Raw genomic sequence first — 288358 nt, 5'->3', positions numbered from 1 at the left:
ATGATGTGCAGAGCAGGGTCGACTGTGAATAAATAAACACAAAGGAAGAGAAAGGATTAAGTGTAAGTGCGAGCTATCATGATAATACCACAGGAACCCGATTTAGAATGCTTAGGTGTGAGACTAGTGATTAAGATTAAAAGACCAGATCAGAAACCCTAAATCACGTGAAGGAAATAGTGATAGGAGTTGTGAACTCGCCATTGACGGAACCATGGAGAAAGAAGACGATGTCGCGGAGGCGTCAATGCAGAGGGAACCGTCTTTGAGGCTGAGAGTATATGTTGGAAAATAGGATGTAGCAAGTAGCTTAGGGCAGAGATTAAAACTGTGATGAACAGTCGCGCTGATTGGATATAAATGGGAAAGATGGCACGAGACGAAGCAACTAAACGTAGATGCCTGACTAATTTGATTTGCCTAGTGTGCGACATGTTGATGCTAGGCCTATGAGTTGAGGCCCACTAAAGATTAACCAATTATCCTTAACATAAAACTGATGCTGTGGACTACTAGCCTGAAAGTCCCCCCAAAAGTACACAGATGTGAAGAACAGTGATGGAAAAAGTACCCAATTGGCATACTTGAGTAAAAGTAAAGACACCGTCATAGAAAATGACTCAAGTAAAAGTAAAAGTCACCCAGTAAAATTTTACTTGAGTAAAAGTCTAAAAGTATTTGGTTTTAAAAATACTTAAGTATCAAAAGTAGAAGTATAAATCCTTTAAAATTCCTTATTAAGCAAACCAGATGGCACCATTTTCTTGTTTTTATTTACGGATAGCCGGGGGCACAGTCCAACATAATTTACAAATGAAGCATGTGTGTTTAGTGAGTACGCCAGATCAGAGGCAGTAGGGATGACAAGGGATGTTCTGTTGATAAGTGTGTGAATTGGACAATTTTCCTGTCCTGCCATGTTTTCAAAATGTAACAAGTACTTTTGGGTGTCAAGGAAAATGAATGGAGTAAAAAGTACATTTTTTTGTTAAGGAATATAGTGAAGTAAAAATATAAATATTAAAGTAAAGTAAAGATACCCCAAAAAACTACTGTTGGAATCGGCTAAACTTTGAACATTGAGATATTAAATAAATGATAGAGAAGAAGCCTTGAATAGAAAAAGTGGAAGAGAATGGGTTTTATGTCAGAAGTTAAGGGTTCTCTGTAGAAAGCCAGAAGGCTTTGGAATGTGTTTGATGGAGGAGAGGAGAGCAATGTGTTGATATAGGGAAGACAGATGGATATCTGTGGATTAGGTGAAGGAGGGGTTGAGGTCAGGAGGTGAGGGGTGAGGTCAGTTCCTCTTAAGGGAGTAATCAGGGTTAGTATCTGGTTACCTTCTTTCTCTTGGGCATAAACTAAGGATTGGAGAGAGGGAGTGTCTTAAGTAGGATGTATATAACCAATGGAGAGAAATGTTTTGCTGTCTGATTACAGCTGTACAGAACCTTTGGGAAGAATTACACTTGGTTAAAGCTTCTTTAGTGTCCGTGGGTTATTTACTCTGAGAAATAAAAACCTAACACTACTTAAGTAGTACTTCAAAGTATTTTTCCACCACTGGTGAAGAGTCTGTAGTAAACCCATTCTCAGATAATAATGAGATCTGAAATCAGGCGCTATTTCAACATGACCAGCTGTAAAAAGGTGCTTGAGTAAAAGTGTTATGAAAAACTGAGTGCAACCCAAACCCTGTGCAGGTGCCAGATTAACTTTGCAGACTAGCAGTAAAGGAAACAGCGTGGTAAACCCATTGCTTGGTAGCCTTCATTTTCATCCAGAAGGTGGTGGCAATGGGACCAAACCGTTGTAAGTAGGGTAGGATATTCTAATTTTACATAAAGAAGCATTTCCCTGGTTCAGTTCAGCAAGATGTCACCCGGTTTTTAAAAGACTGAAGCTTCACCTGTAACAATATATATTTTTTGGAATGACAAAACCAGGAAATTAGCATTAATAAGCTACGGGCAACATAACTGAAGCTGAAAGCCACAGTTCTTGATTGATATATTACTGTCGATGGCCACCCTGCCACAGCTTGCAGCTGAGAGGATGGAGAATATTTCCATTATTCGAGATAAAACTGATTGCAGGGACTGACACGATATGTCAAGTAAATGGAAGACATTTTGTTAATGACGAGATTAAACAAAAATGCCAAGAGTTATGACAGTTAAAGGCAGTAGTAGGTCGACTGAGCGCAAAGCATGGATAAATATTCAATTTCAGTCACTGACGAATCAATTGATGAAATTACTAATGTTGCAAAGCATCACTTGTGAAAGGCTACGATTATGTAAGGCAACTAATGTCAAATATGAATGACTAGCTTACAGACTTATGAAACATGGTCTCTGATTTCTATAAAATACCAATCCACGATTGCTGTGATGGATTGTCGGCGAGGTGTTCGACAAACTTTCTGGAGTTCACCCTAGTTTGACTCCACTCATACGCAACCAAGTAGCTCTGAACAGCACTCAGCCTGTGTAGATCATGCCCGGGAGGGCACGACCATGAATGACACGCCAGTGTTATATGGCATACGTTGAGCCACCACAAACAGCATAGATGCACCATTGTCACTGTAGAGGAAAGATAAAGAAAGTTTAACAAAACATGTTGTTTAGCAAACAGCCATATTCAAATTTTAGTTGTAATGGTGTTGATATTGCCCGCCTTGACAGCAGAGGGCACACTTGTTAATTGTAATGGCCTGTACTGCTTATGAACAGGAAGTAGTTCTTCTGGTGAAAGTGGGGAAGCACTTAAATATGAATCATTGTTAATGTTTAGACCATTATTTTCATATATCATGAATAAGCACAGGTTAATGACATGGCCTATTATGACATGGGGGACTTTTATTTAGAAGATTCTCGAAATACCGTGACCCCATTCTTGTGGGAAGCTGCTATAGACCACCAAATGCTAACAGTCAGTATCTGGATAATGTGTGAAATGCTTGATAATGTATGTGATATCAACAGAAAGGTATATTTTCTGGGTGATTTTCAATATTGACTGTCTTTCATCAAGTGCCCACTCAAGAAAATGCTTCAAACTGTAACCAGGGTAGTTACGAACAGCACACGAATGAAATCAACATGTATTGATCACATCTTTACTAATGCTGCAGAAATGTAAAAGAGTATCCAAATCCATAGGATGTAGTGATTACAAAATAGAAGCCATATCTCGGAAAACCAAAGTTCCAAAGATTGGGCTTAATATAGTGTTTAAAAACGTCTTAGGGCTAGGCGTCCCGCTAGCGGGACAACTTCCGGTGAAACTGGAGGGCGCGCAATTCAAATAAATAATCATAAAAATTATGGATATTAAACATTTAGGTACATTTAAGTGTCTTATATCGGTTGAAAGCTTAAATTCTTGTTAATCTAACTGCACTGTCCGATTTATCAAATCAAATCAAAGTTTATTTGTCACGTGCGCCGAATACAACAGACCTTACAATGAAATGCTTACTTACAGGCTCTAACCAATAGTGCGAAAAAAGGTGTGTGTGTGTAGGTAAGTAAAGAAAGAAAACAACAGTAAAAAGACATTTGAAAATAACAGTAGCAAGGCTATATACAGACACCGGTTAGTCAGGCTTATTGAGGTAGTATGCACATGTAGGTATGGTTAAAGTGACTATGCATATATGATGAACAGAGTGTAGCAGTAGCGTAAAAAGAGGGGTTGGCGGGTGGTGGGACACAATGCAGATAGCCCGGTTAGCCAATGTGCGGGAGCACTGGTTGGTCGGGCCATTTGAGGTAGTATGTACCTGAATGTATAGTTAAAGTGACTATGCATATATGATAAACAGAGAGTAGCAGCAGCGTAAAAGAGGGGTGGGGAGGGGGGTGGGGGGGCACACAATGCAAATAGTCCGGGTAACCATTTGGTTACCGGTTCAGGAGTCTTATGGCTTGGGGGTAAAAAACTGTTGAGAAGCCTTTTTGTCCTAGACTTGGCACTCCGTTACCTCTTGCCATGCCGTAGTAGAGAGAACAGTCTATGACTGGGGTGGCTGGGGTCTTTGACAATTTTTAGGGCCTTGCTCTGACACCGCCTGGTGTAGAGGTCCTGGATGGCAGGCAGCTTTGCCCCAGTGATGTACTGGGCCGTACGCACTACCCTCTGAAGTGCCTTGCGGTCGGAGGCCGAGCAATTGCCGTACCAGGCAGTGATGCAACCGGTCAGGATGCTCTCGATGTTGCAGTTGTAGAACCTTTTGAGGATCTCAGGACCCATGCCAAATCTTTTTAGTCTCCTGAGGCGGAATAGGCTTTGTCATGCCCTCTTCACGACTGTCTTAGTGTGGACCATTCTAGTTTGTTGTTGATGTGGACACCAAGGAACTTGAAGCTCTCAACCTGCTCCACTACAGCCCTGTCGATTAGAATGGGGGCGTGCTCGGTGCTCCTTTTCCTGTAGTCCACAATCATCTCCTTAGTCTTGGTTACGTTGAGGGATAGGTTGTTATTCTGGCACCACCCGACCAGGTCTCTGACCTCCTCCCTATAGGCTGTCTCATCGTTGTCGGTGATCAGGCCTACCACTGTTGTGTCGTCTGCAAGCTTAATGATGGTGTTGGAGTCGTGCCTGGCCATGCAGTTGTGGGTTAACAGGGAGTACTGGAGGGGACTGAACACGCACCCCTGGGGAGCTCCAGTGTTGAGGATCAGCGTGGCAGATGTGTTGCTACCTAACCTCACCACCTGGGGGCGGCCCGTCAGGAAGTCCAGGATCCAGCTGCAGAGGGAGGTGTATAGTCCCAGGTTCCTTAGCTTAGTCATGAGCTTTGAGGGTACTATGGTGTTGAACGCTGAGCTATAGTCAATGAACAGCATTCTCACATAGGTGTTCCTTTTGTCCAGGTGGGAAAGGGCAGTGTGGAGTGCAATAGAGATTGCATCATCTGTGGATCTGTTTGGGTGGTATGCAAATTGGAGTGGGTCTAGGGTTTCTGGGATAATGGTGTTGATGTGAGCCATTACCAGCCTTTCAAAGCACTTCATGGCTACGGACGTGAGTGCTACGGGTCTGTAGTCCTGTAGGCAGGTTGCCTTTGTGTTCTTGGGCACAGGGACTATGGTGGTCTGCTTGAAACATGTTGGTATTACAGACTCAATCAGGGACATGTTGAAAATGTCAGTGAAGACACCTGCCAGTTGGTCAGCACATGCCCGGAGCACACGTCCTGGTAATCCGTCTGGCCCCGCAGCCTTGTGTATGTTGACCTGTTTAAAGGTCTTACTGACGTCGGCTACGGAGAGCGTGATCACACAGTCGTCCGGAACAGCTGATGCTCTCATGCATGCCTTAGTGTTGCTTACCTCGAAGCGAGCATAGAAGTGATTTAGCTCGTCTGGTAGACTCGTGTCACTGGGCAGCTCACAGCTGTGTTTCCCTTTGTAGTCTGTAATAGTGTGCAAGCCCTGCCACATCCGCCGAGGCGTCGGAGCCGGTGTAGTATGATTCAATCTTAGCCCTGTATTGACGCTTTGCCTGTTTGATGGTTTGTCACAGGGCATAGCGGGATTTCTTATAAGCTTCCGGGTTAGAGTCCCGCACCTTGAAGCGGCAGCTCTACCCTTTAGCTCAGTGCGAATGTTGCCTGTAATCCATGGCTTCTGGTTTGGGTATGTACGTACAGTCACTGTGGGGACGACGTCCTCGATGCACTTATTGTTAAAGCCAGTGACTGATGTGGTGTATTCCTCAATGTCACCGGAAGAATCCCGGAACATGTTCCAGTCTGTGATAGCAAAACAGTCCTGTAGTTTAGCATCTGCTTCATCTGACCACTTTTTTATAGACCGAGACACTGGTGCTTCCTGCTTTAATTTTTGCTTGTAAGCAGGAATCAGGAGGATAGAGTTGTGGTCGGATTTACCAAATGGAGGGCGAGGGAGAGCTCTGTGTGTGGAGTACAGGTGATCTAGAATTTTTTTCCCCTCTGGTTGCACATTTAAGATGTTGATAGAGATTTGGAAGAACTGATTTAAGTTTCCCTGCATTAAAGTCTCCAGCCACTAGGAGCGCCGCCTCTGGGTGAGTGGTTTCCTGTTTGCTTCATTCCTTATACAGCTGACTGAATGTGGTCTTAGTGCCAGCATCTGTTTTTGGTGGTAAATAAACAGCCACAAAAAGTATAGCTGAGAACTCTCTAGGCAAGTAGTGTGGCCTGCAATTTATCACAATATACTCTACTTCAGGCGAGCAAAATCTAGAGACTTCCTTTGATTTCGTGCACCAGCTGTTGTTTACAAATATGCACAGAATATAATTTATTGTCCAATGATTGCACATTGGCGAGTAATATTGACGGTAACGGCAGCTTTCCTACTCGCCTTCTGCGGGTCCTGATGGCATCCGGCTCTTCGTCCTCTGTACCTGCATCGCTTCCTCTTGCGAATAACTGGGATGTCGGCCCTGCTGGGTGTTTGGAGAATATCATATGAGTCTTGCTTGTTGTTGAAAAAATCTTTGTCTAATCCGAGGTGAGTGATCGCTGTCCTGATATCCAGAAGCTCTTTTCTGCTGTAAGATACGGTATAAATAAGTTACAAATAACGCAAAAACCCCCACATAATAGCACAATTGGTTAGGCACCTGTAAAACTGCTGCCATTTCTTCCGGCGCCATTATATGTCATTTACAGTAGCTATTACAGCAAAAACATGCCATGCGATTGTTTGAGGACGGCGCCGCACATCAAAATATTTTTCCACCGGCACAAGTTTCATAAATTCACAAATGGCGATTACATATTCACTTTTTGAAAATCTTCCTCTGATTTGTCATCCAAAGGGTCCCAGTTATAACATGTAGTGTCGTTTTGTTAGATAAAAATCCTTCTTTATATCCCAAAAGGTCTGTTTAGTTGACGCCATCGATTTGAGTAATCCACTCGTTCAACATGCAGAGAAAGGAATCCGAAAATCTACCCCTAAACTTCAACAAGTCAAAATACGTTTCTATATACTCCTCAGATACCCTAAAATGTAATCAAACTATAATATTTCTTACGGAAAGAATTATGTTCAATAGGAAACCGATTTTAGCAGGTGCATCCTGTCATCATGGCGAGCGCAAACACGAATTTCCAAGACTGTGTCCTTCTACTAAAACTGTTATTTCTTATTCATTTTTGAAGTTACAAGCCTGAAACCTTGAACATAGACTGCTGACACCCTGTGGAAGCCATAGGAATTACATCCAGGCAGCATTTTTTCCCGTATGACCTTATACTTGCCATTGTAAGAGGATGGTTTTTCTTCCTCCTACCATATCTATTGTGTTATATTTTCCTACATTATTTTAACATTTCTACAAACTTCAAAGTGTTTCTTTCCAATGGTACCAATTATATGCATATCCTGGCTTCAGGGCCTGAGCAACAGGCAGTTTACTTTGGGCACATCATTAAGGCGGAAATTGAGAAAAAAGGGGCCTAGGTCATACAATAAGTTTTGCAGTGATTCTTATGTTGATGTAAATAATATTTGCTGGTCTGTGGTATGTAATGAGGAGCAACCAGATGCTGTACTTGACACATTTATGAAATTGCTTCTTCCAGTTACTAATAAGCATGCACCAATTAAGAAAATGACTGCAAAAACTGTTAAAACCCCATGGATTGATGAGGAATTTAAAAATTGTATGGTTGAAAGGGATGAGGTAAAAGGTATGGCAAATAAGTTTGGCAGCACAACATATTGGCAAAGGTAATGCAAATTGAGAAATCAAGTGACTAAACTAAATAAAGAAGAAACTATACTATGAAACAAAGATTAAATGAAATGTTGGGCAAAAAGGCAAACTCAGCTCCATCATTCATTTAATCAGATGGCTCATTCATATTGCCAATCACTTTAATGATTTTTTCACTGGCAAGATTAGCAAACTTAGGCATGACATGCCAGTAACAAACACTGACACTACACATCCAATTATATCTGACCAAATTATGAAAGGCAAGCATTGTACTTTTGAATTCCGTAAAGTGAGTGTAGAAGAGGCGAAAAAAAGTATTGTTGTCTATCAACAATGACAAGCCACCGGGGTCTGACAACTTGGATGGAAAATTACTGAGGATAATAGTGGACGATAGTGCCACTCCCATTTGCCATATCTTCAGTTTAAGCCTACTAGAAAGTGTGTGCCTAGAGGGAAACAAAAGTCATTCCGCTACCCAAGAATAGTAAAGCCCCCTTTACTGGCTCAAATAGCCGACCAATCAGCCTGTTACCAACCCTTAGTAAACTTCTGGAAAATGTATGCGGATGACTCAACACTATACACATCAGCTACTACAGCGACTGAAATGACTGCAACACTTAACAAAGAGCTGCAGTTAGTTTCAGAATGGGTGACAAGGAATAAGTTAGTCCTAAATATTTCAAAAACTAAAAGCATTGTATTTGGGACAAATCGTTCACTATACCCTAAACCTCCACTAAATATTGTAATGAATAATGTAGAAATTGAGCAAGTTGAGGTGACTAAACTGCTTGGAGTAACCCTAGATTGTAAACTGTCATGGTCAAAACCTATTGATACAACAGTAGCTAAGATGGGGAGAAGTCTGTCCATAATAAAGCGCTGCTCTGCCTTCTTAAATGTCGCACCTGGACTACTGTTCAGTCGTGTGGTTAGGTGCCACAAAGATCGAGCTGTACACGGGGAGCTAACATTAATGATATCCATGTCAATCTCTCATGGCTCACTACTTGTTTTTGTATAAAGTGTTGACAAGCTGAATTCACAGAGCTATCTGTTTAAACTATAGCACACAGTTCGGACACCCATGCATACTCCACAAGACATGCCACCAGAGGTCTCTTCACAATCCCCAAGTCCAGAACAGACTATGGGAAGCACACAGTACTACATAGAGCCATGACTACATGGAACTCTATTCCACATTAAGTAACTGATGCAAGCTGTAAAATTAGATTGAAAAAAATACACCTTATGGAACAGCACAGACTGTGAAGCAACACAAACATAGGCACAGACACATGCATACACACACACGATAACATGCACACTATACACACATACACATGGATTTAGTACTGTAGATATGTGGTAGTGGTGGAGTAGGGGCCTGAGGGCATACAGTGTGTTGTGAAATCTGTGAATGTATTGTTATGTTTTTAAAATTGTATGAACTGTTGTAACGGCTGTTGTAGTAATGAAACCAAGGTGCAGCGGAGGACGTGTGTTCATCTTGAAATGTAATTTGAAAAAGAGAACACTACAAAAATAAACAAAAGACGACAGCAAAACAGTCCTGTCTGGAAATACTCTAAACAGAAAACAATCACCCACAAACCCCAAAGGAAAAACAGGCTGCCTATGTATGACTCCCAATCAGCAACAACGAACTACAGCTGTTCCTGATTGGGAGCCACACACGGCCAACCAAAGAAACAAACCAACATAGAAAAATAAACATACAACGCCCACCCATGTAACACCCTGGCCTAACCAAAATAGAGAACAAAAACCCCTCTCTATGGCCGGGGCGTTACAACTGTCTTGATTTTGCTGGACCCCAGGAAGAGTAGCTGCTGCCTTGGCAGCGGTTCATGGGGATGCATAATAAATACAAATAAGTTTGTTACAACCTAGCCTAAGACAGAAAAAACTGAGTAATCAAGGTGACAGACAGTGACACATTCAATACCGCCTTGCACACTTTTGTCTGCATCTAGCTGATCTAGGGTGTAGTCATTAGTCCAACAGTTGCAAATGAGAAATCAGGTATGTTTATCCTCGTGCTTCCGTTTTAAGAAAGGTTTTTCAACAGAATCAGCGGAATGAACACAGTTCACTTTCATTGCAGCCACATACAAACAGCATGATCATTTGCTTGTTGTATAATTCCTTCCTGCATGTACGCGCTCTCCTCCTCTCACCTTTTCCCTTCACTTGTGGACTTCAGTGCACAATACAACAGCTGTCTGTGACCAGGCGAAAAAACCTTTCCAAGCCAAACCTTCGTACCATCACCGCTAACCGCTACACACAGCCTACATCTTCACCATATTAGCTAATGCATCATAGTCAACATAGCTAGCTACTAGAACTAACCCATTAATAAACCCGCTAAATCATACAGTACAGTGTACAGCAAGCAGTTTAGCAGTTACACCGTCTGGCCCCGGTGGCAATAAATTAATAAAACCAAAAGCTTACCTTGACTTGTAGTTCCAGTGTTGGATAGACATAGCCAGCTAGCTAACATAGCATCCCTCTCTGTTTGTGCAGGCTGTTTGAGTAGGTAAGTGAAAGTGAGAAAATAAAATACTCTCTCTCTCTTGCTTCTCCTTCATTTTTGAAGAACTTAATTTGTTCAAAACTGTAAAACTATTGTCTTTCTCTCTCTGAGTCAGCTACTTGACATATTTTATGCACTGCAGTGCTAGCTAGCTGTATTTATGCTTTCAGTACAAGATTCATTCTCTGATCTTTTGATTGGGTCAGCTCTGATAGGTTGGAGGACGTCCTCTGGAAGTTGACATAATTACTGTGTAAGTCTATGGAAGAGGGTGGTTTTAGAGTAATTCTGTCATGTACGTCATAGAGAAGAATAGTCTTTGATCACTTAGGGTCAATGCTCTAGGCAGCCTCTAAGCTCTGACCCTCTTTCAATGTGTGGTTAGGGATAGTTCAACGACAGACCTTCACTATGTGGGCCTGCCTGTGTCTGTTAGACCATTAGATCACAAAGGTTGCTTTGGGATATTCTTCCCCCTCTCTGATTAGACAAGAATTTTACATGCACAGTATTTGGAAAACTAGCATACCAGCAAACAAACAGCTCATGCTTTAGGCATCCCCCACTAAAACCCTAAAAGTATTTTCAGATAGGGCAGAGATTGGTGAAATTACAATAAAGTCATATGCCAGACAAACGGGAAGGAAGAGAGCTCAGTAAGCACACAACAGCACGCTGAGTCTAAGCTTGGCTTGAGAACTCTTTGTACTCAGTCTGACAGTTTTTGTGATGTTTGAGTGACATGTTATCAGACAGATTGGCAGGCAATATATTTTTAATCTTCAAAATGTTCAGTGACACCATCAATGTCATCCAACCAGTGTGATTTAAATTTGGCGGAACATCATTGATGATAGATTGATTTATTGATTGATAAAGTAACTTTTCCTTTTTAGAGGTTTCAGCCTCTCTTTCACCCTACAGCCTTCTCTCACAGTCATATGAAAGTACTTCTAGCTCAAATGACCAACGGCACATGGCCTAGCCATCGCAGGAAGTCCGGTATTCTTCTCCACTCTGGATCCACTCAATAAGTTCCTGTTTGATAACTTTGGATGGAGGGGAGCTTTCATGATCCTGGGAGCCATAGTGATGAACTTCTGTGTTGCTGGAGCCCTGATTAGACCCGTTAAAATAAACAGTTAAAAAAAGATCCTGTCACAGCCTCCAATGGAACAACCACGAGAAAGACAGGGTCCACTGAGGACAATGCCAACCTTGAGGCAGGGGGCCTTCTAAGTGAAGCAGAGCAGAAGCAGAGCAGAACCATCTTTTCCTTAGTGAACATGTTTGCCATGCCAGGGACAGGCCTCATCGCTAACACCACGTGGACCCGGCCCAGGATCCAGTACTTCTTCAGTTTCTCTGTGGCGTACAACGTGTGTGTCACTTACTCTGCCTGTTCTTTGCAGACTACCTGGGGTATGCAGGCCTGGTGGTGTATGCTGTCTTTGGCATGGTTTTTGGCATGGTGTGTGCCCTGCTCTTTGAGGTCCTGATGGATCTGCTGGGAGCACAGCAGTTCTCAAGCGCAGTAGGACTGGTCACCATCATCAATTGTTGACCTGTGCTTCTGGGTCCCCCAATCTCAGGTGAGTGAATTGATCATTTTAGGAAATATATTCATACATTGGTAGATACCTTTGTAAATATACACAGTGTACAAAACATTAGGAACACCTTCCAAATATTCAATTGCAACCCCTGTTGCCCTCAGAACAGACTCAATTCGTCAGAGAATAGACTCCGCAAGGTGTCAAAAGCATTCCACAGGGATGCTGACCCATGTTAACTCCAGTGATTCCCACAGGTGTGTCAAGTTGGCTGGATGTCCTTTGGGTGTGGTGCACCATTATTGATACACACGGGAAACTGTTGAGCGTGAAAAACCCAGCAGCGTTGCAGTTCTTGACACACTCAGACCTGTGCGCCTGTCACCTGCTACCATACCCCGTTCAAAGGCACTTAAATCTACACATTCCATGTCTCAATTATCTCAAGGCTTAACAATCCTTCTTTAACCTGTCTCTTCCCCTTCATCTATACTGATTGAAGTGGATTTAACTGGTGACATCAATAAGGGATTGTAGCTTTCACCTGGATTCACCTGGTCAGTCTATGTCATGGAAAGTGGTGTTCCTAATGTTTTGTACACTCCGTGTTTCGTACTTGATATACATTTTGTGTTCTTGAAAACTCTAAGCATTGTAGTCTAATTGGTGTAAGCATAATTGATAGCCAAAGAGCTGTCCATGGAGGTCCTACAGTGAGTGCTGCTTACTCGCTCTGCAAGGTTTTTGGTGGATATCTTTGACAATGAGAAATACATGTACTCATGAACTACTTCAATTACAAACAGCTGGACTAGGAGGAAAAGGAGAGACAGAGTGGAGCCATAGGGGTAGTCTCTGGTAAACTGTGCGTAGCAGAGGAGGGAGGAGTAAAGGAAAATGAGATTAAAATCAGCAAGGATGAGGAAATGATAGATGGGACAGGGGACTAAACCTTTTAATGGCAGAAATGGGCTTATTTATAGGTTAATGTTGATGTGTATATCTTGACATTTTGTATTTTTTGTCTGATTTATTTAAAATAATAGTGTTGTGCTTGTTGAAATCTTTGGCCCATACTGTCTTGTTTGTCAAATTAGCAATGATGTCTTTACCCAAAGGCAAGCATTGTAAATACAATATCATATTATGATTCTTGCAAATAAAATAGTTTACCAGATGTCATTGTACTATTTGGAGGGAGCTGTAACCCACATCTTTATGACCACTAGATGGCAATGAAGGCCTCCTACAGAAAACAAGGTTCTCAGAGCAAACCAGGAGTTCAGTACTCCTGTCCTCATGTAGCCCTGCTGCTGGTTTCCTATCTCCCTGGCACTTCATTGACCAATGAATGAATATCACTTATTGGCTAAGGAATTGACAATTCCTAGGATTTTATTTCTTGGAGGAATCTTACTGACGTATTAGTTTAAAGCATGTTTTACATGAAGGAGGTGTGCATAATATCCCTAAATATTCTTCTCAACTATTGTATTCAATGTTCAACGTCTAGTTTTGATTTACATTTGGTTGAGTTGTCAACTAATGTGAATTAAATGTGGAATCAATAAAAACATTCTAATTCCCTTATTTTGCTGACTTTAAAAAAAATCTAATCAGTTTTCCATGTTGATTCAACGTCATCACAATGGATTTTTTGGCTGAAAGGACGTGGAAACAACGTTTATTCAACCAGTTTTTGTCAAGTGGCTTCCTTGTAGTGTGGTCCTTATCGAAGATCAATACTCATCATAACAGATAGATATCCTCATCATTAAATTCCTTTTAAGGCAAAAATGACCTCTGTCTAAGGAAAATCACTTATCAGAGAAAATCAATGGGTTTATAATAACCTGTAATATCATAACCTGGAAATCTGATAAGCAACACATGTAACTGCCAGAGAAAGATCTATCTAGGCACTTGGTCTTGGTCTTGTCTAATAGTCGAACACAGTGTTGCAGGGTTCAGCTTGAGCTTCAGTTCTTTAGATGCAGGAGGACACCATGCCTCAGTATGTCGTTATTACAGTATTAAGTATGCAGAAAATAGGGTAGATCATAGTTCACATGGGTAAATGATTGATTGCCAGTGTACAGAGTTAACCACAACACCCTAAGGACACTGACAGACATCCACAGTTCAAGTCATGGGCACAAACCGAGAAAGTGAAGGCCTCCAATTAGTAGCCGTTCCGATAAACCCCTGCATTATCTCCTTACGGAACAGCTTGTATGTAATTACACACACTGAACTGGTACTGATGTCAGTAAATCTGCCTTTAATTGAGACCCAGAAGATTGGATCCTGGCAGCTTCTCAGGATGGGTCAATCCTTCTTTCCTTGTGATGGACACTGCGGAGCCCAGCCACGGTTTATCTTAACCTTGGGCGGAGGAGATAGATGGACAGGAGATTAGAAGAAATGCACACACAAAACAATATTGCTGTAATTTGAATAGACTTTATGTAACAGTTCCTGTGATGCTTGTTGATGTGCATATAATACCAAGAAGACTACAGTATGAGTCATTGCATGAGGACTTCATTATTGCATGGATGTAGAAAGAAATAAGATGCAAAATATGCACCAGCATGACACACCAAAGCCATACTCGAATGAATATAGTTCTTAAAGGTAACAGCAGTCAAATCTAAAAAAGCAAAGACCAACTGGTAGTTACTCTAATGTGGTTCCACACTTCAATACACATCTAAAATCTTGAGAAATGAACAGATCAAGTTTGCGCCAGCACTGTTCCCCAACCACTGCTTTAATTGCTTGAGCTGGATATGTGAAAATGATGAAATGATACTGTCTGCCTAATCCAACATGCTTGTTAATAATCTCTGCTAATCTGCTTTAACTGCTGCAGCAGAACTAATCTGTCTTCACAGTGTTTACACCCCAAGAGGAGAGAGCTGGGGACATTATGGGATTGCCACCCCGAGGCTTTATATACTGAGTTCTAGAACCCTGTACAACTGTGAGACAGACTGAAAATGGAACATGTTCCATGGTTGGATTTAGTGAGTTCTTATGTTAATGCGAACAGGAGAAGTGGTCACTGTCTGGCGTGTCACTGTCTGTCTATTCAAGCAACTTTCAAGGGTTCAATCAGCACACTGTGACTCCATTGGATTGCCAGTACAGTATTTTGATTGATCACTGTCTGTGCCTTTACTAGAGCATTGTCTGATACGTAGAATGCTTACCCGCAACTGCTGCATTCTATACATAAATACATATTTATCATACTTACATATCAAAATACTAGTAATATGGGCTCTAATGATTTACTGTGTTCAGCGTGAACTGGGTAAGTGAAGATTGTGTGCTACCTGAGGCAGTCCCTAGATGGCAGACTAAATCAATGAACCTGTACATTTCTCAATATAAATGTTTCTGTCAATAGATTTTCTGGCATTTGCGCTCCATCCGAGGAAAGAATCTTTTACAAAAACAAAAATATACTACCCAAATGCATGCCCAGATGGAAATAGTTTCATGAATTCAAATTTGACGTTACGCAACATGATTAATTCACAATATCCAGGTTGAAGAAACGTGGAATACTAAGCCTACAAATAAACTGCTGAGTGCCTCACCTTTGTGGAAGTGTTACATGTTTGAACTCAGAATTTGGCAAGATCCTACACAGTATTGTTTGAGTGACTCTTCTCTCCTGAAAGGACCATCCCTGTTTCCTGCATCAGTACCCTGATGTGGTATTGTGGAGTATCTGGGTGAATTGTCATGCAGAAGCTGATGTGTCCTGCTATCTGAGGGAATACAAGCGAAACCCATTGCATGACTATGTAGAGAGCAAAGTCTTTTGTTTCAACCCAGACAAAAGAGGGACTAGCAACACCAAACATTCATACACTACACTACTTCAATGATCAAAGGAATTGAGAGGCCATGCAAAAAAAGACATAATGAGATTACAATGTTTCCTATAATCAACAAACTGTGAAACACACAAATCTCCAAACTAAGCCTATGCAATGTGGCTTGTTTTATGTTTTTTTGTCAGCCATTTAGTCTGAGACAGTGTAAATTATCATCCAAACCCACATTTACCATGCCTTTCATAGCTCACAATGCTGGGCCCCTGACCGACATTGCTAATCTGCCACTCAAAATACATTTAGCCTTTGTGAGAACAAATGCGTGTCTCTGAGACAGTGATTATGGAGTCTCTCTGTGGCCTATTAGTGCCATTGTTCTGTCTTTATCTGTTGAACACAGGCTACCATGAAAGCTTTTGTGCTTAGAGATGTTGGAGCCATGATGTGAATGTGATGGGAAACTGGCTGCATAGGGAGTGCCATGGGGTAAGATCTATCCCTTCCCTGAGGAATTGCAGAATATGTTGCAAACTGCTATCAAAAGGAATATGCATTCCTTCATATTGCAGATGCAAAGCACCCCTATAAACTATTTGCATTAGTATTATACACCTTCTATCATAACAAAATACTCTCTCTCTCATTCTCTCTCCTTCCCCCCTCTCTCTCATTCTCTCTCCTTCCCCCCTCTCTCTCATTCTCTCTCCTTTCCCCCCCCTCTCTCATTCTCTCTCCTTTCCCCCCTCTCTCTCATTCTCTCTCCTTTCCCCCTCTCTCTCATTCTCTGTCCTTTACCCCCTCTCTCTCATTCTCTCTCCTTTCCCCCTCTCTCTCATTCTCTCTCCTTTCCCCCGCTCTCTCATTCTCTCTCCTTCCCCCCCTCTCTCTCATTCTCTCTCCTCCCCCCCTCTCTCATTCTCTCTCCTTTCCCCCCTCTCTCTTTTTCGCTATCCTCCCTTTCCCTTTCCCTCTCTCCCTCTCCCTCCCCCCTCTCTCTCTGTCTCTCTCTCTTTCTCTCTCTCACACACAAATATAGAGGGAGAGAGACAGACATACACACAGATTGAGGGAGGGAGGGGAGAGAGAGATGTAATCTACAACAAAGCATGGTCGTTCCAAACTATGAGACGCACCATCAAGGTTTATCAGGGGAACACAATCGTGAGGGGCAATTTGACCTGAGCGATAACATTGTACAATTTCACGGAATTCCTTTTCTTAATTTGGAGAAATCTAATCAAATCTAAGATTGTTCCCAATCCCCATTTGCACAGTCTTAAGATTGCTATATAGCTATTCCAGTGTCATGTCCTCTGGGAGATGAGAAGCAGGCCCGGGCTACCATTGGCCATGTCCCAAATGGCGCCCTATTCCCGTTATAGTGCACTACTTTTGACCAGGGCCCATAGGACTCAAAAGTCAAAAACTAGTGCACTATTTAGGGAATTGGGTGTTATTTGGGATGCCGCCAGAGCATGGTTGGGATTGGGCATGGAAAAGGAAGAGGAGCAGAAATAATTACCAGACCGACTGAGGCATTACGGTTTGTCCTTGCCCCAAAGTGAAATGCAGGATGAGGCATGATGAGACAAATTTGCTGCGAGCTCCTTCATACACCCATCTCAGTCCTAACGTCTGTGTCATTACATATCAGAACCATGTAATGTCTGGACTGCAGCTGATACATTCTGACATATAAATGCTTCTGAAATAGTGGACTTATAATGCGTGTATCATCCGTTGTGATGAGCCAATGTGCCAGTGGATACAACACGATATGGAAATGTATGATGGATACAAACGTCGTAGATGGGTCTCCATTATCGGTGGCAATTTTGCTTGCTGCTGACGTCTCAGGTACATTCCATGTAAACAAAAAGTGTATCTAGGTTGGCTAACAATGGTCTGGCGAAGTTCTTCAAAGCAGATCAATACAGTTTCAAGGGCACTGTGTCTCTCTGACAGATATGATGAGGTTGTTAACGCTGACAACTGCCTTTCGAGGTGTGTGATTAAGACTCCGATTCTCCTCCCAAGGAGAAGCTACACATTTTCTAGAATACACGAGCACGAGCCATATGGCCAAGACAATAATATGTCTTCATTACCTCTTGGAGAAGTTGGCTGGTCTGTCCCTACAGACTATTCCCTAGGGCCTAGAAGATGATATTTGAAGCTACATTCCCCCACAGGAACGTGTGTTTGTGCAGCGCTGCATTTCTGCTAGCTTGACATCTTTTGGCATTTTTTGGTTCAAGCAGTAGCAAAACAATCTTGAGAAGATAAAGGAGAAACAGGGCACTAACAGCTCTGGTATTCCACCTCCCACATATACAGTAAATCATTGAAGGCATTTGTTTCCTAATCTAAAAAACAATCTCCCTTCATAAAGGATTCCTCAAAGCTGGAGTAGTGTCGGTCGGTGCCGTTTAAGATGAGGGAGGACAATCATTTTTTTGATGAGCATGGCCTTCTATTACAGCATATGGGATGACTGTCATTCATATTACATTCATCCAGTTCAATGATAGTGATAGGTTTAGGCTACTACGTCATACTCTAATTTTACCTATACCCATCATGAGTTGGCTACAACCTAGCCTATGAATGACAGTTTACAATGTAGGTGCACACAGTTTGAGAGAAAGATATGAGGTGACAGACAGTGACACACGTTCAATACCGCCTTGCACAATCTTGCCTGCATCTAGCTGATCTTGAGTGTAATCATTAGTCCAACAGTTGCAAACGAGAGTTTGTATTGGACACATTTTTGTATGTTTATCCCCGTTTTGTTCCCTTTGCTTCTGTTTAAGAAACGTTTTTCAACAGAATCGGCGGAATGAATGCACCCCTGATCATATGCAAACAGTTCACTTTCATAGCCACATATAAACAGCTCATTGTATTCCTTCTCACATCTACGCGCTCTCCTCCTCTCACCTTTTCCCTTTGTTTGTGCAATGCACAGCACATCGGCTGTCTGTGACCAGGCGAAAAAACCTTTCCAAGCTAAACCTTCAGATCATAACCGCTACACACAGCCTACACCATTGTTGTTGTCACCATATTAGCTAAAGTAACGTCATAGTCAACATGAGTAATAAAACTAATGTGTTAGGAAACCCGCTAAAATCATGCAGTACAGTCAGTAAGCAGTTTAGCAGTTACACCGGTGGGCCCGGTGGTAATAAATTAGTAAAACCAAAAGCTTACCTTGACTTGGAAGAGTTCCAGTGTTGGATAGTCATAGCCAGCTCGCTAACATAGCATCCCTCTGTTTGAGCTGGGTGTTTGAGTAGGCTAAACTAACTTGCTGCATTTGCTAGTTAAGAAAGTGAAAGTGAAAAAATTACAACTCTCTCTCTCTCTCTCTCTCTCTCTCTCTCTCTCTCTCTTGCTCCTCCTTCATTTTAAAATAAATTACTTTTTTTAAACTGTTCAACTATTGTCTTTCTCTCTCTTTGAATCAATAATTATGACAACGTCCTCCGGAAGTTGTCATAATTCTTGTGTAAGTCTATAGAAGCGGGTGAGAACCATGAGCCTCCTAGGTTTTGTATTGAAGTCAATGTACCCAGAGGAGGACGGAAGCTAGCTGTCCTCAGGCTACACCATGGTGCTACCCTACAGAGTGCTGTTGAGGTTACTGTAGACCTTCATTGCAAAACAGTGTGTGGTAATCAATTATTTACTGAAATATGAATATATTTAGTAAAGTTTTATCTAAAAAGGATAACTTTTTCACTTAACAAAAAATATCTGAAATTCATTGAGGAGGGTGGTCCACCTCTTCCCCTTCTCTCCACTGGGCTGGAGGCAGGGATGAGGCATACAGTAAATAGTATGTGGAGGTCATTAGCAGGGATGTTTTGGCATGAGGCCCGGCCCTGGAGAAAGCCTCCATCTGAGTCTCAATAGCGCCCTACAGTCGCTAGTGAAAGTCTACACACCCCTTGCACAGTCTTCACATTCCCTTAAAATTCAATCTACAAGGGAGTACATTTATATTTTCCTATCGATCTACACAACCTACTCCACATTTTCAAAGTGAAAGAAAAAATATAGAAAGGCTTTCAAAAAAGAAAGAAAAAAGAGGGTGTATTGAATGCATAATGTCGTCACACCCCAGAGGTATTACTTGCTATGCAATGGTTGGATCCTGGATGCTGATTGGTTAAAACCTCATTCTAGCCGTTGTCTATTCCACAAGTTACCACTGGCTAAATCTATGATGTTGAAATGCCTATTTACTCTGTTCCATCTCACTGCTCAATTCATTGTATCATCAGCCCAGCCAGGCAATATATAAACTTGATCTACGCTGTAAAAAGCATCTAGACATTATGTCCCATTTCTTTTAGACTAGCAATTGATTTTCAACAACGGAGATTTGTATAAACCTTGTTGTCTGTCACTCCGACATTTGCAGCATTGTTTCAATATTGACATTTGATCTCCAGCTGTCCCATAGTAATGAAGGTGTTGGAGTTCGGAGTTGGGAGGAGACAGACAGGCAGCCTTTCTCAGTCAGTCAAAACCATGAATCAGCATAATTTTTATGGCTATGTACAAAGAAATGCCAATAGAAAAACACAAAATGCAGCTAGTATACTGTCTTTCCAACTTCAGTTTGAAGTGATTGTGTTAGCTGTGTAGTTGGCTAGGTCCAATGAACAGTGTCCTGGCGAGTGAGCACATTTTCTATGCCAGGTGAAATCATGCATCATTAGCTCAAGAATCACTAGAAAACAGCTTAAACAAATTAAATGCAGCTACTTTACAGCTACTTTGCTGTTATTCTGGCTGCACTGTTTGATGTGACTCTGTTAGCTGAAGTTGGCTAGCTAGCAAGCAAGGGATAAGAACATTGCCAGCCAAAATGGCAACGGAACATTTAGAATGAACGACTGGGTTGAGTCCATTGATTTAGAACAAAAAGACTTAGCGACTGGGTCGCATCTCTGGCAACCGAACCGATAGAACGAGCAACCAAGCTGGCTTGGGTTGTGTCGGGACTAAATCTCGTGGAAGGATGAAATAGTATGAATAAATTAATCAAAATAATTTTTTTAATGAAAATATGACAATCATTATTTTAATGTTAGCAACCCGTTGTATAAAAGTGATAAAGCCCTCGAAGCCGGTGTTTGGAGGATATATTGGCACGGTTTGCCGGCCCTCGACTTCCTCTCGGGCCGAACAACACCTGTGCCAATATATCCTCCAAACACCGGCTTCACTTAAGTGGAAGCACCTTTGGCAGCCAATACAGCTGTGAATCATTTAGAATAAGATTCTACCAACCTTGCACAACTCTTAGGGAAACATACTTCCATTGTTTTTGTCAAAATTGCTCAAGCTCAGTAAATTTGGTTGGGAATCATGATAGAGAGAAATAGTCAAACCTTGTCTCTGAGTTTATTAGCATATTTAAGTCAGGACTGAGACTGGACCATTCAGGAACACTCAACACCTCTTGGAAAGCCATTCTGATGTGTCTTTGGAATTAAAACTTGTGCAATTGTCTCGTTGCAAAATAAAACTCTATCCCAGTTTTCAGAAGACTGAGGTGGGTTTTCCTCTAACTTTTTACGTGGCCTTTTCTCCTGTCATATTTATTTTGATCTTAACAAACTCCCCAGTGGAGTGACAGGCATACCCACAACATGTACAATGGGATCAACAACGTTGCATTCAGTCCACATTACTGGTGTACCGGTCAGCCTCGGAGAACAACATCGACCTATACGCTGACTCGGTCAGTGCGTTTATAAGGAAGTGCATTGGAGATGTTGTACCCATTGTGACTATTAAAACCTACCCTAACCAGAAACCGTGGATGGATGGCGGCATTCGCGCAAAACTGAAAGCGCGACCCACCGCATTTAACCATGGAAAGAGGTCTGGAAACATGTCTGAATATAAACAGTGTAGCTATTCCCTCCGCAAGGCAATCAAACAAGCAAAATGCCAGTATAGGGACAAGGTGGAGTAGCAATTCAATGACTCGGACACAAGATGTATGTGGCAGGGTCTACAGGAAATCACGGACTACAAAACGAAATCCAGCCATGCGACGGACACTGACATCACGCTTCCAGACAAACTAACACATTCTTTGCCCGCTTTGAGGATAATACAGTGCCACCGTCGCAGCCCGCTAACAAGGATTGCGCACCCCCCCCCCTCTCCTTCTCCGTGGCTGATGTAAGTAAAACATTTAAATGTGTTAACCCTCTCAAGGCTGCTGGCCCAGACGGCATCCCTAGCCGCATCCTCAAAGCATGCCCAGACCAGCTGGCTGGTGTGTTTACGAACATATTCGATCGCTCCCTATCCCAGTCTGTTGTCCCCACATGCTTTAAGATGGCTACCATTGTTCCTGTACTCAAGAAGGCAAAGATAACTGAACTAAATGACTACGCCCCATAGCACTCACTTCTGTCATCATGAAGTGCTTTGAGTGACTAGTCAAGGATCCTATCACCTCCAACTTACCGGCCACCCTAGCCACACTCAGTTTGCATACCGCCCCAACAGGTCCACAGACGACACAATTGCCATCACACTGCACACTGCCCTTTCCCATCTGGACAAAAGGAATACCTATGTAAGAATGCTGTTCATTGACTACAGCTCAGCATTCAAGACCATAGTTCCCTCCAAGCTCATCATCAAGGTGGAGGTCCTGGGTCTCAACCCCGTCCTGTGCAATTGGGTCCTGGAATTTCTGACGGGCCGCCCCCAGGTGGAGAAGGTAGGAAACAACATCTCCACTTTGCTGACCCTCAACACTGGGGCCCCACAAGGGTGCGAGCTCAGCCCCCTCTTGTACTCCCTGTTCACCCACGACTGCGTGGCCGTGCACGCCTCCAACTCAATCATCAAGTTTGCAGACAACACAACAGTAGTGGGTTTGATTACCAACAATGACGAGACAGCCTACAGGGAGGAGGTGAGAGCACTCGGAGTGTTGTGTCAGGAAAACAACCTTTCACTCAATGTCAACAAAACAAAAGAGATGATTGTGGACTTCAGGAAACAGCAGAGGGAGCACCCCCCCTATCCACATCGAAGGGACAGCAGTGGAGAAGGTGGAAAGTTTTAAGTTCCTCGGCGTACACATCACAGACAAACTGAAATGGTCCACCCACACAGACAGTTTGGTGAAGAAGGCGCAACAGCGCCTCTTCAACCTCAGGAGGCTGAAGAAATTTGGCTTGTCACCCAAAACCCTGACAAACTTTTACAAATGCACAATCAAGAGCATCCTGTCGGGCTGTATCACAGCCTGGTACGGCAACTGCACCGCCCTCAACCGCAAGGCTCTCCAGAGGGTAGTGAGGTCTGCACAACGCATCACCGGGGGTAAACTACCTGCCCTCCATGACACCTACAGCACCCGATGTCACAGGAAGGCCAAAAAGATCATCAAGGACATCGACCACCCGAGCCACTGCATGTTCACACTGTTACCATCCAGAAGGCGAGGTCAGTACAGGTGCATCAAAGCTGGGACCCAGAGACTGAAAAACAGCTTCTATCTCAAGGTCAACAGACTGCTAAACAGCAATCACTAACTCAGAGAGGCTGCTGCCTACATTGAGACCCAATTACTGGCCACTTTAATAAATGGATCACTAGTCACTTTATACAATGCACTCTAAATAATGCCACTTTAATAATCTTTATATATCTTACATTACTCATATCACATCTATATACTGTATTTTATACCATCTATTGCACCTTGCCTATACCTCTCGGCCATCGCTCATCGTGTACATATTCTCATTCACCCCTTTAGATTTGTGTGTATTAGGTAGTTGTTGGGGAATTGTTAGATTACTTGTTATATATTACTGCACTGTCGGAACTAGAAGCACAAACATTTCGCTACACTCGCATTAACATCTGCTAACCATGTGTATGTGACAAATAACATTTTATTTGATTTGATTTGGAAAAGAAGGACGCTTGTGTTCAAAAGTCTACTTCAAATCATCCATTCGGTTTGCAACAAGGCTGTTAAGTAATACTACAAGACAACACGGCAAAGACATTATAATTATATTTTTGGATTAAAAACTACAGGTTTGGGTCAAATCCAATACAACACAACACAGAGTAAAACCCTCTGTATTTTCAAGTAACCCGTCTCCTCCCCTTCATCTACATCGATTAAAGTGGATTTAACAAGTGACATCAATAAGGGATCATAGTTTTCACTTGGACTCACCTGGTCAGTCTATGCCATGGAAAGAGCAGGTGTTCAGAATATTTTCTACACTCAGTGTATGTTCCCCTAAGAACTATGCAAAGTTGGTAGAATCTTATTCAAAATGATTCACAGCTGTAATGGCTGCCAAAAGTGCCTCCACCAAGTATTAACTCTGTGGTGTGAAGACATACACAATCAAGATGTCTTCATTTTATTTACATTTTTTATTAGGAACATTTTCTATAACTTCTTTCACTCTAATTCAATCCCTTTTTAGATTTAATTTTTAAGGCAGCACAATGTTACGACTGCAAGGGGTGTGTAGACTTTCACTAGTAGTGCACTATAGGGAATAGTGTGCCATTTAGGACATACCTTCATGTTCAGCAGCATCGGTTTCAGTCTGCTTCAAAAACCTAACTGCTATCTTTAAATCTTACTGTATCACTCATGAATGGGAACGCTTCCCTCGTGCAAATGGCCATTAAATGCTTCTTCAGGGTTGGTTAGGAAATATTGCTATCTACTGTCCACGCTCACCATATAGTCATGCCTCTACAAAGGGTATATTTTTATTATCATATACAGTACCAGTCAAAAGTTTGGACACACCTACTCATTCAAGGGTTTTTCTTTATTTTTACTATTTTCTTCATTGTAGAATAATAGTAAACACATCAAAACTATGAAATAACACACATAGAATCATGTAGTAACCAAAAAAGTGTTAAACAAATCAAAAGATATTTTATATTTGAGATTCTTCAAAGTAGCCACCGTTTGCCTTGATGACAGATTTGCACACTCTTGGCATTCTCTCAACCAACTTCACCTGGAATGCTTTTCCAACAGTGATCAATTAGGCTAGATATGGGGATGCGCTACCGAAATCAATGACTAGCGGGAAAGAACGCATTCATGCATGACGCATTCTCAGTATGCGAAAGTAGAACATATAGTATGCAACATTTAGAAAATCGAGTAAGTTTAACATCCTGGCATTTAAACCAAACTTCGGTTCTTCATCAAGTACAATTCAATGCCCACTTTTCCACAATGCATTGGAAGAGGTGGGTTGCGAGTGATAGGCCCTAGTTCTCTTCAAGTAGCCAACAACAAATCTAGACTACCTAAATGGGAAGAGGCCCGAAACGTCTGCGTGGTGTGTAGGCTATGTCGTTTTTGTTCTCCTCAAAATGATCATGAGTATTGCATCGTAGGCTACATCTTTGAAAACCTTTTTTTTAATCCAAAGTGGATTTCTGTTTTCTCACTGAAAAGTGTTTATTGTTCTTTTGGTCATCATCTGAACTTTTAAACTAAATACAAAACCATCTTTTGATTTATGAATGTGTTACCAGGGACTCAGGATGTGGCTGCGTTATTGATGTCATGTTAATTAGGCCTTTTGATTTGAACGGATTGTTTTATTTTTGTAGGCTAGGCTACCTAATCAATTATTGCACTTTTGGATCAAGCTTTAGCACTCATTCTGATCATGTTCCCAATGATCAGTGCTTTAGTTTATTATGTTGCTGTCCAGCGGATCTGAATTGGCGATGCACCCGAGTGTCCCCGTTTTTCTGTGCAATAGCCTTTTGATTTGAACATTCAAAAAGATTTGTTGTGTGTACTAGGTTATTTGATTACATTTATTTACAGTACCAGTCAAAAGTTTGGACAAACCTACTCACTCCAGGGTTTCTTTATTTTTACTATTTTCTACATTATAGAATAATAGTGAACACATCAAAACTATGAAATAACACATGGAATCATGCAGTAACCAAAAAAGTGTTAAACAAATCAAAAGGTATTTTATATTTGAGATTCCTCAAAGTAGCCACCCTTTGCTTTGACGACAGCTTTGCACACTCTTGGCATTCTCTCAACCAGCTTCACCTGGAATGCTTTTCCAACAGGCTTGAAGGAGTTCCCACATGTTGAGCACTTATTGGCTGTTTTTCCTTCACTCTGCAGTCCAACCCATCCCAAACCATCTCAATTGGGTTGATTGTGGAGGCCAGGTCATCTGATGCAGCACTCAATCACTCTTCTTCTTGGTCAAATAGCCCTTACACTACCTGGAGGTGTGTTGGGTCATTATTCTGTTGAAAAACAAATGATAGTCCGACTAAGCGCAAACCAGATGGGATGGCGAATCACTGCAGAATGCTATGGTATCCATGCTGATTAAGTGTGCCTTGAATTCTAAATAAATCGCTGACAGTGTCACCAGCAAAGCACCCCCACACCATCATACCTCCTCCTCCATGCTTCACGGTGGGAACCACACATGCAGAGAACATCCAGTCACCTACTCTGCGTCTCACAAAGACACGGCGGTTGGAACCAGAAATTTCAAATTTAGACTCATCAGACCAAAGGACAGATTTCCACCTGTCTAATGTTCATTGCTCGTGTTTCTTGGCCCAAGCAAATCTCTTCTTCTTATTGGTGTCCTTTAGTAGTGGTTTCTTTGCAGCAATTTGACCATGAATGCCTGATTCACGTCTCCTCTGAACAGTTGATGTTGAGATGTGTCTGTTACTTGAACTCTGTGAAGCATTTATTTGGGCAACAATTTCTGAGGCTGGTAACTCCTCTGCAGCAGAGGTAACTCTGGGTCTTCCTTTCCTGTGGTGGTCTTTATGAGAGACAGTTTCATCATAGCGCTTGATGGGTTTTGCGACTGCACTTGAAGAAACTTTCAAAGTTCTTGAAGTGTCCTGTATTGACTGACCTTCATGTCTTAAAGTAATGATGGACTGTCGTTTCTCTTTGCTTATTTGATCTGTTATTGCCATAATATGGACTTGGGCTTTTACCAAATAGGGCTGTCTTCTGTATACCACCCCTACCTTGTCACAACACAACTGATTGGCTCAAACGCATTGAGAAGGAAATAAATTCCACAAATTAACTTTTTAACAAGGCACACCTGTTAATTGAAATGCATTCCAGGTGACTGCCTCATGAAGCTGGTTGAGAGAATGCCAAGCGTGTGCAAAGCTGTCATCAAGGCAAAGGGTGGCTACTTTGAAGAATCTCAAATATAAAATATATTTTTTGGTTACTACATGATTCCATATGTGGTATTTCATAGTTTTGATGTCTTCGCTATTATTCTGCAGTGTTGAAAATAGTAGAAATAAAGAAAAACCCTTGAATGAGTAGGTGTGTCCAAACCTTTGACTGATACTGTATTTTACATCTCTTTGGTTTCACTAATAAATATGTTGAAATGGAACCAAATGATTTGTTTCTGTCTCCAGTCCTTTTAAAATAGGATAGATGGGCTATATGGTCTACTACAGTATAGGTCTAATGTGATAGTCTGCCTATAACCAGCCTGAGAAGGCATATATCTCCAAACCTATTCTATTCAGAGTTTAGAGAAATTAATCAAATCGGAAATAAGCTATTATCAGGCTGGTTAATGCGATGGATGTCTGTTGAATTTAGAAAAAACTACCCGCACTCTGCCCAGCCCCAACTACTCAGCCAATCAGGCTGTGACATACTGCATATACTAAACAATACATGCTAAATAGTATGCAACAATGAGTAGCCTAAATAGTAGGCAGTTTAAGTGTGTAGTATGCTAGAATGGGTATTCGGACATGACCAATGTGTAGTAGTCAACTATATTAAATAATAAAAGAGAAGCCTCATCTCCTGAGAATGGACCATATCCCTCAGATATATTTTATATACTAGAATTGGAAAGAGTTGTGGGTAAAATATACAAAAACAATACGTTTATACATTTATGGTGCTATTAATTTATAATGAATACTTCACTAAGAACTAAAAATGAAAAATTGCAAACTAATTCACGTCCTTACTGTCGGCTTCAAGAATACTCTAATATAGGCAACCTGAAGCTCTCACCACTTACTTTTCCCAATTCCAAGGTGCAAAAATGTATTTTCTAATCACTCAACAATGTGAAACTTTCCTTTCCGGGTCGAGAGCTTAGTTTAGCATAATTTAAATTATTTTTGAGAAGACTATCTTTCCACTCCACTTAAAATCAATGAATTTCACACAAGCATTTGCAGTAGACTCAAGCTGCCATTTTGAAATGAGCAAAAGTTCCTATTACCAAAGATAGTATGCATAATCACCTCAGGGACTTCATGCAACAAACTACTTCTGAATACAAACCACACATCTCCCTCATGACTCTACACTCAAACAGCTGTAATGTATTGTAATGTATTCCTAACGTGGGTCAGTAGTAGGCTACAGAAATTATTTGGACTGTGAAAATAATCTTATCTAAGCCAATGAGCCATGAAAAGGGAATCCGTTTCGTTTTTTTGTTTCCTCTTTGTTTTTGTCAATCTCTCTTATAAGGTTGTACAATATTGTGAAGGCATTCTTTCCAGGAAAAACACAGGTCCTTTCTGAAATATGATGGAAATGCATCACTAACTTATAGGGCTGAGACATTCAGATAAAGTGTATAATGACATAGGTAAAGTATACATGATAGTAAAGTAAAGTCAGCTCATGCAAACCAAAACAAAGAACAAATCAGGTGACTGAAAACATCAAAATGCACCTTATTGTTTCAGGTAATAATTGCAGGCTTTAGCAAAACAACTCTTGCAAAGAACCCTATTACACAAAGCACTCTGTTCAGCTGTCTCAATAGGATGATTGCAGCGGATTTGAAGGGTCCTCAGAGAAGAGGTCGGCGCAGAAGTGATTTATTAATCCCGCTCCCTTCCGCACCCGCAGCTTTTCATACCGCACCCGCCCACACCCGCTGGCTTTCTGTCCGACTCCCACCCGCTGCCGTAAGAACTGGTCCCGAACCCAACCGCAGGCCCGCAATGGGATTTTAGGCCAAGACGATGCAGCTCACTTGCCAGCCATGGTGGCAGCAATATTGCGCCCTATAGGCAATATTAATTAGGCTATCGGTATTACTGGGGTATATCAGCGAATAGGCTACACCTAGTTTTAAGAGAGCTGAGTTGAAGAGACTTGGCATTTGTCTTGAGCTACTGCTACCTTTTATGAGTGGGAGGATTTTCAGATGGCTACACATATGGGTGATCAATATTTATTTCTAGGCAATGTAGTAACTATCGCCTAATCATATTTAGGAAGTACATTTCTTTGGAAATATAACTCACTTCCCCTTGGTTCTCCGCCCATGCATATGCAGTCTACTCTACAGTTTTTCATTGAGACCACACATACACTCTAAAAAGAAAAGGTTCCTGGAGTATTCTTTAGGAGTTCTTCAAATTGAAACTGTGGGGGAACCCCTATAAGTTCTTCAAAGAACCCCTTTTAATGGATCCTCAAAGAACCTTTTGAATAACCTTTTGGGGTTACTTTTTGAACTACCCCCCCCCCCCCCATTATTAGAACTTTGAGGGTTTTAGAAGAACCCTTGTTGAACCCCAAAATATTTTGAGTGTATAAGCCTACTAGGCGCACTTGAACTCACACGCCTAATTAGGAGAGAAGGGGTAGGCTACTAATTAGGAGAGAAGGGGTAGGCTACTAATTAGGAAAGAAGGGGTAGGCTACTAATTATGAGAGAAGGGGTAGGCTACTTGAAGCAGCAAATTCTGAGTGTGTGAACAATGCGACAAAGATGTGATTTTAATACAATAGTCAGGCCTACGCTAACGCATACAAAGTAGAAAGACGACCATCTCCAAATAATCTGCGGGACAACAAAAATATTTTCATCCCAAAGTTGTCTGATCTGAACGCACACTCCCAACCGCATGCAGCATAAAAAATGCCGAGACCCACATCCCTTTACTTCAGAGCGAGAAGCTTTGGTATAACAGAGAGAACAGATTATCACACACACATGTGGGTGGGGCTGAGCCTCGTGTTGAGCAACCCTGAACAATGTGGGAGGAATATTAGCCATTTTATCCCACACCTTGGCCATCTACACTTGACGGTGAGTCAGAACACACTCTGCGTGAGCAAGGGTCTGTGTGTTGTATTTACCCACCACTGTCAGGTATAATCTGTCTATTTATTCATTTTACCCAGTACAGTATGTTGATTGAAAACACATTCTCATTTGCAACAATGACCTGGGTAGTGTTGCAGTAGTGCAAAATAATTATGAAGGTGAGAAGCACTTCCATTGCCCACTCATTCTCATTCTGACAAAACAGAAAATAGTACACTGCCACAGGTAACAGCAGGAAATGTTGTTCATGGTCTGTCTAGTTGGGGATATACTCATTCCAGTAAACCTGTGAGAATTTTCATGCCACAGTGAGGGGAGTCTGAAGGCTATAGGAGAGAACTTAATCAGTACAATTGCTGTAGGCTCAGTGGTTTTGAATGGGCATCCTGGCTCTTAACAATCTGACAATCTAATTAGCCCCTCATCTAATTGGCTAATTAAGAACAAATTGCCACCATGAATCTACTTATAGCTCTACAATGTTATGGAGGCATCCTTAGACAATCAAACAAATGCTCCATAGTCTAGTAGGGGCCTCCTCTTTATCTCTGGTTCTAGATCTGTGGTCAGAAATGGAACGGGCTCTACCATGTAGCCAAGTGGATGCAGCTGTTGCTGCATTTTTTACAGACTGATCACTGACGAAAGCTAGGATTATCATTTATGACAATCCTTCTAAGGATTGTAGTCTTATAGGTGTTTGTTGTTCAAATCCTATAAGGAGTAGGTGGCATATAATGAATAAGCCTATTACTTGACTAAGCCCAGCTCAGAAAAAAATATTACTCTTGTCCCCAGTGTATGAGACAGTTATTACAATGGATAAATATTCTCATTGGTCATCAGACTTATTCTGACATTATGTTTCCAATTACAGTATTCCTCTTTGTCAGTCATAATAACCACCACATGAACCCAACACAGTGAATGTAGGACAGTGGTTTATGACAAAGCTACAAAGCGTACTTCTCCCTTTTGTCCAAGCGTAGGAGGCTGTAGTAGTAATTGTAGTGGAAAATTGGGTGTAATTCTTTTATTAAATATAATGTAACATAATGATTGAGAGCTCTAACAAATAGGTTCATTACAATAATATCATGGCGGTTACAACTGAAAAGTAACCTTTAGTATAGCTGTTGAATGTCTTTTTCAAAAATAATTTTTACTTACAGCAAAAATGTTCCATGCAATAAATTCAATTATTAACAGTTGGACAAGATAGTCTGGGAATGTCTTAAAGAGAAGAGCAGAGACTCAAACGTGTCTCTCACAAGCCCTATGCTGTTAGCTGCTATAGCAGTGATCTATAGCAATGAAGCACAATAGATGATAGGACCATAGACCTATAAATAATGCATGGATCAGCTAGAGAAATGACAGTCCCTCCGCCTGTAGCTCCTCTCTAGGAGCCAGCCATAAATTTGCAGGGTAATAATAATGATTCTTCACAGGGAAATAAAGGCCACCCCCTGCTCTCTGAAGTAATAAACCTGGCTCACTCCTCCATTGGTGGAAGGAAAAATGGTCCCCCTCTCCTCCAACCTCACAGGAGTGATTCACCGTGGGTACTTCAACCCAGGCCAACTTGGCATGCAATCTTCTCTCTTTTTACAATGGAAAGAATACCATTTCAACTTTTATATTCACAATTTTCCGATAACACCTAGAAGGAGGATGTAAGGAAATTGAGTTCAGTAAAAGACTCCCACTGCTTAAGTCTTTTGAACAAAAGCACTGTACAATAATGTTCATGGGGATGTTTTCATATACTTCATGTTCCCCCAGTCAAGTTGGACACACAGCATGCTGTAGTAGAAAAAGTATTATCCTTTTAAGCTGTTTTAAAAGTTCTCTTTTCTGTCCTATCAGGAAAAATGTATACTGCTCTTTTAAGCAAACAAATACCCCTATCTTTGATTGCATACCGTATATCGTAAAACAATTAATCAAATGGCCACCCAGACTATATACATTGACCCCCCCGCCCCCTTTGTTTTTACACTGCTGCTACTCGCTGTTTACTATCTATGCATAGTCACTTTACACCTACCAACATGTCCAAATTACCTCGACTAACATTTACCCCCGCACATTGACTCGGTACCGGTACCCCCTGTATATAGCCTCATTATAGTTATTTTATTCTGTTACTTTTTATCTTTTTTTTTTTACTTTAGTTTATTTTGTAAATATTTTCTTAACTCTATTTCTTGAACTGTAAGGGCTCGTCAATGAGTATTTCACAGTAAGGTCTACACACCTGTTGTTTTCGGGTGTAATTAACATTTGATTTGATTTGTTGTGAAATCTGTTCGTTGTGTGTTTTTATGTTGTATTGGTCCATGTGTATTATTCGGATAACAAAGCTTTATATTGAACATAACTGCACAATACTGTACTCTACTGAACAGGCATTCAATCATTCCACAATGAGTTAGGCAATGGCTGCTCAACGCTGTGTTTAGACTTGTGAAACCATCCCTAGGATTGTTAAAGCGCAGTCCCATGAGTGGTTCTCAGTCTACTGTATCACAGCATCTCAGGAGAATCACCCATCTGCTCCAAGTGCCTGGTCTCCAGTAAAACGATGTCAGCTTAACTCTTCCTTTTCTTCGCCTGTTGACCCCGCCTCCTGTCATCTCTGAACAGTATGATGTAACTACAAGTAAGATACTATCATCATCACTCAGGCAGAGTCTCCAGAGCCGACTGCTACCTCAGCCAGTAAACTACATCCAGCTGCTCAAAAAGTCAGATTCCGCAAATAGACACTTTAGTTTAGTGGGTGAGACTGCTTCTTAAAGAACACATGTCCATTTCACGATCTCAGACCAGACTGGCATAATTATCTTGGAAGAGCTGTGTTGAAAGACAGAGTGGAGACTGGTGACAGGTATCAAAACAATGATGGGTGACAGGTGACAAAACAATTTAGATCTCCTTGGCCTGGTGAGCATTATCACTCAGACAGCATTCCAATAGTGGTGACCATCTCCTCAATGATTTCTCAGAATTCACGCATATGACAACTTTTTGGAAAAAAAGATATTTTTTTCATTTCACTTCACCAATTTGGACTATTTTGTGGATGTCCATTACATGAAATCCAAATAAAAACCAATTTAAATTACAGGTTGTAATGCAACAAAATAGGAAAAACGCCAAGGGGGGTGAATACTTTTGCAATGCACTGTACTGCCAAGACGTCTGGATTATTTTCAGTATGTGTTGTATGCATGGTGCAAAGACCACCCTGCAGCATCTAATGTAGAAATCACATTTTATTCTCATTTTATTTGTCACACGCGCCGAATACAACCGTGAAATGCTTACTTATGAGCCCTTAACCAACAATGCAGTTTTTTTTTTTAAATGGCTAAACATCTAAAGGGAAAATAACAACCCAATAAAATAACAATAACAAGGATATATACAAGGTCCATTAATATTATTCAGCCTCATCTCATGGCTGAAGTAGTGACATGCATGTTGATGGTAGATAAATATGACATGATGTTGATGTCGCCCTCCAGATGCTAAACAGAATCTTTGAACACATTATGGCACATTATGGTTTCATTTGTGTCTGGCAGTCTCTAGAGACAAATACATTCATCAGGAAAGAGCTGACAAGTGCAATAATGTGTTCAACCACAGTTTTGGGAACGTTTGACATGATGGAGCCATAATTAATTGAATGAGCCACGCAAGGCATTTGCATTGGCTGAGCCTCACACATTTGGCATATCTTAAAAGTGAAAATGATAAGTTTTCTCCAAAGTTTCCATAGGAGAAAAATATTACACATAGTACAATACACAATGTATCCATTAGTAATCCACAGCTTGAGTTGGTTCAATACTGTATGTCAATATTACACGATTCGATGTAATGAATCATTCAATGGCAGCAGCAATGAATTCTCTTTCCAAATGATTGATTTAAATCAAGTGGACAGGGTGACAGTTTTGAGAGACGAGTAAATTCAATGTCCTTGCCTAATAAAACATGTATTTAAGAGTACAAACACATTTAATAGACTAAAGACACATCCGAGTTGACATCTGTTCTTCGTTCTTTTCACCTTGATTTGACAAGTGCTCAGTGACAATGGCAATGATAAAAGCAGCAAGAAAGTAATATACTGCATAATTGAATAGAGAGTTGTTACAGCAGATCTGGGGAGAAGTAGAGGCACTTACTGAGATGGAACGGTGAGGCCCCGAGCCAGAATAAAAAGCATCTGCTCTCTCAGGAGACTGTCATCAGCAGCCCGGGATAAAATAATGAGTAGTTTTGTTAAAATGCATCTGTATGTCCTTTATTTTATGCCTAAGAATGCACTACTGTATTCACCCTTTATCGAAATTGCATGTGCATGCATTGATGTTACTACTTAGCAGTAAAACCATAAAAGTGAAAAAATGGGGGTAATTGTCCCACAATGATCTCAAAAAGACGGCTTACACAGAGAGGCTTTGCATATTGCTCAGTCTTTTTTAGACTAGGGGCCTACTAGAAACCAAATACCAGAGAGTACATTATGTAAACATCTTAACCTGCTGTGTCGCTGATTTGTTTCCAACTGATCTCACTTCGACAATAGTGAAGTTTGTGCCTAGTAAGTTAATGAATAGTGTTTGCTGGGGGAAAGATTCCAACTGTTTCTCATTCTCATCCATAACAAATATGAAATGGAAAACATCCTTAAAAATAATCTATTAAATGTTAAGATCATCAGGTGTAAAACGTGGAGACACTCAATTTCCATTCAACTTGAGAAGTCAATAAATTGAAAAATACCAAGCTTCCTCAAATCGAGACATCAGTTATTCTAATAGTGGTTTGATGGAATCCTACCCAACATATTAATCCACCACTATATAAGATTCAAGGCCCCGGCTTTCAGACTTTCAGATTAGGTCTCCCTTTGAAGATAATCTTATTTATTACTTGGCTGAAGCCGCAAGGTGGCTCATGCAGATGGATCAGCCCCTAACTGTTTACCATTGACCTTTAAAGAAACAGGCCACAATTGCTGTGCTTAAAACAGAAGCACTCAATGAAAATGCTAATAGTTGGAAGTTGAAAGGAATCCCTCATCGTCTCATGCTGTCTCTCCGGTGTGGTTTATTGACACTGGTGATTGATATGCCTCGTGAGAAAAGGCATTTGGACCATAAGGCAAAGGCATTTCTTCCTCTTTAAATAGTCTTGAGTGTTTCCTCAGCACGTCACTAAAATGGGTTTTAAATTATACTCTTTATTAATGTCAGTTGAAGAAATGATCATTCGATTATGAACAACAGAGCCTGGTGGGGTGGCTGGCATGTTCACGGCTGCAAACATGTCAGTCTCTGTCTCTGTGTCAGTCTCTGTGTCCGTCTGTCTCTGTCATCTCCACATCAGTCTCTGTATCTGTCTCAGTCTCCATCTCACTCCCAGGAAAGAGAGAGAAATGAATGCCCATTCCTGTTACAAAGACAAAACACACACACACAGGTGACAATGAGTAAATCACACAAACAAGACTATCAAACCCAAAAAGTTCACAGAGCCCTCAGGCGAGTGATGGCTGAAGATGCTAACTGCTTGACTTCCCTTATTTAGGCAGTGTTTTGGCTTCAATGGAAGGGTTAAAAGAGGCTATCCTTCTGAGCAACCTGCAGAGAGAGAGACCTAAAATCATAATGGGGGTCTGCTGGCACGCTGTGGCTATGTCCTCAGGCCACTCTTTCATGCCACCGAGTTGATTAGAGACTGCTTTGCAGGTGTGTTGATAAGTAACGCTATACAGGTGTCTTGTGTGTCAAGTGACAAGGGTCTGGTTGTCCTTGGCCAGCATGGTTCTGTAGTGATTAGGGCTGTAGCTCTCCAGGCTGCTCAAATGTGGTTTCTTCATTGTGATGCCTATGAACAGAGCTGTCCGTGGTGCTGAACTAGGGCCTCTTGATGGCGTCGTAGTGAGTAGAGCTGTCCATGGTGCTGAACTAGGCCCTCTTGATGGTGTCGTAGTGAGTAGAGCTGTCTATGGTGCTGAACTAGGGCCTCTTGATGGTGTCGTAGTGAGTAGAGCTGTCTATGGTGCTGAACTAGGTCCTCTTGATGGTGCTGTAGAAGGCAGAACTGGCCATGGTGCTGAAACAGGAGCTGTTCAACCACTCCTATGCCTATGCCCCTCACTGTGCTAGAAATACATTTAATATGAATTATGAAATCTTTGGAGTAGGTTTGACATGTTGTATTGTTCTGAATGACCAACAATATTTAAAATACAGTAACTAGGAATTTAAATATTTAATTCGCACTTTTCCCTGAAGAAGGCACTGCGTTCCGAAACATTTGTTATGTTTACCCATTAAATTCTTGGGAGCATATATAGTTTTCAACTTTCTTTCTTTTTATACAGTTAACTCTCCATTAGTCAGCACCTCCTATAGAAATGTTTTGGTGTGTGACAGCTAATGCTCTTTACTAGATAATTACGAATTTTGACATGCTTCATGAAGTCCCTGTCTTAAAACAATGAGCCTTCAGGAGTAAATGTCACTGTCAGCAATATCCTTTCCAAATGTCATGAGTAGTTTTTGGGACATCAAAACCTTTCAGAATTTGGTCAATCACGACAGCTGTAAACATTACTGTTGCTGAACTAGTTTGGGATACTGCAGCTCACAATTGCATCACATGCACTGTTCACTTCAGACATATGTACATTACCACCACCATCTTACAGAAAGGTTTTGAGATACATCCTACAGTATATTATAAATAGTACAGTATTTATGATGCATTCAGTGCTGCGTATCAGACCGAAATTGCCCTGTATTTGTTAAAACATGTATTCTCCTGTTTGGTGTTGCGGATAGCAACAACATGTGTTCCCATCCCTGGACTTCCTATAATGAGAGAGACTGTGTCAGTGGACTGCTGAGTGCTGCAACATCTGCGACAGCACAGACATGTGAGGGGTCATTTACAGGGCCGAGAGACTCACATCCTCAACAATAACAACCTTCCTGTCTGAAGGAGAGTGTTCCTTTTCTTCAACAACATACCTACTGTAATTGGTTTCTGTTTTCTAAGGATGATAGCTGTCAGAAACACTCATCCAGCGGCTGTACACAAAGCCTGTTAAGACAGAAAGTAGTGGTCTGTAGGTCAGAGAAACAGATGGTACCACAGCAGGTTTCACAATGAATAAGAAAGGTACTCTAGCATATTTATCACATTGAATCAGAAGTTTTCTAAAATCTCAATTCAATGTTTATTGTTTTCAAAAATCAACAATTAATTCATAACAATAAAGATGGTCAACATAATAGGGTATAGCAAGACGACTAATTGATGGGTGCGTGCAACGTAATAACAAGCAGGCTGAAACTATAGGTGAAACGTAATCCTGTGATTGGACCAGCAACCTAGCTATATCATAAATATGGTCATAATAAAGAAAACTAACAGAGACCAAATGTTCTACCCTGGCCACTGAGCATTCAGCGCTGCATAGACTTGACGTGTGCTTTGTTGATGCCAGGACTTATTGGTTTTCAATGAGATCCTTGCATTGTTGCACTGCTTCCAACGGAGCTTTGAAGCATATCGTTCGCTCCTAACGCTGTCAAAGAAACATCTAATTAAATCAATGTTAAAGGCTGATACTTCATACTGCAGATGGCTGACGATGGGAATGAATGTCTAACTCTGATTCTGTTCTAAGAGATTTAAGTTGTCTCTCAGTCTGTTTTCACTGTTATCCTCTCCTCCACATCATGTCTCCCCCATCCCCGTCAGTGTTGATTATTCCATAGCCTCGCAGCAGAGACATTCATTCAAAGCGGTTGTGCCATAACACCTGAGAGGAGTGTGTCACACTTTCTCTTCTTGCTCCAAGTTTTTATTCACTCATTCCCCTCCATGGGAATTAACCTCACCTTTCCAATCAAGCAACTCCAATAAATCTGGAAGTTTTGTCACCGCTGTAAGAGCAGTGTGAGTTCAGGGCTGCAGGCGTGTTCTGTATACCAGCGATAAAGCCTTAGCACAATAGAGTGGAGGAGTGGAGCTGGCTTCAAGTCATGCCATGGGTATGGAGGAGGGAGGACAGCTTCTCTCAGCCTTACCGTCTCCCACACATACTGATCAGGGCTGACTTACTCCCTGTAATGACACTTACCTCTCCCTTATTTCCTAAGGTAGCCATTAAACCTCCATCACATGACTGATGAACTCGACTTCGGTATTTGAATATCCCCCTCAGCAATCCAGTCTATGAACAACCTTCTAGTAAATTACCCTTCAGCAGAAGGCTGGTTTCAACTCTCCTCTTCAAACTTCTTATTTCTAATAGGTGTCTATTTGGTGATGAATATGTATTATCTGCAGTTTCCATGTAATCAACAGGCTCAAGTATGTCAAATGTACAGTAAAAGTAGTTAGACTGCATGCGATTGCATGTCAGATTACCATGAACCACATGGTGTTATGTATATCTATAGTGAGGGGAGAAATGAAATGCTGACAAAAATCCATTAAAGATTACTGGGGAAATCTGAGTGTCTGTAGGTTCTCAAGTGGGTTTTCCTATGTGAGACCACCTGTGCTGATTTGCAACTGTGAGAGGCTGATTATCATAGTTTGTTCATACAGTACCCTACAGTAGCATGCAGTTCCAGTTTGATAGTGGGGCAGTCTTGCTTTAAGAAATGTGATACAGTCTTTACACTCAGCCGGGCTGTAGAGGAACACTCATTACTTAGTGCTCGCTGAAGGGGACAGAGCAAGAGCGTGTGCTCAGAGGCTGCCTCTCAATGGGAGGAGGATGCAGATGGAGAAAGCGAGAGAGAGAGAGAGAGAGAGAAAGCGAGAACGCGAGAGGGGGGATTCTACAGCAGTAAATTAAGGTTTGCTCCTTATGTGCCTGTAAACGCGAAAAGCCAAATCTATTCTGTGTCAGTGCCAGGGTCTCCTCAAGGGAAGGCAGTGATATTTCAAAGGTGGAAATGGCAAGGCTCTAAATCTGTTGTTTCTGACTGGCTCAGCTGTCAGCTTTCAGTCACTGTGCTCAACGCTGTTGGTTGTCCTCAGACAAAGTGAAGAAAAGGAAGGAAGAGTAGAGTGACGAGTCAAAGGAGTTTGGGAGTCTCAACCTAAATCAAGGACGGAGTTGGATGGGGATTCCACATCAGCCTCAAGATGGATGGATTTAAAACAACGTGTTAGAATACTTAGGTAAGAGACTTACTGTTTAAAGAAGAGAGAGAGAGAGAGAGGGAGATGTTTACTGTATGGAGGGAAGTAAAAATACAAATTCACCTAAGTGAATTGAAATGAATAAATGGAGACAGTTTTATAAAATCAGCATCACTTGTTTAACATGTTCACAAAGATTAAAGTGTGTTTGCACATATTTACTGCATTAAGCAAATTCCTTAGAGGTACGGTGCTCTGTTTTTATCACACACTTTATTTGTTGTAACATTGCTTTGCTTACTCAATATTTACTGTTTATTTTATGTTGTGGATTTAATTTTCCTCTCTTTTTCCAAGGATCATTTATATCAAATGTCAATGGCAAATAAGTGCAGGTTACATAGAGCCTGTTCAAATACGTAATGCATGAACGATCAAATGGACTGACATTTTCTCAACCTTTTATGTTATTTACAGTGCTTCCATGAACACACATGAGTACCTGAACAAATTAATAGAGCATAAAAAATAACTCATAGAAATGTAATATGGTTTGCTGACTACGCCACCTTTTTACAAAGGTAAGGTTCTCTAGATCACGGAGACTGTAATATCTAAGATGAGCTGCTGGAATACATTTCCTCATGGAAGTACCATTCTTGAAACCCAATCCTTTTAGGTAGAAGAAAAAACTCTGCTAAAATTTCACGCAGACACGGTAGGCTGCATTCAGAGAAAAGGCTGTGCAAAATCATTTGAAACCTAATCTAAAACAAAATCTTAACAGCTATTTTGCCTTTGACATGCTCCTTGAAAATGTATTATTTTGTAATTTGTTGAACAGAAACACTGCTTGCAGACAACCCTTCTAGTTTGTTGATGTGAGGATCTTTTGACAGAGGTAATTATTTTGTTTATAACTGAGAAAAAAATGGCACTGAAATGGAATCTAATAACAAATCTTATTACCTGACAAAGGCACCGGTCCAAAAGCTATTTCTCTTTCACAAGCGTGACTAAAATTGGATAATTCTGTACTCTGTTCAATAGAATCACAATTTAATGCTATCACCTCTACAACGTTTGTTGATGTCAAGATCTTTTGACAGAGGCAATTGTTTCAAATATTGAATCATTCTCAAACCAACCCTAACCTTAACCTGGGATCTGCATGTGTCTTACAGCCCCCTTATATAAGCAGCTTTGTGAGAGACATTACATGTTTTTGGATTCCCATTACAGTTCTGTCACTGTCATAGACTTGTGATATCCAAAAGCCATCCATAGAAAAGAGTTAGCAGCTAACTGCCTGCGAGCCAGGAGAGAAATGTTGTCTTTTTCTATTTCAATTTTTGGTTTAAAGGCAGGCAAGAGAGAGGAGAGAGAGAGAGAGAGAGAGAGAGAGAGAGAGAGAGAGAGAGAGAGAGAGAGGAGAGAGAGAGAGAGGAGAGAGAGAGAGAGAGAGAGAGAGAGAGAGAGAGAGAGAGAGAGAGAGAGAGTCAGAAATTGAAGAGAGGGAGTCAGCCTGTCAGAGGAAAACTCAGCTGCATGGAAAACGTCCCCAGGGGCCATTCCACAATTGCTGCTGCGCTGTGGCTCAGGGACGAGATAGGGCAGGAATAAAAAGATTACAAATGAGCAGTTGATAATCACGCTTAATGATACACTGCTTGTTATGGCGATTATGTGGAAGTTCAGCTGGGTCAGTGTACCAGGACATCTATTTCTGTGTGTGTGTGTGCTTTCATGCGGTCATAAATGCATTTGTGCTTGCGTGTGTGTGTTCCTGTGTGTGTGACATGATGACCTATGACATTGACTGTGCTCTCCCCCTTCTATAGCAGATGTGTCCTGTCATGTCCTGGCTGCTGTGCCTGGTCCTCTGGGTCAGTGGGAGGTCCATCCAGCTGTGCCAGGCCACCTTTTATGAGACCATACAGCTACAGCAGCACCATGTGACACGGCCTGGAAGGACCTCCATTCACATGATTGGTGAGTTGGCTTCTCAACGACAACACCCTCTTCCACTTCTGCTTTGTTCCACCTTTCAGCTGTGTGAATGTAAGTTTGACCTTGTGAGTCACATTTCATGAGGTTTATTGTCTTTATATAGCCTTTGTATGGATATTTGTGGTACTCCACGTGTGTTTGCTAAGATAATACAACAATAAGGACGTTACTTCAAACAACAAACAATTTATTTTACCTCGGACATCATAGGGCATCATAGGACATCATAGGGCATCATATGACATCATAGGGCATCATATGGCATCATAGGGAATCATTGGGCATCATAGGACATCATAGGGCATCATAGGGCATCATAGGACATCATAGGACATCATAGGGCATCATAGGACATCATAGGGAATCATTGGGCATTATAGGACATCATAGGACATCATAGGGCATCATAGGATATCATAGGGCATCATAGGACATCATAGGGCATCATAGGACATCATAGGGCATCATAGGGCATCATAGGACATCATAGGGCATCATAGGACATCATAGGGCATCATAGGGCATCATAGGGCATCATAGGACATCATAGGGCATCATAGGACATCATAGCACGCGCGATAGAACAGCAGAGTATGTACTGCAATGTTTTTGACCACACTGCTGGATGCTTATTTCCTCAAAACAAAATCAATAACAAATGCGCATGGGTTTGCCAGTGGCGCTGTTTCACCTATCACAGATCTCAGCTTTAACTGGAAGAAAGGGGGATAGGGAGGAGGGCTTGGGCAATATAACTATATTTAACTCTGAACAAAAATAGAAACGCAACATGTAACAATTTCAAAGATTTTACTGATTTACAGAAATCATTCAATTGAAATTTGTGAACCAAATTTGAGATAAATATGTAGAACATTTCTGGGATATTTTATTTCAGCTCATGAAACATGGGACCAGCACTTCACATGTTGCTTTTATATTTTTGTTCAGTATATGTAGAATGGTGTGTGTTTGTATCTTCTTTGTAAATAGTCATGGAGAAAGATTGTGATATTTTTCTTACCGCTTTAGAAAAGGTTATGGTGCGTGTGGTGTCTGTGGGGCCTTAATTTGACGAAGGCATTCATTTCTAATAAGCTAGGACTAAACACCCACTAGCTAGCTAGCATGCACATAAAGAGAGAAGCATTCCCACGCTGTATAGTGAATCTTGTCAAGGCTTTCCACAGAGAACTGTGCCTGTGCTTTTAACTGGGGTGGCAGGTAGCCTAGTGTTAAAGAGCATTGGGGCAGTAACTGAAAGGTTGCTGGTTTGAATCCTCAAGCTGACTAAGTGAAACATATTTTGATGTACCTTGAGCAAGGCACTTAACCCTAATTGCTCTGGATAAGAGTGTCTGCTAAATGACATAAATGTAATTGAGCATGCAGCTCCTCAGTGGCTGTTAAATGTGTAATGTCATCGTAGTGCTAAAGCGTGTTAGCTGCTGCTGGTATTCAACATTCTGTCAATGTCAGGACAATTATTCGTACTACAATATAAAATTCCATGCCTACTGAAGCAGCAATCAAGACTGGTTCCGAAGAAACTGTGCACCATTTCAATTGTTTTATACACCCTCCTACAGCATTGTTTTTTTTATACTTAAAGTAAATGTTCAGTGTCCATTTCAAAAATGTATTGGGTCAATGTAAAAAAGCACAACATGCTGTAGGCTACATGCTCATTGGGTTCTGTTCTTTCTCATGTCAAATATCCACTTTGGTGAGATTTATTTGGAGAAAGCTGTAAGCCTGATTAGAGTTACTGCTCTCTCGTGAGTCTTTGTTGTTTAGATGTCCCTGCTCATAAGCTTTCCTGAAAAGATTGATTGTGCCGGCACTGAAAGCAGCTAATTAGTCTAGCCGCTTGAATCATAAAGCAATGATGGAGGAATAACACAACATGGATGTCATATTAGTAGCTCTAGTCCTTGAGAGTAAAAACTACACCGAGAGCCATTTAAAACTTCACAAAAATCCATTTAAGAGATGGCCTTGTACACAGATAAACAGATAGACAGATGAGGTGGGACTGGGATAGGACTGTAAATGCTATGTTTTAGTTGCATGTCTGTCCCCCCAAAAGCTCTAAACAATAATGAAGGAGACTATGTTTGCTGAGCTTGAGAGCCCTAGCTACCAAATAATGACCTTATGAAATCTCCTCTGAGATGTCAGTGCTTATTGCTATTCTATGAGCTTTGTGATGGTACAGACCATAATTACATTCTCCCACTGAAGAATGAATTACTTGGGATGTTGGCACAATACCCTCTACAAACACACATTTCAGACAAGCATTTAAGAGAGATTACAAATTCAACCAAACGTGAATCCTGGTTAGTTGATATTGTACAAAGCATACAATCCTTATTTTTCTGGATCAGGGGAAAGTGTAAAAGCCTTGTCAATCCTGAATACCATAGATGTCCTTATCCTCATTCCAGAATAAATGGGATGCCGGTGTTATGAGAACAGAATGGGATGTCTGGATTGACTGTGACATCGGGGCATTTGTTCTGTGTTATGTGTTGTGTGGCTGTTGGATTGGTAGCAGTATTGGGGTTGACGGGTCATGAATTGGTGGCAGGAAGGCCATTGGCTGTAGACCGTTGGGCCAATCATTGAAGCCAGTGACATGCCATAAGTTCAAAGTGACTGGTGTTACCACAGGTAATTGAGATCACAAGTGGCTGTAGATCAGTTGTTTCCTTGCCAAAGGAAAGTGTTGGGCTGTAGGGGTAAACAGGGCCTCTAATCATAATAAATGGTAGGCATCGTGCAATGGAAGTTTGTGACTCTTTACATGCTGATCACGGATAAATGCAACTCACATGATGTCCAATATAAACATAAACAACACCTAATCCCAAACAATAGACATTCACTTTGAAAGCCTTGAACATAGGTAGGTCTGTATGTATAATTGCCTTGAGCCAATTTTGAAATGTGTTTCAAAAACAGCATTAAGCATCCCAAGTCTCCCTGTACTTGAGATGATCACACTGGTGATTACTTCTGCTTTGCGAGGATACAGGTTACCCAACAACAGTTCATTGGGTAGTACTTGACTTTCCTCCCGGTAGCATTAAGGGCTCTATTCAATCCACATCATGGACGTTCAGCTTTACAGTGTGATTGAATTTTAAAGGTAATGTTCCTGCTTCAGTGGAGGCTGAATTCACGGTAAACACTGCACATGTCGGCAGAATGGGAAATTACCTGTACATTTCTATTGCGGAATCTGTAACACTTAAGCTTTACATATTGAATAGAGCCTGAAGTCTTTCCAGTCCCAGGCCCAGGCCCAGCGCACTCTAACTCTAGTTGGAAGTAGGATTCCTGAATAGAATGATTATGTATGTCCAGTGAATCAGGAGGAGGTAGTGTACTCCTCTCCACCCTGCAGCTGTACTTATAGGATGTAGCATCAGCCGGAGCTCCAATCTCAGACGTGCTGTAGGCTGTTTTACCTTTGGTGCAGACGGACAGTGTGGCTTGCTGAGCTAAGGGTCACATGAATCACAAGGTGCCGTATTTATCCAGTGCAAGGAGCGTGAACAACAGCGCACAAAGAGGAACAGATTGTCAATAGTGGTGCATGGATAAAATCATTGGGGAAGCCAGGCTGGGTAGAAAAGGCATATTACAACCTGTGTTGTGATAATTGCAATGTTTTTTACTTTTACTTCACTCCATTCCTAAAGAAAATGATATACTTTTTACTCCATACATTATCTCAGACAGCCAAAAGTCCTCGTTACATTTTTTATGCTTACCAGGACAGGAACATCTCATTCACACATTTATCAAGAGAATATTCCTACTGCCTCTGATCTGGCGGACTCACTAAACACAATCTTCAGTTGTAAATTATGTCTGAGTGTTGGAGCATGCCCCAAGCTATCTGTAAATAAGTAAAAAACAAGAAAATGGTACCATCTGCTTTGCTTTATATAAGGAATTTGAAAAAAATGTTTACTTTTGATACTTGAGTACATTTTAAACCAAATACTTTTAGACTTTTAATCAAGTAGTATTTTACTGGGTTACTATCACTTTTACTTGAGTCATTTTCTATTATGGTATCTTTACTTTTACTCAAGTTGGGATCTTTTTCCACCACTGAACTAAGGGGCCTAGCCCGAACCATGAAAAACAGCACCTGTCAAGTGTCAGTGTGCAGCGGTTAGGACGGAGTCAGGCGCAGGACACAGAACTGAGTAAAATACGTACTTTACTCGAAAAGAAACAACAATAATTTCCATGCAGGGAAACACACCAGCTCACAGAAGTCTTGAACACTAAACAAAGAACAAACACGTACAAAACCATGTGGGAACCAGAGGGTTAAATAGGGAATAAATTATAACTTAATGGGAACCAGGTGTGTACAATCAAGACAAAACAAATGGAACAAGAAACGTAGATCGGTGGCAGCTAGAAAGCCAGTGACGTCGACCGCCGAACGCCGCCCGAACAAGGAGAGGCACCAACTTCGGCGGAAGTCGTGACAGCCCCAGACAGATTATTCCTCCTCCATCAATCTTTACAGTTGGCACTATGCATTGGGGCAGGCAGCCCCAATCCAGATTCGTCCGTTGGACTGCCAGATGGTGAAGCGTGATTCATCACTCCAGAGAACGCATTTCCACTCCTCCAGAGTCCAATGGCTGCGAGCTTTACACCACTCCAGCTGACTCTTGGCATTGCGCATGGTGATCTTAGGCTTGTGTGCGGCTGCTTAGCCATGGAACCCCATTTCATGATGCTCCTGACGAACAGTTCTTGTGCTGACGTTTCTTTCATTGGCAGTTTGGAACTCGGTAGTGAGTATTGCAACCTACATGCTACATGCTTCGGCACTTCGCGGCTGAGCCGTTGTTGCTCCTAGACGTTTCCACTTCACAATAACAGCACTTACAGTTGACCGGGGCAGCTCTAGCAGGGCAGAAATTTGACGAACTGACTTGTTGGAAAGGTGGCAACCTATGACGGTGCCACGTTGAAAGTCACTGAGCTCTTCAGAAAGGCCAGTCTACTGACAATGTTTTTCTATGAAGATTGCATGGCTGTGTGCTCGATTTTATACACCTGTCAGCAACGGGTGTGGCTGAAATAGCTGATCCACTCATTTGAAGGGGTGTCCACATACTTTTGTATATATAGTGTATATAGGCCTAAGTCCAAGACAATAAGAAGACACAGTGACAGAATAAATCCAACCACACATTTGTTTCATCACAAAACCGGAAAGCAACATCTGTCCGGTGAAATTCACAAAGCATATTGCATGTAATAAGCAGTTACATGACCTACAGCATGGTCAATCAAGTTAATGTTTCTGACATTTTCTGCCTCCACTATTCCAGCACTATTTTAACATCAACATTTCAACATCATCAAATCCCGCTAAGACAGTGACAACTAAAAGATTCCAAAAACAATTTATTCCAATCAATGTAAGCTAAATATCATGTGGCTGTCCGTGGTACTGATTACCGTGTGTGTGTGTGTGTGTGTGTGTGTGTGTGTGTGTGTGTGTGTGTGTGTGTGTGTGTGTGTGTGTGTGTGTGTGTGTGTGTGTGTGTGTGTGTGTGTGTGTGTGTGTGTGTGTGTGTGTGTCTGTGTGTGTGTGCTTTCATGCAAGTAGAAAAACATGTTGACTCACCCTACTTGTAGAGAAATGCCAATGCCTCTCTTCCTCTCTTTCTTGTTGAAGAAACGGTCTATGATTGTAATACAGTACACACATTTAGTTTTCTGTTGTCCTAGGCTACCTCAGTAAAATAATTGCTCACTAGCTTAACATCCTTTCATTGGCAACGATGTGCCAACTAGTTAACATTAGCCTACGACATCTAGCTACTATACATGTTAAACTTCCGTCCTCTCAGACCAGAGGCACAATGTATGAATTTATGGTTGGATCAGAATCGCTGTTATAATCATTGGCCAGTAGGGAAAATTAAGTAAAACCACAAGTCCAAATCCTTATCTCCATCTATGGCTAATTTAGGAAAGGGCCAATTTTAGCTAGCTAGCTAGCCACCAGAGGACAACAACACAACGAGATGCAACAATTCATGTTTTTTTCTGTCATTGATATTTGGCTTTTGAGGTGATGTGATTGGTGCTTAGCCAAATCCAAACTTCTTTCCCTTGACACTTTTTTTTGGTGCGCCAGAACCATTCACAGTTGAGCTCGCTCAGTTTAGCACAACACTAATGTGCTATTATTGTATCGTTTTTTTAATCAAGGGAGGCCAAATGTTCACTGGCTTTCCTTGCATTCAATGCTACAGACAGCAACAATATCTCACTCTTTTTGACCAAAAAGTATCAGATAGATGGGCTATTCATAAAGAGACAGAGGGGTGCTGTTTCACTCGCTCGGATGCTTTCTCCAGTGAGATACATTCAGCCTCTTGCAAACTGAAGGAAAATTATGAAACACAGAGAGACAAAAAATACAATTATTTTCAGTTTTTTCTTTTTTTATTGGTCAATTTGACTTCCCTTGGAAACCTTGAATACACGCCACTGCAGAAGGGTTGTCATGCATGCATAACGGGCATTAGTTGGCATGCAACCATCCACACCCAACAGGGACCACAGGAAATGCACTATAGTACTCAAAAGTAAACACTCTTGCCACTGTTGCTAAGTTTTATTTCGTTTTTCAATCACACTTTATCTCTACTAACTCATAGTTAACTCATGCATAAGCTTTGTCCCATGTTTTGAACTTACTTTACAAACTGAACCATATGCTCAAAACAAACATATGCAATTAATCTATAGTGACATGGTTATATATAAATGATATGGTTATACAGTATATAAGTGTATGAAAAGGGTGTGCCCCCAGGTACAAAGTTATATTTATTTTAAATGCAAAATGCTGTCTGCCAGACAGTCCATTTTCCCATGTGGTGTGTGTGCTCTTAACAGTGATCTACATCCAGTGGAGGGAAACACATGCCATCTTAAATTAATCTGGAGTGATTGTACTGTTATTATGTACATTCTTCAAAGAGGAGGAAAGATTGGTGCTTTAGATAGGAAGAATCCTGTTGAGTGGTTGGCCTAAAGCTTAGATCCATGTGGAGATGTCATGAGAGACAACAGAGAGGAGGTGGTAGGAGACAGAAGCCTGAGGTGGTCTCACTCTCATCAACTCGCTCTCACCTACACTACGGCTGGCAGGGCTTGAACTCAGACAGTGTTGAACTCTACTTGGCTGAATGGTTCTTTCCTTAAAGCCCTGAAGATACAACATCAACATCATGTTTCTGTACGAAGACTCACAGTATCATTTTAATTCTCAGTGCAAATAAATACTTTAACTGACGGACACCAAAACGTTACATACATTTGTTTTGCGATAAAGAAATCAGAACTGAATCCACACACGTCAAAGTATAATATTTAGGTTAGAGGCAGTGGTTATAGGTAGGTTACACAATTTGTATGTTTCTTGCAAGCTACATGTTTTTCATTGTGTATCGCTCTGTAAAACAGTGAGAGAGAAAGAGAAGGAGCACAGACATTTCCCCCATGCTGTCTAACAAAGGACAGCCAGGATACTAGTACAGTACTACTCATTTGCCAAAGACAGGAGAGGCAAGGAGTGGAATGTAATAGCTGAACAGAGACGGCAACCAGGCTACAGTGCTACGTCCTCGCCAGAAACAAACATGGAAAATGGATTTTCAGCTGTCGCAAACAAAGGTTGCATCCTTCTCTGCCGAGTTGTAGAGAATGACAGTTTAATAGCCTTATATAATGCATCCTCCTGGCGCGTTATTTGACTTACATTTTCCTCATCCTACCCTCAGACCTCCGCTGAGAAGGCTTGGGTTAAAATACTATTTGAAATCTTTCATATACTTTGAGCATTTGCTTTAGTCTGCCTGGAGTGCCAGGTGGGAGGGGTTTGCACTTTTGAGACTTTTGTATTGGTTCCATTGCAACAGGCAAGCTTAATCAAGCACAGATACAATACTTGAAATGATTTCAAATAGTATTTGAACCCAGGTCTTCCTCAGAGCCAGGAAGCCATGCTCTCACCAGTCTCATCCCAGCCTCCCTGCAGTGTTTATGGGAAGTGGCATGCAGCCTGAGCTCCAGGCCCTGCTACATCTGGAGCCTGCCAAGGCCACTTTGGCACAATATTCTCCATACATGCCACAGTATGACCCCAGAAGACCAACACTCCATACAGCTCCATTATGCTATGTAGGGAACCTTTCTAGACTAATGCCCAGTCTATAAACTATTCTCATAGCATTTTCCACATGCCACATCAGACTTTGGAGTCTCCTTCAGGGGAGGAGAGTGATGTGCCAATTTTGGATTTTGGATTTGGGCCACATGTTCAGTTATTTTGTGTCTTTGGTTCAACTTGGTGAAAAGTAATCATATATGGATTCAGCACACTTTGGACATGCAATTACCCTTGTTATGTTCAGTATAGGAGCGATATTGGATTTTACAATTCGATTTCCTCACAATTTTCTCTCTTGGAAACCATGAATAATTCAATACACAAGACACATGTGGGCTTAGTGCTTGTAGATAGTTGTTTATACAACATGTTAATTGAAAATGTACATGCAGCAGCATTGCACAAAGGGCTATGGTTTGAGGTCAATGTGTGTGTGCAAAATGAATTCCGGTGGCCTACAGCTTAATTAATTACCCAGCACTCTTTCTGCTCTGCCTCTGCCAGCTGTTAGCAGCTTCAGACTCTCTGTATGAGGATCTCCGTGCATTAATAACCATGCTACATCACTCCCACTAGGCTCAGTGGCCGCTGGCGCAGGGGGATCTCCAAGAACGCACACATGCACGCACACATAAAGTGTAGAGTGGAAATTGTTTTGTTTTCCATGTTGGAGTCACACAAAAACAGCAATCCATCAACACAGTGTCAAACAGCCTCCACATTCAATGCGATCATCCTCTATTCACGTTTCACCATTTCTTTCTCCACAACAACAGCATGAGGATGAAGGAGGCTAGAAGAATACAATGTATCCTAACCCTAGATAAGATCTGATTTTGAAATAGAGTAAAGCGATAATCCTTTCACTGAACATATCATGCCTATGTCAGTGGTTCCCAACCTTTTCAGATCTGGGGACCACCAAATCATTGTCAAAAGATCTTGAGGACCACCATTTGCGATGCCAATGCATTTTTTGAAAAGAAAATATATTGGGGGTCACATTTAGCTAATTTTAATGATAAAACTAATAATTTATTCAACTTTTACAGCGCTTCTCAATACAATCTCAAAGCGCTTTAAGTGAGATAAAAAAAAAAATTGTGAAAAAAATAATAAATGCAACAAATAGTTCAATAGATGGATGATCATGCATAGTCAACTTCCACACAGCTCTGACACACACACACACACACACACACACACACACACACACACACACACACACACACACACACACACACACACACACACACACACACACACACACACACACACACACACACACACACACTTACCACACCAAACATGCTACCAGGGGTCTTTTCACAGTCCCCACATCTAGAACAAATTCAAGAAAACGTACAATATTATACTGTATAGAGCCATGATTGCATAGAACTCTCTTCCATCTCATATTGCTCAAGTGAACAGCAAACCTGGTTTCAAAAAACAGATAAGGCAATAGCTCACAATACAATGCCTCTCTCCTGTTTAACCTATATATTTTGTGTGTATGTACTGATATGTAGTCTCCATGTGACATTTTAAATGTGCGTAGCAGTAAAGGTAACAAATTAAAGGCCTATTATTATTTGAAACAATTTGAATTGTGAAAAGTTAAAATTGTAAAATTGCTTAATACCATTCATACTCCCAACTGTTATTATCTGCGGACCACCTGCGGTACCACCATTAGCCACAACATCCACATGACCACATCCACATGACCACATCCACGTGACCACATCCACATGACCACATCCACGTGACCACATCCACGTGACCACATCCACGTGACCACATCCACATGACCACATCCACGTGACCACATCCACATGACCACATCCAAGTGACCACATCCAAATGACCACATCCACGTGACCACATCCACGTGACCACATCAAAGTGACCACATCCACGTGACCATATCCACGTGACCACATCCACATGACCATATCCACGTGACCACATCCACATGACCACATCCACGTGACCACATCCACATGACCACATCCACGTGACCACATCCACGTGACCACATCCACGTGACCACATCCACGTGACCACATCCAAATGACCACATCCACGTGACCACATCCACATGACCACATCCACGTGACCACATCCACATGACCACATCCACGTGACCCCATCCACGTGACTACATCCACATGACCCCATCCACGTGACCACATTCACATGACCACATCCACGTGACCACATCCACGTGACCACATCCAAATGACCACATCCACATGACCACATCCACGTTACCACATCCACGTGACCACATCCACGTGACCACATCCACATCCACATCCACGTGACCACATCCACATGACCACATCCACGTGACCACATCCACGTGACCACATCCACGTGACCACATCCACATGACCACATCCACGTGACCACATCCACGTGACCACATCCACGTGACCACATCCAAATGACCACATCCACGTGACCACATCCACATGACCACATCCACGTGACCACATCCACATGACCACATCCACGTGACCCCATCCACGTGACTACATCCACATGACCCCATCCACGTGACCACATTCACATGACCACATCCACGTGACCACATCCACGTGACCACATCCAAATGACCACATCCACATGACCACATCCACGTTACCACATCCACGTGACCACATCCACGTGACCACATCCACATCCACATCCACGTGACCACATCCACATGACCACATCCACGTGACCACATCCACGTGACCACATCCACATCCACATCCACGTGACCACATCCACATGACCACATCCACGTGACCACATCCACATGACCACATCCACGTGACCACATCCACGTGACCACATCCACGTGACCACATCCACGTGACCACATCCACATGACCACATCCACGTGACCACATCCACATGACCACATCCACATGACCACATCCAAATGACCACATCCACATAAGCACATCCACGTGACCACATCCAAATGACCACATCCAAATGACCACATCCACGTGACCACATCCACATGACCACATCCACATAAGCACATCCACGTGACCACATCCAAATGACCACATCCACATGACCACATCCACATGACCACATCCAAATGACCACTTCCACATAAGCATATCCACGTGACCACATCCAAATGACCACATCCAAATGACCACATCCACGTGACCACATCCACGTGACCATATCCACGTGACCCCATCCACGTGACCCCATCCACGTGACCACATCCACATGACCCCATCCACGTGACCCCATCCACGTGACCCCATCCACGTGACCACATCCACATGACCATATCCACGTGACCACATCCACATGACCACATCCACATGACCACATCCACGTGACCCCATCCACGTGCCCACATCCAAATGACCACATCCACGTGACCCCATCCACGTGACCACATCCACATGACCACATCCACGTGACCACATCCACGTGACCACATCCACGTGACCACATCCACGTGACCACATCCACGTGACCACATCCAAATGACCACATCCACGTGACCACATCCACGTGACCACATCCACATGACCACATCCACGTGACCACATCCACATGACCACATCCACGTGACCCCATCCACGTGACTACATCCACATGACCCCATCCACGTGACCACATCCACATGACCACATCCACGTGACCACATCCACGTGACCACATCCACGTGACCACATCCAAATGACCACATCCACATGACCACATCCACGTTACCACATCCACGTGACCACATCCACGTGACCACATCCACATCCACATCCACGTGACCACATCCACATGACCACATCCACGTGACCACATCCACGTGACCACATCCACATCCACATCCACGTGACCACATCCACATGACCACATCCACGTGACCACATCCACATGACCACATCCACGTGACCACATCCACGTGACCACATCCACGTGACCACATCCACGTGACCACATCCACATGACCACATCCACGTGACCACATCCACATGACCACATCCACATGACCACATCCAAATGACCACATCCACATAAGCACATCCACGTGACCACATCCAAATGACCACATCCAAATGACCACATCCACGTGACCACATCCACATGACCACATCCACATAAGCACATCCACGTGACCACATCCAAATGACCACATCCACATGACCACATCCACATGACCACATCCAAATGACCACTTCCACATAAGCATATCCACGTGACCACATCCAAATGACCACATCCAAATGACCACATCCACGTGACCACATCCACGTGACCACATCCACGTGACCATATCCACGTGACCCCATCCACGTGACCCCATCCACGTGACCACATCCACATGACCCCATCCACGTGACCCCATCCACGTGACCCCATCCACGTGACCACATCCACGTGACCACATCCACATGACCATATCCACGTGACCACATCCACATGACCACATCCACGTGACCACATCCACGTGACCCCATCCACGTGCCCACATCCAAATGACCACATCCACGTGACCCCATCCACGTGACCACATCCACATGACCACATCCACGTGACCACATCCACGTGACCACATCCACGTGACCACATCCACGTGACCACATCCACGTGACCACATCCAAATGACCACATCCACGTGACCACATCCACGTGACCACATCCACATGACCACATCCACGTGACCACATCCACATGACCACATCCACGTGACCCCATCCACGTGACTACATCCACATGACCCCATCCACGTGACCACATCCACATCACCACATCCACGTGACCACATCACGTGACCACATCCACGTGACCACATCCAAATGACCACATCCACATGACCACATCCACGTTACCACATCCACGTGACCACATCCACGTGACCACATCCACGTGACCACATCCACATCCACGTGACCACATCCACATGACCACATCCACGTGACCACATCCACATGACCACATCCACGTGACAACATCCACGTGACCACATCCACGTGACCACATCCACGTGACCACATCCAAATGACCACATCCACGTGACCACATCCACATGACCACATCCAAATGACCACATCCACATAAGCACATCCAAATGACCACATCCACGTGACCACATCCACGTGACCACATCCACATGTCCACATCCACATGACCACATCCACGTGACAACATCCACGTGACCACATCCACGTGACCACATCCACGTGACCACATCCAAATGACCACATCCACGTGACCACATCCACATGACCACATCCACATGACCACATCCAAATGACCACATCCAAATGACCACATCCAAATGACCACATCCACGTGACCACATCCACGTGACCACATCCACATGTCCACATCCACATAAGCACATCCACATGACTACATCCAAATGACCACATCCACGTAACCACATCCATGTGACCACATCCACATGACCCCATCCACGTGACCACATATGTGGATGTGGTCACGTGGATGGGGTCATGTGGATGTGGTCATGTGGATGTGGTCATGTGGATGTGGTCACGTGGATGTGGTCATTTGGATGTGGTCACGTGGATGTGGTCACGTGGATGTGGTCATGTGGATGTGGTCACGTGGATGTGGTCACGTGGATGTGGTCATGTGGATGTGGTCACGTGGATGTGGTCATGTGGATGTGGTCACGTGGATGTGGATGTGGTCACGTGGATGTGGTCACGTGGATGTGGTCACGTGGATGTGGTCATGTGGATGTGGTCACGTGGATGTGGTCACGTGGATGTGGTCATTTGGATGTGGTCACGTGGATGTGGTCACGTGGATGTGGTCACGTGGATGTTGTCACGTGGATGTGGTCATGTGGATGTGGACATGTGGATGTGGTCACGTGGATGTGGTCACGTGGATGTGGTCATTTGGATGTGCTTATGTGGATGTGGTCATTTGGATGTGGTCATGTGGATGTGGTCACGTGGATGTGGTCATTTGGATGTGGTCACGTGGATGTGGTCACGTGGATGTGGTCACGTGGATGTTGTCACGTGGATGTGGTCATGTGGATGTGGTCACGTGGATGTGGTCATGTGGATGTGGTCACGTGGATGTGGATGTGGTCACGTGGATGTGGTCACGTGGATGTGGTCACGTGGATGTGGTAACGTGGATGTGGTCATGTGGATGTGGTCATTTGGATGTGGTCACGTGGATGTGGTCACGTGATGTGGTCATGTGGATGTGGTCACGTGGATGTGGTCACGTGGATGTGGTCATGTGGATGTGGTCACGTGGATGTGGTCATGTGGATGTGGTCACGTGGATGTGGATGTGGTCACGTGGATGTGGTCACGTGGATGTGGTCACGTGGATGTGGTAACGTGGATGTGGTCATGTGGATGTGGTCATTTGGATGTGGTCACGTGGATGTGGTCACGTGGATGTGGTCACGTGGATGTGGTCATGTGGATGTGGTCACGTGGATGGGGTCATGTGGATGTAGTCACGTGGATGGGGTCACGTGGACCACATCCACATGACCACATCCACGTGACCACATCCACATGACCACATCCACATGACCACATCCACATGACTACATCCAAATGACCACATCCACGTAACCACATCCATGTGACCACATCCACATGACCCCATCCACGTGACCACATCCACGTGACCACATCCACATGACCACATCCAAATTCATAACACAGTCGCTGATGTAATTGGGCACGAAAGGATGCATGATATTCTGAATGAATAATTGACACATACACCATTTTCTTAGAATATATGATAAACTACAAAGCAGTATTAATGGTAATACATTTCACACCACCTTACCAGTTGATGGGATTTTGATGTCTGACATTTTTTTCTGACCAACATTAATTTATCATGATGCCGGCGTCAACTATAATCAGTATTAAACTATTAGTGTTGTGAGTCTGCTGTACATCTCAGTGACACAAGATCTGGACCCTTAGGTATCGTCAAGAAGACTCCCCCCTGGGTCTGATGCTGTGTCTGGGCTGAACTGTAACCACCAGAAAATAACATAATCATTTCAATCATTTCATTTCAGCTGTTTTTTTCTTGTCCTAATCTCTTGCAAAAAAAATTTTGCGACCATTTAGCCCTAACTCTGACCCTAGCTTCATGTCCACATCTTGGTTCAAACCTAACCCTATCCTCAACTATAACCCTAGCCATAACCCTAACCCTAGCTTCATGTCCACGCCCCGGTTCATCATGTCCATACCCCGGTTCATCATGTCCACACCCCGGTTCATCATGTCAACACCCCGGTTCATCATGTCCACACCCCGGTTCATCATGTCCATACCCCGGTTCATCATGTCCACACCCCGGTTCATCATGTCAACACCCCGGTTCATCATGTCAACACCCGGTTCATCATGTCCACACCCCGGTTCATCATGTCCACACCCCGGTTCATCATGTCAACACCCCGGTTCATCATGCCCACACCCCGGTTCATCATGTCCACACCCCGGTTCATCATGTCCACACCCCGGTTCATCATGTCCACACCCCGGTGCATCATGTCGACACCCCAGTTCATCATGTCCACACCCCGGTTCATCATGTCCACATCCCGGTTCATCATGTCCACACCCCGGTTCATCATGTCAACACCCCGGTTCATCATGTCCACATCCCGGTTCATCATGTCCACACCCCGGTTCATCATGTCCACACCCCGGTGCATCATGTCGACACCCCAGTTCATCATGTCCACACCCCGGTTCATCATGTCCACATCCCGGTTCATCATTTCAACACCCCGGTTTATCATGTCCACATCCCGGTTCATCATGTCCACATATCCTCCATTCTTAGTTATTTCAAATGCTCAACAGGGATATGCAATTCATTATCATGACTTAAACCTCATTAACTAGAAAAATAGCATCTTGAATTCCTAATTAGGTCCAAGGATGAGGCTTGGTATGATAAATAAGGAAGGTAATTAATACTGTGAGTATCAGGCTCTATTGCAGATTTCAGCTTCTTCTGCTTCTTATACCTCCTTGGTGTGCCACAAATCACTTTGCATATTTCAACCACCCATCCAATTACAGCACGTTCAGAGCTGATGTTAAGCATGCCGATGCCGAGGTAGAGGGGGGATAGATAGAAATGACTGCTCTGTTGCAATAACGGGAACCCTATCACAGGATGAGGGATGGAGTTAGGCTAGAGAGCATCAATTGGAGCAGCATCCTATTCTCTCACATTGGGACACTGGTGATAAGAAAAGACCTAATGGTACTTCATTGTATAGAAATGATGATTGGTATACTGTCCCTTCATTAATATGAACCAAACAGTCCACTGGTGGCAGCAGGACTGGAGAGTAGGCTAGAAGTTAGATAAAACATGAAACAGTAGGATGTACACGGCACCAACACCCACATAGCCTAATTCCTAACGCACGATTAAGATAACTGAAAATGCTTGTTACCTAAGACATCTCTGCACAACCCCAGCATATTGAATTAATCATTCACCATTTCCTTCAACTCCTTTTACCAGCACTGTCACCCTGCGAAACTTACGTAATCATTACTACCCAACCCAGGAGAGTACATGTCTTCTTGTATGACAGGTTATTTAAGCATTCTATTATACAGTGCATTATCACACAGAGCACATGTTGCAGCAGAGTGCAGTAGCAGGCCAGTCAGACACATTAGTACCCAGCACCAGACCGCAGTGTCTGTCCATCCAGCCCTAAGAGGAAACGACGTCGCTACAGATCCAAGCTAAGCAGCTGTCCACTGAAGACTCTTTGAATAGCGCTCGCCAATCACTTACCTCCTTTCTTTCTTAACTTTCATTCTTTCTTTTTTTCATTCTTTCTTTCTCCATGCAGACTCAAAGTCTGTCATCAGGGAAGGCTATCTATAGATATTAAATACCTGGAAACGTAGCAGGCAGAGAGAGCTAGGGCCAGATAGATAGGCAGGCAGACAAAGCTTTGACATTTAACAATGGAGTAAGGAAACTAGGGGCTCATGTTCCATGTTTCTTGTCCTATTTTACCAATGTCACCATTCACCAGATAATGCAAGTCTAAAGTGGCATGTTTTTCTTTCATTGAATGATTGCTACTGTAGTTTGTTGTCACGACCGACAGCACACATATACAGTATATCCACAGCAAAACCATAATCACCATGGGCAGTTTTTCACATAAGGGAAGACTGGGAATATGATTTCATACCCTTGATCAATACCAGTTTTACAACAGCCTCTGCCTCCCTGTATGACAGCTGTGGAGACAGGCTTTGAGGCTCAGATGCAAATGGGAGGAAAAAAACATTCCCTTTCTCTCTCTGGTCCCTCACTCTCTGGTTCCTCTCTTCCATGCTGTTTTCATGCATCTTAAAACAGCAGCAGCAGCTCCCTCCTCTCAGTTTGCATTTCAATAAAGTATTGCCCATTCTAGGTGGCCTGTTGCATAGGACATATCTTTCACCCTCCTGTGTTAAAGTGACAGTGCTGCCAGCCATTTATTTCATACATTTCCTTGCTTATATTTGTCATGGGCCCTACTTTTTCAGAGTAGCAATTTATATTTTTCTTCAGCCATGTGTAAATTGTGCATGCTGTGAAAAAGGACTTTGCTAAATCCAATCCAGAGGGGGAGAGGGGAGGATCATTCTTTCTGCTCTGGGAGGGTAGGTAAACATGCGCATGCACGCACGCACACACACTTACTGGGACCTCTCAGTGCTTTTCAAAGCCATGTTATTTGCTCTAAGGAAACATTGATCTAACATTGAGCTGTTCATAACATTCAGTAACTCAGGGTTTTTTTTTGTGCCATGACTCACACGGTTCATCTAGATTTCATTTTGCCTATTGAATTTCAAAAGACAAAGTTATAATTGGCAAACATATCCTGTTATCTTACGTTGTTCTTTTTTTGCAGAAACAAATTTCTCATGAGCGGCATATTTATCATAGAATTTATCATGCAATATTGTCTCCATGTTTCTCTGTTTTCCCCAAGCATTTTAGACCAAAATAACAACAGCACTGCAGGGACTTTACTGGAGGGAGAAACATAGTCCTTAAATTTGACACCATGCAGGCTTGTGTTTTGTGGCTCTCACTGTCTTCCATCTGCATTAATTTGACATTCTCTAATCTGGTTGTCTCATTACCTCAGTAACAGGTCTGTGGTAGCCTGCTGGCATGGACCTCTACAGAGAATGAACCATAAGAGCTGCCTATTACGGGTCACCTTGAGCAAATCTTCTATTTAATGGTGACAGGCATGCTGCTTCCTTCCAAGCATGGGCTGTGGTTTGCCAGGACTCTTGGAGATATGTCCTGCTGTTTCATTTAAGTTAGTTGTTATATGTATAACATTTGAGCACACAAAAGAGGGACCTAGGTTGCAAATGTAATATTTGCTATAATTTAAGTGTAATATTTACTGAGCAGTTACTTTCCTTTGTTATAACATCATCAATACCAATAATTCTTATTTCCTCCTCAAATTATGTAATAAAGGCAATAATTACATTATGTAACTTTTAGAAACATCTCTGAAGGCAGCCAAACATGGCATTGTTCTGAAGGAGTTGTCATAGATTAGCAGATCACAGACCAGTGTCTATGCCTGAATGTGTGCGTGTGCGTAGATGCGTGAGAGCGTGGGAGAGAGCCATGTCACCTGAGTGTGTCCATGTGTGCATGCGTCTGTGTGTTGGTGCGTGTATGCTCATGCATGTGTGTCTCATGCATGTCTGTTTTTTTAACCGATTGAAATTATAAGGGGATATCGAGGAACAAATGCCGTTGTCAAGACTACAACGGTGCCAGTGCAATGAGTGGAGATGACTCAGGTGTTCAAAAGTTTATATCAGACCGAGAGCCTACTGCTTTTATGTAGTTCTTTAGGCGTTTTAGTTTAGAGAACAATATTTCGGTAGAAACTACAGTTACAGTGATGGTAAAAACAGCTTGATTGCCATAGCAACATCAGGGAAACTGGGCAGTAGGGAGTGGTGCTTCAAATACAACAGTTCTACAACATCTTTAATTCAGCCTCTCATTCTCCTTAGTTGTCGGCCTCAACGCGTTTAATACGGAAAGAGATGAACTGTATAGGAAGCTCTAGGGACAGGTCGTCTGGATACTGGACAGCCAATAAATTGCCAGATGCAAACAGATGATCATCTTTAGTGGACAACAGTTCTTGAGGGTTTGAACAAAAAAAGCTGTTTGCTGGCGAACCGGCATTTGAGTTGTGTGGTTGCAATATAACCAGTCCCTTGTCTCTGGTATATCTTGGCATTCATCATTCAAGACTAAGTTAAATTGTGTGCAGTGCAATGGACACAATGCACAATGTCTCAGGAAAGACTGTCTGTGTTGGCAATACTCAGTATAGAAAACAGTCGGGCACGCAACCTGGACCTACATGCCATGGTAACAAAAAAAACACAAAAGGACTTCAGAAGCCTTGGGGAGTCCCTCAAGTTGGATTTAATTTGATTTAATTTAATTTACCTTGAATATTGCATCCCATTTGTGTAGGCCATTAGCCTGACAAAACCCGCTGAGTTCAACAATAAATAGTTGCTGAATTTATCCTCAAGCCAACATGTATTTGATGTGTACTTTTCATTTTTAAAAGTTTATAAATAGCAGATAAAAAAGTTTCTTCAGAAAGTATTTGTAACAGTCTTCGTCGTCTGAAGAGGAGGAATCATCGGACCAAAACGCAGCGTGGTAAGTGTTCATGCTTTATTTAATAAACTGAACACTAAACAAAAATAACAAAGAGAAGAACCGAAACAGTTCCGTAAGGTGCAAAACACTAAACAGAAATCAACCACTAAGACTAGGGAGGTTTTCCAATGCTTGGCAAAGAAGGGCACCTATTGGTAGATGGGTAAAAAAAGTGACTGAAGTTATTAATTACACTTTGGATGGTGTATCAATACACCCAGTCACTACAAAGATACAGGCATCCTTCCAAACTAAGTTGCCGAAGAGGAAGCAAACCGCTCAGGGATTTCACCCACGAGGCCAATGGTGACTTTAAAACAGTTACAGAGTTTAATGTGATAGGAGAAAACTGAAGATGGATCAACAACATTGTAGTTACTCCACAATACTAACCTAATTGACAGAGAGAAAAGAAGGAAGCCTGTTCTGAATAAAATATTCCAAAACATGCATCCTGTTTGCAAGACACTAAAGTAATACTGCACAGAATGTGGCAAAGTAATTCACTTTTTGTCCTGAATACAAAGTGTTATGTTTGGGGCAAATACAACACATTATATACTTTCAAGCATAGTGGTGGCTGCATCATGTTATGGGTATGCTTGTAATCATTAAGGACTGCGGAGTTTTTCAGGGTAAAAAAGAAATGGAGCAAAGCACTGGCAAAATGTTTGAGGAAAACTTGGTTCAGTCTGCATTCCACCAGACACTGGGAGATGAATTCACCTTTCAGCAGAACAATAACCTAAAAGGCCAAATATACACTGGAGTTGCTTACCAAGAAGACAGTGAATGTTCATGAGTGGACGTGTTAGTTTTGACTTAAATAGGCTTGAAAATCTATGGGAAAACCTGAAAATGTTTGTCTAGCAATGATCAACAACCAATTTGACAGAGCTTGAAGAATTATGAAAATAATAATGGGCAAATGTTGCACAATCCTGGTGTGGAAAGCTCTTAGAGACTTACCCAGAAAGACCCACAGCTGTAATTGATGCCAAAGGTGCTTCTTCAACGTATCGACTCAGGGATGTGTATACTTGTGTAAATGAGATAATTCTGTACTTAATTTCTAAAAACGATTTAATCAATTTTGAATTCAGGCTGTAACACAACAAAATGTGGGATAAGTCAAGGGGTATGAATACTTTCTGAAAGCACTGTAGATAGTAGATACTACAATGCATAATGAAACAATCCCTAGTAAGCTAGTGTTTTGAGGGTGGACATACTGTGTTATTTGGAATTAATAGACTGGTTTTATGCACAACAACTTTCTATCCAAGCTGGGAGAGAGAGTGAGGAGAGCTCATGTCATGCAGGTTCAGGTAGCCTATATAGGACAGTTGTATATTCAAAAAAATCGATTGGTAACTCATTAGTATGCTGTTGCATCAAAAATGTATTTTACTATCTGCAATGTTTTAATTTCCAATTTTAATTACTGAACAAGTAATTACATTATTGCCACCAGCCAGCAATCTAAAAATGACAGCATTGCATCACCTTGTATAGCTTTGTGAAATGTTAGGCTTAACATGACAAAATGATGACCAAATAGGCCTAACAATAAACATTTATAAAAAAAATGTTTTTATTTATTTAACTAGGCAAGTCAGTTAAGAACAAATGATGACAGCCTACCCCGGACAAACCTGGATGACGCTGGCCCAATTGTGCGCCGCCCTATGGGATTCCCAATCACGGACGGATTTGACACAGCCTGGATTTGAACCATTGAGATGCAGTGCCTTAGACCGCTGTGCCACTCAGGAGCCCCTTAGTTAAAGCAAAGCTAGCATAACCTAGCACCACAGAAAGCCTATCATTGATTCGATAAGAAATCAGCCACATAAACATATCGCAATTTCAGCACCATGGACAGCTATCGGTATTCTATACTTTGTGAGTGGCTGTCTGGCTGACACATTAGGTTATTCATTTTTTAGGGAGGGGGCTGCAACTCCGACCTTGTAGGGGTCCAGAGAAACTGCATTACGCCAATGACACACACACACACTCTCTGTGTTAATTATAGTAGGCAGCAAGTCATGGCATGCTTATGGCATATAGTATTTGTGACATTTCTAGTGAGATGTAGCGACCATTTGCCTTTGAGAAATTCACAGCTTCATTACTGGTGAATAGTCAATTATTGGTCCCATATTGCCCCTGTTCACCTCCATTAGACACAGAGAATCTCAGAGCCACGCAATTGTGGAATCTCAATGTTGTGAGTCATTGTCATGCATGCGTTGGCACTACAGTATGAACCTCTATATTAGGAGTAATAAATCATCATTCTTCATTTCCGCTGGGTTTCACTGGGTTTCAGCATGCGTTTGATTGTTTTGTGGACTCCCCAGAAACTGATGTACTCCTCTGTTAGTCCTCAGAAAGTGATTTACCATAGACACCAGGTGTTGTGTGACCTGTCCAAATCATGAGTTCTTAAATTATTTAGTGTTCACACAAAGGTTTGTCTCTGCAGCCCCCATGAATCGGGGCTCCCAAACCCCTTTTACACTGGTTTGAAATGTTACAACCATCTCCCCTGAGTGCCACAGAAAGTACATTGTCAAATGTCAGGACTGTACCTTATCTTTCCTCGAAATGCAGTAAAAAGGGTCAATGCCTCTAAAGAAAATAAAAAAGCGGCCCAGATCTATTGGGTGGTAGGTTGTGTGTTGGCACCTGTGTTGCTGACAAATCCAATGTTCAAAGTCCTGCAGCCAGGAGGAGGGCACTAGCAGAAACATGGCATAGCAACTAAAACAGTGCCATACTAGAAAAGCTCCTCCTGTTCCTGCCTGCCTTTACCACCAACCCCCTGGAATGACTGTCAGTCAACACAACAGCAGTAGAATCAATAAGCTAAGAGATCAGGAACTGGCTCGTGACATGCTTCAAATAATGTGCTTCTCAGGGAGAGATGGGAGATATTAAACTGATATTTTTCTGCTTTTCGGAAAACACATAAACTCAACCTTCCATAGAATATCACAGCTTCTATTAGACCTATAGCTACATAAACACATGCATGCACACACTAGTTCTGACACCATTTGTCATGTTGACTTCGTTCTCAGTCATTGATAACGGAAGAGGGGAATGGAAATACAGAAAACGATTATATCCTGGCATGGCTCCAGCGCCGTCACCTGATGAGGCAGTATTCATCGCCAGCCATTATTATTATCCATAGGCAGCTTTTCTCCATCTCCCATGATATATTCATGATGCAGAGATGTGGTCTTGGGGCATGCAGTGTGTGGCAGTCACAAACTGACTCCACGCCGACTGAGCTTAAAGAACGCTCATCAGTTTTACATTGCTTTTGTTTGAAGCCACCGAATACACCTGCCCAGCTGGAAATAACCAAGTCTATTTGCATTTTTATTTGATTTTAATATATTCTTCAGCGGTAATGATTTCCAATTATAGAGTATATCCAGACTCAAACGTGTGTTCTCTCTGCTGCTGCTCTCAACAAGCAATGAACAAAGTGGATTCTGTTGAGTAGTGTGGTTTTAAATAGATCAAAGGATGAATCTGGGTCTTGTCTTATGCAATTAAGAAGATGCATTAAAGAGAACAAACCCCTGTGGGCTGTTGTTGTTTTAACTGATGCCCTATTGCTTCCACTGCTATATCAGGATTAACATTGTGCAAATAGGCCCTGTTGTTATACAGTACACCGACCAGGCTCAGAGCTACACTTTATGTCTCTCCTCAACATCTGCCAAAGGTTGTTGACTTTTTCTCAACCACTAGCCTTGAGTCACAAAAACCCCTCTGAGAATTGGGAAGCCAAAGTTTGTAATTTCTTTCCTACCCCTCAATTAAACTTCAATTACCATTGTTTAATTACTGTATTACAATTATTTCCACCAATTAAGCCTCTAGGCTGTCTCTAACTTCACTTCTCAGCTTTGCTGCTATTATTTGAAGTCACTTCTCAGTCAATCTATACATTTCAGATATCTGGTAGACGTTACAGTGAGGGAAAAAAGTATTTGATCCCCTGCTGATTTTGTACGTTTGCCCACTGACAAAGAAATGATCAGTCTATAATTTTAATGGTAAGTTTATTTGAACAGTGAGAGACAGAATAACAACAACAAAAAATCCAGAAAAACGCATGTCAAAAATGTTATAAATTGATTTGCATTTTAATGAGGGAAATAAGAATTTGACTTAGTACTTGGTGGCAAAACCCTTGTTGGCAATCACAGAGGTCAGACGTTTCTTGTAATTGGCCACCAGGTTTGCACACATCTCAGGAGGGATTTTGTCCCACTCCTCTTTGCAGATCTTCTCCAAGTCATTAAGGTTTTGAGGCTGACGTTTGGCAACTCGAACCTTCAGCTCCCTCCAAAGATTTTCTATGGGATTAAGGTCTGGAGACTGGCTAGGCCACTCCAGAACCTTAATGTGTTTCTTCTTGAGCCACTCCTTTGTTGCCTTGGCCGTGTGTTTTGGGTCATTGTCATGCTGGAATACCCATCCACGACCCATTTTCAATGCCCTGGCTGAGGGAAGGAGGTTCTCACCCAAGATTTGACGTACATGGCCCCGTCCATCGTCCCTTTGATGCGGTGAAGTTGTCCTGTCCCCTTAGCAGAAAAACACCCCCAAAGCATAATGTTTCCACCTCCATGTTTGACGGTGGGGATGGTGTTCTTGGGGTCATAGGCAGCATTCCTCCTCCTCCAAACACGGCGAGTTGAGTTGATGCCAAAGAGCTCCATTTTGATCTCATCTGACCACAACACTTTCACCCAGTTGTCCTCTGAATCATTCAGATGTTCATTGGCAAACTTCAGACGGGTATGTATATGTGCTTTCTTGAGCAGGGGGACCTTGTGGGGCAATTGTTTCTTGGTGACTATGGTCCCAGCTGCCTTGAGATCATTGACAAGATCCTCCCGTGTAGTTCTGGGCTGATTCCTCACCGTTCTCATGATCATTGCAACTCCACAAGGTGAGATCTTGCATAGAGCCCCAGGCCGAGGGAGATTGACAGTTCTTTTGTGTTTCTTCCATTTGCGAATAATCGCACCAACTGTTGTCACCTTCTCACCAAGCTGCTTGGCAATGGTCTTGTAGCCCATTCCAGCCTTGTGTAGGTCTACAATCTTGTCCATGACATCCTTGGAGAGCTCTTTGTTCTTGGCCATAGTGGAGAATTTGGAATCTGATTGATTGATTGTTTCTGTGGACAGGTGTCTTTTATACAGGTAACAAGCTGAGATTAGGAGCACTCCCTTTAAGAGTGTGCTCCTAATCTCAGCTCGTTACCTGTATAAAAGACACCTGGGAGCCAGAAATCTTTCTGATTGAGAGGGGGTCAAATACTTATTTCCCTCATTAAAATGCAAATCAATTTATAATATTTTTGACATGCGTTTTTCTGGATTTCTTTGTTGTTATTCTGTCTCTCACTGTTCAAATAAACCTACCATTAAAATTATAGACAGATAATTTCATTGTCAGTGGGCAAACTTACAAAATCAGCAGGGGATCAAATACTTTTTTCCCTCACTGTATGTACAATGCACACTCTGAAAAACACAACGCTATGATGCATAAAGACAGTGGGTGGGTGAAGAATATCAGAAATCCTAATACCCTTACTTATAATGGTAACATTTGGAAGCTTCTTAAACATTCTTTGCATGTCTTATTGAAAATGTGAACTGAATTATTTTGCTAATGAGATAAGGTGGTAGAATGACTGAGCAAGTGAGTCGGTAGGAGAGTAGTGTGTGGCCTCCTTTCATCCAGGGGTCAGGAGAGGTGGTGTTGGATAATCTTATCAGGCTTTACCATGATGTCTGAATTATAGCATGAAACTGACACCGACTCATCTCCAACCTGAATTTAAGCTCTTTTAAATGTTAATCTGGGTTTTGACTCTGAATATGGGTTTTACTAGAAATCTCATATCTTTGAAGACAAATCAAAATTTCTATCTAGTTGGTGAAAAGTCCGTTGGCTATATTTGACTAATCTTTGGGTATTGCACAAGGTAAGATTATAGCACGAGTGTTATTCAACCCAGTCTCATGGGCTATAATGTTCCATTGTATTACTTTCATCAGCAGGTGATATCCACTGCTGCTCTGCAATTACATTCTCTAGTCATAAAACATTTTTTAAACATAATGACATATACATTTCTCAACAAACTTCTCCAAGTAGGAATATGTTCATACTTGTCTCATTTTGAAAACACAAAGGAATATACTTTCTCTCTACAAACTCCTCCAAATGGGAAACTTTACATTTCTCCCACCTGATTCACAATAAACCTTCCTTGTTTCTGGTCAACAGACAGGCCTAATTGTTGGATGGGTCCTACTTGTTGTGTTGACAGTGTTAGGTGTAGGGGTAGAACACTGAGGACAGCAAGTGGGGCATCCTGATAGGGAGATGTCTGTCCTGTAGGCAGAGTAAGCCAGCCAGGCTGATAAAGAGGGACGACGGGCAGGTGTCCTGTAGGCAAAGATAACCAACCTCCTGATAATTACATGAAGGGCCATTATTCAGACTGAGGGGGAGGGATGGCCCCTGCAGACATTCTCATCCTGCTTATAGATATGTCTTTATCTACTGGCTCTCCATTATCATCATCATTCCGTCACACACACACCAGGGGCCTCACTCAGTCAAAGCACAACAGCCATCACTCTTGTTCATGCTCAATCTGCTTGACATATTAATAGTTGTCACATGTAATAAACTTGTAATATCTTACATAAAGATATTCCATCTACTGTATGTTGATATTGTGATAAAACCTAAAACATACACAGGTAGTGAAGATATTTAACAGACCACCAACAATCCTACAAATACAGCTACATAAATCATTGTTAATTGTGCTGACTTCGCTATCAAGTAAGCCAGGGGATCTTTCAGCTTCAGACCCAAATGAGAAATTGACCGCTCTTCCGTGACCCAAATCCTCCTACAATGACCCCAATTGAAAAGAAATAGTATGTGATTATAGACGTATCCTCCTAACTCACGACCTCTCACATGCCCAGGGCCCACTTTGGGATACAGGGATAGTTTAAGAAACCCTGGACTAAGCTCAGGAGTTATTCTGAATTATTTTTGCTTGTTTGTTGTTCTTTTTTCTTAGAGGGAGGAACATGTGAGGTGATTGCTGCTCACAGATGCTGTAATAAGAACAAGATTGAAGAGCGGTCCCAGACAGTCAAGTGTTCCTGTCTACCAGGGAAGGTGGCAGGGACCACCAGGAACAGACCCTCCTGTGTTGACGGTAAGTACCACCACTACCATCACAATCCCCATTGGTATTGCAGGCGCAAGAGAAGTGTTGGCACTGTCACTGATTGGACTCACACAGGTGCTGCTAATAGAACCCATATTCAACAGTTCGTTAAAATATTTTTCTCCAGGGTTGCATAAAAGTACAATATATCATTTGGAGTGTGTATGATGCTTCAGCCTTTCTCAATAGATCTGGAATAGCAAATATCACAGCAGGTGGCCAGTGGAAATAGAGAGCCCCATGCCCTATCCCTTTCCTCTGATTAGATGAACGTAGAAGTATAAACCTGAGAGAACGTATCGAAGAACAGATACAATTCATTAATGGCATACATTTCCTAGACCTAAAGAAGCTGCGATGGTTCTTTATTTATTATGCATTTTGTTTTAAATAGTGTCAAGTCTAAGACAGGATGCCCAAGGAGTTGTTGTTATTGATTAATAGATGCACTATAACCTTGGTTCGACCAGCCTCCTGGCAACAAACCTTGGTAACCCTGTTTACCATAAGGAACAGGTCCAAGTGAGGTCCTCATGGGTGATGAATATGTATGACTAGAAAACCACTTAGACTAGGACAGAAAATAACACTGTTAGACCAGCTGGCTGCAGTGTTCATGGACATATTCAACCTCTCCCTGTCCCAGTCTGTGATCCCCACATGCTTTAAGATGTCCATCATTGTCTCTGTACCAAAGCAAACTAAAGTGACCTGCCTTAATGACTATTGGCCTGTAGCGCTCACTTCTGTCATCATGAAATGCTTCGAGAGGCTGATCAAGGACCACACCAGCTCCACCTTACCTGACACCCTCGACCCACTCCAATTAGCATACTTCCCCAACAGATCCAAGGATGACGCAGTCACCATTGCTCTACACACTGCCCTGTCCCACATGGACAAGAGGAACACCTATGTGAGAATGCTGTTCCTCGACTACAGCTCAGCGTTCAACACCATAGTCCCCTCCAATCTTGACACTAAGCTCAGGACCCTGGGTATGAACACCTCCCTCTGCAACTGGATCCAAGACTTCCTGACAGGCAGACCCCAGGTGGTGAGGGTAGGCAAAAACAGCTGCACAATCGAGAGCATCTTGACCGGCTGCGTCACCGCCTGGTACGGCAACTGCACCGCCCTCAACCGGAAGGCTCTACAGAGGGTGCTGCTGACAGCCCAATACATCACTGGGGGCAGAACATTTACACCAGGCGGTGTCTGAGGAAGGTCCAAAAGATCGTCAAGGACTCCAGTCACCCAAGCCACGGACTGTTCCCTCAGTTACCATCTGGCAAGCTGTATCAGAGCATGAGGTCTTGGACCTACAGGCTCCGAGACAGCTAGTACCACCAGGCCATCAGACTGCTGAACAGCTAACTCTAACTGTCTCCCTGCACAGACCTGGACCTTAGAGACTATATACACCTTAGAGGTTATTTGCACTGACTACTCAAACATCCAACTCTCACACACACACACACACACACACACACACACACACACACACACACACACACACACACACACACACACACACACACACACACACACACACACACACACACACACACACACACACACACACACACACACACACCACACACACAACGCTGTTGTTCAATTATATACTATTGATTCCACTGTGTGACCAATTCACTACCCACTCTATATTTGTAAATACAGTGTTATACAGTCCATAATATTTGATTTGATTTGAAACACTCAAACAAAATATTTACTGAATTTACTGGCCACACACAACACAACTACCTCATTTTGTACTGCGGAATTGCAGTGATGCTTTATGAATTGTATGTATTGGGTTTTGACTGATGAGGCACAATTTTACCATCTCTAGTAAAGATCCAACAGAAGCCAATAGTAGCCTATATCCCTCCCTATATATTCTTCCTGTGCTGTACAGCGAGCATTACTCCTCACCTGCCTGTATGCTTCTTTAGATTCTAACCATTAGATGATGCCATAATTACTGAGCAGAGTAGACAGAGTGAGGGAATCTGAGGTCTCTTCTGTCTGTCAGGACTGACAGGGTATTTTCCTCTGTCAAACATCTGAGATGTGCTGGACATTTAACCTGTATTTAAGGCAATTTTCTTTTCCCAGAGCAATAATATGGCCTGCATTAGAGTCACAGCTATGCCTCCTCCTACATGTCTAGACGTCTGTCTTTCTCTTTGATTTAAAAAATCATGTAAGAAATGCAATGATATCAAATTCTTTCAATAATTCACATAGGGTTGTTTCAGTGCATATTTTGTTTTGTAAGTACTGGTACAAGGATTCGGATATTGATTTTGATCGATTATTACACCATACTCAGCTAGGGACGTTACAGTTGTAAGACAAGGGAGAGTTGATAGTTACTTTGATATTTGTCAGACAGATTCCCACAATTTCGATATGTGTGTCTGTCATGTGATGAACAAAGCAACAGACCCTCTAGTCACCAATCCATCTCCAAGTCATACACTGCTATTACATATAGCCGTTCCACTGGGTAAGACATACTCAGGTCACATTATCCATTTGTTGCCTGCAGCATCCATAGTGATTGGGAAGTGGTGGTGCGAGATGGAGCCTTGTCTGGAGGGAGAGGAATGCAAGACGCTGCCTGACAACTCAGGCTGGATGTGTTACGCTGGGAACAAGATCAAAACCACCCGGGTAAGATGGCCTCACATTACCATTTGAAACAGAGACATACTGGAGGAGGGAGAGTTGCAGTCATGAGGAATATGCAACAATAGAACAATACATACTTTACATTTAAAGAAAAAGGCACAATGTATTGACTCAAGTACATGGGCTATGCTACCTAATACCTATTTTTTACTGGTTAGGGCTTGTAAGTAAGCATTCCACTGTAAGGTCTACACCTGTTGTATTCGGCGCACGTGACAAATAAACTTTGATTGATTTGATTTACTGTCTCCTTTCTTTTTTAGAACACCCAACAACCTGCAAGCGAAGAATACCTCTAACTTTAGACGGACCAACTGCAGAGGTCAGCTTTGCATGTTCCATGGAGCTGTTACTGCATACCATCTTATCATAAACCCTCTAATAAACAAGATTAACATTATAGCTGCACTGCAATATATCACAATATCTTAGTGCTCTCCCTTTTGTTTGTTTCAGATCAATCCAAGGACCCAACAAAGACATTCAGTTTACTTTCCTGGATTGAAATGTGTGAATTCTCAAAGAAACTGCTGCTCAAGTGTACTGGGAATGATGCAGTTCAAGGATACCAATGGGGGACCTTATTGAATTCTGAATTTTGTTCTTTGAGGAAACACTGCTTTTGGATGTACAGCACATCTGTTGTCAGAAAACTCAGACAGACTCTGCGAGATGGGCAGACATTTCTGGGTTACCTTTAGCAAGTACTTGCAGTGGGGAGTCAGGATTCTGTATATACCATGTTTCAGTGTCTTCATGTTAACAAGAACATTGTCTACAGTATGATGGTGGTGAGATGTAAATGATTCCAAACCCTGATCTGTTCTGTTGTTGTCCATGTGTTCTAGATTTCAGACCACAGCCAAAAGTCTAATATTTCTCAGACATTCAATAACCTATAGGTTTACATCATGTGAGGATGCAACTGTACATTGGCTGTTAAAAGGAATAATTTGACCAATATAACAACACATATTTTTGTTATCAAAACCGTTTTTGTATTTGAATGCATTCAGTCATCTCAGTTGCTTCATCATCCCTCTTAGAAATAACAACACTTATAGTTCAGTTATCCTTCAAAAGGTTGATTGCTCACCAAAAATACAGTACGCTTGTTTGTTTTTTACTCCTTTAGATGCCTTATGTGTGTCTTCTTCAACAACATATTAAAAGTCTACCATTGCTCTGTGCGTAAATATTGAATTAAAGTATGTTGTGTTATGTAATTAAATATATATTTTGTACTGGCTGCACAATGCCATATACCTCTAAATTGAAGTATCAACGAATCAGCCTATCCTACTAAGTGATGAAATCTGGATAATAATGGCCTCTATAGCGCACAGATGTCAGAAAGCACAACGATCACAATCAACTAGCTTGCTAACTGGGTTAAGTAAGTAGAGGAAAACACATGAACAGAATATCAATGTTTAATTTCTACATGTATCTTTGTAATGGGTACTAGACCAGTTGTTCCACTAAAACAGCACACAACTCCAGCACTCTTCCCTAACATAATTCTAACCTAACAAATCGTTTTTTTGGTATCCTGCTCTCCTTGTAAATAAGAAATGAGCTTGTTTAGGACTAATAAGGACAGTCAATGAAAAACATATTTTCTCTGAAGTCTTCCACTTAACAAAGAATGCTCAATGGAGCATAAAGCAGATTATACAAAGACTATGCCATTACAATGCGTCAGGGAACCAAGCAGCCAGTGGGCAAAGTTGATTTAAATCCACCAGACACCCTGAAGTGATTTTTCTGAGTGTTGCTCTCTGGCACATGTTTTCTGAAATCTCCATATGTGTGGATCAAACACATCGTACAAACACACACTGAAATCACATCACACCAACGACAGGAAGGCTAGAGACAGCACAATGCAATATGCAAGTAAAGGCACTGTATCCTAACTGTATTCTAGAAAGTCTTATATGGGCCCGTATCCACAAAGCATCTCAAAGTAGGAGTGCTGATCTAAGATCAGTTTAGCCTTTTAGATCATAATGAATAAGATTATATGGACGCTTTGTGGATACCGTTTCTTAAAGAGGATTCCAAACTGAACAATGGGTTGTTATCAGTATCACAATAAGCTGCAGAGCGTTTTTTGTCTACTGAGGGACAAGGAGTCCCTTCTTTTCTTCAACCATCATAGGCATACCTAGCGAAGTTAGCTAACATGATCACCTTTTCAACATTGTTTTTAGGAGTGTTTAATAACGATTGCTGCTGACTGGCATGATGGGCTACATTGATTGGTTGACCACGTCAATTGGCTAGCTAACTAATAACTAGCCCAAAGGCCAGCAGATGTTGATATTGATATGGTATTGATGGTTTCATCTTACTGTCCAAACACATTGTATGTAGCCGGCAATGCATTCGTATCCCTCGTGGAACCGTTCGTACACAAAACATTCTCCATTCAGGTTGCAAAGGCATCAATTTCCTCCTTAACTAGATTTAATGGCGAGAAGTCTGAAAAAAATGGGAAGATATATGTAGTTTCTTTATGAAAAACCATTTTTCACCACCATGCTAGTGGCTTATAATGCGTTTGGACGGTAAGATGGAAACGACTCAATATCGCCATCTGCCAGCCTTTGGGCTAGCTAATAACAGATTACGTCAATATGGCTAGTTAACTAGCTAACTTTCAGGGGATAAACTACATGGCTATATCCAAATATTGTTTGATTTGCTTGCCATCTATAGTGGCGATGACAGTAGTCTGACTGACAACTTTACCAGGATGAGGACTTGCCATTGTCAAGCTCTTTCCAAAAGCCTAATCTCTGATGGAGCAAGCCAAATGACACATGTTGTTTGCTTAGCTAGCTAGCTATTTGCCAAATGAAAAGGCTACCCTCATGTGTCTGAAAATGCATGATCACTTGATGTTTAGTGATCATGAAAAGCATGCTGTTACTTGCTGTATAACTGTGTAAGGACACAGCCTAAGAGAGCAAAATAATGAGTTAACCACTGTTTAATGGACTATGTGCTTCCTTTAAAGGCTCCCTTTACAATCATGCTGCAGATGAAATGATTAAGCACAGAGGACACCAGCTGGTGAGACTGGGCTACTGGGATTCTGGGAAAAAGATAAATGAGAGAGGTGAACAGAAGTTGAAGGTGAAACCACCGTATGCAGCATTTTGCCTCATGGAGGGAATCAAGTTTTAATGTCACATGCACAAGTACAGTGAAATGCCTTTCTTACAAGCTCTAAACCCAACAATGCAGGGATGTAGTACAAAAAATAGCATAAGGTAGAACAAAAACACAATAAATAAAAATAAGAAAACGAGAAAGTAAGAATATACAGGGTCAGTTCCAATACCAAATTTACAATGTGCAGGGATACTGGAGTGATAGAGGCAGAAGTGGATGCTCCTCAGAGTAGGAAGGGGAGGACCATCCTCCTCAGTGAATTTCCCAAAAATGTAAATAGTGAAACATTTAAAAAGTTATCCTTTTTAGATACAACAATACTAAATATTTTCACGTCACCAAATAATTGATTAAAACACACTGTTTGCAATGAAGGTCTCCAGTAGCCTCAACAGCCCAGCTAGCAATGAGGAATCGGCCCAGAAGCAGCCCTCTTCCGGGGGGCCGGAACTGATTGAATCGGCCCGGAATCGGGTTACGGACTCGGCCCAGAATCAAAATGAATGACTGCCCAGAATCGGCCCAAGTACATCGGGCCGTTTCCGTCTACCAGAATTCAGCCGACTTTGTCGGCATCTTACCAGAATCACCCCAGAAGCGGCCCGATGCAAATTTAAATGAATGTATACAACATTTCCCGATTTTGTACTTTTAAATATTACTATTACATATACAAATTATACCCATCCACAAAAAAACATTTTGTCCCGGAGGAAACGCCATACACCTGGTGACCGTGTCAGCGTGTATGCACCTAGCCCGCCACAGGAGTCGCTACAGCGCAATGGGACAAGGACATCCCGGCCAGCCAAACCCTCCCCTAACTCGGACGACGCTGGGTGTCGCGTCATTGGTCTCCCGGTTGCGGTCGGAACGGGTCTCTAACCAGCATCTGTAGAAACGCAGTTTGCACTGCGATGCAGTGTCTTAGACCTCTGCACCACTCGGGAAGTTCCAGCCACAATGTTTTTAATGCTTATCAATCGCCTTGCACAAAGTAGCAAAATACTAAAATACTACACAGGACTCTTAAAGAATTTCATTTAAATGTTAATTGTATTTTTTGATCACAGAAACAATGAGGAAAATATGGAAAAATAAATAATGAAATGTTAATTTTATAAAGCAGCCCGTGTTATCATCTGTCAGAGAGTTGCCCCAATCGGCCCGAGCCCCAAGTGATACATTTGGGCCACATAACTCTCACCGGAATCGGCCCGAGCCCCAAGTAATATATACATTTGGGCCAGGTAACTCACACCGGAATCGGCCCGAGCTCAATCCCCGCATCGTAGCCATAAGTAATACTACCAAACTCGGGCCACATGACGTCGGCCGAGTCTGACTCTCAGCCGAGTGCCCCGACTCTCAGCTGGAATCGGCCCAGATCCACTATGCTAGCTGGAAGCACTCTGTAGGGTAGCACCATGGTGTAGCCGGAGGAGAGCTAGCTTCTGTCCTCCTCTGGGTACATGGACTTCAATACAAAACTTAGCAGGCTTATGGTTCTCACCCCCTTCCATAGACTTACACAGTAATTATGACAACTTCAGGAGGACATCCTCCAACCTATGAGAGCTCTTGCAGCATGAACTGACATATTGTTCACCCAATCGAAGAATCGGAGAATGAATCTAGCATAAGCTATAGTAGAGCTAGCTAGTACTGTAGTGCATAAAATGTGTTGAGTAGTTGACTCAAACAGAGAGAAAGACAATAGTTGAACGGTTTTTAACAAATTAATTTCTTCTAAAATGAAGGCGAAGCAAGAGAGAGAGAGCAAAGATAGCCATATTTGGTTGTATTTTTTTTTTACTTTCACTTTCGCTTAGCAAGAAAATTCAGCTAGCTAGTTTAACCTACTCAAACACCTGGCTCAAACAGAGATGGATGCTATGTTAGCTAGCTGGCTATTGCTATCCAACACTGGAAATCTTCCAAATCAAGGTAAGCTTTTGGTTTTATTAATTTATTGCCACCGAGGCCCACCGGTGTAACTGCTAAACTACATTCTGTCTGTACACTGTACTGCATAATTGTAGCGGATTTACTAATGCTTTAGTTCTAGTACTGTAGTTCTCGTTAACTATGACTTGACAACGATGTAGGCTGTGTGTAGTAGTTAGCGGTCATGATATGAAGGTTTGGCTTGGAAAGATTTTTTTCGCCTTTTTCACTCATGTCCACAAGCAAAGGGAAAAGGTGAGAGGAGGAGAATATTTGTGAGAAGTAATTACATATACAACGAGCAAAGTGATCATGCTGTTTATGTGGCTGCTATGAAAGTGAACTGTGTTTGCGTGTGATATGGGTGGATTCCTTCCACCGATTTGGTTGAAAAATGTTTCTTAAACGGAACGAAATGGGCATAAACATACCTGAATTTGCCCAATAGAAACTATAATTTGCAAATGTTGGACTAATGATTACACCCTAGATCAGTTAGATGCAGGCAAGTAAGTGCAAGGCGGTATTGAATGTGTATCTGTCTGTCACCTTCATTACTCAAAATTCTCTCAACCTGTGCACCTACGTTGTAAACTTTCATTTGTAGGATAGGTTGTAGCAACCTTGTGATGGATACAGTGGAAATTAGAGTATCATGTAGTAGCCTAACCCTATATATATTACATTGAGCTGGGTGAATGGAATATGAATGACAGTCATCCAATATGCTGTAATAGAAATAAGGCCATGCTCATAAAAATAAAAGAATCCTCTTCCCTCATCTTAAACGACACCAACAGCCACTGAGAGGTAGATATGTATAGGGGTAAGGTGACTAAGCATGAGGATGTATGATAAACAGAGTAGCAGCAGCGTCAATTAAGATTGTATGTGAGTGTGTGTGCGTGTGTGTAGAGTCAGTATAAATGTTTGTGCATGTAATTTGTGTTTTAGAGTGTCAGTGTGTGTGAGTGTGTAAAGTCCTGTGAGTGTGCATAGAGACAATGCACAATAAAGTAAATTCGAGGGTCAACTCAGATAGTCCATGTAGCCATTCTATTAGCTATTTAGCAGTCTTATGGCTTGGGGATAGAAGCTATTTCAGGCGCCTGTTGGTGCCAGACTTGATGCACTGGTACCGCTTGCCATACAGAAGCAGAAAGAACAGTCTATGGCTTGCGTGGCTGGACTCTTTAACAATTTTCTGGGCCTTCCTTTCACACCGCCTGATATAGAGGTTCTGGATGGCAGGGAGCTCGGCCCCATTGATGTACAGGGCTGTCCTCACTACCCTCTGTAGCGCCATGCGATCGAGAGCGGTGCTGTTGCCATACCAAGCAGTGATGCAGCCAGTCAAGATGCTCTCAGTGGCGCAGCTGTAGGACTTTTTGAGGATTTGAGGGACCATGCCAAACTTTATAACCTCCTGAGGGGGAAGAGGTGCTGTTGTGCATTCTTCATGACTGTGCGTGTGTGTGTGGACTATTTTAACTCCTAATGATTTGGACCCAGAGGAACTTGAATCTCTCGAACTGCTCCACTGAAGTCCTGTCAATATGGATGGGGGTGTGCTCACCCCCTGTTTCCTGTAGTCCACAATCAGCTCCTTGGTCTTGCTGACGTTGAGGGAGAGGTTGTGGTCCCGGCACTACACTGCCAGGTCACTGATCTCCTCCATGTAGGTTGTCTCATCGTTGCCTGTGATCAGGCCTACCACCGTCGTGTCGTCAGCAAACTTGAGGATGGTGGTGGAGTCATGTGTGGCCACGCAGTCATGGGTGAACAGGGAGTACAGGAGGGGACTAGTGTGGAGTGCAATTGAGATTGCGTCATCTATGGATCTGTTGGGGCGGTATGCAATTTGGAGTGGGTCTACGTTGTCTGGGATGATGGAGTTGATGTGTGTCATAACCAGCCTTTCAAAGCACTTCATGATTATAGCTGTGAGTGCTACAGGGTGGTAATCGCTGTGGCATGAAGCCTTAGAATTCTTTGGAACAGGAAGGATGTTAGTCATCTTATTAAAACATGTGGGGATTACAGACTGGGACAAGGAAAGAATGATAATTACTGTGAACAAGCCTGCCAGCTAATCTGCGCATGCTCAGCTAAATTGGTGCGTAGATCAGCTCAATTGAAGTACTCTGAAAAGTCCTCCAATTATCTGTGGATGAGTTGTTGAAACTGTGGTCCTGACTCTCAGTGGTCATTAAAAATTGTGTAACCAGAATATGGGTGTTAATCCTGGTGCTCTGGCCTAGCGACATTCCCAATACGGCTGCTTATCCTACCAATATAGCTACTCAATTTCAGCTTCCAATTGTCTCATTCAGTCACTCTCCTCTCCCTCTTCCCCAGACCCTGACATTCAGCCATATTCTGTTTCTAACTAAAGTTGATTTGTTTGGTCCTCCTTTACAATACCAAACACTGTGGCACTATTGATAATTTAATGTCAGCTAAGTGCAGGAGTTTCTGAAGTAGCACCGGCACCATAAAATCAGACATTCTTAAGTCACGCTCTGGGCCTCTCCCACGGGGCCTGATTTCTCACATTTGTGTGCAGAACCATGACAAATACGTGACAACTGACGTTGATCCGCCTTGACTTTCTGTCAGGACGTGATTGAGGCATCATGGGACAACAGTGCAACCTGGACTCAGGGGGAGACGTAACATAGTAACTGTAAATCTGTCTCCCTCCATTTAGTATGATATGCTATGTTTTGCATGGTATGTATGAATTTGTGGATGTCCATCATCCATTTCGTATGATATGTTACGAATTCCAATTTCTTGTGGCTAATGTTAGCTAGGTGGCTAACGTTAGCTAGGCTAGGGGGTTAAATGATTAAGGTTAGGGTTAAGGGAAGGGTTAGCAAACATGCAAAGTAGCTAATTAGCTAAAATACTGAAGTTGTCCGTGATGACATTCGAACACGCAGCATTTGGCTTGCTAGACGTTCGCGTTATACTTTAACCCATCCTCCCGAACAACCACCCTTCTTTTGATTTTGCCTCAAGTAACTTTCTGTCTTATGTAACCATACCAAACGTAACATCACATACTAACTCGAGTGTCCCGGATATACATTTTATATGTTACGTCTTGTCTCTGAGACCACGCTGAACAGTGAGGTACCTATGGGACCCCTTTCCTGCTGGATCCCCATGGAATACTTTAGATATGAATATATTCAAACTGGGTGACACTGACAGTATATTCATGCTCAATGTGGTACTTTAGATCTGCAGCAACCCATTTACACATTTTCAAAGTCAGTCAGTATCAATATCATGATAGGTAGTGTCAGGTATGAAGTCAATGATTGTATCAAGAGGGAGTTAATGAACCTCTAAAGTGAATGCCACCACTTCAGCCATCATTACATTTAAGTGAATGTCTAATGTATAGTAGTTTATGTGGACAACTGGCAAAAAAAACAACGCATGGCCACATACAGACTGTACATAAACAGTAGAGTAAAATCAAACTGCTCTAGTGTTTGCCATTCTCTCCAAGTACAACAGGCAGCAGCTAGCCACCAATATATTACCAAGTCTAATCACATCCTCGCAAACCAGGCACTGTCTCCTTGTTTCCCTGTGGGATGCTGGGATTTCAAAGTCAAGATAACGTGGACCAAACTGGATTCTAATTAAAGTTGACATCAGGTTCCTCTTCCGGCTCCTCCAGCTTTCATCTAAATCATTCATGCTGAGAAGGACGGGGCCGCCACGCCATTTGGGCTCTATTAATGATTAAAGACTTGTTCAAGCAAACAAAAACAATAACACATTCAACAGTACCAGATTTGTGGGATTTAAAAGCCCCTAGATTGTAATCTTTAAAACATTTACTGACGTCATATGAGTCATGTATGAATCCTACTAATAGTATACCAGTTGATGTTAACTCAAAGCATTATTCACTCAACATATTATCATTAAGCGTTTGTGTAACAATTGTTGCTGTATGTCATCATGTCAGGACGTTAACTTGGCAGTAATCTAATGCACTGATTCATTCCCATGAATTATACATATAGCATGTTTGATAATAACATACTTATACAGTACACAGATTAGAATGAAGGTCATGGAAAGTGATATTTCAAAATCTATTTTAGAATAGTGCTACAGTGATAAATCTACAGGGTTACGCCTTGTGAAGTATATACTTTTGCAAAAACATACCAGACTGACGCTTATTAATAATATAATGTTGACAGGGTAGTGTTTTCAGTGGTGACCTGTTGTGAACCCGCAGCCTGGAACCTGATATTCTTTGACATGTGTTGAAACTGACACTGACAATGTGCTATGTGTTGGGGGCCTGTCTCTCAGTGACCTTGTACACTCAGTGTACCTTACATAAACATTACCCAGCTGATGTTCAGGAAGCAATAATGTTTAAATGCACAGCTTTTCCCTTGTAAAGGACCCATCACAATACAAAGGTGAATTCAATAATTGTTGACTTGGAAAATGCCTGTTTTAAAAGATTTTACAAAATGGATGAAATCTGTGAGAAGGGGTGAGAATATTATGGTAACACCGGGGCATACAAAGCTACAATATTTACACACTGGATAAGGACATTGTGTACAATACTAGAACAACATGGTAGAATGTGAAATGTAACCACATTGCCTTGTACTGTCTGGGTGACATGAAATAGGCAGTGTCTGAGTCTTTTTGTGCTCTCCCTCCCTATCTTGCTGTGGGTTATTTTCTTGTCTCTGCTGTGAGCTCACCATGTTGACTTTAATAGAGTGTGACAGTAAATTACAATTACCCATATGCAAGATACTTTCAAAATAGTTCAGGAAATTAGGCTACCCTGATATGACAGTTGTTTTATAAATCATAGATACATATTAAATATTAAATAATTTAATTTACATATTAAATCATGTTTACTGCAAAATTGTTCGTACATACTATATGATATAATTAACATCAGACACAGCACGATGAAAACAGGGAGAAAGACTGCATTCTATGGTTTAATGTACTTGATAAGAAGTAGCTACAGTACACAGTATGCACCAATCTGCCTGTGCATACAGCTATGAGATATAAAAATACTGTACATGCACTATGAATTAATTATACACAGACAGATTAACTAACATTAATGTTAGTCTGATTAATATTATATTCATTAAAATATAATTGTTGAACTCTCTAATTATGTTAAATGTAATTCCAATTCTAGACGTTCATGCACAAGACAAGACAAATGGAACAAATCTTGGAGCCATGACCAAATTGCAGGGTGATTTTAATTCTTGCCTCACCAGGCAAAACACGCACACAGATACACACACGCACACACACAAACACACACACTGTGCAATAATGGTCATATTTATCATATTCACACTTTATTAATTAGCTGTGTCATCTCTAGGTTATTAGGAAACGGTTGTGATGAATACATTTGGAACAGAAATAATTGTGAACTGTTAATGTTGAGTAGGGGAGAATGGGGTAAGTTTAGCCAAAGGGGTAAGTTGAGCCACCCTTGTTTCTAGTAAACCATGCACAAAATTAATCAGTTGACCAAATATTTAGAAAAAAGTCATAATTTAATGGAGTCCGTGAAGGAAGAAACCACATGGAAAAGTGGTAAGCAAGTTTCAGAAGGTCCAGAAAGCAGATTTTAAACAAGTCAAATTAATTTATTGTGTTACAGGTTTCGTCATGTTTATATCTAAACTAAACTACTAGATATTTTAAGATTGTTGAATACTTCAGTTGGGGTCTCAATATGGGGTCCTAAACCTCGCATGAAAGTGCATCCTCGTAGCTGTGTGGGCTAATAGAGTCAACATGTTTGCCTTGGGGTACGTTTACAAATGGAAGTGTTTTCTTCCCAGGCATAATGCAAGGCATTATCGCTGGGATATGAGATAACCGTGTTTAAAAAAAGTACAACGTGTTTGTTAGGAGTTAAGCCTGTGTTAAAAGATACTTAAAATTATTAAAATACAAAATAAGTGATTGTGATGGTGTTGAATTGTGTTTGGGAAATAAAGATAGACATGGTTTAAAAAGGTAGTGGTAATATTTAATTCAGTACAGAAATGTGTAGGTGGCTTAACTTACCCCATAGCCCGGATAAGTTGTGCCAAGAGAACACTTTTTTTGGACAAGCTATGTTTTCAAAACTGTAATGTTTACATGAATTCTGATTATTTCCAGGGATACACAACATCCTGAAATATATGTAGATATCTTAGAAATAATACTATATTTCCCTTGACGAGCTGATGCTGAATGTAAAAAAAAATCTCAACTTACCCTTCTCCCCTAAATCTCTGTAGGTTAGGTTAGACATCATATACACTAGCATTAATGATTCTGTCACAAACATGACATTACATATGACCATTTGTGACAGTTCAGAAGATGTAAATGCCAAATAATTTTACAAGGTAATGATTTGGGCAGGTTGACGTTTATTGTCATGAATCTTGCCCTGGGGGCAGAACTGAACGATTTCCACTAGATGGGCTGGCTGCAAAATCAAATTGTCGATATCGTAAGAATTCATGAAAACAAAAATGTGCTTTTTTTTAAATCTTAATTTAAGGTTAGGGTTAGGCATTATGGTTAGCAGTGTGGTTAAGGTTAGGGTTAAGGTTATGTTAGTGCCAGCTAGTGACCACTCTGCAGTTACCTCCAGGGCAACATTCCTTACAATAAATGCCAACCTGCAAACAAACAACTCTTTGTGTTGAGTTTTACTCATAAATGGCTGTCTGTCATGTTCTGATGGGTTGTCATGATGTGATGTTGCTTTAGGAAGAAATCGGTTTACTGTATCATTGAAGCGCTGTATCATCAAAACAACTTGACAACGTAGTGGTAAAATATGAAAACTTACCTCCTGAATTCTCAAATTACCCTAAGAATGAACAAAAGAATGACAATTATTATGAGTATACGTAGATGTACAAAAGTGTTGAGAGGACAGAAAGTAAGGATGGTAAATGACATTAGAATGAATGTTCTATTTTGCTTGTAGACACAATTTGCTTGAAGGCACAGACGATTCTGCACCATTTCACATCATTGCTATTACAGAGGTCCTCTCCATGGGAGACGGGAGTTGGAAAGACAAACTAAAGCGTGATGTAAATACTCTCGGCAGTGAAGAAGCTTCTTTCCTCCCTCCTCCTCTCCTCGTGATTTGCATTTCAAACAGCCGTTGTTTTGCATCTGTCTATTTGCATGGCATCGCATCCTTGCAGGTGGTGGCTTGTCTAACTGGGTGAGATGAAAAGCTCTCTGTGCACGTGTGTGTGTGTGTGTGTGTGTGTGTGTGTGTGTGTGTGTGTGTGTGTGTGTGTGTGTGTGTGTGTGTGTGTGTGTGTGTGTGTGTGTGTGTGTGTGTGTGTGTGTGTGTGTGTGTGTGTGTGTGTGTGTGTGTGTGTGTGTGTGTGTGTGTGTGTGTGGCTGAATCTCTACACATATTGTATCAATAAGAATTCCCAAATCGGAGGTGCTTCCACTTGTCACTAGCAGGGCACATTGCTTAATGAGACAGTCAAGACAAGAGTCTCTCTCCATAAAGCCATTGGTCCAAGTTCACAGTCTATTTATTGAAACATTGTTCAGTTGTGTCTCTGCGCGTGGCTCATCCAAAAGTTAGCCTGAATGCATACAGCAATCCCCAGCTCAGCATTTATCTGTCACAGAAAGACAATATCCCGCTGACAGAACACAATATGGAATCCCATTGAAAGACTTAACAAGCTATATTTTTATCTGCCCGTTAGTCTCAGGTAGGAGCTGGCTGCCATGGCTACACCCATCTCTGTCTCTCAGAGGACACAGTCAGGGAAGTAAGGGTGAGTACTGTATGACATAGGCTCCTTGAGTTCCTCTTGAGTTCGCCTTTACATTCACATCAGTCACTCTACTCATTTGATAGGGCTGCTCATTTGCTATTGTATTCCTCATTATATTCTGGGGACTGAAGCAGATCTTCACTTTTTTCAAAGCAAAAAATGTGTGTGATTGACAACTGGCCAGGCCGTGGCACGTTCAGGGTCTCAGTCGATTGGCTGAGATGGGTTTTTTTGCTACCGCGCCACCTGAAAAAGGAAAAGGAAGAAGAAATACAGGAGCTTCCAAAAGGTCCATTAAATGCTGGGTCACCCTGAGCCAAGTATTCTTTCCTGGGCATCATTATTTCTGCTGCAGCTAGCCTAATCCACATCTCAGACATATTTTATGTAGCTGACATGAAAATGGAAGCAAATAGTTTATTCCTCAGGAGATGTTAGATGGGTATAATATACCTGTCTAGAAAGCTTCATGTTGGACTGTTTGTTGTCAGTTTTTATTAATCAATGAATGTATGCAGCACATGTTCAGCTGATTTTCTATTCTCTTTGAGTTGACTCTCATTAGATATTTCCCTACTGCATATCAATTTGAAGCTGATAAAAGCCAAGACATATCACAGTTTTGCACATTCCTCAAGTCTTTAGTTTGTCCACAGGCATTTAAGGCTGTCAGATTGAATTACATCCCATTAAGATATCTGTATCAGATGGTTTACATGTTTAAAACACTCTCATTTCATGTTTTTCTTTTGGTCCCATCTTCCACAGGATTACCAAATGAGGCTTGCTTAGCCCTCTGTGGCTGATTGGGAGCAGCAGTGTTGATTCTGCCTATGGGAGCAGTAATTGTGACTGATTGTGGGATATTTTATCATCAAAGCAAGGCTTATTGCAAGTACTGTAATCGCATGTGATGATTCCGCATAAACACTGTCATTCAATTTTTGCATTAACTAGATGTGCAAACATGGGGGGAGATAGAGAGAGAACAGGAGAGAGAGACCAGGAGAGAGAAAACAGGAAAGAGAGAGAGAAAGTGTGACTGCAAGTGCTTACATTTCTTCTTACTTTTATCAAAACCATCAATCATTACATTGCCTTTAGGCTATTTATCGTAATCTTTACACAGGGACCACTTTAAAACAAGTATGCATCAGTGGTGTCATTTCCCTGATGTGTTCGTTGTTTAAACAGATGTGTAGTTTGCTTGCCATTATATTTCATATTTCTAAGACGCTTATAGATTTTATACCTTTAAAACCTTTGTTTTATGTGTTTTATTTTGGGACCATGGTGTTAGTGCTGTTCTCAACACACTGTGTTCAGCTGGATTTTACTGTCTCCTGGAGCTAACATTAGCAGGCTAGCCTCGGCCAGCTCCGGCTAGCTAGGTTACCTGGCTGTCACTGGCAAAGCTTGTCTCACGTCGGGACCGCTGTTTCTAACCTGAGTATAAGCATGTCAGACTCCTCTGTTTTGGAGTTGGATTCAGAGATGGACAGTAAAGTCATAAAATGTTAGACCTGTGATATGTTTACTGTCGTGAAAAGGAAGAATTTACTGATTTATACATGTGTGAAGCGTAAGCAACTCGTTGCCTCAAAAGACTGGATGACTACTAGAGGAGAACAGAGTCCTGCTGTTTTGATGCAACACTTCTAAATTACCGAGAGGATAATCGAGGGTGCTCTATGAGATTGGGCTACTCTGCAGTAGCTACTGAGGATACCACCCTGGACCATTTTCCCGTATTAACACATCCCACCGACAAGAACGGGAGAACTACTACGTCTTGCTCGACACCTTCGCTGGCAAAGTGGAATCGAGTTAGAAGATGGAAAGAAGGAATATTCCAACATATCCTCTGTCTGCCCTCTCGCCAAGACCTCCATCTCTCAAACTGTTTCGCGGCCCTGACCCCGGCCCTCCTACAAGGCCCTCCACCGCTCCCCGACCACTCCACCGCAGTACCCAGCAAAAGCCAAGCCACTGCCTCCGTGCGGCCTGGGAATCCACAACCTGCCTCTGGGGCTGCAGGTAGCCTGGCGGGTAGGAGAGTTGGGCCAGTAACCAAAAGGTTGCTAGATCAAATCCCCAAGCTGACAAAGTAAAAATCTGTCGTTCTGCCCCTGAGCAAGGCAGTTAACCCACTGTTCCCCGGGTGCCGTAGATGTGGATGTCAAGGGCAGCCCTCCGCATCTCTCTGATTCAGAGGGGTTGTGTTAAATGTGGAAGACACATTTTAGTTGAATGCATTCAGTTGAAAAACTGACTAGGTATCCCCCTTTCCTAGTGTGGCCATTGTAGGGAGTTCTATAGTACAGGACGTGGTGGTTGCCGGAGCAAGTACATTCTGCTTTCCTGGTGCTAGGGTGCATAATATTACTCGGGAGCTTAAGGTCATTCTAGATCGAAACCCTGAGCTTCAAACGGTGATCGTGCATGCCGATACTAATGACATCAAGCTGCGGCAATCGGGGGAGTTGAGACGGGACTTCGAACACCTTATGGACAGGCTAATGGATACTGGCAAGAGGATTGTCCTTTCTGTCCCTATCCCAACAGACAGTTCTGGAGGTAAATCTGCTGTCGAAACTCTGCCCCGAAAAAGCATTGGATTTTATCGACTTATCCACTTTTAGTGATTTGTTTTGGGAGCTACCTCGGTTCTTAAAATGAGACGGCTGACATCCGAAAAGAAGAGGAGCTAGAATGCTGAGTTTAACATGTACTAAACAAGTGATAGGATTTCAGTCCTGGCCCACAACAGGTAACCCTCACTGACTTGTGTTTTAAGTCATGTCCTCGTTCGAGGCATAGGCCTAATGGTACAATCCTGGGAAATCTTGCATCTTGTCACATCCTGACCATAGTAAGATGTTATTTTCTATGGTGGAGTAGGTCAGGGCGTGACAGGGGGTGTTTTGTGTTTTTCTATATTTTGTATGTCTATGTTTAGGTTCTAGTTTTTCTATTTCTATGTTGTTGTTTTTTGGGATGATCTCCAATTAGAGGCAGCTGGTCCTTGTTGTCTCTAATTGGAGATCATACTCAAGTAGGGTTTTTTCCCACCTGTGTTTGTGGGTAGTTGTCTTCTGTTTAGTCTATGTACCTGACAGAACTGTGCGCTTTCGTTTTAGCTTTGTTATTTTTCTTTAGTGTTCTGAGTTAAAATAAATATTCATCATGAGCACTCGACACGCTGCACCTTGGTCTACTTTCTACGACTGCCGTTACAGAACTACCCACCTCCAAAGGACCAAGCAGCGTGATCAGGAATGGACCTGGGAAGACATTCTGGACGGGAAAGGACCCGGGAGTCAGGCTGGGGAGTATTGCTGCCCGAGGGAGGAGATTGAGGCAGCAAAAGCAAGGCGGCGTTATTATGAGGCGCTATACCAATCACGAGGCAAGTGCGAGAGACAGCCCCCCCCCACCCCCCCCACAAAAAATGGGGGGGAGGGGCACACGGGGAGATTGGCAGAGTCAGGTTGGAGACCTGAGCCAACTCCCCGTGCTTACCGTAGGGGGTGAGTGATCGAGCAAGCACCGTGTTATGCGGGGATGCGCACTGTGTCGCCAGTGCGCAGCTACAGCCCGGTGCGCTCGGTGCAAGCTTCCCACAGTTGCCGTGCTAGAGTTAGCATTCATCCAGGAAGGATTGTGCCTGCTCAGCATTCCTGGTCTCCGGTGCGTCTCTTCGGCCCAGGTTATCCTGCGCCAGCTCTACACACGGTACCCCCAGTTCGCCAGCACAAACCTGTGCGACCTGTTACAAAGCCTCGCGCTTGCCGGGCTACGGGGGTTATCCAGCCAGGACGGGTTGTGCCAGCCATAAGCTCCAGACCTCCAGTGCGCCTCCACGGCCCAGTAAACCTTGTGCCTGCTCTGCGCACCCGGTCTCCAGCGACGTTCCCTAGTTCAGAACTCTCAGCGGCGTTTCCCAGTCTGGAGCCTCCAGCGATGTTCCCTAGTCCGGTGAGACCTATTCCAGCTCCACAAAAGAAGCCTCCAGTGATGATCTATGGTCGGAAGCCTGTAGAGATGATCCATGGCATGAAGCCTCCAGTGATGATCCATGGCCCGGAGCCTGTAGGGATGATCCACGGCATGAAGCCTCCAGAGATAATCCATGGCCCGGAGCCTGAAGGGATAATCCATGGCAAGAAGCCTGTAGGGATGATCCATAGCCCGAAGCCTCCAGAGATAATCCATGGCCCGGAACCTCCAGCGACGCTCCCCAGTCCGGAACCTCCAGCGACGCTCCCCAGTCCGGAGCCTCCTGAGACGGCCTGCAGCCCGGAGCCTCCTGAGACGACCTGCAGCCTGGAGCCTCCTGAGACGGCCTGCAGCCCGGAACCTCCTGAGACGGCCTGCAGCCCGGAGCCTCCTGAGACGGCCTGCAGCCCGGAGCCTCCTGAGACGGCCTGCAGCCCGGAGTCTTCAACGGCGGCCTGCAGCCCAGAACCTCCAGTGATGATCTACAGTCCGGTTCCTTCGACGACGATCCACGGTCCGGTGGTACTAAAGCAGAGGGATCAGCAGGTGGAGCGGGGGTTACGCCCCGGAGCCGCCTCCTCTGCTGGAGGATAAGGTTATGTGGACTGCACTAGAGCCGCCATAGACAGGAGATACCCACCCACCCTACCCTCCCTTTTTGTTTGTTTAGTTTTTTTAGTGGCATTCGGAGTCTGCACCTTTGGGGGGGGGGGGGGGGGGGGGGGGGGGGGGTACTGTCACATCCTGACCATAGTAAGATGTTATTTTCTATGGTGGAGTAGGTCAGGGGGTGTTTTGTGTTTTTCTATGTTTTGTATATCTATGTTTAGGTTGTAGTTTTTCTATTTCTATGTTGTTGTTTTTTGGGATGATCTCCAAATAGAGGCAGATGGTCCTCGTTGTCTCTAATTGGAGATCATACTTAAGTAGGGGTTTTTTCCACCTGTGTTTGTGGGTAGTTCTCTTCTGTTTAGTCTATGTACCTGACAGAACTGTGCGCTTCCGTTTTCTCTTTGTTATTTTTCTTTAGTGTTCTGAGTTAAAATAAATATTCATCATGAGCACTCGACACGCTGCACCTTGGTCTACTTTCTACGACAGCCGTTACACATCTATACCAATTCAAGCCAACCCTACGGTAGCATGGTTATTCTAGATACTCCCACAGCTGTGGCATTGGACTGATTCATGTAAGTGCAAGAAGTTCGATTTTCAACAAAACAAATGATTGCAACTCTGGCTTCTCAAACTAACGCGGACATTCTGATTATTACTGAATATTGGTTAAAGAAGTCTATGACAAATTTTGATGTGTCTCTGATGGGTTATGATGTATAACTAAACCAACTCGCCCCATCTTTAAACACCCTGAAAAATCTACTATTTTATATATTATTCTAACAAATGCCCCTCATAAGTATCTGACAATTCAATCTTTGCTAATGAGCTCATTGACCATTGTCCCATTGCCTGCATAAGAGATGCTAGGCTACATAAATCTTGCCCATACATTATTATAAAGAGACATTTTTGCTATTTTAATGAGCAACATTTCATGTCTGATCTAGGGTTGTGTGACTGGGGGATTGTGTCATCTGACTCGGATCAGGCCCCAAATTGTTTTACTTCTCTGTTTAACTCTGTTGCAGACAAGCATGCTCCATATAAAAAAAACTAAGTGTAAAGTATAGATCAAACCCTTGGTTCACGCATGAATTTTCTGAAAAATTACAGGAAATACATTTTGATTGGGCTAATACATTTTGATTGACTGATACTTCGTCTGACTGGCAGTCCTTCAGACATTAGAGAAATAGATCTATTTCTCTATCTCTGCTTAGAAAAGCAAAGTCAACATACTTTTTGAACTGCGTATCTGAGAATGGTAGGAATCCAGCGAACTTCTGGAAACTAGTCAAATCTCTGAAATAAAACTCCACTTCCCTTCATTGTCCCAGCAGGTTATGGCAGCCTCTGGTCCCATAATAGACTAAATGGAAATTCCTCTTCCAGTAGAGGGAGTCCTTTATTCACCTTGAAACAGACTGTAGAGCAGTGGTCACCAACCTTTTCTGAGTCAAGATCACTTTCTGAGTCAAAATGCAAGCCAAGATCTACTGGTCCGATTTTTTGGGAACATGACTTAAAAAACATAAGCCTATGCAAGATTAACCTATTAAAAACAGTTCTGTAGCAATGAGGATTATGCAGTAGGCTAAAGGCCCAATACAGTATCACTGCATATTGGCTATGCTTGAATTGTCCTATGCTGTTGTTCTCAGAACATTTTGAAATTATATTTTTAAATCTTGGTATATGATCACACTGGTAATAGATCATTTGTTGTATTACTTGTGATGCTCAGCTACTGTAAGTGAGCATAATATTTATTTGTTTTACTGGAGTGATGGCCTGCATCTGATGGTCAGTCTGAGGGGGGGCGCAGCAGTGAGGCTGATCTTCACCCAACTCACCATCCCTCCTCTCTCCCTCCCTCCGCTGAGAAGAGGGAACACAGTCTTCCAGCTGATGGCAAAACTTAAGAGGCACTGCATTATTTCTGCTTCATGCACCAATTCATGTTGTTACTCTTATGACCAGAGAAAGTGAAATGTTCCTCGGTATTAAAAAAGAAACAAGCCAATAATAACGCAAGCTTATTGGAACACTATGCTATACTCAATCCTTTCAGCTGCAGTGCTGGTTGTAGCGTTTTATGGCTTATAAAAGTGTTGAACAAAGTGTTGATAGGGCTGAATAAAAACTTAACACATGGACTTACTCATAAAAACAGCAGCTCTGAGCTGTATTCGTTGAGTCTCTCTCTAGTCATGGTTTTACAAGTTTTGAAATCTCACAGTGTCAACTTTGCTGTACGTTCTAGTTTTTTTTACAGTCTTTGGCTCCAGGAAACTGTGCAGAAATGTGATCTGAGCTATCTGATTGGCCAGTGGTAGGCCTATAGGTATTCTACCTTCAGACACATGAAATGATTCAAAATGGAAATGATTTTCCTTCCCGGCGCTAGGGCTGCTGAATCAAGTGCCAACAGCATGAAATGAATAAAAACAATAGGAACACAAGGCTTTATCGTTGTGTTTTTTACAGAAATGTTTGGTGATCGACTAGGAATGCCATTGAGATCGCGATCAACCGGTTGGTGACCACTGCTGTAGAGAATGATGTACTCCCAGCTACACATTCTCTATTTTCAATTCAACCATTTTATATATATGATTTACTAAGTGTCCTGCTAAAAATCGACTTTAAAAAATCCACATATTGCAGAACTTTTTAAACTTGTCATTCTACTCTAAATGTGCAACAGTCTGGTTTTAAAACCTGGACATAGCACAGTTTCAACTGCTACTCTTGTTCTTTGATGTATTAAATTGCTTAAATCATAAAAACCATTGTGCAGCCTAACTTATAGACCTTTCCAAGGCCTTTGAAACTGTTGACCATTACATTCTCATTCAAAGGCTGACTGAAATAATTCGCAAGTGGTTTGAGAATGATCTGTCTGATAGGACATAATGCTTGATTTCTGATGGTGTCAAGTCTAGTTTCCTGGATATTACGAAAGCTGTGCCGCAGGTGTCGGTATTGGGACCTGTTCTCTTTAAAATGTATATAAATAATATTGGTCTATGCGTTAAAACTTGTAATATTCATCTGTATGCAGAAGACACAGTTATGTATGCCATTGCCCCAACTGTTGACCAGGCTATGTCAGAGCTGCAACATTGTTGTCTTACAGAAAACCCTGGTTGGTTTAAAATGTTTGCTTTATGTAGGTTGACTACATATTTATTCATTAGATAGGTCTCCCATCAATCGGGTTCCCGCCTACAAATATCTGGGCATTTGGATTTACAAAGATTTAATGTTTAAAAAAACATACGGATGAGCTAGTTAAAAATGCAAGATTTAAAGTGGGCTTATTTTTTTAGAACTAGATCTTGCCTCTCCCTAATAGCAGAAGCAGATTGTACAGTCAGCTTTCCTGCCAGTTCTTGACTATGGTGACATCATTTACCAGATTGCACAGCTTTAAAGCACCTCATTGCTGGATCCAACTACAAAAAACATTACAATGTTCTGGTGCTACTCAGGCAATTTAAAATATTGAATGGGGACCATCTTACTGAGGAATGTAATTGTTTTTCTTGAATATACGTGTTGTGCTGTATTTAACTTTTTTTTATATTGTATTTGATTTTTGATTTGACTTATGAAACTGTATATGCAGAGCTCTGTGAAAGAGACCCTGGTCTCCCTGCTAAAATAATAATAAAACAAATATATTTGTTTAAGATACATTTTATAATAGGCTGGTTTCATTACCTTCCAACTGTAATAATGCATGAAGTCATATGAAATAGATTTCTTTGCTGTCCCTTCACATAAACTCACCTTGGTGGTCTTGACTTTGTTTCCAGAGCTGCAGGACCAGCCAGTGAGATCAGGCAGTACTTTACACTCCTCTCCCTCCAGACAGGGCTGCATCTGACACCACCACTTCTGACGCACGATGGATGCTGAGGAAAACACAGCACAGTGGGCAGTCACTTGAAATGAGATGAGATGCAATGTGTGGTCTGGAGAGCACTTCAATAGATGGGCGAGATAACAACTGTAACATTGAGAATATGTTGGTGCAATACAAACCCATTGAAGTACTGAAACGCTACCATCTTATATGAAGCATCCTACCTTCAACACAAGAGGGCATTGCCCTTGTTGTTCCGGCGACCTGACCAGGGAAGCAGGAACACTTGACTGTTTGAGAGCGCTCCTCAATCTTGTTCTTATTGCAGCAGCGATGGGCAGCCACTACTTCACAGGTACCTGTCTTTACCTGTGACGAACCTGCGACAGAGGGATTAGGAAAGGTGGTTACTAACTAGCAGTAGCTGCATGCATAGGGAGGGATGAAAACAATTAAACAGCTCCTTAAAATCAGTCAAAATGATGTGAAGCTGTATGTGCTATCATTTTAGTGCACTTTGCAAGATATGACATACTGAACTTGCCTGCCTTTCAAATACTGCTTGAGTGTGAGAAGAAAAATCTAACCATACATACAAGTCAACATAAGAGATTTCAACACTACATAATTACATAATTCACATCAGTATGCACCAGGCATGCATGTAAGTATGAGGTCTTAAGATTCTTCTGCAGTTGATTAAATTAAGCTGAAGCTTGAATACATCTAATAGGTATGTGACAAGTGTTAAATTGACAATTCTTCACTTTTGAACTGGCCTTTTTTTAATAGTTCAATTTCTTTTAATTATCATAAAATTACACAAATTCACAATTCACATATGGTCCTGCGTATAACCGCTAGGGGGCAATGCAGTTCAATCTACCGCTGTCCAGTCTACCTAACAGACAACGCTCACCTTACTGCTGTCCCCAACCACCCAACCCAACCACTAAGATGGTATTAATGCCGTTTTAGGTTCTCTGTTTTCAATACATGGAACTTCATGTACCATTTCTCATCAATGTGATGGCTCGTTGCAGTGATGTATAACAGCATGTTCATAGTACATCCAGCAATCTGTTGTTAACGCCACGTATGGTGTTTGAGAGCTCGCACTTTGTACTTGGAGAGCAATCATTGTACAATTTCACCATCAGGGCGATACGGTTTTTAAACATGGCATCTTGTAGTCTGGTTCTAGAAATGCCATTAGGGTATTGAAGCCGACATCCTCTACCATTGACAATGGCTGCATATCAACTTCAATCTTTTCTGTAATCAGCGCTGTGATTTTCTCACTCCGTCCCTTTAACTTCTCAAAGTATTGCCATATAGGACTTCGCTGTGGCCGCTTCCCTGTCTCTCTGCCATTTTCCAACTGTTAACGACAATGAGGCGTGGACCACTTTATATTGGTGGCAAATAATTTGAAAGATGCATATCTCCTATTGACAGCATTGTTGCGTTAGGTATTTGTTTAATTTTATACAACGGGTGGGTCTAATCCTGAATGCTGATTGGTTAAAACTGCATTACAGCCGGTGTCTATTCCACAAGTTATCACCGGCTAAATCTATGATGTTAAAATGCCTATTTACTCTGTTCCATCTGACTGCGCAATCCACTGTCTCATCAGCCCAGCCAGACAATTTATATATTTGATCTACGATGTGAAAAGCATTAACACATTATCTCCCATTTCTTCTAGACTAACAGTTTTCAACAGCGGAGATTTGTATAAACCTTGCTGTCTGTTTCTTCGACATTGTAACAATATTTCAATTGTTTCAATATTTAAATTTGATCTCCAGCTGTCCCATAGTAATGAATGTGTCGGGAGTCGGGTTGAGACGCCGTTTCTCAGCGTTTCTCAGCCAGTCGAAATCGTGGCATAATTTTTATGGATATATACAAAGAAATGTCAATTGAAAAAGGTCAAACGAAACGAAGTGCAGCTAGTTTGAAATCTTTCCAGCTTCAGTTTGAAGTGATTGTGTTAGCTGTGTTGTTGGCTAGCTCCTCTGAACAACAGTGTCCTGACGAGTGAGCACATTTTCTATGCCAGACGAAATTGGGCCTCATTAGCTCATTGTTAATGGATGTATCAACAAAAGAAATCACTGGAAAACAGCTTAAATAAATCCAAATGAGGCTACTTTGCTGTTATTCTGGCTGCACTTTTGACATGATAGTAAGTTAGCCGTAGTTGGCTAGCTAGCAAGCAAGGGATAAGAACGTTGCCAGCCAGTATGGCAATGGAACATTTAGAACGAATACAGAAATAGTACAAAAGACTGAATGACTGGGTTGCGTCCATAGATACAGAACAAAAAGACTGAATGACTGGGTTGCGTCCATAGATGCAGAACAAAAAGACTGAATGACTGGGTTGCGTCCATAGATACAGAACAAAAAGACTGAATGACTGGGTTGCGTCCATAGATACAGAACAAAAAGACTGAATGACTGGGTTGCGTCTCTAGCAACCGAACCGATAGAACGAATGACCAGCCGGCTTGGGTAGCAACCCTAGATTTGTGTCGGGCCTATATCTTGTGGAAGGATGAAATAGTATGAATAAATTCATCAAAATAACGTTTTTAATTAAAATATGTCAATTATTATTTGAATATGTTGGTAACCTGTTGTATAAAAGTGATAATGCCTTTGAAGCCGGTGTCTGGAGGATACATTGGCACGGTTTGCCGGCCATCGATTTAGTCTCGGGCCTAATAACACCCATGCCAATATATTCTATAAACGCCAGCTTCTCCGGCATTATCACTTAAATAATGTTTGCCTTTATGATGATGATGATGATGATTGGGACCTGTTAGTGGTAGTTTTGTGTATGTATGTTTTCTTAACGTTAACGATCCCAAATTCGTTCAAACATTTAAACATCACACCCATAACATTTACACAGTATCAGCGTTCACATCAATTTGGTTTCTGGAGCAACAGAGCCCCCATGTGGATATAAGAAACATCACAGGGAACGCAGTCAAAATGGAGGAAGTGAAAGAGAAAGTGAACGAGACTACGACCAAAAGGGAAAAGCAGCATTCACAGAACTCCCTTTCAGTCATTGCAAAGTTCTCTCAATTGAGATGAGAAAATATACAATAAAATGTAGGTATTCCATATTTTTTTCATAATGTGTATGAATGTAATAAGAGATTTTGGTGTTAAGGATTGTGACCTTTTGACATGTTACGTTATTTATACATGTTACGTTATTTATTTATGGCACATTCAGAGGGAACACTGCATAATGCATTAATAATAGTTGCCACTTGAGTTCAATTACTGCAATAACCTTATTTTAACACAAGATTTGTTCATACATTTCTGTAAATTACCCGTTTATTATTTATGAATGTATACTTAAATATTATAGTTTTATGTAGTCCCCTCCCACAGTAGCTGTAGAAACACCATGAGTCTGGGAGGACAGATACAGTAATTGTAGCATCAGCACTTGTGTTTACTTTCAACCATGCAGACCACAAACACCTATTTTCACCTCATTAGTGTTGGCCGTGCTTAGTTCCCAGAGGAGCTGGGAGTACTGGTGACCAGGGGCCATAATGAGTCCAGTGGGGACCAGTGTTCACTGGTATGAATGGTTCTGGGACTTACCTGACTGCACCCGGGAGCTGTGGTTGCCGGTGGACACTGGTTGGCAGTAGAGGATCACTATGCAGAGCAGGAGGAGGCCCCAGTGTACTGACCACGCCATCTCACAGCTTATAACCTTCATCCGGTCAGCCAAGCAACCACAGAGACATATGTTGTTAGTGAGAAGATATGACACAGCTATCGCACAGTAATGGGGTCTGAAAACTCTGTTTGAAGTTAGAACATTCAGTATGAGATCAAAACACAAACTGTGCTTAGCCTACTCCAAATATTTGATTTCTTAAAAAATAAAAATAGTATCTACATTTTGTGTCAACATTTCATCAAAAAAGTTGGATGAAAGCTTGATAAAAGACATACAATAGGCAACCAATGACTGTCACCTAGTGGTTATAAATCATCAAATTCTTGGGACAAAAGGTGATGAGGAGTACAGCTCATCAGGGACATGTACCAACAATGTGAATTCACAGCCCAAACTCCAATTTGCGTTGTAGCCAGCCAAATTCAACAGTCAGGCTGTTTAAAAACAGAACATCTCATACCCTCTATTGGGAATTTAATCCACAATGCTGCCACTGTGTATGTACCCATGAGAAGTATTAGACCCAGATTGTTGAGACCACCATGGATACCACTGAGTTTGTAGGACCAGCAATTCTTACAGTACATTGTATAGTATAGGCAGGCTTTCAGCGCTGCAGGTTTTTGTTCTTATGACACCCAATAACCTGCTCTGAAGACAATAATATTTTCTCTGTGATTTTATTTGAAGTGATTCAACATTGAATTTGCTCATGAGTTTTCAACCTCAATAAGTATGTTTATATATATATATATATATATATATATATATATATATATATATATATATATATATATATATATATATATATATATACACAATACCAGTCAAAAGTTTGGACACACCTACTCATTCCAGGGTTTTTCTTTATTTTTACTATTTAGAATTATAGTGAAGACATCAAAACTATGAAATAACACATTTGGAATCATGTAGCAACCAAAAAAGTGTTAAACAAATCAAAATATATTTTATATTTGAGATTCTTCAACGTAGCCACCCTTTGCCTTGATGACAGCTTTGCACACTCTTGGCATTCTCTCAACCAGCTTCATGAGGTAGTCACATGGAATGCATTTCAATTAACAGGTGTGCCTTGTTAAAAGTTCACTTGTGGAATTTCTTTCCTTCTTAATGCGTTTGACCCAATCAGTTGTGTTGTGACAAGGTAGGGTTGGCACACAGAAGATATCCCTATTTGGTAAAAGACCCTGTCCATATTATGGCAAGAACAGCTCAAAATAGCAAAGAGAAAAGACAGTCCATCATTACTTTAAGACATGAAGGTCAGTCAATGCGGAATATTTCAAGAACTTTGAAAGTTTCTTCAAGTGCAGCCACAAAAACCATCAAGCTGCTATGATGGAACTGGCTCTCATGAGGACCGCCACAGGAAAGGAAGACCCAGAGTTACCTCTGCTGCAGAGGATAAATTCATTAGAGTTACCAGCCTCAGAAATTGGTCATTAACTGCACCTCAGACTGTAGCCCAAATAAATGCTTCACAGAGTTCAAGTAACAGACACATCTCAACATTAACTGTTCAGAGGAGACTGTGTGAATCAGGCCTTCATGGTCGAATTGCTGCAAAGAAACCACTACTAAAGGACACCAATAATAAGAAGAGACTTGCTTGGGCCAAGAAACACGAGCAAAGGACATTAGACCGGTGGAAATGTGTCCTTTGGTCTGATGAGTCCAAATATGAGATTTTTGGTTACAATCGCCGTGTCTTTGTGAGACGCAGAGTAGGTGAACGGATGAACTCCATATGTGTGGTTCCCACCGTGACACATGGAGGAGGAGGTGTGATGGTGTAGGGGTACTTTGCTGGTGACACTGTCTGTGATTTATTTTAGAATTTAAGGCACACTTACCCAGCATGGCTACCACAGCATTCTGCAGCGATATGCCATCCCATCTGGTTTGCGCTTAGTGGGACTATCATTTGTTTTTCAACACAATCACCCAACCTCAACCCAATTGAGATGGTTTGAGATGAGTTGGACCACAGAGTGAAGGAAAAGCAGCCAACAAGTGCTCAGATTATGTGGGCACTCTTTCAAGACTACGGAAAAGCATTCCAGGTGACTACCTCATGAAGCTGGTTGAGAGAATGCCAAGAGTGTGCAAAGCTTTCATCAAGGCAAAGGGTGGCTACTTTGAAGAATCTCAAATCTCAAATATATTTTGATTTGTTTAACCTTTTTAGTTGCTACATGATTCCGTATGTGTTATTTCATAGTTTTGATGTCTTCACTATTATTCTGCAATGTAGAAAAGAGTATACTGTATATACAGTATATGTATATATCTATACACATACTTCTATTGTTTCTGACTCAATAACCTGGGCCATATCACCCTTTAACAACCCTCACTCTGAGCTGAGCACTTCTATCACACAAACCCCCTCCCCCAAATATAACGGCAAATGTTCCAAACCAAAAAAGTAGTCCCAGAAAAACTAGGACAAGGTAGTTTCTTCTTTTACATTTAATTACAGTGATGAATAATGCACAAAGGAAGAAGCATATCAGGAGAATTGACTGAGGTATTTTTAACTACCATCTGTTCTTCAACAAGGTCTTAAACCTGTTACTGTCTGTCTGTCTGTCTGTCTGTCTGTCTGTCTGTCTGTCTGTCTGTCTGTCTGTCTGTCTGTCTGTCTGTCTGTCTGTCTGTCTGTCTGTCTGTCTGTCTGTCTGTCTGTCTGTCTGTCTGCAGTAGGTAGCCTACCACAGTGTGATGTAACTCACCAAGGTAATCACATATCAAACACCACAGTGAGCAGGCAGGTTATCACATTACCTCTCCGTGACCAGATGAACAAGACTAGCACTAAATAGACAACAATGCTTTTGTCAGACACCCATTTTAATTCAAACAAATCAAATAATTATTTCCCTCAAGATCCATAGTGTATCTGCTTTCATTGTGATAAAAAAAAAATCAGCAGCAAGGTGAGGTCCCTCAGCCAGCCACCTGTCAAACGCAATATTAAAAAGAAAATATGCATTGATATTAGGCCTACAGTATCTCAAAGACTGTGTTGATCAACCCCTGGGGGGAATAGAGCTATTTGCCACTGCTGGCAAGGATGTTATTGCTTTTTATTGTGAGATCAAAAACCTTTTTAAGAGACAATAAAGCAAACAATATTTATGAGATAATTTAATCCCAGACAATTACCACTAGACACATAGATAATTCCTTGTGAACTAAAATAGCCTGGCATTACAAAATGTGACACAATACACGATTTGGGCTGTACAGTGATTCCTTATGTCCACAGCAGCATCTACCTAAAGGGAAGTAGTAGTATGTGTATGTGTGTGTGTTGGTTGTGGTGATGTTGAATTTATTACACCCATTTCCCTACTTTTAGCCTGGTAATCACAATTTCTAATCTAAATAGAAGCAAAGTCAATAAAGTTAGAAAACCTACATTTCCAAGTTATTTGGAATTTAATCCAGAATGCTGCAGCTGCCACATCATTGGACTGACAATTATTTGCAGATAAAGCAGTCTGTCATTTACTGACGACCTAGTTAATTTTATCACGTTCATGAAATAATGGATCGAATTCAGATATAGTCATCACTCACTTACCTTTGTCTTAGTCTTACAAATTATAGCCATATATCTTTGTGATGCGAAAGAGGCTACTTTCCTGATATGAAGTTGCGGTCCATCAACCTGACAGTTTGTAAGTAATTCTCATATGCATTTTAAATTACACTTTGATCTATCTGTTCCTATATTTCTTTGCTTTTATATAGCTAGTTTCGTACTAACCCCTAACAACTATGGTTCCTATTGACGTCTGTAGTGTAGAGAAAGTATTATCCACATCGATGCGCAATAGGCGTGGAATAACGGTTGAAAAACAGTCCCCTCATAGATAATTACTGGTTTCCGTTTAGTTTGTTTCTCTTCCGTAGTCCGCCTCTCGTTTGGTGTAAAAACTGAGACGAAAAACCGCGTGACACATCGCTCCACTCCAGACTTTTGCTTTGAACAAGATACAGTCCGAGGTGGAAAAAGAAAAGAAAGATAACTTTTACTGCTGTTGAAATGTATTCCATCCCGGGCTTCAGAGATGTCCTCTTATCATTGATAGACTAATAGACTAAACATTCAAGTTAGGAATCATATCTGCATGCAGTCGCCAGTGGGCAAAATTTGTGATTGGTATGTCCTTCCCCAATTACACCACAACTGAGGGCACAAGAGACCAGTTTTCACATGATAGGCCTACTGACTGCTTAGCACGCCAGGAGGCTTTCTCATCATTAAAAAACTTAATCAAGAATCCATCTGTTCCCAGACCACACCAAACCTCATTCATTATGATGCGTAAGGAAGGATTTAGGAGCTTATACTGATTGAACACAGTGGTAGCGTGTGTGGTTACATTTTATTCACCAGCTCACTCACTGCGGGGTTTGAATGACAAAATATCCGGGGGTGTTCCAATTTAAAACCCATCTTGCCAAAAAAAAGTGTGAATTGTAATGTGGTTTATTTTAGTGGAAAAGTAAGGAGTTGGTCCCCATTGTATTACGCGCAATAAGATCCGCACCATGGACAGAACCCAATAACGATGAATAGTGGGGAGTTACTTCTGCGTCCTCCTGCGACAAGGATATTGGTCATCAACCGAGGTAAAGGCAGTTTCAAATGGGATATTCGACGGATATTCGCGGTTTCAAACCTCAATAGCTTTCACAGACTCCAAATAAGTGTCATGGTGTTGGAGTAATTGCGCACAACATTGCACAGGTCTTATTTTCACTATTTGGACAATAATTCGCTTTCCCAAGCTAATAAAAATGTGGAAATGTGAGCAGCATTTTGTATTCCTAGTTGAATTAGTTAGGGAGCGTAAAGAAAGTACAAAACAAAATTACATTCGAATTTCAATAGCTCCTTGGTCATGTGACCTACTTGACTCAAACAAGGTTCAGAATGTCCACTGACTACCCTTCTATATTGCACACCCTTTAGTTTGTCCATTTTCATCTCACAAGATTTTACATGAATTTTTCCAAATGTAAAAGTTCAATAGCTCCATGGTCATGTGACCTAATGACCTCAAACAAGGTTCAGAATGTCCACTGACTATGCCTTCATATCGCACACATATCTACTTTCATCTCATGCTATTAGACTTAAATCTGTAACCTTTGCAGGCCTTCATTTTACATGGGTGTTAAAAAAAATGTGGGGGAAGTTAACAAATGTCCCAGCCTCGCAATAACTATCTTTCACATGGACACTGAAAAGATCTGCAAATGGCTGTATGTGGTATGGATCAAGGACAGGAGAGGTGTTCGAACAGAGGTGCTTAAAGGAAGGTGCACAGGTAGGCCTGTGGAGAAAAAAATATATATTTCATATGCTCTTTTTAATCACAGTAATAGGCAGTGATTTGTCAGTCAGAGTGAGCTTGTGAACGTGAAATAATCCTTTTCATAGCATCACTTTCATATACTGTACATTAAGACAAATCCTTCTACGTTGAGTATTAGAACGCAGTTTACAGAACCTGATAATGACTTGATATTTGAGTGCATTCACAACAAGCCACCTGCAGACAACTTACAAAATGCAATAGTGCATTTGAGGGTTTGTTTTTCTGATGAAAATAGTTATTTGATGCATGGCCTACTATTTCTAACTGAAAAAATAAATTCCTGTCTTGTGCGTAAAATCCTTTTTCCAAAATTGATTTAGATACATTTTTGTGAAGAGGTATGAGGGTTGTGATATAGGTCATTTAATAGTAAAATCATTTAAGGGATCAATACATTTCTATATTGCTTCCCCAGTATCTGCATGAACCATCAGGCCAAGTGTTTTTGGTTGACCCTGCTGGACAGAAAGAGAAGGAGGAATCGGAACACGCTGCATTCAAATTCAGGTCTTAGTTATTCCATTGTGCTGGATCTAATACATATTAGCATTTTACATACATTCATAAGTGTAATAATTTTTACTGACATACTGTGAAAAACTCTCTTGGCTGCTGGCTCTGTCACTTTCAGACATGCGCAGAGCAGAGCAGACTTGAACCACAGGGGTTCTCTGTAAAGAGAGAGTAATCCAAAAGGCACAGACACACCCCTTGACTTTCAATTGGCACCCTTGACCTGTATGTATTCTCTCCTGATTGGCTCTGTGGTGCAAAGTCTGTCAGTCTGACTAAAGTGCCAGAGGTAAGAGGAGAGACATCCTCCCTTGTATTTATGGGAACAAATATTTCCTAACACTTTGGATCGAATTCTTGGACAGTTAGAAGACTGTTGATGATCAATGGAGAAGAAAAAAAAACGAATTACTGTCCATGAGTAACCTCAACCTTGTGGGTCTGTGGGTGTTTGGGCCAATAAAGTGCCAACTCAATTCTACCACTGACTAGTCACTCATGCCCCTATGAACGGGGACACAGGGCAATACTTTTTAATCTAAACCATCCCTTTTTTACTGGAGTACACTAACCCCTAATTGTGGCTCTTTTCTTGGCACAAAGTAGCAGTTTACCAGATAAGAAGTCAAGAAGATCAAAAAGTAGATTGTTGTAAGGGTGTATTACATCCTGTGCTGGCCACATTATCATATCCATTCTGGATTCTGAGTGGTAAAATCATAGCTGAAAAATGCCTCTATGTATGTGTATACATTTTCCGCCAAGACAGAACTGCCAAAGGGGGTGGAGTTGCAATCTACTGCAGAGACAGCCTGCAGAATTCTGTTATGCTATCCAGGTCTGTGCCCAAACAGTTCGAGCTTCTACTTTTAAAAATCCACCTTTCCAGAAATAAGTCTCTCACTGTTGCCGCTTGTTACAGACCCCCCTCAGCCCCCAGCTGCACCCTGGACACCATATGTGAATTAATTGCCCCACACTTATCTTCAGAGTTTGTACTGTTAGGTGACCTAAACTGGGATATGCTTAACACCCCGGCCATCATACAGTCTAAGCCAGATGCCCTCAATCGCTCCCAAATTATCATGGAACCTTCCAGGTACAACCCCAAATCCGTAAACTCGGGCACCCTCATAGATATCATCCTGACCAACCTGCCCTCTAAATACACCTCTGCTGTCTTCAACCAAGATCTCAGCGATCACTTCCTCATTGCCTGCGTCCGTAATGGGTCAAACCCCTCATCACAGTCAAACGCTCCCTAAAAAACACTTCAGCGAGCAGGCTTTTCTAATCGACCTGGCCCGGGTATCCTGGAAAGATATTGACCTCATTCCGTCAGTAGAGGATGCCTGGTTATTCTTTAAAAGTGCTTTCCTCGCCATCTTAAATAAGCATTCCCCATTCAAAAAATGTAGAACCAGGAACAGATATAGCCCGTGGTTCACTCCAGACCTGAATGCCCTTGACCAGCACAAAAACATCCTGTGGCGTATTGCATTAGCATCAAATAGCCCCCGCGATATGCAACTTTTCAGGGAAGTTAGGAACCAATATACACAGGCAGTTAGGAAAGCAAAGGCTATCTTTTTCAAACAGAAATTTGCATCCTGTAGCACAAACTCCAAAAAAGTTCTGGGACACTGTAAAGTCCATGGAGAATAAGAGCACTTCCTCCCAGCTGCCCACTGCACTGATGCTAGGAAACACTGTCACCACCGATAAATCTACGATTATTGAGAATTTCAATAAGCATTTTTCTATGGCTGGCCTTGCTTTCCACCTGGCTACCCTTACCCTGGTCAACAGCTTTGCACCCCCCACAGAAACTTGCCCAAGCCCCCACCATTTCTACTTCACCCAAATCCAGAAACCTGATGTTCTCAAAGAGCTGCAAAATCTGGACCCCTACAAATCAGTTGGGCAAGACAATCTGGACCCTCTCTTTCTAAAATTATCCACCGCAATTGTTGCAACCCCTATTACTAGCCTGTTCAACCGCTCTTTCGTATCGTCTGAGATCCCCAAAGATTGGAAAACTGCCGCAGTCATCGCCCTCTTCAAAGGGGGAGACACTCTAGACCCAAACTGTTACAGACCTATATCTATCCTATCCTGCCTTTCTAAGGTCTTCGAAAGCCAAGTTAACTAACTAACCGTACCTTCTCCGCTATGCAATCTGGTTTCCGAGCTGGTCATGGGTGCACCTCAGCCATGCTCAAGGTCCTAAACGATATCCTAATCGCCATCGACAAAAGACAATACTGTGCAGCCGTATTCATCGACCTGGCCAAGGCTTTCGACTCTGTCAATCACCGCAATCTTATCAGTAGACTCAACAGCCTTGGTTTCTCAAATGACTGCCTCGCCTGGTTCACCAACTACTTCTCAGATAGAGTTTAGTGTGTCAAATCGGAGGGCCTGTTGTCCGGACCTCTGGCAGTCTCTATCTGGGTGCCACAGGGTTCAATTCTCGGGCCTACTCTTTTCTCTGTATACATCCGCTCTTGCGGCTGGTGATTCTCTGATCTACCTCTACGCAGACAACACCATTCTGTATACTTCTGGTCCTTCTTTGGACACTGTGTTAACTAACCTCCAGACAAGCTTCAATGCCATACAACTCTCCTTCTGTGGCCTCCAACTGCTCTTAAATGCAAGTAAAACTAAATGCATGGTCTTCAACCAATCGCTGCTCGCACCTGCCCGCCCCCCTCGCATCACTACTCTGGACGGTTCTGACTATGAATATGTGGACAACTACAAATACCTAGGTGTCTGGTTAGACTGTAAACTCTCCTTCCAGACTCATATTAAGCATCTCCAATCCAAAATTAAATCTAGAATCGGCTTCCTATTTCGGAACAAAGCATCCTTCACTAATGCTGCCAAACATACCCTTGTAAAACTGACTATCCTACCGATCCTTGACTTCGGCGATGTCATTTACAAAACAGCCTCCAACACTCTATTCAGCAAATTGGATGCTGTCCATCACAGTGCCATCTGTTTCATCACCCCATATACTACCCACCATTGCGACCTGTATGCCCTCGTTGGCTGGCCCTCGCTTCATATTCGTCGCCAAAACCACTGGCTCCAGGTCATCTATACGTTTTTGCTAGGTAAAGCCCCGCCTTATCTCAGCTCACTGGTCACCATAGCAACACCCACCCGTACATTACATTACATTTAAGTCATTTAGCAGACGCTCTTATCCAGAGCGACTTACAAATTGGTGCATTCACCTTATGATATCCAGTGGAACAACCACTTTACAATAGTGCATCTAAATCTTTTAAGGGGGGGGGGGGGGGGGGTTAGAAGGATTACTTTATCCTATCCTAGGTATTCCTTAAAGAGGTGGGGTTTCAGGTGTCTCCGGAAGGTGGTGATTGACTCCGCTGTCCTGGCGTCGTGAGGGAGCTTGTTCCACCATTGGGGTGCCAGAGCAGCGAACAGTTTTGACTGGGCTGAGCGGGAACTGTGCTTCCTCAGAGGTAGGGGGGCCAGCAGGCCAGAGGTGGATGAACGCAGTGCCCTTGTTTGGGTGTAGGGCCTGATCAGAGCCTGAAGGTATGGAGGTGCCGTTCCCTTCACAGCTCCGTAGGCAATCACCATGGTCTTGTAGCGGATGCGAGCTTCAACTGGAAGCCAGTGGAGAGAGCGGAGGAGCGGGGTGACGTGAGAGAACTTGGGAAGGTTGAACACCAGACGGGCTGCGGCGTTCTGGATGAGTTGTAGGGGTTTAATGGCACAGGCAGGGAGCCCAGCCAACAGCGAGTTGCAGTAATCCAGACGGGAGATGACAAGTGCCTGGATTAGGATCTGCGCCGCTTCCTGTGTGAGGCAGGGTCGTACTCTGCGAATGTTGTAGAGCATGAACCTACAGGATCGGGTCACCGCCTTGATGTTAGTGGAGAACGACAGGGTGTTGTCCAGGATCACGCCAAGGTTCTTAGCACTCTGGGAGGAGGACACAAGGGAGTTGTCAACCGTGATGGCGAGATCATGGAACGGGCAGTCCTTCCCCGGGAGGAAGAGCAGCTCCGTCTTGCCGAGGTTCAGCTTGAGGTGGTGATCCGTCATCCACACTGATATGTCTGACAGACATGCAGAGATGCGATTCGCCGCCTGGTTATCAGAAGGGGGAAAGGAGAAGATTAATTGTGTGTCGTCTGCATAGCAATGATAGGAGAGACCATGTGAAGATATGACAGAGCCAAGTGACTTGGTGTATAGCGAGAATAGGAGAGGGCCTAGAACAGAGCCCTGGGGGACACCAGTGGTGAGAGCGCATGGTGCGGAGACAGATTCTCGCCACGCCACCTGGTAGGAGCGACCTGTCAGGTAGGACGCAATCCAAGCGTGGGCCGCGCCGGAGATGCCCAACCCGGAGAGGGTGGAGAGGAGGATCTGATGGTTCACAGTATCAAAGGCAGCAGATAGGTCTAGAAGGATGAGAGCAGAGGAGAGAGAGTTAGCTTTAGCAGTGCGGAGAGCCTCCGTGACACAGAGAAGAGCAGTCTCAGTTGAATGCCCAGTCTTGAAACCTGACTGATTAGGATCAAGAAGGTCATTCTGAGAGAGATAGCAGGAGAGCTGGCCAAGGACGGCACGTTCAAGAGTTTGAGAGAAAAGAAAGAAGGGATACTGGTCTGTAGTTGTTGACATCGGAGGGATCGAGTGTAGGTTTTTTCAGAAGGGGTGCAACTCTCGCTCTCTTGAAGACGGAAGGGACGTAGCCAGCGGTTAAGGATGAGTTGATGAGCGAGGTGAGGTAGGGGAGAAGGTCTACGGAAATGGTCTGGAGAAGAGAGGAGGGGATAGGGTCAAGTGGGCAGGTTGTTGGGCGGCCGGCCGTCACAAGACGCGAGATTTCATCTGGAGAGAGAGGGGAGAAAGAGGTCAAAGCACAGGGTAGGGCAGTGTGAGCAGGACCAGCGGTGTCGTTTGACTTAGCAAACGAGGATCGGATATCGTCAACCTTCTTTTCAAAATGGTTGACGAAGTCATCCGCAGAGATGGAGGAGGGGGGGGGGGGGAGGGGGAGGAGGATTCAGGAGGGAGGAGAAGGTAGCAAAGAGCTTCCTAGGGTTAGAGGCAGATGCTTGGAATTTAGAGTGGTAGAAAGTGGCTTTAGCAGCAGAGACAGAAGAGGAGAATGTAGAGAGGAGGGAGTGAAAGGATGCCAGGTCCGCAGGGAGGCGAGTTTTCCTCCATTTCCGCTCGGCTGCCCGGAGCCCTGTTCTGTGAGCTCGTAGTACGCGCTCCAGCAGGTATATCTCACTGGTCATCCCCAAAGCCAAAACTTCCTTTGGCCGCCTTTCCTTCCAGTTCTCTGCTGCCAATGACTGGAACGAATTGCAAAAATCACTGAAGCTGGAGACTCATATCTCCCTCACTGTCTTTAAGCATCAGCTATCAGGGCAGCTTACAGATCATTGCACCTGTACATAGCCCATCTGTAAATAGCCCATCCAACTACCTCATCCCCATATTGTTATTTATTTTATTTATATATTTTTTATTTTTTTGCTCCTTTGCACACCAGTATCTCTACTTGCACATTAATCTTCTGCACATCTGTCACTCCAGTGTTTATTTGCGAAATTGTAATTATTTTGCCACTACGGCCTATTTATTGCCTTACCTCCCTAATTTTACTTCATTTGCACACACTGTATATAGACTTTTCTGTTGTGTTATTGACTGTACGTTTGTTTATTCCATGTTTAACTCTGTGTTGTTTTTTGTGTCACACTGCTTTGCTTTATCTTGGCCAGGTCGCAGTTCTAAATGAGAACCTTTATTTGCCTGGTTAAATAAAGGTGAAATAATAAAATAAATAAAAAATGTTAATACTGTATGTGGGAATGTCTTATGTCTGTCTTCCATGTAGTGTTGGTACATGGAATATTCCTCAACTGCATATATCATAAATTGCTATTGCAAATAGAAGTATTATGTTCAACAACTGACATTTTCAGATATTATTTTGACAAACACACTTTGCTGCTTACAATTCATTCTCTATTATCATAGATTTGATGGGCACTGTCATCTGTGATCTTTGTGATATGACTTTCTTTAAGCACGTACTGATGAAACTGTCACTTAATCTTTTTTCTTAAAGTCTACAAACGCTCTACATTTATTCACTCTGTGATAGGGTTGGATCCTATATGCTACTTTTATTATTGTCCTGTAAATGGTTCAGTGCCTATAATCTAGGCTGTGTGTAGAATGGAGCATAAAGGAAATGACCTCTACTACTAAATTACTACTAGATTATAGTGATAAGGAAAACAGCATACAAATGTGGCCTGTATATGTCAGTGGACATACTGAACCTTGATTGAAGTCACTAGGTCACATGACCAAGGAGCTATTGAAATTTACATTTAGAAAAATGCATGTAAAAACATGTGAGATGAAAATGGACAAACTAAAGGGTGTGCAATATAGAAGGATAGTCAGTTGACATTCTGAACCTTGTTCGAGTCCAGTAGGTCATATGACCAATGAGCTATTAAAATTCAAAAATGTAAATAAATCATTTAAAATTGTGCGAGATGTAAATTGACAAAACAAATGTGTGCAATGTGTGTCTATGCCATCAGCTTAGCTAGAACCAGTTTTGAAAGAATTTTAGGAGTAATGGTTAAATAGCTATTGAAATTTTTTGATTTGTCACCATGTTGACGGTCCCTAACTGTTGGTGGAGGTAAGGAAAACTACAGGCGAATATCCGTCGAATATCCAACTTGTAACTGCCTTTACCTCGGTTGCTCACCAGTCGGGGTTGCGACACCAAGAATTAAAGAGTGTAGCGAATTCGGGAGGCATTTTCTACCAAGAATGAACATACTCGCCGATGCCGACCATGTATCGAAAAAAACGGCTGCTGTATTTAGCCTTGAATCGTTTTTAATGCTTTATTTTCCTTACCGTGACAATCTGAGAGTAGAAAAGTTTCGGGCTTCTTCCGACAATCCTCGTTCCTCTTAGCCTGTAAATCTGTCATAATCATCCATAACTTTTTATTATGAAAACCTGTCTCTTTTTGTCAAACCGCTCACCCTCTTCAGGATTCCAATTTATAGAAAGGTAGCCTAAATGTGTTAAGCTTAAACACCACAGGAGTTAAATCTTGTTCATCTCAAATAAGAGAAATTGATTAATTTATAAATGTAATATCAAGTTCACATCGAAAACGTTATGTTGGCGAAATTGTTTTGATTGTAAATCAGGAAGTAATTGAAGACACAGAATTGGAGGAAGACGTGAGAATGACAAATATACCCTAATTGTTTGAAATCTGTGCACAAGGCACACAAGCAGGAAAATTAAATAGTTTATACAATGGAGCATTCAAAGACTGACATTAATTGATCAAAATGTACTTAGAGAATTCAGCTAAGGGCTTTTGTGCCCTTAGTGATTTAAGGGGAGGATACTTTTGGACACCAGAGGGACAAACAATTGAACACAAATAATTACAATTATATATAATTAACTGAAAATGGACAGCACCTGATCGCTGGTTCCATCAGAATGCCTAGTCCGTAAGGAGCAGAGGACAGGGCTGACTGGGTGTCAGCCGAGCATAGGTGTCGGGCACGGACAGAGGCCCAGCCGGGCACAGGTGTGGAGATCATGAACAGAGGTCCAGCCAGGCACAGGTGTCAAGGCCACAGACAGAGACCCGGCTGGTGGTGGAGTAGTCCGTACAGGAGCAGAGGACTGATGCAGTTAGAGGTGTGGAATGGATGCTGGAGGGTGGGACTCCTACAAAGTCATCTGATTGGGAGCATGTTTTTTTGCATCACTCTTCATCAATGCCACCAAATACCCAGCATACTACAGAGCATTTTCAACAACCTACTTGAAGGTCCGCTTCCTCTAAAGGCTGAACTGCATCTCATGTTGACCCAACAAGTGTGCCTTGTTGCTGGGTTGCCAACTCTGAGCAGTACAGCCCTCCTGGCCAAATTTGTCCAGAGATATAGCCCTGGTGTACTCTCTTTTAGAACTATGTCTGTTGAAATGGAAAGCATCCTTACTGTCAAAAATCAAATCAAATCCAATTTTATTAATCATATATACAGAATACAGTGCGGTGTAAACAGTGCAATGAAATGCTTACTTGCAAGTTACAGTGGGGGGAAAAAGTATTTGATCCCCTGCTGATTTTGTACGTTTGCCCACTAACAAAGAAATGATCAGTCTATAATTTTAATAGTAGGTTCATTTGAACAGCGAGAGACAGAATAACAAAATCCAGAAAAACGCATGTCAAAAATGTTATAAAATGATTTGCATTTTAATGGGGGAAATAAGTATTTGACCCCTCTGCAAAACATGACTTAGTACTTGGTGGCAAAACCCTTGTTGGCAATCACAGAGGTCAGACGTTTCTTGTAGTTGGCCACCAGGTTTGCACACATCTCAGGAGGGATTTTGTCCCACTCCTCTTTGCAGATCTTCTCCAAGTCATTAAGGTTTTGAGGCTGACGTTTGGCAACTCGAACCTTCAGCTCCCTCCACAGATTTTCTATGGGATTAAGGTCTGGAGACTGGCTAGGCCACTCCAGGATCTTAATGTGCTTCTTCTTGAGCCACTCCTTTGTTGCCTTGGCCGTGTGTTTTGGAACATTGTCATGCTGGAATACCCATCCAGGATTCATTTTCAATGCCCTGGCTGAGGGAAGGAGGTTCTCACCCAAGATTTGACAGTACATGGCCCCGCCCATCGTCCCTTTGATGCGGTGAAGTTGTCCTGTCCCCTTAGCAGAAAAACACCCCCAAAGCATAATGTTTCCACCTCCATGTTTGACGGTGGAGATGGTGTTCTTGGGGTCATAGGCAGCATTCCTCCTCCTCCAAACACGGCGAGTTGAGTTGATGTCAAAGAGCTCCATTTTGGTCTCATCTGACCACAACACTTTCACCAGTTGTCCTGAGTCATTCAGATGTTCATTGGCAAACTTCTGACGGGCATGTGTAACCGATGTGAAATGGCTAGTTAGTTAGCGGTGGTGCACGCTAATAGCATTTCAATCAGTGACGTCACTCGCTCTGAGACTTGAAGTAGGGTTTCCCCTTGCGTTGCAAGGGCCGCGGATTTTGTGGCGCGAAGGGTAACGATGCTTTGTGGGTGTCAGTTGTTGATGTGTGCAAGGGTCCCTGGTTCGAGCCCGGGTTGGGGCGAAGAGAGGGACGGAACCTACACTGTTACACATGTATATATATTCTTGAGCAGGGGGACCTTGCGGGCGCTGCAGGATTTCAGTCCTTCACGGCATAGTGTTACCAATTGTTTTCTTGGTGACTATGGTTCCAGCTGCCTTGAGATCATTGACAAGATCCTCCCGTGTAGTTCTGGGCTGATTCCTCACCGTTCTCATGATCATTGCAACTCCACGAGGTGAGATCTTCCATGGAGCCCCAGGCCGAGGGATATTGACAGTTCTTTTGTGTTTCTTCCATTTGCGAATAATCACACCAAATGTTGTCACCTTCTCACCAAGCTGCTTGGCGATGGTCTTGTAGCCCATTCCAGCCTTGTGTAGGTCTACAATCTTGTCCATGACATCCTTGGAGAGCTCTTTGGTCTTGGCCATGGTGGAGAGTTTGGAATCTGATTGATTGATTGTTTCTGTGGACAGGTGTCTTTTATACAGGTAACAAACTGAGATTAGGAGCACTCCCTTTAAGAGTGTGCTCCTAATCTCAGCTCGTTACCTGTATAAAAGACACCTGGGAGCCAGAAATCTTTCTGATTGAAAGGGGGTCAAATACTTATTTCCCTCATTAAAATGCAAATCAATTAATAAAATTTCTGACATGCATTTTTCTGGATATTTTTGTTGTTATTCTGTCTCTCACTGTTCAAATAAACCTTCCATTAAAATGATAGACTGATCCTTTCAGTGGGCAAATGTACAAAATCAGCAGGGGATCAAATACTTTTTCCCCCACTGTACCTCTCAACATAGCCCTTGTCATACAGCATGTCTTGGGGGTATGATATTTGTGCAGCTAACTTTATCATTCATCACAATTCCTCAGGACTATCCGTAGTCCTGGTAGCATCCACATTAATGTAGAAGTGTTTAGAAACATATTCTATTCTTATTTACAATAAGTGACTCCAAAATGACACAATACATTATTTATCAATCATTTCTATTGGGCACAAAATAATCTCAAACACAACCAAAACAAAGAGCAACTGTTTGTAGAGTCACAAGCTTGATGTAATTATTGCGTGCTAGGAATATGGGACCAAATGCTAAACTTTTGACTACTTTAATACACATAAGTGAATTTATCCCAATACTTTTGGTTCCACTTAAGTGGGGGACTATGTACAAAACGTACTGTAATAAAGTGCGCTGTAATATGGATGAAAATACCCTCAAATTAAAGCTGACAGTCTGCACTTTGTATCATTGCAAATCCAAAGTGCTGGAGTACAGAGCTGAAACAACAAAACATTTCACTATCCCAATCCTTTAGATGGAGTATTTGGCTGTTTTGACTGCCAGAGCCAAATCACACTTTAAAAAGAACATTTATGGTCCATGGACTAAGGAGTAATGTTAGCCCGAACAGGAACGTAGGACAGGGGACTGACGAGCACAAGTGTGGAGGACAGAGGCCCAGGTGGTGGAGTAGCCCGTACAGGAGTGGAGGACAGGGGACTGACTGATGCAGCTGTGGACTGGATGCTGGTAGAGGGGGTGGGAGTAGGATGAAAGGTGCCAACAAGAGGCAGGGCTGTCTCCAGCACTGGAACTGTCAGGTCCTGAAATTCCACAAACTCCACAAAGCCCTCATCATTCTCCCCTTGGACATCAGGATCACCTGTCTCCAGTTCCTCAATGGCAGCCTTGTAATCCTGCAACACCAAACCAGTCTGATCAAAGAGGTATTCCAAACCTGTCAGCTCCCCTAAAGAAAAAAAAAGACATAAATATATGAGAATACCCAGACTGAGAATAGAATAATTCTATAATAACATTTCACAAAGAGAAATGTGTTGCTGTTTGTATTAAATATAAAAGCTGCATTAGATTGTCAATTACATTTAAATGATATTGCCATTACCAGTGTATTTGCGTGGAACAGTGTAAGGAACCATATGTTCCAACTGATGACCTTCCTACTACACAGAACGCGGGCAATACAGCTTTACCTGCCAGAGCTTCCTGGGCATCCAGAGCAGCAGAGGACAGGCAAAGTACCTCTCCATCTCTACTGAGCTGCAGATGGTGGTGGAGGGCGGTCCCACCACATTTTTGTCAACTCTGGCAAAGTCCATCTCTGGAATCCCATTCCCGACCACCTGAACAATGTCCACTTATGGTCCACATCAGGCAAAATGTGTTGCGTCCCTTGGGAGGGCATACCTCTCTCTCTGAAATCAAAAGACAACATCATCCCCACACGATAAATAATGTATTGATGATAAATTCCCCAAAGAACAGGTAATCATATCACATCTGCAAAGGACATTAACCGAACGTTGCTAGTAGGGGTTAGCTAGTCAATCAAGCAACTGTAGCCCAGATGTTCGAGTTGCTTTGCAGCTTCCGGTTTCATTTCCAAAATAAAAGTCCAGAGCTTGTTTTAGAACTGCATTCAATAACGACGTTCTATAAGCGTATTTTTTATTTTATTTCACCTTTATTTAACCAGGTAGGCCAGTTGAGAAAAAGTTCTCAATTTACAACTGCGACCTGGCCAAGATAAAACAAAGAGGTTCGACAAAAACAACACAGAGTTACACATAAACAAACGTACACTAAATTACACAATATAAACATCTATGTACAGTGTGTGCAAATGTAGAAGAGTAGGGAGGTAAGGCAATAAATAGGCCATAGAGGCAAAATAATTACAATTTAGATAGCGTAGCACAGGCTTGGGCCTTCAGCAAATGACTTGTGTGAGAATGATAAAGACAGAAGAACTTTGTCTAGAATAACCGCCTGAGCTGCAAAATAGAAAGTAAATATGATTTAGGCTTATTCTGCTATCTAAATATGTCATGCTGTTGTGGGTTATTTAATGGCCATATAATTGCATCATTTATTTCTATAGCTATGTGGGCCTACTGTGGTGATCATGTAACCTAATGAATCATACTTTTTCCAGTATTTGGGAGCACGGACTGTAGGACTTATATTAGGCATATTGACTGTTGTGATTTCCACTCTGTATGTAGGCTCGATATAGCTATTTACGTTGCACAGTCCCATCACGCAGAGGTTATAAAATTTGATTTGATATCCATCAAGGGGTCCCAAATGGTCAAGACTATCTATAGCCTATTCTTATTGCCAGATCTGTTTTCTCTATCAGCCACTGCACATGCTTCAACTATTTTGTAAAAAGGCTATATTTAGAGGCCTGTGAGCTAGGGTGTCTTTTTAAAGGGAGCCCTATAATAAAAATAGTTATAAACACAGAGTTCTAATACTATTCTGCAAGACACCAGTATCCAAAATGCTAGCCTAAATTGCAATGCCTACAAGATGAAGGCCCCCTATTTTTTATTTGGAAAGGCCTAAATTAAACATTGAATTATTAAAGTGATAGGCTAAAGAACTTGAGAATTCAGATAATTTTGAATACACATGGATTTCAATAAACAATTGGATATTTTCTATTCTCTTTGATTTAGTTCCTATTGCAACTCAGACAAATGACAATGGATTACATACTGACTGAACTGAATTAATTAAATGTTCAAATATGTTGGAATGACGAGTTGCACGTATCATGCAAGCTTTTCATTTTATTTGGCTAGTAGGCAAATAGGCCTAAATTAAGATATGACTATGGTTGCATGCCTCCAGAAGGGCATCTTCTGAGGTTGAGGGGTGCTTTCTAAGGGTGCATAGTACTGCATGGAGATCACAAGCTCTTCAACTAGGCAGCACTGTCGCAATGGAGGGAATAGCCTATACGGAGACTACCTAAGACCACCGCAACAGAGCTATTGTAAAGTGTGGGAACAAGCTTAACCTCTCCCTTGTTAATTTCAAAGTCCATATGTTCATGTCAAATTATTTTGAATTCATATTAACCCCTCCTACAGAATATGATTTGGCAAGATTTTGAGTGATGAAATAAACATCAAAATCCTCAATAAAAAAAATATTTTGAATGGCAAAGACTCCAGTGGTCATACATAATTCATATTGTTTCATTATTCCTGATAGATATTACTGGTTATGATTGCAGACAGAGCCCAGAGAATGAGATGGTGCAATGTTGAATTAGTCATATTTTGATAAGGTACATGCATGGGGATGTCCACATTTTTCCCACATTTTGTTAATAAGTTACAGCCTTATTCTAAAATGTATAAAAATAAAAAAAAATTCCCTCATCAATCTACACACAATACCCCATAACGACAAAGCAAAAACAGGTTTTTTGATTTTTTTTGCTAATTTATTCAAAATTAAAAAAAATGAAATATAACATTTACATAAGTATTCAGACCCTTTACTCAGTACTTTGTTGAAGCACCTTTGACAATGGTTACAGCATCAAGTTTTCTTGGGAATGACACTACAAGCTTGGCACCCCTGTATTTGGGGATTTTCTCCCATCCTTCTCTGCAGATCTTCTCAAGCTCTGTCAGGTTGGATGGGGAGCATTGCTGCACAGCTACTTTCAGGTCTCTCCAGAGATGTTCGATCGGGTTCAAGTCCAGGCTCTGGCTGGGCCAATGAATGACATTCAGAGACTTGCCTCGAAGCCACTCCTGCGTTGTCTTGGCTGTGTGCTTATGGCCGTTGTCCTGATGGAAGGTGAACCTTCGCCCCAGTCTGAGGTCCTGGGCTCTCTGGTGCAGGTTTTCATCAAGGATCTCTCTGTACTTTGCGCCGTTCATCTTTTCCTCGACCCTGACTAGTCTCCCAGTCCCTGCCGCTCAAAAACATCCCCACAGCATGATGCTGCCACCACCATGCTTCACTGTAGGGATGGTGCCAGGTTTCCTCCAGAGGTGACGGTTGGCATTCAGGCCAAAGAGTTCAATCTTGGTTTCATCAGACCAAAGACTCTTGTTTCTTAGGTGGCTTAAAAAATATATATTTTTTATTTATTTATTTAAAATATACAATATACATGCAGTGAAGCCACTCAACAACTACATCACATTAGTCATGTAACTCCCATCCAGAGCGACACACAGAAGCAACCAGAGTCAACGCCCTGCTCAAGGGCACTTCGACAGATCTCCCACAAGGTCAAAAACAGGGACCCAAACCAGCGATCCATCAGCCCAAGCACCCAACCGCCAGGCTACTAGCCCTCCAAGATCCCCCCCACAGTTCCCCAAGTGCTGCCCCGCAACCATCCGAGACCCCCCCCCCCCAAGACAAAATATAATATTCTATTCCCCACCCCCAAGACCCCATCTCCAATTCACCAACAACCAACAAAATGAAGAGAAAAACTAAGGAAAACAGAAAACAATGCAAAAAAAAAGACATCAAGGACAACAAAAATCATAACAGCAAGGCCAACTGAATATGTTTAAGTGCGTGTATGGCACTATTTACATGTGTGTGTGTCCATGTATGTGCACATTTGAATGAGTGTGTGTATATACACATGTACAAACACCTGCACGGCATCAGCCTCAGGCAAACAGGCATTAGCTGTAACAACACTGCCCCTATGTGTCATTAAAACTTACTTTTTGTTATGTTTTATTTTGACTTTATTTTTTGTACTTTTATCTTTGACTGTCATTCTATCCCCCACCCAGCAACTCCTCTCCCACTTGTCTCCAATTCCACATCTCAACCCCCAGCTTCCCTCAGCCAATCCCATCTATCTCTGCTGGCCACCCTCTTCGGGATTTCTATGCACCATATATCTTTCAACTATGCTGTGATGTTTAACGTACAATTTGAATCTATCAAATCGAATCCAGAGTTGAAGATTAATATACTAATACTCTTAGTAAAAGTATTTGTAGTTGACTGACCCAGTCTCTCCAGATCTCCAAACAGTACTATTTGTAGGGTCAATTTTAGATAAATGTTATGCATTTTTAGCCATTCCTGAACCTGATACTAGAAACAGGCTAGCTGAGGGAAATACCAGAATAAATGGTCTATTGATTCTGTATCCTCACAACAAAATCTGCAGCGCTGCGATGATTGTATACCCCAAATATTTAACATTTTGTTGGTGGCAAGAATTCTATATAACAATTTTTGCTGAAAAGCACAAAGTCTTGAATCTTGCGCCATACACCCTGTGCCATGGAATCGGTACATCAAATCTGTGTGGCACAGCTGTCAACATCCTGGTCCTCAAACAAAACTGGTATACTTTCCTATTTATGCTATTTTTATTCCTCTGCCAGTTTTGATCCTTTATATTGGGCAGACAAACCGGTTCCCGACCTCCTCCCACTGCCACCTTCATTTTTTGGGGTAATGCTGTAATCAATTGGTTGTAATCTTTGATTGAGCAGACCTTCCCATACAATTCTGATAACTCCATTAAATATATAACTCTACCAATCCAATTTACAATATAATTTAAAAACAGAATACCCTTTTCAAACATTTTTCCCACAAATACATGTATTTTAATCAACCAGCACATTTGATTTCAGCTATAATATTTGTTCCGTCTTTTCAGGGGAATGAAATTGTAGCCAGCAGCGTAACAGAGTGGTTAGAGCGTTGGACTAGTAAGTGAAAGGTTGCAAGATCGAATCCCCGAGCTGACAAGATACAAAATCTGTTGTTCTGCCCCTGAACAAGGCAGTTAGCCCACTGTTCCTAGGCTGTCATTGAAAATAAGAATTTGTTCTTAACTGATTTGCCCAGATAAAGATAAAATGCTTATTTGAAAAAGAGAGAAACTTTGAAAAAAATGACATAAGGCAATCTGCACAAAGGCAAATTTATACAATGGATAATCTTTTCTTAGTAACCTACTTGAGAACCATTTATAGTTCAAGTAAAACTTTTTAATAAGTGAAGCTTTTAGAGAGGTTTAGTGCTTTTATATTTAATCATCTCAACCCACCCAATTCATAATATACAGTTGAAGTCTGTGATTAAATGTATTTGGCTAAAGTGTATGTAAACTCAGTTTCACAATTCCTGACATTTAATCCTAGTAAAAATTCCCTGTCTTAGGTCAGTTAGGATCACCACTTTATTTTAAGAATGTGAAATGTCAGAATAATAGTAGAGAGAATTAATTTCAGCTTTTATTTCTTTCATCACATTCCCAGTTGGTCAGAAGTTTACATACACTCAATTAGTATTTGGTAGCATTGCCTTAAAATTGTTTAACTTGGGTCAAACGTTTCAGGTAGCCTTCCACAAGCTTCCCACAATAAGTTCAGTGAATATTGGCCCATTCCTCCTGACAGAGCTGGTGTAACTGAGTCAGGTTAGTAGGCCTCCTTGCTGGCACACGTTTTTCAGTTCTGCCCACACATTTTCTATGGGATTGAGGTCAGGGCTTCGTGATGGCCACTCCAATACCTTGACTTTGTTGTCCTTAAGCCATTTGCCACAACTTTGGAAGTATGCTTGGGGTCATTGTCCATTTGGAAGACCCATTTGCGACCAAGCTTTAACTTCCTGACTGATGTCATGAGATGTTGCTTCAATATATCCACATAATTTTCCTGCCTCATGATGCCATCTATTTTGTGAAGTGCACCAGTCCCTCCTGCAGCAAAGCACCTCCACAACATGATGATGCCACCTCCGTGCTTCACGGTTGGGATAGCGTTCTTTGGCTTGCAAGCCTCCCCCATTATCCTCCAAACAATACCATGGTCATTATGGCCAAACAGTTCTATTTTTGTTTCATCAGACCAGAGGACATTTCTCCAAAAAGTACAATCTTTGTCCCCATGTGCAGTTGCAAACCCTAAGTCTGGCTTTTTTATGGCGGTTTTGGAGCAGTGGCTTCTTCCTTGCTGAGCGGCCTTTCAGGTTATGTGGATATCGGACTCATTTTACTGTGGATATAGATACTTTTGAACCCGTTTCCTCAAGCATCTTCACAAGGTTCTTTGCTGTTGTTCTGGGATTGATTTGCACTTTTCGCACTGAAGTTACGTTCATCTCTAGGAGACAGAATGCTTCTCATTCCTGAGCGGTATGACGACTGCGTGGTCCCATGGTGTTTATACTCGCATACTATTGTTTGTACAGATGAACGCGGTACCTTCAGGCGTTTGGAAATTGTTCCCAAGAATATACCAGACTTGTGGAGGTCTACAATTTCTTTCGGAGGTCCTGGCTGATTTCCCCATGATATCAAGCAAAGAGGCACTGAGTTTGAAGGTACACCTCCAATTGACTCAAATGATGTCAATTAGCCTATCAGAAGCTTCTTAAGCCATGACATCATTTTCTGGAATTATAAAGCTAAATATTTTTTGCTCATATGATTTGGAAAACAAAATCATCAGTAGGCAGCACCATACGTGAGTGAGTAAACTGATATATGACTAAGGAGTTAATAAGGGTAATTTTTCCATAGACAGGAATTTACCACTCAATGGTTGCAGGATCTTTTCTATTGAAATTCATGGTGGAAAGCTCATTTATATCTTTGTGATATGAATACCAAGTATGTCTACTTCAGGCAGCACAATTTAATAGGTAAACTGCAGGGTAATGTAAAAGTACTATTTTTTAAAGATCCAATACGTAATACTGCACACTTATCATAATTAGGTTTTAGTCCAGAAATGCCATCTAGAACTTCAATGAGACATTGCTGGGATCTAGCTTGCGGACATAATATATAACTTTTTTTTAAGCCTTTGATTTCTAATCCTCTAATGTTGTTATTTGATCTGATTTTAATAGCCAGCATTTCGATGGCCATACAAATTGATATGGTGACAGTGGACACCCTTGTTGAACTCATCTTGACAATTCAAAACTCTGAGAAGTAGCCACTATTTACTATTTTACACCTGGGGATGCTATACATTACTTTCACCCATTTTATAAGAAAATCAGATATTTTTTTTTTAATCCAGTCTTTTATAAATAAAATCCAGTCTTACTTTATCGAAGGCCTTTTCAAAATCCGCTATAAATACCAGGCCTGGCTTCTTACATGTTTTATGAAGTTGTATTATTTCTAGTAGTAGTTGTATATTATATTTAGGCACCTTTTTCCAAACTCCAAGCAGGCTATCATGTGCCTTTTACAAAGGAGTGGCTTCCGTCTGAACACTAAAATGTTAGTCCGTAATTGTAACATGGTGTTTGTATGTTCACAGATGAAATTTCACGTTTCTGTTTCACACATGGCTTTTCTTACGATCCTAACAATTTACGGATGGATTTTCTTACAATCCTAACAATACGTACGCTCAACCTTTTGGCAGGTATGTCGCTCCATACAAGGTCCCCTGATAGCACCGACTGTAATAAAAATGGTATCTAGTGGTGTTAGTTGTATAGCGCCATCTAGTGCACAGACTAAGGAAACCCACTTTGCACCAACTTTCATTAACAAAACACTTTATTGCAGCACAGCTGTCATTATTATTACATAAGGAGAAACTACTGTTATTTTGAGTGGGGGAAAGAAGACAACCATTTGGAGCAAACATTAAGAAGTAAAACACAATTGTTAAGGAAAACGTTCCGACTGATTACACTAATGATATAAAGTTGTTGACCTTCCACACTACCCGCCATAATGGGCCAATATGAGAGAAAATCGATCTTACATACATTATCAGTCTCAAATATATTAAAACAATACCACGCTGTATCACTTTCCCCAAAGGTTGTCAAATGTCTTGATAGATTCTGTATGTGTACTTTGACGGTTTAAGAGGTGAGTTTCAGCTTGAAGAGGACAGTCTGAGGTGTGGTGATATCTGCCACTGCTAGTTCCTGTCCATCAGACAATCCCAGTTCTGAAACAACACAACATGTACAAGATGGCCGAAACAAACACATAGGTTTATGTAGTCTACCATACACATACCATGCACATATTTGAAGAAAAAAAACATCTTACCTTTCAAGGTTTTGCAAAGGTTTGGTCTAGTTCTTTCTTCAATTGAAGCTACAGTCTGTAAATATAGTGTCTTATTTTTCCCTTCCAGGGTTGCTGTGATGGCTGGGGACTTCATTTGCCTGGAAAATATGAATGTTAACAATGCCAACTTCACAATTACACTTTTCAGTAACGATAAAAAAAACAGCCTCTCCTGTATGAAGACATGACAGACATCAATATCAGTCAGTCAATCTGGTTACTAGCAGATGTACTCACAGAGAGGCGTTCTCAGTCAGGTACTCCAAGACCTCCTGTAGCTTGGCAGAGGGTGGGAACTGTAGATCCTGGGGCACCTGGCTACAAGCTGAGCAGTTCTCCTGTCAGACAAAACAGCATGAAGACACAAAGTTGCTTCGGACATCACGCCACCCCCTTACAGCCTTGTGTCAATAGCACTGTCAGTAACATTGGTACAGTACTCCTTAATAAAATGGGCAAATATATATCCATTACAGATACTCATCTGGGTACTCCTGAGACATTACTAACCTTTCGCTCTGCCTCGAAGGTGTAGGTGTACAGTCCATCCACATCATTAAATACCAGATAATTATTCAGTGGAATATAAGCACTGCAAAGTCAGAGAAAAGTAATTTGAATTTGATACCTGGTATGAAACTGACCTTTTCTCTACAGTGAGTGCATCATGTGAAAACAGAATGATTAATTCACAGTACTAACCTTGAAGCCATTTTAAAAACTTCAGTGGAGCAGGCAGCTACAGAGCAACAAAAAAAAAGTTACTTCAAATGTACAAAAGTAGCTACTTGTAATCAAGTTAGAATCCATCAAGATAACCGTGGTTACATATCTAAGCTTCGTTTTATGTGAGTAATATGGATCACTCCAATATATTGGTATCACTCAGCGGCGGAGGGATACATCAGAGATGAGAATTTACAGATTTAATCCCGTGTACCTGTGTCACGGCTGGGGTCCGCCCCTATATATAGACCCCATGGCCACGACGCATGCTCGCTACATAATTTTAGAGGCGCCTCTAGCACCGCAGAGGATTGGAGTGATCCATATAGCTCACATAACCGTGGTTACATACATAACCGTTGTTATGTTTCACTATACTGGATCACTCCAATATATTGGTATACCTGTACCAGATTTAGTCAGTGCTAGAGGGACCTGGCCAGCCAGTGGCGAAATCCCAGCGCGGGACCGAGACACAGGGGCCGTCAATGTGGAAGCAGGGGTCCCGGCATAATGACTGGAACGAATTGCAAAAATCGCTGAAGTTGGAGACATATCTCCCTCACTAACTTTAAACATCAGCTATCTGAGCAGTTAACCGATCGCTGCAGCTGTACACAGCCCATCTGTAAATAGCCCACCCAACTACCTACCTCATCCCCATATCGTTTTTATTTACTTTTTTGCACACCAGTATTTCTACTTGCACATCATCATCTGCACATCTATCACTCCAGTGTTAATTTGCTAAATAGTAATTACTTCGCTACTATACGGCCTATTTATTAACTTACCTCCTCACGCCATTTGCACACACTGTATATTAGACTTTTTTTCTATTGTTATTGACTGTACGTTTGTTTATTCCATGTGTAACTCTGGGTTGTCGTTTGTCGCACTGCTTTGCCAGGTCGCAGTGGTAAATGAGAACTTGTTCTCAACTGGCCTACCTGGTTAAATAAAGGTGAATTAAAAAAAATAAAATAATAAAGTCCCCGGTATGGGAGGCGACGCCCAGGACCACTGAACCAACCGCAGAGGGAGGTGCCACATTTCCCCGATAGTATCTAGCAAAGGTGCAAGAGGAAGCCCAGCTGGCCGCAGCACAGATATCAGCGAGGGGCACTCCTCTCAGTAGAGCCCAGGACACAGCCACACCTCGTGTTGAATGTGCCACCACAGATCCCAACACCGGCCTGCCAGCAAGGCAGTATGCTGTCATAATCGTGTCCACGATCCTGTGAGAGCGCCTCTGCTTTGATAGCCCAGCCCGCAGGACTTTCTCACCATAGCAGACAAAGCGCTGGTCTGTTGTTCTCACTGACCGTGTCCGCACCACATAAGCAGCCAGTAACTGCACAGGGCACATCATGCCGGAGGGAGGGCCAGACTCCCCCACCACTGCTGGGGGGGGGGGGGGTCGTAAGCAGACAGGATAAAAGGGATGTTCACATGCCTGTCTGACAGAACCTTTGGGAGGAATGAAGGGTTGGGGCGGAGAGATATACTCCTCCCACCGGGGTCCATCCGGTAGCACTCAGAACTTACTGAAAGAGCATGGAGCTCACCCGCCCTCTTCATGGAAGTAATAGCTACCAAGAAAGCAACCTTCATAGAGAGGTGTTTCATTGAGGCAGACTCCAATGATTCGAAAGGCAGCTTTACCAAAGCTGCCAAGACCACATCCAGATCCCAGCTTGCCATTGAGTGGGTCCTAGCTGGACGCAGGCGACGAACCCCCTTCATAAACCTGGAGACCAAGGGATGGTGCCCCACTGGCCTGTCCATCCACCCCACATGGCAGGCAGATATAGCGGCCAAATACCCTCTCAGTGTAGAGACTGCCAAGCCCTATCCTTTCTGATGTCTCGATCCTGCGGATGGCACCCTTGTCCAGGAGTGAGGAGCTCTCCAGCCGCAGGGTTTTCTTCAGGGAGTTGGCCAACGTGGTGAAACGAAAGCCCCTAAAGGACGGGGGCTGGTACCGGAATTGGTACCCCTCGAGCATTGCGGACAACACACAAGGGGACTCCACACCCTCCTACCACTTTGCCCTTTGAGACCGAGAGAAGCGGCCGAGGAAGGGTGTGTCAGGGGTCCTGCCGGGGCCAGGCTTTCCTCTGGCGCCCCGAGTGCCTGGGTCACCCAGGCACGTCCCTATGGCGGTGACGGTTGACAGGTTGTTGCTCCACCACACACTGTGACCCTCCCCTCTGTCGTGCCTCAACACGAAGAGATTGGGCAGGAGGGGGGACCCCACCATCGTTCGGGTGCAGTTGGGTGGCGACGGTCCGTCTGCCTTAGACTCGGGGCTTGAAGAGGGGACATGAACCATCTCAGGGTCTCCCGGTCCCTAAGATCCTTATTGGTCTGCTCCAGAATGTCATCAACCCCTGGGCCAAACGTCAGCCCTGGGGTGATGGGGAGAGTGGCAAATGTGCTCTGGAGAGCAGCTGGCAGGCGGGATTAGGCCAGCCAGGGATGGCGCCGGGAGATAACCACCTGCGCCATGGTCCATCCGTTGGCCACATCCCTCTGGTGCAGGGAAAACAGGCGAGACACCTCCATCACTTCCTCTGTGCCCTCCTGCATCCGGGGCAACAGAGGCTGCAGGTAGGCCTGCAGCAGCATGCCGCGTTGGTCAAGAGAGCAGAGGGACCCATATGTGGCTTTCAAGTCTGCATCAAAGACTCTGGGGGGTCCCGGCTTCAGTCGCGGATTCTGCCGTATAATCTCCCGGTCCGGGAGGACCATGGTAGCTATCATGGTGTCCATGGTCAGGTACTCCCAGAGGTCGAGTGACACTGCGCCCGCAGCATAACTCCATGGTCCAGTCTCTGCTGTGAGTCGGAAGCACCCCCTGGCAGAGGCCCAGCTCTCCTGCAAGGCCTTGTGGAACTCAGCAGGGATGGGGACAGAGGGAGAGTCATCACTGTCCACCAGTTTGATGTCCAGTGCAGTGGCTACCCGAGTGAGTAGGCTCCTCATAGCCTCTCGAGCTGCTGGGGGCGCTGAAGCCCCGCTGCAGGCTTCTGATGGCCTGTCAGCCCCGCTCACAGTGGTGAACAGTGCTAGGCTGTTCCTGGGGGATGATGCAATCACTGGCCAACAGGGAACAGCTGTCGTCGCCATTGAAGCTATCAACCTCCTGACGCAGGGCATGCGCCCTCCGTTCCAAGGTGGTCCCAGCAGTCCGACTCCTGCCCCCATCCATGACTGGCAGTCCATCACTGCCTAGTAGAGGAAATAACAGCTCGCTGGCGCACCACTTGTCCCCAGCCGGAGCCCAAGCCTGGCCGACCCACTCGCGTATGGCCTCCAATCGTGCAGGCGTTCTGAGAACACCACACAAAACATACATCCAGTATGGCGCTCCACCGCTCTCTCAAACCCAGGTCAGTGCATAAACAAGGTATGTGGATCCCCAGGCGGTGCCACCATCACACCTGTCACAAAGGGAAGCGATAAGCTCAGCCAAGCCAACAAGGCCACAGAAGGGTCCGACGCCCTGGAGAGCTTATGTCGTGACCCACATGGAAGAATAGGAACTCAGTGAGGGATAAATTACCCAGTACCTCTGCAAAAAACAGGGAAGACCCATGTGGGAAAAGCAGGCAGACAAAACAAAAAAACAACCAGGTAATATATTTTTAATACAAAAATAATAATTATAATAATTTTAGTTTTACACCAACTGCAATATTACCTAGCCGGTTTAATATCCAAGCAGTAAAAACTCCATTAAGGAACTCCAAAGTTAATGTTGCAACGTAGTGGAAAGCCCACCATGATATTCTTACACTCTACAGGAGAAAGAACAAGAAAAAAAACCCTGCAGGGTAATTAGCAGAGAACCCACGTGAGCAGCATGTTAAAGCAATTCACAAAACACACATAGAACAAGCCAGTCGGCAAGTTGTGTAAGGTAAATTACAGTTTGTGGTAGCAAGAGCCATCGTACTAATGGAGGCACATGGAGTCGTAGTGTAACGCTAACGAAACACAAGTACGACAAACCACGGGTGGAAGACATAGATCAATCACACGCAGCGAGTGGAGCACTCAAGAGGAGGGGCTGGCCATGTGGCCAGCTGCTCCAGGCTGCAAACAGCCAGTGAGTATACTTCCACGCAAGATATTACACACTTACCAGTGACTTACCAAGCGAACTTCAGAAAGTTTGAACCTCAAACCATACGGACATCCGCTGAGAAAATGAAAGACAACATGCGTCACGGCCCAGCCGTGACACGGGTGTACACGGGAGTAAATCTGTAAATCCTCACCTCAGATATATCCCTCCGCCGCAGTGATACCAATATAGTGAAACATAACACAGTGACAGTCAGAAAGGGTTTCCTACCAGCTATTACAGCATTAGTTGACGCGACAGCAGGGATGATCCTCTTCACGACGCCTGAGGCAAAACCATGTGAAAAGATAACTAACCACAGTGTTCCCAGATTTTTACAACCAATACTTGTAAGTGGGGGTGTTCAGGTTAATACAATTTCAACTTAGAATTGTAATAGGCCTACATTGCTTTTTTTTTCTCATCCTCATTGAAAATGGAACAGAACCAAAATGTTGCTTGTACTATATAGTATCTATAGCCAAAAGCTGATATTGCATGAGTTTTACCATCCCTGCAAGACAGGTTGTTACAGTATGGGGCTCCTCACCTTGTGTAAGTCTGTATGTGACTCCTGTGATGCTGTAGTCAGCAGCTCTCTCATGGGCCCTCTGGAACACCCACTGGATGTGCTCAGGGTTATCCCCATCCAAACCAACACCCTCTGAGGGACAGACAAGAGCCTGTGTCATTATCTGTAATTATCTGTTATAATAGGTATTATGTTGATCTTAATGAGCGTTATGAAGGGATTATGGCCACCTAAGGGTACAGTGAGCAATACAACAATCATTTGTTGCCCTTTTTGATTGCAATCAAGAGGTGATAGAGAATGAGAAGTGTCATTCATAGGTGTACCTCCAAAAGGCTCGTCTTTGGGCCACTGTAGCATTCTGACATACTCAACGCAGTGCTCTGGCAACCGCGGCATAGACGCAATGGTGCACATGGGGAAATTAATCTAGGGACCAAAATAATACAACACATTAGGCTATAGAACACATACACCAAAGCAGTCACTTTATAAGTAACACAAAACAGCTGAAGTACACAAATCACTGTCCAACTTAACAAAGAAGTAGTGGGCTACTGAAGCAGTACACTAAAAATATTATATTTGGCAGGTCTGAGAGAAATTGTAGCACCTGTGGTGGGTAAAGCGCCAGAGTGCAGTCGATGCACGCGGTCATGCCAGGCAGAATGACCCGAGCATTGCCTTTGAAACCCTCCGTCCCTCCGTCAATGAGGGGGATGATAGAACTGGGGTCCAGAACACCATCCTTGTAGCTCAGAAGGGATATCTGTAAATGGGGTGATCTGACATTTTACATACACACAATCCACACAGCCTATAGTTCATATTAAGACATACATACCAGCATGCCATTCATCCAACGCCTGGCGATGATCGAATCTAATCCACAAACAATAATGTGGAATTCTACAAATACAATTTAAAAAAAGTGTGTCAGCACCATTGTTAAGTACAAATGTTTTTAGAAAACTCGATAAAGTTAACAAAGTTTGCACTTACGTCTGTAGAAAGATTCATCAAAGTCTTGTATTTTGTTGAAGTGTCTAAGCAGAATATGAAATAAGAAAAAGAATAGAACATACTTCTAGTACTTCACATGCTCAAGCTTAGTAATGCAGTCATTTGTACGGGGTAAGCCTACACTCCGGTATTCTACACGTCAGTTACAAAGGATACGGGACGACTTTACATCCAGGGATGCGATTATTGACAAAGTCAGCAGCCACATCTGCTTTTGGCCGTCCAACATCTTTGGGCCTAAACAAAGTATAGAGGTGAGCACTGACATCTGCTGATGTAAAAATGGCTTTATAAATACATTTGATTGATTGAGGTGTGTGTCGAAAAGTAAACTTTTAAAGACACTTTCACTTTGTTTCTTCTATCAAACGTGAACACAATAAGGTTGCTATTGATAGAGTAAGGGTCATGGGAGAAGGTGGGAAAGGCGAGCCAAACCTGAAAAGGAACTGCCTGTTGAGGTTGGAAATATCGATGGTATCCATGTCAACAACATGAATGTGACGAAATCCTGACAGAGCCTAGATCAGAACAAGGAAAAACCACACATTAAGATACTGAGATGAAATAGAACAAGATAACAAAACCCTTTCATGCATTTGCACCTGGAAGCTGGACATTCTCTCACATACCAGATTTTTGAGCAGCTCACATCCAAGTCCTCCAGCTCCAATGGCCAGGATTTTGCATGTCTCCAATAAGAACCCAAGGGACTGAAAGTAATATCAGAGTTGGTGTGGAGAATGCATCTCTCTATCCCCTAAATAAAAGGACATGTTATTATCTGATTCCTTACCTCAATGCTTGGCTCAAAGTCAGGATGAGTGAATGGGCCGGGTCTTTCCAGGAACTTCTTCACATGGTTCCATCGGCCATCCCAGTCTCCACTATCCCCATGTCCTCCATCTACAGCCATTCTGCACACAGAAAACAAGATGCTCTGCTGCACATATCAACCAGCAATCACTCAAACCTTTATCACAAGTGTGATGGCGAGTCAAAAATAGATGGCTATCTACGTAGATAAATATAGGTCTGTAGCATGTCAATTAACGTCAGGATGATTTCCCTAGAATAGCTAACGTTAATCAATCATTATATATGTGAAAATTCAGACAGAGGATGATGCTACTGCTAACTAACGTTAGCTACCAATCATATTAGCTAACTAGCTAGATACCATATTAGCTAAGGTAAACTGGTTTTCTTTGATGTTGAATTGGGCACACTTCGACTAGGCATGTTCATGTGCCTGGTTCTTAGAATTAGCTAGTTGTCTACTCGAATTAGGCCAATTTCCTGTGTGAAATTGTTGAATTAATGATCCACACTCCATGCTAACAAGCTAACTTGGTTAGCTAACTCACTAACTATGCAACTCAAACCTGCTGCCAGTTTCAAGCATTTCGTCACTAACTTCTCAGTCAGCTCCTCTATTTTCCTTCTTTTCTTCTCCCTAAAGAGGAGAGAATAAAAGAAGGTTCAATGCTTAACAGCAGCATAATGTCGATTCTGTCAGCTAGCGACAATAAATATCATTGTTTGTACTTACGGCTCCTCAGCATCCGCCATACTTTCAAGGTTCCATGTCCTCACTGGCTGTACTATATACTCACGAAAATCAAACCTGCGTTAGCATATGTGCACAAAGTTCACAGGGATTTGCAATGACTGTACATGAAGGATGTTCTGCGCATTATGTGCAGCACAGCGCAATTGTGATTTCCATCAACATTACTGCACTTGTCTTACTCCCGCGAGAAGCTAAACTGACAACAACAAGAACCCGAGCCGACTCAAAGATGTTCTATTATATTGACAAGATAGTCGAGTGACTGCTCTAACAATGGAAATACATGTCCTCAAAGATGGAAAGCAGGTAAGATCAGATGGGACCATTTAGGCTAACGAGAGGGCGGATACACGTGTGAAGAACAGGTACAAGTCCGATATAAAGTAGTTTCCCCCCCAAAGTTGCCGAAATACCACGCGCGTCCACTAATATCAGTGCATTTGTAACAACCTAACCAGGGGTGTAGTGATGACTGGAGAAGTAAGGATACTCACATTTTTCCAAACGCCCCACGAAGGAAAGGCGGTCCTGGTGGTTTACAAAACTAAAAGAGAAAAAGTGACATACACTCTGAATTACCTAAAATGATAAATCCCACATTGGTCTTTAACAGTCAGTCCAACCTGTACTGTGCAAGTAGGCTACAGTAATAGTAAGTCTACCATAGAAACAGATAAATGTTAAATTCACAGGTTTTAGAGTTTTCCTTATTTTTCCACTCTCAATGCCACACGTCAACAGAAGTGTAGTTAGCCTTTCTAATTACATTTCAATTGATTAGCAGTGTTTCTGTAGGGTATGCAAAGAAAATGGCTACTGGATTGATGCAAATATAATATCATAAAATCATAATATCATTCTGACAGGTAGGCTACTTTGTAGCTAGTTAACATTTAATTGAGAAGGTTTTTGGGAAAACCTTTCCATTTACCAGAATACGGTGAGGCCTATCATAAATATAGCTATTTTTTTCTATTCCTTAATTGTTTGAAACCTGAAGGTTTTACTTCATTATGAGGCTTGTCTTACCTTACTTGAAAGTAGACTATAGCCAAAATCCCTCCACATAATCGTGGAGGCAATTATTTTTTATAAAGACTTACTCATATGCTTTTCTCCTGTTCTATTGATTTTCTTTCACCTTTCTATCATTGTCTAGCAGCCAAAGTCATCGTAGTCATATTAGCAGCCCATGATAGTTGTTGCATATTTCAATCACCCCTCTTTCTACATTTCTGACGGATATTTCCATCTCTACCCATTTTAGAACGGCGTCTTACTGCAAATACAATTCTGGAACATTCACGCGAAGGTCTACAGCCGTCTGTACATGGCTGCGCCTAAAATGTTAAATAATATTTTATCTAAAATATAAACAACATTCTGATCTGTTCCATCAGCCTTATTAATTGAAATGGCGTATACCTACACTACACTACTTTGGTACGTATTAGTGCCCACGGGGAAAAAAGTGTCTACCCTACACTACACCACTGAACCTAACCATTACGAAACTTGTATTAGAGATTATATTATAATAAGCCTCACATTTTGGTTGACCAAATGTGACACTCGTATTAACCTCCATTAAAAAAAAACATCCCCAATTCGTGGTCTTATTTTCGTTAACAGATTTGTGGCGAAGTAAACCCTCTCGCTTCGCCTCTCCCTCTCTGCAGGAGCCCATCCTATAAATTACTTTGGTAGCTGGTCTCTGGTATTACTGTTCAGCTGATCTGTTAAAACCTATCCGAGCACTGAACTCGGAGATGGCAAAAATGGAGCTTGCACCGCTCAGACCATGGGACGACTTCTTCCCAGGAGCTGATCGTTTTGCTAAACCCGATTTCGGAGATTTAGCTAAATGGAACAACAGGGTGATCAGCAACTTGTTATACTATCAGACCAATTACTTCGCAGTGGCCATCGTGGTTTTCCTGGTCGTGGGGTAAGTCAGCATGACAGCGCGAGCTTGCTAGCATTTTCCACCCAGCTGCTAGCTATCTTATTTGATTTGTCTGCAGTCCGATTCACACCAAGTCATGGCTACGTAATTGTCATGCACGGACATTTTATTTATAACAGTGAGCAAGATTTCCCTATCTTTTCATATTCTCCTCACAACTGCAACGACGAAATAAGAGATGCAGTCATCATCATGTGATGGAATGGTGTGGTACTAGCTGGCCTGCTAAAAACAAATTTAGCTATTTGCTCCACTTTTCCTGATTCAGCTGCCTGCAACTGTGAACGGTGAACATAATTACTAACGTTAGGTGGTTTAGGCCTGCTTGTAACCAATTTATCTACAAATTGTCATTTTAGTACCTTTTATATTTTGAAATAACCATCTGACAGATGAGTTTCCAATGTTTTCTAAATATATTTTTATAATAGTTTCTTCAGCCTATTTAACACATGAATGCTAAAAGTTGTCCAAGCAGTTGGATCCTTATCTCAGCCACACACTGCATGTACAATGAAGTGTACTGATAATACTCGAGGAACAGTTTTGTATGTGTCCTAATTGCTCAATTGCAGCTACGATAGTTTGAAAACTCTGAGGTTATTTTTGAACATGGCAAAAAAAGGAAAGGTGTTGCTCTTATTCCAGCCACCAGGTTATGCTGTTTGTTGCTTTTATTGTGTTTTACAGATGCCCAATTAATTGTTTTGCATTGTCATACAGAATTTGAGTGGATGTAGATGTTTTGTGTAACGGTGTTTCCCATCTGTGTAGATTTCTGAACCCTCTTGGCATGTTTCTGGGCGGGGCAGTGGTTTCTCTGGTCTTCATGGTTTCGGTGTGGGCGGGAGAGAACAAGAATTTCATCAAGAACTTCAAGAAGAAAAACCCCACCCTGTTTGTCATTGCTGTCATGGGAACGAGCTACTTCCTGCTGTCACTATGTGGTGGAGTGATGGTCTTCATCTTTGGAATTACTTTTCCCTTGCTATGTGAGTCTCAGTATATTCCACACTCTTGGGGACAGTTTCTTGGACACAGAGGCTTTATCTGTGTCTGAAGAATCTGACCCTTAATGTTTGATTTTTGTTAGTCACACAATGCACACAGTAACTAGCATATAGATTTAGTGTAGCTTTCAGGCCTTTTTCCAGTGGCAACCTCCATTGGAATATGGTGCAAGCGTGGCAGATTAGTCACAGGAGGAGGAGCAAACTGTTTTTTTAACCACTCTCATTCTGACTCATTGTATGGGTTCAGTATGGGGAATGTGTGTGGTTCTCCACCTTAAGAAAACGTTTTTCCCCTTCAGTTAAACTTTAAAGAACATTGTTTTGGAAATAAATAGTCTAGACTAACTGCTGGATTCTGAAATGCACATTACAGAACACAATGTTTAGGGCAATTGGTGGTTCTGAGAAAAGGGGTGCAGGCAACAGCTGCCACATTGTGGTGGGGATCAGGAGGCAGTCAGTCAGTGACGGAGCCCTTCCCAAGAGGGCTGTCCTGTGGCTGCCTGCGTGTGTTGACTGGTTGCTATGTACTGTCTGTACAATACTCGACTACATTTACTGGCTTACATCATGCAGTCAGCATCTCTGACGAGGGGAGTAAAGAGGCCTCTCCTTAACCGTACGTGTGCATTGTATTTCATCACATATACCTGGAAACTAATTAACCTTCTCGGTTGAAGCTGCATAATTTTAGATTAAGGCACACACGTCATGTTTCCATGGGCCAGAATAGGAAAATGCTATCTCCATGGAGAGTAGCGCATCGTGAGCGGGTAGGAAACTAATCCAGCCTTTCTTCCCTGTAGTGATCCTGGTCCATGCGTCTCTGAGGCTGCGCAACATGAAGAACAGGCTGGAGAATAAGATTGAGGGAGTGGGCATGAAGAAGTCCCCAATGGGCATCATCCTGGATCTACTAGACCAACAGGAGGAGAAGATCAACAAGATCCAGGACTTCCTGGAGTCTAAGCTAAACAAGGAGTGAGGGGAGAGAGCAAAAATGGCACCCTCATTCAATTCAACATGGTTTGCTTTTTCCTTTAACACTAAAATCAAGTGTTGATTTTTACCCCGCATAATGTCAGTGCTGTCACATTCCCTTCATTTGTCATTCTCACTCCATTTTGTTATATTGAATGAACACTTTTTTTATACATTTTGTGTCAAAGTACCTGATTTCTTTAGAGCATTTCAGAAAGATTTGTACAGTCCTGTATGGATCATATGTTGGGGGGGGGAAGGCACTCGGCACAATGAAATGAGGCATGAGTGTTTCTGTATATTTGCCCAATAATGTTCAAAGGAACACAATACACATGTTGTCATTATGTAATTGCAATATATATATAAAGCTGCATGCCAGAATGCAATAACTATTGCACGTTAAAACAATTGTGTTCAGTAGCATAGCTTCTTGATTTATTATCTAAAAAAAGCAAATAATTTAATCAGAATCAATTTATTTGCTACCTCAAAAGATAAACAACTCTATTTCCTCTCCTAATGCTGAACTAGTGTCACTGGGCTCCCCTTCTATTCACTGGACCAGTGACTGAATATTAACAAGTAGCAATAATATCCCTCTTGTTACTTCAGACCCTGTGGGTTGGGCTTGAGATGAACATTTTCAGCTCATGGCTATGCAATATGGGAAAATGAATGGCAAATGCAGCTCTATTAATTCAAGTAATCATGGTGTATATGTTTACTTTGCGCTTTCATGTGTCATTGAATCTTCTCTACTTGTGTATTCAGCAGAAAACAAATGTTTGCATTATAAAAAACAGTGTAAGGCACCAAAGTATTGCTGGATAAAGAATCAATGCATGAATGTTACCTCTGTACTATTAAATATCACACCCATTATGAATGCTTGATTGTGCATTGGGGTTATGATTATTTCCCCTCAGTAGCAGATGATCTGAGATTTTATTCTAAATCCACCATAATAAATAGCCTATCCAATTCCAGGGATCACCATTAGTAATAGATGAAAATTATGACATTTATTTTATGAAGATTTTATGAGCTATTTGTGTTGTTTAGGACTGACACAGATGCAGTCTTCCAAAGAACTAAGGAGAATCACAGTTTGTATCGGACATAGCCAAATAGCTTTTAGGAAAAAGGAGTGCATGCTAATACTATGGTTACAGTTTCACAGACGAGTTCAGAGAAGGTTCTATTATAAGGATGTTATAACTGCTTTTTTTGTGTATGAGTAGTGATAACATAACTACAGAATTGGAAGCAGAGCACTGTGTTCCACCATAACAATAAAACTTAATTTAAGGAATCCAAATAGTCTTGTAACTATGTTAATGAAGGAACCATTGAAATATTAGACATTTTGATTGTACACTGATTTTTAATGTCAACACTCGTTAGAATTATGACTTAAGATGGACTGTTCCGTGAAACAAAGAAGTCTGATTTGAAATATAGCTTCTGAACCACTGGCGTACAGTGTTTCACACAAAGACAAATCCTATACTCTATATTCTGGGGTTCAGCTGTTTGCCATTGCAAAGCGGACAGCAGACACCAGAGTGGTTTTGAAAATCTATAGATGAAAGACCTGTCATCAGTAGATGATGCATTATGGATTTGCCCACACTCATTTGGGAGTGTTCAAAGTAAATACATTTTACACAAACAAACATAATTATTAATTGAGACTACTTATACTATGCACATTGTATGGGGCATTTTCCAGCTGTAGACTCATATCCAAATACCATACTAGTTCTTCCAAGCCTCAAGGAACAAAAGGTGTTCTGCCTGAACAGGAGTACTGAGGCAAACTAGTGTTACAAGTGCAAGCAGATTATTGTTAATGAAGAGATTAAACATGTTAAACAAACACAGAAATAAAGGTATTGTAGATTCCTCAGAGATTGAAGAGACTGGTTTCTCTTGATTCCAATTCTTTGGGGAGTGGCACCTGTAGGAGTAATACATTACACAAACATAAACAGCTGTGAGAAAGATTTGATTGGCAGTAGAGGATACACACAGGTATAAGGGATGGATGGAAATGTACAGAATAGCTACCTGGAAGGAAATGGGGGAGGGTCCTGCTTTTAAAATTTCAGTCAAGGCGAGGGTTTGGTATTTTTTTTACATCTAGTCCAGGGGCGAGTTATGTAATTTGTAATTGATTAAATGTATATATTTCTCAGTGTTTTAGAATTAGTTGCTTATTAGGCTATATATCGATGTGTTACCGATGCCGCCCCTCATCTCTGATTCTCTGCTGGGCGCGCAATATCAATTTCCGCCTATAGGCTATTTAGTGCATTCTCAATCAAATGATCCATAGCCTATAGAAGCACAGAGCACCGTTACATCCCTAAGATAGCTGCTGGGGTGGTGTAAATACAACTAGGCTGCATTACACATTGCAATGGATATTCCAACCCTGAGCCCTGGCCTGCTCTGATCTTGCTGATCAAAAATGTTTTTGTGTGCTGCCTAACCAATGGCTGCGCTGTGTAGGTCTACGGTGGCAGTTCAGGAGGATAGTCAAAGGCTTCTTCCTAAAGTAATTTTTGATTAGAGATAATCCCAAAAATGTACTTCCTTGTGCGCAAATTTGTTCCCTCTGTTGCATTGTTCCCCATGCTGCTATTGGACCAGGTCTCTCTTGGAAAAGAGATGTATAAATGAAGATTAAAAAAATAAAATAAAAGACTAGCCTATGTTCTGTTCAGTTTGAAAAGGAGTGTTAAGATGATTGATTTTGTAATTGATTTGATCAAAAACAATGTTTCTTGCCCGTGATGTATTTATCAGAGTTATTGACCTCCCAATAAGCCAGATTCAAGTAACTTGCATTGTGGTGCTGAAACTTGAAGCATCAGCAGCGGCAAAATCAATTAGAAATGGACAGCTCATGGTGCTGAATGTAGGCATAATTCATTTCATTGTAATTAGACTTTAGTAACCACAAGAAGGGTTTGTGTTGGAGCCTATTTCTTCCTATTTAAAAAACAAAAGGTAGGCCTACCTGTTTGATAGACGAAATTAGGCAATAGGCTGCTATGTCCATAGATTTGTAGATCAATTCTTCCACCCACCATGCACTCTTTAAATAGACTACCTCCATGTCAGTGAAGGGCAGTTCAGTCAAAACCAAGACTTGAATTGAGAGGGTATGAGAAGGTATGACATAGGCTTACCGTTTATTAAAGAAAATGGAAAAAGTACAGGTATAACCCTTGTTAGCTTAAGATTTTGAAGAAAAAACGGATCTGATTATATAGTGATCTATAACAGTGCTGTGAAATACCCTGTAAAGATGTGACTCAAATGCATATGGGGATATCATTGTTTAGCTTCTTTGACATTCAGAAGCAGACTTTGCTTGGGAAGTAATCTAATTCTGTTGCTATCAATTGATTAAGCAATTCCCTTTCTGTACAATAGAAGATGTTTAAATCCAGACATTTGTGACCTTCTCTCGTTGGGTTAAGCCACAGAAAAATAGTAGCCAGCAGTTAAAGCTTAAATGTTTCTGCGTCGGTAGACCTACTCTGTCTGGGGTGGAAAGATAGGACTACTCTGTATGTTGTGGAAAGGTAGGCCTACTCTGTCTGGGGTGGAAAGGTAGGTCTACTCTGTCTGGGGTGGAAAGGTAGACCTACTCTGTCTGGGGTGGAAAGGTAGGTCTACTCTGTCTGGGGTGGAAAGGTAGGACTACTCTGTCTGGGGTGGAAAGGTAGGCCTACTCTGTCTGGGGTGGAAAGGTAGGTCTACTCTGTCTGGGGTGGAAAGGTAGGCCTACTCTGTCTGGGGTGGAAAGGTAGGACTACTCTGTCTGGGGTGGAAAGGTAGGCCTACTCTGTCTGGGGTGGAAAGGTAGATCTACTCTGTCTGGGGTGGAAAGGTAGGTCTACTCTGGGGTGGAAAGGTAGGACTACTCTGTCTGGGGTGGAAAGGTAGGACTACTCTGTCTGGGGTGGAAAGGTAGGACTACTCTGTCTGGGGTGGAAAGGTAGGACCTAGTCTGTCTGGGGTGGAAAGGTAGGACCTACTCTGTCTGGGGTGGAAAGGTAGGTCTAACTTTTGAAAGTACCATTCTCAGATTCCTAATGATGTCTCAGATTAAATGATTTGCAAACAGGGACAGTTTCGTTCCAAACAAGACACACTGTGGCATTGGGGAAGTAAAGTATGATCAGATGAACACATAGGCCTATCTCCCTGTCCATTCTTAGCCTGTCATTTGTGTAGTATTAAAAAAGATTCTGATAATATGTAAAATTACGTAGAATTGCAGGAAATGTTTAAAAAAGGAAACATTTTCTCGAACCTGCAAATACGATGATAGATTCATGCAATACTTTTACTATAAAGGTTATCTTCCACGCCTACTCTTGTGCGGCCACAGTGGACTATCAACCCACAACCTTCTGGCTCTCAGCCCTGTGCATGATAAAAATTCAGACATTTCCATGTAATGTTTACTGGAATAAGGCTAAGGCTCTGGTGGACATGTTCTCTGCTATCCACTTTGTTTTAATTATTATTTGGGGTATAAGGGAGGGTCACTTCTTTTATTTTTTAAGCGTTCAGGGAGGGTTTAGGTCAGAAGGGAGGGCCAAACATTTCAGAAGGTCCGATTTTCTCCATGTAACCCCGTATTATAATTAACGTTCACTCCCTTACATCATTTTAATTTCACACTAATCTAGTCTACATATTTGCTAGTGCATGTCTAATATGGGTTAAAGCTAACAAGCTTGATTATACGGTATGTGCTCTCCAGTTCAAGGTAGTTCCACAATGCATCTTAAAAAAAATCCACCAACTTCTGACATCTAACTAAACAATGTGATTGCTGGTAAAATAAAGTTAGCTAAAAATATGACTGTAAGTGACCTTGTGCTAATTTGAGAATCATCAGTTGTACTCACAGCTTTGAGATAGGCCACGTTGCTCTTTTTGATCTCATTAAGAAGTTCATCGCGGGGCGTCACATCCACCTTGGCCGGCTGCCGCCTCCGAGGGACAGGCTTCAGTGTCTTCATCACATCTTTCAGAGTGGCCTTCAGTTCTACCATCTCATCAACGCCTGTGTCCCTCGTTTTTCCTGATGTCTTCCTGAGCTGGACATTCAGCCTCTCTGCTCTCCTGTCCTCCCTAAGGTCAATGTCCAGGAAAGGGTCACGCTTTTTGGGGGTCCTCTTCAGCTGGATGTCCTTCAGAAGGTTACCAGAGGAGTCCGTGCAGGGGGGTTGTTGTGGAATGGGGTTGCATTGCATGTGTTTAAGCTGCTTGTGTTGATACTGTGGAGAAGTGTTCTGCTGCTTTTGCGGCTGCTGTAGAGGACTGTTCTGCTGGAATCTGGAGGAGGGCTCTGGTTTGGGTTCCATGGGACCCTGGGGACCCTTGGGAAGCTGCGGCATGAGGGCCGCGATTTCGGGAGGGACATAGCCCAGCATCGCTAGCAGCCCTGGGGGCAAGTTCAGAGCCCGTTCGTACATCTCAAACACCTCCTTCTGCTGCTGCTGCTGCTGCTTGCTCTGCTCCTCGTTCCTCTGCTGTCTCTGGCGGTCCAGGTTCCTTGTCAGCAGGTTGGTTACCACCATTCTGGGGCCCGCCTGCTCAAAGTGGTAGCCCATCTTCAGGAGGGTGTTGTTGGCCTTGAGCAGGCGTGACACCTCCATCTCTGCGTGGTGGCCCAGCATGTGTCTCTGGTTGTGGAAGCGGAGCTCAGTGAGCGTCTCGTTGAACTGTAGGCAGCGGATAATGGCGATGATGCCTTTCCCTGTTATGAAGTTAGACTCTATGTTCAGTGTGGTGATGCTACGGTTCTCTCTCAGCATGTTGGCCAGGTAGAAGGCAATGTTTTCGTCTGCGCCGGTGTTGGCTATGCTGAAGGTCTTGACGTGTTTGTTTTTCTTCAAGGCATCGACGTATTCTATTAGCATTTCTTTGGGAATGTTTTCTATGTTATTCAGGTTTACGTCTGTGATAGCGGGGTTGTTGTTGCGGATCTTATCCAGAGTGGTGTCCAGGTTTGTCTCATTCCCTGAGGGTCTTGATGTCTTCTTGGCCCCACCAAGGCCACCAAGGCCCCCACCAAGGGCCAGCTTTGGAATATTTAGTTTGTTAATTACCCTCACCTCTTTCTCTGGAACAAAACAGGCCCTCTTCTCCTCTGGAGTCATCTCTATTTCTTCAGGAGCGGGAGCGTCTGTGGTGTCATTATTTACTTTCTCAGGTATTTGTGATGTGCTCTTTTGCTCTGTTCTCTCAATCTCTTTATTTTCTTTCATGTCTGCGAACTCTGGTGGGGGTTGCAGAGGACTGGTAGTGTTTACAGTGTTAGTGCTGTTATCATCCGATGACTGTTTTAGATGCTCATTCACTGGGTGTTCATGTTTTTCTATGACCCTTTCATCTTTTACGGGTATGTCCTTTTTTTCCTGTTCCTCTTTCTCCTTCTTCACATCCTCTTCCTCCTCCTCCTCCTCCTCCCCCACAGTCATTACCTCTATAATTTCCTCTATCACTTCCTCTCCTTCAACACCGTCTGTAGCTTCGATGACTTCTTCTACCACCTCATACACAATCTCCAAGTCTTCAGCGATTTCTTTCTTTTCAGTATCCTCTTCCATAGTTTTCTGATGAAGACAAGTAGTACAATCATTTAATAAACGTAGCTTTGTAGAACATACAATGGCATACTGTATGATGTATGATATATTGAAGACTATAGGCACAATATATTGACCATTGATTATGTAGTCTCTTACCTTACTGGGCAGTAGAGTGACGGGGACCCTCTCCTCCTCCAGCATGCGTTTGGACTCCTTCTCCCAGTACAGATAATCCACGAGGCCCCTGTGGTCAAACAAACCTGTGGGCACTTTCTCTGTCTGGCTCTTCTGCCTCTGACCCACAGGTACCCTCTCATCCGGGGCTATAACGTCCATCTCTTTCTGGAGCTCTTTGAGCTCCTCAGGAGACAATTTTGCCAGGATATCATCTTCATCAATGTCTTCTTCATCATCAGAGTCGGTGGATGGCTTCTCTTTCTTCTGGTCCTTCTGTCTCTGACCAAGCGGTACTCTCTCGTCTGGCGCTAAAACATCCATCTCTTTCTGGAGTTCTTTAAGCTCCTCGGGAGACAAGCTGGCTAGGATATCATCTTCATCAATGTCTTCCTCATGTATGTCCTCCATGTCCTGGTCCCTTTGGCTGGACATATTTGAATAGTATTTGTCTTAAGAGTTTATTTTCAACCTAAAGGGTAAAAAGTATATCCACGATGACTACACAGTTCTAGAGCTGAGTGGACAGTGCTATTGGCTCTGTCTCTAGGTGGTAAATGGTCTGCTCACACCCTAGGCAAAGTCTAAAATTAAACACATAGGACCTCATGGAAGATATTTATGGTGCAGGAGGGCCAGGAGAGACATACTAACATGTTCTTTTTTCAGTAGCTTGAGTCAGATGGACAGGCTGTATGATCTTTCAGTATGGCAGTTGATTGGGAGACAGGAAAAGGGGGAGATCGACAGGAACAGGTGGACAGTTTTTTTACAGGCCTGGGAAGGATTCCACGGTCCATTACGCACAGGGCTCCGCCCAATCCCCCAGAGCTTCCAGGAAAGTGTAATAATATCTCCCTGAAGTGGTGCACAACAACTGACAGCTGATGTAAAACCAGAAGAGATCAGATTTTGTGTATGGGGTCACTACACTCACTTGGAATGTAAAAAAAAAAGAATAATAATGTTTTATTGTCACATACACCAGATAGGTGCAGTGCAATGTGTTTGTTGTTTTACAGTAAATTAGTGTCTTACTTAAGGGCACATCAAAATATTTTTTACCTTGTCAGCTCAGTAACTGGCTCAACGCACTAACCGCTAGGCTACCTGCCGCCCACCAATGGATAAATCTAGTCTTGTTGAGGGCTGTCACGTCCTGACCAGTAAAAGGGGTTATTTGTCATTGTAGTTTGGTCAGGGCGTGGCAGGGGGTGTTTGTTTTGTGTGTTTCGGTGTTTTGGGGTTTAGGTTCTATGTTCTCTATTTCTATGTTTATATCTATTTTTCTATTTCTATGTTGGGTTTTTGGCAATGAACTCCAATTAGAGGCAGCTGGTTGTCGGTGTCTCTAATTGGAGGCCATATTTAGTTGTGTATGTTTCACTTGTGTTTTGTGGGTGGTTGTTTCCTGTATAGCCTGTGTTGCCTTACAGAACTGTTTCGTCGTTTTGTTTTAAGTGTTATCTTTAAATGAATTAAGAAGATGATCACTATACCCGCTGTGCCTTGGTCCTATCCTTACAACGCCTATGACAAGGACTAAAGAAGTCACACCACATGCTGTGTGTCTCACACTGGTTTTTTATTGATGTCCCAAATCCAAATGGGAGATATTTCACTTATAGTAGGAGATGACAAAGCCTAACAATATGTGGACAATGTACAAATGTGTAGAGAAAGACCAAAGAAAAACAATAAAGAAACATTATTTTAAGGCATATCTTTTTACAATATACAAAAAAGCTGGTTATCAAAAGTTTATGTTCACATGCAAGCAATTTACACCACATTAACACGATCACAAAAAGGAAAATATGAATAATCTTTAAACAATATCAACATGTACATTCAGATTCATACTTGGGAGAGGAGAGAGCACATCAGTCCATTGACTGACAAACCTGGGACGCAAAGACTGCCGTAAGGAAGGGTTGGTTTATTATTTTATCACACTTTGTGAATAGTAACTCAAATGTATACCTAAATGTTTTACAAAGATATTCAAGTTGATTTACAACATGTATAATGAGTAGCTCACTAAATAGTGCTCTGTGTGTACTGTATGGCACAACACTTTGGAGGTATCCTGCTTTAACTCCTTATTCATACACTCCCAACACACAGTTTACTGATTATCATAAAGACAATGATAACTTTTTTTAAAGACTTATTTTTGTCATAATACAATAGGGTAATATATTTGGGTCAAAGGTATCCCAGGGTTTGAAATGCTTTTTGTAGATCCTTCACAATATTCACAATGATGAAGCTGGTTTTCCAGAACACCAAAACCTTGCATTTGTGCCATCACCACATCCCATGTCTTCCTGAATAATATCCATCTCCATCTAATCCAAGGCACATGGGAGAGTCATTCAAGAGTGCCATAATAGAGTATGTCCAGAGGTTAGTTGATATCCTTCCAGAGAACTGTACTTCCAATGTTGGGGTCATTGTGCCAGTGCTTCTTTTGGTCCTCTTATCTTCAGTGCATGCCCATATAATTTCCATCCATGTATACTCTTCTGTAATGGAGAGATGAAAACAAACAAGGTCAATATAAAAGTCTCCCATACTGTAGGACAGCATATTACTTCATGAAACCCCCTGCATGCTGCAACAGCTGGAGATGATTATCTAGAGGCATGAAAACCGAACACAACAAACCATGGATACACTCTATGAAAACATTATGTTATATTAGAAAGAAGACTATTGAACAAAAGCAAACATGCTACTGTCTTGTCAAGCATGCCATGCAACAAAAAAAGGAATGCAACATTTGAAATGAGATTTTTCCACTTAATATGATCACAACTTACAGTAATGAGAGGCAAGCAAAAGTAGGTCAACTCTACTACTGGTTCTGTGAGTTATGAGGAGGATGTGGTGTTTTAACTGTGGATGTGAAGCTAGACACTGTGAAAGTGTTTTAACTGGATGTGAAGCTAGACACTGTGAAAGTGTTTTAACTGTGGATGTGAAGCTAGACACTGTGAAAATGTTTTAACTGTGGATGTGAAGCTAGAGACTGTGAAAGTGTTTTAACTGGATGTGAAGCTAGACACTGTGAAAGTGGTTTAACTGTGGATGTGAAGCTAGACACTGTGAAAATGTTTTAACTGTGGATGTGAAGCAAGACACTGTGAAAGTGTTTTAACTGTAGATGTGAAGCTGGACAGTGTGAAAGTGTTTTAACTGTAGATGTGAAGCTAGACACTGTGAAAATGTTTTAACTGTGGATGTGAAGCTAGACACTGTGAAAGTGTTTTAACTGTGGATGTGAAGCTGGACAGTGTGAAAGTGTTTTAACTGTAGATGTGAAGCTAGACACTGTGAAAGTGTGGTTTTTAGCTACAGGATGTAATGAACACAACATTTTCTCCACATGCGTCCATGCTGAATTTGTGAGCCTGCTTAAAGTCGAAGATCATTTGGCAAAACCTTTGGTCAACCGGGTAAGTCATGGCCACTCATGAGCTATAAGTATCTGGAATGGAGTGGAATGTGGCCAACTAGGAATTGGCAGTATGTGTTACCACTCCTCTGGCTGTACATTTAATGAATGGTCTACATATTGATTTCACCTTGATTGAACCTGTGGTGGACGCCACTAAATGAGCTACAGTATATTGATCAATATGACAAATGATGAGACACAGATGGAAACTGACAACAGTGGCACTGGTGGAAATGGATTACCACTATGACAGCCTATTTGCATCTAATCTCACCCTTCTGTGTTTGAATAGTTGCCTAATGGTCTTCCTCAGTGCTATTGGCCACAGCACCAAACACATCTACTGACTCTACTGGCATTGTATCAGACCTCTTCAACACATTGCATTCTGGGGGAAATCTATGTACATGACGATTGAAGATGGACAGTTAGTGAAAGGAGAGAAAGATAGAAAGAAAGTGAGAAGATCACCAGTTCATATACACTCATTTGAGACTACTTCATTATTGGGGTTTAGTTTCACACCAACAGACCAAACAAACTGAACATGATGTCACTTACTAGCAAAGACTGTTAATAGATAAGGATAGCATTTGAATCTCTGTAAATGTCTATATGACAGACAAAATAACCTGTCCAATCATGAGAAGAGCTGGAGGAACAGGAGGAGGAAGGTGGAGAAGAGTAGAGGATGCAGGAGGAGTAAGAGCAAGTGGAAGGACAGTGGCAAGTGGTGACAATGCTAGGGAGGTCCTGAGGCTCAATATCGTGACAGGCACACACAGAGAGTGAACAGAGGTGACATCCACAAGAGTACCTGCCATTGAGCATGGGGAGGAGAAAACATTAGCAGACAGACAGCCAATTATAAGAGTGGTCATAGTCTTGAGTGAACCACTTCATTTCCCATACTTAGTGATACTGTTGTCAATTCTATATTTAAGCAGTAAGGCCCGAGGGGGTGTGGCATTTGGCCAATATACCACGGCTAAGGGCAGTTCTTCTGCACGACGCAACATGGAGTGCCTGGATACAGCCCTTAGCCGTGATACTGTATATTGGCCATATACCACAAACCCTCAAGGTGCCTTATTACTATTATAAACTGGTTACCAACAAAATTAGAGCAGTAAACATAAATGGTTTGATAAACCACGGCTGTCAACCAATCAGCATTCAGGGCTCAAACCACCCAGTTTATAATAGCCTGTATGGTATGGAAAATGTAGGTGTTGTGCTGTGGTAGGTTACTGGTTATCACCTGGTATGGGTGGGGCTGCGGTTGTAATTGCCATGGGCTCCTGGGTGAGGGTGCTGGGGTGACTCTGTCATGTTCTCATAGTCTGTTACACCCACAGCCAACTGGCTGTGCCAGTTTCCTGTGCTGGTTGATGAGGAAACTAGAAACAGAGACACTTTTTAGTTGGACTAAAGAAACAGACACATACTGGGGAGTCTCAGACAATGACACCCTAACCCTCAACCCTAACCCTAACAAACAATACAGCCTATATTGTCATACAGTATGTTAGGAATGTATGCATTATATTGATCAGAAAAAAACGTGTGCCTCTGTGTTACTGAGGGTGAACAGACAGAATATGTTATTCTGAGGTGACCTGTTGCAGTATGAGGCGAAGCAGGATCTATTCCTACCTGAGGAGTAGGAGGTGGTTCGGCTGGAGTGGCTGAAGGGGGCTGGCATGGTCTGGTATCCCAGGCTGAGCTGAGAGCCGTTGTCATAGTCATACCCAGCCAGACCCCTGCCTGCCTCTCTGTGGCCACCGCTGCGGTGGTACCAGCCTCTCAGGTGCTCAGCCACCAGAGCCTTCTGCATGTTCTTCTGCAAGGGCTCGTTGCGGGGCCCCTGTCTGGTCCGGGGCAATCTCATGGTGGCGTATGGGTTCTGAGCAAGGCTGTCCGCTCGATCACTACTATAGGTCCTGTAGTGCTCGTGTCTGTGATAATTGTGTACTTGGTAGGAAGGGTTGACATTGTAGTGGCCCTCCATCTCATTCTCATACACGTAAGCACCGTTGGAGTAGGGCTCCATGTCTGGACAGGGGTAGCCTGCCACATAGTAAGCAGTCGGTGCATAGTGCGCTGGGGGCTCGTACAAATAACTACAGCCAATATGATTCTGGACCAGATTAGGCATACTGCCTGTGTTTCCATAGACCTCCACCCTCCTGTGCAGCTGATGGTTGCGGGTTCGAGAGTCCAAGGTGCAGTAGTGGGGGTTGCCTGGGTAGTCCAGGCTGGACTGACTGGTGAAGGAGGAGCAGTCCTCCAGGGCCTCTGTGCTGTTGCTCCTGCGGGCAGGGGACAGGGTGAAGACTGGCTTCTCTGAGTCGGTATCCTTTAGTATCCGTTGCTGGGACTCCAGACTGCCACTGCGGTGCCTGAAGGACTGGGAGTTCCCATCCGACCTGCAACATACATGTGTTATTGTCACATAAGCGTGTTGTTAGACGGTTATCAAGCAAATAGTGTTAAGAAATCCGGATGTACAGCATACAGTACTAAATACTTATGATTACAATAGTTTTCTTTAAACATTTGGATGCAGATATTGCTGATGTAGTGACCGGGTAAGGGTTTGGGTAGGCTGGTCTGAGAGGGGGGGGGGTCTCACCTGAGATGGCTGCTGCTGTAGGCGTTGCGGGTCATAACGGGGGTGGACGGCATGCTGCGTGGGTCCCGTGGAGATCTGGGTAACGTTATGGCGGGGCTGCTGTGTGCAGATGACACCTCTCTGGGGTGAAAATGATGTGAAGCATCCTGGCCGTCAAATGCTGCTAACCTGCTGAGACTCTTGTTGTGTTGGTGATCCAGGGAACGTGCAGGGCTGACCTGAGGGGAGCACTGGACCGACCGTGACCGGGGCCTCGGAGCACCATCAGAGTCATCTGGACAAAGAGACAAAACTCATCGTCAGATGGGATTGGTAAAGGCGCTGTTGCAACAAAGGTCATGTAGCTACTGTATGACTGAAATTTGTCCCACTCACCGTCATCCAGAATCTGACTGTCTGACAGCGAGCTAGTCTCTGAACGGAGAAGCTCATCTAGGGATGAAGGACGAAAGCACATTATAGATGAAAGATTATAGTACAAATCAATAAACTCATACAGTGGAATGTGTGTGTCTACTTTTATCTCCAGTACCTGCGATAATCACAGAGGCTCTTTGGGTAGGCTTCTTGCCTTTCTTGATTCTGTACTTGTTCATCTCATCCTCGACCTGCTGCAGTTTCCTCATGGCGTCCTGACAGTTCCTCCTCCTCTTCCTCTTCACCGTCTTACAGATCTCTGCCTCCGAGGCCAGTTTCTTAGCTGCTTCCACGATCTTCCGCTGCAGAGCAAACCTGCTCTCCAGGTTCCTCAGATAAGGGTCCTACAGATCAGAGTATACATACATCATTATAGACAATATTGCAGCAGAGAACGGCAGATCCATTTCAATTTCAACTGAGCAATTGACATGCATATCCAGTTGAAAATTACAACACAATGTAGCCATAACAACAAGGTAATATTTTGCAGTAGTTTGTGGACGTGTTGGAAAATACAGACGACAACTCATCAACACGTGATCTATACGAAACAGGACAGAACATGAATGCAATCCAATCACATTCCATTCATCACACAAAAACAATCTTTCAGGGTACAGATGTTACTCTGCTTAGAATAATATTCTAACAACCCGGTTCACAACCCTCTATGAGGAAATCATGGAATTCATGTCATGTCATATTCTACAAAATATTAGTCTCTGGTGACAAACATATATAATCCTTTTCCTGCAGTTGAATGACCAAATCGCCCTCTAGTGGTCTCATGGGTGAATGTTATTCATATTTTTAATCATTTCATAATGAACTTTTTTTATTTTTACGCAGACAATTCTGTTATATTTCAGTCTTCTGTGATGTATATAAAGTGTAATATTGGATCCAAACTCAAAATTAAATACATTTCAACTCTATATCTGACATGGTACAGGTGTCTTGTTTTTCCCCCCAAATCAAATCAGAATATAATTTAAGCCCATAACCATGTGTGTGAGATTGTATACTTTTGTTTCAAAGTAGATTTGTTTAAGACTACGAAGAAACACTCTGTGTGACCCTGATTTAGCCCACTGCAGAAAACTTAAGAAGGCCATTGTGCACTTGAGATTTGGTTCTGGGTGCCAAGATTAGCTAAATATATATACATATACTGAACAGTGCCGTTTCAATACAGACCTCGTTGTATGGGAAGAGGTCATCCAGTTTGAAGGCTGTGCCAACTCGCCGTCTGACCTGAGGAGGTCTCTCGCCTGCAGACAGGGGATACTCTTTGGGCAGTTTGCCCGTGAGCTCCTGAAAACACACAACAAAGCATCCAGGTAATTTAGCTTTACAGCAAACAACTGGAGAAAACAGACACACTCTTCACTAAAGGTCCTGGAGATCACATACAAGCTCTTACAGTTACGGAGCGTTTTACTCCAATAGTCTCAACTGACCAAACTAAGGCAATTTATATAGTAGTTTCACTGGTGTTCTACTGAATGAGCCTGGCTGCAAAGAAAAAGGAATTCCTTAACTGTATCAGCTTAGCTCCTCCAGGTGCTCGTAACGAGCAAAATCAATGTAAGCAAGTGTCTACAAGCAGAGAGTAACAATGAGATTTAGCTCACCGCCTCTCTCAAGCAGATTTTCTTCAGCTCCTTTGTTTTCTGGGTCAAGACATCTTGGATCTCTTGTTCCTTCTTCTTTAGCTCAGAGATCTTCTCCTTTTTCTGCTCCTCATCCACTGCTGAATCTGCAGACCCTGTAGTGGTAACATTGTTTACACTGTAAATGTACCCTAGGTCTATTTGCTTGTTTTGGTTGCACATTTTCTAACACAAAGTGCATACAAATACGGATAGATTTGTCCTATCCCTTTCCATATACAGGTATTTCAAAAGAGAAACATTTAGCTAAAGAGAGACTTTGAGCTACCAGAATAGTGGCCCACCTGTTGACGCCAGGCTGCCAGTGCTAGCCATAATGAGGTTGTGCTTTAGGTTATCTCCCAGTCTGGTTATCTTGGTTCCTCCTCCATGTTCTGTTAAATCCATGGCAATATCACCCAAACTTTTCGCTGCACTTATTTTACCCTGTTGGGATGGAGAGATTGAGGTGATTGAGGATTAGGGATTGATATAGTCAATACATACTACAGACCTACACTGTCTTCATGTAAATACAAGCATTTAATCCTACATTAAGAAATTGATCAATTTGGTTGGTATAGGGATGCATAAAGGTATAGAACACAGGTACATTGATTGAGTCAGGACTAAAAATAGATAATATTACATGGTACCTTACACCTTACCTTGCTTTGCTTTCTGTCCAAGTAAAACTGATGCTGACTTATGGCCATGACCCAGATGGTTTTGATCAATGAGTGGCTGGCGTACCATGTGTGGATGACTAAGCCAGTCTGGCCAAATGTACGCTTCGTCACTGCCCGCCTGTATAGAGATAATACATACACCATGATTATTCTCAGGAAGAAGAGCTTCTTTGGTTGTCTAAAGGGAATTCAAATACATGTAGTTGTGATAAATATCTATAGTTTGACTTGCCCTCACCTGTGGGGGTCATTCACCTCAACAGCAAATTTCTTCTCCCGAAAATACAAGTTCTCCAGTTGCTTCCACTGGTACAGCTATGGAGGTAAACACAGAGAGACAGAGAAACTACTGATTAAGGGTTGGTGAAACCTTTCACTTAAACTATGACTGTCAAAGCCATTGTAAATAAGAATTTGTCCTTAACTGACTTGCCTAGTTAAATAAAGGTTAAATAAAATAAAAATCGAATTTAAAAAAAGCCGGCATATGACACCTTTATATGTACTCATTTAAGGTACATGATTAAATTATTACCATGATTAATTACCATGATTAAATCAATGGTGAATCACAACAGATTTCTAAACACTTCTACATTAATGTGGATGCTACCATGATTACAAATAATCCTGAATGAATTGTGAATAATGATGAGTGAGAAAGTTACAGAGGGTCAAAGATCATACCCCCAAAACATGCTAACCTCCCAACCAAAACGAACTGCAAATGCATCCAACAAGTTTGTAGAGTCACAAGCTTGATTTAGTCATTGCATGCAAGGAAAATGGGACCAAATACAAAACTTTTGCCTACTTTATTTATAAGAATCTTTAGGAGTGTCAATAATTTTGACCTGTATCTTTTTTTTATTGCTTGTTAAACAAAATCTATTTCTCTAAGCAATTGTATTAGTATAAAATAATATAATTTCACAATGTTATCCACAAAATATAGCTCAGTATTTGAATTATTTAATCATTATTGCTCATCTTTATCATGGGTGCCAATAATTTCACACCACTGTAGCTGTTTTTCGTTGAACAAATTACATTGTCAGCATCCAATATGGAAAACTGTACCTTCATCTCAGACTCTTACCAGTAAAGGTCCAGTAATTAAATCCTTGCTGTCTGTAATCCTCTCTGTCGAGCTCAAACAACACAAACAACTCCTTCCTTTCCCTTTCCCTTTCTCTCTGCTTCCAACAAGTCTCCTCAGGTATTCTCAGCACTCCGAATGGTAACACCCAGACCCTGCCTTCCTGCCTTTGACATCACAGAAACCCAATCCTCCCTCCCCTCAACACTAAAGGTCTGCCCGACCAGCTCTCCTACTCTCATCATGTTCAGACTCATACGCCCATAGACCATAAACTTAATAACGTGATACTGAACAGACGGATCACAAAGCTGGGTGTTCCTCCTCTTCTTAACATAAGAACACCAAGCTAGAAAACATCCACTGAACCAGAAGAGCGGGTTACACACTTTTCATGCAGGATTCTCAGAATGATAAATAAGTGTACATATATTAACTGGTCAGGACAAAGTAGTGCAGGCATACCTCTGTCCTGACATTGATTTGGTTATGAGTGATAGGTTGTCAGACAGAATTATAATAAATGCAGGCCTCCAAAGTAATGTTTACCTAAAGGGATCGATCAAACAGTCTGGTTATGAACTGACTGTCACTTGGATTTTCAAGTCTGGCCTTGTCTGCTCCAGCTGTAATGAGGGCCCAACCCTGATCAGTGGAATAGGTGATGAATGTGTGCGAGAGGTCTAGTGCTATGTGCCAGAGGAATCTTTATCCCTGCCCTGTCATTTCATCATTCCTCAAATAGACTGATGAAGCTCCTAGCTCAGATATAATTCGACAGTAGCAGGCAGACATCTTATCTGCAGAATGAATCTCCTATATGCCTGTATAAAGGCTATATTGCACAATGACCGCTGTACACTGCCAATAAAATAGCTCATACAAAAACGAATCCTGTACTCCTCCATACTGTAAGTAGAGGAGAACACAAATGGGAACAAACAAATGACTGTACCTTCCGTGGTTTCAATTTGTCCTGCAAATCATACTGGCCAATTCCTTTGTAGCTGATCCCAAGCCACCATGGGATGCCTTGCTTGTCCTGTGAGGCAAAAGCATAGTTCCATGACTGAACTGCATACATCCATTCCCTTAGAGACATCTGATTTTATAAGTGCAATAGCTGTTGTGTGCATAATGCAATATACTGTATTCTTACCTTTACTTCATAATAATGGACACCATAGGTGGGTAGGGATTCCACTAGGGTCAAATACCTGAATTGAAATAAGGTTCTATTACAGTAGCATCCCAAATTCCCTCTTTCATTTTCAAAAGGTGGTTTACCATATAAATATTATAGATGGTACTTTACACAGGACAATGAGAGCCTGATCTGTTAAAGATGCCTACAGTGAATCACAATGATTCACTGGCCAGACAGTAACTGGAGTGGGTTATTGATTTCTATCAGACCTTGGTTGCGAGAAAGGAGATAGTGTGTGTATGTGTGAGTGAGAGAATAAGGGAGAGAGAGAGGAATGAGAGAGTGTGAAAGAGAAGGAGGGAGAGAGCGTGCAAGACAGCGAGAGAGAGAGAGAGAGAGAGAGAGCGAGAGAGAGAGAGAGAGAGAGAGAGAGAGAGAGAGAGAGAGAGAGAGAGATGGAAAGAGAGAGGCGTGAGGGGTGAGAGCAAGATGTATGAAGCCAGGGCCTGATGTCTTTTATCTGATGACTTGTGGTGAACAGGCGTGTATGAGAGGGAATGAGGGATCATTGTTTTTCTAATACTCACTTCACTATGGCCTGTCCTCTGGAGACTCCTTTCAGCTGTTTGTAATGCTCTATCACTCGATCCTCACTGTAAAAAGCATGACGAAGACACCTTCAACTCCTAAATTATGGGCTGCATCACTCCTCCCTCTCAGGAATGCATCATAAGATCATTGTCTGCAATAACATTGCTGTTGAGCCACTTCATATTTAGCAGTCTTTCTAAACTAACCAGTTACCAAGGTTAGTTTACCAGTATGTAAGTGATGGGTGCTCCTTTAGCACCTTGTTGGGAAGAGTTGGAAGCTTCTTCAGTTCCGTTCTGGTGGTTTCATCACTGAGAATAATGATTAAACAGAATGGTTATGAAGATATGGATGGTGAAATTCATGAACTAATGCTGTACATAACAGTTTGAAAATTACTATACAGAAAACTATGTAGAGAAACCATGACCGTGCATTGAGGCAGGGGCGGAAATCCCGGGGGGGACGGGGGACACACGACCCCCCCATCCTGGGAAAAATATGATTTGTCCCCCCCCAATATATCACTGAAACATAACTATGTAATTTAAATAATATTAATAATACGCAATGAAAGCAATTGTGCTGATTATAGACACTTAATAGCTCGTTTTTAAGTTTCAAAAGATTGCGACCCCCCCACCCTTTGCCTCACAATGGTTTGATCCACTGCCAGTTCCTTAGCTTGCGAGGTAACGTAGAGGTCGTATCTACTGTCTGAAAGGCACTCAATGCACGTAACTGACGTGAGGTTAATCCAGTCAATCGCGCACACACACTAGCTGAATATGCAGAGCTAGCACGCAAATATTAACTATTAAGCTAGCTAGTATCTATTCCATTTATGTGGCGTCGTCAAAGATGGAATCTTTGCTATCGTCAATTTATTCCAAGATCAGCATGCATGTAAGTTAGTGCTTCAAAGTCCCTGTGATAAGGTTAGCGATAAACTGAACAGAACTTTACTCTCTTCTACCATTGTTTTAAATATATTTAATGGTCTCGTTGCAAAAGCTAAATTGTCGCAAGGGAACTTTTATTTATATATTTTATTTCACCTTTATTTAACCCGGGTAGCAAAGATTATAGCAAACACCACTGAATTGGTGCTCGCTAGCTTTGCAAATTCAGCTATTGTTAGAAGCCAGCCAATATGAAACAAACGATTAAAATTACAAAAGGTTGCAGCATATGTTGTGTAAATGGTGAACTCATACAGCTGTCAACTCTTGTCACTGCAATCCGTTTCACATTTGCTAGCTACCTTTTAGATCGAAGCCCATATAGAATGATAGAAGATAAGATGATAGAAGCCCATCTCCTACTGTAAATAACCTACATACTGTGTGTGTGTAGCCAACCAGGTAGAAAAATGGCAGAAAAATGGCAGAAAAAAGACAGACATCAAAGTATTTTTCAGTACACCAAAACGCAAAGTAAGAACCCTAGTAGCCTAATATCTCAAAGACTAGTTGATAAAATGTTCATAAGAAAGAAATGAAATTCTAATGGAAATGTTTCACAATGATGTCATTAGGCAGAGCAGGCAACAGATGGCACACAGACAGCAGAGTTGGGGACAGATATCCAGGGACAGACTGGCAGAGACAGGGAGTCTCAGGTAAGTTTGTTGAGTCTTTGTTTGGCAACATTATGAAAGGTTCTCAATTTTTTTGACTTGTGTAAAATAGGAACATAATTGGAAAATGCCATGGATACCCCCACTCTCAACTTAAACTGGTGACTGAACTAAGATTTGTTAAAGGCAATGGTATTGCTGTTGTGATTAGTTGTGTAGTTTTGCGTACCGGTAGTTAGGAGTACGGCAAACACCTTATTTCTTTGGTTCCTCAATATACATTTACCATATTAAACGTAGGCTATGTGTTACAGCACTACTTTTGGTGTCCCCCTCAGGAATTGCTCTTGAGAAAATGTAATGTAATTGTCCCCTCCAAAGTTGATATCAGATTTTCGCCCCTGCATTGAGGCCTTCTAAAGTCCAAACAACCTGGAATGAGCTTCTAATGGATATCACCCCTATTCAGTTTGAGTCAGACTGTCTGACCCACAGGTGCAGAAACCTAATTGGCAGACATGCTCCAGGTGCATGGCCACATGGGAAGCTCCTGATAATGACCTAACTTAAGGCCCATTCTCTGTAAGGAGACAGATGGAAATGCAGACAAAGGTCCACAGTGTTCCATAATTCCCTTTCTATGGTTCCACCTGGATGCTCCTTGACAGTAAAGAGGGTGCTGCTGTTGCAATAGAAGCTTTATTAAAGGTGGTAGAGCTATACTGTGAGAATCCAGCCCTGCAGACCTCAGCATTGGCCGAGCTGTCAGTGGTATGAAACTCATTAGAAGGCCTCTGTGAGGTTTTTAACAGCCTCACAAGGCACAACATCACTGCCTTCCCTCTTATAACAGACTTCGCTGTCATTGATTTGACTGTAAGTCTGGAGAAACAGTTCCATTATTGAAGGTCTTTGTTAAATGTGTGATGTTGTCTTGTTCCTTAGATACCTGCTGTGTTAGATACTCATTAGAGTGTACAAAACATTAACACCTTAAGAACACATTTGCTCAGAACAGCCTCAAGTGTTCCACAGGGATGTTGACTCCAATGCTTCCCAAAGTTGTGTCAAGTTGGCTGGATGTCCAATGGGTGCTGGAGCATTCTTAATACATACGGAAAACTGTGAAAAACACTGCAGCGTTGTAGTTCTTGACACTAACCGGTGACCCTGGCACCTACTACTAGACCCTGTTCAAAGGTGCTTAAATATTTTGTCTTGCCCATTCACCCTCTGAATGGCACACATACACAATTCATGTCTCAATTGTCTCAAGGCTTAAAAATCCTTCTTTAACCTGTCTCCTCCCCTTCATCTACACTGATTGAAGTAGATTTAACAAGTGACATCAATAAGGGATCACAGCTTTCACCTGGATTCACCTGGTCAATCTATGTAATGGAAAGAGCAGATGTCCTTAATGTTTTGTAGACTCAGTGTATGTCCTTACCTTGAGAAATCCCCCTTTGCTTCCTGAATAGATATAAAAATAACATGTCAGAAGACGTATGTTTTAGAGTAGCCAATGAATATAAAGTACAAGACCCCAAGCAAATAAGGAACTAACCTGCAAGGCGTTTGCTGCTAATTTGAAGACATTCTCACTTTCCACCTCTATATCCCCCTGTAAGAATTAAATGTTAATCATACATGCATAAATGTACATATGGGCTCTTGAGACACTTTGCAAGTGTCTGTATCTGAGCTCTGTCCCTATGACTAACTCATAATCATCGAAATAGAATTCTCTTGGACTGAACCGATCAGCAGTCTACCCTTACTGACTGTCTCATCTCATTCCAACATAGCTGTGACAAAACAGTGCTTCACAGCCAGTCTGACTGTTTGAGGTTCGGTGGTTTATAAAGAGGGAGAATGAGATGGTGAATCAGAGCAATCTGACCCTTGAGAAACTGAAGGTTATCAGTGTGATTCACTGGTTAGATCAACCCAAAGCAGAATAAAATAACAAGTAGCTTACATTGTAGACGGCAGCTTTTGCATTCAGGAAGAATAATTCCACCGTCGTGTTGTCTTTCAGCAGTGTTATACTCTCGATGTAAAACCTTCGGGGGAAAAGCACAAATAGAGGTTTGAAAAACAATTTGTTGAATTTAATGATAAAATACATATTGCATGCATACTCAATAAGACATTCCTTAATCTCAGCCCCCACTACTAGACATTCCCTAATGTAATAAAACCCCATTCATCATCATCTCAAACCAATCCAGGAGTGCTCCCTACTGGAAGGTATGTGCTACAGATATGGAGATGGTGCCATTGCTACCTGACCAGGAAGTTGAGGGCGATAGGCCCAGTAGACTTCTTAGAGAAGTCATGTTCCAGAACTCTCCGGTCCAACTGCAAGTATTTACACTGACCACTGCAAGAGTCAATGAAGAAAAGTGTTAGATAAACAAACAGCACAGTGAAGACACGCATACAAGCAAACATACAGTATATACACACACACACGCACAAACACGCACAAACACACACCCTGTATACTCTAACACCCATATACTTACACAAAATAAGCAATGTGACTTACCTGTCATCAGCAAACGTTAGTCCGAAGTATTCCTTCTCTTTGAGGTTAAAATGGGAGGACACCAGATCTAGCAGTTCACGGGACAACAGCTTAGGCTGTGGAATAGGAGATTGTTTGAAGAGGGCATTAGGCCTATCTATTTGAGTGCATTATGATTTTTTGTCAAAACTATTTGAAATTCATAGGAACTAAATTTAATGTTACAATAATCTCAGGGGAAAAAATTAAGATAGTATACTGTACCTGAACCAGCAGCTCGAGTTTCCTGTCGTCAAGGAGATGCACCTGGCAGAGTCTCCCCTCCGTCATCTACAATGGTGGACAGGAAGTTAGGTTCAAATTAAGTTCAGTACTTGTAGTATATGTAGTAAATGGTGTATTGGAATTGATCACGGTCAATCAACATCAACCCTGTTTAGATAATGCAAATCATGACATTAGTAGGACATTTCAGCTGTGTAGAAATCTTGTCTCTGTCAATGCAAATTGGCAAAGATCAAACATCAGCCTTCAAAGAGCGGTTTTGTTTTAGAAATGGTTAGAAAGCAAGTCTTTTTTATTAACAAAGTCCCATATTGAGTAATTCACAGTCCAGAGAGCTTAATCCTGTTAAGGAAATAATCATTGATGTTGTTAATTACAATGACTCCATTGTCTAATGGATTTAGCACTATGGTAACCCAATAAGGATTTAAAGTAATTCTGTACACAGTATCTAGCCTTTTGTAGCATTTAAAAACATACAATACATACACATACAGTACTCCCAAAACTGTCAACATCACATCTAATACCTCCCAAATTATAGCATACAGTAATGCTAAGATATAGGTTTCTCATACAGTACTGCTAAAATATAGGTTTCTCATACAGACTGCTAAAATATAGGTTTCTCATACAGTACTGCTAAAATATAGGTTTCTCATACAGACTGCTAAAATATAGGTTTCTCATACAGTACTGCTAAAATATAGGTTTCTCATACAGTACTGCTAAAATATAGGTTTCTGCTACATCCATACAACCTACAATGGCTTACACATCCATCACAATATCACATAATAGGTAAGACTACAGCAGACAAAGACACACACCTTAACCAGCCCATCTAACTGCCCTCTATTGTATGTGACAGAATAGGGTTGACCAGATGAAGTCCTCCTACTGATCTATAGAGTGCTGCTGTGCCTTGTGGTTCCCCTGGGACTACTGTCTCTGTGGTAATAAAACTACTACCACACATGTCTGAACACATCCCAGTCCAGTGCTCATCATCCTCAGCATGAAGCCCTTCTTCCTCCATTTCCACACACTGACATCCAACACGAAGCGAGCACCTCTGACCACCAGCTTATCCATACTGCACGGTGTGCACGCTAGCTAACCCTCACCCGGGCCTGGGCTGTCCCTGCCCTGCCACGTCTGGTACCAAACCCAAGTCTGGTTGGGTTTGTTTGCGTAACAACATCAGTGCTAAGTGCTGCCAACCCATTGAGCTAGGGCACGTCTGGCTCAGATGCTAGACTACAAACTGTGCTTTCAGAACGCTGCTTCTGCTAAGCCTGAGGGAACATGGGTCAGCCAGGAGACCTGGTGCAGGTGACTTAAATTGTGGCCAAATTATTTACGCTCTAGGGACAACACAGTGCATGAGGGAACACAGGTGATGGATGGTGTTAGATACCAGACAGTAACTGCACTACTACCTCTTTAAGTAGTCTCCCTTAAGGGCTGTCTCAGACAAGTCTAGTCAGTTTGGCTCCATCTAGATGGCCAGGACAGACAGAGATCAATGTCTGCTTCACCTGCCATATTTAGGCTCATTTAGGCCCAGATGCACGCACACAGGCACCCACACCCACACACACACACACACACACACACACACAGGCCCGACTTCCCAGTCTGCCATACAGTAATGGCTAAATTGATTGGTTATCTCACTGAAAGGGAAGTGGAACACTCAATCCCACAGTATCACCCGCTGTTGATTATGTTAATTAGCACTCATTCAATTAAGGGCCCTGACTTAAAGGCCATGCAATACTGACAATGTGATAAATTAACATTTTTATGATTGAATGTGAAATATGCACATTCAATGGATTCAATTCATTTTGCGTGACTGCATATAACGCACAGCGAACAAAGACCTACACTATTTGGCACAGTGCATTAACATTGTTCTGCCAGTATTATAGCAGCAGGATGTCTAGTGTCTTTGTGATGACAATACTATCATAGTTGATTCTCTTCAAAACCTGCTGCCAAGAATAGACACAGTTGCATTTACATGTTGACCACTAGGGGGAGCATGGTGATTTGTCACTATAGTACAGAATTCTATGTGGGGCAGAAAATGTCAAGAAATGTTTCTTACTTTTAGGCCCTCATGTGCGTGCACATGTGAGGATTTGTTTCCAATGTGTACTTACAGTATCAGCCAATTTAATTGAATGAACCATCAGATTGGTGTGCCCCCTTTTAACATCTGGGCACAGTGGGCAGCATTAAAGCCTATCTATTTTCATCCATCTGGACACAGCTTTCATCTGGACAAAGCTCTTTTCCAGAAGAACAAACTCAATAGGGCTGAAGATAAATTCTATGTCACTTCTGATGCATTTTCTTTAATTCTTAAAAGTCTAAGCCGTTGGGGGTGGGGGGTGGGGGGTTCTAAGCTGACATGTGGAATTGTTTTTAGAAGGTCATACCATAGATCATTTAGCTACTTGATTTAGAATTTTAGGACCCCTTTAGGTATCCCCAAAAAATAGAAATAAATGATTTGATCAAATATTGAATTTGGCCTATAGCGTTTAATAATACATTCAAAATGTAGAACACCAAATGCATGTTCATGTCTCCCCTTTCTACAGTGGGGTTATATTAGTTTGTAGCCCAAACGGTTCGGACGCTACAGACAAAAGTTGGCACATCAGCGTTACCAACTTCAGACGAGTCCCATGGGGATTTTCGGGATGTCTCCTGGTCTGACAAACAGTGCTGTAGCTCTGCCACTTTCCACCACAGATATGGAAGGGAGACATAGCGAATGTGGTGGATTGAGACGCATTCCATGCAAAAACAGATATCTCTATCTTAAACAGACAGATTTTGATGGGATCATTTTATTATGTTACTTAGATATAGACTTTAGGGGGTTTTAAAGACCTTGTTTACTGTCAACCTCACACCAAGCTTCATTGAGAGAGAGACAAATAAAAAGAACAATATTTGGAAGTATAACTATGCAGACGTATATCTATACTAATGCATGATGATGATGATATACAGTATATTGATATCGATTGACTGGAATATTGATTCCAATTTTCCAGTAGGCCTACAGTATTAATGTTTATCCAAGACCACTGTCACTGCTCAGTCAACCAAACCCAGTCTATTCAACAGCTTTCAATAAAACACCCCTTGCCTTCAGGGCCGAGACATGCATTAATCCCACATGGCAGAGATGTAGCGGGACATGGTGAAAGAAATGTAAAGGCTTTTTTTTGTCTCTGCTGTCTGAAAAGTGGGCCACAGGCCATGGGCAAGGGACTATAAGTACTGGGGCCTGAAGGCCTGGTTGGTAAAGATAGCTTGTTACAGTGAAATGGTTTAATGTTATGGATTGGAGCTTGCCCTTTACTGCTCTAATATCAACTGTATTGAGGGGACCTAAACATAACCCTCTATAATGCTTGGCTTGAATCATGTCATCGTAAATGACTTGTTTCACATAACTTTATCAACAATGTCACTTTCACGTGACAGTTTAAAACTGTACATGATTATCCACTATGTGAGAACAATGAACATGTTTAATGGCTGACTAAATATTCCAGCATATTGGTGAACAACGTGTTTGGCAGTGCGTGACCTCATTACTGAGGAACCCTTTAATTGGTAAGCGGACGATAATTACACATATACAGTACTTATATTTGAAATAATGTTTTAATTAGCTGCTTCTTTCACTTGAAAAGCTCCATGTCATTCCGGAGATATTTGTGTTGATAACACATTGTAATTCACACAACCTAGAGTATCTGGCTAGTCTAGCAAAGAATCACCAAACTGAGTGCATGATCAATAGATTATACAGTCTGGAAAATAGAACGACAATCATGCATTTTCATGAATTGCTACAGAAGGATTCATACAGACACTGAACAATTTTTTACTTCTGCATGAAACGTCTGGTTTTGTTAAAGATATGTGATGTTGGTTTAATGTCATGTCCTGGTTGTACCCTATCTTATCTCAGTTTCCTGTTTTTATGCATTATTGATGAAACCTGGTCTCACACACCAGCTCATGTCTGCTCTTTAGACTGTTACTGTACATATATGTCCTCTGAACATGGTTAAGACATGTAGCACAGGGCTAAATGCTTGCGATTCATTTTGTACATTTCTATGATCAGGTTCACATTTCCTGGTGTCATGCTGCAAAGCAATGTATAAGACTTAGTCTATATTTTTGTGGTAATTAGCCTCAATGTGTCATGGGTGGATTTGACAACCAGTAAAAACTCATTAGGATCTGAACTAGTTAATATCAGGGTTGTAGGGTTCCCACTCCTAAAGAAAACCAAACACTCTAAGCAGTCAAAACAATGTCTTCCTGTGAGTTCAAGTGCCAGTAAACAGCCTACTAAACAGGATACCCTGCTCCCATGCTATCAAGCCAGGGTTATTGAAAAAGGACCTAATCTAATCACGTGTACTGTAGTAGTTTTCCATTCAGCAACAACACTCTTTTCAGTCAGAGCACAATCGCACAAACACTCTCTGGTGTTTTGACACGAAACGACTGGATGGTTGTAAGGCAAGTGAATTCCCCTCAGTAACTTGTTACTGATATGTGAATGCACCTTTGGCTTCTGCTGGTGACTGGTCATGACACTAGTTGAGCCCCAAAGCAAACATCTACGTGAGACTACATGGAGCAGAATTATTTGAGGGGAGGCTGGGACACCTGTTCACCTAGGCCTAGCACCTTCTGTGATCCTGAGGCAGTGAGCTGAAGGGAGTGGTGCTGGGAAGTCTCCCATATTTGATTTCTCCCTTGGCCTAATTGGTCAAATATAATGGCCGTTGGCCATCATCTACCAGTCTTTATTAGACTGTTCGAAGCGTTTACTGATGTTGGAGAGAATTGTAATATTGGACACAATGAAACACAGGATATTATGCTGCATAAAACTGCTTGAAATATTAATTTTGCTTTTGCAATATCTGCTGCAATAAAATAATTAAGCGATGACAGCCTTCATCTAAGAAGTTTGATTTATGTCATTTGATATTATTGCCATCAACGAGCACTAAGCCCTGAACACTAACCAAGCTGTCTACACTGTCTAATCGTGACAGCTGTAGTAGCAGTATTAGTACAGTAGTAGTAGTAGTAGTAGTAGTGGTAGTAGTAGCAGTATTAGTACAGGAGTAGTAGTAGTAGTGGTAGTAGTAGCAGTATTAGTACAGGAATAGTAGTAGTAGTAGTGGTAGTAGTAGTAGCAGTATTAGTACAGGAGTAGTAGTAGTAGTAGTAGTAGTAGCAGCAGCATTAGTAGTAGTCAGCCGGGCCTCAGAGCCATACGAAACATACTTTTTGTATTTTTGAGCACCTCCTAGACGTAAAGTATGATACCTACTAATGATCTAGTTACTTTAGACAGAAACGAAAGAAGGGATGTTGGTTGGGAAGGATGGGTAGGCGTAATCAGTCTAGCAATCCAAAGGTTTCATGTTTGACGACATGTCAGCGACAACTGTAGCATTTTAGATAACCCTTCCCCTAACCCGTATTCTAAACTTAACCCAGTTCACCTAACCTGCTACATAAATTCACTTAACCTTTGTCGTTTAAGTTCTCCTAACCTATTTACGTTAATTATCCTAACTTTTGTCATTAGTTACCCTAACCGCCAACATAAATTCTCCCCGTAATTCTCCTTTGTTGTTATGGCACAACAAGCAACCTGGTCTCAGATAAAGACGTGAAATACTATATTGTATGTCCTCCAAGATGTATGATAAATTAAGTCATCCAATTCGTACGATATTGTACGACCGGGTGAGACATATGATACTATACGTCCTCTCATTCATATGATATTGTACGACCACTATTCCATTCATAATGCAACCTAACATAACATATCATATTAAATGGAGTATACATATTTACGTACAGAATAATACAAATTGCCCTGAGACCACGTTGCTGCAGCAGCAGTGGTAGTAGTAGTAGAAGTAGCAGTAGTAGTAGTAGGAATAGTAATAATGCCAGTTACTGTTGCTATGCGACTAGCATGAAAAGCTTTTTCTCCTCCTATAGGGTCAGTAGCAGGTGCTGTAGTGAGGGGTTTGCCTGCCTACTGAAGGGGACTGCAGAGTTGTATTATCAGGAGCTGCAGTGACTTTCTGCAGAGCCATGGGAAAGGGAGAGGAGCAGTCAGTCACTGAGGAGCGGGGTAAAGATTGGGCTATGAATGATGGAGGAACGCTGGGACAAGGAGCTGGGAAGCGGGTAACATAACTATGAATCGCAAAGAATTTACAGATTCTATCATCAAAATAAAACATTAGCTGTCAAAACAATAGTATGTTGACATAGCATTATTCATTTTATCGTAAATTAGCATTTACTGTCATCAGTTGTTATTACAGGTATTAGCAAGAGACATGAATCTGAAGTATTTAAAGTTCTGGAGTTGAACAGGTGTATAATACAAATGGATGTTTGAGGATTAAAATTGCCATAACGGTTAAAGTCTTATGCACACAGTTTCATAGAAAGTGTATACTGCCCTACTTAGGGACTTCACAACATGATTTAGAGTATGTCTTCCATGGTATGTCTAAATGCAGGATAACCAGCCTTTCCAAAAATAATCCTCTCTCCAGTCAGTGTGTTTCATGTAGATCCTCAGGAGACTTCATGGTTCCTGAAGGGAAAGCTGCCAACTGAGTGTTGCTCATCACCAGTATCAAACAGCCTCACAAACCGCCTCTCATGTACTGAGGTAGATTCACTGGACTAGAAGAGATGTACATACAACAACAAAAAAATCTATATAGAGCCAAATAAGGATTCTTTGGCATGTCAAATCAAATCAAATTTATTTGTCACATACACATGGTTAGCAGGTGTTAATGCAAGTGTAGCGAAATGCTTGTGCTTCTAGTTCCGACCATGCAGTAATATCTAACAAGTAATCTACCAATTCCACAACAACTACCTTGTACACACAAGTGTAAAGGAATGAATACGAATATGTACATAAAAATATATAAATGAGTGATGGCCGAATGGCATAGGCAAGATGTAATAGATGGTATGGAGTACAGTATATATAAATGAGATGAGTATTGTAGGGTATGAAAACATATAAAGCAGCATTGTTTAAGGTGGCTAGTGATACATCTAATTACATCAGGATGGCAAGATGCAGTGGATGGTATAGAGTACAGTATATACATATGAGATGAATAATGTAGGTTATGTAAACATTATCTAATATAAATAATATAAAGTGGCAAGTGATAAATTGATTACATCAATTTTCCCATTATTAAAGTGGCTTGAGTTGGGTCAGTATGTTGGCAGCAGCCGCTCAATGTTAGTGATGGCTGTTTAACAGTCTGATGGCCTTGAGATAGAAGCTGTTTTTCAGTCTCTCGGTCCCAGCTTTGATGCACCTGTACTGATCTCGCCTTCTGGATGATAGCGGGGTGAACAGGCAGTGGCTCGGGTGGTTGTTGTCCTTGATGATCTTTTTGACCTTCCTGTGACATCGGGTGGTGTAGGTGTCCTGGAGGGCAGGTAGTTTGCACCCGGTGATGCGTTGTGCAGACCTCACTACCCTCTGGAGAGCCTTCCGGTTATGGGCGAAGCAGCTGCCGTACCAGGCGGTGATACAGCCTGACAGGATGCTCTCGATTGTGCATCTGTAAAAGTTTGTGAGTGTTTTTGGTGACAAGCCGAATTTCTTCAGCCTCCTGAGATTGAAGAGGCGTTGCTGCGCCTTCTTCACCACGCTGTCTGTGTGGGTGGACCATTTCAGTTTGTCCGTGATGTGTACGGCGAGGAACTTAAAACTCTCCACCCTCTCCACTACTGTCCCGTCAATGTAGATAGGGGGCTGCTCCCTCTGCTGTTTCCTGAAGTCCATGATCATCTCTTTTGTTTTGTTGACATTGAGTGCAAGGTTATTTTCCTGACACCACACTCCGAGGGCCCTCACCTCCTCCCTGTAGGCCGTCTCGTCGTTGTTGGTAATCAAGCCTACCACTGTAGTGGCGTCTGCAAACTTGATGATTGAGTTGGATGCGTGCATGGCCTCGCAGTCGTGGGTGAACAGGGAGTACAGGAGAGAGCTGAGAACGCACCCTTGTGGGGACCCAGTGTTGAGGATCAGTGGGGTGGAGATGTTGTTACCTACCCTCACCACCTGGGGGTGCCCCGTCAGGAAGTCCAGTACCCAGTTGCACAGGGCGGGGTCAAGACCCAGGGTCTCGAGCTTAATGACGAGTTTGGAGGGTACTATGGTGTTAAATGCTGAGCTGTAATCGATGAACAGCATTCTTACATAGGCATTCTTACATAGTTATGGCAGTGTGCAGTGTGATGGCGATTGCGTCGTCTGTGGACCTATTGGGTCGGTAAGCAAATTGGAGTGGGTCTAGGGTGTAGGTAGGGTGGAGGTGATATGGTCCTTGACTAGTCTCTCAAAGCACTTCATGATGACGGAAGTGAGTGCTACAGGGCGGTAGTCATTTAGCTCAGTTACCTTAGCTTTCTTGGGAACAGGAACAATGGTGGCCCTCTTGAAGCATGTGGGGACAGCAGACTGAGATAAGGATTGATTGAATATGTCTGTAAACACACCAGCCAGCTGGTCTGCGCATGCTCTGAGGACGCGGCCGGGGATGCCGTCTGGGCCTGCAGCCTTGCGAGGGTTAACACGTTTAATGTTTTACTCACGTTGGCTGCAGTGAAGGAGAGCCCGCAGGTTTTGGTAGCGGGCCGTGTTAGTGGCACTGTATTGTCCTCAAAGCGAGCAAAAAAGTAGTTTATTCTGTCTGGGAGCAAGGCATCGTGATCCGTGACGGGGCTGATTTTTCTTTTGTAGTCCGTGATTGACTGTAGACCCTGCCACATACCTCTTGTGTCTGAGCCGTTGAATTGTGACTCCACTTTGTCTCTGTACTGACGCTTAGCTTGTTTGATTGCCTTGCGGAGGGAATAGCTACAGTGTTTGTATTCGGTCATGTTTCCGGTCACTTTGCCCTGATTAAAAGCAGTGGTTCGCGCATTCAGTTTTGCGCGAATGCTGCAATCAATCCACGGTTTTTGGTTGGGGAATGTTTTAATAGACGCTGTTGGTACGACATCCCCAATGCACTTGTTAATGAACTCGCACACCGAGTCAGCGTATTCGTCAATGTTGTTGTTCGCAGCAATGCGGAACATATCCCAGTCCACGTGATCGAAGCAATCTTGAAGCGTGGAATCCGATTGGTCGGACCAGCGTTGAACAGACCTGAGGGCGGGACCTTCCTGTTTTAGCTTCTGTCTATAGGCTGGGAGCAACAAAATGGAGTCGTGGTCAGCTTTTCCAAAGGGAGGGCGGGGGAGGGCCTTATATGTGTCGCGGAAGTTAGAATAACAGTGGTCTAGGGTTTTGCCCGCCCTGGTAGCACAACCGATATGCTGATAGAATTTGGGGATCCTTATTTTCAGATTAGCCTTGTTAAAATCCCCGGCTACAATAAATGCAGCCTCAGGATATGTGGTTTCCAGTTTACATAGAGTCCAATGAAGTTCTTTCAGGGCCGTCGATGTGTCTGCTTAGGGGGGGATATACACGACTGTGATTATGATCGAAGAGAATTCTCTTGGTAGATAATGCCGAGAGATAATGATAGTGAGGAATTCTAAGTCAGGTGAACAAAATGACTTGAGTTCCTGTATCCTGTTATCCTCTCTAGGGTAGGGGGCAGTATTTTCACATCCGGATAAAAAACGTACCCGATTTAATCTGGTTATTACTACTGCCCAGAAACTAGAATATGCATATAATTTGATTTGGATAGAAAACACCCTAAAGTTTCTAAAACTGTTTGAATGGTGTCTGTGAGTATAACAGAACTCATATGGCAGGCCAAAACCTGAGAAGATTCTGTACAGGAAGTGCCCTCTCTGACCATTTCTTGGCCTTCTACACTCTCTTTATTGAAAACAAAGGATCTCTGCTGTAACGTGACATTTTCTAAGGCTCCCATAGGCTCTCAGAAGGCGGCAGAACGTTGAATGATGACTCTGCAGTCCCTGGCTGAAAAACAGTAGCGCATTTGGATAGTGGTCGATCTGAGAACAATGAGATGGGGGCGCACGTGCACGTGAAGAGTCCATTTTCTTCTTTCAGTCTTTGAACGAAAACAACGTCTCCCGGTCGGAATATTATCGCTATTTACGAGAAAAATCGCATAAAAATTCATTTTAAACAGCGTTTGACATGCTTCGAAGTACGGTAATGGAATATTTTGAATTTTTTTTGTCACGACATGCGTCCGCGCGTCACCGTTCGGATAGGGACCTGAACGCACGGACAAAACAGAGGATATTTGAACATAACTATGGATTATTTTGAACCAAAACAACATTTGTGGATGAAGTAGAAGTCCTGGGAGTGCATTCTGACGAAGAACAGCAAAGGTAATCCAATTTTTCTTATAGTAATTCTGAGTTTAGTGAACGCCAAACTTGGTGGGTGTCAAATTAGCTAGCCCGTGATGGCGAGCTATCTACTCAGAATATTGCAAAATGTGCTTTTGCCGAAAAGCTATTTTAAACTCGGACACCGCGATTGCATAAAGGAGTTCTGTATCTATAATACTTAAAATAATTGTTATGTTTTTTGTGAACGTTTATCGTGAGTAATTTAGTAAATTCACCGGAAGTTTTCGGTATGTTTGCTAGTTCTGAACGTCACATGCTAATGTAAAAAGCTGGTTTTTGATATAAATATGAACTTGATTGAACAAAACATGCATGTATTGTATAACATAATGTCCTAGGAGTGTCATCTGATGAAGATCATCAAAGGTTAGTGCTGCATTTAGCTGTGGTTTTGGTTTTTGTGACATTATATGCTAGCTTGAAAAATGGGTGTGTGATTATTTCTGGCTGGGTACTCTCCTGACATAATCTAATGTTTTGCTTTCGTTGTAAAGCCTTTTTGAAATCAGAGAATGTGGTTAGATTAACGAGAGTCTTGTCTTTAAAATGGTGTAAAATAGTCATATGTTTGAGAAATTGAAGTAATAGCATTTTTAAGGTTTTTGAATATCGCGCCACTCGATTCCACTGGCTGTTGACTAGGTACCCGAGAGAGGTTAATCTCAAAGGTTCTTTGTAGATCTTTTTGAAGAACATGATAGGGTTTTTTATTCTGGTTAGCCATATTATATTGTTAAAATTCCTTAGATGTAATTATTGTTTTAATTGACAAGTTGAATCAGGTGCGCTAGCTCTAGAACAGATGGGAATCCCTGAGGAGAGAATTGACAACCACTGGTTTAGACAACAGACAACTGACACAAGGCCATACGTGAGTCTTTCACAAGACACAGTCACTGGCCTTAATCATATACACTTGTTTAACATGTAATGGCATAATACAACATATTAGATAAACTGTAATGACACTCTCGCTTACAGTTGCACAAAAGGAGCTGTGCGCAACCACACCCCAAAATATTAGAATGAGCCCAGGCCCTAGATTTTAAAGCCCTTATGTGAACGGCAAAGAACCATTGAAGGGCTCAAAGGGTTCTTCGAGTCATTATGGCTCCACATAGAAACCATCACCCTTCCCAAAGAACCCTTGAGGAATCCTCTTTTCTTAGTGTGTAGAGGCAGATATCTAGCTGAAGTATCGGCCTAAGTGGTGTATGTACTGTGGGACTGAATCCTGGACTTCCTGACAGGCCGCTCCCAGGTGGTGCAACACGTGGGCCCCCAGGGGTGCATGCTTAGTCCCGTCCTGTACTCCCTGTTCACCCACAACTGTGTGGCCGCTCACGACTCCAACACCATCATTAAGTTTACTGACGACACGACAGTGGTTGGCCTGATCACCGACGACAATGAGACCGTCTATAGAGAGGAGGTCAGTGACCTGGCAGTGTTGTGCCAGGACAACAACCTCTCCCTCAACATCAGCAAGACAAAGGAGCTAATTATGGACTACAGGAAAAGGAGGGCCGGGTACATCAACAGGCCTGTAGTGGAGCGGGTCGAGAGCTAAAGTTCCTCGGTGTCCACATCACTAAGGAATTAAACATGGTCCACGCACACCAACATAGTCGTGAAGAAGGCACGACAACGCCTCTTCCCCTTTAGGAGGCTGAAAAGATTTGGCATGGGCCCTCAGATCCTCAAAATGTTCTACAGCTGCACCACTGAGAGCATCTTGACTGGCCACATCACCGCTTGGTATCGCAACTGTTGGGCATCCGACCGCAAGGTGCTACAGAGGGTAGTGCGTATGGCCAAGTACATCACTGGGGCCGAGCTCCCTGCCATCCAGGACCACTATACCAGGCGGTGTCAGAGGAAGGCCCTAGAAATTGTCAGACTCCAGCCACCCATGTCACAGACTGTTCTCTCTCCTACTGCACGGCAAGTGGTACCGATGCACCAAGTGTTCTACCCCTAAGCCATAAGACAACTAAATAGTTGAAAAATGGCACTGGAAGAAATGGCAGCAGTTTTACAGGCGCCTAACCAATTGTGCTATTATGTGGGGGGTTTTCGCGTTATTTGTAACTTATTTTGTACATAATGTTTCTGCCACCGTATCTTACGGCAAAAAATAGCTTCTGGATATCAGGACAGCGATCACTCACCTCGGATTAGACAAAGATTTTTTCTTCAACAAGCAGGACGCACAGGATGTACTTCGAACACCCGACAAGGCCAACATCCCCGTCATTGGCAAGAGAAAGAGACGCAGGTACAGAGGACACAGAGCGGGGTGCCTCATAAGGATCCGCCGACAGCAAGTGGGAAAGCTGCCATTACCGTCAACATTGGACAATAAATTAGATGAGGTGCGATCACGAATACCCTACCAATGGCACATCAGAAACTGTAACATCTTATGTTTCATGGAATCATGGCTGAATGATGACATGGATATTCAGCTAGTGGGATATACGCTGCACCGGCAAGATAGAACAGCACACTCCGGTAAGATGGGGGGGGGGGGGGGGGGGGGGGGTCTGTGCATATTTGTAAACAACAGCTGGCGCACGAAATCTAAGGAAGTCTCTAGATTTTGCTCACCTGAAGTAGAGTATCTTATAATAAACTGTAGACCACACTATTTGCCAAGAGAGTTTTCATCCATACTTTTCGTGGCTGTTTATTTACCACCACAGATGGATGCTGGCACTAAGACTGCACTCAGTCAGCTGTATAAGGAAATAAGGAAACAGGAAACCGCTCACCCAATTAGCCCGACTAACCGGTGCCTTTATATAGCCTCGCTACTGTATATAATCTCACTACTGTTATTTTTCACTGTCTTTTGTTCAGCTAATACCTATTTTTTACTTAGTAATTGCACTGTTGGTTAGGGCCTGTAAGTAAGCATTTCACCTGTTGTATTCGACGTACGTGACCAATAAACTTGATTTGATTTATCAAACTGATTTGATTTAGTTAACCAAATAGCTACCTGGACTATCTGCATTGACTGTCTTTGCACTAACTCTTTTGACTCTTCACATACACTGCTGCTGTTTATTATCTATCCTGTTGCCTACCCACTTTACCACTACCTATTTGTACATATCTACCTCAATTACCTCGTAGCCCTGCACATCGACTCGGTACTGGTACTCTGTGTATATAGCCAAGTTACTCATTGTGTATTTATTCCTCATGTTTATCTTTGTTTCTATATATTTCTCTCTGCATTATTGGGAAGGGCCCGTAAGAAAGCATTTCACTGTTAGTCTACACCTGTTGTTTACGAATAAAGTGACAAATAACATTTGATTGATTTGATTTGAAAGCTATGATTTACTATTTCAAATTACTATATATTTAGTTACCCACTTAAACAACACTTGTCTGTAACGACCCCTCTTTCTTTTTCAAGGGGTCAATCATTACTTTATATCGGTTTTAAACAATCTCCAGTGGTGCAACATCACATTAGTCACAACACTGTTTTCAACAGGATATCCTGACCAACAAGTGCAGGGGCCATCACAACGGGATAAATCTCAGGATAGTGAAGTTTGTTCACTTCCATATCTGAAAAACAGGCCATTCCTGTTTAGCATGCCAGCTGCCTGAAACTATGTCAGGACCCAGTGTCTTTTTCTGAATCTCACTGAGAACATGACAAATAGTGACCACTTGTGACAAAGTCGGTGGAACATTCAGTGGTAGTGTTTCTGTTCTTTCTCTGTTCTGTTCACTGCTAAATCTAGAAGTGTAAAATGTTTTTATAATAATGCAGTTTTGAGACATGAGTGTACTTTTTTTTACAAGTGTTTACTGAGTTAACTACATAACCTATGCAAATGGTAACATTAGGCCAGAGCTGGCCAAAACAACTGACATTAAACATTATTATTTCTTACCACTACAGATGTAGGATTTTAATTTGAGCAAGTTTGCTACAGCAGGAAATAATCCTGCAGCAACAGGACATTTTAATTATTATGTGGATTACAATTAATTGAGATTTTTGTAGGGGTTGATACATTTTTCGTAAAGGGAAAATCAGGTCTGAAATTTCTAAGTGGAAATTACAAACTTCAGAAGCCATTTTAAACCTCCAAGCTTTAAATTTCCTGCATTGCAGGAAGTTCTCCTCAAACATTGCAGGAAGTTCTCCTCAAACATTGTGATCAAATTAAGATCCTACATTTGCACTGCTTCAACCACTAGCTACTGGCACTGCCACCTGTACAACAAGGACCTCCCACTGTGTCCTGCTGTTGCTTTGGCTGCTAGTACACAGGTGACATTTTTTTTATGGAAATTATGGAGTGAGCCAGCTGCTTTACAGCAGCCACTAACAACATACAATGCAAAAAATGACCAGCAGATAGCCTAGCAGTTAAAAGTGTTTGGCCAGTAACCGAAAGGTTGCTGCTTCAAACCCCTGAGCTAACTCAGTGAAAAATCTGTTGATGTGCCCTTGAGCAAGGCACTTAAAACGAATTGCTCCTATAAGTCTGGAAGAGCGTCTGCTAAATGTAAAATAAATTATGCAAATCATCCACAACTCTTCATCACTATCTTATTTACATGTAGCCTAAGTACTCTGCATGGACAAAAATAGATCAGCAAAACGGAGAGACTTTATACTTGTAGAGTAAATTGATGTTTCTATGAATGAATCAACTGAACTGAGGCCCCTGAGTTTCTGATTCTAATAGATGAACAGTTCTAATCCTGAAGACAACCTTTCTACATCAATAAATCTAGATAATCATTGCCTATTTACTTTAGGTCTACCCAGCCCAATTACTGTAAGGATGCCTTCTTTTTGCACTGTATCCTTCCTCGCTGACCAAACCCAGGTCCCTATCCCTCCCTATCTCTCTATACATTGCTGTTCAGTGCAGACTAGACTGGATATAGCAACCAAGGTGTGTCAGGCAGAACGAAAATGTATTGTGTATCTTATCTGATCATCTATAAACTCGTTTTTGTTTTCTTCCATTCACATAAAGAATGGTATTTACCATTTTGATACAGTAGGATAATGATAAATTAAAACGTTGTATGCTATTAGTTACACGTTTTTCAAAATGAGGGAGGAACAATGAACATGTATGGCTAATGGTGGTTTATTTTCTGTTAAATGACAAACCTGAGTCCCCAATTAGAGCAAAAAAAAGCCCATGGATGGATGGAATCCGTACGATTATTTTGTTGAAAGAGAAAACACTGATGCCGATATTGATAATAAAACGACAATGGCACAGCCAAGCCTAAAACAACGATATGATAAAGCCGGTTAATGTATCACTCCCAAAGATGCGTGAATGAACCGTCTACTTTTTCCCCCGCACAGTTCAAAGAATACACCCATATCGTTTATTGTCACATCGTAACCTGACAATCTTACCTTCGGTTTGGGCGTTTCCTTGTATTTCAGCTGGTTGGATTCTTGATTCTAAAATAGGTCTCCCCTGGCATATTGGAACCCCATTCAATGCATCCCTCTTTCGTTTTCAGCAGAGGAGAGTGTCGGTGAGCTGTATGGCTGTCCACTATTCGTAGCCTTCTCCAGTATTCGTGCACGCTTGCTTTCATCCACGCTCACCACGCCTTCGCCCCGCGGGCATTTACGTGACAGGGGCTTCTAGCGCTCGCTCTCCTCTTAGCTACTGCCACTGTACTGAACTGTATGTACACACAATGGGTCACAATCTGCTCATTGCTGGTGATAAACGTTCGTGTTTTAGACATGATGCAGACCTATTCGTAATACCTATTTTGTATTTTACCCTGGTATTATTATGGAAACCTATCAAGCCTATCAGGGTGTTAAAAATTATAATAATTGTAAGCATTGGACATTGTGTAAATTAATGCATTTCCATGTGACATGTACCCCACCTTCCCACCACCTTAAAAAAAAGTGATAATTCAGAAATGAATAAGATTGAACAAAAGTGACATACAAAAGCTGCTCAATATTGCAGAAAATATCACATTTAAGTGTGAACCTGAGGTCGTTTGTAAAGTGGTATTGATATAACATGCTGTCAAGAAAAAACAGATATAATCTATTAATCTCACTGTCTATTTTGAACAAATGCAACTGAACATTTGAGAGCTTAATTGGATTGAATCCTATGACTGACATTTACAATACAGTTAATGGACAAGATTATTGGTGTATATTTCATATGTAATATTCATCCATGATCAGGACTGCGCCTGGTCCTGGAATATTTATTGTTGCCTTAACACAGGCAAAACATATGTAGCTACAGTATGGAATATAACCAAGCTACAGGGAAGGATTCATGATTCATAAGGACACAGCGAAAGAAACAATGGCCTGTAACTTCACTGTATATGAACGAAAGCACAATTTAAGTCTCCTCCTAAATAATATTTACAAACAGTTGTCTTATTTAAAAATGTTGTGCTGAAAATATTCTGCAGGTTAATTGTAACTAGCCTAGATACTTTTTCAAACTGCTGATTGATGAACCAAGATGCTGGTTTGTTACCATTCTCACCAAGCCTACTGTAAACGATTTACCCCGGGGACACTCATCCCCTAGTGACCCTCCAACCCTCATCCCATCCCCCCAAACCCCCCTCTAGGGTCTCTGTCATCAGACATGAATAAGCATCTCATTAGCATTCCCCAAAACCATCTGTCCTCTGGATATCTCCTTCTCACAGCCAAGAGCCAACCATCTGAGTTGTTTAGATATTTATGCTGCATAAACTATACAAACAGATTGCAGTTTAGTTTGTGTTTTTGGGGGGGGATACCCTATAAACACCCTGTGAAAGGCCCTGTGCAGTTTCCTGTGTTTTATATACAGTACCAGTCAACAGTTTGGACACACCTACTCATTCAAGGGTTTTTCTTATTATTTTTTTTACTATTTTCTACATTGTAGAATAATAGTGAAGACATCACAACTATAAAATAACACATATGGAATCACATAGTAACCAAAAAGGTGTTAAACAAAACAATATATATTTTATATTTGAGATTCTTCAAAGTAGCCACCTTTTGCCTTGATGACAGCTTTGCACACTCTTGGCATTCTCTCAACTAGCTTCATGATGTAGTCACCTGGAATGCATTTCAATTAACAGGTGTGCCTTGTTTAAAGTTAATGTGTTGAATTTTTTCCTTCTTAATACGTTCGAGCCAATCAGTTGTGTTGTGACAAGGTAGGGGTGGTATACAGAAGACAGCCCTATTTGGTAAAATACCAAGTCCATATTATGGCAAGAACAGCTCAAATAAGCAAAGATAAATGACAGTCCATTATTACTTTAAGACATGAAGGTCAGTCAATTCGGAACATTTCAAGAACTTTGAACGTTCCTTCAAGTGGAATCACAAAAACCTTCAAGTGCTATGATGAAACTGGCTCTCATGAGGACTGCCACAGAAAAGGAAGACCCAGAGTTACTTCTGCTGCAGAGGATAAGGTCATTAGTTACCAATCTCAGAAATTGCAGCCCAAATAAATGCTTCACAGAGTTCAAGAAACAGACACATCTCAACATCAACTGTTCAGAGGAGACTGCGTGAATCAGGCCTTCATTGGCAAATTTCTGCAAAGAAACCACTACTAAAGGAAACCAATAATAAGAAGAGACTTGCTTGGGCCAAGAAACACAAACAATGGACATTAGATGGCTGGAAATCTGTCCTTTGGCGTGATGAGTCCAAATTTGAGATTTTTGGTTCCAACCAACTGTGTCTTTGTGAGACGTAGAGAAGGTGAAGGGATAATCTCTGCATGTGTGGTTCCCACCATGAAGCATGGAAAAGGAGGTGTGATGGTGTGGGGGTGCTTTGCTGGTGACACTGTCAGTGATTTATCTAGAATTCAAGGCACAATTAACCAGCATGGCTATCACAGCATTCTGCAGCGATACACCATCCCCTCTGGTTTACACTTAGTGGGACTATCATTTGTTTTTCAACAGGACAATGATCCAACACACCTCGAGGCTGTGTAAGGGCTATTTGACCAAGAAGGAGAGTGATCTAGTGCTGCATCAGAGGACCTGGCCTCCACAATCACCCAACCTCAACCCCAAATATATGTTGATTTGTTTAACACTTTTGTGGTTTCTACATGATTCCATATGTGCTATTTCATAGTTTTGATATCTTCACTTTTATTCTGCAATGTAGAAAATAGTAAAAATAAAGAAAAAGCGTTGAATGAGTAGGTGTGTCCAAACTTTTGACTGGTACTGTATATATTTTACAATTTTAATTGAAAACGATCACAGTAAGGTAAAAACGTATGCATTAGACCTTTAACTGTATTAGTAGGGTTGTTCCACGAAATGAGTCCATTTTGGTGGTGTAACTTACTGAACAAGTTCACCTTATTTTAACATTCTGTCATGAAGAGTACATGTTCAACTTAATAAAAAAGCATGTTTTTCCATCTCAAGAGGTTACATAAAAACAAATACTATAGTAAATGCCTATTAAGTGGCAAATTAAGAAACAGGGATGACCATAACAAGGTTGACTATAACAGTGTTGATGATTTCATCTTAAATTAGTGTCACGACTTCCGCCGAAGTTGGTCCCTCTCCTTGTTCGGGTGGCGTTCGGCGGTCGACGTCACCAACCTTCTAGCCATCGCCAATCCACTTTCCATTGGTTTTGTCTTGTCTTCCATCACACCTGGTTCCAATTCCATCAATTACATGTTGTGTATTTAACCCTCTGTTCCACCCCATGTCCTTGTCCGTAATTGTTTCTTGTAGTGCTTGTGCACAGTATGCTGGTATTTACCGGGTTTTGTTTGACCCATTTCATGTATTGGTCTGTTGACGGTGATTTATGTTTATTAAAACGACACCGTTGTAAATCAGTTTTCGCTCTCCTGCGCCTGACTTCTCTGCCGCCAGTACGCACCACATTACAGAATTGCGGACCCTTCTATGGAGTCAGCAGGAGCAGGTACCCCGGGTATAGGGGTGGAGGAGCGCGTCCGGGAGCACGCAGCAATGCTCCACCATCTTGGCACCGCCATGGACCGCGTTGTCCAGACAATGGACCGCTGGGAGAGACAGGGAATTCTTCCAGCGCATCCACCAGCACAACCGGGGTCTCCCCAGAGCGTCCCTCTTCCTCCTGGTCACAGTGGGATTTGTCTCTCCCTGCCCCAGGAATACGATGGGAAGGCTGCGAACTGCCAGGGGTTCCTTTTACAACTCGACCTCTACCTGGCCACCGTCCACCCGGCTCCATCGGGCCGTGAGAGGGTGTCTGCCCTCGTCTCGTGCCTCACCGGGAAAGCCCTGGAGTGGGCCAACGCCGTGTGGAGAGAGGGAGATGCGGCGTTGGACCAGTTTGAGGAGTTCACCCGCTGTTTCCGGGCAGTCTTCGACCACCCGGCAGAGGGTAGAGCGGCGGGTGAGCGCCTCTTCCATCTGAGGCAGGAGACGAGGAGCGCCCAGGAGTTTGCCCTGGGGTTTAGGACCCTGGCTGCCGGCGTGGGATGGAATGACAGGGCCCTGATCGACCATTACCGCTGCAGTCTGCGCGAGGACGTCCATCGAGAGTTGGCCTGCAGAGACACCACCCTCACGTTTGACCAGCTGGTGGACCTGTCCATCCGGCTGGACAACCTGCTGGCTACCTGCGGACGTTCAGATCGGGGTCTGGTGGTTCCATCCCCCCAGCACCCCCTCTCCGATACCCAAGGAGCTGGGAGGAGCGGTGCGCAGGGAGACCGGAGGGGGTTCCAGCTCGTGCACCATCTGTGGCCGCAGAGGTCACACTGCTGGTCGTTGCCGGGTTGGTTCCTCTGGGGCTCGAGGCAGCAGGCAGGACGCTCTGGTGTCACCCCAGGTGAGCCGACACCATTCTCACCCAGAGCCCTCTGTTGCTCATATGTTTGTCTATGTCACTTTTTCTGAGTTTTCCCCGCATTCCCAGCATAAGGCGCTCGTCGATTCAGGCGAGGCTGGGAATTTTATAGATAGATCGTTTGCCCATAGGTTAGGGATCCCCATTGTTCCCATGGCTGTGCCCTTCCCCGTTCACGCCTTAGATAGTCGACCATTAGGGTCAGGTTTGATCAGGGAGGCCACCGCTCCTCTGGGCATGGTGACGCAGAGCGGGCACATGGAGAGAATTAGTCTCTTCCTTATTGACTCTCCTGTGTTTCCCGTGGTGCTAGGCCTACCCTGGTTAGTTTGTCATGACCCCACTGTTTCTTGTCCACAGAGGGCTCTCACGGGGTGGTCGCGAGAGCGCTCAGGGAGGTGTTTAGGGGTTTCCGTTGGTGCCACTACGGTGGAAAGTCCAGACCAGGTCTCCACCGTGCGCATTCCCCCTGAATATTCCGATTTGGCTCTAGCCTTCTCTAAAAAGAAGGCGACTTAATTACCACCCAATCGATGGGGCGATTGTGCGATAAATCTCCTGGTAGACGCTGCACCTCCCAGGAGTCACATGTATCCCCTCTCACAGGCGGAAACGGACGCTATGGAAACATATGTCTCCGAATCCCTGCGTCGGGGTACATTCGGTCCTCCACTTCACCCGTCTCCTCAAGTTTCTTTTTTGTGAAGAAGAAGAAGGGAGGTCTGCGCCCGTGTAATGACTATCGGGGTCTGAACCAGATCACTGTGAGGTATAGTTACCCGCTACCACTCATAGCCACAGCGATTGAGTCAATGCACGGGCGCACTTCTTCACCAAACTAGATCTCAGGAGCGCTTACAACCTGGTGCGTATCCGAGAGGGAGACGAGTGGAAGACGGCTTTCAGTACCACCTCAGGGCACTATGAGTACCTCGTCATGCCGTACGGGTTGGTGAATGCGCCATCAGTCTTCCAAGCCTTTGTAGACGAGATTTTCAGGGACCTGCACGGGCAGGGTGTAGTGGTGTATATTGATGACATTCTGATATACTCCGCTACACGCGCCGAGCATGTGTCCCTGGTGCACAGGGTGCTTGGTCACCTGTTGGTACATGACCTGTACGTCAAGGCTGAGAAATGCTTGTTTTTCCAGCAGTCCGTCTCCTTCCTAGGGTATCGCATTTCCACCTCAGGGGTGGAGATGGAGAGTGACCGCATTTCAGCCATGCGTAATTGGCCGACTCCCACCACGGTAAAGGAGGTGCAGCGGTTCTTAGGGTTTGCCAACTACTACCGGAGGTTTATCCGAGGTTTTGGTCAGGTAGCGGCTCCCATTACCTCACTGCTGAAGAGGGGCCCGGTGCGTTTGCAGTGGTCGGCTGAGGCAGACAGGGCTTTTAGTCACCTGAGGGCTCTGTTTACCTCGGCTCCCGTGCTGGCCCATCCGGATTCCTCTTTGGTGTTCATAGTGGAGGTGGACGCGTCCGAGGCTGGGATAGGAGCTGTGCTCTCTCAGCGCTCGGGTACGCTACCGAAGCTCCACCTCTGTGCCTTCTTCTCGAAGAAGCTCAGCCCGGCGGAGCGAAACTATGACGTGGGGGACCGGGAGCTGTTGGCTGTCGTCAAGGCCTTGAAGGCGTGGAGACATTGGCTTGAGGGGGCTAGACACCCTTTTCTCATTTGGACTGACCACCGCAATCTGGAGTACATCTGGGCAGCGAGGAGACTGAACCCTCACCATGCAAGGTAGGCCATGTTTTTCACCCGTTTTCTGTTTACCCTTTCCTACAGACCAGGCTCCCAGAACGTGAAGGCAGACGCATTGTCCCGGCTGTATGACACAGAGGAGCGGCCCATGGATCCCACTCCCATACTGCCTGGTGGCCCCGGTAGTGTGGGAGCTGGACACGGACATAGAGCAGGCGTTACGTGCAGAGCCCGCTCCCGTCCACTCCCTCCTGCCTGGTGGCCCCGGTAGTGTGGGAGCTGGACACGGACATAGAGCAGGCGTTACGTGCAGAGCCCGCTCCCGTCCAGTGTCCTGCTGGGCGTCTGTACGTCCCGTCTGCTGTTCGTGACCTGTTGATCTATTGTGCCCACACGTCACCCTCCTCTGGTCATCCTGGGATCGGTCGGACAGTGCGCTGTTTGAGCGGAAGGTACTGGTGGCCTACCTTGGCTAAGGATGTGAGGGTTTATGTTTCCTCCTGCTCGATGTGCACCCAGTGGAAGGCTCCTAGGCACCTGCCCAGAGGTAAGCTACACCCCTTACCCGTTCCACAGCGGCCTTGGTTGCACCTGTTGGTGGATTTTCTGACTGATCTTCCACCCTCACAGGGTAACACCACGATCCTGGTCATTGTGGATCATTTCTCCCTCTGCCCGGTCTCCCTACGGCCCTACAGACTGCGGAGGCCTTGTTTACACACATCTTCCGGCACTACGGGGTGCCTAAGGATTTAGCGTCTGATAGGGGTCCCCAGTTCACGTCTAGGGTTTGGAAGGCGTTCATGGAACGTCTGGGGGTCTCGATCAGCCTTACTTCAGGGTTTCACCCCGAGAGTAATGGGCAAGTGGAGAGAGTGAACCAGGATGTGGGTAGGTTTCTGCAGGGGAGTGGGCGCCGTTTGTGCCCTGGGCCGAGATGGCACAGAACTCGCTCCACCACTCCTCCACTAACCTCTCTCCCTTCCAGTGCGTACTGGGGTACCAGCCGGTTCTGGCGCCTTGGCATCAGAGTCAGACCGAGGCTCCTGCGGTGGACGACTGGTTCAGGCGCGCGGAGGAGACATGGGAAGCTGTCCGTGTTCACCTTCAGCAGGCCGTGATGCGCCAAAAGGAGAATGCAGATCGCTACCACAGTGAGACCCCAGTGTTCGCACCGGGGGACCGGGTCTGGCTCTCGACCCGAAACCTGCCCCTCTGCCTGCCCTGCCAGAAGCTGGGTCCGCAGTTTTGGGGCCATTTAAAGTCCTGAGGAAAGTGGACAAGGTTTGTTATAGGTTACAGCTTCCACCCGATTACCATATTAACCCCTCGTTCCATGTGTCTCTCCTCAGGCCGGTGGTGGCTGGCCCGCTCCAGGAGTCTGAGGTGCGGGAGGTTCCTCCGCCCCCTCTGGACATCGGGGGGCCCCGGCGTACTCCGTTCGCTCCATACTGAATTCGAGGCTTCGGGCGAGAGGCCTTCAGTATCTCGTGGAGTGGGAGGGGTATGGTCCGGAGGAGAGGTGCTGGGTTCCGTTCGAGGACGTGTTGGACCCTTCAATGCTGCGGGAGCTCCACCGTCTTCGTCTGGATAGCCCTGCGCCTCGCCCTCTGGGTTGTCCCCGAGGCCGGTGTCGACGCGCTGCTGGAGCTGCGCGTCAAGTGGGGGGTACTGTCACGACTTCAGCCGAAGTTGGTCCCTCTCCTTGTGTGGGTGGCGTTCAGCGGTCGACGTCACCGACCTTCTAGCCATCGCCGATCCACTTTTCATTTTCCATTGGTTTTGTCTTGTCTTCCATCACACCTGGTTCCAATTCCATCAATTACATGTTGTGTATTTAACCCTCTGTTCCACCCCATGTCCTTGTCCGTAATTGTTTCTTGTAGTGCTTGTGCACGGTATGCTGGTATTTATCAGGTTTTGTTTGACCCATTTCATGTATTGTTCTGTTGACGGTGGTTTATGTTTATTAAAACGACACCGTTGTAAATCAGTTTTTGCTCTCCTGCGCCTGACTTCTCTGCCACCAGTACGCACCACATTACAATCAGCCATGAATCCCCGTATCTCAGGTGGAATGGAAGCTTGTTGTGTGCAACAGGGTGGATTAAAATTGAATGCAAGCTTCACAATTTTTTTTTATTGTTAAAACATTTCTAACCTGTCTATCTATGGGTAACAGTGTTGACGTGTTATGCTCAAACCACGCAGTTTTCCACCACAAAACATTAGACCTTGTTCAGTGTTTATTTTGAAAACATTATTTAAAAATGATTTATTTCACCAAATTAAAATGAGAGTTCAGCTCACATAACAGGATTGAGGGACAGATTTTTATTACCTTAAAATGAATCACTAATCACATAAAATAAATATTAATCTTCAGAAATTACTTTGTCAAAGCAACAAAATAACTAGGGCTTTAAAATTATGGTGAAAACGGGACATGTCAAAATGCAGCATTTTGGCACTTTAGCAAGTCTTTATCTATGTAAGAAATCTGATTTACTGAATTGTCCATGTGATCTATATTAAATGGTACTTCATTTAATATAACAGGATTTTAAAATTCAATATTAGTGCACATTTTCTAGTTACAATGTCAAAAGGATGCAAAAGGGACCAATTTTGTGTAATAATCCAGTACCTTTGTGTAATGGTTTATCCAGATATTCCCTTTTTCAATAAGAATCTAGGCAAGACTATAGGAAACTTTAGGAAAAATCAACAAAGTACTTTACTGACTTAGACCATTGCATCAATAGAGCTCGCATCAATTTAGGGTGGTTACACTGAAATTATTGGAGCATGACACATCCTTTAACTGAAGGTTCAATGTTGAGAGGTGTGCTTTGCTTCCTTTCCTAGAAACATTTGTTTTTTTATCTTTATTTGCATGGTGAAATGTAGGTCTTTTCGCCAGGTGAGCAGGATGACACAAATGCAAATATTGAACTTGCAATTCTTGCATGCGCTGTCACGAATGGTGTCGCCTGCAGGCTCAATGAGGATGTTGATTTTCCTTGCTTTACACTGCCGCCCAGTGGAGAACAAATGACTTTAAAAGGGACAGGGGCAGATTGCAAGTCACTAATCGGAGAGACCCCTGTGATGATCATGGCTATTACTTTCAACCTTACCACGGTACGGTATGTAATGTAACACTGGGATATCGTAAATCCGAACTGGTTGTAAATTAAAGAATATGTTCACAGCTATTGCTAGTGTGCGGTAGGGTGATAGCTCAGAGGATAAGAAAAAAATATCTACCGAATAAATATCCTACCTACATTTGTAGACAGAACAGATTTTCTCAATGTTATTCTCCTACGACCATCAAAAAACAGGAGATAAAACATTAAATTAAATTCAAACATTATCAATATTGGATACGTGCTATTAACATGGCTATGTAGTATCTTATATTTAGGAATAGTCCACTCATCTGATGGCTTTCAATGTAATTTGTACATGGCAGTTGTGTAATTACAGTGTAGATATACAATGCTGCACAATAGGCTTTATATTGTGTTCTAACACTGTAGCCTAGCTGCCTATTGTAGTGAGAAAAGTAGGCTTTGTGTGACAATTATGGAAATGTTGTTTAGGATATTATTTTAAGAACGGATATTGATATTTGTAAACGTAAACAATGCATATAGAAAGCTATATGGCCTGCTCCGGCATTTGACCTATTCAGCAGAATTGAGGGTAAAATGTGGTAAAAGCCCATTAGATGTTGGACCAATGAAAATCTGCTGACATTGACAGATCAAAACACAAACTTGCGGGCTATGGTATCATGGTGCTTGTAGTTCTCTATCCCATACACTCCTATTTCTATGGCCACTATTCCCTTCTCTAAAGAACTACATGTTTTTTTGCGCTGTTTGCGCGCTAGCTCGTGGAGCAAGACGGGTTTGCGATTTCAGTTGCTTGTACTGCGAGTGATTTAGAGAGGTGGCCATACCATCGTTCGTTTCTTTATAATTTGTTATTTTCAAGAGTTGACAGCCGCAAGTATGCAAGCGGAATCGGGTATAGTTCCTGACTTCGAGGTTGGAGAAGAGTTTCAAGAGGAACCAAAAACGTATTACGAATTGAAGAGTCAGCCCTTGAAAAAAAACAGGTCAGTGCTTTGGCTGTGTGCACAGTTATTTGCTACGGTAAAGAGGAATTTGTTTTCCCAGCGTTGTTTTCAAAAGTTTTTAATAGGCTATCATTGAAATATGTTTTGGGGGTTGTTATAATAATTCCATTATTTCCAATTGACGCGCTTTCAAGGATGACATCCTATATGCAGTCGGTCCTATCCTGTTGAGTGCATTCTAGGAGGGATTTGTTTGCCTCCCATTCCTTATGGCTCTTTTATTGCACAGTTAGTTACGCAACACTTGGGTGTTGTCTTGTCAACATGCAACTTCAAATATTAGCCTGTGGAGAATAGCCTATAAAGTTTGTTCATGGATTTTGAACAGTCCGACTAGGGATTAGTCTATGATGTCTTCTTCATTCTGGTGTTGACCTTGGTGATACCATTCCCATCGTTATTTACAACATCAATATTAAGCTACTATATGTATAGTCTAAATGCATTTTCTTTTGGAAGAAATATATTTAATGCATTGTAAATGTAGTTACAATGTCAAAGTAGAATGGCATCTTAAATGGTGTTGTACAGTCTTAAGCACATGTTAAAATAGGTGTCACATTTCACTGGTGCATCACTCATAAGTTTGTGCATCAGCTGTAGGCCTATTAGGAGAGAATTATGAACATGATAAATATCAATAGAGACCTAGTAAGAAAACTTCTTATAGATTCTAAAAGATCCTAAAATATTGTAGCCATGTTGCTTCCCAATAAAGCTTATTTAACTACATAAAGGAAAAGGGATAGATACTTTCCTAAGCAGTTGACAAATAACTTATTAGAGCGCTATTTGTATCCATATTGTGTCCTCTGTCCCCAGCGCTGAACAAAGAGCAGGGAGCTGAGTCAGGTCTGTTCTCTGGACATGACCTTATACCCCTCTGCTGCCTGGGGTCCAGGCCTCAACTGAATTGTTGTCACTTTGGTTATGTCTCTCTTTGTAAGATCAGACTGAACAAATCACTGGACCCTTTCTATTCTCAAGACTTATACATTTAACTTAATAAGTCTTTATACCATAATCTTGCCTTCTGTGTAATGGCATAGTGTATGAGAATGCCTTACATTCAGCAGTGGTCTAAAACGCCTGTCAATGCATGCCTATTGCCAGGAAGTGGTTTAAAGCAATATTGTCTCTTTGCGTCTGGTAATTCTGTATCATTTCCTTATTGTCCTTAGTGGTGGAGACATGTGACCTTTCTGCTAAACAGAGGTTCCCCAGATAGAAGGGTGGTGTGTGTCTGAAACACTGTCTGAACATGACAGTGCTCTTCTGTGTCTAGAGGTCTTATAGCATTCTTGTGGTGGACCCAATCTATTTTTTGCATTCTGGATCTTGGCATTTTGTCAGAAATTTGTTGGATATTTTTCCAGTTTCATTGTTGTGGAGTTTTTTATTTTTCCAAAACCTCTGTCGAGAGAGAGAGAGACTAACCTAATTCATAATTTTAAACTCGTTTCTTCATTAGTAAATTTCATTACATTGTTATAAGCTGAATGGTATTTTTGTGCCCTCATCGCAGCAGTTGCATTCTTAGTATAACTTAAAAGGTCTAGTTTTGAGTTGTGATTTAATGTCAGTTTTTGTGACTTTTGTGTGTCTCCAAAATGATCTGACATGCATGAATTAATTACATTTTCTGCTTTTCCTGTGAGAATGCCCTACTAAAAGCAGTGCATGGTTTTGCAACAATGACAGAAAGCCAAACATTGAGTATGGTAATTTTGACTATGCTTATCCTCACATACACTTGTGGTTATGACACTAACAGCCTAAGGTGGTTAATTCGTTTGACTGATGCGGTATACCCTGACAACTACAGTAAAGCAAGGACAAAGCTTAGGCAGAGATTTACTGGCATGATAGGCCTAAAGTGCAGTGTTTCTAAATTTGAAATCATACGGCGATAACATCATGAATTATCTTGCTTTTATTGACAGTTAGTTTGTTTTCTTGCTGTCTCAGAAAGCTTTTGGCACAAGCAGCCGAATGAACCCCTGCAGACTCAAAGCCAGACTGTGTGTGCTTGATATAGACTTGAGACAGACTGTGAAACTTGTCTTCTATGCAGTGTAAATTAGCGATGTAAATTTAGCAATGTATATGACACCTTCAATGCAAAGCGGGCCTGGTGTTGTTTGTTGCTGAGATATTTAGCAGGGCAACCCATGGAGCCAGCTGCACATGTTAGAGATTATAATTAGACTGTCATTATTCTGCAAGTTTCTTGAAAGGATTTGTTAATGTGTCCGTTTTAATTTGCAGCATAGCTTCTGGTAGGCCCAAAGTCAGGACTGGTCAAAATATGTGCTACACCATTTGTTGGACCACAGCACTAAATAAAGAAAACGGACATATGAAAATTAAAATTGAGATACATTTTGGAGAGATATTTCATATCATGACATTATGTATGAAATAGTATGTAACGTCACTGGTGTCCAATCGTCACCTACTATACCTGTCACACTATCCTTCATCTGTCGCAGATGTGGATAAGAGGTGAGGTGTCTTTGCAGCATTAAACCTCTGTCAAAGCATGGGATATGTCTGTAAGTCACATTGTCAATGTTTTTCCATTCTGGATCTTCCCGTTTGTGTGATATGATGACTACAGTAATTGAGCGGTTAAGGATGCACCATTCATGCACTCAAACACTACGTACATGACTATATTACGCTTTCAAGGAGCAGAGATGTCCCTAAGAGTTGTCCTCCAATGGTCATGCACTCCATGCACCCAAACTCAAAGGCTCCCTCCAAGCCTCATTTGACCAGAGGTTGCCTTAAAAAGAGTTGTCCTTCAATGAACCTTCCATGCAATTGTCTTCTAGGCCACATCTTGGCCTAGAAATTACATAAACAGAAAATACATATAGTGTAAAAGTTCACTCAAGGGCATCAAATGGCAAAAGCAGAGAAATGTACAGAAAGTACATACTGTATTCCATTATGATGTATGTTTTTTAATGAGCATCCAGTATCCATTGCTGGTTTCAATGTGGCCTCTATAAGAAGGGGATTGTGGCTCAGAGTCTCAGGAAGCTTTCTGTTCTGTGGAGTCCGAACCAGAGATGCCAGATGCTCACACAAACTACATACTGTATTGCATTGCTTTTAGGTTCTATGTTTTTACATGAGCATCGGCATCCAGTGCGGGTGTCAATGCAGCCTCTGAAACATGGGGATTAAGGGACAGTCAAGGTCTCAGGGAGCGCTCTGTTTTGTTCCATATCATGCCAAAGAGGGCAGGCTAGGACCAGGGTGTTCCTCTCCTGATCCAGGATGGGGATCTGATTGCGTCTGAGTGACAGACAGGTGCTGGAGTGGAGTGAGATACTACCCAACCCAGTAGTTATGTAATCACTCTGACCGTATCCTTACTCTCACTTTGGCTCTAAACAAATTCACTGGAAAACGACCATGTTCATTTAATTTCTCTATCATTCCAGTTGGATCTGACAGTCAGAGTAAACAGATGTAAGACTGACAAATCATTTTCTTTATCAGCCTGACTCCTCTTCCAGGACACAGGTAAAAACCCATGCCCTTCTGTATCCTTTCCTGACAATAGATAATTGAAGGAGTAAAACCACAATGTTCCAGTCTGCATCATCTATATTTGTGACCATCAGGCTCAGGCGGATGTGGTCAGTTATTTTTCCTCAAGAGTGGGGGGGTAAGGATGGAGTCATATTTTCAGGCAGCTATCTGTGTACACTAACTGCGAGTCATTTTTCACCATTCTCCCATTTCTAAATGAAGACATACTGTACAGGATGGTAGCCAACATATTTTCGAATAGAGAACACTTTGATGCTGTCAGGATCATTTGAAGAGTGTCTGTAATAAGGTTTGACTTATCGCACATTATAAACTGGGTGGTTTGAGCCCTGAGTTCTGATTGGCTGAAAGCCATGGTATATCAGACCGTATACCACGGCTATGACAACACATTTAGTTTTACTGCTCTAATTACATTGGTAACCAGTTTATAATAGTAATAAGGCACCTTGGGGGTGTGTGGTATATGGCCAATATACCACGGCTAAGGTCTGTATCCAGGCACTCCATGTTGTCGCGCTTAAGAACAGCACTTAGCTGTGGTATATTGGCCATATACCACACTTCCTCGGGCCTTATTGCTTATTTATAGCCACCCACCATTCTGTACACAGCAGCAGTAATATTCAAGTAATACAATGATCATCTGAATGTAGTTGTTGTTTTCTGTTGTCCTTGAGAGTGCCGTCCTAGTCATAGCACCCAGAGAGGGGAAGGCGAGCAGGACTGGAGTAGGATAGTAGGCCATTCTACTGTAAACAAGTGACAAGACTCATGAAAGGCATGAAACTTAATTACAGAAATAGGACCCGGCAAGTTCAAATGATCCCAACCGGCCCTTCCTGTCCCGGAACTACGACAACAAAGAACCCCATTATCAGTTGTAATATTTGTCAATTCGCTGCTTTGTTTTCCTGACAATTTATACATCAACTGTATTTATCTGTAACTGTCGTACTCTTTTAACTTTTCTTACTTAACCAAAGCACTGTATACAAGTGCATAGACGTTCCTTTGCTGTGAGTGTTCTTCATAGTTATGTCAAGGTCAGTTTTATCAGTTTTGAATCTTTCCTTACTGTAGTCAGTGTTTTTGTGTACAGTACCCTTTAGCTAGTCTGTACATTGGAACTGCAGACCTTGTAATTTATATTGTCAGAGATTTGTATAGTAGTGGTATGGACTCCACAAACAGAGAAATATGTACTGGCTAGAGGCAGCAGGTGGCAGTATTTGGTATTTTATTAGGATCCCCATTAGCTGTTTCGAAAGCAGCAGCTACTCTTCCAGGGGTCCACACAAAACATGAAGCATTACATAATACAGAACATTAAAAGACAAGAACAGCTCAAGGATAGAGCTACATCAGTGTTCTGAACAGTGGGCAGGCTTGGGGAGTAACGGATTAACTGTTTACAAAAAAACTGTAATCTGTTACCAGCTAAAAAATACTTTGACACCTTTTGTGTTTTCTCAATGACATTCAAATCAAAATTGAAAAAAGGCGCAAATGTAAGTTTGTTTCCGCCTGAGCGAGTCTGACCACAAGTCAGAGACCATTATGATGACTCACCAAATGCGTTTTATGGATTGCGGTAAAAGAGCAGGAATATGTTTTTGTAAACTTCAGTCAAAGCAATAGTATGTCTTCCAATGGTGGGACTGTTGTCGGCATCAAAGATTATACAACCAACCTGAATAAACGCTTAGAGGTAAGGACGACAGCTGTGGTGTAGCCTACTAGCGATACTGATATAGTTTAGGTCCATTATTGATATCTGCATAGCAATTATGTGAATCATGCTGCTGCTCTCTCAATTATTCACACCTTACGGATTGTGGTTGTTTGTGGATGGCTGTTCACCAATTTATAGGTGTATTTTAACCCAATAATGGTTGAATTGAGGAAGTGTAGGCTAAGCTGCCTGTCAATCATTGTTTTTGCGACCCGTGGACAGCGAGAGAAAAATGTGGTCCTGCAACAGCTGCATAGTGTGGATCACAGCCTAGATAATACAAGTTTGAGGTGGCACCTCCCTTGTAAACTCTTCCATGGTAATGTACTTCACACTCATGTATAAAAAAAACAAAAACGGAAATATCACATTTACATAAGTTTTCAGACCCTTTACTCAGTACTTTGTTGAAGCACCTTTAGCAGTGATTTCAACATAGTCTTCTTAGGTATGACGCTACAAGCTTGGCACACCTGTATTTGGGGAGTTTCGCCCATTCTTCTCTTCAGATCCTGTCATGCTCTGTCAGCTATTTTCAGGTCTCCAGAGAGGTTGGATCGGGTTCATGTCCGGTTTTTGCCTTGATCCTGACTAGTCTCCCAGTCCCTGCCGCTGAGAAACATCCCCACAGCATGATGCTGCCACCACTGTGCTTCACCGTAGGGATGGTGCCAGGTTTCCTCCAGACATGACTCTTGGCATTCAGGCCAAAGAGTTCAATCTTGGTTTCATCAGCAGAGAATCTTGTTTCTCATGGTCTGAGAGTGTTTAGGTGCCTTTTGGCAAACTCAAAGCGGGCTGTCATGTGACTTTTACTGAGGAGTGGCTTCTGTCTGGCCACTCTACCATAAAGGCCTGATTGGTGAAATGCTGCAGAGATGGTTGTCCTTCTGGAAGGTTCTCCCATCTCCACAGTGGAATTCTCAAGCTCTGTCAGAGTAATCATCGGGTTCTTGGTCACCTCCCTGACCAAGGCCTTCTCCCCTGATTGCTCAGTTTGGTCGGGCGGGAAGCTCTAGGAAGAGTCTTGGTGGTTCCAAACTTCTTCCACTTAAGAACGATGGAGGCCACTGTGTTCTTGGACTTTCAATGCTGCAGACATTTTTGGGTACCCTTCCCCAGATCTGTGCCTCGACACAATCCTGTCTCAGAGCTCTTCGGACAATTCCTTCGACCTCATGGCTTTGTATTTGCTCTGACAACTGTGGGACCTTATATAGACAATTTCGAGTCTCAAAGAAAAGGGTCTGAATACTTATGTAAATAAGGTATTTCTATTTTTTATTTTGTATACATTTGCAAAAACTGTTTTCGCTTTGTCATTATGGGGTATTGTGTGTAGATTGCTAAGGATTTTTTATTTATTTAATCCATTTTAGAATAAGACGTAACAAAATGTGGAAAAAGTCAAGGGTTCTGAATACTTTCAAAAACAAGTTTAATTTAAGAAGACCTACCTAATTGTAATTCGTTCTGATAAAAAAAAAAAAAATCCTAATGTGTAATGGACACACTTAAACTCGCACACTTTAGACTTCAACAGCTGCAAGTGATTGAGATATAAAAGTGTCACCCATAGAGATCCTATTCAATTAATTAAGTATTCTAATTTCCAATTCTATGGTGTCACCAACAAAAATTGAAACAAAAGGCCTATAGCAAATGCATCATGTGGCATTCATTTTTCACATCAGGCAAATAGCACTTTTCGGCATGTAGTGCTCAAAGTGATGCCATTCCATGAGACCAGATTTTTTTTAACCATGTTTTGAAGCAATGAGCTCAGTCAGTCTTTCATGACAAAAACATAAACAACAAAGTATGCCTGAGCCATGTATTTAGAAACATAAATACACTCCATTCAAAAGTTTGGGGTCACTTAGAAATGTCCTTGTTTTTGAAAGAAAAGCTTTTTTTTTTTGTCAGTTAAAATAACATCAAATTGTAGACATTGTTAATGTTGTAAATGACTATTGTAGCTTGAAACGGCAGATTTTTTATGGAATATCTACATAGGCGTACAGAGTCCCATTATCAGCAACCATCACTCCTGTGTTTCAATGGCACGTTGTTAGCTAATCCAAGTTTATAATTTTAAAGGGCTAATTAATCATTAGAAAACCCTTTTGCAATTATGTTAGCACAGCTGAAAACTGTTCTGATTAAAGAAGCAATAAAACTGGCCTTCCTTAGACTAGTTGAGTATCTGGAGCATCAGTATTTGTGGGTTAGATTACAGGCTCAAAATGGCAGAAACTCATCAGTCTATTCTTGTTCTGAGAAATGAAGGCTATTCCATGCGAGAAATTGCCAAGAAACTGAAGATCTCGTACAACGCTGTGTACTACTCCCTTCACAGAACAGCGCAAACTGGCACTAACCAAAATAGAAAGAGGAGGGGGAGGCCCCGGTGCACAACTGAGCAAAAGGACAAGTACATTAGTGTCTAGTTTGAGAAACAGACACCTCACAAGTCCTCAACTGGCAGCTTCATTAAATAGTACCCCCCAAAACACCAGTCTCAACGTCAACAGTGAAGAGGCGACTCTTTTGCCCATCTGAATCTTTTATTTTTATTGGCCAGTCTGAGATATGGCTTTTTCTTTGCAACTCTGCCTAGAAGGCCAGGATCCTGAAGTCGCCTCTTCACTGTTGACGTTGAGACTGGTGTTTTGGGGGGTACTATTTAATGAAGCTGCCAGTTGAGGACTTGTGAGGCGTCTGTTGAGGGTCCTGTTGGTTCAGGGCCCTGTTGATTAGACTTGGTGCATTGGTACCGCTTGCCGTGCGGTAGCAGAGAGAACAGTCTATGGCTTGGGTGGCTGGAGTCTGACAACTTTTTTGGGTCTTCCTCCGACACTGCCTGATATATTCCATTTATGGCCAGCAACGTAAACGCTAACATCGATTTATCTTGCAGTAGATGTCATTCAATTGGTAATATTAAATGTTGTCTTCTTCTAATGCCTCTTAAGGGGAAAGTCATCTAAACGTAACTGAAAGTCATCACATTACTGAGTTTGGGTCATCCAAAAGTGATGTTACTGATTACAGTTTTCGACAGGTAACTGGTAATTGTAACGGATTACATTTAGAAGGTAACCTACCCAACCCTGGCAGTGGGGGTTGGGTAGGTGGAGGTTTTGAGCAGAACAGTGTGCAGTAGTGCAGCCAAGCATGTCATTAGTGCTGCTCTACCTTCACCTCCAGCAGGAAGACTGTAGAACACCTGATCCCAACCAGGAACCAAGGCACCTGCATACTGCAGGCACAGGGCTCTGGGCTCTGTGTGTCTCAGAAGATGATTCCACACACCTAGTCACTTTTACCCCTACACTAACCACCGGTGAGTAGCTGCACCTGTGTGTGTGTGTGTGTGTGTGTGTGTGTGTGTGTGTGTGTGTGTGTGTGTGTGTGTGTGTGTGTGTGTGTGTGTGTGTTAGGAAGAGTGAGAAGGTGTATGCGTGTATAGAGTGAAATGGTGGGTTGTTTGTTGCTCTGGGTGTTCTTTGGATGGATTTGATTTTGGACAGATAGGTTGGAAGCTTTTGCATTGGAATTCAAGAAATGTATGTGCAATTTAGGAAAAAGTAGCACTGCACCAAATACCCTATTTTCAGACTCCTAATCATCCTTACACCTCTGAAGACTCTAGCCACTTCCATGCCAGATGGAAGAACTTGCTGTTTTATCTCTGCCGACAGTTGGATAAGGGGAACCATGGGGTGCTAACGACACTCAGTGGAGACTGGAGATCCTGACTGCCAAACCCCCAGTAAAAAAAGTAATGAAAAAACAAACCGAAGAATTGCACGCTCTAACAGCGCAATACACATTGATAAAAACAAAACAATGTGAAGACTTTAATAAAAATGAATAAGTTATAAAGGGTAGTAAAAGTAAGAGGGTAATGTTCTTTGTGTGTGTCTGTATTTAACAGTGGGTGAGTGGGAGTCGGTGCAAAAAGTTTTGAGAGAGTTAAAATACAATGTTATTGGTCACATGCTTCGTAAACAACAGGTGTAGACTAACAGTGAAATGCTTTCTTACAGGTCCTTCCCAACAATGCAGAGTTAAAGATAAAACAATTTGTTTTAATTGTGACACAAGGAGTAAATACACAGTGAATAACAATAATGAGTAAAAATAACATGCCTATATACAGGGAGTACCAATACCGAGTCGATGTGCAGGGGTATGAGGTAATTGAGGTAGCTATGTACATATACACTACATGGCCAAAGGTATGTGGACACCTGCTAGTCGAACATCTCATTTCCAAAATCATAGGCATTAATATGGAGTTGGTCCCCCCTTTGCTGCTATAATAGCCTCCACTCTTCTGGGAAGGATTTCCACTAGATGTTGGAACATTGCTGCGGGGACTTGCTTCCATTCAGCCACGAGCATTAGTGAGGTCAGGCACTGAGGTTGGGTGATTAGGCCTGACTCTCAGTCGGCGTTACAATTCATCCCAAAGATGTTCGATGGGGTTGAGGTCAGGGCTCTGTGCAGACCAGTCAAGTTCTTCCACACCGATCTCAACAAATCATTTCTGTATGGACCTCGCTTTGTGCACTGAGCCATTGTCATGCTGAAACAGGAAAGGGCCTTCCCCAAAATGTGGCCACATAGTTGGAAGCATAAAATTGTTTAGAATGTCATTGTGTGCTGTAGCGTTAAGATTTCCCTTCACTGGAACTAAGGGGCCTAGCCCGAACCATGAAAAACAGCCCCAGACCATTATTCCTCCTGCACAAAATGTTTCAGTTGGCACTATGCGTTTGGGCAGGTAGCGTTGTCCTGGAATCTACCAAACCCAGATTCGTCCGTCGGACTGCCAAATGGTGAAGTGTGATTCATCACTCCAGAGAACACCTTTATAGGGCTCCAGAGTCCAATGGTGGCGAGCTTTACACCCCTCCGGCCAACGCTTGGCATTGCGCATGGTGATCTTAGGCTTGTGTGTGGCTGCTCGGCCATGGAAACCCATTTCATTAAGCTCCCGACGAACAGTTATTGTGCTGACGTTGCTTCCAAAGGCAGTTTGGAACTCGGTAGTGAGTGTTGCAACCGAGGACAGACATTTTTTACGTGCTTCAGCACTTGGCGGTTCCGTTCTGTGAACTTCGGTGGCCTACCACTTTGCCGCTGAGCCGTTGTTTCTCCTAGACGTTTCCATTTCACAAGAACAGCACTTACAGTTGACTGGGGAAGCTCTAACAGGGCAACAATTTGATGAACTGACCTGTTGGAAAGGTGGCATTCTTTGACAGTGATACGTTGAAAGTCACTGAGCTCTTCAGTAAGGCCATTCTACTGCCAATGTTTGTCTATGGAGGTTGCATGGCGGTGTACTCGATTTTATACACCAGTCAGCAACTGGTGTGGCTGAAATCCACTAATTTGAAGGGGTGTCCACATACTTTTGGCCATGTAGTGTATGGGTAAAGTAACTTGGCAACAAGATAGATAATAGACAGCTGCAGCAGCGTATATGGTGTGTGTGTGTGTGTGTGTGTGTGTGTGTGTGTGTTGGGGCGTCAGTGTAAGAGTTAGTGCAAAAAAGGGTCAATTCATGTAGTCTGGGTAGCCATTTGATAAGCTATTTAGCAGTCTTATTCAGTAATCTTATGGCTGTTCAGGGTCCTGTTGGTTCTAGACTTGGTGCACTGGTACCGCTTGTCGTGCGGTAGCAGAGAGAACAGTCTATGGCTTGGGTGGCAGGAGTCTGACAACTTTTTGGGCTTTCCTCTGACACTGCCTGATATAGAGGTCCTGGATGGCAGGGAGCTCGGCCCCAGTGATGTACTCACCACCGTCTGTAGCGCCTTGTGGTCGGGTGCTTTGCAGTTGCCGTACCAAGCAGTGATGCAGCCAGTCAAAATGCTCTCAATTGTGCCGCTGTAGGCCTGCATCCCACTGCTGGCTTGCCTCTAAAGCTAAGCAGTGTTGGGTCCTGATCCGTCCTGTGATGGGAGACCAGATGCTGCTGAAAGTGGTGTTGGAGGGCCAGTAGGAGGCACTCTTTCCTCTGGTCTAAAAAATATTCCAATGTGCCAGGGCAGTGATTGGGGACATTGCCCTGTGTATGGTGCTGTCTTTCAGATGGGACGTTAAACGGGTGTCCTGACACTCTATGGTCACTAAAGATCACAGGTCCCTTATCGTTAGAGTAGGGGTGTTAACCCCGGTGTCCTGGCTAAATTCCCAATCTGGCCCTCATACCATCATGGCCACCTAATCATCCGCAGTTTACAATTGGCTCATTCATCCCCCTCCTCTCCCCTGTAACTATTCCCCAGGTCCTTGGTGTAAATGAGAATGTGTTCTCAGTCAACTTATCTGGTAAAATACATATTAAAAGAACTTTGAAGATCTGAGGGCCCATGCCAAATCTTTTCAGCCTCCTGAGGTGGAAGGGGTGTTGTCGTGCCCTCTTCACAACTGTGTGGGTGTGTGTGGACCATGTTAATTCCTTAGTGATTTCGATACAAGGAACTTTGCAGGTGATTGTCTGTGGTCTATTGCACATTCAGATGTTCTGGGTAGGTCTGCAGTGGAGGTGGACAGTTGCTCTGGTTTTTGTTCTGAAGGAGCATTTTCTCCCCATAAGCACGCTGGCATGACCTTCCAGAGCCGACTAATCAAGACTAGTCAAGCTCTGTTTTTATTCTGACTTCTCAGTGCTGAGCTTCTACTTCTTATCTTTAAAGATATTCTGACTTAAAGTACATGTACACAGTTGGAAACAGGCCATTTTACACAGTGTATGCTACTGTTGCCAGAATGCACTAAATGTTTTGGTGTATTGTCCTTTGTTTGGAACTCATATGTTATTATACAGATATGCAAATACAACGTTTGAAAGATATTCATTCAGCCACGATTGAAGAACAATTAGAAGTTGACCAGAGAAATACTTTTGTATACTTATGTTTGCAGACAGAATAGAAAGTACATCGATATGCTAACATGTGTTGTTTATTGTGTCATCATTATCACTCTTGGTTTTGGAACAGGTATTAGTATTGTTATCGAGCTGTTATTGCGCCATTGTCCATTGTGAGGTTTGATTGACTGCTCTCCCACTGACTCGACCAAGCCATTCTATATCCAGCAAGTCATTAAGGTGTGTGAGGGTGGGCTGCAGCCTCCTCTCCTAGCCATTGAACCACCTCTAGTCCAGGAGCTCTCTCTCTCTCTCTCTCTCTCTCAAAAACCTCTCTCTCAAAAACCTCTCTCTCAAAAACCTCTCTCTCAAAAACCTCTCTCTCAAAAACCTCTCTCTCAAAAACCTCTCTCTCAAAAACCTCTCAGCCAGGGGGTGTGGCCATGCAAGACTGTGCAGCCATTGTGTTTCCTGATACACATGCACAGAGAGGAGGTGTGTGCACACAATAGTGGAAAGTTAAACCAGACAAAGGGTCTTTTTATGGGTTTCAGTATTCTGCTTAGAAACAACTGGGCAAAAAGCCATCTGGCAGTCGGTTAATGTGTTAGTGAGGGCAGAACCTACACACACAGTGGTCACTGGTTGTAATCTTGAGCCTGCCTCAATACAACTATGTAAGATGATAAGATTCCCGGTTATAAAACTTTTTGGGATGCATTTTGTAAGTACAAGAGTTGAGAATCAAGTTTTACTGATCTTTGTGTCTTCTTAATGATTGTTAGGGGATTTCCAACATTCACTTGATAAAGGGGCATAGCAGCGCCACAGATCGTTATCATAGCCCAAAATATAATGTGCGGATGAAAAGGATCCACCACTGGAAACATTTTGGTCTTGTTTAAGTCAGTCATGAGGTCTCCCGGTCACAGTTTTTCAAGGAGATGATTCGCTTGCCCCAGACATGCCATAATCAGTTTGTAAAAATGGGGAAAAGACAGACTGCATTTCCTCCATGTCCGAGACCTCAGATGTAAGTATTGTATTAACCTCTCTCAGTGTAGTTACTGTGTAGAAAATGGCATTTTGTAGCAGGCTTCTTCAGGCCTATAAACCTTTTTGGGCCTAATATTATTGCATTTTTTGGTGTGTGTGTGATCCAATTCAAACTTAAAATAAAATGTGTATTTGTAATACACTTCAGTTGTCAGAAAATTGGTCAGATATAAAAACACCTATGAATGTATCTTCCAGTTTACGAGGGGTTGACATGTTAGCTGATACAAAATAAAGAGGAATGATGGTATGTCTAAAGCTCAGTGTGGAGGGATGGCTTTGACCAAGGCTGCGTTTGACTGGACTGGCTAATTAGTCCGATTACTGCACAGCTGGATTGGCAAGACCTTTTGCTGAGGTTTTCATCAAAAGGATCACTCACTCTGGGAAGGCTCCATCCCGGCAGCTTCTGCTCCAGCACACCCTCTCTATTTTAGGCCTGCAGCAGGATTCTGTCTGGAAAACAGCAAGTGTCTAAATTTGAAAACACATTGAGAACTGAAACTGTGTGTGAAGAAAAGTTCCCCTTTCTGTGATAGTCATTTTTTAAATCCAAGTATAGGATTTTGGCTACATTTAGACACTATTCAGACTAGGATTTAGTCTTCAGCCTACACGTACAGTATGTGTCATTTGTTATGCTCCAGGGACATGTGTGTCACACGCACTTGTTTAGTGGGGAGGGAAGGTGGCTGTGAATGAAGGAGGGCTATGATCAGTGATGTAGAAGGGTGAGATCATCAGTTAAAACATTGACAAGAAGAGGAGGAAAAGACACCTGCAGCTCAGCAGATGTTCGATTGATTATCATGACCTTGCTCCTATCCCCCACCACCCCAGCCCCACCACCACCAACACCCCAGCCCCACCAACACCCCAGCCCCACCAACACCCCAGCCCCATACCCAGTCCCAGCCCCATACCCAGTCCCAGCCCCATACCCAGTCCCAGCCCCATACCCAGTCCCAGCCCCATACCCAGTCCCAGCCCCATACCCAGTCTCAGCCCCATACCCAGTACCCATATGGGCCTTGCCCATCAGGTGAGTGGGTGTAACTGATACACGTTGCCTGAAGGAGGCATCAGCCACCAAAATACACCTGCTTCTTATCTCCCACCTATCCTGTATCAAAATACTGACATGGGCCCTACAACACAACACATAATACACTACTAGTCCATATCTGTTTATGACATGAGATGCCTTCTACAGTGTCCAGGTCGGTGTGTGTGTGTGAGAGAGAGAGTGAGAGAGAGTTAACATGGTGTCCTTTCAGCCTGTGAGATGGTGAGATGCTATCCTGCTAAGGGATCTACCTGTCTGCGTGACATGCGATTCAGTAGGTCTAGGATGAGCATGATCCATTGAAAGGAAGTCAAATATCATAATTGGTTAGCACGCACGTCGATGGATACTAATACATACGAGAAACTGAGAGAGGGGGAGAGAGGGAGAGAGATGAGACAAGCAGCACATGCCAGAGAAAAGAATGAAGTCAATGTGAAGAGGGTATCGGTGCAGTTCAGCTGAGAGAGAGAACGAGACAGAGAGAGTGAAAAAAGCAGCGCTGGCCAAGTGTTTGAAGTGTATAACTGTAGGACAAACATCTGAAGAGGACAAGATTGCAAACATGGCACTGTATTGCCTGCTTGAACTTAACAACAGATGTTAGGTCTCTCTAGGCATGCTAATGGGTCCATACTCAGGTTTGCCTGACCTGATGAATGAATAATGTGCTGCGCCCAAAAAAATTAAACTAACAAGCACATATCACCGATTGCAAATATTTCACTCTTCCTCTTTCACCTCCCCTATTCCCTCCGTTCTCACCCCCACTCCTCCGCTTCTCTGCTACTTCCCTCATTGCAGAATGCCCAGGCACGCTTCCCGTTTAGTGTGTAATTACTTTGAAGGTGACGGAAGCCCATACATTCTCCCCACATAACGGCATCGAGGCAGTTTAGCTCCTAATTTATGGGCGAGGGGTTCAAAGTTTTTAATAATATTTGTCTAATATCATGGCAGGCCCTGTCTGCGCTGCTGTGATAAATGGAGGCAGGATCAAGCCATTGTGATTCTGAGCATGGCGAGATATTGGCATGAAACAACTTTATACCCCCACAACACAGTCCCTTATAGGGCTGGCCCCCACAACACAGTCCCTTATAGGGCTGGCCCCCACAACACAGTCCCTTATAGGGCTGGCCCCCACAACACAGTCCCTTATAGGGCTGGCCGTGGCTGACCCGAGGTTGGACACGGCGTGGGAGAGGAGGCAGAGGGTGGGGGTTCAGGAATTATATATATATATACAGTTGAAGTCAGAAGTTCACATACACTTGGAGTCATTAAAACTCGTTTTTCAACCATTCCATACATTTCTTGTTAACAAACTATAGTTTTGGCAAGTCGGTTAGGACATCTACTTTGTGCATGTCACAAGTAATTTTTCCAACAATTGTTTACAGACAGATTATTTCACTTATAATTCACTGTATCACAATTCCAGTGGGTCAGAACTTTACATACACTAAGTTGACTGTGCCTTTAAACAGCTTGGGAAATTCCGGAAAATTATGTCATGGCTTTAGAAGCTTCTGATAGGCTAATTGGCATCATTTGAGTCAACTGGAGGTGTACCTGTGGAGGTATTTCAAGGCCTACCTTCAAACTCAGTGCCTCTTTGCTTGACATCATGGGAAAATCAAAAGAAATCAGCCAAGACCTCAGAAAGACCTGGTTCATCCTTGGGAGCAATTTACAAAGGCCTGAAGGTACCACGTTCATCTGTACAAACAATAGTACGCAAGTATAAACACCATGGGACCACGCAGCCGTCATACCGCTGAGGAAGGAGACGCGTTCTGTCTCCTAGAGATTAACTTACTTTGGTGTGAAAAGTGCAAATCAATCCCAGAACAACAGCAAAGGACCTTGTGAAGATGCTTGAGGAAACGGGTACAAAAGTATCTATATCCACAGTAAAACGAGTCCTATATCGACATAACCTGAAAGGCCGCTCAGCAAGGAAGAAGCCACTGCTCCAAAACCGCCATAAAAAAGCCAGACTACAGTTTGCAACTGCACATGGGGACCAAGATCGTACTTTTTGGAGAAATGTCCTCTGGTCTGATGAAACAAAAATAGAAGTGTTTGGCCATAATGACCATCGCTATGTTTGGAGGAAAAAGGGGGAGGCTTGCAAGCCGAAGAACACCATCCCAACCGTGAAGCACAGGTGTGGCAGCATCATGTTGTGGGGGTGCTTTGCTGCAGGAGGGACTGGTGCACTTCACAAAATAGATGGCATCATGAGGCAGGAAAATTATGTGGATATATTGAAGCAACATCTCAAGACATCAGTCAGGAAGTTAAAGCTTGGTTGCAAATGGGTCTTCCAAATGGACAATGACCCCAAGCATTACTTCCAAATTTGTGGCAAATGGCTTAAGGACATCAAAGTCAAGGTATTGGAGTGGCCATCACAAAGCCCTGACCTCAATCCAATAGAACAATTGTGGGCAGAACTGAAAAATTGTGTGTGAGCAAGGAGGCCTACAAACCTGACTCAGTTACACCAGCTCTGTCAGGAGGAATGGGCCAAAATTCACCCAACTTATTGTGGGAAGCTTCCCAAAACGTTTGACCCAAGTTAAACAATTTTAAAGGCAATGATACCAAATACTAATTGAGTGTATGTAAACGTCTGACCCACTGAGAATGTGATGAAAGAAATAAAAGCTGAAATAAATCGTTCTCTCTACTATTACTCTGACATTTCACATTTTTAAAATAAAGTGGTGATCCTAACTGACAGGGATTTTTTACTTGGATTAAATGTCAAGATTTTTTTTTAAATTGAGTATAAATATTTGGCTAAGGGGTATGTAAACTTCCGACTTCAACTGTATATGACTGAGTGATTGGGGCTAAAATTCCTCCTCAGTGAGGAGGGAGGGTGTGCAGTATTCTGCTGCAGAAAGGACACTCTAGCTTGCAGACCAGCAGTTCCGTGTAACATCTAGGACACATTTAGAAGACATTTGTATCTTTTCTCACTGTGATGTGGCTTCTTCCTGATCCCAGTACTGTAGATCATAACGGTTCAATGCCCCTCTCTTTTCTCTGACCTTTCTTCCACTCCTTACCCCTCATTGTCTTACCCCCCTCCTCACCCTCTTCTCTCCTGATGCCCTGCCTGGTGTCTGTCTCGCCATCCTGCAGTAATCCTTCAGACCAGCCATGCTCATCTTCCAAGCCCCCATTGGGCTCCTCTACCACGACATCACGGATCCTGCTGCGGCAGCAGTTGATGCGAGAGCAGCTCCAGGAGCAGGAGCGGCGGGAGCAGCAGAGATGCCAGGCCTCCTCCACCTCGCAGTACCCCCAGATCACCGCCGCCCACAATCACACGCACGGCCAGACACCGGCCATCAACGTCAGCGCTCCTCCCAGCCTGCCCCCCGCATCCCAGCTGCCCATGGAGGTGCTGAAGGTAAGCAATTAGTATCATCCTCACACCTAATGATACGGATGACACCCACTTCCTGCCTGGCTGCTTCTCTGTGATATGACAACAATGCCACTCCTCACTCACACTTCCAGAGCCCTCACTGTCGCCTATAGATGCAGGCATACATCATCAGATGTTTTGTTTGTAGAAGGTACTGTGGGTTTGATGACTCTATATTGGCAACTTGATCATAAGTCTTCTGGATAGTCGATCAAACATGGTTTACTATGATAGGGTGTAAAAACGTGGGGATGAGTGAAGTGTGTTAAAACGCACATGGGGATTATCTTTCCTGAAAGAATTCCTCTGTAATGCATGCTGTGCTTCCAGCCATTTGGACTTAGCCATCTTTAATCCTATTTGCTGAGCTAAATTCACATATTTTCATAGGTTTGATTCATTGTTCGTCTGCTCTTGGGGACTTGAGACTGTTGTACATTTTCTGAACTAATGGAGACAGTGTGACAACTACCACAACACACTGCTATGCAATACTTAATGAGAGTACACCCAGCAAAATAAAGATCATTTGGTAAGTGTTTTAGATTGCATTACATTTATTTGTCTTTCTTTAGACATACTATTACTAATATCAAAACGTGCATATCTTTAAAAAAAAAACTCAAAAAAATATTCCAGATGTAAATGGAAAGTGTTCTATATTGAAGAACTATCCGAAACTTCATATCTCAAACAGTTTGCATGACTGGATAGATATTTCTCCTTTGTCTTTTCCTTAAAATATTACAATTTTCCTGTTGTTTCCAACATTGTCACTACAATCGTCTTGATTGATTGATTGTTATCACTGTACAATATCTACAATTTTCATTTCTAAAATGAAATTTATTTGAGAATAAGAATCATAAAGGATAAAGAAATGAACACAATGATACAGTACATGGTAGCATTATAGCATGAACTGCCTGACATGCTTTTCTAAAGAGCATACTGCCACCCATTAACAAAACAGTGAGGGAATTCTTTTCCAATTGTTTTACAAACGTGTTCACACTTTAATGAGGCAGAACCTCAATCTAAGGAGATCAGGTGAGACTGATTCATGGTGACTGATTTGGCTCTGGATTATCTGTAAACGCTCTGAACATGAAGATTTACTGCAGATTTACTGGAAGCATTGTAATAATTTAGCAGTAGAAAAGTCGTAGTCCACGTTTTACTGGAATGCGTGTGATTGTTGTGATTGAAGTTTACGCATGTAGGATTTTGCCATCTGGGAAGTCAACCATTTCTGTTTGTGAAAGTTAGTTGTATCTGTGCAAGTGTTTCATATCACTGTAATATTTGATTACGTCAATAATATTGTTTTGATTGTGACAGCTGTTTGTGTAAATCTGACATAGATTATATAGATTATTCATAGAGGATTGATTCTTTGAAAGAAAAATGTGTTACCTTCCTAATGTGTTAAAGCCTTAATCCCATTATGTAAAATAACATTTAATACAGTTTAAATGAGTGGATTAGTTCAAATATTACAAAGAGCAGTGGGTATAGAAGTAGTGTCCCCCTCTTGTCCTCATACTGAACGTGTGGCAGGGGTCCACACTTCCAAGATAATACAACCATTGAAAGCATTGCCCTCCACATACAACATAAACGTTGCTTAGCCTACACTCTTTATAATATTTAGCTCTTTGAGAGGTTTAGGATGTCCCCCATTAAAGTGTTTGATATGACAAGCTGGAAGATGATTCTGTGATTCGGGGTCTGAGTTTACGGCATTCTTCATTGACTGAAATTCCACAAATGAAAGGCCTGTTCCTGCCCAGCACTGAGCACTGCAGAGCAGGGTTAACCTGCTTGCATGTCTGTGACTAGATTAGCACAGTCTACACAAAGCTACACAAAATTAGCTTAGGGGTACCAGGTGGAGCAACTGGACCTTAAAAGGGAAAGCATTAAGCTCAGATAGGTTTGTCTAAAGACCGATTTGGGCCCTTAATTAACCAAGTGACCCCTGACCTTTGGAGGAATAAGTATGGGATCAGTTTGGGGATCAGGACAAAGGCAAGCACAGTCTTACCAAACACCCCAATGCTAATTCAGCTAAGAATGCTCATAATTAGCCCCACTGCTTTCATTCCATGGCATATTTAAGGTGAAAAAAAAAACACTAGCTTTGAAATGTATGTAGGATCATTTCCTAAAAGGGTTCAACATGATTTCCAGATTTATTGAAAATGAATTAGCATATTAAGAAAAGAAAAAAGTACTGTGCATAGTGTTCAGCTCTGAAAATGACAGGATGTGTTCTTTTAGATCAAAGTTATGGATTTAGTGAAGCATTATGTATTTATCCATGGATGTTACATACTGTAGTTCTCGTATTTACTAGTTTACAGCCGGTCACTTTGGTCCATTTTAAAGCAACAGTTAATTCATTGAATGCAATATTATTAAACCTTTTGAGACAAATTTTATAATAAATATAATTTTAAAAAGGAAATGTTAAGAATTATGAAGCTCAGGAAATTATTTAATTTAGGTTTGCTGTCATTGATAAGATTTTCATAAGGTCACCTTCTCTATCTCTTACAACAAGGACTTGCACAGACCATCAGCTTCATAGGGAACCATTGTGTGTTGTACTATCTGATACACTATTGGATGAGGAAAGACACGTTCCTTGTTTTTCCTTGAACGAATACACACTTGAGGTCAGTGGTTCCCAACCAGGGGTACTATGACCGCTGGGGGTACAAGGCCTTTACGGAGTGTGTACGTGAGAAGGCTCATGAGACCATAGGCCTACTGGTAAAATGCACATGAGGGGGTACTTCAGGAGTATTGCGGGCAGAGCAGAATTCAGTTGTTGGCAGTGGCGTGTATTTTTGGATGCCAAGGGAAGCCAGGCTTCCCCCAAAAATTATTTTTATTGGTCAATTTATCTTTCATCTCTCCTGTGTTTCAGAATTTTCCTTCAATTCGCAAGAGGCTGAATGTACTGTATCTCACATTAGAAAGCATCCGAGTGAGCGAAACAGCGCCCCTCTGTCTCTCTACGTGTAGGCCATCTATATGATGCTGTCTGGTCCAAACGAGTGTGACATTGTTGCCGCCCCTAGCATTGAAGGGAAGCCATTGAGCATTTGGCCTCCCTTGATAAAAACTGAGCGAGCTCAACTGTGAATGGTCCTGGCGCACCCAAAAAAATTGTCAAGGGATGCCAGCTTGGATTTTGGCATCACTCCTATCAAATCCCATTGAGTGCATACGTCATTGACAGAAGAACTTGAATTGTCGCATCTCGTTGTGTTGTTGTCCTCCAGTGGCTAGCTGGAGTAGCTAAAATTGTCCCTTTCCTAAATTAGCTATGGATAGAGATAGGGATTTGGACTTGTGGTTTTACTTAATTTTCCATACTGGCCAATGATTATAATGGTGATTCTGATCCAACCATTAATTCATAAATTGTTGTGCCCCTGTCCTGAGAGAATGGAAGTTCAATATTTAGCTAGATGTAGAAGGCTAATGTTAACTAGCTAACGTTAGGCTAGCGAGCAAGCATTATAGCCAGGTAGCCTAGGACAACAAAATATAAAAGTGTGTACTGTATGACAGAGTGATAGATGTTTTGTCAACATGGAAGAGAGGAGGATGGCATTGGCGTTTCTCTACAAGTAGTGTGAGTCAACATGTTTTTCTACTTGCATGAAAGCACACACAACACACACACACATGCTCACAGAAATGAGAACCATGGACAGCCACATCATATTTAGCTTACGTTGATTGGACTAAATAGTTTTTAGTATCTTTTAGTTGTCACTTTATTGATTGACTAAGCATAGGGGATTTGATAATGTTGAAGTTGAAATGGTGGAATAGTGGAGGCAGCTCCTGTAACTCTGTGGTTCTAAATCAATAGTTGTTTAGTAGTCCAAAAATGTCGGAAACATGAACTTGCTTGACCATGCTATATGGCATGTAACTGTCTGTTACTGTACATGCAATATGCTTTGTGGACTTCACTGGACAGAGGATGCTATTCGGTTTTGTGATGAAACAGGTGTGGTTGAATTTATTCTGCCACTGTGTCTTCTTATTGTCTCGGTTTGGACACACCTACTCATTCCAGGGTTTAGCACTTTTTTGGATACTACATGATTCCATATGTGTTATTTCATCGTTTTGATGTCTTCACTATTATTCTACAATGTAGAAAATATTAATAGTAAATGGTAAAATAAAGAAAAATCCTTTTAAAAAAAATTGGGGAGGGGGGTCCCCTGTGATTTTTAATCATGCACCGCTCCTGATTGGTGGTACAGTAACTGAAAAAGGTTGGAAACCACTGCTCTAGGTGATGGTTTTATGGTTTCATATAGAGTTACAACTGCATGCATGGATAATGCTGTGTCACTGTACTCATCTGTAGGAAAGAAAGCATCCTGGACCAAAATTGTAAAAAAAAATACAAATCTTTGTTTGTCGCTCCTTCCTCCGCCTCCCCATCTACCCCTCCCCAAACTGAGATGCCAGTATAATGTGTGTGAGTGCTGTTCTTTTCAAGATGTCATTGACTTTTACTGGGGAGGATCTGCTTGTGGCCTGAGGACTCTATTGATGGCTGCAGCACATGGGCTGCAGAACAGAGCCATGTCTTGTTTTGGTGGATAGTTTATTTCATGTGTCTTTTATTCTAGTAATGTCCTGTTAATCAAGTTTGATCTAAGACAAAGTTAGTAGTGTTTATTTCGTGGAAGTTTATATTATATGACATCAAATAAGAACCATAAGGCAAAGAACACGAAGTCTGATTTCAAATAGCTCATGGTGTGATTTCAAGTTCAGTTACCGGAGGCTTAACGTTCAATCTGTATCAAGAGTGGAATCCATTTTTATCACGCCTGCATTCTGCCATTCCGGCCAATACTAATACATGTTTCAGGTAATGTACAAATAGTGCAGATTTTTGTTACCTGCTTCTTGGTTTACTATTTTGGGATATTCAGTGTTATAATCTACATTATTATTTCTCTGTGTGTGTGTGTGTGAAAATTATTTATATTCATTGCTGGCCTTGTTCCATTGTCTCAATTACACCCTGGTAAATAGATGTTGCTATATCAACTCAATGCAATTCATCATGACAAAAGCGGTATTTACACCCCCTCCCCTCCACTGTGGAGATATTCAACATTAGCAGAAGGAATTTGACTAGGTCAAGAAAATACTGAGGGAGATTGGCTTGGAGTATGAATTGGTATTCCCTGGTGGGAACAGATGTAGGACTGCAGTGGGAGCGATGTCAGAAAGATTGCCGTATGATGAAGAAACTCTGAAATGTAGAAAATGTACTGTATCCATAGTGTAACTTCATGTCAGATTTGCAATAACGTTTGCCTGGTCACTCACAACCTTGCAGAATGATATTACCATGAGAGGTAGTACATGCATGTAGTAGTCATATCAGTACAGTAATGGGAGTGTTGAACTGCATGTGATGAAGTAAAGAGACTCTAAATGACCTTGTCATCAGATTGTTCAGCATGTTGTTATGATCCAAGATGATGTGTGAGTGGCACTTTCTAAGAGATTCTCAATGCTAATGAACTGCATAAATTCATTAAATCATTAAAACACACAAGTGCACAAACACATATACACACTTGGCAAGTAGCCTAACGGTTAGAGCGTTGGCCCAATAACTGAACGGTCGCTAGTTCAAATCTCCGACAAGGTGAACAATTGGTCGATGTGCCCTTGAGCAAGGCACTTTACCCTAATTGTTCCAGGGTCGCCGTTGATATTGTCAGACACTGGCCGTGACCCCAGTCTCCGAGGGTGTCTCAGGGAGAGTTGGGATATGCAAAAAAACACATTTCCAATTCACACATGTGTATAATACACACTTGTACATACAGTGCCAGTCAAAAGTTTGGACACGCCTACTCATTCAAGGGTTTTTCTTTATTTGTACTATTTTCTACATTGTAGTGCCAGTTTCATCATAGCGCTTGATGGTTTTTGGCGACTGCTCTTAAAGAAACTTTCAAAGTGATTGACTGACCTTCATGTCTTAAAGTAATGATGTACTATTGTTTCTCTTTGCTTATTTGAGCTGTTCTTGACATAATATGGACTTGGTCTTTTACCAAATAAGGCTATCGTCTGTATACCACCCCTACCTTGTCACAACACAACTGATTGGCTCAAATGCATTAAGAATGCTAGAAATTCCTCAGATTAACTTTTAACAAAGCACACCTGTTAATTGTTTTCGAATTCAAATATAAACTTTTCAGGGTTATCAAAGACATTACCATGATGAACCATGTTAAGTTTGGCATTAATTTCTTAAAATATAAGGAAAGTATTCACAATTCACTTTTTTGACTATGTAATGATAATGCTTAAAATAACCATTAAAAATGTTTATACGCTAATACGAAAAAAATTCTGAAAATACTTGCATGTTCATTTATATTTTTGTTCAGTATAAATGTATTACATTTCACCCTGTTTTGTTATGGTTTCATGTTTGACCCTAACCAAGGATGTGTGTTCTTCTAAATAGCTTGAAAAATAAACCTAAAGCATGTTTTGAAAGATAACATACACTGAACAAAAATAGAAACACAACGTGCAACAATTTAAAAAAGATTTTTACAGTTACAGTTCATATAAGGAAATCAGTCAATTGAAATTAATTAATTTGTCCCGAATCTATAGATGTAACATGACTGGGAATACAAATATGCATCTGTTGGTCAGAGATACCTTTAAAAAAAAGTTAGGGGCATGGATCAGAAAACCAGTCAGTCTCTGGTGTGACCACCTTTTGCCTCTTGTAGCGTGACACATCTCCTTCGCATAGAGTTGATCAGGCTGTTGAATGTGTCCTGTGGAATGTTGTCCCACTCTTCTTCAATGGCTGTGAAAAGTTTATGCTTATTAACCATCAACAACCACAGGTTGATGCTTATTTATAAAACCTTCTTAGGCCTCACTCCCCCCTATCTGAGATATCTACTGCAGCCCTCATCCTCCACATTCAACACCCGCTCTGCCAGTCACATTCTGTTAAAGGTCCCCAAAGCACACACATCCCTGGGTCGCTCGTCTTTTCAGTTTGCTGCAGCTAGCGACTGGAACGAGCTGCAGCAAACACTCAAACTGAACAGTTTTATCTCAATCTCTTCATTCAAAGACTCAATCATGGACACTCTTACTGACAGTTGTGGCTGCTTTGTATGATGTATTGTTGTCTCTACCTTCTTGACCTTTGTGCTGTTGACTTTGCCCAATAATGTTTGTACCACGTTTTTGTGCTGCTACCATGTTGTGTTGCTACCATGCTGTGTTGTCATGTTATGTTGTTGTATTAGGTCTCTCTTTATGTTGTGATATGTGTTTTGTCCTGTATTTATTTTAATATTTTTTTAATCCCAGCCCCCCCGTCCCTTTTGGTAGGCCGTCATTGTAAATAAAAACAATTTAAAAAGTTGCTGGATATTGGCGGGAACTGGAACATGCTGTCATACACGTCGATCCAGAGCATCCCAAACAGGCTCAATGGGTGACGTCTATTGAATATGCAGGCCAAGGAAGAATTGGGACATTTTCAGCTTCTAGGAATTGTGTACAGATCCTTGCGACATGGGGCAGAGCATTATCATGCTGAAACATTAGGTGATGGCGGTGGAAGAATGGCGTACCAATGAGCCTCAGGATCAAGTCTCTGATTCTCTGTGCATTCAAATTTCCATGATAAAACGCTGTTGTGTTTGTTGTCGGTAGCTTATGCCTGCCCATACCATAACCCCACCGCCACCATGGGGCGCTCTGTTCACAACATTGAAATCCGCAAACCACTCGCCATACATGCTGTCTGCCTTCTGCGCGGTATAGTTGAACCCAGAATTAATCTATGAAGAGCACACTTCTCCATTGTACCAGTAGCCATTGAAGGTGAGCATTTGCCCACTGAAGTCGGTTACAACGCTGACCTGCAGTCAGGTCAAGACCCTGGTGAGGATGACACAAGCACACAGATGAGCTTCCCTGAGACAGTTTCTGACAGTTTGTGCAAACATTCTTCAGTTGTACAAACCCACAGTTTCATCAGTCTGGTCTCAGACGATCCCGCAAGTGAAGAAGCCGGATGTGGAAGTCCTGGACTGGCTTTGTTACACGTGGTCTGTGGTTGTGAGGCCGGTTGGATGTACTGCCAAATTAGCGAAAATGACATTGGAGGCTGCTTATGGTCAAGAAATTAACATAAAATTATCTGGCAACAGCTCTGATGGACATTCCTGCAGTCAGCATGCCAATTGCATGCTCCCTCAAAACTTGAGACATTTGTGTCATTGTATTGTGTGTCAAAACTGCACATTTTAGAGTGGCCTTTTATTGTCACCAGCACAAGGTGCACCTGTGTAATGACCATGCTGTTTAATCATCTTCTTGATATGCCACACCTGTCAGGTGGTTGGATTATCCTGGCAAAGGAGAAATGCTCACTAACAAGGATGTAAACACATTTTTGCACAAATCTAAGAGAAATAAGCTTTTTCTGTGTATGGAACATTTCTGGGATCTTTTATTTAATCTCATGAAACATGGCACCAAGACTTTACATGTTGCGTTTATGTTTTTGTTCAGTATAATTACAGACTTGGACATTTGGTGGTAAGACAGACAGACTGTCTTTGTCTAGACTAGAGGCCAGACTTACTACAGTCAATGAATGTGGATAAACACATGTTTAGCAACACAACTGATTGTAAACTCTGAATTAGGTTTGTCTTAAGAAGATAGCTTTGTTTTCATTGCTGGTTTATTATTGTTTATTTATCGGTTGGTCATCTTTGCCTTTGTTGGAACCCTTGAATGTATTGAGTGAACTGTCGAAGGATATCCGTTGGTAGCAACTTGATGTTAGAGAAATTGTTACAGATCGCTGTAGGCTCATGTTAAGAAACTGACATCTTATCATGTTAGTACAGTTAGTAGTACGCCAGGCTCCTGTGAGTAACGGATGAATGAAGTAGACCTTTCTTTTAGCTTTATTTTAATCAAAATATTTTTATTTTATTTTATTCTGTTTTAATTAATTTAGACAAAAAAAATTAATATATTATGTAGCCTGTAGTTTCCATGAAACGTTTTAGCTCAATGATCGATCATTTGATCATCCAAAGAGATGACAGAGGAACAGGCCAATCAATTTGCAGCAGTAGCCATGCATGGTGTTTAAAAAAAGAGATGGGTTATCTGGCCCAGGGCAAGTGTCAGTAGACAAGGTGGCCTTGCTGTACAAAGATCCTCTTTGTAAAACTCCCATTCTGACGTCAACCAAGCAACATAAAGGCATGCATTAATATTTTACATAAAACAACAGAAACTTAAAAAGGTTCATTGTATCTTACTCAGAAGTGTTAACATGTGTAGCTAATGACTTTTTCTCCATCTTTTTATAAGCTGAGCTGAAAGTGTTCCTCCCCATACTATCAGTATCGAAAGTGGAGCATCACAGGCACAGTCTCTCTGGTCCTGCTGCATAGTCAAAGGGAATATAAATATAGAAGTTTTAAGAATCTAATTTGGAGTTGGAATATCAATTGTGCAATATGTTGGAGATGCTTGAATACCATAATTATCAGGTAGGTGCAATAATATGCTTATTGAAATCGATTTTCTTTTGGGACAGGTTGTATTATAAGCACTTGAGAAGTCCCTTCTGTGTATTTTTGTGGCTTTAAGTTCTAGGGTTTAAAAGGATAGAGTAGTGTGAAATGTTATTCATGTGTTTATAACAAGGGATCTTTTGTTAAGCAATAGAGAGGATGCAATGACGCAGATCCAAATTGTACAGCAAAAATATGAATAAAAGTACAAATCTGATCACTATTTTGTTGATCAATAAAGGGATCTTCATAGTGATACTTTATAACATTTCAACCCATAGTTGACTTCCCCTGGTCAAGTCAACTACAGTATCACTAGTTGAGCTAACATTTTATTTTCATATTTTATTCAGTAACCCAGGTCCACTGCCTTTGTCAAGGGAGAAGATACTGTCACTCGACTCCTTTTATTTGAACTAATTGCTCTGCTTCTTCATTCCTTTACTATGCAATTTCTTTATGATCGTTATTATCTCTGCATGGGAAAATGTGTTCAAGACTGTTTATTATTAATCAGTGAGATATATTTTGAAGGCTCCTTTATTGAATGCACAGCACAACTGAAACATGACCCACAATCATCAACCCATCGTATCAGAGTTGAAGGATTCTGACATCTCTCCTCTCTTTACTCTCTCCCTCTTCCAGGTGCAAACTCACCTGGAGAACCCCACCAAGTACCACATCCAGCAGGCCCAGCAGCAGCAGGTGAAGCGCTACCTGGGCAAGATTGGCTCCCTGCCCTGCCCTAACCAGCCCGCTGACCACGGGGGCATGCCTCCGGGGCCGGGCAACAGTGCCCCCAACAGCCCCATGGCCTTACTCACCCTCAACATCAACTGCGAGAAAGAGGTAAAGCTTCTCTCACAGACCTGGCTGCAACATGGCCATAGACACCAAGCTACAATCCAGTGTGTGTAAATTCTGTGAGCTTTTCACTCCATGATCTCTGCCAATTTTCCATTAATTCTGCTTCATAGCAATGTGTATTCAACTAATGAATGGTAGTAACACCATGAATGGTAGTAACACCAAGCATATTCATTGAGAAGTAAATGTGATTGTCTGTTGAGTAGCCCTTTACACTCGTACCTATATATATTTGGACACTGATAAGCACCTAAATTGGAATGCTGTGGCTGTACGGTAACATGCTATAAATGGTTTCAGAGCTCAGGCTCTGCGCTTCACAGCTCTGTATGGGTTTTGACTGACAGACGTTCTGAACTTGAGCACAGCACATGACAAGAAGTTGACCCCATCCCTCCCGCTAATTGGGAAACTTTTTTAATGATTTTTTTGTCTGAGTGAGGGAAATGCTGTAAATTACGAGGACTGCATATTATGAAAGATGAGACGTTGAGGATTATAATAAATACCGCTGTGATGTCATACCATCAAGCCAAAGACCTGTGTGTCTAAATGGGAAATTCACATTTCCATATTATAAAACCATATAATATACCGTGTCAGAGTTTATGATCACTATGTTTGATGTACAATCACAAGATGACATGGCATGAACAGAATGAGCCTGTTGTATTGTGAAGAAGATTTACCGCGGACCACTCATCTGAATGCACTCATGACTCCATTCTATTCACACCAAAATGACCATTTGCATCTCTTCATTTCCTTGTTAAAGCCTAACACATGTTGACAATAGAATACGCTTTTAAATGATGCCCACCTGACCCAGATTGCGATTTATAATGGACCGTTTTTGGATTGCGTAAACAACAACAGTAATTGTGTAAAAGTGGGAATGCAGGGCTGTGTTCCAACAAAACCACTACAAGTGTGCTTGCTCTAGTTCCTCAACGGCACAGCTAGGAGAGCTCTAAAAAGCACCTTATAGTTGAAGACTCTTCTTTGAGTCATTGAAATGCATTGAATTTACTTTGAAACAGTGCACACTTTGGAGAGGTGTTTGGCCACTTGGAAACACCAGTTAGACCTCTCGCTCAAACCCTTGTAATTTCTTTTGTCTTATGTTGCACCTACCCCAAATTGTCCGAGAATATTCATATAATGTGACTGAATTCATCCAGAGAATTTTCAGATTTTGTAATCAACAAATGCGGCGAAAATTCCAGTAAATGTAAAATGCACATTAAACCAACAGTGTAATGTTTGGGATTCAGTCTTGTGGTGAACTGTTGTGTCCTCACCTTTTAGTTTCCTATAACCTCCACGCTGTACCCTTTTAATTGCTATCATGTTTATGCATATGCTTTCCATATGTCTTATGAAAGAAACATTTCAATTTAGCCCTATCCATATAGTCTAATTCCTACAAGTGTAAGGTGATAACCGCTAATTAAATGACTGTCTCTGTTAGAAAATGTTTAATCTTGAATTTAACTTAGTTTTTTATTCTAGATGGATGATGTCATTGATGACATAATTAGTCTGGAATCTAGTTATAACGATGATATCCTTGGATTAATGGACCCACGGCTTCAGATGGCCAATACGGTAGGATTGTCTTCATTTACTGTCTGCGTACCTGCTCATAGAAAACCCAGATAGCCTTTTCACAGTAGATGGGTCTACAAAGACCGCAGTGTTTGCTTACAGATCATGGTGTAAACATTTTTTTTAAGGGTTACCTACTCCTGTTTAAGCACCACCTGCGACTGGTTTATTTGACATGCTAATGTTAATCATTTCTATGGTTATCTTGTCTCATCAGATCACTGTCAACACTAACCTCTTGGAACTGTATGGTAACCAGGGCATGCCCCCTCCAGGACTGGCCATCAACTCCTGCCCTGCCAACTTGCCCAACATCAAAAGGGAATACTCAGGTGAGCAAAACCCCATGGCATGAAAAACATCCAGATTCAAACATGGTGTTACAAATTATTCTCCAGACCTTTGTGATTGAGAAAAAGCTAAAAGGGTCAGAAACATTTTTATGCATGTGCTTTGCATTACTATTGTTTTGGATTATTGTAAACTTGGGTATTTTGTCATTCAAAATAAGGAGAAATGCATTGAACATTTTATGTGCCAAATAGTTTCCCAATCTCCGGCCATTATGCACATGGACAAGTCAGAATCATGTGGCAAGTTTGAGAACTATCAGAGACCTGAAGGGTATCCTGTAGGTACGTCTGCGTATTCATATTTACCTTAGCTAAGTCATTTGAGTTAGGTTACACTGGTGCACTTTGCTAAGCCTATAGCGTGCTCAGCACAGTTGAATTTATTTTCTTCCGCTACTAAGTAAAATATTTCTGCCATAACTGTTTTGTTGTGTGTCAACATCGATGCTTTGATGAATAATTAACGCAAACTGCTTTGTTTCAGAAGCAGAGGTCAGGGCAATGGCAAAGGAAAGACAGAAGAAGGATAACCATAATTTGAGTGAGTTTTGTTGAACTATAATTCTCAGCTATCTAGTAATATGACTTGCCTAGTTAAATAAAGGTAAAAAAAAAATATATATATATATATATATATATATATATATATATATATATAAAGAAATAAATGTGGGTTATTTAGATATATCACATTCCATAACTTAAGTTTAATGCTGTAACATTAGCTGTTCATTATAAAATGTATCATGATTCATTGTTTCTAATTGTTCTCTTCTTGCCCCTATTTCCTGTAGTTGAGAGAAGACGGAGGTTTAACATCAATGACCGGATCAAAGAATTGGGAACCATGATTCCAAAATCAAGTGATCCGTAAGTTGCCTAAATGTTGACGTCGATGAAGTCTTTCTATCAGATATATATCATGGCTCAGACAGTTCATTGACCCTAGGCTAGACAGGATGATAATTATAGATCAGTGCCTCAGTCTATTCCCAGTACATCCATACCCCTGAGAATTTTGTGAGTTAGAACGTTGTCAGTTGACTCTAGAATGCAAACAGTTCAGTCTGATAAAATCTTGCTGGCCTGCCGGGCCTCTCTCTGGTCCTCAGGGATATGCGTTGGAACAAAGGCACCATTCTCAAGGCGTCGGTGGAGTACATCAGGAAGCTGCAGCGGGAGCAACAGGGGGCCAAAGAGCTGGAGAACAGGCAGAAGAAGCTGGAGCACATCAATAGACACCTGATGATGCGGATACAGGTACAGCACTGTAGGCCGTGGCAGACTGGGAGAGATGGGAAACTACTAGCTATGCCTTCAAAAGGTCACATATTGTATTAGCCAATCAAAGTAGGATAGCAAGATTTGTGACCTGTTGCCACAAGAAAAGGTCAACCAGTGAAGAACGAACACCATTGTAAATACAACCCATATTTATGCTTATTTATTTTCCCTTTTGTACTTTAACCATTTGCACATCGTTACAACACTATATATACATAATATGACATTTGTAATGTCTTTATTCTTTTGGAACTTCTGTGAGAGTAATGTTTACTGTTCATTTTTATTGTTTATTTCACTTTTGTATATCATCTACTTCACTTGCTTTGGAAATGTTAATATATGTTTCCCATGCCAATAAAGCCCCTTGAATTGAATTGAATCGAGATGGGCTTTTCTATCCTCTGGATGGTTTTAGTTATGTAGCTGACAGACAGACCATGTTGATAACACTCTCGCTTTCCTTTTGTTTCTGTCTTTCTTTCTTTCTTGATTGGGTTCAGGAGTTGGAGATGCAGGCTCGTGCCCATGGTCTGACCACAGACTCATCTGACCTCTGCTCAGCGGAGCTCTCAGCCCGAGGCATCAAGCAGGAGCCAGCCCTGGGAGATTTCCACCAGGATCTGTACCCTGTCGACCCCCAGCACCAACACCACCCAGCCTGCACTCCAGACCAGGTTCAATCCACCACCTTGGAGCTCAATGATGAAACCTCTCCCTATACCGAGGGCCACGGGGGATTCTCAGGCGAGCTCCGGATGGATGACACCTTGTCCCCGGTGGGAGGGGGAGACCCTCTGCTCTCTTCTGTCTCGCCCGGGGCCTCTAAGGACAGCAGCTGCTCAGGCAGCATAAGCATGGAAGAGAACGACCATGGCTGTTAGCACTCACTGCTGCCCACCCACCTGCATCTTTATCTCCATCCCTCCACCCTGTCCTACTTCAGCCAGCTGCTGGTTGGTTTGTTTGTTGGTTGATTGTTTTCAGGTGTTGACACATATTTAATTTTTCAGCCCTATATTTTTTGTTTTGTTTATTTTATGGTATCATTGGGTTCTGAAAGCGTTCAAACTGAATTTAGTTCAGTTTCTCTTATGTATTGATTTTAAATAAATGTTTTATAGTTCATTTTAATCGATCATGGTCTGATTTTTATAATACTTTGATGACAATGAGTCAGGGAGCAATATCTGACACGTACCTGTGTATAGTTATCATGGTACTGTATAGGACAGGCTTTTAATAGTTATAAAACCCTGATTGATGAGCTTATTGCTTTTAAATATTAAACAATGTAATTCCCTCGGAATGAAAGCTAAAAATTGTGGTTAAATATATTTTTGGTGTGATACACACACACACTACTTGCTTTTTAGCAAGTCTGTTCAGAGCAATTTGACAGAAGCGATAATACATTATTTTAATTACTTTTGTGCTTTAACATCATCTTAGATTGAACTTGAATGTGACAATGCCTTAGTCAGAGGATTTGTAAACATTTCACATATAGTACAGAATGTAGTCAGTCTACCAATGTTGTCAGAAATGCAACAGTGATTTCAATACAAGCATATTTAGCTTTATGAAGATATTTCTGATAATATGATGGAAATGTATTGCAAGAAATACGCACTAAGGGCTGGATTCAGTACGTATCGTGGACGTATCACGGATGTTAAAATGTAAAAGTAATTTCCAATTGAGCTGACATATGCAGCGTTTAACATGAATATAGTCTCTGCGAATGCGGGAACATTGCTTTTAAATTTCAATCAAGTTATAACTCGGATCTTTCGCAAAATGGATTGACTTGCTATAACAATCAAGCAATAACACGGACCTTCCGGGATACAGATTGAATTGAGCCCTAAGAAGTGTATCTCCTAGGATGAAAAATATATTTTGTTTTTAAATTGTCCATTTCCTAAATTATTATTGTTTTGTTGTACCCTTGTTAGGATTTGCCTGTCCAATATCAATTTTTAAGTTTTGTAAATGTTTATATTGCCAAGGAATATAAGGACACTGCTGTGGGATAAAAAAAAAGAAGAAAGTATGACTCACTGAAAACACTGGAATGACATCCATAAATTGAAAAATGGTTTGGTTGGTTATGTACTAACAATGGTTGGTTATGTACTAACAATATTATATTTAGGGTTTTTAAATGCATACAATTTATTGTATGATTGATTGTAGTTATAACTATAAACTGTACTGTTAATGTATATTTCTACTATTTAACAACTTAGCTAAGTACTCAAATATGCCTTTGATAATAACTATCTACTGTACATTACACCACTGTATTGAGAGCATGGTTACAGTGCATTCTCAAGTCTGTGGAACTATGCAATGATCACAGTTGTAGCTCAGTATTGTGCCTGTTTTTCCCAGACGACATTAGACACATTAGGCTGGTCATCTATTATGTTGTAATGATTAATAAGAAGCGGCCAGCAGAATGATTTACATTGAAGTGAAGTGCCTTACAGTTGTTGTTTTATTTTCCACAGACCTATGAGGACTACTATACACTGGTATGTTGTTGTTGTTTCTGGTGTTTGGTGCTTCATGTATGAAGTGTTGAGCTGCAAGGTCCCTAAGGGAAGCAGTAGTAAAGGGCATTTTGTCAGACAGTAGAAGACCATGTTATGGGCCTCCCATGACCACATGGTCTCTAACACTGGACTGTAAGAATGTCTCTCCAGGCCATCTGTTTTTTTTGGGATGCTTTTGATGCTAGATTTATTTATATTTTTTTTAATGTCAGAATTCCACTCAGAGGGCAATAATCAAAATGTAGTTTTACAGAATTATCAGCTTCTTTTTTAGACCAATAATTTGTCTGAATGTAATGTACCTCAGTGTTGACTGCCAAAATGTGTTTCCAAATTCAAAGTCTAAAATATGTAAAGAAAGAATTAATATTTTGTTTTTTGACAGCTTAGCTGATGTAGCTTTATGTATGGATGTTTCTTCCTTATTTATAGAGCGATAACTTAAGAAGAATGGCAATCAGGCAGAAGGTTAAGCTAAGCACAAAGTAGGCCATGCACTTAATGGGGCATTCTCTGCAGTAACAATCCATTGCAGAATGGCCCTCATGGTCAAACTGAACCCAGGTCTGTCTGCTGATATCTAGACACAGGCCTGTCATTCACTCACTGCCCTTTGACTGAACCCAGGTCAGCATGTTACTGAATGCATAGAACTACCATGTCCATTAAAAGCAATGGTGACAGTTGATTTTAAGCTTATTATTTGTAAATACACATTTTCATTTTGATCGGGCCCACTACCATGGCACAGTTTGGGTGTACCACTAACATTTCAAAGAGCCATGTTTGTTCACACATTGAACAAACTGTCAGCTCTACTCATTCTATTTATATAGTTCAGATAGACGCCTCTGCTGAGATTGCTACTGTAATCTGATAATGACTCTGTTGCCAGGGGAGATGGGGGTAGTGATGGTCATAAACTGGTTAGGGATGGATCAGTGATGTCAAGATCAAGCTCATTCATTGGAACTGAGTGTGAAAACTAGTGACAAATATGAAAGTCAATAAAATATTGTACTTGTCTTTCTATGTTTTCTTTCTATTTAAGTATTTCCCTAATTGTCTCTGAACACGAATGATGGGGAAATTATACTGTATACAATGAGGTTAATGAGAATACAGTATAGAATAATCAAAGACACTCCAATATAATTAATTTATACAGTGCTTTCAGAAAATATTCGCACCCCTTGTAAGAGGTGCGTAACTGGCTGCAGGAGAGCAGAACTGGGTAGTAACCGGAGCAGTTTAATGAGGCAAAACCAACGGCACCCAGAACAACAAAATATGGGTTGAAATAACCCGTCGCAAACCAGTCTGAAGTGCACATACACTTTACAACAAACAATTCCACACACACACACGGGGGGAACAGAGGGTTATATACACGTCAAGTAATGAGGGAATGTAAACCAGGTGTGTGGGAAAACAAGACAAAACAAATGGAAAATGAAAGGTGGATCGGCGATGGCTAGAAGACCGTTGAACGCCGCCCGAACAAGGATAGGAACCGACAGTCGTCGTCGTCGTCGTCCCCCCCCCCCCCCCCCCCCAGGGACGACCCGGAGGGCGAGGTGCAGGGCGATCCGGACGGAGACGGTGGAACTCCCGCAGCATTGAAGGGTCCAACACGTCTTCCACCGAAACCCAGCATCTCTTCCCCGGACCGTACCCCTCCCACTCCACGAGGTACTGAAGGCCCCTCGCCCGATGCCTCGAATCCAGTATGGAGCGAACGGCATACGCCGGGACCCCCTCGATGTCCAGAGGGGGCGGAGGAACCTCCCGCACCTCAGACTCCTGGAGCGGACCAGCCACCACCGGCCTGAGGAGAGACACATGGAACGAGAGGTTAATACGGTAATCGGGGGGGAGCTGTAACCTGTAACGCACCTCGTTCAGTCTCCTCAGGACTTTAAATGACCCCACAAACCGCGGACACAGCTTCCGCCAGGGCAGGCGGAGGGGCAGGTTTTGGGTCGAGAGCCAGACCCGGTCCCCCAGTGCGAACACCGGGGCCTCACTGCGGTGACGGTCTGTGCTGGCTTTCTGGCGCATCACGGCGTGCTGAAGGTGAATATGGGCGGCGTCCCATGTCTCCTCCGCGCGCCGGAACCAGTCGTCCACCGCAGGAGCCTCAGTCTGACTCTGATGCCAAGGCTGATACCCCAGTACGCACTGGAAGGGGGAGAGGTTAGTGGAGGAGTGGCGAAGCAAGTTCTGGGCCATCTCTGCCCAGGGCACGAACGCCGCCCACTCCCCCGGCCGGTCCTGGCAATAAGACAGCAGAAACCTACCCACATCTTGGTTAACTCTCTCCACCTGCCCGTTACTCTCGGGGTGAAAACCTGAGGTAAGGCTGATCGAGACCCCCAGACACTCCATGAACACTCTCCAGACCCTCGACGTGAACTAGTTACCTCGGTCAGACACTATATCCTCAGGCACCCCGTAGTGCTGGAAGACGTGAGTGAACAAGGCCTCCGCAGTCTGTAGGGCCGTTGGAAGACCGGGAAGAGGGAGGAGACGGCAGGATTAGGAGAAACGGTCCACAACGACCAGGATCGTGGTGTTACCCTGTGAGGGGTGAGATCTGTGAGAAAATCTATTGACAGGTGAGACTATGGCCGTTGTGGAATGGGTAAGGGGTGTAACTTACCTCTGGGCAGGTGCCTAGGAGCGTTACACTGGGTGCACACCGAGCAGGAGGAAACATAAACCCTCACGTCCTTGGCCAAGGTGGGCCACCAGTACTTCCCACTCAAACAGCGCACTGTCCGACCGATACCTGGATGACCAGAGGAGGGTGACGTGAGAGCCCAATAGAGCAGCCGGTCACGGTCAGAAGACGAAACGTACAGACGTCCAGCTGGACACCGGAGGGGAGCGGGCTCTGCACGTAACGCCTGCTCATTGTCCGGGTCCAGCTCCCATACTACCGGCGCCACCAGGCAGGAGGCCGGGAGTATGGGGGTGCGATCCATGGGCCTCTCCTCTGTGTCATACAGCCGGGACAGTACGTCTGCCTTGACATTCTGGGAACCTGGTCTGTACAAAAGGGTGAAAACAAAACGGGTAAAAAACATGGCCCACCTTGCCTGGCGAGGATTCAGTCTCCTCGCTGCCCGGATGTACTTCAGATTGCGTTGGTCAGTCCAGATAAGAAAAGGATGTTTATCCCCCTCAAGCCAATGTCTCCACGCCTTCAAAGCCTTGACGACAGCCAACAGCTCCCGGTCCCCCACATCATAGTTTCGCTCCGCCGGGCTGAGCTTCCTCGAGAAGAAGGCACAGGGGCGGAGCTTCGGTGGCGTACCCGAGCGCTAAGAGAGCACGGCTCCTATCCCAGCCTCGGACGCGTCCACCTCCACTGTGAACACCAAAGAGGGATCCGGATGGGCCAGCAAGGGAGCCGAGGTACACGGGGCCCTTAGGTGAACAAAAGCCCTGTCCGCCTAAGCCGACCACTGCAATCGAACCGGATCCCCCTTCAGCAGTGAGGTAATGGGAGCCGCTACCTGACCAAACACCCGGATAAACCTCCGGTAGTAATTGGCAAACCCTAGAAAACGCTGCACCTCCTTTACCGTGGTGGGAGTCGGCCAATTACGCATGGCTGAAATGCGGTCACTCTCCATCTCCACCCCTGAGGTGGAAATGCGATACCCTAGGAAGGAGACGGACTGCTGGAAGAACAGGCATTTCTCAGCCTTGACATACAGGTCATGCTCCAACAGTCGACCAAGCACCCTGCGCACCAAGGACACATGCTCGGCGCGTGCAGTGGAGTATATCATAATGTCATCGATATACACCACTACACCCTTCCCATGCAGGTCCCTGAAAGTCTTGTCCACAAAGGCTTGGAAGACTGACGGAGCATTCATCAACCCGTATGACATGACTAGGTACTCATAATGCCCTGAGGTGGTACTGAACGCTGTCTTCCACTCGTCTCCCTCCCGGATACGCACCAGGTTGTAAGCGCTCCTGAGATCTAGTTTGGTGAAGAAGCGCGCCCCGTGCATTGACTCAATCATTCGCTGGTCTGGACTTTCTGCCATAGTAGCACCAACAGAGACCCCTAAACATCTCCCTGAGCACTCTCGCGACCACACCATGAGAGCCCTCCGTTGCCATGAAAGTGGGGTCATGACAGGCTAACCAGGGTAGGTGTAGCACCACGGGAAACGCAGGAGAGTCAATGAGGAAGAGACTGATTCTCTCCTTGTGACCCCCCTGCGTCACCATGCCCAGGGGAGCGGTGGCCTCCCTAATCAACCCTGACCCTAATGGTCGACAGTCTAAGGCGTGAACTTGGAAGGGCATAGCCACTGGATGGGCTGTGCCCATCCCTAAACTAAACTATGGGCGAATGATCTGTCTATGAAATTCCCGGCCGCGCCTGAATCGACGAGTGTCTTATGCTGGGATTGCGGGGAAAACTCAGGAAAAGTAACATACAAAAACATGTGTGCAACAGAGGGCTCTGGGTGAGAATGGTGCCGGCTCACTTGGGGTGACGCCAGAGTGCCCTGCCTGCTGCCTCGACCCCCAGAGGAACCAACCCGGCACCGACCGGCAGTGTGACCTCTGCAGGCACAGATGGTGCACGTGAAGGAACCTCCTCCGGTCTCCCTGAGCGCAGCACCTCCCAGCTCCATGGGCATTGGAGCAGTGGTGCTGGGGGATGGAACCGACAGACCCCGCACAGGACGTCCGCGGGTAGCTAGCAGGTTATCCAGCCGAATGGACGGTTCCACCAGCTGGTCGAAGGTGAGGGTGGTGTCCCTGCAGGCCAACTACCGACGGACGTCCTCGCGCAAACTGCAGCGATAGTGGTCGATCAGGGCCCTGTCGTTCCATCCCGCGCCGGTGGCCAGGGTCCGAAAGTCCATCGCGAACTCCTGGGCGCTCCTCGTCCCCTGCCTCAGATGGAAGAGACGTTCACCCGCCGCTCTACCCTCGGGCGGGTGGTCAAAGACTGCCTGGAAGCAGCGGGTGAAATCCGCGAAATGGTCCAGCGCCGCATCTCCTTCTCCCCACACGGCGTTGGCCCACTCCAGGGCTTTCCCCGAGAGGCACGAGACGAGGGCGGACACCCTCTCACGGCCCGAAGGAGCCGGGTGGACGGTTGCCAGGTATAGATCCAGCTGCAACAGGAAACCCTGGCAGCGTGCAGCCATCCCATCGTACTCCTGGGGAAGGGCAAGACAAATCCCACTGGGACCGGGTGCAGGGGGGGGGGGCGAGTAGCGGAGACCCCGGTTGTGCTGGTGGAGGCGCTGGAGGAACTCCCTGTCTCTCCCAGCGGTCCATGGTTTGGACGACGCGGCCCATGGCGGCGCCGAGATGGTGGAGCATCGCCGCGTGCTCCCGACCCCTATACCATGGGCATCTGCTCCTGCTGACTCCATATTCAGGGTGTGGAATTCTGTAAGAGGTGCGTAACTGGCTGCAGGGAAGTCAGGCGCAGGAGAGCAGAACTGGGTAATAACCGGAGCAGTTTAATGAGGCAAAACCAACGGCACCCAGAACAACAAAATATGGGTTGAAATAACCCATCGCAAACCAGTCTGAAGTGCACATACACTTTACACCAAACAATTCCACACACACACGGGGGGAACAGAGGGTTATATACACGTCAAGTAATGAGGGAATGTAAACCAGGTGTGTGGGAAAACAAGACAAAACAAATGGAAAATGAAAGGTGGATCGGCGATGGCTAGAAGACCGTTGACGTCGACTGCCGAACGCCGCCCAAACAAGGAGAGGAACCGACTTCGGGGGAAGTTGTGACACCCCTTGACTTTTTCCACATTTTGTTGTGTTACAAAGTGGGATTAAAATGTATTTGAATTGTAAGTTTTGGTCAACGATGTACACAAAATACTCTGTCAAAGTGGATGTTTTTTTTTTACATTTGTAAAAAACATTAATGGGAATAAAACACTAATATACACTGAGCATAAAAAACATTATGGACACCTTCCTAATATTGCGTTGCACCCCCTTTTGCCTTCAGAACAGCCTCAATTTGTTGGGAAATGGACTCTATAAGGTGTCAAAAGTGTTCCACAGGGATGCTGGCCCATGTTGACTTCAATGCTTCCCACAGTTGTGTCAAGTTGGTTGGATGTCCTTTGGGTGGTGGACCATTCTTGATACACACAGGAAACTGTTGAACATGAAAAATCCTGCAGCATTGCAGTTCTTAACACACTTAAACCGGTGCACCAAACCCCGTTCAAAGGCACTTAAATATTTTGTCTTGCCCATTCACCCTCTGAATGGCACACATATACAATCCATGTCTCAATTGACTCAAGGCTTAAAAATCCTTCTTTGAGTCTTTAAGAGCTTTCCACACATGGATTGTGCAACATTTGGCATTATTCTTTAAATAAATATTCAAGCTCTATCAAATTGGTTGTTGATCATTGCTAGACAACCATTTTCAGGTCTTGCCATAGATTTTCAAGAATATTTAAGTCAAAACTGTAACTCGGCCACTCAGGAACATTCACTGTCTTCTTGGTAAGCATCTCCACTGTAGATTTGGCTTTGTGTTTTAGGTTATTGTCCTGCTGAAAGGTGAATTTATCTCCCAGTGTCTGGTAGAAAGCAGACTGAACCAGGTTTTCCTCTAGGATTTTGCCTGTGCTTAGCACCATTGCATTTCTTTTTTTATCCTGAAAAGCCCCGCCCTGATTACAAGCATATCCATAACATGATGCAGCCACCACTATACTTGAAAATATGGAAAGTAGTACTCAGTAATGTGTTTTGCCTCAAACATAACACTTTGTATTCAGGACATGTTTTGGAATATTTTTTATTCTGTACAGGCTTCCTTTATTTCACTCTGTCAATTAGGTTAGTATTGTGGAGTAAGTACAATGTTGATCCGTCCTCAGTTTTCTCCTATCACAGCCATTAAACTCTGTTTTAAAGTCACCATTGGCCTCATGGTGAATCCCTGAGCGGTTTCCTTCCTTTCCGGCAACTGAGTTATGAAGGACGCCTGCATCTTTGTAGTGACTAGGTGTATTGATACACCGTCCAAAGTGCAATTAATAACTTCACCATGCTCAAGAGGATATTCAATGTCTGCTTTTTTACCAATAGGTGCCCTTCTTTGTGAGGCATTGGAAAACCTCCCTCCCTGGTCTTTGTGGTTGAATCTGTGTTTGAAGTTTGCTTTTTGACTGACGGACCTTTAGATATTTGTATCTGTGGGGTACAGAGATGAGGTAGTCATTCAAAAATCATGTTAAACACTTATTGCACACAGTGAGTCCATGCAACTTATGTGACTTGTTACGCACATTTTTACTCCTGAACTTATTTTGGCTTGCCATAACAAAAAGGTTGAATGCTTATTGACTCAAGACATTTCAGCTTTTCATTTTTTATTCATTTGTAAACATTTCGAAAAACATAATTCCATTTTGACATTATGGGGTATTGTGTGTAAGCCAATGACCAAATAAATCTCAATTGAATCTATTTTAAATTCGGCCAGTAAAACAACAAAATTAGGAAGAAGTCAACGGATGTGAACACTTTCTGTAGACACTGTATATTATTTATATTCATATTTAGACTTCGAGTAAATGTGTGTTGACTGAAACATATTGAATATGAAACACAGTATTTCATCTTCACCAGCTCATCATGGCGTCAGTGTATTCAGTGTGGATATTGTTATCTCCAGATGTCAAGAAGAACCAAGTTCATCACACCAGATCTTGAAAGCCTGGCACAGGATTTCATCACTGATGTCATGGAAGATTTCTGTAGAGATGAGACAGAATCTACAGTATAGTCAATGAGCTTGCTTGTTTAGGTTATTACAAAACACATACTGTATGGAATATCTAGGAATATTTTGAGTCTGATATAAAAAGGCAGCCTGATGGTGTTCCTAAAGGAAAGATGTCCAGACCTGCACAGCCCAGTCCTGTGGGAAGAGGCATCCTCAGGGACCCTGCAGAGTGCTTCAGTCGTTCGCTCAGAGACTTCTGCACCAGGGCCAGAGTGCAATCCTGGTGCCACACAGGCAGCTCCAGCCCCACCATGCAGTGGCTGATCCGGGCCTTCTCCTCTCCTGTCAGGAGCCCTTTCTGGTGGGCCACGTACACCATGAAGGACATGTCAATGTTCACTGCCTCCCCGTGGAGCAGCGCAGGCAGCACTTTCTGCAAAGGAGCATAAAGAGGTTAATTCCATAGGTAAAGTTATACTGTATGCACATTTGTCGAATTGTCTTCACTTGTCAAAAATATATCTGATCATTCACACCTTCCCTGATATCTTTCTCCCCATCCTTTCATATCCCCTCCATACACCTTTTTTATCGTTCACTAGTATCAACTCAGTGATCAAATCTTTACCATTTCTAGCTCAGGGCTGACTAGATGGCCAAAGTCCACCAGTCTGTCCAGGTCATCCTCCCACAGATTGGGAGCCAACTCCTCTAGCATGGTTTCTATGGCAATCCGTGTGGACGAAGAGGCAGCATCTTCCAGGTCACAGCAGCCACTGATCTTGTCATGGGATTGGAAACTGGAGTCCAACAGGTACCTGCCTTTAGTCTCCAGGAGCTCAAACAGACCCCTGTGTTTCATTAGAGCCATCTAGAACACAATGAATGATGGCTGATTTATTAGCTCCATACAGAGTTTGGAAGTAAGCCACTATCAATGGGGTGATTTAGGCTTGTAAAAAGTGCTTAACTTTCTTCCTTCATATGTGTTAATTAGTAATAGTGATTAGTATAGTGTATTAGACATGTAATAGACAGCAAACAAATACAACCACATCTTGCTGTTAAGACAGCAAAGAAATACAACCACACCTTGCTGGTAAGACAGCAAACAAATACAACCACACCTTGCTGTTAAGACAGCAAACAAATACAACCACACCTTGCTGTTAAGAGATGTTTGTCCAAAACAACTGTTGTCCAGATATGCCTCGAAATGCACAGCAACCGTCTCAGTCCTTTTAGAAAGATGACATGCTCAGTTTGTCATGTGTTAGGGTGCTTTCACGTATTCAACCCACATGCATACTGTACCCATGCTGCAATGATGAGTACCTTTAACATTTCTGCCATTCCGTTAGAAACCTGCCTGCGAGGAACAGTTCGGATGAAGGTCCGGTCTAAAAATGTTGCCACCGGGGGTATGTAACTCCCCAGCTTGTTCTTACCATTGGCAAAGTTGACTCCAGTTTTAGCCCCCACACTGGCATCAATGTAGGAAAGCAGGGTGGTCGGGACACGGATATAGGGGGTTCGTCTGCGGTAGAGAGAAGCAGCTAGGCCCACCACATCCAGACACACCCCTCCTCCAATAGCAATGATGGGCTCAGAGCGCCTGTCTATGCCAAACTTGTGGACCTCCTCCAGAATCCTGGTCACAAGCTCCATGGACTTGTTCTCCTCTGTAGTGGGCAGTGGGAGGATCCTATAGAGAACATTTCTGGCCTCAAAATACCTGGTGACCTGGGAGCCATAGAGCTGATTGACTGTCTCATCAATGATAATGAAGCGTTTGATGGGCTTGGTGTTGCTTCTGAAGGCCTTGAGCTCATCCTGGTCCTCTATATGACCACATAGCAGTGTGTCATTCCCAACATCCAGCAGGTTGTGGCATTGGATCACTCTGTAGGTGAACACAATAGGGCTGACCACTGTCCAGGAGAGGCCATGTTCTGATGTGCTCTGGAAACTGCATGAGGAGCCAGCAGAAATGGTAAGTGATCACAACTGTCATAATGGCAGGTTTGAATGGATTTATAAAGCTTTACTGTTTTCATCTGGCTTGACTATAAATACTGTACATACTAACCCTGCTTTGATGTTGAGTCCCTGTAAACAAACGTCCCCCACCAGGGAGGCCTAGAAGCTATGGGCACACTATCTTAGTCAACAACCAACTGGTACACTCCCAGCACTAAATGTATTGTTGAACTGGCTGAGATTGTTCTAAGAACTATTTCATGTTTGAAAATGACATGTTCATTCAACAGAAGGGAACTGCTATGGGCAGTAAAATGACACTGAATTATGCTAATCTGTATGCAGGGGTTGTTTGAGAATAATGTGATTTTCAGCCCTAACAATCCATTATTGCGCCATATCAAGCTCTGGAAACGCTTCATTGATGACATTATTCCTTCTATTCCAGGGTACAGCAGAGGAACTTCATCAATTCCACTCCATCAATACAAGCAGTGAACATCTGCAATTCACCTTCACCTTTGATGTGCATTCAACAGGTTTTCTTGACATTTTGATAAAGAGGGAGTGTGGTGGCTTTAGCACGGACCTTTACAGAAAGCCGACGGACAGGAATTCACTGTTACGCGGAGATAGCTTGCACCCTACACCCCCGATAAAGAGCCTCCTTATCAGCTAATACAGTCGCATACGCAGGATCTGTAGTACACAGAGTGACTATGACAAACGAGCCGCCTGTCTGGATGAGCGTTTCAGACAACGGTGTTACCCAGAGGAATGGCTGCATGATGCAAGGGACCGTTACAAAAATACCACATTTTTCACAAAGGAAAGTGGGTGTAGTCCGTGAGTGGTGGAAATTGACCTGTTAGCTTAGTCCATAGTGACATAGGCTTCTTTTGCTCCTCTAACATTAGTTACTTAATATCTTCACAGAAAATTGTTTACATTTCGCTCCTCTTTCAGCCGACATTTAATCAATGGAGGCAAACTTTTAGTAAGCTATTTTTACTAAATCAGTTGTCCCTGCCCCTGCCTGGAGCCAGGCCCAACAGATACAGCTTCAGGCTCAGCAGCCCTGTCTGCCCATCCCCATACCCCTGAACCAGCCCTGTCTCCCCATCCCCATAACCCTGAACCAGCCCTGTCTCCCCATCCCCATAACCCTGAACCAGCCCTGTCTCCCCATACCCCTGAACCAGCCCTGTCTCCCCATCCCCATACCCCTGAACCAGCCCTGTCTCCCCATCCCCATACCCTTGACCCAGCCCTGTCTCCCCATCCCCATACCCCTGAAGCAGCCCTGTCTCCCCATCCCCATACCCCTGAAGCAGCTCTGTCTCCCCATCCCCATACCCCTGAAGCAGCCCTGTCTCCCCATCCCCATACCCCTGAACCAGCCCTACTCGCAACTGAAGAAGGAGGTGAGCAGCATTGTGTTGAATGACATGTCGGTTGGCATAATTACATGTACTGCAATGCATTGAGGACAGGAATGTGATTCTCCAGTCAGGACAAATCTCACCTGACACAGAGGCAGCCAATATCAGAGCCTTAAAGGAAGAGATGCAGGCTCTTAGAGATGGATGGAAGTCTCTCCTGTCTGAGGCAACACTGATTGCTACGCAAATAGATGTTGCGCCTCCATTTAGCAAGGAACACAGCCGCCAGAGGAAAAGGAAGAGATTCCATGAGAGGTACAGTGCAGCAATGGTGTTTCGGAACACAGTGTTTTTTTACTGCTATGGACAACATCATAAGTGACTTGGACACTAGGTTCTACACCACTGAAAAAAATGTAGAATCATTTTCTGCTGTTCTGAAAGTTGGGCAGATAAGTGAGGATAAAGTCCCTTCTGTGTGCCAACCACTGATCATGAAATATTCCAGAGATCTTACACCTGAGTTTCAAAATGAAGTTAGACACCTGAACACTGTACAGTATACGCTGACACTTTCCCCCCCAACTTGTCCCCTTTTAGTCTCCTGAATGCAATTTGTAAGGTGCAGCTGCAAAGCATTTTTGGAGAAGTGTGCTTTGCTTTACATATATTTTGCACACTGCCTGGGACTGTTGCTGGTGGCAAGAGAGCTTTCATTAAGCTAAAACTGATTCCAAAAAATGATTTGAGGTCCACTATGTCCCAGGACAGGCTTTGCAGTCTTGCCATGCTGTCTATTGAAAGTCAGTTACCTAGAAAGCTGGACTTTAAAGACTTGATCAGTGACTTTGCTAGTAAGAAGGCTCGGCGCTGGGCTCTTGGTGAGTAAGGCTGAGCAAGGGCCAGTGATAACTGTTAAATGGCATGTCTATGGATATTGGATCACCACACACATGATGCCCACAGGCTGAGAACAAGACTGCGAACACGATGTATCTCAAAGTAATGGCTGGATTGACATAACATTTGTTGTGCACAATCAAGACCCCAAGTGGAAGAAACCTATTGATTTGGTGACCACTTGACCTTTCCTCTAGCGCCACCATCAGGCCTTTTCATTTCCATTTTGTTTTCCATTTCCACTTTTACAGCTGCTTATTTTCTAGTTGGTATGTATACTTAGTTCAACAATCTGCTGCTGATTTTATTATTTTGTTTGTTATATCATTCTATAGATGATAACGTTAATGTATTTTAATTGAAGAGGTTAATGTATATTTAAGTTATATTTATTTTAAGTTATTCATTAATGTTAAGAGAATTTTCCATTCAAGATTTTTACCATTTAAATTACATTTAGACTGTAAAAGATGGCCTTTAGCACATTTCTTATAGAGGGTATCAGTCTTGCATCAAATAGTGAATTCCACTGTATGCAGAATGTTGCATGCATGTCTGCACAGTGTTATATATTCACAGCTCACTGTCAGTAAATATCGTACAGTAAATATTGGACTACAAGAGAGTTGCAAGCCTGCAAAGGTAGTTATTTAAATCTTTGAATGGGTCAATTGGGTTCTGTTGGTGTGTGGTTACAGCAATTGCGCAGGGTTGATGTGGTCTGTGGTGGTGGGGTGTCTTTTCATGGGGCCCAAATTCCCTGGCGGCGCCCCTGCCGCTGACCAACGAGTTCAATGCCTTCTTCAATACTCCCCACTTCGCAAACAGTTCGACCACATCATTAAAAAACACTGGCACATCTTGAGCACTGATCCACAACTGGAGAAGACGTTTAAAGAACCCTCACGAGTAGTCTTCAAACGCGCCCCAAACATCAGCCAACTGGTGGTGAGGTCTGATCTTCCACCGGTGCCACTTAGCACCTTCCGAGACAATGTGCTAGACGGTAATTACATATGTGGTAGATGTAGGCCTACCCAGTGTAACTTTACGAACAAATGCACAATGTTCAATCACCCTGGCAAGGGCATTAAGATTAAGGGCATCATTACGTCTTCCACAAAATATGTGGTATACCTGATCAAGCGTATTGGTGGTTTATGCTATGTAGGAAAAACGAAACGAGCTCTCAAAACAAGGAAAGCAGAACACATGAGTAATATCAGGATTCTTGACCAGATAAACCCTGTGGCTGCACATTTCATGGAGGCTCGTCACATCAGCTCTCTGAGATACATTGGAATCAATCATGTTAAGACACAAAGGATGGGGGGGAGATACCGATAATCTATTACTGAGACGAGAACTGTATTTGATTCACAGTTTGTCCGGAATGTCTCCTAAAGATCTGAATCAAAACACCGTTGTAAAATGCGCACCGCACATGCAAGCGGTTTCATTGACAGAAATGGAAATACCAGTAAGAAAGAGCGGGGACTGAAAGATACAACAACTATCATGGGTTGCTAATATAATTAGGATAATGCCTTTGGCTGCTAGACAATGAAAGAAAGTTTAAATAAAACCAATAGAACAGGAGAATGCATATGAGGAAGTCTATAAAATAATTGCCTCCCCGTTTCTATGGTTGGATTTTAGCTATAGGCTACTTTGAAGCAAGGTAAGCTTGCCTCATATTATGAATTCAAACGTCCAGGTTTCAAACAATTAAGTAACAGGACACATAGTGATGCTAGTGATAGGCCTAAGCGTCTTCCGGTAGATGGAAAGGCTTTACTAAAACCTCAAATGTTAACTAGCTACAAAGTAGCCTATGCCTACCTATCAGAATGATATGATGATTATTTCCATCAATCCAGTGGCCATTTATTTTGCAAACTCCATCTCATGTGCTACAGAAACACTGCCAATCAAACAATGGTGCTAGGTGCCTGAATTAAATGTCTTCCCCAGACCTCAAAAGTGGTCTCATGATGTGGTTTAAGCATTGTTATGGACTTAGAACATACAATGTTGTTGTTTTTCTGAAGATAATAGAAAACCTTTGAAAACCTGAAACCTGTGAATTTTTGACACAGTGTATCTGTTTTAATAGTAGGCCTACTGTTAGCCTACTACACAGCACAGCATGGATTGGCCTGAATGAAAGATCAATATGGGATTTATCATTTTAGATCATTCTGACCCTTACGAAAAAATATTGCAGTCAGAGTGCAGGATTACTGCAGTACACTGTAGTATAACTGTAGTTGGATTGCAGTATATCTGCAGTATGCTGCAAATACTGCATCCAAAATAACAGTGTTTTTTTACTGCAGTAATTTTGCAGTATAGCTGCAGTTATACTGCAATTATTCTGCAATTACTGCATCCAAAATACCACAGTAGACTGCAGTTACTGCACTTTTACTGCAATTTCAAAACTGCAAACTTTTTCTGTAAGGGGAGTGTATGTCACTGTTTCTCATAGAATTTTTCAGATAGGGCGCCTTTCCTTCGTGGGTGGGCCATTTGGAAACATTTTGGCAAAATTAGAGTATACCCATTTCTCCAGGCACCTCTACAACACTGGATTTGTCCTGCCATCCAGGGCTCCACTTGGTCATTTTGTACATATGTATATATTATATTTTCTGTAGCTACTACAGTATATGTACCCATCTCATGGATATCAAATTATTAGAGGTACATGCAGCTTACCGATCACTGTACCTGTACACAGCCCATCTGTAAATACCACACCCAACTACCTCATCCCCATATTGTTATTTTTTGTTGTTGCTCTTTTGCACCCCAGTATCTCTACTTGCACATCATCATCTGAAACATCCATCACTCCAGTGTTAATGCTAAATTGTAATTATTTCACCACTATGGCCTATTTATTGCCTTACCTCCCTAACCTTACTACATTTGCACACACTGTACATAGATTTTTCTATTGTGTTATTGATTGTACGCTTGTTTATCCCATGTGTAACTCTGTGTTGTTGTTTTTGTTGCACTGCTTTGTTTTATCTTGACCAGGTCGCAGTTGTAAATGAGAACTTGTTCTCAACTGGCCTACCTGGTTAAATAAAGGCTAAAGAAAAATAAAGAAAAATAAAAACATAAATTGTTTTTGAAATAGGTCACTGTAATTATATCTACGGCCACTGTGCGTCCTGCATGGGAGAATTATCCAACAGTTTCCAACATAATATATATCTTACTTTTTTTTTTTTTTTTTACTGTTGCCTAGGTTTGAACTACCAATTTGTATGTATGTAATCATTAATGTCTATATGTACCTCTGTGATTATGATTGACTATGCTCAAAAGTACATTTTATTGTTTCCACATCCACCATGGTCATGTGAGGTGAAATGTGTATATTTTGGGATGTGAGCACTCAGTATGTTTGACCTGACGAAGATTGACGGATTCAGGTTGGATATTCGACGGATAGTTTTCCTTACGTCCACCAACAGCAGTTAAGGACTGTCAACATAGTGACAAATCAAGTTTTTCAAATTTCAATAACTCTTTAACCATTACTCCTAAAACTTTAAAAACTGGTTCTAGCTTACCCGATGGCATAAACACACATTGCACAGCTTTTTTTTTTTGTCGATTTAATCTCGCACTATTTGAAAATATTTATTAACATTTTCAAATTTCAATAGCTCCTTGGTCATGTGACCTACTGGACACAAACAAGGTTCAGAATGTACACTCAGTGGGCCTACACATTGCACACCCTTTAGTTTGTCAATTTTCATCTCACACATTTTACATTACTTTTTCAAACGTTCAAATTTCAATAGCTCCTGTGACCTACTGACCTCAAAGATGGTTCAGAATGTCCCCTGACTACCCTTCTATATTGCACACCCTTTAGTTTGTCCATTTTCATCTCACACATTTTTACATGAATTTTTCAAACTTTCTAATTTCAATTGCTCCTTGGTAATGTGACAATCAAACTACTTTCAGAATGTCCACGGACTGGCGGAGACGGGCGCAGTATGGCATCCAGTGCGGTAACGCAGCCGATCCCGGAGAAGCTGGCGGGAGCCCTGGGGAGAGTTCTCTTTTCTTTGTGAAAGGCAGGGCGCCCTGGAATGGGTTCTCCCCAAGAGAGGGGCCCAAGCCCTGGAAAGCATTGCGGTTTCGGCGGCATCCGGTGAGCTCTCCGTGACCTTTGAAAACCTGGGGGAGAGGGTGTAAATCTCATGCCGGGCTGTACCCATATCCGCGGCAGGTCTCCAAGGTGAACAGTATCTGGCATGTTCTAACAATGAAGGTAAGGGAAGTTGGCAAAAAAGATCCGTAACTTCGGGATAAGGATTGGCTCTAAGGGCTGGGTCGGTCTGGCTGGGGTGCGAAGCGGGGCTGGGCTCGAGCCACGGCTGGGGGAGCAGTCGCTCCGTAGCCCTCCTCTCGCCACCATTGGAAGTTTGTTGTGCGGCCCATCTCGCGGTCTCTCATGTGTGGTCTCGCAAGGGGCTGCGTGCAGGGATTCGTCGAGGTGGTGTCCGTCGGTGGGCCAAAGGCGGACCGGTGGGGGGTTGGGTCCGGCGGTTGGCGGCGGCAACTCTGGACACGCGCCGGCCCTTCTCGCGGATCTCCCCAGCTATGGCGTTCGCATTGTAGGTGGGGAGGTCTCCTCTACGCTCACTAGACTTGAGGCGGAGACTAAACCCATTGGCCCCGCAGTGATAGGGTATTGCATAGATCTGGCTCATGCCTTACGAAGTGGGGAGAGGTATCTTCAGCTTGTCTGGGGAGGGAGTCCTACATCTGATGTGGGTAGTACCATCTACGCCCATTGATTTGCTGCGGAACCATAAAATGGATGGAAGAAGCCTAGGTTCCCACTGGGCATGGATCACTGAATGCCAACTTGATGAAATTCAAAGGAGCGTACCCACCTGTCGCGGTCGCACTCAAATCACCTGTGGGGTGACTGTGACCCCTTCATGTCAAAGTGAGGAATATTGATGAAGCGCTGGTAAAGCATGGTTCCTATGCCTCTGTCCCGGAGGGCTGACTGGGCAAGCAAATGATTGAAAGGGGAAGATCATTTTCTGTTCCTTCTTTCGACACCCGGTCGATGGTGCCGCTAGAAACTGCAATGGGTATTTGGTTCTCAAGCCTATAAATATTGCGCTGGCACTTGATGTTGATTGGGTGTAAAAACCCAGTTAAAGTCCGCTGAAGGTTAGTAGCGACAACTGATGTCCCGTTTGTAGGACAAAAAAGCCTCTGATGATACCACAGCGCGTGACTCTAATGGATGTCAATTTGATGATATCTGACCGTAGCATGCTACCCTTCGCACTCAAACCACCTTTAGGGTGGCTGTGACCCCATCATGTCAAAGTGAGGAAAGTCGATGAAGCGGGGGTAAACGGCGGGACATAATTAAGTCTCTTGCGGTATCCAAATTCCTCGTTATCTAATGAGTGTAGCGCATGAATGGATGAATGAGATTCCCACTGTCCCAACCTACTATCTAGCGAAACCACAGCCAAGGGAACGGGCTTGACGGAATCACTCATAGACGACCTGATTCTGGGTCAGAGTCAAGCAGCTCACTCGCTGCGATCTATTGAAAGTCAGCCCTCGATCCAAGCTTTTTGTGATGAAAATGGACAAACAAAAGGGTGTGCAATGTGTAGGCCCACTGAGTGTATATTCTGAACCTTGTTTGAAGTCAGTAGGTCATATGACCAAGGAGCTATTGAAATTTGAAAGTTTGAAAAATTAATGTAAAAACATGTGAGATGAAAATGGACAAACAAAAGGCTGTGCAATATAGAAGGGTAGTCAGTGAATGTTCTGAACTTTGTTTGAAGTCAGTAGGTCACATGACCAAGGAGCTATTGAAATGTAAAGTTTGAAGAAGTCATGTAAAATCGTGAGAGATGGAAATTGACAAACTATAGGGTGTGCAGTGTGTAGACCCACTGATTGTACATTCTGAACCTTGTTTGAGTCCAGTAGGTCACATGACCAAGGAGCTATTGAAATTTGAAATTTGGAAAAATTAATGTAAAAACTTGTGAGATGAAAATGGACAAACTAAAGGCTGTGCAATATAGAAGGGTAGTCAGTGGACATTCTGAACCTTGTTTGAAGTCAGTAGGTCACATGACCAAGGAGCTGTTAAAAGTTGGAAAAATTCATGTAAAAACATGTGAGATGAAAATGGACAAACAAAAGGGTGTTTAATGTATAGGCCCAATGAGTGTACATTCTGAACCTTGTTTGAAGTCAGTAGATCCCATGATCAAGGAGCGATTGAAATTCAAATGTAAAACAAGTTTGTACTTTGTTTATGCTCCCTAACTATTTCAACTAGGAATACAAAAGGCTGCTCTCATTTCCACATGTTTATTAGCTTTGTAAAGCAAATTAATATCCCAATCGTGAAAATGAGACGTGCAATTTCTCCAACATCATGACACTTATTTGGAGTCTGTGGCTCAAGTGTTTTGAAAGCTATTGAGGTTTGAAAGCGCGAATATCTGTTGAATATCCAACCTGAAACTGTCTTTACCTTGGTCGAAGATTGTTGTTAATAAAGTAGTGAATTGGGGGCATAAACAGTGTGCGGGCCTTCCTTACCCCAGCACCTAAGTTAAGGATGTGCGTATGACCACAAACTTTTCTATAAATACACACTTAACATCTAAAGTCTTTAATGCACACAATATTATGACACTTACACTGTCAACAAGAACATAGACTCCCAGTAGGTTAGTTGGGATGCAAAGTAAAGGTGTACAGACAAAATTACAAACTGTTGAACAGCTTTTCTACTGGTGGTCTACTAATCTACTGTACACCGACGGTTAAACAAGCTGAAATGTCAGCTGTGCCCAAAATAGAAAGATATCCCATGTGTTCCAGTTAACCTAGTCATTTATGAAAACGACCGCTGACCCACATTGAGGCAACAAATATAAAAAATCTTATGAGATTAAAATATTCCCTCTTCTAAACTAACATATATTGTTAAAATCAACATTAATCAAAGTATTAACTCATTTGATTCCTAAGATTTGGAACCAGAAGTATACTCCCCTTTTTTTTTACACTGCCATTCAGCAAGATGATCTCTCATGCTTAAGAGATGTGTTAAATCTTTCCACAAAAAAATATTCAAAATGTAAATACAAAATATAACCTACTACTCACATTTTAGCAGCTGATAACCGTCCCTCCTTCTGAGTCTGTCCACCAATCTGTCTGTTCCATGCCCCGTTCACTTGCAGCAGGCTGTACTCTGTTTGTTGGCTCTTGTCACTATCAGAGTTTTCATGTGATTGCATGACCTGAGTATTTACTGAGTGGGATACAGTTGGTTCTGTCATTTTGGAAGGATATGCAGTGCGTCCCAATTCTCTACCTTTCTCCTGTAGTGTGCACTCGGTCACTCCTCCCCTTGTAACTAGGGGGGTGGGAATGTAACCAAATATAGTCATCAATATTGTTGGCTGTTTATGTGACAGGTTTAAGGCTGAAAAATCAATCATGAAAGAAGCAGGTGTTTTTAGGTACAATCTGTTTATTTCTGTTCATGGTTACAGAACTGAAGCGTTTGCGGAATGGAGCGTTTTGGTGGTTAATATTTAATGGGGCTCAATGGAGGGATCATTATTAAGCACTCTATACCTCAGTTAACACTCTCTTTAGCCATACTGTCCATCTTTGTAAACATATTCATGTTCCCCCTGAAACTAAGAAATGGGACAACTCTAGTTATTGATATTTTGATAGAACAAACATTGACAAGGTGCATTTTTTGTCCTTTTAGGCCTTCATATCAAATGGAGTAATTTGAAAGAGGGGATCTTTTCATCGGTAGCAGACTTCAGAGATCTCCATGGCGAGTTCCAGTAACTCGGCTCCCTCTTGACAGGAGTTGCAGCAGCTGCAGTCCAGTTCTACATTGCAGTTGCACCAGCCACTGCCCCGCTCCTGCTCCCTGGATGCGTTGAGGTATTTGAACGAGGGGAAACAGCGGCTTACAGCTCTCTCACATGTGTCTGGCACCATGACTACAATGTCATAGAACCGGCAGTAGAGGCAGGCCAGCAGAATGGCAGCACAATCATCTGGGGACAGGGAGAGAAATATTAAATCAGTGAAAAGGTTGCTACCACACGGCAGGCGGTACCGGATAGTTAAGTCTAGGTCCAAAAGGCTCCTTGGCAGCTTCTACCTCCAAGCCATAAGACTGCTGAACAATTAATCAAATGGCCACCCGGACTATTTACATTGACCCGCCCCAATTTGTTTTTACACTGCATCTACTCGCTGTTTATTACCTATGCATAGTCACTTTACCTCTACCTACTTTACTGTGACTAACCTGTACTCCTGCACATTGACTCGGTACCGGTACCCCCTGTATATAGCCTCGTTATTGTTATTTTGTGTTCATTTTTATTTCTTACTTTAGTTTATTTAGTAAACATTTTCTAAATACTATTTCTTGAACTGCATTGTGGGTTGAGTGCTTGTATGTAAGCATTTCACAGTAAAGTCCTGTTGTATTCGGCGCATGTGACAAATACAATTTGATTTGATGTTACATCACACTAGAGGAAGGCTGCAGATGTAAGTACTAGTAGAGCCCAAATGCTTTTCTGACTATACAGATGATACTGCATTATCAACAATGGTTGTTATATTTCTGGCTTTTCAACTTGTCAGACATGAAATCGTTACGATAATGGAATTACGCTCTAGACAAAATTCACCACTGAAGCGTTAATTTTCAGAAAGGAGGAGCAACAATACCCCCGGCGTCAGGCTGATGGGATTCGAAGGAGGAGAAGCGATCGCTGCTGTTGTTGATGTGCTTGTTGGAACACAGTGAGAAACTGGATCCACCCCACTCCCGGCCTCCCATGGGATCCTGAGAGCTGAGGTCAGTATCTACCTTGTCTGGGTCGTGCTCTGAGATGGTGCTCAGCCTCCGCACTCCACTCACCACGACCTTGTTGCTGCTCATCACCCCAGAATTTGTGGGCCGAGACACGTCTCCTTTAAATACAGCATAGTACATAAAGTCAATACCTCACCTTCATGATTCCCTACAAATATAGCTCCAAAAACCTTAGGTCACTCTGAAATTAGGGGACTCATAAACCTGAGCAACCAGGTGAGTAAACATGTTAGGTGAATGTATTTGGCTACTGTAGGCCAATATTGTAGATGTGGATATGTAGCTGTAACACCCTGGCATGTGTGCTCATCAGTAGAGATACTTGGTAACATTATCAAAACATTTCTGTTTGTTAATTATTCAACATGTCTCTGAGAGGCGAGACTCACAAAGCAGGGCGTGTATACAGGCAGAAAGTCCCAGTTTAATGAGGGGAAACTATTGATTTTTAGCTTTTATTGGGATCCACTTTCCTCCATGACCATAACGAAATGTACAGATAGACCTTTAAATAATACAAGTCTGCAGCAGTCAAGGTAGAATGGGACCACGTTTTCTTAGCTTTAGCACTCTTGCAATTGGGATATACACTGAGTGTATAAAACATTAGGAACACCTTCCTAATATTGAGTTGCACCCCCTTTTGTCCTCAGAACAGCCTCAATTTGTCAGGGGCATGGGCTCTACAAGGTGTCGAAAGTGTTCCACATGGATGCTGGCCCATGTTGACCCCAATGCTTCCCACAGTTGTGTCAAATTGGCTGGATGTCCTTTGGGTGGTCGACCATTCTTGATACACAGTCTTTCGGATGGGACCGTCTTTCGGATGGGACGGTAAACGGGTGTCCTGACTCTCTGTGGTCACTAAAGATCACAGGTCCCTTATCGTTAGAGTAGGGGTGTTAACCCCGGTGTCCTGGCTAAATTCCCAATCTGGCCCTCATACCATCATGGCCACCTAATCATCCTCAGTTTACAATTGGCTCATTCATCCCCCTCCTCTTCCCTGTGATTATTCCCCATGTCGTTGGTATAAATGAGAATGTGTTCTCAGTCAACTTACCTGGTAAAATAAGGGTTCGAAGAAAAAAAAAAAAATATATATATATATAAAAACACAGGAAACTGTAGAGCGTGAAAAACCCAGCAGCGGTGCAGTTCTTGACACACTCAAACCGGTGCACTTGGCACCTACTAACATACCCAGTTCAAAGGCACTTAAATCTTTTTTCTTGCCCATTCACTCTCTAAATGGCACACATACATAATTCATGTCTCAATTGTCTCAAGGTTTAAAAATCCTTCTTCAACCTCTCCTCCCCTTCATCTACACTGACTGAAGTGGATTTAATAGGGATCATAGCTTTCACCTGGATTCACCTGGTCAATCTATGTCATGTAAAGAGCAGGTGTTCCTAATGTTTTGTACACTCAGTGTATTCCACTCTATGATACCCGGCACTACCATTACCCAGCAAATACAAAGATGATCCTCACCAGACAAATAGATCTTTAAAACCTCTGCTCTTTTTCTATACACAAGCTTTCACAAATAGATTAGTCAGCCCATAAACAAACACAACTGTTGAAACAACTTACCCTCCAGAAAAGGACTCTGGTCCCTCCCCGTCTTGACATGATCTGGTTCATTTTTAGAGGTCCTTGGTTGTGTGGTCATCTGAAGAGTTGAATAAAATTACCACATGCCTATGCAACCTAATGATATAACCCATACGCCTAAATAATATTTGCTAATCATATTCCATTCCATATTCCATTCCTTAAGATAATACTTATTCTAAATTATAAACTTTACCTGAAACAAACTTCTGGAAGGCTGACAAAAAAATGTATTTCCCTTTGTTCATAAATAGAAAGAACCATCCAATACTTGTAAAGCCTCTGGACCCTCATGTGTGGATGAAGCGCAGCTTGCATTTCAGGGCTCTGTAAACTTGCAGGACAAGACACACCCCATATTGATCCGGGCCATAGCCAATCAGGCAGCGCAAAAACATTTGACAGGATGATCTTTGGTCAAGTATAATCTAATATAGTCTCACACTTGAATCTTCTCTTTGTGCCAGACCGGGCTCAAACGCCCTTCAGATTAATTTCTCTGGTTGTATCTGTATTTTTTACTTCTCTAGGGTTATTATTGCTTGGATAACCTTATTACTATTATGTATTTATGTCTGTATGCGGTGCAGACTGTACAGAACGCTGAAAGAATTATCATTGTGAATTATTGTAACGTTTGTGTCAATTAATCCAGTAAGGGATGGGTTGCCAACTGACAATTTGACACGAAAAATAAAATGTATTCATTTATACAGTAGATGCTTCTCCTGACAGAGTTGGCTTCTTCTTCAAATTGCCTGTCATCCATTAGATATACACATATTGACCACTGAAGTATGGCCATTACCACACTGTTAAAACAAACTCAGGTCATATCTCAAACCTGCACATAAACACGATGGTGAAAACTACAAACTGTATATTCACCACACACACTTTATATACAGCATTTATTGCAGACAGCTTTTAGTGCACAAATCTGGCAATGTACAATACAATGGTAAATAAGACCAAAAAGCAATGTTTGGGCCAGTGGGGAAAAAACAAGATTAGTAGGCTACACAAATAATTATATCCCAACAGAGGTTATACATACACTACCGTTTAAAAGTTTGGGGCCACTTAGAAATGTCCTTGTTTTTGTCTATTAAAATAACATCAAATTGATCATAAATACAGTGTAGACATTGTCAATGTTGTAAATGACTATTATAGCTAGAAATGGCTGATTTGTAATGGAATATCTACATAGGCGTACAGATGCCCATTATCAGCAACCATCACTCCTGTGTTCCAATGGCACGTTGTGTTAACTAATTCAAGTTTATCATTTCTCAAGAGGACAAGTACATTAGTGTCTAGTTTGAGAAACAGACGCCTCACAAGTCCTCAACTGGCAGCTTCATTAAATAGTACCCGCAAAACACCAGTCTCAACGTCAACAGTGAAGAGGCGACTCCGGGATGCTTTCCTTTTTATTGGCCAGTCTGCGGTATGGCTTTTTCTTTGCAACTCTGCCTAGAAGGCCAACATCCCGGTGTCGCCACTTCACTGTTGACGTTGAGACTGGTGTTTTGCCGGTACTATTTAATGAAGCTGCCAGTTGAGGACTTGTGAGGCGTATGTTTCTCAAACTAGACTCTAATGTACTTGTCCTCTTGCTCAGTTGTGCACTGGGGACTCCCACTCCTCTTTCTATTCTGGATAGAGCCAGTTTGCACTGTTCTGTGAAGGGAGTAGTACACAGCGTTGTACAAGATCTTCAGTTTCTTGGCAATTTCTCGCATGGACTAGCCTTCATTTCTCAGAACAAGAATAGACTGACGAGTTTCAGAAGAAAGTTCTTTGTTTCTAGCCATTTTGGGCCTGTAATCGAACACACAAATGCTGATGCTCCAGATACTCAACTAGTCTAAAAGTTTTCAGCTGTGCTAACATAATTGCAAAAGGGTTTTCTAGTGATCAATTAGCCTTGAAATGAAAAACTTGGATTAGCTAACACAACGTGCCATTGGAACACAGGAGTGATGGTTGCTGATAAATGGGCCTCTGTACACCCATGTAGATATTCCATAAAAAATCTGCCGTTGCCAGCCCAACAGTCATTTACAACATTAACAAGGTCTACACTGTATTTCTGATCAATTTGATGTTATTTCAAATGGACAATTTTTCTTATTTTCTTTCAAAAACAAGGACATTTCTAAGTGACCCAAAACTTTTGAACAGTAGTGTAAATCATATTTTTGGCAGTGTAAAAGTAACCAATTATCAATGATGTCATGTCACAAACGGAACAGAGGATTACTATCTGGTGGTTGTCTGGTACTCACATAGGTAAAAAATAAACGCGTTTGTGGGAGAAAACAAACATTCATCTTCATGAAGTGCTGTCCATAAATATTGCCAATGCTCTGGTTATTAAATATACACATTCATGAAAGAGTGAAACAAAAGACATTGAAGAAAGAACATAATTCTGCATCACTGAACCAGCTCCCCATTGGGCTTCATCATTGGTTGTACTGCCTCACAATAAGCCAATACGAATACATTATTTGAGGACAAGCGGTGTTACAATAATAGGTTCTGTTGTCTTCAGTGTGAGCTTGGGTGGATAATACCCAGTACAAACAATGTCAGTACAACAGAGCATAAAATATCCTCAATAAATAGTCACTTGATATGAAATAGTTCTACCAAGTCATTTGGTATATTTCATAGTTTTCCAATGTGGGAGTGCAGTGAAGATTGACATTTTGGAATGCATTCTCTCTTTCATTGCGAAGGCACATGAGCCAGCTGCAGGTTGGGTCTTTCTGGGCTACCGCCATCTTCGTCTTGGTCCACATCTGAGCTGTGTTCATCAGAGCTCTCAGTCTCAGAACAGTCATGGGGCACATTCTCATATGCCTCCTCGTCCATTAGCTCTTCTTTTACGCTGAGAAGAAAAGTCATGATGAGGAAAAAAGACACTTATGGTGACTTGTGAAACTGAGAACCAGATCTAGTTTTTAAATGGTGATGAAACACTTACAGGGGGTGCATAGGGTACTGCTCTTCACTGCTGTCACTGTAGGACCCATTCCCATACCAGAGAGTTGCATTCATCTCCTCCTGCTGGAACATATAGGGCAGAGAGCTCAGAGAGGGAGCGCCTATGGAAGCTGGGTTGAATGGAGGTATACTACTATCTAGCCATTCAGCCTGAAAAGACACACGCCATAGGTTTATAGCATAATGACAAAAATAAAAGGTTTAGCACTCAAAGTAATCTGAAGAGTAATGCGTGTACTTACCTTAGGAGTAAGGGAAGCTGAGCTGTGACCATGGCCAGTGTTCTCTCTTCTGAATGATCTGCAGTTACACATAAACACACTTTATTTAATTTAACAAAAACACTGACTGGGAAATAGAGGAAAAACATAATATCCTCACAAGACATTGTTATATTAATTACATGGTTTCTACAAGTATAGCACCAACAGGAATGCAGGTTTAACATGTTAAGAAACAGAGACATACAGGGAGCTATACTGAAGAGACCGAGCATGTTAAATGTACCCTTCACCAGCAGGCTTCTGGGGCCTTCTCCTCTGGAACTCCATCTCATCAACTGTCCACACAGCTCCTTTTACATTCTCCACTCGCACAAAACACTTGTGGAGGCTGAGGTTGTGTCTCACTGCGTTCTGCAGAGTCACGAAGAAGAACATACAGTATTAACACCACACACAGCTTCAAGGTAAGGACAAGAACATTCTTCCATAAGAGTTGTTCTAATACCATTGAACATTTCTAAAGACTCATGAATATGGCATACAGCTGAGGGGAGGACAGCTCATAATAATGGCTGTCATGGAGTCAATGGAGTGGTATCAACCACATGGAAACCACATCTTTGATGCGTTTGATACCATTTCATTGACTCCATTCCAGCCATTCTTATGAGTCGTCCTCCCTTCAGCAGCCTCCATTGATGGCATAGCAACTAAACATAGCACAAGGATATTCATACACATGTAAATAACCCCATAAATTGGCATAGCCAAATACCTTCCATGTTGCTGCATTGCGTCTGAAATATGCAAACGTTTGTGTGAACCAATTGTAGATTTCATTTAGTGTCAGCTGCTTATAGGGTGATTCAAATACTGCCTGAATAATGCAAACACAAAGAAATACAATTAGCAAATGATAAACATCACTACTTACGGTATTTGAGGAACAAAACAACTGGTATAGCTAACATTTAGTCAGAGGGTAAACCAGGGTGAAATAAAATTCATGTATTCCTTACCTGTCTTATTAGGGCTGCATATGTAAATGGAGGTCTAACTTCCGTACTGACGTAGAACTCTTTATTCTGAACAATATCTGTTAAAAGGAATTAGAAAACGTATTTGAATAAAATCAATGCTTAAAGCCAAACAAATAGATATAACAGTAGCCCACCACCCTCATTAGATTCAGCATCCCACTGCTAACTCACCTTGATTCATGTTCTTGCTGAACTTGTCTGAGTACCGTCTCCTCCCAGGGCTCACAGTAGGCAGGGTGTTGGGAGTGATGATAGAGGAGGTCGGGGGAGGTGTCAGGGGTGTGGAAGGAGCAGTGGCACTTTGAGACAAGCTCATGGGAGGAAGCACCTTGGGAAATGTCACCTGGGAGAAGGCAACGTTGGGCATAAGATCCACCTGAAAAATCAAAAGTAATGATTAATTTAAACTCAGTACAGAGAACACAGCTGTAGGGAATGCAAAATTGAAAGTGATTGTTCTACCATTGTGGCTAATACTTGTCTGACTGTTGGTAACCTGATTTGAATTAAATACATGGCCACTAATACTCCACAGACTTACCGTTGGTGTTGCTGGTTTTGACATTTGCTCAGAGGATTTGAGGTGAGACATCATGGCTTGCAGACGTTCTCTGTCTTTTTTCAACTGCATTGAGGAGAAGATAAAAAAAAACAAAGATGTAATGTAAAGGCGATCCTGTATAATGAATAGCTTTATTTAAGCAAACGTCAACTGTACCTGCAGCTCTAGCTGCTGAACAACCTGCATCTGCACTCGACACTGTGCTGTACTCTTGTCATCCAGTGTATGTTCACTGTTCAGATGTCTGGGAGAAAAACACATTCCCATGATAAGTCAAGATAACATTCAGAAAGGGAAAGGGGGATACCTAGTCAGTTGTACAACAGAATACATTCAACTGAAATGTGTCTTCCACATTTAACCCAACCCCTCTGAATCAAAAAAGGTGCGGAAAGCTGCCTTAGATCAAAACCACTACAACGCAGTGTTGTTATTACATTAAGAGACAGACTTTCATTGGTCTCTCTGAGAAAATTAATAGATGAGGAGAAACTCACTCGAGAAAAGCCTGAAAGTCTCCAAAGACAGCCTCACAGCCAGACCATTTGCACATGCCGTGTCCATAGAGAGGGTGAGTGTTTTGTGTGTGATCATCCACAGGACCACTGCAGAGAGACACATCTTCAATGTTAGCCTTCAGGAAGAGGTTGGTCAGATGATAATGAATAAACACTGTTCTAGAATGGCTAATCACCCGTCTTTCTTCTTTAGGGGCTGTGATTTATGATTCCCATTCGTGGTGGACTGCTGGCTGTGGAGCAGGTTCTTCTGAAAAGTGGCTGGATACTCACCACCAGAGGGCAGGCTAGTACTATACTCACACCCTTTCACTAAACCTCGGAGAAATACACAAGTACATATCATATTAATTCATTCAGCAGAATAAATTAAATATGTTAGCCCAACAACAACAACAAGTATAGCTGCAAGCAGCCATGGTGGAGGAGAACAACAACAAGCTAAGAATAGATTAAAAAGTTGGGGCTTGGTGGTAGACACTTACCCTGAGCTGTAGAGGGGCTCATGGAGGGCAGGACAGACAGGAGACCCTGTCTCTGGAGGCTGAGGAGGTGCTGCTGTTGGACTTGCAAGAACTGCTGCTGGATGACCATGTGCTGAGCTGTTAGCTGCTGTGATAAGGGAGGGGGGGGATCGATACAGTTACGTATCCAGATATAATTTGACGATATGTTGTATCGTTGACAATATCGCAATATTATTTTGCGCTAGTTGGCCGTACCTGCATCAAAACTACAGTATTTTTCCATCTTTTTAATAGGGAGCCAATTTGTTTTCAGCCCTTTTATTTACATGACTGATCAACACTAGTTATCACGTCTCTCTCTTCCCCCTCTGCAGCACAAACATGGTGAGCAATATGTTTGGACCCTGGAATGGTAATTTAATCACCATATTAAATCGCAAATCACAGTATTGATTTGCAATACATATCGTATCGGCACCCAAGTATCGTGATAATATCATATCATGAGGTCCCTGGCCATTCCCAGCCCCAAATAATATACTATAATAATAATAATAATACATGGATTTGATATAGTGCTTTGGAACATTTGGTTGAAGGCAAAATACAGACATTTGACAAAAGATATGTAGGCCAGCCTACCTCTTGCTCTGACTTCTCAGCATGCTTCTGCTGTAGGAGCTGGGCGTTGAACTGGTCCTGCTGTTTCTTGCAGAGATCCTGTATGTGTTGCTGTAGAAGAAATGTTGAGTTAATGGAAGGTCATGAGGAAATGCAGCTCTCACTTTCATGCCATCAGTATCTTACTAAGATCCTCATGGGAAAAAAATAAATAAGTAACAATACAGAGAAACAAACTTAAAAGTGCTGCTGATAATATTACAATTAAAGAATTACACACTAAAGCATATAAATGTAGATTGAGACAGTGTGGTGAGAATGATGTGATTACCTGGTGTAACATGAGTGCTTTCTGCTGCTGGAGCAGGGCCTGGATTTGCTGTGGATTGAGGACCTGCTGCAGTGTCTGCTGAAGAGTCTCCACCGGAGGTGTCATCATAGACACTGAGACTGGAACCTGCCAACAACACAAGTTGAGCACAGATTAGACCTAGTCTAGCCTGAAAATAACAGAAAAACAATGCCAACAACACCATTAAAAAGTGTTTTTGGAAGACCAAAAAAATATAGAAACAGCCTCCGCTAGGCATCCAGCAATTACCACTCCCTCTCCGCCTTACACTCACAGCTCTGGGGATGTTTACAGTAAACATAAACAGAATAATTAAAGCTGAATCGATATATAAATAATGAATACAAAGCCAGGGATGCAGGGCAAGTTCTGCAAAAACAGAACTCTGCATTGCATTTTAATTAAGGTCTGAACCACAAACAAACAGTTCCCACTAAGACTGGCTCTGTTTGGGATCCAGTAAACAAACGGCTGGAGGATGTCACAGAGGCTCTAGACTAACAATAACAGTGGATGGATTACAGTGGAGAACGCCCTTTCCCACACTGACTAAACGTGCTCTGGCACAGGTGCTCAGTGTTCACTAAGGTCCTTATAGATCTATACTATATATTAGACCTATGGCTTTACATGACTGAAAGCAGAAGGTAAACTAATTGCATCAGCTGGACTTGAACTTAAACATCTGCATTACAGAAAAAAACCTTTAGAGAGCCAGATAGTGCCAGTTAGTCGCTGTATATATGGCATGGGAATGGGCCATCTTCGTTTGTATGCACACCATCAACAAAACAAAACCCTGCGCCTAGCCTAACCCTTGTTTCCATGACGGCAGGGCAGACAAGTCCAAACATCTTTTGTTATTGTCGATGACAAACATCTTTTGTTATTGTCGATGACAAACATCTTTTGTTATTGTTATTGTCGAGGACAGAAACCCACATACCCATGAAGGACAGTATAAACACTGGGCTAGTCTTCATATTGAGGTCTGTGTTCTAAGACTACTGTTGCCAAACACAAGATACATGCCTTTCTGAAACCCGGAAAATATGATCATACTTTTCATATAACAGACCCTTATACTTAATCTTTCTCTGAGCTGAGATGTAACAAACCGTAAGTAACCAAAGGCAACAGACAACACACCCAAACCCCAACCACCAATGCACAAATGGAATATAAACTACAACACCAGAGTAGGGAAAATGCTTGAAAGAGGCAATAAAGAGCCAAGGAAATGTTCATATGATTTAAGCAAATAACCTCGGATTATATGGCACAATTACATTATAAATATGTTAGGTCACTGAGTAGTAACACATGCACAATCATTCTGACTAACACAGTCACAATTACTAGCTAGGTCCTTAGTTAGCAACATATATATAAGTGACAAAGAGTGTTGCATTTTAACATAGCCATTTCCATCAAGCAAATTCAACCAATGTACCTACCAGTAAACAAAGAAACAAGTATTATCTATCTAAATGTAGAAATAGGCTAGTTGCTGAAATGACAATCAAGCTGACAAACCTGATCAACTCCATTTACAGTGGTTGTCTTTTGCAATCAGAGAGACGCAGGATGGAAAGAGACAGAGAGAAGCAAGCCGTGCACAACGTTAGGCTGTCTGGCAATCTGACAGAGTGCTTGTGTGCATAAACAAAACTAGCCAATAACAGAGATCCTTCCTCCTTCACCAATCACAAAGTGCCTCTGCAGTCTATCTGCACTGCCGTTGGCTCAGAACTCAGTTTAGCTAGCCTACCCACCATACAAACAAAGAAATATGCTAAATGTGCTAATTTGAGAACACACATCCTTTAGTCGTGGAAAGTAAGCATGTGCCACACCTTATAAAATAAGTTTGGTAACCTGGTTTTGCTGCTGGCTGTCAGCCCCGGAACCCTCTGGAGTTGGAGTATGAGTGCTCAGCCAATCGTCCCTTTCAGCACTGTCCCCATTCTCTGTCTGATTGGCTGGACTGGTGCAGGTTGTCTGCTCTGACCCAGACTCATGCATCTGGACTCACTGACCTGAGAAAAGAACAAGAACAACAGAGCTCTAAAATCAGAAGCCGGATATAGGATGAAAAACGGGCTACTTCATGCAAATTCACAATGTCTCTCCACAACACTGATTTTATGCTACATTTATTTTGAACAATTCCATATGCACACGGTACAATTTCTTACTGATCTTATCCAACTAACATTCACTAAGGTTGCAGGTGAGCAGAGAGAGACAAGGTTACAAGACAACAGTTTCCCTCTTGCCAAGATAAACCATCTACCCTGCCAGAAGGAGTAGGAGATATTTGTTAAGTAGCTGATTGCTACCATGGCTACAGTAAATAAAGGGGCCATGGGTTGGTGTTTATGAGCAAACACGTTGTCCTTCTGGAGCAATTTAACATTAACCAGGAGGTGCGATAAACAGATCTGGCAGGTAGTACAATACTGCATTAAAGGGAGGGCCATGTGTATACAGCTGGGGGAGCGTTCGACTCAAAAGCAACACAGTGAACACCAACAGACAATCTGAAGACAAACAAGCTCTTTGAACTGGGAAGATTCAAATGTCCACAACTGCTAAAAACTGAAATACATTTCCTGAATATATTTAGGCTCATCTACATACACTACATGACCAAAAGTATGTGGACACCTGCTTGTCGAACATTTCATACCAAAATCCTGGGCATTCATTTGGAGTTGGTTCCCCCCCTTTGCTGCTATGACAGCCTCCACTCTTCTGGGAAGGCTTTCCACTAGATGTTGTAATATTACTGCGGGGACTTGCTTCCATTCAGCCACAAGAGCATTAGTGAGGTTAAGTTCTTCTACACCGATCTCAACAAACGATTTCTGTTTGGACCTCGCTGTGTGCACGGGGGCATTGTCATGCTGAAACAGGAAAGGGCCTTCCCCAAACTGTTACCACAAAGTTGGAAGCATGGAATTGTCTAGAATTTCACTGTATGCTGTAGCATTAGGATTTCCCTTCACTGGAACTAAGGGGCCATACCCGAACTATGAAAAACAGCCTCAGACCATTCATTATTCCTCCTCCATCAAACTTTACAGTTGGCACTATGCATTGGGGCAGGTAGCGTTCTCCTGGCATCCGCCAAACCCGGACTCATCGGGTTTGGCGGACTGCCAGATGGTGAAGAGCAATTTATCACTTCAGGGAATGTGTTTCCACTGCTCCAGAGTCCAATGGTGGCGAGCTTTACACCACTCCAGCCGACGCTTGGTATTGCGCATGGTGATCTTAGGTTTGTGTGCAGCTGCTCAGCCATGGAAACCCATTTCATGAAGCTTCCAACAAACAGTTCTTGTGCTGACGTGGCTTGACGTGATTATTTTTACACTCTATGCGGTTCCGTTCTGTGAGCTTGTGTGGCCTACCACTTGTTGGCTGAGCCGTTGTTGCTCTTAGAGGTTTCCACTTCCACTTCACAACGACAGGACTTACAGTTGACCGGGGTGGCTCTAGCAGGGCAGAAATTTGACGAACTGACTTGTTGGATGGGTGGCATCCTATGACGGTGCCACATTGAAAGTTACTGAGCTTTTCATAAGGCCCTTCTATTGCCAATGTTTGTCTATGGGGATTGCATTGCTGTGTGCTCGATTTTATACACCCGTCAGCAATGGGTGTGACTGAAATAGCCTATTCCACTAATTTGAAGGGGTGTCCACATACGTTTGTATATATAGGGTACTATAGGCTACCCAACTGTAAGATACATTATAAACTGGGTGGTTCGAGCCTTGAATGCTGATTGGCTGACAGCCGTGGTCTATCAGACCGTATACCCAAGTCTACGGTTGTGTCCATCGTGCATAAGGCCATATATACCACATCCCTCCTGCCTTCATGCTTAATTACACCATGGCATTGTTTAATACTCCATTGCATGGTAGAATTCAAATGGCTACAGTTCATTTTTTACGTTTTATTTGTGCTGCTATTGAAAGCAAAAGTCGAACTTAAAACAGTATTGGTATCGTTGAATTAGATGTTCATAATAGCAAGCTAGGATGTATGGTTTGGTTAGCTAAACTAGCAAATCTGTTTCGTTACCACGGCAACTACTGTAGCTATCTAGTAAACTTGCTAGCTACTTCAGTGGATGTTGAACACATTTTTACCGGCAAATGAACACATTTCTATTGACAAATGTGTTAAATTATAGCCATGGTATAAAATGGATAATCAACTGGGCTCTATGCGTTCTCTGAAAAATAATGCAACTCCGTGAAAGGTCAGATCCACTCCGCTAGCGCGTTGTGCCTGGATTGGAACACACCTTCTACGTCGTTCATTATTTTCCATGGAACGGATAGCCCCTCATTGACTATCCCTACGTCTTGTATTGTGTATTAAGTCGGACTTCTGTACCTATTAGCCTTTTCATTCCACAGCAAGGCTGATTTCTGATTATTTTAGGCTACGGCAGCCATGGGTGTATTTGCGCACGTGTTTCATCCTGTTGTGTCCGTCAGCATACCCGATCTGTCGGGTCCAGTACAGCAGACAGCAACACAAACTAGGTTTTTTAGGGTAGACGTGAATCCTCTGAATACCTACTTCAACTTTCAGTACAGAAAACACAGGCCTAGATACACCAATGAAACGATGCATTTCAACTCTGATTCCTAGATGCAGCCTACCATAGTTCTTTATTTCTCTCATTCATCTGTATTACAGAACACGAGTTATAGAAATGTCAAATTATAACAATCACAAACGAGAATGGGTTCTAGCCAAAATATCCATACAACTAATCTGCACGTCTTTACAATACACTATCCTTACCTTGGCAGAAAAGGCACAGCGCTGTAGGTGTTCAGCTGAGTTCAATGAGTTCAAGGCAGTAGCGAAAAATGTGTGTGTGGACTGTGCACACATGAACAGGTGCTGTGTTTTAACATGCCTGTTTGCATAAACAAACACTCGGCAAATAGAACAAGGGCAAACCATAAACACAAGGAATATCTACATTCTGTTAATTTTATTGAATGCACATTGCACTGTCTAATGTTAAGCTCTTTTTTACTTTTTGGGGATCAACATTTTCCCCCTGGATTTCCTTTGGGAGTCAACTTTTTTAATGAGAACTATCATTCAGAGTTACAAAGAAAAGGCGTTGTGTGACTGCACCAAGGCATTGGCCATTGTTCCCAAACTGGCGGCCCGCGGGTGGTTTTATTTTGCAATAAAACATTTATATAACATTTTTCTGTGTGGAATTTTCATTGTTGGACATAAAAATACTGTAAAAACACCAGGAAATCAGCTCCAAGTGATATTCATTTAACAAATCCGTTCAAGTATTCCCACGTTCCCAAGTATTCCCCAGACGCGTGGTCGAATACAAATGTAAGCAAGCTTTGAAATTATGTTTTACTCAAACATATCTTGCGGTCAATTTTCGGTCTACAAGTTATTTGTAATTATGTTTCTGGTTGATGATCCCTGCATTAGGCTATCTTTACAAAGAGAAATGTATTAACCATCCACTTGCATGCCAAGTTTACCACTCTGGGGAACAATTACGGGATAATGCAAATAGAAACAAGCAAATGTGAAATTCAATAGATGGTATTCAGTTAACATTTGCATAGCTGACCCACAGTAAGTTTTGGTTAATTGCCATTTTCATAAACCATGCTGGTGGATGATGCTAGACTATATCATCTTTGTTTCCGTGGAAGAGACAAGGATAGTGATTCTCTACCAGGAGGGGTCCCTTAAAAAATGATTGACACAAAGCCAACACACTCCATCTAAACTCTATTATAGATTAGCTTGAGCAGCAGTGTAAGATTAAGCATAGGTTCTATCAGCCAGGTTGACTGGTCCCTAAATTATCATAATATGCTGTAGGCCTACATCATCTAGCCTAAAAAAATACATTGCCACCCTTACGGAAACCATGCAAAAAACAAACATACAAAACAGCCTGGGGTGAGTTTCAGCACATTACATATGTTAAAGGGATAGTTCACCCAAATCACATATTGGTTCCCTTACCCTGTAAGCAGTCTATAGACAAGGTATGACAGCATTTATTTAGCCAAGATAGTCCACTCAGTAACAATTGCCACTATTTTCCAGGGAGTCCTGGGTTCCATAGAATCAATAAAAACATATACAGCATACCCATTGGCATACATATAAAATCCCAGCATACATCATATGCAGCAGAATACAAAACCTCACTTGAATTACAGCTATATGTACTGCTCTTTTGAAGGCGGACATGGAAGCTAGCTATCGTGTGGATAAATCCAGCTTGTTCCTGAGCAATGGGGCAAAGACCTGCAGACTGCCTTGAAAGGCCATGTTTTAAAACTGATGGTTGTGCCAGTAGGTGCAGGTCCCATTGGTCATATGCTTTGACTGCTGCTCCAGAGGATGGGTGGAGACTCCCACCTGAATAGGTCTGACATGCATTCAGGCAGTTTGTACTGTGTCGCCTTGAAAATTATCACTAGGGTATTGTAACGGATCCTGACCGTCAGTGGTTCGATTCCAGCTTTTTGCAGAAGAAACTCTGTCTTTATGTGTCCCCTCTGTCCGGTCACATTGATGATACGCTGTAGCTGGTTAAGACCTGTCTTATTGCCCTGATGTAAGGTGGGAAGACATACTGTGGCACATTAGTCCAGGTGAGTTGTTATCATGGTGTGGTAAAATGTCAGGATGATGTCCTTGGAGACGAAGTCCCTTGCCCTTTTTAGAGCGCCAAGCCCAGACAGTAGTTTCCCTGTGACCAGGATGACATGTTCAGTCCAGTGTAGCTGTGGATCCAATTTCAACCCCAGGTACTTTATAGTGTTTACTTGTTCATACATGTTTTGTCCATCTGTTATTGTGGTACTTTTGCCTGTGTATCTCAACTTTTGTGGGTTGCCAAACAGCATTGCCTTGATCTTCTGAGGGTGTAGGTAGAGCTTGTTGTAAGCGAACCAAGCTGCTGCCCTCTTGATGTCATTTGGCACTGACTCCTCACACTCCCTGGTGGTATTAGCTGAGTAATACAGGACTGTGTCATCTGCATATACACTACTGGTCAAACGTTTTAGAACACCTATTCATTCAAGGGTTTTTCTTTGTTTGTACAATTTTCTACATTGTAGAATAATAGTGAAGACATCAAACCTATGAAATAACACATATGGAATCATGTAGTAACCCAACAAAAGTGTTAAACAAATCAAAATATATTTTATATTTGAGATTCTTCAAATAGCCACCCTTTGCCTTGATGACAGCTTTGCACATTCTTGGTACTCTCTCAACCAGCTTAATGAGGAATGCTTTTCCAACAGTCTTGAAGGAGTTCCCACATGTGCTGAGCACTTGTTGGCTGCTTTTCCTTCACTCTGCCGTCCGACTTATCCCAAACCATCTCAATTTGGTTGAGGTCGGGGGATTGTGGAGGCCAGGTCATCTGATGCAGCACTCCATCACTCTCCAGCTTGGTAAAATAGCCCTTACACAGCCTCGAGGTGTGTTGTGTCATTGTCCTGTTGAAAAACAAATGATAGTCCCACTAAGCACAAACCAGATGGGATGGCATATTGCTGCAGAATGCTGTGGTAGCCATGCTAGTTAAGTGTGCCTTGAATTCTAAATAAATCACAGACAGTGTCACCAGAAATGTACCCCACACCATAACACCTCCTCCTCCATGCTTTACGTTGGGAAATAGACATACGGAGATCTGTTCACCCACACCGCGTCTCACAAAGACACTGCAGTTGGAATCAGGTCCACCGGTCTAATGTCCATTACTCGTGTTTCTTGGCCCAAGCAAGTCTTCTTATTGGTGTCCTTTAGTAGTGGTTTCTTTGCAGCAATTCGACCATGAAGACCTGATTCACACAGTCTCCACTGAATAGTTGATGTTGAGATGTGTCTGTTACTTGAACTCTGTGAGGCATTTATGTGGGCTGCAATTTCTGAGGCTGGTAACTCTAATGAACTTATCCTCTGCAGCAGAGGTCACTCTGGGTCTTCCTTTTCTGTGGCGGTCCTCATGAGAGCCAGTTTCATCATAGCACTTGATGGTTTTTGCGACTGCACTTGGAAGAAACTTTCAAAGTTCTTGAAATGTTCTGTATAGACAGACCTTCCTGACTTAAAGTAATGATGGACTGTCGTTTCTTTTTGCTTATTTGAGCTGTTCTTGCCATAATATGGACTTGGTCTTTTACCAAATAGGGCTAACTTCTGTATACACCCCTACCTTGTCACAACACAACTGATTGGCTCAAACACATTAAGAAGGAAAGAAATTCCACAAATGTACTTTTAAGAATGAACACCTGTTAATTGAAATGCATTCCAGGTGACTACCTCATGAAGCTGGTTGAGAGAATTCCAAGAGTGTGCAAAGCTGTCATCAAGGCAAAGGGTGTCTATTTGAAGAACCTGAAATATAAAATCTATTTTGATTTGTTTAACACTTTTTTGGTTACTACATGATTCCAAATGTGTGATTGCCTACGGAGCTGTAAAGGGAACGGCACCTCCATACCTTCAGGCTCTGATCAGGCCCTACACCCAAACAAGGGCACTGCGTTCATCCACCTCTGGCCTGCTGGCCCCCCTACCTCTGAGGAAGCACAGTTCCCGCTCAGCCCAGTCAAAACTGTTCGCTGCTCTGGCACCCCAATGGTGGAACATGCTCCCTCACGACGCCAGGACAGCGGAGTCAATCACCACCTTCCGGAGACACCTGAAACCCCACCTCTTTAAGGAATACCTAGGATAGGATAAAGTAATCCTTCTAACCCCCCCCCCTTAAAAGATTTAGATGCACTATTGTAAAGTGGTTGTTCCACTGGATATCATAAGGTGAATGCACCAATTTGTAAGTCGCTCTGGTTAAGAGCGTCTGCTAAATGACTTAAATGTAAATGTAAATTTCATTGTTTTGATGTCTTCGCTATAATTCTACAATGTAAAAAATAAAATAAAAACCCTTGAATGAGTAGGTGTTCTAAAACTTTGACCAGTAGTGTATATGTATACACCATTTAACCAGCACTGATGGAAGGTTATTTATATAAATACAGAACAGCAGGGTACAAGCACACTCTTTTGTGGTACTCCATTCACCACAGGTACCTGGCCTGACTGCATGTTTTGCAGTTTGGTGTACTGACTCCGCCCCTGTAAGTATGATGTGAACCACTTGATTGCAATGCTGTCAAAGCCTAGTTTCTCAAGCTTCCTCAGGAGTGTGTGGTGGTGAACAGTGTCAAAAGCATTCTCCGGATCCATGAAGAGTGCTGCTGTGACCTCCTGGCTGTTACAAGCAGACTTTATGTCCTCTACAACATTTACATTTTTACATTTTAGTCATTTAGCAGATGCTCTTATCCAGAGCGACTTACAGTAGTGAATGCATACATTTCATACATTTTCTCCCATACTGATCCCCCTATAGATGTGCTGTGTATCTTCCTAAAACCGCGTTGATAGCTGTAAATTGGCTGTTGAGTGAGAAATAGTTAGCAACCTGTGTGTGAACCAACCTTTCCCTGGTACCTGGAAACAGTGCCAGGGAAACTAAACCAAAGCATGGCTTGCTGTAATACCTTGTCCATAGACTGCTTACAGGGTAAGAAAACCTATGTGTAATTTGGGTGAACTATTCCTTTCATGTTTTTCTGAGTGTACACCTGCCAGATATACACCTGCCCTACTGGAAACTCTGTGCAGAAGTTAGCAATGAACTCAAGGTGTGGCATATAAAGCAATGGGCATAGTACAGTGGGGGGAAAAAAGTATTTGATCCCCTGCTGATTTTGTACATTTGCCCACTGACAAAGAAATGATCAGTCTATAATTTTAATGGTAGGTTTATTTGAACAGTGAGAGACAGAATAACAACAACAAAAAATCTTGAAAAACGCATGTCAAAAATGTTATAAAATGATTTGCATTTTAATGAGGGAAATAAGTATTTGACCCCTCTGCAAAACATGACTTAGTACTTGGTGGCAAAACCCTTGTTGGCAATCACAGAGGTCAGACGTTTCTTGTAGTTGGCCGCCAGGTTTGCACACATCTCAGGAGGGATTTTGTCCCACTCCTCTTTGCAGATCTTCTCCAAGTCATTAAGGTTTTGAGGCTGACGTTTGGCAACTCGAGCCTTCAGCTCCCTCCACAGATTTTCTATGGGATTAAGGTCTGGAGACTGGCTAGGCCACTCCAGGACCTTAATGTGCTTCTTCTTGAGCCACCCCTTTGTTGCCTTGGCCGTGTGTTTTGGGTCATTGTCATGCTGGAATACCCATCCACGACCCATTTTCAATGCCCTGGCTGAGGGAAGGAGGTTCTCACCCAAGATTTGACAGTACATGGCCCCGTCAAATGATGCGGTGAAGTTGTCCTGTCCCCTTAGCAGAAAAACACCCCCAAAGCATAATGTTTCCACCTCCATGTTTGACGGTGGAGATGGTGTTCTTGGGGGTCATAGGCAGCATTCCTCCTCCTCCAAACAGGGCGAGTTGAGTTGATGCCAAAGAGCTCCATTTTGGTCTCATCTGACCACAACACTTTCACCAGTTGTCCTCTGAGTCATTCAGATGTTCACTGGCAAACTTCAGACGGGCATGTATATGTATTCTTGAGCAGGGGGATCTTGCGGGCGCTGCAGGACCTTGCGGGCGCTGCAGGATTTCAGTCCTTCACGGCGTAGTGTGTTAACAATTGTTTTCTTGGTGACTATGGTCCCAGCTGCCTTGAGATCATTGACAAGATCCTCCCGTGTAGTTCTGGGCTGATTCCTCACCGTTCTCATGATCATTGCAACCCCACGAGGTGAGACCTTCCATGGAGCCCCAGGCCGAGGGATATTGACAGTTCTTTTGTGTTTCTTCCATTTGTGAATAATCACACCAAATGTTGTCACCTTCTCACCAAGCTGCTTGGCGATGGTCTTGTAGCCCATTCCAGCCTTGTGTAGGTCTACAATCTTGTCCCTGACATCCTTGGAGAGCTCTTTGGTCTTGGCCATGGTGGAGAGTTTGGAATCTGATTGATTGATTGCTTCTGTGGACAGGTGTCTTTTTTACAGGTAACAAGCTGCGGTTAGGAGCACACCCTTTAAGAGTGTGCTCCTAATCTCAGCTCGTTACCTGTATAAAAGACACCTGGGAGCCAGAAATCTTTCTGATTGAGAGGGAGTCAAATACTTATTTCCCTCATTAAAATGCAAATCAGTTTATAAAATTGTTGACGTGTTTTTCTTGATATTTTTATTGTTATTCTGTCTCTCACTGTTCAAATAAACCTACCATTAAAATTATAGACTGAGCCTTTCTTTATCAGTGGGCAAACGTACAAAATCAGCAGGGGATCAAATACTTTTTTCCCCCACTGTATGTGTGGGAGCCACATCATTCCACTGTACGAGGCCACATATCCATGAATCAGATTGCCGAACACATTGGAACAGAACAGGGACAGTCCATTGGTCTAAAGAAGCTACATACATATTCTTAGTGTCGTTGAAGTGGGGCCTTTCACAGCGAAAGAACAATAAATAAATAGTTGTAGCTTTTTGCTTTGTTAGTTAGATAGCTATCTACAACAACATATGGACCATGGTGATTTACCTTGCTAACTAGTTATTAAAGTTATTCTAACTCCAAATGCTGAAGCTAACGTTAACCAGCTAGTAACGTTAATGTAGTGAACGGCTAGTTGCAGTCGTAGCTAGGTAAGTTATCGATAGGCGGGACAATGGAACGAGTCAAAACTCACCCAAGGCTGAAAAACGGCAATAGAATGTTGGCTAAGCTGGAACACTAGCACGAGCCCATAGCAAATGAATTTAACCGAACATTAGCAGGGCCTATTTTGACTGGAATTAGTCTTAGAATAAAAATTTTCCTAAATGGCACAAAAAAATGTATCCCTTCTCATATTACCACTACAATTTGTTATTAGGACGAAACTGAAAAAAAACAAAACAACTCTTGTAGAAAGTAAACATATGCACCTCGATGGTGTCAACTGCGCTATATCTGCATTACGAGGAAGTAGGAAACAAATTGCAGCTAAGGACTATTTTTGGTCTAGCGATCGATGACAATGAGATACACTGCCCAGCCTTACATAATTAGAAAGAAGAGATTATCCTGAATAAAATGGTGTCCTACTTGAAAATATCTAAATATACACATTGCGAAATATACCGGCATGCCTCTCCTTAGGAAAACAATAGGGGGAGCTCAGCGTTCCAAGGGCAAAAAGTATCTCGGGGCTAGCGATCGATGACAACGAGATACACTGCCCAGCCTTACATAATTAGAAAGAAGAGATTATCCTGAATAAAATGGTGTCCTACTTGAAAGAAACAAAATATACACATTGAGAGATATTTGGCAAAATAGACATACATACCCCTACTTCCCCAAAACAATGGCAGTCAAAGTTCTAAGAACAGTCTTTTATTTAACCAGTTTACCGTTTATCTACTACCATTTGCCTTTTTGTGTTTAACATTTTGTGGTTTGTAATCTAGTGGTTAAGAGCGTTGGGCAGTAACCGTTCGAATTCCCGAACGGACTAGGTGAAAAACCTGTCGATGTACTGTTTTTCAGCATCTGCTACATGAACACTCACGAAAACAAACTGCTCAGCAAAGCAAAGGCTCTTTTGAGAGCTTCCAAACTTAAACTCAGCAAAAAAAGAAACGTCCTCTCACTGTCAACTGCGTTTATTTTAAGCAAACTTAACATGTGTAAATATTTGTATGAACGTAACAAGATTCAACAACTGAGACATAAACTGAACAAGTTCCACAGACGTGACTAACAGAAATTGAATAATGTGTCCCTGAACAACAGGTCCCAGACATGCTCAATGGGATTGAGATCCGGGCTCTTCGCTGGCCATGGCAGAACACTGACATTCCTGTCTTGCAGGTAATTACACACAGAATGAGCAGCATGGCTGGTGGCATTGTCATGCTGGAGGGTCATGTCAGGATGAGCCTGCAGGAAGGGTACCACATGAGGTAGGAGGATGTCTTCTCTGTAACGCACAGCGTTGAGATTGCCTGCAATGACAACAAGCTCAGTCCGATGATGCTGTGACACACCGCCCCAGACCAAGACGGACCCTCCACCTTCAAATCGATCCCGCTCCAGAGTATAGGCCTCGGTGTAACGCTCATTCATTTGACGATAAACGCGAATCTGACCATCCCCCCTGGTGAGACAAAACCGCGACTCGTCAGTGAAGAGCACTTTTGCCAGTCCTGTCTGGTCCAGCGACGGTGGGTTTGTGCCCATAGGCTACGTTGTTGTCAGTGATGTCTGGTGAGGACCTGCCTTACAACAGGCCTACAAGCCCTCAGTCCAGCCTCTCTCAGCCTATTGTGGACAGTCTGAGCACTGATGGAGGGATTGTGCGTTCCTGGTGTAACTCGGACAGTTGTTGTTGCCATCCTGTACCTGTCCCGCAGGTGTGATGTTCGGATGTACCGATCCTGTGCAGGTGTTGTTACACGTGGTCTGCCACTGCGAAGACGATCAGTTGTCCGTCCTGTCTCCCTGTAGCGCTGTCTTAGGCGTCTCACAGTACGGACATTGCAATTTATTGCCCTGGCCACATCTGCGGTCCTCATGCCTCCTTGCAGCATGCCTAATTGGCTGACCACAACGCTCGCGTCGCAAAATAAAATTTAGGAATATATGTTATTCAATTATTGCGCGCGCCAACGAGCGTCTGTGTTGCCAAGGGCTAAAATAGAAGTCATTCCTATTTCTGACGCAGACGCGCTGCAAGTCCTGCCTCTCCCATCTCCTCATTGGTTTATAGAAGCAGGTACCCACGTGCCATCTCCTCATTGGTTATACCCACGTGGGTGATTGAAAGACTAACTGTTTTGCCGGTTGTCGTGGTAATACTATGAAAGTGTAGATACAAATCACCATATACAGTGGGGAGAACAAGTATTTGATAACCTGCAAAATCGTCAGTGTTTCCTACTTACAAAGCATGTAGAGGTCTGTAATTTTTATCATAGGTACACTTCAACTGTGAGATACGGAATCTAAAACAAAAATCCCGAAAATCACATTGTATGATTTTTAAGTAATTAATTTGCATTTTATTGCATGACATAAGTATTTGATCACCTACCAACCAGTAAGAATTCCGGCTCTCACAGACCTGTTAGTTTTTCTTTAAGAAGCCCTCCTGTTCTCCACTCATTACCTGTATTAACTGCACCTGTTTGAACTCGTTACCTGTATAAAAGACACCTGTCCACACACTCAATCAAACAGACTCCAACCTCTCCACAATGGCCAAGACCAGAGAGCTGCGTAAGGACATCAGGGATAAAATTGTAGACCTGCACAAGGCTGGGATGGGCTACAGGACAATAGGCAAGCAGCTTGGTGAGAAGGCAACAACTGTTGGCGCAATTATTAGAAAATGGAAGAAGTTCAAGATGACGGTCAATCACCCTCGGTCTGGGGCTCCATGCAAGATCTCACCTCGTGGGGCATCAATGATCATGAGGAAGGTGAGGGATCAGCCCAGAACTACACGGCAGGACCTGGTCAATGACCTGAAGAGAGCTGGGACCACAGTCTCAAAGAAAACCATTAGTAGCACACTACGCGGTCATGGATTAAAATCCTGCAGCGCACACAAGGTCCCCCTGCTCAAGCCAGTGCATGTCCAGGCCTGTCTGAAGTTTGCCAATGACCATCTGAATGATCCAGAGGAGGAATGGGAGAAGGTCATGTGGTCTGATGAAACAAAAATAGAGCTTTTTGGTCTAAACTCCACTCGCTGTGTTTGGAGGAAGAAGGATGAGTACAACCCCAAGAACACCATCCCAACTGTGAAGCATGGAGGTGGAAACATCATTCTTTGGGGATACTTTTCTGCAAAGGGGACAGGACGACTGCACCATATTGAGGGGAGGATGGATGGGGCCATGTATTGCGAGATCTTGGCCAACAACCTCCTTCCCTCAGTAAGAGCATTGAAGATGGGTCGTGGTTGGGTCTTCCAGCATGACAACGACCTAAAACATACAGCTAGGGCAACTAAGGAGTGGCTCTGTAAGAAGCATCTCAAGGTCCTGGAGTGGCCTAGCCAGTCTCCAGACCTGAACCCAATAGAAAATCTTTGGAGGGAGCTGAAAGTCCGTATTGCCCAGCGACAGCCCCGAAACCTGAAGGATTTGGAGAAGGTCTGTATGGAGGAGTGGGCCAAAATCCCTGCTGCAGTGTGTGCAAACCTGGTCAAGAACTACAGGAAACGTATGATCTCTGGACCAAATATTAAGTTCTGCTTATCTGATGTATCAAATACTTATGTCATGCAATAAAATGCAAATTATTTACTTAAAAATCATACAATGTGATTTTCTGGATTTTTGTTTTAGATTCCGTCTCTCACAGTTGAAGTGTACCTATGATAAAAATTACAGACCTCTACATGCTTTGTAAGTAGGAAAACCTGCAAAATCGTCAGTGTATCAAATACTTGTTCTCCCCACTGTAAGTTCAAAGATGAAAAAGCCTGGAAGGTGGAGAGATGACTAGAAACGATTCGGTTGACCGTTTTATGTGTGGATTAATTGTCGGAGTAGAGGACCTTGTGCATTTCAGGTAAAATAACAACTCAATGTTTCTATCCCAGGACAAATTAGCTAGCAACAGCAAGCTAGCTAAATAGGACAAATTAGCTAGCAAGTGCAAGCTAACTAGCTAAATTGCCATACACGTTTAGTGCTTTTCGACCTGTCCTCAAATTAATGTCATTGGTTCAGAGTTTGTTTTGATATTTTAACCTGAGTGTCGTGATCGCGTTGGTGTAGGGGGACAAAATAAATGGATGCATGATAGCGCACGCGCGCAGCCGGTTTGGGTTCCGTGTAAGGCACATTCACGCAGATGAGCAGAGACCCTGGGCATCTTTCTTTTGGTGTTTTTCAGAGTCAGTAGAAAGGCCTCTTTAGTGTCCTAAGTTTTCATAACTGTGACCTTAATTGCCTACCGTCTGTAAGCTGTTAGTGTCTTAATGACCATTCCACAGGTGCATGTTCATTAATTAAACGGGACTATGTTTATGGTTCATAGTCCCATGTGGCTCAGTTGGTAGAGCATGGTGTTGCAACGCCAGGGTTGTGGGTTCGATTCCCACGGGGGACCAGTAAGGAGAAGAAAAAAAATGTATGAAATGTATGCATTCACTACTGTAAGTCGCTCTGGATAAGAGCGTCTGCTAAATGACTAAAATGTTAATGTAAAAAAGCTACTTTTTAGTGTCTGTGTCCAGTGTCTGTGTTTATATGTTAAGGGGGTGTTACTTTCGCAGATAATGTCACCCATCCGTCCCTTTCCCCACTACAAACTCAAGAGGAAGGGCTGATAAGGCATTTAACAGATTACTGTGAAGTAATATGATGGTTCATGTTTATTATTACGTGTTTTTATGCTCATGTTATGAAATTATACTTCATTACTGTAACAATTATCAATAAGCCTGAACATGAATTCAGTCGCCTCTGGTCGACAAAAACATATTTTCCTAGTACATTCATTGTCAAATTCGTCAACCAGCATCGACCCGCTCTGCCTTCTGGCAAAAGTAGCAAACTCAACAAGCCCCGCCAAAAGCTTGTGCTGTCAGTGGCAGCGAGCACTCTGTCTTCTCACGCAAGCGAGGGGCATGTTGAGGTAAATTTGCTCACTGTGAGCGTTGCATGATGTAATTAATTGGCGGGCTGGAAGAAGCGCTCATCTTTTCTATCCGAGGCTGTTTACTCATAATAAGATACATTATAAAAAAAACCTCTGTTAATGTATGTCTACTAAGGTTGAGGTTAGCGCACCTGTGTAATGATTATTCGGCTGGGGTTCAATGCCTGCTACAGTCACTATTGTTTTGCTCTCCCAAAAGCAACACAGGCCTAATACAAGATAATTAGCTACCTGTAAAGTAATGAGTGACTATTTTAGAAAATCATGGGACATATAGTCTTTGGTTGCATGCTATTTTATGTCAATCATATTGCTGCTATAGCCTATAATTGAAGCTTTGTGGTCTTATGCTGCCATCTATTGGAAATAATTTTGCAATTAAAATGTATTAATTCACATAAAGTACATTGGTGAAGCAGCTGAGAAATGAGGTGTATTTTTCTTATTCATTCCTAATATCAGTCTCAAATCTGCCCCACCTATCCCAGCCAATTGCTGGACTTTCACATATAGGTTACTAGGTCACATCCAGTTCAAACCACATTTGAAAAATAAAATGTGGCTTGTTTATCAAGTGTTCTGCCTTGCAATAATAAATAACAATCAAAATGATATTTAGAACTTTAATGGTATTTACTAACATAATATAATTACAAAAATAGTTTTTAAAAGTGTTCTAGGCTTCCCTACCCAAGAATTAGGGTTAAAGCCAAAATAGGTTAAACCTATTGTTAGGGCTAAAATAGGTTATACCTAGGGTTAGGGTTTTTAAAGCAAAAAACAGTATGGGGTTGTAGCTCTCTTGCGCCTCCCTGTGGCCTTCCGTGGTACTACATAACTCCTTCGTGACACTTGCTAGGCTCAATCTGAGGTAGCAACTGCATCAGCTCTACAAAACAAATAGCTATACCTATCCATTTAGTTTGCAACTCCGTGAACCTGAGCAGCATTCGATGCCTATTAACAAACAGATTTCGACGCATAACAAATTACCCAGCAGCCATTTAGAAACAACAAATCGTCAAAAAATATATTATTTCTTAATTAAAAATGTCTTCTGGCTGTTTAAATCGGCTACATCTTGAAAAAGAGGCCAGGGGCATGCGTTTTGTTTAGGTTTACACCTTTTTCTGAAAGAAAATATGGTTAACCATGACCAGAAAATGTTTAACGGCTCTGGGCCAGCCATCGTTTAGCACTCACTGTAGGTCATACAACAAAGTGTGACGAGGCGAACAGTGGGTTTGCTCACAAAGTAGCCGTAACCTTGTTAATAATACATTACTTGAGGTATGCCTAAGAGTTTAACGTGAGCATGTCTCATAATTAACAATAGAGAAGCAGGCCTTGTGACGTAGAAGAATGGGCTGGGAATGTAACGTTCGGAAGACGATTTGGTGCCACCGTGCTCAATAGAACTAAAATAAGGCCTGTTTTTCGCGATTACTTCAAAACTACGGCAAGCAGTTGGAACAGGTGGTAATATTAAGAAACTGGGCTTCACGGCGGATGCAATGAACTCGCTTTTAAAAAGCGTTGTTAAAAATGTCATGTGTCCAGCCTATTCTCGAACAACATTGGAATTAGTTAACTACTCAAGAGCACTGCACTTGAGAAATAGTGGTTAGTTAGCTGATAAAAGAAACCCCATCGTTGTTATTTAGCTAGACAGTCATTAGCCAGCTAGTTACAGTAGGTACCTAAACAACAATGGGTTTGTTGTTGTTTACCGCTAATGTTGGCTAGCTAGGCTAACGTTAACTAACGAGATAAACAAATGTAATAAGCTATCCAAAACCAAATAAATGTAATTAGGGTAGCAAGCATACATTTAACTTACCAGGGCATCAATTTGTAGCATGTGCTACTATTTGGCACGACTCGTTGAACAAGATAAGAAGCGATTGACACTCCCTCAGCAACAAGCTAACGTTAGCCAACTCTGATCAACAGGAGTGGACACTGTCAGGGGACAGTGCAGTTTGTTTATGACGAGACCATGATGACATCACAGTCCCCTGATTAAAAAACAACAAAAACAGCACAAGAGACCATAAATACATGTTTTGCATTTTTATTTCTTCATATTTCAAAATCAGCAAAAATATTTATTTTACATTTTGACTGGTTCAATATGTTGAAAATAAACAACATTTAAAAAAAAACTAGGGGAACACAAGGCACCATTCCAGAGACTCAGTTGAGATCTCATCTTACTAAAACAAATACTTTCATTAAAAACAGCAACAATACCCAGCCATACAGTCTGTAAGATTATTTGTTTCTCTCTAGGAGACTAATCAATCATAGTGTTTGAACATGGATGACCTGAGTCACAGTGAAGGACATTGATCAACTACAGAGATGGCATCTGATAACAATTACAAGATTACAAAACGAAAAAGCTCGGCAGGGAACATGCACTCTCACACAACTAAGGGTTAGAAAGGTCTTTGGTAAAGAGAAGTACTCATTCAACTCAAAGCACGGTTTATACAGCATACAGTTTTTTTTATTTTAAGAAGGGTTTCTTTTAAAGTTTGTAGGACTTTAATGAGAATAATATTCATGATAGAAATGTAATATTTCTTGATTAAATCCCTTTCGTGGAGCTTATAATAAACACGTGCACAACTTAGAAATCAGCATCAGTGAACTGAAGAAACAGTAATAGAGATGCTGTTTATTATAGTAAAAATGAAAAGGCTTGTGCATTTCGGAAAAAACAATATTGAGTGCGTTTGTTCAATGATCCACCGCTATTACAAAAACACTCTGGGTAAACTACTGCATTATTTTTTCCCAGTACCATTTTCTGATTTTGTACAAAAGTTGGTGTCACTTTACAAATCTAACAACAAGTAACAGTTAACAGCTTTCTTTCCCCTAACCCCAAAAAACAACAAAAAATACCAAACAAATAAACATTGAGAATGTGCAACATTTTTGCATAAAACCATATGAATATTACTGTCTTGAGGAAAATACTCTTCATTCATTCATTCTAGAATAAGGTAACAATGTAAAATCCCTTACATACTGAAAATATATTCTGAGATCTGGAAACCGTGATAACAAATAAAAGGCTCTGGTAAAATTGCACTGTTGAGATCAAATGTGGTAAAAAGAAATATGTATACATGATCAACTATTGTCCTCTTCAGTTTTAGCTAAATATCTTAGTATAAAAAACAAACACTAAAGAACATGTTTATTAGTCATCCTAAAATGAAGCCCCAGCTATTATATTTTCTGTCTGCCCAAACTGAAGTAATTGTATAACACATTTACAAAAGACAGTAGAGCTCAGATTAGGGGACAATTCAGTCCATTTCGAAGACCAAAAATAACAAAGTGTAAAATGTGCAAAGCGTGCTAATGTCTTGGGCGACCTCCTTCGAAGGCATGATGCTCCTCATGTGCTAAAATAGAAATAAACATATTCATCTCATGAGTTATCAATAGGCTCGTTCATCAGACACATGACAACAGTATGTAAAGAGTAAAGTTGTTTTGATGGAGTGAATGAGCATGTACTCTAGTCTACTTGTTTTTATCATGACATGTGAATGTCATACACGGTAGAAAGTACTCACGCTTATAAAATACTGCCTTAAAAGTTATCTGTGGAAGAAGTTCATAGATCCGTCCAAGGACGTTTGCTTCGTTAGCAAAAGAGGCAATTCCATTCCAGATTTGAACAACATCTTCTCTGTCTCGTATGCTGACACTAACACCAACCACCTCATCCTCTGAAATACAACCAGAGAATAAAATATTTCAGATAAATACATCAATACCCTTCAATTTTGAGGTACAACTTTACAAGGGACAGAACATTGTATGTTTTTCTTTATGACAGGATGTTCATGGCATTTCAGACTTCTTCTGTATGGTTGACTCAAATCCAATTGTATTTGTCACATGTAGACTAACAGTGAAATGCTTACTTACAGGTCCTTTTCCAACAATGCAGAGTTAAAGATACCAATTTGGGGGGGGAAATAGAGACAAGGAATATATACACATTAAATAACAATAATGACTAAAATAGCATGGCTATATACAGGGAGTACTAGTACCAAGTCGATGTGCAGGGGTACGAGGAAATTGAGGTAGCTGTGTACATATAGGTAGTGGTAAAGTGACTAGGCAACAGGATAGATAAGACAGTAGCAGCAGCGTATGTGGTGAGTGTGAAAGTGTGTGTGAGTGTGTATGACGTCAGTATGTATGTGTTGTGTGTGTATGGCACAGGAGGTTGGTGGCACCTTAATTGGGGAGGACGGGCTCGTGGTAATGGCCAGAGAGGAATTAGTGGAATGGTATCAAATGCATCAGCCACATGGTTTCCATGTGTTTGATGCCATTCCATTGGCTCCGTTCCAGACATTATTATGAGCCGTCCTCCCCTCAGCAGCCTCCACTGGTGTGTGGGTGTATGTAGTGTGTGTGTGTTGGGGTGTCAGTGTAAGTATGTGTGAATGTGTGGGTAGAGTCCAGTGTGTGTGCATGGAGTCAATGCAAACGATTTGGGGCAAAGAAGGGGCAATGAAAGTAGTCTTGGTAGCCATTTGGTTAGCTGTGGTTTAGCAGTCTTATGGCTTGGGGGTAGAAGCTGTTCAGGGTCCTGTTGGTTCCAGACTCGTGGTGCACTGGTACCACTTGTCATGCGGTAGCAGAGAGAACAGTCTATGGCTTAGGTGGCGTGGCGTGGCCAGGACCTCTCTACCGCCTGGGGTATAGAGGTCCTATGTGGCAGAAACAACAAAAAATAGCCTGCAGACGGCTATATCGGTCTGCTAATACAGGACTAGTAAAGTCCCAGTGCACTACTTTTGTGAGAAAAAAAAAATAATATATATATATATATATATTTTTTTTTTTCAGGGGGTGCTGCAGCACCCCTATGTCCTGAGGGGGGAAGAGGCGCTGTCGTATCCTCTTCATAGCTGTGTGGACCATGTTAATTCCTTAGTGATGTCGACACAGAGTAACTTGAAGCTCTCGACGTGCTCCACTACAGCTCTATTGATGTGGATGGGGGCGTACTCGCTTTTCTGTTTCCTGTAGTCCACGATCAGCTCCTTTGTCTTGCTGACATTTAGGGAGAGGTTGTTGTCCTGGCACCACACTGCTAGGTCTTGGACCTCCTCCCTATAGGCTGGCTCATCGTCGTTGGTGATCACTGACTAATTCTTCATGACTGTACAAGCTGACAAAAGACCATGTAGACCAAAACCCACAGTTGGAGTCTGAAAGACACTGCACACGATGCACTCTCTCTTCACACTTACCTGAAGCACAGTAATCAGTGAATTGCTCCCCAATAGTGGCTAACAGTAACTCCTTCCATACAGCAGGCTGGGGAAATGAAGACACATTGAGTATGTTACCAGTACACACATTTACACAACAAACATAAATATGGTATGAATGATTAAAACATAACATAACATATTGTACTTACAGTGCTTTCTTTGGGTACTTTCATTTTCCAAACTCCCCCCTTTGCATTACTCTCTTCTTCCCTGGATGAAATGGAAAATGCATAGCAAGACAGAGAGTAAATGAAAGGTAATACCATTTACACATATAATTATGCATAGACCTATGTGTTTGCATTCATTTGATTATTTAGTCTTACCAGAGTGGTCTTCTCTCTCCTCTCATTAAGTGATAGCTACATCTCAGTGGTAAACTGGAAACTCCAGGTATATTGTTGTACACGCTCCAAAAGCTCTATGAAAAAATATGAGGAAAAAATGCAATCTTTACCATGATTATCAAAATCATAGTGTTGCCTTTATTACTGCATTATTATGAGAAACACAAATACATAACATGTGCATTTATCATGATGTGGCAATTATCTTAAACCTCTCAACTAACACAGAGAGCTTACCTGAACTGTTTGCACAGTGTAGATTTTTTTCAGACCGGATTCACATTCTGCTGCGGTTGTTCCTGGTAAAGATCTGGAGGAAAGATCCAAACAAAACATCAATATCTAATTGAATCTATATATAACTCTGCATCTGGCATGATCTAGCAGTCTTAAAATAACCTGTTTTGTTTTTGTATCTATAGCAAGCCTTGGTTCCCCCACTCTGTGAACAGGCTTTACTAGATATCGGAGAAGATCAGGTCAGAGAAGATCAGGTGTCAACTCCCTTTCCACAGGACTCTAGCCCAGCAGTAAACAAGACTGACTGACCCCTTTAAAGTTGACTGCCTTCTCTCTTGGCCAGAGACGTACACTACATGACCAAAAGTATGTGGACACCTGCTCGTCAAACATCTCATTCCAAAAATCACTGGCATTAATATAGAGTTTGTCCCCCCTTTGATGCCTCAACAGCCTCCACTCTTCTGGGAAGGCTTTCCTTTCCACCAGATGTTGGAACATAGCTGCAGGGACTTGCTTCCATTGTCATGCTGAAACAGGAAAGGGCTTTACCTAAACTCTTGCCACAAAGTTTGAAGCACAGAATCGTATAGAATGTCATTGTATGCTGCAGTGTTAAGATTTCCCTTCACTGGAACTATGGGGTGTAGCCCGAACCATGAACAGCCCCAGACCATTATTCCTCCTTCAAAATGTACAGTTGGCACTATGCATTCGAGCAGGTAGCGTTCTCCTGGCATCCGCCAAACCCCGATTCGTTCATCAAACTGCCAGATGGTGAAGTGTTTTCCACTGAAATAGAAACCCATTTCATGAAGCTACCGACGAACAGTTCTTGCACTGACGTTGCTTCCAGGGGCAGTTTGGAACTCGGTAGTAAGTGTTGGACAGGAGCACTCGACGCTCACAATCAATGAAATGTATTTATAAAGCCCCTTTTACATCAGCAGATGTCACAAAGTGCTATACAGAAACCCAGCCTAAAACCCCAAACAGCAAGCAATGCAGATGTAGGAGCACAGTGGCTGGAAAAAAACTCGAAAGGCAGGAACCTAGGAAGAAACCTAGAGAGGAACCAGGTTCTGAGGGGTGGTCAGTCCTCTTCTGGATGTGCCGGGTGGAGATTATAACAGTACAGTGGCAAGAAAAAGTATGTGAACCCTTTAGAATTACCTGGATTTCTGCATAAATTGGTCATCAAATTTGATCTGATCTTCATCTAAGTCACAACAATAGACAAACATAGCGTGCTTAAACTAATAACGCACAAATTATTGTATTTTTCTTGTCTTTATTGAATACATCATTTAAACATTCACAATGTAGGTTGGAAAAAGTATGTGAACCCCTAGGCTAATAACTTCTCCAAAAGCTAATTGGAGTCAGGTAACCTGGAGTCCTATCAATGAGACGAGATTGGAGACGTTGATTAGAGCTGTCTTGCGCTATGAAAAACACTCACAAAAATTGAGTTTAAGAAGAATCCTAGATAGTCAGCTAAAGACTTACAGAAATCAGTGGAACATGCTAACATCTCTGTTGACGAGTCTACGATATGCAAAACACTAAACAGAATGGTGTTCATGGGAGGACACCACGGAAGAAGCCACTGCTGTCCAAAAAAAACATTGCTGCACGTCTGAAGTTTGCAAAGGTGCACTTGAATGCTCCACAGCGCTACTTGCAAAATATTCTGTGGACAGATGAAACTACAGTTGAGTTGTTTGGAAGGAACACACAACACTATGTGTGAAGAAAAAAAAGGCACAGCACACCAACATCAAAACTTCATCCCAACTGTAAAGTATGGTGGAGGGAGCATCATGGTTTGGGGCTGCTTTGCTGCCTCAGGGCCTGGACAGCTTGCTATCGTCGATGGAAAAATGAATTCCCAAGTTTATCAAGACATTTTGCAGGAGAATGTTAGGCTATGTGTCCGCCAATTGAAGCTCAACAGAAGTTGGGGTGACGCAACAGGACAACAACCCAAAACACAGAAGTAAATCAACAACAGAATTACTTCAACAGAAGAAAATACGGCTTTTGGAGTGGCCCAGTCAGAGTCCTGACTTCGACCCGATTGAGATGTGGAGCATGACCTCAAGAGAGCAGTTCACACCAGACATCAAGAATATTGCTGAACTGAAACAGCTTTGTAAAGAGGAATGGTCCAAAATTCCTCCTGACCCTTCAGGTCTGATCCGCAACTACAGAAAACGTTTGGTTGCGGTTTTTGCTGCCGAAGGAAGGTCAACCAGTTATTAAATCCAAGGGTTCACATACTTTTCCCACCCTGCACTGCGAATCTTTACACGATGTGTTCAATAAAGACATGAAAATGTATAATTGTTTGTGTGTTATTAGTTTAAGCAAACTGTGTTTGTCTATTCTATTGTTGTTCCCTAGATGAAGATCATATCAAATTTTATGACCAATTTATGCAGAAATCCAGGTATTTAAAAAGGGTTCACATACTTTTCTTGCAACTGTACATGGTCAAGATGTTCAAACGTTCATAGATGACCAGCAGGGTCAAATAATAATAATCACAGTGGTTGTAGAGGGTGCAACAGGTTAGCACCTCAGGAGTAAATGTCAGTTGGCTTATCATAGCCGAGCATTCAGAGATCGAGATAACAGGTGCAGTAGAGAGAGAGAGTAGAAAATAGTAGGTCTGGGACAAGGTAGCACGTCCGGTGAAGAGGTCAGGGTTCCATAGCCACTGGCAGAACAGTTGAAACTGGAGCAGCAGCACGACCAGGTGGACTGGACACAGCAAGTAGTCATCAGGCCAGGTAGTCCTGAGGCATGGTCCTAGGGCTCAGGTCCTCCGGGAGGGGAGGGGGGGAGCATACTTAAAATTCACACAGGACATCGGATAAGACAGGAGAATTACACTAGATATAACAGACTGACCTTAGACCCCTGACACAAAATATTGCAGCATAGATACTGGAGGCTGAGACAGGAGGGGTCAGGAGACACTGTGGCCCCGTCCGACGATACCCCTGGACAGGGCCAATCTGGCAGGATATAACCCCACCCACTTTGCCAAAGCACAGCCCCCACACCACTAAAGGGATAACCGCAGACCACCAACCTACTACACTGAGACAAGGCTGAGTATAGCCCACAAAATTCTCCACCACCGCACGAGCCCGAGGGGGCGCCAACACGGACAGTGAATTTCAACGTTGATTGTGTGACGTTCTGTGAGCTTGTGTGGCCTACCACTTCGCAGCTGAGCTGTTGTTGCTCCTAGATGTTTCCACAATAACAGCACTTACAGTTGACCGGGGCAGCTCTAGCAGGGCAGAAATTTGACAAACTGACTTGTTGGAAAGGTGGCATTCTATGACGGTGCCACGTTGAAAGTCACTGAGCTCTTCAGTAAGACCATTCTACTTCCAATGTTTGTCTATGGAGATTGCATGCTAGCGTGCTCAATTTTATACACCTGTCAGCAACGGGTGTGGCTGAAATAGCCAAATCTTCTCATTTGAAGGGGTGTCCACATACTATGCTGTAAAAACTTATTTGCCCCCTTTCTAATAATCTCTACTTTTGCATATTTTTTTTTATACTGAATGTTATCAGATCTTCAACCAAATCCTAACATTAGATAAAGGGAACCTGAGTGAACAAATTACACAACAATTACCTAGTTATTTCATTTATTTCATAAACAAAGTTATGTAGCACCCAATGCCAATGTAATTACTCCCTAACATTCAATAACTGGTTTTGCCACCTTCAGCTACAATGACGCCAACCAAAAGCTTCATGTAGTTGTTGATCAGTCTCTGTGGAGGAAGTTTGGTCCACTCTTCCATGCAGAACTGCTTTAACTCAGCAACATTTGTGGGTTTTCATGCATGAACTACTCGTTTCAAGTCCTGCCACATCATCTCAATTAGGATTAGGTCTGGACTTTTACTAGGCCATTCCAAAAATGTGTTGCTTTCTAGCCACTTTCATGTGGACTTGATTGTGTGTTTTGGATCATTGTCTTGCTGCATGACCCAGTTGCATTTCAGCTTCAGCTCACAGACGGATGGCCTGACATTCTCCTGTAGAAATCTCTGATACAGAGCAGAATTCATGGTTCCGTCTAAGGCAAGTCAACCAGGTTCTGAGGTAGCAAAACATCCCCAAATCATCACACTACCACCAACATGCTTGACTGTTGGTATGAGGTTCTTACTGTGGAATGCAGAGTTTGTTTTTTGGTTTTCGCCAGACATAGTATTTGTAAACTCAGGTTCCCTTTATCTAAAATCAGGTTTTGGTTGAAGATCTGATAACTTTCAGTATGAAAAATATGAAAAAAAGAGAAAATCAGAAAAGGGGCAAATACTTTTGCACAGCACAGCACAGTACCAGTCAAAAGTTTGGACACACCTACTCATTCCAGGGTTTTCTCTATTTATGTATTTTTTACTATTGTCTACATTGTAGAATAATAGTTAAGACATCAAAACTATGAAATAACACATATGGAATCATGTAGTAACCAAAAAAAGTGTTAAATAAACCAAAATATATTTTAGATTCTTCAAAGTAGCCACCCTTTGCCTTGAGGACAGCTTTGCACACTCTTGGAATTCTCTCAACCAGCTTCATGAGGTAGTCACTTGGAATGCATTTCAATTAACAGGTGTGCCTTTTAAAAAGTGTATTTCCTTCTTAATACGTTTAAGCCAATCAGTTGTGTTGTCACAAGGTAGAGGTGGTATACAGACGATAGCACTATTTGGTAAAAGACCAAGTCCATATTATGGCAAGAACAGCTCAAATAAGCTACGATAAATGACAGTCCATCATTACTTTAAGACAGGGGTGGGCAACTCCAGTCCTCAAGGGCCTGATTGGTTTCACACTTTTTCTCCATCCCTAGCAAACACAGCTGATTAATCAAATTGCATTCTAAACTGAAGATCATGATTAGGTGATTATTGAAGTCATGTGTGTTAGCTGGAGCAAAACTGTGAGACCAATCAGGCACGCGAGGACTGGAATTAACCACCCCTGCTTTAAGACATGAAGGTCAGTCAATCACTTCAAAAGTTTATTCAAGTGCAGTCACAAAAAACATCAAGCGCTATGATGAAACTGGCTCCCATGAGGACCGCCACAGGAAAGGAAGACCCAGAGTTACCTCTGCTGTAGAGGATAAGTTCATTAGAGTTACCAGCCTCAGAAATTGCAGCCCAAGTAAATGCTTCACAGAGTTCAAGTAACAGACACATCTCAACATCAACTGTTCAGAGGAGACTGCGTGAAGCAGGCCTTCATGGTCGAATTGCTGCAAAGAAACCACTACTTAGGAACACCAATAAGAAGAAGAGACTTGCTTGGGGAAAGAAACACAAGCAATGGACATTAGACCAGTGGAAATCTGTCCTTTGGTCTGAGGAGTCCAAATTTGAGATTTTGGTTCCAACTGCAGTGTCTTTGTGAGATGCAGAGTAGGTGAACGGATGATCTCCCCATTTGTGGTTTCCACCGTGAAGCATGGAGGAGGAGGTGTGATGGTGCTTTGCTGGTGACACTGTCTGTGATTTATTTACAATTCAAGGCACACTTAACCAGCATGGCTACCACAGCATTCTGCATTGATACGCCATCCCATCTGGTTTGCCCTTAGTGGAACTATCATTTGTTTTCAACAGGACAACGATTCAACACTCCTCTAGGCTGTGTAAACCCCCTTGGGTTGTGCCGTGGCGGAGATCTTTGTGGGCTATACTCGGCCTTGTCTCAGGATGGTAAGTTGGTGTTTGAAGATATCCCTCTAGTGGTGTGGGGGCTGTGCTTTGGTAAAGTGGGTGGGGTTATATCCTGCCTGTTTGGCCCTGTCCGGGGGTATCATCAGATGGGGCCACAGTGTCTCCTGACCCCTCCTGTCTCAGTCTCCAGTATTTATGCTGCAGTAGTTTGTGTCGGGGGGCTAGAGTCAGTCTGTTATATCTGGAGTATTTCTCCTGTCTTATCCGGTGTCCTGTGTGAATTTAAGTATGCTCTCTCTAATTCTCTCTCGTAGGACCTGAGCCCTAGGACCATGCCTCAGGACTACCTGGCATGATGACTCCTTGCTGTCCCCAGTCCACCTGGCCGTGCTGCTGCTCCAGTTTCAACTGTTCTGCCTGTGGCTCCCGAACCCTGACCTGTTCACCGGAGGTGCTACCTGTCCCAGACCTGCTGTTTTCAACTCTCTAGAGACAGCAGGAGCGGTAGAGATACTCTCAATGATCAGCTATGAAAAGCCAACTGACATTTACTCTTGAGGTGCTGACTTGTTGCACCCTCGACAACTACTGTGATTATTATTATTTGACCATGCTGGTCATTTATGAACATTTGAACATCTTGGCCATGTTCTGTTATAATCTCCACCCGGCACAGCCAGAAGAGGACTGGCCACCCCTCATAGCCTGGTTCCTCTCTAGGTTTCTTCCTAGGTTTTGGCCTTTCTAGAGAGTTTTTCCTAGCCATCATGCTTCTACACCTGCATTGCTTGCTGTTTGGGGTTTTAGGCTGGGTTTCTGTGCAGCACTTTGAGATATCAGCTGATGTAAGAAGGGCTATATAAATACATTTGATTTGAATTTGATAAAGGCTATTTGACCAACAAGGAGAGTGATGGAGTGCTGCATCAGATGACCTGGCCTCCACAATCGCCCAACCTCAAACCAATTGAGATGGTTTGGGATGAGTTGGACCGCAGAGTGAAGGAAAAGCAGCCAACAAGTGCTCAGCATACGTGGGAACTACTTCAAGACTGTTGGAATAGCATTCTAGGTGAAGCTGGTGGAAAGAATGCCAAGTGTGTGCAAAGCTGTCATCAAGGCAAAGGGTGGCTACTTTGAAGAATCTCATATTGCTTCAAGCTTTTTTTTGGTTACTACATGATTCCATATGTGTTATTTCATAGTTTTGATGTCTTCACTATTATTCTACAATGTAGAAAATAGTAAAAATATAGAAGAAAAAAAACACTTGAATGAGTAGGTGTGTCCAAACTTTTGACTGGTACTGTATAGTGTACATTGATATACATAATTTCAATAAGAACACAATGAAAAGAAAGATCTGTATAAGCAAAACCTATGTCCATTATTGTGACATCCATCATAGTGTTTTATTAAACTGTAAAAAAAAGAAGCAAAGTCTAAATGAAAACCAAGACAGAGAAAAGGTATCCACATTACAGAGTCAATGTAAGGCGGAAACCTAAACAAAAACAGACTTGCCTATGATTTAACTTTTAGTCTTGAGATTGAAAATAAATACTTTCACCCCTAGGCCTATATTCAGGAAAAACTGTTTTTTATTTTATTTTTTAGAACAAATCAGTATTGAGGGCCTCAGGCTTTCCCCAACCCAAGGTCTTAACACCGGTTACATAGCAGAGGTAAACAAACTTTGCCCCATATACAAGTACTCACAGTGTTGATAAAAATAGACAAAGTTCAATTTCAGCAGGTCATGTGTACACTTCCCATAATAGAATATTTGCTAATAGTCAGTGAAGCAGTGAGCTGAAGTTTTACAATTAATAAAATTGCCGATAGCCTGCCTAAGACTGAGATTTTGAGAACATTTTCTAACTAATGGTACATTGCATGGTACCATATCACCGAGGAATAAGAAACAATGATTGCGAAAACACAGGTTATAGTGTAATAATAATATACGTTACTATTGTGGCGTTATACCCATGCACTGTCTGCAACTTGAAAAAGACTCCTTTGTTTTGGCAAGGCTTGCTAGCTAGCTATCACAAATGCAGTTGAATTCATACAAACTCATCCCATGAAAACAAATCATAGAAATAATCACCATCAAGTCCATGTAATGATAAAATTGTGAACTTACCTATCAAGCCAAAAAGTCCACGGAGAATGTAATGGGAGGGTGCCGTTTCCATCGTTGTTCGTGATGTTCCCCAATTCTCTTTCGTCAATATGGATGTTACGTTCTGCGGAGTTTTGACTTACTGTGTTGTTCAGTTGCAAGGTTGGGACAGCAGGAACGGCCATTTCCTGGGTAGTAAAAATAATCGATTTGATTGTTTTTAAAATATCTCGTTTCACCTTTTGATTAAATAGGTGTAAAGTGCCTACTTCGCTGACTCATTCGTAGCTTCACCGGTCTGGCGCCACAACAACAGTAAAACGATGACGTCTAGCTGTCTGCAGGCCAAACGTTCTTGTCATAAACGGCAGGCGAGATTCACACTAGGAACAGGACTGCCTTAAATTAGTATTACATGTACCTCAAATTTCCCCTAAAACATACCAAGACCCCTTAATAGGAATGAAATCGTCCTTAAATTAAACAAATTACCTCTTAAGTCTCCCTTAATTTTCAAATGCAAAAGGAGACCCATTATACATACCTTAATTTCAATTGTTGGTCAGTACCCTTTATTTTTCTATTTAAGTGCATATGAAGGATATCAAGAAACGTATCCTTAATAATATCTTACTACAGAATGTTTGATAGCTCCCTTGTTTTGGGGGTTTAAGGATAGGTCAAGGTACATACGGAGCATGCCCTTCATTATACATTGCTTTAGATTGTTTTTGTTGATCCTTACATTTTCAGATTAGGTGCCGCGCGCGTAGAGTGGATATTTTTTCTGTAGTCTACCACCCGTACTGTAGATGGCGGCATACACCTCTAACGATTGTTTGCGGACCGCCGAAGAAGAAGTAGAAGACCACCACCACCACCACCCCCCCCCCCCCCCCCCCCCGGACATGTGCACTTGAGTGGGTAGCTAGCAAGTGTGTTACCTGGATGTGTTGTTGCTAGCTAAGGAAGCTAATGCTATTTTCTTCTGTTTCCTGTTGCTGTTGTAAGGGATATCAGTTGCCATAGGCTACTTTACGTTACAACCATGGAAATTGGCACACTTTTGGAGGCTTTCACGGGTAAGTCAACTTACTTTAGCTGTTTTTCCGTATCTGTAACGTTATTGGAATTGACAAGTTTACTGTAACCGCATATATTCCAGTTAGCTTGCTATCTCATTGGATGGATGGATAACTTGGCTAGTTGTGGCTAGCAGTCGAAATTGTTAGCTGACTAACTTAGCTCTCTAGGCCTATTTTATTTTGATAGCGTAACTACATGTATAATTCAATATTGATGTGTGTGTTGACTTGAAGCTATTTCACCCACTTAGTTACATTTTGTACCTAGTCTAGTTAACGTTAGCAGGTCGCTATAGTTTATGTTGACCACAGTTTGATAGCTAACGTTAAGTGTTCTAGTTTAGTTAGCTCGTTTATTTGCTACTAGCGTTAACTACTGTAGTTAGTTAGCGTTATTTAGTGGCGACTGTGGTAGTTGCAGCCATGGTGATCCTATGAAATTAGTAGCTATCCTAATTCTATGGTTGTAGCTTGCTAGCTATTTAAAGCCTGTGGTTGCCGTGCAGCTAATTCTTCCTGACGGTGCCCTGGACTACAACGCTGTACATACTTGAATAAGTGTTTTCTATTTTGTTATATCTACGTTCAGACTTTGAGAAGAAAGGGAAGAAAGATGCCTGTCCTGCCCTGGATCAACTTCTGTCTCATGTCGCCAAAACGGGAGAAACGATGTGAGTGTCTAAGAAATAAGCCTCAAGTGCCAGTCGATTTTCTATTGAATGGACAATGTGTCAATTCAGTATAGAAATACACAGGCGGGTAAATTACAACTCATGGCTAGTCTTATTGCTGAAATGTATTTCTGGATATGCTACCAAAACCAAGGTCTTGTTGGAGGAGACTGAAGTTAACCCAATATTGGACCAAAGCAGCCTTATGCTATGAAGGTGTGCAGTAATTTTTACATTTTTGTTTAAAAATAAAATTCTCGCAAATATGAAAGATTTGTTCCAAAACCGTACCGCAAGCGATACATGTTAACATTTAGAGCAAGCGTCGGGGTTCTTAACAAAGGTCCCCTTGGAAGAAGAGACCTTCATCAATAGGCGCTAAAGGTACTTGGCCTCTTTGGCCTCTATGAATGGGCTAGGCAACCAGAGAGGAATCCCACGAAGCAAGCTAGATCTACTCTGGGTTTTCTAAAGCTAACCAGCTTCAGTTAGCTTCACATTACTGCCATGTTTCAAGTTTTATTAGTCGTATGTATTTGATACGCATGGTTTGCATCGCCCATCGAAATTTTTACTTGCAGGTTCTTGCAAGTAAATACAAACAAAGTAAATGGCAGTAGAATAGAATACATTTTTTTTAGCATAAGTATAATACAGGAATGCACAATTTATAATACAATATTTACATGTGTATTGGGGATGTAGAAATTAAGCAGTATAGTAAGTCTGGTAGCAGCAGTTATGATGTGCACAGAATCAGAGCAGGTGGTCAGTTCAAGTGTTCAGCACTCTGATGGCTTGTAGATACCAACAGGCTCAGAGACAGTATCAGAGCATGAGGTCTGATAGAAACGGTCTGCCTGACAGTAAAGGAGAGAACAGCTTGTGGCTGGGGTGGGTGGGGAGGTCCTTGATGCTGTGTGTCTTCCTCAGGCACCATTTCGAGTGATGTCCTGGATGGGTGGAGACACGGTCCCAGTGATATACTGGAGGGCCTTGCAGTCATGTACAGAGCAATTCCCTTACCAGGCTGTGATGCAACCGGGCGGCATGCAGAATTTCTTCAACCGCCTTAGGAAGTAGATACTGTTGCACCCTCTTGACAAGAGTGGTAGTGGTGCTGGTCTATGACAAGTCCTCGGCTTCATCCATACTATGACGGTGGATATTGCTTGTCCGCCTGCTGCTAACTCTAGCAGTCTTGTAACTGCGCGTGTATGTCGTACATGGCTAGTCGAACACCAAACTCTTAATTGAGACAATGATGAAGCCTCAATCCATGGGCGAGTCAGGTCCTACATTTTCATGTGTGCCAAAATGAAAATTAACTAGGATATCTTGCAAATTCAGCAGGCTGTGGTGTGAAATAGGCTTTTAGAAATGCCATCTTTATTTTATGACTCATAGTTAATGCTGTCTTTGGTGTTACATTGCGTGAAGTTTAAAATGCATTCTGTCATTACTGTGATATATATATTTTTTTATATACAAACATTTTCTTAAATATTTTCTTAAATCAGTCGTCTTCCTCAAATGAAGGGGATGATGCAATCTTTGCAAGAGGGAGGGAATCTGATTTCATTGGTCCTCAACTCACAGCTCAGTCATTTCATTCAGAGTAAGTGGAATTAGCCTGCCCCAGAGAAGGATTCGTTGCGCCATTTGAATGTGCCTGGCTAAAAGGTGAGCCACTTTCGTATGACCGGTTATCCCGAGTTGAACTTTGTTGACCAAAGTTACCTCGCTAACTCCTCAAACCTGCTTCGTAGGAAACCCCTCAGGTGTCGGACCAAGAGAGGATAACTTTTTGGTCTCTCCTCTTACAGGATTTCATGGTCACAGTTCAAAAGTTATTTCCTGTTTAAACTTGAGAAAGTAATGGATGACTTCAGAACCTCGTCGCCAGACCAGCGAGGTCCATCCAATCCTAATGTGGAGTACATTCCTTTTGAGGAGATGAAGGAAAGGATTCTCAAAATTGTAGATGGGTACAACGGGTGAGTGTCCTCCACTGTCCAGTGCTGAAACATTTAATAAAAAGTCTCCCTTTAATGCCTGTTTTACCAGTATGCCTTTGTGTAGCCTTGTGTACAGCCTCGTGAGGAAAGTATACCTTTTTGACTATCTTTTCCAGTATTCCGTTCACCATCCAGCGTCTCTGTGAGTTACTTACTGACCCTAAGAGGAACTACACTGGAACAGACAAGTTCCTCAGGGGAGTGGAGAAGGTAAGTATCATCACTGTTTCTGAGATTGTTTATCATAATGGTTTTTTTAAATATGAGGTGTGATCTTTAGCCAAGATGGGAGTTTCTATTGGACAAATTCAGGTACGTCCTTCCCACTTTTCGTTCAGTTTGCTTCTGTTTTAATAAACTTTTTGCAACTGAATCGGCGCGATGAATACGCCCCCAGGGTACTCACCCTATTAAGGATACCTACAGTACCAGTCAAAAGTTTGGACACACCTATTCATTCAAATGTTTTTCTTTATTTTAACTATTATCTACATTGTAGAATAATTGTGAAGACATCAAAACTATGAAATAACATATGTAATCATGTAGTAACTTAAAAAATGTTAAACAATATTTGAGATTCTTCAAAGTAGCCACCCTTTGCCTTGATGACAGCTTTACACACTCTTGGCATTCTCTCAACCAGCTTCTTTTAGGAATGCTTTTCCAACAGTCTTGGAAAATAAATCAGTGTCACCAGCAAAGCACCATCATACCACCTCCATGCTTCACAGTGGGAACCACAAATGCGGAGATCATCCGTTCCACCTATTCTGCGTCTCACAAAGACACGGCGGTTGGAACCAAAAATCTCCAATTTGGACGCATCAGACCAAAGGACATATTTCGACCGGTCTAATGTCCATTGCTCCTTTTAGTAGTGGTTTCTTTGCAGTAATTTGACCAATAAGGCCCGATTTTTCGCAGTGTCCTCTGAACAGTTGATGTTGATGTGTCTCTTACTTGAACTCTGAAGCATTTATCTGGGCTGCAATTTCTGAGGCTGGTAACTCTAATGAACTTATCCTCTGCAGCAGAGGTAACTCTGGGTCTTCCTTTCCTGTCGCGGTCCTCATGAGAGCCAGTTTCATCATAGCACTTGATGGTTTTTGCGACTGCACTTGAAGAAACTTTCAAGTTCTTGTAATTTTCCATATTGACTAACTTTCATGTCTTAACGTAATGATGGACTGTCATTTTCTCTTTGCTTATTTGAGCTGTTATTGCCATAATATGGACTTAGCCCTATTTGATAAAAGAACATCTTCTGTATACCACCCCTACCTTGTCACAACACAATTGATTGGCTCAAAAGCATTAAGAAGGAAAGAAATTCCATAAATTTCCTTTTAAGAAGGCACACCTGTTAATTGAAATGCATTCCAGGTGACTACCTCATGAAGCTGGTTGAGAATGCCAAGAGTGTGCAAAGCTGTCAAGGCAAAGGGTGGCTACTTTGAAGAATGTCAAATATAAAATATATTTTGATTTGTTGAACATTTTTTTTTGTTTTTTTTGTTACTACATTATTCCATATGTGTTCGTAGTTTTGATGTCTTCACTATTATTCTACAAATAAAAATAAAGAAAAACCCTTGAATGAGTGTGACAATACCAGTCAAAAGTTGAATGTCACAGATATGTCCTTGTATTAATTTGAATAAATAATGCATTCTCGCATGGCTTATTTTTAACAAGTTTATAATTCCTTGTATTTGTAAACAATATACATGCTTAGAGTTTGATGGTATTGTTTATATTTTGCAGAATGTGATGGTGGTCAGCTGTGTATATCCTACCTCAGAGTAAGTATTATATCATGTTTCTCTACCTACCACTTTTTATAGCAAAACATACTTTAAAGTTGGGGTCAGCTTCAAAGCTGTCTATCAAATCAATTTGGGTAGGCTTACAGTCATCTGGATTTGCTGACTCACTCTGCCTCTTTCAAAGGAAAAATGGTGCAACCAGTGTAAACAAAATGAATGGAGTGATGTTCCCTGGCAATACCTCTATTTATTCAGAAAGGTGAGCGCTACCTACTTGTCAATGGTTGATGTTCAGTTATGCAATTTATCTACATTTATAACATAAAATGGGTGGGGAACCCCAATAAAACCCAGCAGTCTTTCATTCCAGGCATCCCTGAACATAGGGGGAAAAGGTTTAGTAATTTACTCATACCAAATATGCTGGGTGACAGTGTAGTTAATCTCCTTGTTATTACACTGAACAAAAATATAAATGCAACGTGCATCGATTTCAAATATTTGACTCCGTTACAGTTCATACAAGTAAATCAGTCAATTGAAATGCATTCATTAGACCCTAATCTATGGATTTCATATGACTGGGAATACAGATATGCATCTGTTCGTCACAGATGCCTTAAAAAAAAGGTAGGGGCGTGGATCAGAAAACCAGTCAGTATCTGGTGTGATCACCATTTGCCTCATGCAGCGCGACACATCTCCTTCGCATAGAGTTGATCAGGCTGTTCATTGTGGCCTGTGGAATGTTGTCTTTCTCCTCTTCAGTAGCTGTGCGAAGTTGCTGGATATTGGCGGGAACTGGAACACGCTGTCGATCCAGAGCATCCTAAACATGCTCAATGGGTGACATGTCTGGTGAGTATGCAGGCCATGGAAGAACTGGGACATTTTCAGCTTCCAGGAATTGTGTACAGATCCTAGTGACATGGGGCTGTGCATTATCATGCTGAAACATGAGGTGATTGCGGCAGTGGGCCTCAGGATCTCTTCACGGTATCTCTGTGCATTCAAATTGCCATCGGTAAAATGCAATTGTGTTCATTGTCCATAGCTTATGCCTGCCCATACCATAACCCCACCGCCACCATGGGGCACTCTGTTCACAAAGTTAACATCAGCAAACCGCTCGCCCACACGACGCCATCTGCCCGGTACAGTTGAAACCGGGATTCATCCGTGAAGAGCACACTTCTCCAGCCTGTCAGTGGCCATCGAAGGTGAGCATTTTCCCACTGAAGTCAGTTACGACACTGAACTGCAGTCAGGTGTCAGATCCTGGTGGGATGACAAGCACGCACATGAGCTTCCCTGACTCTGTTCCTGACAGTTTGTGCAGAAATTCTTTGGTTGTGCAAACCCACAGTTTCATCAGCTGTCTGGGTGGCTGGTCTCACTCGATCCTGCAGGTTAAGAAGCTTGATGTGGACGCCCTGGGCCTGTGTCGTTACACGTGGTCTGCCTCCAAAGTCTCTAAAATGACATTGGAGGTGGCTTGTGGTAGACAAATTAACATTCAATTCTCTGGCAACAGCTCTGGTGGACATTCATACAGTCAGCATGCCAATTGCACACTCCCTCAACTTGAAACCGCTGTGGCATTGTGTTGTGACAACTGCACATTTGGCCTTTTATTGTCCCCAGCACAAGGTGCACCTGTGTAATGATCATGCTGTTTAATCAGCTTCTTGATATGCCACACCTGTCAAGTGGATGGATTTTCTTGGCAAAGGAGAAATGCTCACTAACAGGGATGTAAACACATTTGTGCACAACACTTTTCAGAAAAGCTTTCTGTGCGTATGGAAAATTACTGGCTACTTTTATTTCAGCACATAAGACCAACACTTTACATGTTACGTTTATATTTTTGTTCAGTATAATTGGATTCAATTGCAACAATATGATTGAATGAAAGCGTATTGGATTTTGCATATAGAGATTATTTATTTTCTCCTTATGGTAGGAATATAAATGGACCAGGCACCCCAAGGCCACTGAACAGACCAAAGCTATTGCTATCCACCACTCTGGCTACAAACGGTCTCCCTGACAGCACAGACGATAAGGAGCCACTCACAGAACAAGAGGAGCATGCTATCAGGTAACTAGCATTGTGTGAAGCCAGGTGACTGTCAGCCAAAATATAACGCAATAAATGTTAAGACTTAGCAACTAGTTATGATGTTTTGATGCTTTCTTTAGTGATTCCTCTGTATCGGAAAGTAATACCACAAAAAGCAGTCTGATGAAGACCAAGCATCCAGAAGAGGATGCAACGGAGGCAGAGAGCCATGAAGTGAAAAGGCTGAAGTTTGACAAAGACATGGATGAAGATGAGGAGGAAGACAAGGAGATGTCCTGTCCTGAACCTGCCCAAAGCTCATCAGACAAGCCAGAATCGTCAACAGACATTGTTGAGGAAGAAAAAGACAAGTCTGCTGATATGCTCACCACAGACGATCATGGTACTTTTTTTGAACAATGGGGCATTTTCAAATAACACTATATGGCTGCATTTACACAGGCAGCCCAATTCTGATCTTCTTTCCACTAATTAGTATTTTGGCCAATCACATATTTTCACATCAGATATTTTTCAGCGCTGGTCTGATTTGGCCAAAAGACAAATTTAGTGGGAAAATAATATCATAATTGGGCTGCCTGTCTAAACACAGCCTACGCTTGTGAAAGGGAAAATTTGACATGGGTCCAAGAATAACATTGTTAAACTGGATTAATTGATTTATGGAAGGATGTAATGGTGTTCTTGCCTTCTGTCCCCCAGAGCCCTCTAGCACTCAGACAGAAGAGCCCTTTGAGGAAGAGACAGCGGAGACATCAGAGAGAGAGGCTGAGTCTGGCCCTACCAACAGTCTAAAAAGTGACAGCACCATGGACCAGTCAGAGGGGCAGCTTGCTCAGTCAGGGAAGGATCTACGTTTAGAGGAACAGGGGGAAGGAGATTGCAGTGACCCAGTCAGTAGCAGCAATGGGGAGGGAGCACCCAGTGAAGAGCCTGTCCCATCTTCCTCTCCCAGAAGTAAAGTTGAGTCGTCGGCAGAAGGCGCTGCTGCAGAAAACAGTTTCGAAAGCCCAGAGACCACAGATGAGCCCATGGAACAGGACTAACCTGAGGGCCACCCAACATTATTTTACACTGTATGATACTGTAACACACCCAGGAGATCTCTGTACCAATGTGGACCTGTAGTCTCCCAGGACAGGGGGGCCTTTTATGAGGCCTTGGGTCTCCTCACGCCTTATGACCCACCCACCTCCTGACGGCCAGTCTGATTTTAAAAACGTAATTTAAGTTCCCCTCCAGCTAGGTTTTTTTCAAGCCTGTGGCATTCATTTACACATTAAATGCCTTTATCACTGTTATTTTAATATGAACTGCTATTTTACATGCCAATTCCAAAGCTGCTTGGTTAACATTGTGATGTAGAAGGATCAGTCATTATTCAGTGTTTGTGATCTTCATCTGTGGTGAATGTTTCATGTTGGCCGGCCCAGTTAGGTTCTCTGGATCTGTGGGATGCCTTTTGTTTTCCCTGGGTAAAGTGACCGTTTACAGCTATGTTTTGTTTTTAGTGTGGTAGTTTTTCGCACTTTGAAATGTAAAGTATAGAAAACGGGCCATGACATCTGTAGCATAAAACCACTGGAAGCCCTGCAAGTTTGCAAGTTTTGCAAAGTAAACATACAGAAACCATGGATTGCAACCAATCCACCTCATGTACTATGATTGAACAATACAGATATAGCTGTGATCCAAATGCTTTAAACTGTCCAGTGAAAATTTCACTTTGAAAAGCTAATCTGTTAACTTGTCCTATTCTTGTATTTGTGGCCAAAGCAGAAATTAAGAGAAACACTTCAAAAACGCTTGCCATTTCCGTTTTGGCTGAGATGGAATTTTTCTGTCAGATTTAAAGTGAAGGTCCAGATCTTTTGTATAATTTGTTTTGGAAGCAGTGCTCATGAGCCAAACTTGATCCCTGCTTTTTGTGTACTGTCTTCCATTTAGTATGATATGCTACATCCTGCTTTTAATTTTTGTATTCGTATGATATGTTACTAATCCAAATCGTACAATATGTTACTCATTTGTTGTGCTTAAGATTCGGGACGGCATCTTTAATCAAAAGATGTGGAAACATGGTATTTTAATTATCACAATCTTTCTAATTGAATGGCATCTTTCTTCAACTTCAGACATCCGTATCAACTAAATTCAACTTTAAATCTCATCACAAAATGATCGGTACTGCTGTCACATGGAATAACAGGAAGCTTGTTTTGATTTGGAGCGTTTACTGGCTTCCATATCTTGTTTCTGCAACTGTCCTTTTTATATATTAGGATTTTAACATTTCTGTAAAGAAGATTTTGTAGATTGTAATACATGTTCACTGCCTTTGTGAAAGTCTCTGTAGATTGGTCTTTCAACACCGTATTCATATGAAGCAATAAATGCTAACATTAAGTGTGAGGTATGCTTCATTTGTATCAAGGAAGTTATACCTTTTGCCAACTATGGATACATATTTTGAATACATCACATCCTTATTTGTACATTTTCAGAGAAATCATTTCATCTTATGACAGTATCTCCAAATGGCCTTGACACTCATGCATAGTAGGCTAATGACGCTTATCCCTGTCCCTATGAAACAGTCAGCACATTACATGAGCCAGGAAGAGCTTGGCAGGGGTAGGTGTTCTGTCATCACATTGTTCTACTATAGGGAACAAGGACAGTCAGTCCTACAGGGGGTTTTCTACCTCACCTTCCGACATCTATAATTTTGATAGTTTCTTATATTCCTATTACTCATCTTTACAAAGATGTAACAAAGGGTATTTGGAGACAGTCAACTGGTGAAATATGTTAGGCCTACTACTGAGCCATGGAATGCGAAAATATGTTTTTCTATTGATGTACTTGTGAGCTAATTTTGGCTCGAGCAGAGCTGATGTGTACACAGGTTATCATGGAAGGTCCTATAAATAGCATCACCTAATTAGAGGGATTACCAAATGCCTGCCCTCTATGACTAATCGGATTTGCAAACAAAAAGGAGGATCCCATGTAGGGGACATTGTAACTAACCTTTAGGTAGACCTAGGGCTCGTTTGAGTGGTAAGGCTGAAGCAACCCACAAAAAAAAAGTGAGTGAAGTCAGAGGTGCATATGTGACAGCCGAAAGTTTGGCACTGTGGTTTTCCAAAAGCAAGGCTCAGATCAACACGGCAGTGTTGTCATTGTTTATAAAAGTTTCTTTGTCGAAATAAACATGCCTCCAACCTCACACACAAACTGAAATCAAATGAGTACAATCAATTAGTGAGAGCGTCTCAAACGTCACATTAATTTGTCCACTCTAGCCTATACATGAAAGGCAACAAAGTTGGTTGCTGTTTCAGTCACTTTGTTGGTCACATTCATGTAGGTCGGAACTAACACAGATTTAATAACAACCACAATGAAACAGGTGGTGTTCTAGTAAGGCGTTATGAAAGACACGCATGGTGTTGTCCACTGAAAGTTGACTAGCAACAACTGGGCCCTAAAAGACACCCACTAAATTTGCCCAAGAGGCAAACCAAATAAATCGCACATCAAAATTTGACAGGAGGCAAACCAAAAAGTGGAACAAAATAAAAAACAGGTAAGAACCAATAAAGGATAGTTAAATAAAAAAACTGGGGGAGCCAACTAGAGCACTGGGCCAGCCACATCTCCAGCACAGGTGAAACACCTAACTAACGAGATGACATAGTGTTGCCAACTCCTCAGTAAGGAAAGTAGCTATTGACTGTCCTAAAAGTCGCTAAATGACGTCATCGCATAATTTGCATAATTGGCCATGCGCTTGTAATTGTGATGGACGCTGTAGGAGAGAGGAATAACGTCGTGGGAGAGACAAAAAGTGAGTAAAAAACGTCACAATTCCAACCCTCCTCCTTTATCCGGGTTTGGGACCGGCAAAAGTGACCCAAAAGAGACACTCTGGCGGAGTTACCTAGTTTATTATTATTATTTTTTTAGTTTAGTTTTCTTAATTTGGTTTGGTTTTTAACCTTATGGTCCACCTAGGAGCCTACAACAAGTCACAGTAAAACATGAACATTTTTAACCATAACATTTTTTTAAAATTTTTTGTTGTTGTATACAGTCTACATTAACAATCTAAATGGACCAAAAAGAGACAATAGAAAAACCTGTCAATGTGAGAAAATTATGGTAACTAGTCTGGCCCTAATTCAGATTAATTGTTTTTTTTGCCCCAGATCCCCCTCCACACACACACAGGCTGTGCTAGCTCACAGAAAGAGTGGGTCATCGTCATTTTGGTCAAGGCT

The 288358-nt window shown here is 42.4% G+C and overlaps 11 protein-coding genes, 1 long non-coding RNA gene and 1 other non-coding gene across 29 annotated transcripts; 5 read left to right on the top strand and 8 right to left on the bottom strand.

Annotated features, from left to right (window-relative positions):
* Nucleotides 1–38659: 38659 nt before the first annotated feature.
* On the top strand, nt 38660–72278 carry tafa1 (TAFA chemokine like family member 1). Its single transcript, XM_014136486.2, has 6 exons — nt 38660–39121; nt 40924–41074; nt 68227–68367; nt 70940–71064; nt 71346–71404; nt 71539–72278. Exons 2-5 carry the CDS (start codon nt 40927–40929, stop codon nt 71379–71381), a joined length of 450 nt encoding a protein of 149 aa, XP_013991961.1. The 5' UTR covers nt 38660–39121; nt 40924–40926; the 3' UTR covers nt 71382–71404; nt 71539–72278.
* An 11527-nt stretch (nt 72279–83805) lies between these two features.
* Nucleotides 83806–100151, bottom strand: tafa4 (TAFA chemokine like family member 4). The gene is made up of 5 exons (XM_014136377.3): nt 99909–100151; nt 96211–96325; nt 92790–92945; nt 92490–92614; nt 83806–84320 (listed from the first exon to the last, which is right to left on the bottom strand). Exons 1-5 carry the CDS (start codon nt 99936–99938, stop codon nt 84309–84311), a joined length of 438 nt encoding a protein of 145 aa, XP_013991852.1. The 5' UTR covers nt 99939–100151; the 3' UTR covers nt 83806–84308.
* LOC106567273 (uncharacterized) lies at nt 95572–96515 on the top strand. The gene is made up of 2 exons (XR_001320031.3): nt 95572–95700; nt 96103–96515. It is a non-coding gene; the product is annotated as an uncharacterized LOC106567273 (long non-coding RNA).
* Nucleotides 100152–120765: 20614 nt separating the features above from the next.
* LOC106567275 (NEDD8-activating enzyme E1 catalytic subunit) lies at nt 120766–129826 on the bottom strand. Of its 4 annotated transcripts, XM_014136382.3 has the most exons (18): nt 129792–129826; nt 129277–129328; nt 129142–129180; nt 128521–128641; nt 128357–128437; nt 128163–128245; nt 127881–127961; nt 127704–127747; nt 127546–127610; nt 127315–127470; nt 127028–127130; nt 126720–126833; nt 126401–126454; nt 122014–122050; nt 121822–121903; nt 121549–121649; nt 121291–121409; nt 120766–121186 (listed from the first exon to the last, which is right to left on the bottom strand). In XM_014136382.3, the coding sequence occupies exons 2-18, from the start codon at nt 129294–129296 to the stop codon at nt 121098–121100; spliced, it is 1389 nt and encodes a 462-aa protein (XP_013991857.1). In that variant the 5' UTR covers nt 129297–129328; nt 129792–129826; the 3' UTR covers nt 120766–121097. The 4 variants fall into 4 exon arrangements, with proteins under 4 accessions (XP_013991857.1, XP_013991858.1, XP_013991855.1 ...); XM_014136383.3 differs by lacking the exon at nt 129792–129826 and having other exon boundaries at nt 129110–129180; nt 129277–129558; XM_014136380.3 differs by lacking the exon at nt 129792–129826 and having other exon boundaries at nt 129277–129549.
* Nucleotides 129827–130956: 1130 nt separating this feature from the next.
* LOC106567276 (PRA1 family protein 3) lies at nt 130957–134572 on the top strand. The gene is made up of 3 exons (XM_014136385.3): nt 130957–131245; nt 132038–132255; nt 133083–134572. Exons 1-3 carry the CDS (start codon nt 131067–131069, stop codon nt 133259–133261), a joined length of 576 nt encoding a protein of 191 aa, XP_013991860.1. The 5' UTR covers nt 130957–131066; the 3' UTR covers nt 133262–134572.
* A 52-nt stretch (nt 134573–134624) lies between these two features.
* lmod3 (leiomodin 3 (fetal)) lies at nt 134625–140624 on the bottom strand. Its single transcript, XM_014136378.3, has 3 exons — nt 140040–140624; nt 138195–139907; nt 134625–135220 (listed from the first exon to the last, which is right to left on the bottom strand). Exons 1-3 carry the CDS (start codon nt 140490–140492, stop codon nt 135167–135169), a joined length of 2220 nt encoding a protein of 739 aa, XP_013991853.3. The 5' UTR covers nt 140493–140624; the 3' UTR covers nt 134625–135166.
* A 999-nt stretch (nt 140625–141623) lies between these two features.
* LOC106567277 (FERM domain-containing protein 4B) lies at nt 141624–172302 on the bottom strand. 2 transcript variants are annotated; one of them, XM_014136386.3, is made up of 23 exons: nt 172058–172302; nt 156130–156195; nt 155887–155981; nt 155623–155718; nt 155314–155398; nt 154900–154956; nt 154783–154805; nt 151981–152064; nt 151750–151815; nt 151175–151232; nt 150971–151057; nt 149155–149231; nt 148896–149034; nt 148533–148674; nt 148210–148343; nt 147773–147889; nt 146688–146916; nt 146531–146587; nt 146156–146429; nt 145177–145949; nt 144782–144920; nt 143795–143919; nt 141624–142585 (listed from the first exon to the last, which is right to left on the bottom strand). In XM_014136386.3, exons 2-22 carry the CDS (start codon nt 156193–156195, stop codon nt 143817–143819), a joined length of 2901 nt encoding a protein of 966 aa, XP_013991861.1. In that variant the 5' UTR covers nt 172058–172302; the 3' UTR covers nt 141624–142585; nt 143795–143816. The 2 variants fall into 2 exon arrangements, with proteins under 2 accessions (XP_013991861.1, XP_013991862.1); XM_014136387.3 differs by lacking the exon at nt 143795–143919 and having other exon boundaries at nt 172058–172300.
* Nucleotides 172303–182130: 9828 nt separating this feature from the next.
* Nucleotides 182131–217515, top strand: LOC106567278 (melanocyte inducing transcription factor). 2 transcript variants are annotated; one of them, XM_014136389.3, is made up of 10 exons: nt 182131–182372; nt 199869–200139; nt 210462–210665; nt 212196–212291; nt 212509–212623; nt 212837–212926; nt 213132–213185; nt 213439–213514; nt 213757–213904; nt 214432–217515. In XM_014136389.3, the coding sequence occupies exons 1-10, from the start codon at nt 182266–182268 to the stop codon at nt 214810–214812; spliced, it is 1542 nt and encodes a 513-aa protein (XP_013991864.1). In that variant the 5' UTR covers nt 182131–182265; the 3' UTR covers nt 214813–217515. The 2 variants fall into 2 exon arrangements, with proteins under 2 accessions (XP_013991864.1, XP_013991863.1); XM_014136388.3 differs by having other exon boundaries at nt 213129–213185.
* A 6375-nt stretch (nt 217516–223890) lies between these two features.
* On the bottom strand, nt 223891–235964 carry LOC106567279 (2-epi-5-epi-valiolone synthase). Its single transcript, XM_014136396.3, has 5 exons — nt 235732–235964; nt 225599–226232; nt 224892–225134; nt 224444–224696; nt 223891–224292 (listed from the first exon to the last, which is right to left on the bottom strand). Exons 1-5 carry the CDS (start codon nt 235905–235907, stop codon nt 224216–224218), a joined length of 1383 nt encoding a protein of 460 aa, XP_013991871.1. The 5' UTR covers nt 235908–235964; the 3' UTR covers nt 223891–224215.
* A 1381-nt stretch (nt 235965–237345) lies between these two features.
* Nucleotides 237346–239392, bottom strand: LOC123726139 (uncharacterized). Its single transcript, XR_014379933.1, has 3 exons — nt 239304–239392; nt 239087–239165; nt 237346–237585 (listed from the first exon to the last, which is right to left on the bottom strand). It is a non-coding gene; the product is annotated as an uncharacterized LOC123726139 (transcript).
* Nucleotides 239393–240004: 612 nt separating this feature from the next.
* On the bottom strand, nt 240005–264666 carry LOC106567280 (forkhead box protein P1-B). 12 transcript variants are annotated; one of them, XM_045693166.2, is made up of 16 exons: nt 264519–264666; nt 247788–247948; nt 245889–246014; nt 245579–245668; nt 244955–245081; nt 244646–244787; nt 244449–244556; nt 244108–244195; nt 243931–244014; nt 243561–243765; nt 243369–243445; nt 243125–243226; nt 242633–242760; nt 242368–242425; nt 242106–242275; nt 240005–242009 (listed from the first exon to the last, which is right to left on the bottom strand). In XM_045693166.2, the coding sequence occupies exons 2-16, from the start codon at nt 247932–247934 to the stop codon at nt 241847–241849; spliced, it is 1815 nt and encodes a 604-aa protein (XP_045549122.1). In that variant the 5' UTR covers nt 247935–247948; nt 264519–264666; the 3' UTR covers nt 240005–241846. The 12 variants fall into 12 exon arrangements, with proteins under 12 accessions (XP_045549122.1, XP_013991877.2, XP_013991878.2 ...); XM_014136402.3 differs by having other exon boundaries at nt 242106–242188; XM_014136403.3 differs by having other exon boundaries at nt 242106–242185.
* Nucleotides 264667–264736: 70 nt separating this feature from the next.
* On the bottom strand, nt 264737–277192 carry LOC106567282 (eukaryotic translation initiation factor 4E type 3). Its single transcript, XM_014136407.3, has 9 exons — nt 276988–277192; nt 276713–276826; nt 276465–276631; nt 268584–268656; nt 268326–268420; nt 268149–268209; nt 267976–268042; nt 266275–266430; nt 264737–266100 (listed from the first exon to the last, which is right to left on the bottom strand). The coding sequence occupies exons 3-9, from the start codon at nt 276626–276628 to the stop codon at nt 266054–266056; spliced, it is 663 nt and encodes a 220-aa protein (XP_013991882.1). The 5' UTR covers nt 276629–276631; nt 276713–276826; nt 276988–277192; the 3' UTR covers nt 264737–266053.
* A 161-nt stretch (nt 277193–277353) lies between these two features.
* Nucleotides 277354–286478, top strand: LOC106567283 (serine/threonine-protein phosphatase 4 regulatory subunit 2-A). The gene is made up of 9 exons (XM_014136408.3): nt 277354–277525; nt 278118–278199; nt 280026–280196; nt 280334–280427; nt 281985–282022; nt 282171–282245; nt 283953–284090; nt 284192–284454; nt 284775–286478. The coding sequence occupies exons 1-9, from the start codon at nt 277492–277494 to the stop codon at nt 285116–285118; spliced, it is 1239 nt and encodes a 412-aa protein (XP_013991883.2). The 5' UTR covers nt 277354–277491; the 3' UTR covers nt 285119–286478.
* The last annotated feature ends 1880 nt before the right edge of the window (nt 286479–288358 follow it).

The sequence above is a fragment of the Salmo salar genome, chromosome 13 (genome assembly GCF_965601325.2).
Source record: "Salmo salar chromosome 13, fSalSal1, whole genome shotgun sequence".
Classification (NCBI taxonomy): domain Eukaryota; kingdom Metazoa; phylum Chordata; class Actinopteri; order Salmoniformes; family Salmonidae; genus Salmo; species Salmo salar.
The sequence above is the reverse complement of the archived record's forward strand: the minus strand, read 5'-3'. Positions and strand labels throughout refer to the sequence as shown.

Bases quoted from the DNA above. Each gene is read 5' to 3' on its own strand.
- tafa1 (XM_014136486.2), top strand. From the start codon at position 40,927: ATGTGTCCTGTCATGTCCTGGCTGCTGTGCCTGGTCCTCTGGGTCAGT. The intron at 68,368-70,939 runs GTAAGTACCACC...TGTTGCCTGCAG, and splicing joins CAGACCCTCCTGTGTTGACG to CATCCATAGTGATTGGGAAG. The intron at 71,065-71,345 runs GTAAGATGGCCT...TTTCTTTTTTAG, and splicing joins ACAAGATCAAAACCACCCGG to AACACCCAACAACCTGCAAG.
- tafa4 (XM_014136377.3), bottom strand. From the start codon at position 99,938: ATGGCTATAATTTGTAAGACTAAGACAAAG. The intron at 96,326-99,908 runs GTAAGTGAGTGA...GACCGGATGAAG, and splicing joins TTTGTAAGACTAAGACAAAG to GTTATAAGCTGTGAGATGGC. The intron at 92,615-92,789 runs GTAGGATGCTTC...TGTTTTCCTCAG, and splicing joins AATGCCCTCTTGTGTTGAAG to CATCCATCGTGCGTCAGAAG.
- LOC106567275 (XM_014136382.3), bottom strand. From the start codon at position 129,296: ATGGCGGATGCTGAGGAGCC. The intron at 128,246-128,356 runs GTATGTGAGAGA...GTTCTGATCTAG, and splicing joins GTGAGCTGCTCAAAAATCTG to GCTCTGTCAGGATTTCGTCA. The intron at 122,051-126,400 runs GTAGGAAACCCT...GTTGCTCTGTAG, and splicing joins AACTAATGCTGTAATAGCTG to CTGCCTGCTCCACTGAAGTT.
- LOC106567276 (XM_014136385.3), top strand. From the start codon at position 131,067: ATGGCAAAAATGGAGCTTGCACCGCTCAGACCATGGGACGACTTCTTC. The intron at 131,246-132,037 runs GTAAGTCAGCAT...CCATCTGTGTAG, and splicing joins GTGGTTTTCCTGGTCGTGGG to ATTTCTGAACCCTCTTGGCA. The intron at 132,256-133,082 runs GTGAGTCTCAGT...TCTTCCCTGTAG, and splicing joins AATTACTTTTCCCTTGCTAT to TGATCCTGGTCCATGCGTCT.
- lmod3 (XM_014136378.3), bottom strand. From the start codon at position 140,492: ATGTCCAGCCAAAGGGACCAGGACATGGAGGACATACATGAGGAAGAC. The intron at 139,908-140,039 runs GTAAGAGACTAC...TGTCTTCATCAG, and splicing joins TCACTCTACTGCCCAGTAAG to AAAACTATGGAAGAGGATAC. The intron at 135,221-138,194 runs GTGAGTACAACT...TTACTCCTACAG, and splicing joins ACGTGGCCTATCTCAAAGCT to GTGCCACTCCCCAAAGAATT.
- LOC106567277 (XM_014136386.3), bottom strand. From the start codon at position 156,195: ATGACGGAGGGGAGACTCTGCCAGGTGCATCTCCTTGACGACAGGAAA. The intron at 146,917-147,772 runs GTCTGTATTGAA...TCTGATCTGTAG, and splicing joins ACCTCTTCCCATACAACGAG to GACCCTTATCTGAGGAACCT. The intron at 144,921-145,176 runs GTAGGAATAGAT...CTCTGTTTCTAG, and splicing joins AACCACCTCCTACTCCTCAG to TTTCCTCATCAACCAGCACA.
- LOC106567278 (XM_014136388.3), top strand. From the start codon at position 182,266: ATGCAAGCGGAATCGGGTATAGTTCCTGACTTCGAGGTTGGAGAAGAG. The intron at 210,666-212,195 runs GTAAAGCTTCTC...TTTTTATTCTAG, and splicing joins ACATCAACTGCGAGAAAGAG to ATGGATGATGTCATTGATGA. The intron at 213,515-213,756 runs GTAAGTTGCCTA...TCTGGTCCTCAG, and splicing joins ATTCCAAAATCAAGTGATCC to GGATATGCGTTGGAACAAAG.
- LOC106567279 (XM_014136396.3), bottom strand. From the start codon at position 235,907: ATGACAGAACCAACTGTATCCCACTCAGTAAATACTCAGGTCATGCAA. The intron at 226,233-235,731 runs GTGAGTAGTAGG...CTCCTCATGCAG, and splicing joins CGGTTATCAGCTGCTAAAAT to TTTCCAGAGCACATCAGAAC. The intron at 224,697-224,891 runs GTAAAGATTTGA...GCTCCTTTGCAG, and splicing joins TCAGCCCTGAGCTAGAAATG to AAAGTGCTGCCTGCGCTGCT.
- LOC106567280 (XM_045693166.2), bottom strand. From the start codon at position 247,934: ATGCATGAGTCTGGGTCAGAGCAGACAACCTGCACCAGTCCAGCCAAT. The intron at 245,082-245,578 runs GTAGGCTGGCCT...CCCTTATCACAG, and splicing joins CTGAGAAGTCAGAGCAAGAG to CAGCTAACAGCTCAGCACAT. The intron at 243,227-243,368 runs GTAAGGAATACA...TGCATTATTCAG, and splicing joins ATGCAGCCCTAATAAGACAG to GCAGTATTTGAATCACCCTA.
- LOC106567282 (XM_014136407.3), bottom strand. From the start codon at position 276,628: ATGGCCGTTCCTGCTGTCCCAACCTTGCAACTGAACAACACAGTAAGT. The intron at 268,657-276,464 runs GTAAGTTCACAA...TCTTTCCTCCAG, and splicing joins TGGACTTTTTGGCTTGATAG to ATCTTTACCAGGAACAACCG. The intron at 268,043-268,148 runs GTAAGTACAATA...TCATTTCCCCAG, and splicing joins AAGTACCCAAAGAAAGCACT to CCTGCTGTATGGAAGGAGTT.
- LOC106567283 (XM_014136408.3), top strand. From the start codon at position 277,492: ATGGAAATTGGCACACTTTTGGAGGCTTTCACGG. The intron at 280,428-281,984 runs GTAAGTATCATC...TATATTTTGCAG, and splicing joins TCCTCAGGGGAGTGGAGAAG to AATGTGATGGTGGTCAGCTG. The intron at 282,023-282,170 runs GTAAGTATTATA...CCTCTTTCAAAG, and splicing joins TGTGTATATCCTACCTCAGA to GAAAAATGGTGCAACCAGTG.